This window comes from Accipiter gentilis, chromosome 34 (genome assembly GCF_929443795.1).
Source record: "Accipiter gentilis chromosome 34, bAccGen1.1, whole genome shotgun sequence".
In the NCBI taxonomy this organism is placed as follows: domain Eukaryota; kingdom Metazoa; phylum Chordata; class Aves; order Accipitriformes; family Accipitridae; genus Astur; species Astur gentilis.
The window spans coordinates 13,981,827-14,270,184 of record NC_064913.1 but is presented as its reverse complement, the minus strand read 5'-3'; the positions used below and the strand labels follow the sequence as shown (position 1 = coordinate 14,270,184).

At 38.5% G+C, this 288,358-nt stretch overlaps 2 protein-coding genes across 4 annotated transcripts; both read right to left on the bottom strand.

The window, feature by feature from the left end:
* Positions 1–117,475: 117,475 nt before the first annotated feature.
* On the bottom strand, positions 117,476–143,898 carry NEDD1 (NEDD1 gamma-tubulin ring complex targeting factor). Of its 3 annotated transcripts, none has more exons than XM_049792298.1 (15): positions 143,806–143,898; positions 142,539–142,682; positions 140,537–140,631; positions 138,988–139,104; positions 137,625–137,765; positions 130,055–130,284; positions 128,691–128,892; positions 127,580–127,766; positions 125,196–125,327; positions 124,948–124,995; positions 124,268–124,491; positions 123,363–123,519; positions 122,903–123,059; positions 120,501–120,567; positions 117,476–119,797 (listed from the first exon to the last, which is right to left on the bottom strand). In XM_049792298.1, exons 2-15 carry the CDS (start codon positions 142,672–142,674, stop codon positions 119,693–119,695), a joined length of 1,998 nt encoding a protein of 665 aa, XP_049648255.1. In that variant the 5' UTR covers positions 142,675–142,682; positions 143,806–143,898; the 3' UTR covers positions 117,476–119,692. The 3 variants fall into 3 exon arrangements, with proteins under 3 accessions (XP_049648255.1, XP_049648254.1, XP_049648253.1); XM_049792297.1 differs by having other exon boundaries at positions 143,810–143,898; XM_049792296.1 differs by lacking the exon at positions 143,806–143,898 and adding an exon at positions 143,409–143,591.
* Positions 143,899–151,534: 7,636 nt separating this feature from the next.
* Positions 151,535–264,154, bottom strand: CFAP54 (cilia and flagella associated protein 54). The gene is made up of 69 exons (XM_049792263.1): positions 263,982–264,154; positions 257,785–257,890; positions 253,755–253,898; positions 251,536–251,707; positions 249,671–249,729; positions 248,211–248,354; positions 247,671–247,784; positions 247,472–247,573; positions 244,547–244,745; positions 243,386–243,481; positions 242,150–242,262; positions 241,862–242,036; positions 241,163–241,248; positions 239,042–239,176; positions 237,970–238,120; positions 236,095–236,153; positions 234,953–235,081; positions 234,128–234,275; positions 233,235–233,312; positions 233,030–233,151; positions 229,528–229,701; positions 226,212–226,304; positions 223,631–223,816; positions 222,464–222,606; positions 218,530–218,677; positions 217,391–217,546; positions 215,620–215,742; positions 213,839–213,982; positions 212,343–212,439; positions 209,447–209,536; positions 208,185–208,311; positions 207,190–207,301; positions 206,081–206,229; positions 204,278–204,508; positions 203,718–203,854; positions 201,796–201,977; positions 200,870–201,097; positions 200,440–200,663; positions 200,207–200,342; positions 198,430–198,544; positions 197,256–197,408; positions 196,534–196,731; positions 195,544–195,631; positions 194,890–195,096; positions 193,245–193,311; positions 190,877–191,059; positions 188,629–188,715; positions 187,474–187,596; positions 184,836–184,889; positions 183,218–183,434; positions 182,708–182,802; positions 181,034–181,203; positions 176,118–176,220; positions 174,525–174,663; positions 173,412–173,569; positions 173,027–173,212; positions 172,168–172,294; positions 170,586–170,741; positions 169,353–169,461; positions 166,742–166,847; positions 165,890–165,982; positions 165,221–165,362; positions 162,909–163,109; positions 161,435–161,643; positions 158,196–158,381; positions 156,695–156,801; positions 155,700–155,889; positions 154,275–154,352; positions 151,535–151,739 (listed from the first exon to the last, which is right to left on the bottom strand). The coding sequence occupies exons 1-69, from the start codon at positions 264,152–264,154 to the stop codon at positions 151,620–151,622; spliced, it is 9,552 nt and encodes a 3,183-aa protein (XP_049648220.1). The 3' UTR covers positions 151,535–151,619.
* Positions 264,155–288,358: the final 24,204 nt, after the last annotated feature.

The following is a 288,358-nucleotide window of genomic DNA, read 5'->3' as shown; positions in this document are numbered from 1 at the left end:
CTGACACACTTCTGTCATATAATGAGTCAGTAATATGCCTATAATGCATTTTAATGTTGCATATTTGATCCACGGTGTAAACAACACTTTGTTCAAGACTGATGTCTACAAAAGGATGCTTTTCATGTTGCTTGCAAAGTAGTCTGAATCATGAGGCTTGCGTTTTAAATTGCAAGAAATTCATTTAATATCTAGACCTATATGAATAATGATATACTGTTGATGTTCACTTCTACAGAATCATAAATGTGACACTTGAACCCACTTATAATGCATAAAATGTATTATCTTTAGAAATATTTTAAACTCTTTATCACCGAATAGATTATTTCTTTTAAAATTGTCCTTTACTTACCAAATAATGATTTGCTAAAATGTACTTTTAGTTTATGATTGGAAAGTAGATGTGTCCAACGATACCTTATTCATTCTACATACAGCAGGGTTATGAATTTCATAGTTTTCCGAGTTCTTATCTTCCACGGTTCACAGATCCCATCTCTCCTTGATCATCAGGGTATCTCCCCAAATTGAACCTTTTTTTTGTTGTTTCTCCTTTCTACTCTTTCAAACTGACAAATTTTTCATTCTCTATCAGAAGATTAATGAAATAATAACTAAAGTGAGAAAAAGAACACACCACCAAAAGATACAATGATAAATTATTAAAAAAAACCAAATCTCACAAAGTAGAGAAAAAAGTAAATGGAAATGAGAAAGGGAGATAATCAAATCATGATCACGCACCATAGGAAGCATCTATGAACATCACATCCTCCCACATGTGATGGGAGAGAAAAAAAGAAGGAAAAAATAAAAAAAATAAAAAAAAAAAAGAGCTGCCCAAAATATTTTTTCAATTAAGTCATAAGGACATTCTTACAGGGATCATCCTGGATCTAGCAAGACAGTTGCCCAAGCTTTGTTTTCTCAATTTTTTTTCCTTCTTTTGAGTTCTAGTTGTAGTTTGCATTTCTTCACAACACATATGACCTTCTCTTGCAGTGGAAGGACACTAACAAAAAACAGTTAACAGTTAAAAGTTTTCAGAACCAGCAGATGACAAGCATTATTTTTATAGCCTAAAGACTGCAGTTTTATTACAGTTTACTAATAAATAATTTATACTATTATAGAGAAAGTGCATAAAGTCTCTCCTGATACTTCAAAGGCTCATATTAAACCATATTTTCAAAATCTTTATGAATTCCAACACACCTATATTGAAGAACACCTTATTATGAAAAAAGACTATCATTTTACTATATGTTAAGTGCCAACAGTACTTTCTTGGCCCTGTAATAGATGCAGGTAAGCAGACAATAAATTGCCGAAGAATACTAACTACATAAAAGACACAAAATGATGCAATAAAGGAAGAATTCACAAAGCATCTGATCCACAGTATACAGCCAGTGGGAATCTTTCCATTAACTCAAAGACTTTTAGATAGCTCCTAACAGACATAGATCAGTGACAGTTTTGGTTTAATATCATTACTTGCCCCCCACCGCCCTCCCCAGCTTCAGATGTAATGGGAGAGGCAGAGAACATACAACTTAAGAGTGTGACATATTAGAATCTCAGCAAACATAACTTTCAACAATTTCAGAAGTACCAATAATTCAAAGAATTTATTAGAATTTATAATACTCTGGGATACATCCTTTCACGTCTAGGCCCTGCCCAAAATTCAAAACTATAAAACACTTAAAAAATATATTTAAAAAAGTCATTGTGCTGTGATGCACCATTCTTCCTAGACTTTTATAGTTACCTTCATTCCTGTACTCTCATAGAAAGACATCCATCATCTTTTTTATCAAAACTATCTTCTTTTTATCATGGCTCCCTCCCACAAAAATATTTCTATTAGGTTTTTCTTTTGCTTTTATGAATGTAGGGGATTGTTAAGAATATCAAAATCTTTTCATTGGAATCTAAGTTACCTTGAGAACAGAAAAGCATTTTTTGCCAAGACATGAAACAGACATTTGTCAATTATTTCAAATTTCAGGAGTTATAAAAGATAGCTGGATACGTGCACATGCACATTTACATTACACGCATTGTATGGTAAGGATATATTCTTGTCTAGAAAGCCCATCATCAGCTTGAAAATAAAATTACTAGTGAGGTGACGCTATCATTCTCTTATGGCACAGCCAAAAAGTTCCAGATAATTATAATCATTTTACAATTTTCACTGATGGAAGTCAAGAGTTTCCATGGTGCAGAGAGAGAGATTTTCTTGTCAAATCATTTGTAAGATCTATTTGAAAGAAGCTTTACTATGTACTTTTCCAAGCATTATTTGCACTTAAGCCTGGTAGTGTAGGGAAACCAAAGACATTTAAACAGTAATACTTGAGGTAGTTTGCCTGCTTATTAGATCATGCAAGTTTAGTTAACTTAAAAAAAAAAAGTAACCACAGTGCATCTATGCAGCTCCTGGAATTAAAAGCTGTATAACAAATAAAGTTAATCAATCATTAACTTTAAAGCCTTGGTAAGCTATGTGAGCTCTAAAGCAAAAAAACAGCTTACAAGTAACACGTGGCTATACCTCAAAGCCTGCACAAAAATCGAAGGGAAGAAATGAGCACACAGGCACACAAATGACAGCCCCATCCCCTAAGCGTTCTCTTCTGCCTGCCCCATGAGGACACGTCAGACATCGGTCTCTCCTGTCAGAAGCCATACTTCTCATTTTCCACCTGCTTCTAAGCAAGGGAATGAGCCCCTACTCAGAAAATGTACCTTCTGTTTAGGGGGTGGGGAGAAAAAAAAAAAAAAAAAAAAAAAGATCTGAAGTATTTTGACAATGAGTCAACCAAAAAGTCAAAACCAAAGAGCCCCATGCTCCTCCAGCGGTGGCAGCAGCCCGGGATGGGGTGACAAGAATTTCAAGACTTCAACAGACAGTTGAAAAGCGGAATCCCTCGTTCCCCCAGTGAGCGAGTGATCGCCTCTCCTTGCTGATGACACCGTAATGGCCCTTTCACACTTTTGTGAACTTTCTTCATTAAGTGCCAGCAACCTGCTCAGCAAACGGATGATCTACTTCAGCGACCCTCAGAGCAGGGCACAGACATTTCTTTCAGCAACACCAGCTGAAGCAGCCTCATCCCCTCCACCATCCTTCTCCCCCTCCCACCCCCAAAACGCATTCCCTCTTCTGCACTGCCATCTCAGTTAAAGAAAAATGTCCTTTATTGCCATACCTCCTGTATGATGTTTCAAAAGACCAAAAGGAACTCTGAAGGATGTCTGTTTTGAATAGTTACAGATTGATTTCACAGCCGCTTCTGTTTTAATAAGCGAGCACTATGCAGTTAACACAAGACTGTAGTTCGAAACCCAGTTTAATGAACTTAAAAAACCCCCAAATAAAAGCACCCTTGGATGTACGAATGATTTTAAAACACAACATTCAGCAAGGAAGTAGTCAGGAGGCTAGGATTCTTACCTAGCCATCTACATGACTGCGAGACTGCAGCACGGAACCTCAGCCCGCGCGGATCCCGCACGGATCGCAGCCGGTATTCCTCGCGTATGCAAGGCATCACCCACCGCTTCCCAGGTTACGCACGGAGAGAAGGGAAAAGCTAACACCTCCCTTTCTCCCATATGGTGCTAGCATATGCTGAACAGACACCAGAATTGTAGAGCTGCAGACGGGGAAGTAGAAACCTCTGCTTCAATCCACAGAGTGAACAGGGTCAATTCCAGCAGTTTAATAGCAGTAGTATGTCAAAATACGGCAGACTGAGCTCCTATGGTAAAACAAGGTAAAGGTTTAAGTGATGATCATCTGGTTGACAGCCTGCAGGTCACACTGGTAGAGCAGTTACTGGTAGGATTACACAGAGCTGACAAAATAACTTGGTCTTTGGTCTCTTTATTAGAGGAGGCAAATAGAAGGAAAGCTGATGTCAGCTAAGATAAAAAGATATAAGATTCTTAAACCTAGATTATAACACTGGAGTATTAGAAAGGAAGGAAGTGCTTCTGGTCTGTATTGCTAAGAGACAAAATGACAAAGTAGACAGAGTTCTAGACTAGATCGCAGCATTGGTACACAATATTAAGAAGCAAAACACTTTCAATTTTAAATTTGGCTTAAAGCTTTCAACTGTTGGCTTCTTTTTTCCCTAGTAGGAATAAGTATTTCACTGTTCATTTAGTAAAATGGCAAATGATATTTTACTGTCATGTTACTGAACTCCAGATTTTTACCGGGGGGTGGGGGCGGGGGGAGTGGGTGTTAAAACCGTTAAAAATCTGCCTAATGCAGTTTAGACCATTGCCAGTTTTTACTGGCTACTCTCAACGAGATGGCCTGTTTGTATGCAAAGAATATATTCTCAGTATACAGACATAGCGCAGAGTTCTCAGCTCCAACCCACTGTGTGAGGAGATACTGATTTTACGTGCTCAAATCACAGCTGTACGTCTGGTTATCTCCAATCAGAGAAAATCAGGCAGGTAGTCAAGTATTGTAAGTGCTGTGCCAAACCAAAGTACCTGATAAACATAGTTAGCATCACCCCGGCCCAGCTTGACATATCAGCCATCTTAAGCATGTGCTAGGGAAGAGCAAGGTTTTACTATAACACTGATCAAACAGCTCGCAGTCACTGACAGGGGTGGTCCATCCTTCCCTGGTGCTCTTCAGCTCCCAGAAACGCAGCCGGGATCTCTCCTTGGCCCAGTCCTCTCAACCAAGCTGGTCCAGACCGTTAAATCAGGAGAAAGCAATTCACTTTTCCCCCCCTCACTTTCTTTCCATAGGTTATTTTTCTAACAGCGCAGCGAACTGAAGCGATTCATCAACGATCAGATGAGCCCCAGTGCCGGCAAGAACACAATTCCTGGTAAGGGACCCAGGATGCAGGAACGCCGCTCTGGGCAGCAGCGAGGCGTTGGTCACTCCGGTCGCTTTGTGCAATCTCAGCCTATGTCCGAAGGGTCAGCGATTACGTTGTTAGCTGTGGCCACAGAGGAGGGGAAACGGCAAGGAAGACGACTAATAGGAGCTTTTTATCCAGCCTTTCACAGCAATCAGTGAAGTATTAATTCTGCCCATCTTTTGCATAGGCAGGCACAAAAGTGCTTTTTTATAGCTACAGACTAACACTTAAATTTAAAAGCACTACAGAGACGCTTTAGCACAGAGCACTAATTTGACAACTTTAGAAGCAGCAAGTGGGTTCAGATGTGGAGAAAGATTCAAGGCTATGTTACTAACTTGGCTGGGAAGCTAAAAAAAAAAAAAAATAAAAAAATTGAAAGCAAAAGCAGTCTGCAAGATGCCACAAAAGCAATTGATTTAAGCTAAACTTGGAAGTCCGTTCTGGTTGTATAGAAAGCTAAGAACAATTTTACCCCAATCCATTGATAGCCTGCTCACCCAGAAGAAAGTAAGTTCTGAAGCCCTGAGTGACAGAAACAAGAGGTCTAAGCACCGAGCAGCTGAAAACCCAAAAGGATTAAACAAACTGGCAGTACACCTGACTTCAAAACCCACAAGCTGTATGTTCCAGGCCTCACAAATGTCACCGTCTTTACATTAGAAGCAGTGCAGCTTATAGAAATCACCAGGCTGCCTAGCTCAAAGCTTCAAGTAAAATAAATAAACAAATATCTTCGCTTTTAAAGACTAGGAGAACAATCACAATGTAAGATCTCACGGAGTTAAGAATCCTGCCACAGATCAGCTTTCGGGGCTTAAACCACAGTTTGGGGAATACACGCCACTACAGATCTCTACAGGACGTGCAACTTTCTTTGTGGTACCATGTCTTGAAGTGTACTTCCCATATGAATCCTAAAAAAATGGCAGCAAGAGTGGGTTCCTGTGTTTACTGCCTCCTAAGGACCCATCATTTCTAAATGAAAATACAGCATTTGTCAGAAACTAAGCACCAGATCTTTTAACTCATCTCAGGATCTTATGCAGAATAGCAGTTCCTTCCTTGCATCATTAATTAGCATTAGCAATAAAAGGAAACATATCTCCAAAGATGATATTCTGGCACAGCTGTCTAGTAATTTCATCATCAAACTGTATTTTCTGTTTCACTAGCACAATCAAAGAGTCTCCAAAGATTTTGCACAGGGATAACTTGCAGCTATGTATATAATGTCAATAAATTATATACCAAAACTGAACAAAATCCAACTTGCTTGCTTTCAGTTACCCCTCATGCTTCTTAGCTTTGGGCAGCCAAAGATAAGACAAACTTTGTTGTTTGTATTGGTAGGGCTTTTTTTTTTTTCTTTTTTCCTTTTCTTAATAAACTAAAGCATCCAGATACAATCATGGTTTCACAAAATGAACACATTTAATGGGGAATAAAGTACTTTGTGGGATCATGTATCAGAGTACAATTGCTTTTTAAAAATCAAAGTTATGTCATGACCATTGTCTGTAAATATATATGACTACCTAGAAGCCATGCTTCTGTTCAGCAGAAACATACAGCAACTCACTTTGCTGTACTCTGGTGGTGCTTGATAACAAAGATCAAAAAACAGGAAAAAATTGCATAAAGGGAATAGTTTGGTAGACTGGTAGAAAAGGTGGAGACAACTGATGGGGACAAGGAGAAAAGGATAATTTACTAACTTAATTTTCCCCTTTAACCCAAAATCCATAGTAGTAGTAATAAAACCAGACACAACTGAGTGTATTCAGATACCTTAAATAACAATATACTAAATAATAAAATGGTAAATCAAATTAATTTGTGATGACAATATCATAAACTGAACTGGAACTGCAATAAACTAGAACAGTGATAAATTCAGCATCAGCAGTCCACAGAAAAGGGTGTATATACACTGTGCATACACCTCTTCTTACTGTTTCCATCACTAAACAAATTCTTGCCCAGTTATATGTAGCTACTAGTCCCAGTTGCTGCTGAAAATCCACACATCATAAATCAAGCTCAACTGCTCACACAGAATGTATTATTGGAAGGTCAGTCTAATACCGGACAGCCAAGGTAATGTTGATGAGAGCAAGGTTATAAAGTAAGTTTGACATTTTTACACTAAGTCAATTCTGAGTTATGTGTGGATAAAAGAAAAAAAAAAAAGAAGAAATCCAAAACTCCTCCATTATTTTTTTTTTCCCCAAAGTGATAAACTACCACTGCTTCAATCATCGCATAAAACAGCCTGGGCAGTTATTCTCACACTTTCCACAAAGAAACTGTGTCCTCCCATAGGCTACACATAACCCATGCTGTCCAGAAAGAAACTTCCCATACCCTACAGTATGGAATAAATCAACCTCAGGTTTAAGCTGATAACTGTTCCGTAAATTAAGTACGGATCACCACAGCATTCAGTCCTTACTACCATTCCTTAGCCCCCCAAAAAAGCAGTAATACTACTACAAGAATTTTCAACTATAAAACCACTAAAACCCACATAAGAAAAGTATTAGCTTTTTACTAGACAAACTAAACAAGCTCCAAACAACAAGAAAATCTCTCCCTAGGACTATCTGAATACATACTTCACCTCAGTCTTCTCCATAGCAAACTGCTATTGCGTCAGTCCGAAGTTCTCACTTGACTTGCTATTGTGTACCATTGGTCCATACCACCTCTCATCTCAGCTGGAAGGTCCACAAACAGTTGAGAAATGATGAAGAGCAGCTTTTTGAACCATCTCCCAGCACAAATGCACTAGTATTTTTAGTCTGTTTCAGAATTTTGACAGATATCCTGACAGCCCGACTCCGGTTAGAGCTTGTTTCACCCTGCCCTGAGACAGACCACAGAATCTTCACCATCAGATGCTACATCTCAGCCGGGTTGCCAGAGCTAAGAAACAAGCATTGGACATGATGGCTACATGACACACGGTGTATGTTCAGCCATGAGATCAGGTCCCTGGCCCGTTACCTCCATCTTATTACTCTGCTCCAGAATAAGCATGTTCTGGGTGACTTCCAGGCCAATACGGGCAGGACAAGGTCCAAGATGTCCATATAGGCACAACCAAAGACTGTTCGCGTCCCTCCTTTCATATGCGCTTTACTAAATCGGTGTGTAGATGCACTAAATTAAAGAGAAGGGAAAAAAAATAGTAAGTTGAACAAACAATTATGGTTTTTTTAATACTGCATATAGAGGATTTTTCTCTGTCAAATTGCAGTCTGTCAAATGTGGTTGCAGTTATCTATTTACAATATGAAATAATCTGCCAATAAAACAGCTTAGCTAGAGGAATATCACTGAAACCTACAAATGGTCTTCTGAGAGAAAAAAATACTTTGTTTACTAAGAATATATATTGTACTGAGACTAACTAAGGCATGTCGATGTCAGCTAAAGGAAAGGAAGGACTCCAGTGATGACCCAAAAGGACTGTAACTCACAGGATGAAGAAAGTGGTTTACTCAAATATACTCTTAAAGAGCTGATCTTTACATGACATCCTCCAGGAAAGAGTGCTAAAAACAAACAAATGAAGGAACATAAACAAACAAAAAGTATGCTTAAACCAGATAGATGCCTCAAGTAAAAGAATAAAACAGGATGATCAAAACATAGAATTTCTGTTACCAGAAGACAAATATTTTGAAAAAAATATCTTTTCTAGTCAGCTGAATAGTAGAAACCTCTGATTTAAGAAAAAAATTTACTCTGACTGCCAAGACAACCATACCGCCCTAACTCCCATGAACATAACTTGTTCTCCCTGATGGGAAAGAGGAATGGCACAGAATTTCTGAAAGCCTCTTGGTAAAACTGGGATTCCCGGGGTTCGCAGGCTGCTTGCTGCACCACAGGGAGATGCAAAAGTTTCAGAAAACTGTAATGAAAACCAAGTGCTGATGACTTTCAGGCACTGAACAAAGTCAAGGAAGACCATGGTCCTTATGTAGCCCACCATACACTGCAGACATGCTCTGGCAAAAGTCTATTAAAAGGGAAACATTTGCACTTCTCTGAGCTAGCATCTTCCAATAAAAAATTATTTCCTTCAGCTTTCAGTACAATTTTCAAAGAATTACAAACAGCAGGAAAATGATAAATTCAAAGTCGCTCAAGTATTCAGTGGAAGAGCTAGGAATAAAGTCACTGCCATCTGTAGTCGTGGTCTGTTATCACAAAATCCTCCTCCTAAAATCTCCACCTGCTGCTTCATCCAGCCTCTCATAATCTCGTAACTTTCCATGAGGACACACAAGACTGGGGAGCTGGCCTTGTTGGGTGTAAGAAATAGTAAAAGATGGGGAACACTTTGTTTCATTTCACTGGGTTGTTTTTCAGCTGGATTAACTCGGTCACTGCACTGACCACATCAGCACTTCTGCCAATACAGCTGAACGGTTGACACTGGGAATGGGCATCGGGGAGCAGCAACATTAATCCCATCCTGCCAGAACATTTTACAACATCAAACCACAGCCTTTTCATTAAATTAATTAACCTTGATTTAATTAACAAGTGAATTAAATAACCCCTCTTTCAGGAATGGAAGCCCATGTTGTCAGGAGGATCCTAGACTCCTGACAAGCTCAGATCCTCACGGGCTACATCTGCTCTTGGGCAGAGGCTGCAGGAAAACGCTGGGAATAGTTAACAAGTTAACATGTCCGTGTCACGAGGGCTTAAAACCATTTTACATCTCTGCATCAGAAGCCCTCAGAATGCTGGATGTGAAGGAAAAACTGACGTGCCACATCCTCCTGCTGTAGCTACACTGCCTTTTCGGTCTGGAGCGAAGCGGTTACTGTCGGCTCAGGAGATGCGCCCGTGTTCTTTTGTGCAGGGCGAACACGCCAGTGCAGTCCCAAACAGCCTCGGATCTGCTTTCTATAATTAGCCAAGAGGTGGAAATATGTTTTTGAAATTTAAGCTAATTATTAATATAAAGCTTTTCTGAGAACAGAAGTAGTACAACTACTCAGTGTAACATGCTGTAGATTGCCTCAGGCGAGAGGAAGTATATGTTCATATATCAAGTCTGTGGATTCTCTTTAACGTCTTTTACGTTTATCTTTTACATTACGATTCCCTTTTACTTCTTAGCAATGCTTTGCTTGGGGAACATTATAATACATCATCAAGTACCTTTTACGCTTGTGCAAGTACTCATATCCTCAGTCTTAACTCTTCATTAAGACAACTGTCACCTGTTGTTTTGGGGGATGGAGTTTTTAAACGAGAAATAAAATGCATCAAAATGATCTCATGTTTTAAAACTACAACAGTGGTGTAACTAAGGTAATCGCTTCTCCAGCATTCTGCATTCAATCCTATACAAAATCAATAGTGAGAAATATCGCTAGATGAAAGAATACAATGCTGATAGATTATGTGTTGATTTACATGAACATCAACATATTGGGAAGCATTACAAACCATTTAATCTACCATCAGAGTAGAGAACATTTAGGAATGAAAAAAAGACCAATAGTGCTTCATACACAATTTGGCTTTAGGGACCAGATGTATTATAGCTTCCATATGTCTCAGCCTGCTAAATGCATTTTTAATGGAAAGTTCTTGCAGAGCAAAATCTGCACAGTAGCTTGCCATAGTCTGTTAAAAGGCAAAAATAATTTCACCCAGATTTGCCCTGAACTTTATTTTAGCGATGCTTCTGCATGTTCTGGGAGCCCCACAGGGGTCACAGAAGGGACTGAAGCATCAGCGCACTCCGTTTCCAACACAAACCATAATAAGCGGGTTTGGATATTCTACCACTGCCAGTGGCATTAAATACAGATCATTGTTCTTATGACTCAGGATCTCAGGCCATACTGACTAAGTATATCGAAACTTTCCACAGATACTGCTAGATCATTAGTACTGGAGCACCACTAGACCAATTACCCGTTTGTGTATCAGAGCAAACTGTTCAAGCAGAAGCTTAAGATAAGCAAGGCAGAGACTATTCATACCTGAAAAAGACTTTTGCCAAGAGGACTGAAGGGCTAAGCAAGTGTTACTTGGTGCGGCCCAACTTGCCATTTGGCACACGTTGGTATTAGGATCTCTCCTTTGGGTTCCCTGCCATGTATCGTTCATTAAGCCAACATAAGAAACCCCAAGTTGTGTAGGATAATTAGCATTCCTTTAACAAATATTACAACGCTTCAGCGATTTAAAGGCCAAACTTCTGTTTTTATAAAAATGATCTGGAGGCACAGGATCTCAAGTCCAGTTGAAATCTGGTAGGACTCAGTTAAGAAACGCTGCCAAGCAGGACACCTGAACGAGTTATCACCAGCCCCCTGAGCCACTCTAAGCTTCTACGTGCACTTTGCTGAGTTTCTGGTGCAAAGGCAACGCGCTCGGACAAATTACCTCAGATCTGCCGCAGACGGTGCACTCCAGTGACTTTAAGCAGCTGTAACTTGGTTGCATACTTGTTAATATTTCTACACCTCTAAAACATGGGTTCAAGATACAAGTTATTGCTAAGTTATATAAGAGCAATTTTAAGTATGGAAAAATGTTTAAGGCAGAAGTTTCAGTGAACTACTTTTGCTATCAGGAAAAAAAGATTAAATTAGGATGCATGAAGGGGTAATTCTGTTGTAACCTGTCAGAACAAACGGATCCTTGAACTCCTGCGCTTGTAGCCCCTCACATGGTTAACTGCATGCACAAGTTCCCAAACTTCCAAGGCAACCTGGAGATTCCTCAAGTGGCAGTCTGTAAAGGCGGTTTCAGGGAGGGAACAGATTTTCACCTTAACAGTCATGGCTTATCAAATAGATCAAATTCCATTGCAAGCCGAAGAAAAATTTCCCTACTTTTTGAATGCCAAAGGTGGGTTTTCCCCTATCCACCATATGCAACAAAACCCCATCTGAAGTACCTTAAAAAACATGCAGCCTCTGAATGATTATTTTCCCACTCTTAGAATCCTGTAGAGAGCTATCATTGTATTACTGTCAATGATGGTAAATTATCAAACAAATGCCCTCTTCAAAAATCCATATGCATATTTTATACTCAGAAAAAACAAGCTCCTTCAAAGTCATGAGGGAAAAAAAAAATAGTTCCAGATATGATGTTTAAATCAACTACTAGCTTTACAAGATGCTTCACACGGACTTACACTGCTAACTACAAGATTTATTGCAAGTCATTTAATGTTATCAGATGCCTCTTTATTCTGTAATTTGCTCTATGCTGGAGAAATTTCCCCCATTTTAGACCTGCAAAGTTCTGTATTCATGCAAAGATGTGCTTGCATAGATCAGACTGATTGATGGGGATGTCAGCTAGCCAACGATAAGTAAAAAAAATTAAATAAATTATACTTTAGTATAGTTGCTAGTTAGTTATCCTGAAATCAAAATTCGATATCCAATCACTCAATCCAAACAGCATAAGGGACGTGGAAAGAGAGAGCATTTTGAGGGGTTTGGTTGTTGGGGGTTTTGCTTGTTTGCTGCAACTTAGGTATGATGCTCTTTTAAATTGGCTTAAAAAAAATAAAAACTTGCTATATACATTTTATACTGGAGAAAAAGAATAGGAAAAACTCCCAGCACACCTGCTTCAGAGCTAATTGGCGAAGGCCGTTTCTAAACTGAATATTGCGAGTGGAAAATTTCACATTAAAGTCTCATTACTCTTCATTTCTCTTTACATTAACCCTGAATTTCTGTTTCCTCTGATGAGTATGTTTATTGGAAATCAGAAGAAGTAAAATTTTGATGAAAGACAGACTTTGCACCTGGCACACTCTCCTAAAGCATCACATCTGTCAGACACAGGTTACTTATTACAGTATTACATCAAACGTCTTATCCCAGTAACTAATTATTGCCTTTCTCCCCTCCTCTGTCAACTCTAGCAGATTAGTTCATTTATTATTAAAACCTTCACACACACCAGATCTTAAACATTTAAATACATCAAAGACCACTCTTCAGAATGCCTTTTGTTTCTTAAGGAAACTATAAACAGTGAAATAATTTTGCAGCAGCTTGGGCTTGCTACAAGCACTGAAACAGATCAGAGTTGCTCTAGCATAATTACAAAGCAAATACTCTGTAACAGTATCTTTACAATTGGATGCAAGAGATTATTTTCACTTAAGTAGCCTGACAGCCACAGCACCTCAGTTGATAAAGGCCAAGGCCATGTGCCAATACACGGCATACATATTACACTTAATTTTGCTGTCTCTGAAACCAAGTATAGGGGTCTGCACCATCTACAGAAAAACTCTTCATGACATGAGATATGGCTTCCAGATAAGTAATTAAAACTTGCAATCAGAAAAATTTCTTTAGAGTCATGGAGGATTTTTGCATCATCACAAAACTAACTAATTGGCTAAAACCAGCTCCCTGGAAATTCAACATTACATATTTCAACTTATATCAAATCGGCTCATCACCTTAGAACCTAATAAGACAGAAGCCAAAATACAAAAGAAAGACAATCAGAAGTTTTCTACCCTTAAGTGGGTTTACAGAACATGCTCTGCATGCAGCGTTCCACATGGCTAAAATCAGCAGTCAGTCGTTCCACGCTTCCTGACCACAGACAAGCAAGTAGAGAGGCTCATATTTGGAAAACGTTGCTTTTTCTTTAATAAGGTTTTTGCTAATTAACTGTTGTTACTATGTAAAAACAAAGAACAGGAAAACCAACTTCTGTCTCAGAGAGAGGGTTGAAATGATCGAGACACAATTAGTTATTGACAGCACACGATGCTATGACATAAGGTCAATTACAAAACCAAAGTAAATCACATCATTTAGTGTCCATCTGATGAAGTAGGAGTAATGTTTGTATCTCATCAGTGAAACTCAGTATCACTTATTAGGAAAATACACACCTCGCAGAACACACGTCCTGTTAGAGTGCCAATAGTCAAGGCATAATAGGCAGTGGGACATTGACTTTTACCTCATTTTGGTATTTCATCCAAAGTATTACCCAAGGACTTAGGGACAACCGAGGTAGATCTCCTTCATCTTAAATGAAATGTTTATAACATCACCACTACCCATTTAGGATCTGTACTAGATATCAAGAGCCCTGCTCCATCCCAAAAGGCCTAAATAAGATCCACCACCTACTCCGGGCGAAGTGTGCCTTCACTTAAAGTCACATTTGTTTTTTCTGTCTGGAACAGAGAACAGCAGAAAACACCTCAGGATTTTTTTTGTAGGTCATTGTCAAATGATGAATTTTTACACTCAACCAATCACCTGACATTTATAGTGAAAAAATAATCTTTTTTCTATATTCTGAATGAAACTATTTATGCCTATGCACATTAAAGGATTCAAACTCACTCAAACATGAAATGAGGAGTTACACATAACAGAGTTCCTTTCTTTCCCCCCTGCTGTCCTCTAGTAACAAAAGAGCACCCGAGGTAAAAACGTAAAGTTAAAGCGGATGGAAGGACAGCAAATAAGCTGACTATTTACAACAGCAGATAGAAAACTCGGCAAGTAACAACAAAGTATTAGGAATCTTCAAGTCAAGTTACATATCTATTGGAAGCAAAGCATAATACCTTTTGTAAAGAAAGATCATGTCATTCCTATCCTTCATGGTTCCCGAAAAGTTCACCAAAACACCAGAGAAAGGAGAATGGATTGATACTGATTTGAGTTTCCAAGCAGCCTTTGACAAAGTTCCCTGCAGAAGACTTAAGGAAACTAAATCATCACTATGCATAAAAATAAAGTCACATGCCATCACAGAACAGAAAATAGCCAAGGAACTGAAACCCATAAGCTGTTCATTTTCTTTTTCAATCTTTTTTCTTTTGTTTTAAACTATCATCCAAATCTACCATCTGAAATAAAACTTACAAAACAAAAATACTGACAGTGACATATGCATGAAAATTGCTTTAAAGCATTTTGCTTAAAGAGCTTTATGAAATACAGACTTCAAGACACTTTGATATTAAAAAGTGAGCAATACATTTTAGTATAAAAAGACTTTTGCCTTCAATAAGCTATGATTATCAGGCAGCAGACCAAACAAGCATATATTATAAAGTATAAATAGCAACACCACACCAGAAAGAAGACGTGTTCCTGACTGTCAAAGCCATTCACTGCAAAATGGCGGCTTTCCATGTCTGGTCAGCTCAGGGCACAATCTGTACAAGCTATTTGTTAAACTTTCAAGCAGATACCTTCACACCCTATCTAAAGAGCCAGGGGCCTGTCAGCTTTTACTTTCCCTCTCAAAATTCCCCCACGCCTGGCCCCCCGTGTTAGAACCTTGCAGCCTAATGAAAGAACCCCACATACCTGGGCGCCAACACCACAAATCCTTGCACTACAGGATCGTTCGACAATACCAGTTTGATCCAGATTAAATATCAACACATGATCTCATTTCTCCCACATTAGCAAGATTACACAATATGAAGTTTCTGCTGGCTTTCTATCAGCTCTGGTAGGAGAAATGAAACCTGATCTGGTACAAGACTTGACAGTGTAAAGGTAACCTATGAAAGCTTTTGTAAAACCATATTGGAAACAAATGGTTTCATTGCCAATGCGTACGACTCTCAGCAGTATCACTTCATTCCCTCCCTCCCTTCTCCTGCTGTACGAAATGGCTGCCTCCTGTCTTTTAACCCTTCAAGGGAAAGGTCTTTCTTTTTCTTCTGAGGCTGTAAGAGGGTACCCAAACAGAGCTGCAGTCTGAAAGTTGGGATACTTATTGTTATAGCAATAAAATAATCCCAAGACAATGCAATACATAAAAACAAAGAAAATTGTTTTCTCTTGAAAAAGAAAACCATTTTTAATTTGAAAAATATGTTGTCCTTCTTAGAGTAATACAAGGTAATCTATTAAATACTCTAATCACATTCATCGTCTTTGTACCATGTATCAGAGATCTGAAAATTCATCACCAAAACCAATCAGGAAATCATCCCATGGGCCTAAGCACACGGCCTCCAGGAAAAAAAAAAACAACTTGTTGACCCTTACTTCCTCTACAAAAGCCACGGTTCAACATCAAGATGACAATATGCTTTGCTTATTTTCCACTGCCGTAATGCACAGTAAGTTTTAACTGCAACAAAACCACTTCTGATAATCAGGCAGATGTTTTTTTTCCTCATTGCTCTTCGAAGAGTAATAGTAGTAGTCCTCTCTTCAAAAAAAGAGAGATATTTTCCTACTGAACTTAAAGTATATGGCTTTCCTTCATACTGGAGCATAAATATTTAGAGTCTGGTATACATATTTTTAGCTTTCTAAAATTACTTTGTTCCCCCCCCCAACCCCCGACACACACACACACACCCCCCCCCCCAAGATAAGGGAGAAAACTTCAAAACAAATAGGCGTAATATAGTGGCGTTTAGGGGCAAGTAGCAACCACACAGCAAAATCTCTTGATAGTTATCCATGTTAGTGAAAGTAGAAGAGGCTCTGAAAAGCTGTAGAAGACATTTAAGCAAAAAAGCTATTTTACTTGACAACAGCTGCAGACAAGAACATTTCAATCACTGCTGCATGTTGATGGGTTCTTAAATAAATTACAAAACTATTCAAGGGAAAAAAGTTAGAATTAACGAGAAATGAGCTTGACAACAATAATCAATAAAAATACTGCCCAGTTTCACTGTGATTATGAGACAGAATTAAAACTATATTTTTATGATGATATCCACACCACAGTACATCTCTTTATGGGTCCTCATTTCCACTTCTTCTGAGAAGTAAAACATAAGTGGTAGGAAATATAAGAAGTAGGAAAAGTCCAAAGAAAAGCAAACATCAATTACTCTGGCATTTGAGGACAGTTTAAAAGAATATTAAGACTTTTCAGGTTATAAATGGAAAAGCAAAATGATATGAATAAGTGAATAAAAATGAGAATATCTCTAGTGTCATTAAGCTGTACAGACCTTTACAGGCGACACAGCCCCTAGTTCATTGCAACAGAATGGAACAGAAAGATAGTACCATTGCTCACTTTTCCATTATGGAATTTTAATACCCTCCTCTGAGGGTAAACTTTAACACAGAGAATGAGGACTACTGGTCTAATCGCTTCAAGCAATTCCTGTTTCAGTTAATGTTTCACATAACTTACCAATATACACCTTAAGACATCACATAATAAGCCGCATCATCGTACAATGGCAACATGGCCAATTTAGTGTGTTGAAGAAAGAGAGAATGAAAAGACAAGTGAACTGATGACAGGGAAGAAATTGGTCACAAATTCAGTAGCCACTATATAGGTAATAGATAGTATTTGTAAGCATGCTGTGAAAAGTTAAGAAGAGATACAGATGTATCCGTAAGCCTGTCTGTATCCACAAGCCTACTAAGTATTCATAATGCAAAATTTCTTTGGTGTCAAACAAAAAGTGAAGAAAAACTAGTTCACAGAAGCTGACAAGCTCCAGTCAATTGTGGAAGAAGAATTAAAACAACTGCTCAGTAAACAGGTCAAGTTTCTAGTGATGTGCATCATCCAAACCAGAAGAGTATGTCAGGTTTTGTTCTGGGGCTGGTTCTTCCGTTTTATCAAAGAATGTGCAACAACCTCATTTAGAATAAAGACTCCTACGGGTCAGACTGGATTCAAACATGTCCTCTTAGTCAAGAGGCTCTGTGAATTTAAAAGACTGCCAGCAGTTAGTCTGAACATTTTGAAAATCTTTTATGCATTCCACTCCATCTGCCTCAATCTGGATAGGAGACACGAGACTTAGTGACACAGCTTCTCAGACCCTTCTCTGATTTAAGCTCATATGTGTGGTGTTATTTTCAAAACTCTAGATTCCTACACACTTCTCTATTAAAAAGAGATCTATTTTTTTTAAATCAAAGTGATAAGATTTGCTTGTTTATTCAGAAGGCGTGTTCCCTGTGAACAAATTACCTGGACTGGAAGAAAATTGCTTTCCTGTTGACTTGGATAGAGAACTCTTCAAAATTTTATTGAACATATCACATTTTGTATTTATATAAATACCACCATAAATTGCTTTACAATTTATTTTATAGAAAAGCTCGCACCATTTTGCTTATATAAACTACAAGTGAACTAGTCTTGCCCTCAGCGTTGACCCTTCAAACTGTTCCAGCCAATTTGAAAAGGAAACGTGGTGCGGAGAGAAGAAACGACACAAAAGAAGTCATTTCATGCGAGTACATCCTACTTTCCTCTCCCATTTAAAAATAATGTCTCTTAAGATAAGTTCTTCAAAGTACCCATGCAGAACAGGGACACTTAACAGAACTTCCCCAATAAACTGATAACGTGTCTGTTGTTAAAGCAGTCAAATGGATTTACAGAGTTTAGGAAAACACTTAAGCAAGAGGGATTAATTACTACCGAAGTGACTCCCAAGCCATTAAATTTTATCAAATGCAATTTCTTCGATCAGATAGTTCTTGACAGCTGACAAAATGTTAAGCTTTAAAAATATCACCAAGCCTAGAACTACCTCCAGAGGATTTCAATTTTCTTACTAACATCCCTGCAAGGATGGCGCTAACAGCTCCATACTGATCATTTTCTTATTTTCAACAAATTATTGGTGAATAAAGGCACAGGATATAATGCAAAAATGAAAGAAAACTTGAGCTAGAGTTTCAGAGTTAACAAAATGATCTGGCAAACATTAACATGCAATTTATCAGATTATCACAACTCTCACACAGTCCCCACAGTTTGTTCCTGCTGAGTAATGACGACTGTCTGAAAGGTAACAGGAGTACAACAGCTTGATAATATTACAGCACGATCGCTGTGACAATGCTCCTGCGATTGCATTTTGCTTAGCTATTCAGTCATTCAGGTAGGGTGCTTAAGTAGACTGCTGACATGTAAAAACACTGCTGCTTTGAACATTTTAAGTGAAGCATTCATCCTGCAAATGTCATTGTTATTTTGATCGTAGTGTTCATGAAACGGTGAAGAGCTAATGGAAGCTCCGAGTGAACACTACGCAATCCAAAAGAAACAAAAATAAAGTCTCTGAAAGATTATCAGCCTTCTGCACTATAGTACAGGGTTGCAGCACAGCACAATATCCTGTGCCTTACTCAAAGCATCGTGCTAAAATAACAAATTAGCCTTTCCTCCAGTTTTACTCAGCACACAATATACTTCTCCTAAAATACAGAACATTATCTTCTCACAGAATTTTTTAGCAAGAGTCTGTCCCCATTCGAAGAAATCAATTTTAAAGCACTTTCCTCAAGGGAGAAATTTAGGAGGAAAAACTTCTATTAAAAGCTTTACAAACTGTTACATTTAACATGTTAAAGTTTTATTCTGTGTAACACTATTTTTCATCGACGTATATACACCACCGATAAATCACACAGATCTAAAATTAATTGTCCTGATGGTACATCCTTAACTGCATTATTCATAACTGCCTTACTCATAACTTCGTCTTCTACTTCAATTTCTTGAGCGTTTACAGGCAAGTTTCTCCTAGCTTACACCCTGCCAGAGAGAGATTCATTTGTATTCCCTCACCTTTATAAAATCCCTTTGTCCCCCAAGATTCGGGACAACTAATAGCCAGATTTAATATATCAAAGACCACTCTACAACAGAGAGGGAAGCTGTCTGCGTCTCCTCTCCGGCCTCATTTCAGTGCCGCCGGCCTTCCCACACTGACCATACGTCCTGGAGCAAGCCCAAGGTCACCAACACTCACCCGGAGCTCTCGGCAGCTGGCAGCTCGGGACCCTCAAAGGCGCCGAATCAGGACGTCTGGTTTTTAACAGTCATCCCAGAACTTAGAATCCAGTAGAGCGCACTTGAAATCTGGCCAACCTTGCAGCCTCCCCAGGAAGAGGATGAAGTAATTGTATTTAAAGTGGCCAAGAGACTTCCCATTGCTTGCTGTGTCCCCCAGCCAGGAGCAGCTGACGACAAAATCTCTTCCAAGCTTCGAAAGCAAGTTTATCATCAGACTCCTGTAACGTTACCGCATACAGAGTCACTGAGGGATCGGGAACTCGACAGACCCTTGCAACAAGCGGTCGTCTGCTTCTCTTATAGCTGCGAGCTTTGGGCTGCAAGTATTTGCTGGGAGCTCGGATAACGCCTCAGTGCCGTCCACAGTGGGCGACAGGTACCCACCTGGGCGACAAACAGGGTGTGACAAAAATTCGTATTCTCTCACGCAGTAGCCCATCTAATACCAAAACTCTCATGCGCATTGGGCTGGGCAGGCAGTGAAAATGGAAGAATCCAGGGTCCTAGAGAGGCTTTTTGACAGAGACTGTATTTCTGGCAAATGAGCATCTGAAGAACAGTACAAACATTTTGATACTACCCCAAAATAGCTCAAAGTCTGTCTTCAGAAGTATCAATACCAAAGAGAAAAAGCCTCCAGAACAGAAAAGCTGCTGCCAAACCCGTCAGTGCTGTGCAGCGTCTGACAAGGAGTACAAGAGCCAACCTGGAGCTCAGGGGAAAAATCGAAATCCGAAATCCGCTACCCAACCTGCAGCCAGGCCCCCAGAGCTCCCCCTTCACCCGTAACCGAGCCTGCTCCTCATCCTCTGGCCTTGCCCATGCACGGACAGGGAAAACCAGCAGACACACTACACAGGCAAAATCGTCCTCGTCACTAGAGCCGGATAGAAAACCTTCGTAAAAGATTCGGCGTTCGCCAACGTTACTAGATGGGAAAACAAAAGCCTAGTATCCTTTAAACACAAAGCGCGTTTTCTTCTCCGATTTGAGGCCGAAAGACACGTAGAAAGGAAAACTATAGCAGAGGTAGCACACTTTGAAAACCATTCCTGGTTTGAATACATATTCATTTCAGAAACATAAAGGAAAAGTTGATTTCATCTTCATGGTCAATGAGAAAAGAGAGAACTGACTAATTGAAACCTTACTTGTATTACAACTGTTAACAAAAAATACTTCCCCCACCACCACCACCACTGTTAATAAGCAAATAGTGCCAATTCTTTCTTTGCTGGTCATTCTTTTCTTTTCTCTTTTTTAGTGGAAAAGTGGAAAGAAATTGGAGTGGAAAACAAAAATAGAAAAAAAAGAAGTGAAATACTAATTTTCTGCTATTATCATAAAATGATATTATTGAAGAAAATCTTTGTTGTTAAAGACCACTAGGCAATGAAAAATTGCAACCAACTGTATAACGATAGCAGCTAATCTCTTAAGATTCATAAATTAATTCAATACATTCATTCTCTCAGTATGAATCTATTCTGTTGCTGCTTCTTAATAACTACCATAATAAACATAATAAATTTAAGTAAATTTGAGCTACAAAGCATGCTCCACTATACCTTCATTTTACATTTTCAGGTTTCTAGAATATTTAAACTATTTCTTAACATTGCTATATAAAGCATTTATTTCCCTTAACAGTTCAGCAAAACCAGATATTTAGGGGGAAAAAACCTTTCACATTCTTCTTTCAGAAATTAAAGCGCTCTGTCATTTGCTGCTCACCCCCCTTTCTTTTTTTCTTTTCTTTTTTTTCTTTTTTTTTTTTTTTTTTTTTTCTCTTCAAGGAGGCCTACTAGAGATAAAGCTCCTATTGCTCTGTATGGAAATGGAATATATTGAAAAGCAGATTGAAAATAATTTCTGTGCTGTAGGATGTGGGTTATTTATAGATTGTAATATTTTAGCCCTAGTGTTTCATTAACATAGGTTTTTGTCTGCTTGCATTTCTGAAGTTAGGTTTTATTTTGGTTTGTCATTAAAATGAAGCACAAATCTTGCTTCTGTAGCCGAAATAACACACAGCTGAGTTACAAAATGAGCTTCTGTTTGACTTGCTAGTTGTAAGAAGCTTTGGGAATCTAACATTCACCTGTTTGGGGGAAGGAGAGAAGGGGGAATAGAAGAGGGTTGCTTTTGTTTGTCCTCATTCATATGCTAGACCTACACTCTTAAATAATTTCAATTTTGTGTATGCCTCCAATATAAATTTGCAGCGTTATAGTTTACAACTTTATTGTGCCCACTATTGTACTAAAACGCCCAAAGTAGCTGTTTCTGTATAGGAAACTAACAAAAATACAGCCTTTCTAAAAACAAACCCTTTGATTTATCGGTGTTCAGCAATGCTGAAATACAAAAGGACATGTAGACTTTACCCAAACATCAATAACGTGGACTTTATTAAAAAATAATAATAATAATCTTGAACGAGAACTAAAATTTAAGCCATGTCTCTTGCCACAGATCTGAGCAACTGAGAAGAAAGCACCACATGAAAAACTTGCCGCAAACCTTGGAACGCGTATCAACACCCCTAATTTACAGATAAGGAAATGATGCACAGATGTTATACCCAGAGAGGAACATGTACTTAACGGAGAATAAACATCCAGAATTAGCGTGCTTACCTATGAATAGATATATTGCAGAGCTGCACTCAACCCGCATCTGTGTAATTGCATCAAACAGATATCTTAGGTAACGGGGTTGTTGCTAGGATTCCTAGGGATCTCTCTCTCAATCAGCGCCTCACCAATTCAGGCCAACGATTTGACTTACAATGCTTTCAGAGAGAACTCGCTTGCCCTGTTTGAGCGGAGGTGGCTTTAGCTCACAGACACATTTAGAGTGGGCATTTTTGCCTACGTAGATTCCTTACTTCTGTTCCTTTCTGCTGGACCCATGTTATGACTCCGGTGGATAAATGCCTCCTGTTTGTGTTATTGCAGCTGCCAGAAGGATAATGATGGAGAGCAGCAGAGATGTTTTACAGCATTTAATCCAGGCAAATTATAATTCTCTGGCACTGGCAGCAGTGACATTACAAACATTGACAAGGCAAAGCAAAACACCTACTGCATGATTCAGCCACTCAAGGCTCTTGGTTTTCAAAAACTTGCAAGCCTGGTGCAAGAAGATGGCTAGTGTGCTGGAATCACATCATTGTTCAGAAACAGCAACAGCATCACGTAAAAAAGATTCCCATTCTTGGAACCATGTGAGAAATTTGCCATGACCCATGTTAGCGAAGACATACAACACACCTCCAGGGCTAGCCTGTTCGCTGTTAATAAGTAAGGAGATCTGTAGCTTATTCTACAGCTATCCCAAAGTTGTTGCTTACGTGAATGCAATTATATTGGCTGCCAGATGGCCTTCCGCACCTCTCCGAAGTCATCAAGTGCACATCAATTGCACATTGACAATGTGAATGCCTCCCGTTTGCCAAAGACAAAAAGTAGTAACACTCAAACATCACGCACGCGTTGCTGGATCACAAAGGAAGGGCTGCAAACGTCGACTTGAGCCGCACCAAGCTGGCAGTGCCAGCCTAAAGAGGAAACCTAGTGTTTACCTGCTTTGATATTTCTGTCGGATAACATGGTAGTTAGGCAGTGTGTTCGCCCAAACATTACAAGGGACCCTGCCTTGACATAAACATGTACTCCAACATTCAAGCACAATTGCCGTTTCCCTTGTCTTTTCGGTATTAACAGTACAGAATCTGCCCATACTGCACAGCGCTGGAGGTCTGTGAAAGGTATTATGCACAGTAAATCCCTGTTTATTACTCTTCCAATAATTCCGAGAGGATAAAAGAGATTTCTGTCTTTACACACCTTACTTCTTGTTGCATGTCTGTTCTTTCAGACTACAGATCATCTAACGTTTTAAGATTTAAGGAAGGATTTTCATAATCTCTACGCTCTCACCCTCCACGATATTAAACAAAATCTGCTGTCTCAGATACAATCTTCTTTCTACATTAGAAGTATCCAGAGACCTCCAGGTGCCACGTTAACAATAATTTATCATATTTCTAGCAATAGAGTTAACTTTATTATTATTTGCCAGAAGTACCCTTTCATACACACTCAGAAAACTTCTGCTTAGAAGACATACGCATGTGCAAAGCACTTAAAAGGGACGATACTCCAATTCATTATTATTTGATTACAAATTAGTCTTAAGCTTTAATCAACTTTTAGGTGGAAGATTTTAAAAAGTAGGAAACAAATTTATTAGTCTAGGTTTCCACCTTGACCTGGATTAACATGAGACTTCCCCAACTCTTCCATTTTTTCCTTTTCTTCTGTCATTTCCTTTCTATCCTACATTACTGTTCCTTCTTTTTCAGGCTGGATCTTTAGAAAATTTCTATTTTAGTATGTTTTTTTATCTGCAGTAAGTATCACTCCACCATTTCTAATCATGACTTTTCCCCTTCTGATCTCTGTGATTTCCTGACTTGCCATGCTAACAACAGCATTTCACAAATGCAAGTCTTTTTCCTCCATTAGTTAGGTACTGCTAAATTCTGTTATTATCTCCCAATGAGGTACACAATAAGTACACAACAGTTGTTTTTTCAGTTTAAAATCCAAACTCTGTCTGGAAACTACATCAAAGAGGACAGTAAGGACAATATATAATAACTTTTTCTCCTTAGCACCATATACTTTCTGCTACCTGGAAACTAAGTAGCACAACATAATCACGTATTTCCTGCCTAGTAAACACACAAGTTTCATAGGAGAAAATAATTTGTATCGTGAATCATTAGCCACTGCTTAATCATAGTTTTTATGTAGATGAAGTGCTTTAGGTTGACCTCTGATTCGCTACTCCTTGTCTGAAGCAGTAAAATCACGGAAGTTATATAAAAACTTGAGGCAATTTAAATTACTCATCTAGGTCGTTGGAAGTTTGAGGGGATTTTGTTGACATTTTTTGAAGTATAACGTTGGTAACTGATCGTTTCAAAGAATTTTTTTCTCAGGAAGACACACAGAAGAATAAAAAGCAGTTATAAAAATAAACTCATGGGTATTGTCTAGCTACTACATCTAAAATTCAATGCACAACATGAACTTAATACTTAAGCAAAAGGTGCTTTACTTCAGGCAAGTCAACACTCCTGTTTTTTCATGCCAATTTTTTGCATATGCATTTATGAAAATATTATGGTTACAAGCAACATTAATTCAGATAGGCCATGAAATACGGTATCCTGACTCCAAAACTAGTTTTTAAACAGCAGCTAATTAATTGGTTATCACTGAATGTTGAGACTCTGTGCCAAAAAGCACTGCAAAAGTTGACAACAAAGCTTACAGCAAAGTAGCTTGGGAATAAAAACCAATATTCCTCTTCACAGTTCCCTGCTAATAAAAGCATTAACTTTAGAGCACATATGAAAGGAAGTCAGGGCCTCCTGCTGCCTCTCTGATACAGTATTGGTGGCAAATGGGCAATTTCCATATATGTGGCAATTTACTAGTGTTACAACCCATACCCAAACGCCTTGAGGCACTGAAGTGCCAGTCAGGAGAGCAGGATCAGCAATAACCTATGATTATGAAAGAAACAGCAGAATGGGAAAAAAAGAAAAAAAAAAAAAAAACAACCCAAAAAACAACCCAAACACCAACTCTGAGTGAATGCTTCAGTGAAAGTTCCTTTGTAGAAGTGTTTTTAGAGGCACGATCCAAAATCTCAGGTTCTCAGAGGCACAGTGCAATTCACTCTTCTGTCAAATATTAAGCCGAGGCAGTAACCCCTCATTTCCCTACGACCACTCCTCTGAGTTCACAAAGAGCTAGATTCATCCAGAATTAAGGGAGCTGTTGCAAAAGTAAATAATCTCGTTATGAAAGGAGATGTGTGTTTTAACAGAAACCAAAAAAGTTTGCAAGACGGGGGTTGGGCTCAGTCACTACCATGTAAGAGTTCATGAATAATTCAAAAATACCCTGTTCTTGCTTTACTGAGGAAAACACCACAGGAAAGAGAGATCATTTGTCCTCTCTGTTCATTATTTATCATACTGTAATGTCTGGGAACTGTTTACCTTTCTCTTTAAAAGCACAACTCCAACTGATACTAATAAGACACCAAATGATCTATTCCACTTAAACAGACACTCTTGAATTTCAAGAAACACTGTCAAGTTCAAGATCCCTTTGTTTAGGAGGTGAGATTTTTTTATATTGCCAACTAGCAGTGTTAAAATCAGCATCTAATATTACTGTAGGTAAAAGCAGGAATACTGTTAAGACTTTTCAGATTATCATCTAGACTTTTCAGTTTGTTCACTTCATATAATTGGTAACTTGACTATAAATAAGTGGGGTTTTTTCATGAAAAACACCTAATCAAGTTCCAAAGCCGTTCCCCAACTCGGAAAGTAATTGGTAGGAAAAAACTACACAGAAAAAATGCAATAAACAATAAAAGGCACAGTAAAAACTAGATGCAGTAATAACAACTACTTTGAAGTTATTATTTTTTAAAAGTTTATAGATTTCAAGTTCATGAAATATTTCTTCTGCTCAGGAGCCAAGTAGCCAAATACTTCTCTTTTTTTTGTCCCTTAAATTACATATATTAATTTTACTCTGTGGAGAGGAAAAAAAAAAAAAGAAGAACTGGTACATAGATCCCTTTGCCTATACCTAGAGTTTTACAGTTTGCTGGTCTTTAATGATCAATTACATTCTCTTCTAAAATTGTTCAGTCTAGGCCACATACCTCTCAAACATATTTTTTCTTCATGGGACACGCGTATCTGGATTTGCGCTGTACAACTGCCCAAAACATACTCCTTGTCACTTTGTGAACAGCTAATGTGTTTTACTGGGTAACAACGGTCCATCACATTTCCCTACAACAGATACATCCACGTACCCAATGGCTGACGTACGAGTCAAAAAGTAAATGTCTTTCCTCTGCACTTTCTAAAGCAAATGTCAGGTGGCTTTCACGGCAGCATGAAGCCTACTGCTTCAGCACACAAATCCAACTTGCACATCTCTTCCACTATTCCTATTTCTTCTTAAATACTGAGCCTCCAGGATGAAGGTGTGCTAAACAGCGCTATAACAAACACGGGCAGAGGTACACGCCATTACGAACACCAGTAATAGCCACCTGTTTGCTCAAGTCTTGGTGCATTTGCAAGGGAGACATGTTTTATGTTCAACATACACACCATCTAGCTCTTGAATGTTCCCAAAAGTTCCGCATATGTTTTTCACATGCAAGAGGAGCATCTAAAATGTCTCGGCTCCCCATCACCCCCCTACTTCCTACAGTGCAATTTTTGAGGAATCAGTTCTTATCCATTAAGTATTAGGACGTAGAAAAAGCAAAAATTTGTGCTCTGAGGAATTTGGCAAATGAGCAGTAAATATTTACCAGCTGCTAAGATCAGCTGGCTGTTTTGAATTTAATCTAAGTATAATTAAACAAACAAACAAACAATCAAAATATCAGGATTGCATTTAACAGTGATAAGACCATTCAAATGTTCTTCTATCTTAAAGTTATACCAGCATTAATGACCATCAATGCAAATTCTTTCTTTCACTGCTAGACAAGTATTAGTTTTTGGTTAGCTAACAACTAACACCACAATAGCTTCATAAATCACTGCCAGATATTTGTAAGAATGCCATCTGAGAAGGATATCATTTTTAAGAAGTTCACTCTCGTAACATAAGGATGGTTTGCCAAAGCAAACTTGTGGCCAAAGAAATCATGGTTTTGTTTAAATGAATATCAATTCTTCATCTAGTAAACATTTCCTAAATGAGAACTGTAGCTTTTTTGGCTTGCTTTCTTAACTTGGACTTTGGCCCGAAGCGTTTTCTTTAGGAAAAGTCATTAAAGTTTTTCTTCTTCTTTTTTTTTTTTTTTTAAAGCATTTGAAATCTCAATGTCAAATCTCAATTTTAACTTCTTCGTGCTGCAAGTCATACATTAATGGAAGGAGCAGGTGGGTTTGAGCTTTTAACAAAGCACAATCTTTTTCAAATTCATTCAGGCGCTGGACTTGAATAAGATGCTATAAAAGCAAACTAGTATAAGGTGCCCTAATCCTTCCAACTGTCAATTTCTAGGCTTTTGGTGTATTGTCAAGTCACTATTCCCTACCTGTCTTGGGCGGGGGGATGACACAAAAGAAACCACAAAAACCAACCCCCAAAAAGCACAGCATACCTGGCTTCCTCTGCACACGAACAGCTGATAAAACAAACACAAGCAACCAATTCTCACCCACCTCAGTTCAGCTTTATAAGAGATATAATCATTATTTTTACAAAAATCTGAGTCTGTTGAAATGATAAAGATTAAAATACCTTTTCACAGCTGTGGAAGACCTGAACTGTACTAGCACATTTGTTAAGTAGAACTGGTACCTATGTTATGCCTAGGATTACAAGTGTTAAATACTACAGTACAGGCTGAGAAGCAGCACTTAAATTCCACGGCAGCTGAATTCCCAGCCCAATACCCCGTCACCTCTACAATCTCACAGCACAGAACTATCAAGGTTTCTCCTCCATAAAGTTCAGGAAAACAGCTTTTCAACATGGAAAATTCTGGACCAGCCTGATTTTCTAGCATCTACCATGCACTTTGTTTCGAGTTCGTTTCTTTAGGACTTCTTTTGATGACTTACTGCCTTCATTTATTTACAGACTTCCTGATTAAAAAATAAAAAGATAAAAAGAAAACCTAAGTATATTTAAAATCTTCCTCCCAAAAATGCATGAACATTCATTTTCTCCTTCTAATTCCTGTTATTATTAAGTCAACTAATTCCATACATAAGATTGAATGAAGGCTGGAAAGGAAGAGAACAAAGAAATATGCTCAAGTTGGTGCCTAGACCACGCTCAGCAGCTTTGTTTTGGTGTTTAATTTTCGTCACTTACTAAATATTCATTTTGCTAAGTCTTCAAGAAATAGATAATTTGATGATGGAAGTAGACAAAACATCAAGTTTGACAGTGATGTAAAGACCCGTTCTGTTAAGTTAAGAAGGTAAATCTAACACGTCTTCAACCACTCTACTCAAAGAAAGCATGTGGGTTACAAGACTGATGTGTGCAATGTAAGAGGGACAGTAAGCAGAAATAAAACTCAGCATGAAGAACAGACTGCACATGGACATAAAAAACATGATGCAGATCAAACAGGATCTGTTCTAACAGACAAGTAATCAAGTATTTCTTTTCACTTTCTAAAGAGCAAAACCGAAAACACCAGAAACATGCAGCTGAATGTGTGGTAACTATTAATAGTCTCCTAAGAATTAAGAAGCTGCTTATTCAACACACAAGGGTAGTGTCATACTGTAAAGCTGACATTTGATATTTTTCTTGATCACATGGGCTTCTAAGCTCAGCTAAGTACAAATGAGATGCACAGATAGCTCATCGTTGCACATAAAACCTCACATTAGCGGTCCCTAGCGGAGGATGGGAGATGGAAGTATCTCAGCTATTACCTGTTTGAGCCCAATGCTAAGAGAGAAAGAGGAAACTAAAAAAAAAGAATTAGGCCGAGAGAGAGAAAATACAGTGTTGTCTACGGCACATCTTGCTCAGCATCTCCAGCTGTGATTAGGGGAGGCTGGGGCTATTGGCCTATAGTGAATACAGAAAACTACACAGATGCATCTCTTACAAGCAGTCTGGTAGCTGGGAACTGGCCTAATTAGCTCTTGGGTGCCAGTGATTCAGGATCAAATTCAGCTTTAATTGCATTTTATCTGCACCCTTGGAGACACTCAAAAGACACTGGACACAGTCCTGGGCAGCCTGCTCTAGGTGGCCCTGCTTCAGCAGGGGGGTTGGACCAGATGATCTCCAGAGGTCACTTCCAACCTCAACTGTTTTGTGATCCTGTGATTCCCCACCTTTCCCTTGGGAGCCGCTTTTTGGCTGGGGCTGTACCACTGGCTCCCCTCTCTGCCACCCCGTAGCTGGGCTGTGTCTGCTCCTGCTTGCCCACCACCCTGGTTTTCACCCTGGCCCCGGACCTGCTGGCTCAGCTTCAGACATGCCCCGACTCACTGTGGACTTGCTGGGCAATCACTGACCCTGACCGCTGTCTCCAGACCTAATCCTGACCCTGACCCGCCGCTCAGCACCCTGGCGCCTCATTGGGGAGGTCACTGCTCCCCCCCTCCCTTATATTACCACGCTCGGTTCCCAGCCCACCTTCACTGGTGGAGGTGCCAGACCTCGCTGCTCCCCAACGGCCCCAGCCTAAAGACAAATCAATTTAATCAGTAGGAAAAAAATGAAGAAAATTCAGTGGTATATTGGTACTAAATGTCAGAAGGCCAGGAATCAAGAGGACAAACAAGTCAATGGTTCTATTACTTATGCTAAAACAATTTGAGATAGGTACAAGGCAACAGCCGTATCTGCAAATACAGTAGAAATTCCCAGCATATGGTAATATGTAATAAGGATAATAAAACTTCAGCTTACAATATAATAAAAATCTAACCACACAGAGGACAAAAGAATGCTAGATTTATCTGGTAATACTACAAGGAATGCAAGATAATAGTGAATGCTATATTTAAATAAAAGTTTGATTTGGAGTCTGAAGGAGTCCAAAATACTCCAAAGACGATAAACACATTACAGCAAAAGTTTAAAATGGTCATTTCTTAGCTAGGGGTATGGGTAGGTGCAGTCAGCCAATGTCACAGTCAGTAGCAGGGGAAGAGAAAAAAAATCTGGTTAAAAACATCAGGACAACCTCCTATTTTAACAAAAGGCTCACTTTGATCCTTAGTGCCCATGAACAAAAAAAGCAAGTATTTTTTTCATTAGATAAAGAAAAAGGGGAAAAACACGTTCTGAAGTTCTTCCAGGGTAAACTCCACAGTTCTAAGTGAATGTACTTCCTAGGGAAAATATATCAAGTTCACTCTGCTGGAACTGGTGGACAGAAAAGGAAAAGGAGATATTCCCACAAGCTTCAAAAAGAAAGTATTTCTTTTTACCTGCATTGTACTGAGACGTGCTCAAAACGAAGCAACCATGAGGAAAATGATGATACTACTGAGCTTCAGACCAGCCTTTTTATAATGTACTGTAAATTAAACAGAAAAGCCAATTAGCAAGAATAATGGGCTCTTGCTTTTATTAGAGATAGCTTTTGTTCCATTTTCTAAGAGCCTAGGAAATTTGATGGCTGGCAAATTTCTAAGACACATCTTTTGTGAGTTTTCTGCCCTTATAACCTGCTGCAGGCATGCACTCTTTATGTCTTCCAGAATTAACACCTAGGAAAGGATTACCATGGTCCTGTCCCAAACATCATCGCTCATGCCTTTCACATGAATTTCATTTTAAATGTCATATTTTAAAAGTAGATGTTTAAGATCAGGTACTTAAACACAGAGTTGAGCATCTGAGCAACAGAGAAGCAGTTTTCAGAGCTGCTTATCAATGCCAGTGCCCATGGAGAGCCGAGCTGGAGAGGGAAGGGTTCAAAGGCTCCGTTCAGGAGATCCGACATTTCGGTTGAGAACAAGATGACACATAAAAGGTGACTCTTTCTTGGCCCAACCCCGTAACCATGAATTTGCCCAATGACCTGGGCTCTGGTCTGACCCCGCTGCCACCCCTGGCCTGCCCGTGAGTAGCTGCCTTCAAATTCTTTTCACATCAGGAGCATATTTCATTCAGTAAAGGGGGAAACATTACTTTTTGTGGCTTTATGTGCCATTTCTGGGTTTTGGCAGAATTCCTCCGAACTTATCAAAGCTCTGAACCAGATTTCTGAGAGTCAAGAAAAATAGCGAGAGTAAGAAAAAACTGCTTCTTCCCCCCCTGCAGCTGCTCCCAGTATTTTTCAATAGACCTTTAGTAAAAGATCTCCATTACACATTTTCAGTGGTGCATCACCTCCTGACATTTGACTAGTCGCACTGTGAAATCCCTTTTCTGGTGGAGGAAGGAAGAATGCATGATGAGGAACGCAGGACAAATTAGGATGCCAAGGTACAGAAAGCAGAAGCATTTTAAAAAGACATTTAAATATCTTCAAACTTGAAAGACACCTTTGTAATTCAAACACTTTCAAAAACCTGAAATATTCTATGGTTGGTATGCAGTAGGCATATGTAATGCATATGCAATACATTCAACACCTTTATTTTTACTAAATAAACAGACTTGTTCCTCCCTTGTGGTTGAGCCTCCTTTCTAACTCAATTCAAACAAGACTGAATTGGGGAAAACACAGCAGTGCTTCTTGCAGTCCCACTCGCAAGCTAAATACAACGTGCCTTGGATGACAAAGAAAGAAGCTTCTCACAAGACTTGAGGTTCTCGTGCTTGAGCCACCGCAACTGGTATCGCCATCGAGACTCAAACCATTAAAAACCAACAAACATCATCGCTAGCGGACAGTTAAAATCCCCCAGCTCAGTCTGAATATCAGCTGGGCTTGTGCAAGAGCTAAGGAAGTCTGGAAATGGAAACTGCTGCCAGACATGCAGTTTCTCTCTCCCCATGTGCAGCCAGCCTTGAAGACCAAGAGACACCAAACACCACAGCCAGAGAGAAAATGGGATTGTAGAGATGGCCACTTCGGAGTCAAAAGAGCCCGGTTGAGTTTGGGGTTTGGGTGGAGTATGGTTTTGGTTTTTTTGGTGGTGGTGGTTTTTTGTTTTGTTTTTTAATCACTGAGCATCTAATAGAACATTGTATGTGCTGTGCAAAGCTACTGATTCAGTCTTCTTCAGGAATTAGGCAGGTTTCATTGCATTTCCCACTCATGGATCCAAATTCATAGACAATTCTGAACTACAAATATCCCAGAGACAAGGAGTCTCACTTCAAAAAAAACCAAAAAAACCCTCCCAAAAACCCCCAAAAAACCCAGGTCCGGTATAGTCTAGAACTGGCAGCATGCAACAGTGCTGCAATAAAAAAAAAAAATTGCTTCTCTCAGCTTTTCTAAACATGCATGCCCCAGCTGCCACTTGCTCTTGTGTCTTCTGATCTTCTGTGTCTGCAAAGGGTATCTTTATATCACTTGAAAATAGACTTCCATTTCCCAACTGAATGGACTTGAAGATTTTTAACATTTTGGGATAGAATAGAGGTAGTTTTTTAAAAGGCCAAACTATTTCACCTCTATGAGCCATTTCAATTTACTGTTAAAGTAACTAACACACAAGTAGGATGCCAGTGCCTCACTTGGGATAACATGGATCATCCCAACACAACACCTCTAAGCAACTCCCCCAAATTCACGACAACAGAAAACTTTTAAATGACAGGTAACCTTGCACATTCCATGTAATATACACTACATGAAATACAGTCATCTTAGGTCTGGTCCCACTGACATCAATGAAGGCTAAATAGGGCCTTTAGCTTTTAGAATAATTATGGCCAGTAACTGTATTACAGCAGAAAACTTGAGTGGGAAGGTTCTGCAAAGACACCTGCCTGAAAAAGTTACCAGAGAAGTACAGAGTAAGCATTCCTGAACAATATAAAACTTCAAATACACATAAATATTATCCTTAAACACAAATCACACATAGGGTATTAAGAATAATCCCAACAGACTGGTGAAGGTTTTATTCCAAACTGATCCTAAGTATTTTCTTCTGTTGTTTATATGTACACAGTCCTGTAATAGTTTATATCCATTAAAGAAAAGTTTAGAGAGTTTATGCCAAAAAGGGGTGTCGAGCTAGAAACCAGTTAGCACCTGGCTCAGATATGAAGGCTGAATAAGTGGCAAACCAATTGCTCCATGTACATCTATAGTATAACACATGTGGCATGCACATACGCTAATACTGCCCATACATACTCTATGGTAGTGAAAATGGGGCTATCCACCATTTTTCTCTGCCATCTGTGAATTCTAGCTTATGAAAATACGTACTGCCGTTAATTCTCTCCACCACAGTTTCTCCTCTCCATCTCACCCATGGGAAAGAAAACAAAAAAAGAGCAATGTAGCCAAGAGAAATAGGCTATTCTGGCCGAAATATTTCTACTACAAACTACTCTCTGGAGAGAGAGAGACTGAGATCACTATAAAGTGACCTCCCCAAATGTTACCTGTTCAAGAGATTTTTTAATTTTTTTTTTCCCCCTGCACCTCCCTCAGTTAGGCTCCTGAAGAAAAATGACCTCCTATAGACTTACTGTTTCCATTTACACAGTCAACTCAGATTCTACAAGGTGATGCTGCTAGATGCTGGAAAAGAAAAACTGTGCTGAATTAAATGTTCTGGCAGATGAGACTTCTCCAGCTTTTTGGCGAAACGGTACTAAAGAGTATAAAGAGTTTAATAAAAAGGAATGTCTCTTCTGAAATCTCATTAGCATCTACCTATGATTCATCAATTAGATGTAAAACACACACTGCCTCTAAATAATACTTAATAACCTCACATTTACACATTTACTGTTAAATGGTTAATGAAGAACACTAGCTTCATCTTCAGCTTAGTAATGGTATGATATTTTCCAATTGTCACATTCTAGTAGAACGCATTTATTCAGTCCTAAGCAGTGCTAATAAATAATATTTGCTGCCATTTTCTAACAAGAAGTGCTACCAGCTGCCACCTGGATAATGTAAATACCTGCATGCAACTTAGAGTTACAGGGACAGAAGAGGAAAGGAATCCAAATTTTTAAATGAAAATTGTTGGGGGTTTTTAATACTTCTTTTTAAACCAAAAAAAAAAAAAAAACAAACCCAAAACAAAACAAAAAAAACCAAAATAACTGTTCTTTACCCTTCTACTTCACATTGTTAAATATGTTCTCTGGGCTGGTCTTTAATTTTTAAACACTGTCAAAGACCTAAGAATTTTGATAAAAAATGCTCAGTTGATGAATGACTTTTCACTGCCGCTTTCTCAGCTTATAGAACTTCCTGTCTGGAACCTTTTTGCCCTCCCATAATTTTACAAAATCCACTTAATTAAAAATTCCTTTATGGGATAATTAGACTTTAAAAGCCTAAACCAAATACATCTTCTATACTTCATTACTTCACATATACACAGAGATCAGCAGTGACCTCCAGGGTTGCATGCATGAGGAATGTGCAGCCTCTAAAGTATCTTACAAAGATACTAGTACTAGTATCTCAGGCATGCGTAACACATGCATACACAGATTGCTATTAGAAGGAAAATCTACCGTTAAGATTCAGTAGAGAAAAAATTCAAAAGTCTCTTATATTGTCTGATCCTCTAGCTTACAAATTGTCAGTAGAAGAACACGTTAAAGAATGCCCATCAGATAAACACAGCAATAAACCACCAAATGCTTTTATATCAAAGCTAGTTCATTATCTTATTATCACTCAGGACTAAAAAGAAAGAAATCTTACATTATCACTCAATATTCCTACAGTTTTGTATCAGCTTTCCTGGTCTTTGATCATAATACACATACCTGCACAAGACTAAAAAATACTGTAAAAACATTTGATATCCCACAGTCTCATCCAGCGCTTAAATGGGTTTTCCTCCAGAAGTATTTCCTGCACATATTGAAGTTGCTTGCTATGAAGTATTAACTTTTCCAAAGTTTCCCTCAAATTCTGTCACCAGTTTCTTTATCTAAAGTTCCTTAGGCATGAAACAAAATTGCATATAATCTACATTTTAAAAACAGAATTTATAGAATACAAGTATCACATTTTTTCTATAATTATGTGAACAAATATTCATAATATTTTTTAGCACTTTTAATAAAACACATGTAACAACATTAAAATAAAGTGGTTAAGAACTAAACTGAATATCAACCATGCTGCTGAGGTGTGGTTTGAAAATAATTACTGGGTTTTTTTAAGAGTGTGATCTATAGCAGCATTTTAAACTCCATTTGAAAATATAAATTCATGCATGTTACTATATTAATAATGATTAGAATATAAAAATAAATAAAGATAACATACGAAAGGCCTCTTGCCTAGAGACTGACCTTTTCAAGCTTATTCCAGTACTTTACTTGCTCCTAATTATTGTTCAATATTCCTTTCCCAAGAGCACATTAATAATAATAAAAGGAGGCTAACAGCAATGACGGCTGATTTAGAGGTTCAAATTCTTTACTGTAGCAATGAGATGGTTTTTAAAAAGGCAAAATGCCAGTCATGAGATTCTACCAGATTATTGGTAAACTACTGACAGCAGCACTACAGCAAATCAATCAACAATGCAAAAAGCTGACAAAGAAAGAAGAAAATAAAGGCTTGCACAACTTTGCAGTTTACGGGCTTTTGTTGATAAATTGTGCTGCCTAACGACATTTTATCTGGTATTACAGGAGAATTCCAGATTTTGGTGCTAGGACAGGTCAACAAAATCCAAATAAACTTCAGATTCAGGAATGCATACAAAAAATAAAATATTCTCTTCAGACACACAAGAAGAAGGCATAAAGACAGCCACATTTCAAAACAGAAATAACTATTAAAAACCAAAGAACTCTGGTAATTTTTATTAATTTTTTTTTGCCATTTTTCCAGGTTGCTATTTTAACTGAATTATTTGCATTAAACTTGAAATCTAGTTGGGAGTTGGAAATCTCTCAGTTAGGGCTAATTGACTTTGCCTCACATGCATAAAAACTCACTAGATTAAATTACAAGCAATCAGTGGTATTTTTCATTTGAAACAGCCCTCAGTGAGCCTCATTTATAAACAAACAAGACACGGCATTATTAATTTATTAATGGACTCGGCGTAGGATATAATGGTATCATTAATGGCAAAGTCACTTCTGTTCATGTAACTAATCAGAGTTCTGGGAGGGGGGCAAATTAATGTGACAAACGTTTGGGAGAAAATATGGAAACAGTAAGTATGCAAAACAACTTTTTTAAAAGGCCCGTTGAGACTGGCAGCTGACAAACTTCCGAAGAGAAAAGTCTCCGTGCAGCGGCTGAAAGGGAAAGGCGGAATCAGCTTGCCCATCTGAAGGACCCGGGTACCACGCCGGCGTAAACCGTCTAAAACGCTGACAATAATGAGCTTTAGAAAACGTCGGTGCTAAGTAGTCTCGCTTCTTTTTGCCAGGACGCTGTTGAGTACCAACAGGCAGGACGCGCTGTCCCTGCCCAGGTCCCCGCCACCCTGCCCGTGGCCCAGGTCCCCATTTCAGCTCATCCCGGGGCTGTCACCTCCTTCCCCGCACCGCCACGGCCGCCCCGGTCTCCGGCCGGACCTCCTGGATGGGTCCCGGATGGGTCCTGGACCTGGGTCGTCTCTGCCCTGGCCCCAGGCTGTCGATGGAGCCTCTCGCCAGCACCCAGCTCCGGGTGCAGACCCCTTGGGACCGTGCCCCGCGGGCGAGGGTCACCCTCGGCTCCCTTAGGGACCAGCCAGCTCTCGCTGCTCCCTGCCAATTTTAACTGAAACTGAAGCAGACGAGTATACTAAAAGACAGATGGTGGTGTACTGAAACAAAGGTTTTATGCTCACACAATAAACAGAATTTCCAGTTACGTCTGCCTGTGCACACATTTAAATAGTTTAGCTTAGGATGCAGTTCTTTGAAACCATATTGCTAGATTTTGTTCCTTACTTGCAATATGATCATTTTAGAAGATTCTGCAGAAACTTCACAGGCCTTTTAAGTCCACAGTAAACACTGGCTTTAGCACCTCCATTTGAATTCATGCCTTTTCTTTTTTTTTTTTTATATCCATGCTGACTACATTAAAGACAGAATTAATTTCATTACATCTTGCCTCTTTTTTATTCTCTCTCAAACTGCATTTTTGGGGAAGGGAACATCCTCCCGTTCTGCTGTCCCCGCCAAACCTACCAAGTTCCCCGACTCTCAGCCCTCAGAGGCGGCAGGAGACACCACAGCGATGCACCTCCTGCATCTCCACGCAGCTCCTCGACAACTCTCGGAATTACTCAAATACTTCCCAGGCAACCGCCTGTTTGGGACCAGCCATCCTGCAGGAGCCTCGCTCGGCTTCTCGGGAGCCTGGCTGATGGCGATGTATGCACCCAGAAAATATGCTACGGTTTTTAACGAGCCCTGTGTAGCAAGCAGGTGGGGAGAGCAGCCTGCCCTAGACCCCTTTGATGTCCTACTTCTGATTCACCGCCGGTGTTAGCAGGGCGCTCGGCAGCCCAAGCTACGCTCTTCTTGGGCAGACATAAAACAGAAACGTGGAGTTTGGTTTAAAACCTTGCAGCCTTTTTCCGTGGCCAAAAGGAACAAGTGAAAGAAACCGAGGTGTGCAAATTAAAGCAATAATTTATAAAATAAAAACCTTGTCCACCCAACGGCTTTCCAAGTCACATCTTGTCTCCTGGCTTGACGTGGCGCAGCTGGCAGGTCTTCACAGGCACCGTGTCAGAGACAACCTGCAAAGGGACGCCGGGCGGGGAGAGAGCGGGCAATGCAGGAGTTAGAAGAGATTACAAATTAGACGGTGAGAGAAAACCTAAGAGACATGAGGAGGAGAAGCCAAGCACTGGGGGGCTAACAGCACAGGCAAACAGAAGAAGCTGTCAAGGTTGTAACAGCTTGATAAATTAGGCATTTTCAGCTGTTAAAAGTCAATTGACAGCTCAGCCACATCCTCTGTCTCTGCGAGTTTAAAAAGGTAAACACTCCCTCCCCCTCCTTCCCAGGCACGTTCCCACTTTTACAGGCAATTTCAGACTCCAGAAACTTAATTCTTCTGTTACAGAAAGCGCAGCTCCACCAGTCCCAGCGAGAGAGCTCTGCCTCCACGTCACCCTCATGCCTTGCCTTCAGCTGCCTCAACAACCCCCTTCAAAAGTCTAGGGGTATTTGCACCGTGGTCAAAGTCGAGGCAGCGAGCACACCGGTCAATTTTTACTGAAGTAGAAAGCAATTGTAAGTCTCAAGATAATGAAGTTTCTGAAAGTTCAGGTGGAGACTATGAGATACATCCCTGCTGAGAAAAGGCAATGTTACGCAATACAAAGCCTATAAAGAACAAGGCTGCATTGGTTCCGTCCCTCATAGGACTTCTAAAAAAGGCATAGACAAAATTATTTTTAGTATATTGAAACAAACATGCATTGGGACAGAGATTAAAAAAATCCAAAATCTCCAAATGCCTGCAGAATGCAGGCTTCAAGCTCTTCAAAAACAAAATCCTCATTTTTATAGCCAGTATTTCAAACTCCTGGTGATTCTATGCAAAGGTACAGATAAGGCAGAAAAAGAAGAGCAAAGATGTGCATAAAGACAGCAAATGTCTGATGTCACATTTTGGATTTTTAATTTCCCAAGAACTGTGAAGGGTACTGTGTGCATTTACCTGCATTACTGAGGGCACGCATTAGGTCTTTCCCGATAAGCACAGGTTGCTTCCCCCCATTAAACCAATTCTGCAAATTTTGTATCAACCCACAGACATGCTCAGCCATTACTGTCAGCTTTCCCAGAAAAAAAAGGAGGGGGGGGGGGGGGGGGGGAAGGGAAAAAAAAAAAACAGAATAAGGAAAATTAAACAAGACAGCTGGGAGTATTTCCACCCCCCCGAAAGGACAGTAGTGGAGGAAGGAGAAATACCACTCCAAGAGCTTTGTTTACTTTTAAAAAGTCATTCGAAATTGATTTAGCCTAGAAAGTTCAAACCTACTTTGATATGTTGGATTATAGTGAGGGCTTGTCTCTCTGATTAGCATTGGGATACTAAAAGAATTGATTAACATTTATTCCTGTATAAATTATGACAGCAATTGATTCTTCATCCCCATCTGCAATTGATCCGAAAGCACACGCAACAGCCCCCGTCCAGAGAAGCAGGACGAAGTAGTGTCCCTACCAAGAAAGGGAAGGTCTGAACTCAGCTAGAAGGTGACTATCAAGCAATCAACCAATAAGTATTTTCCGCGCATATCCATATATCCTTCTCATGTCATATTTTGGAAGAAGACGGGTAAAGACATGCCAAAAGCAAAAGCATGAGCTACACCTGATGAGCAAAAAGAAGGGCTTCCCAGAGTGAGAAAGAAGCTGAATTCAGTTCTGTGCCACTGCAAATTGAAAAGCACTTGGCACACAACATTCTATATATAATTTTTTATAGAAGTCATTCAATTTACACATTTACCTACCTATGATAAAGTCTGAAAATTCTATACATTTCATAACGGAGAAAAAAACACTGAATCACAACCAAAAATGTTTTGTTTGTTAGCTTCCATAGTGAGAACATGCAGCCCATCTGTTGCTACCACAGAAGCCACTGACAGGAAAGAGCTTGAGATGCATTCGTGATGTGGGACACGCTGTCCGGATAGGGAAATGTTTGCTGTGTAACGCCCTAAGAACCATCCCTGCTTTTGGTGGCCTAGGTGATTGATAGAATCACGGAGTAATTTAGGCTGGAAGGTAGCCTCTAGAAGCCATTTGGCCCCAAACCCTCCTTCAAACCTGTTGCTGAAAGTAACTTCAAAGTTAGATCATGTTGTTAGGGATAAGCAATATCCAGTTAAGCTTTAAGCACTTCATTGATGAATATGCCCTCTCTGGGCAGTTTTTCTAGTGCATAATCATTGTCATATGTGAAAAATTACTTTCTTCTAATATCTAATCAGATTTCTCTTGTAACTTGTGCCTGTTGCTTCTCGCTCTTTGCACAACCTAAGAGAGGTCTTCTCTGTTAGATAGCTGAAGATGGCACTAAGATCACCCCTGAACCTTCTCTTCTCCAGATTGAACAAAGCCAGATACTTTAGTCCCTCCTGATGTATCATTTCTCCAGCACTCATCTTGGTGACCCCCACACCGGACTCTCTATGGACAACATCCTTCTTATGCTGGGACCCAAAGTTGGACATGGTACTCCAGCTGCAGACTAACAAATGGCAACAGAAGATGAAAAAACAAACAAACAAACCACCACACCTACTTCCCTCAACCTGCTGTCTACATTCGTCCCACTACAACCCACCATGCAGTTGGTTTCCATGACAGACACACACTTCTGACTTGTGCCCAGCCTGCCCAACACAATGCCGAGGTCTTTCTCTGCAGAACTGTTTTCCATACTGCCCTCGCGCAGTCTGTGCTGTCGCACAGGATAACTGCCAGGAACAGTCAAACCACCACAACTCTACCAATTGCTTAACCTGTGCCAAAGCCCTGAACGAGAAGGCTGTCTACTGCAGGATAAACTGGCATATGAAGGTTAAGGGCTGTGTCACAGAAAGATGGAGAGATGCTCTGCCCCAGCAGTTAAAAGTCTTTTTTTCCACTTGTCTATCTCTGTCCCTAACGAAACAAGCTAAATCCAGACTCTAACCTGAAGTGTATCTAATCTGCTTGCTATAACGCTGCAGCAAGTCGTCCTGTTTCCAAGCAAAACTGAACTGGCAACAGAAGAGGATTTATCAGCTTTTGTCATAAGACAGTATGTAAGAGAAATGCTGAAAAGTTATTCAGCACTTCAAGTTTTAAAACTTTTTAAGGACTGAAGACAAACTTTTATCTAACATACGAAGTAAGGAAGTGTATAAGGCTGAAGCAAAATTTTTTATAATAGGTGTATGCCAGAGAGCAGGGTATCAGGATGGGACTTTGAGGATGCAAAAACCAGCCATACCACTTTCCACCTGTAAAAATGAAAAAGATGTGTTAATCGGGCTAAGGATAGGAACCTCACAGGCCTTATCCACACCTCCCTTCAAAGTGCCTCTCCCTTTTATATATGCATTGCAATAGGAATACAAACCATAAGGTATATATATTCAGTATGTATATTCAGCATACATAGTCAGCGAATTACATTTATCTCCCTCAAACATCTGATAAAACACTTGTTACTTCAGTTCAGATTCGGTGAGCTATCTTACCTAGCAAGCTATTGAAGTGTCAAAGTTCCAACTTCTTGAGCCTTCACTATGATCATAATACACTCTATTTCAGATATTTCCAGATGAAACACGCTTGCCCAGGGGAATACACCAACCCTCTACAATAGACACTAATGGATCCTACTGTTTAAGCAGCACTTTCATTTTGCACAATATTTAACATCAATTGCATCAGTTTGGTACAGCTTATTATCCTACTAATAATAATGAGCCTCTCCTTCCCCACGTGCAAAATTAGATAAACATTCAAATACCTGAGGTCCCATCCTTTTTTGATAATGGATTAAACAGTGGAGTTGCACTTTCCTTAACTATGGCTAAACTACAGACTATCTGGAAAGGAGTATAGACCCTGTCAACATGAACATATTCTTTAGCTGAGCAAATAGAACAGACTTTTTAAAATTCTTCAGCTGGCTAACAGATTGAAAACAATCCAGCAAACCCTTAAAAGAGAAAAAATATGATCTGTACAAAATATTAACATGAAAGCTTAGCCATGCTTGTAGCATAACATATAAAATGGACAGCTGAATGGTTAGTTATGACTCCCAAGCTTCCAAAAATTATAGTTAAATCCCTGGATGTATTTTGCTGCAATACTATATTTCTCAATGAATGGCAACTACTCCATATGAAAGCAGCAGTGCTAACTCCCTCAGTGGTGCAGCTTCTCAGGATGCACGGTGATTTCTGTTCAGTCTGACTGAAAAACAGTGTAGAAACATGGGAATCAGAAAGGAAATGCAGCCAACGCCATTAAAAATAAAATTAAAAAGTAGAATCACACTTGGAATAGCTGAGGTTGGAAGGGATGCCGGCAGGTCACCTAGTCCAATCCCCCTGCTCAAAGCAGGGCCAACTGCAGCAGGTTGACCATGGCCACGTCCAGCGGGGTTTTAATATCTCCAAAGATGGAGATGCCATAAGGTCTCTGGGCAGACTGGTCTAGTCTTTGACCGCTCTCACAGTTAAAAAACTTCTTACGCTTAAGTTGAATTTCCTGTATTTGACTTTATGCTCATTGTCTCTTAACGTTCTAATAACTTACGTATCTGCATTAGACATGTACAGACAACATGCATTCAAATGCCTTCCTCCACATAGTTGTGTTTAGACACCATTTCTGAATTCCCTGGAAACTACACTATATATGTATCTATAAATGCAATCTGTATTACATATGCTATAGAACACAAGCAGAAAGCGAACTCCCATGCTCCACGCCCTTTCCCCAGTTCACAAGCCATAGTAATGTAACATTCTTAGAAGACTTTTCCCAATTTAAATTCAAAAAGTAACAAGTCGTGAGGCCACCTATAGTGGCAGAGTCTGGGGCCTTCTGACACAATATTACGTATTCGATATTTATGGACATTTGGGGGCGGGGGGAGAGTAATAAAGAATTAGTATATGAGGGACAGGACTGAATATCCTGAAAGAGAGAAAAAATCAATCATTCTCAGAATAAAATGCATGCATTTTTAAAGAGCATGACCGAGAAACACTTCAAAACCCACAGACTTCATAACGGTTCTTTTCCAGTTTCATAATATATCTGAAATTTAATCTTCTGGTATAGGAGATGCACGTACATTCTGCATTCTTCCCTACTAAGGAGGAGTGGCATCGAGCTTCAATGAGTGTATAATGACTTGTGGGCTTCCTAGGTAACTCGGCTGGTTTTGGCTGGGATAGAGTTAATTTTCTTCACAGTAGCTAGTAGAGGGCTATGTTTTGGATTTGTGCTGGAAACAGTGTTGGTGATTCAGGGATGTTTTCTTTAACTGCTGAGCAGTGCTCACCCAGAGCCAAAGGATCTTCTGCTTCTCCCCCCACCCCAGCAGCGAGGTGGCACAGGCTGGGGGGGCACAAGGAGTTGGGGGGGACACAGCCGGGACAGCTGACCCCGACTGACCCGAGGGATATTCCAGACCATAGGATGTCATGCTCAGCATATAGACCGGGGGAAGGAGAAAGAATTGGGGATGATGGGAGTGATGGCATTTGTCTTCCCAAGTCACCGTTACGTGTGATGGAGCCCTGGGCGGAACACTTGCCTGCCGACGGGAAGCGGGGAATGAATTCCTTGGTTTCCTGTGCTTGCCTGCGCAGCTTTTGCTTTCCCTGTTGAACTGTCTTTATATCAACCCACGAGTTTTCTCACTTCTACTCTTCCGATTCTCTTCTCCATCCCACTGGGTTTGGGGAGTGAGCAAGCGGCTGTCTGGGGCTAAGCCACGACAGGAGGGTAAAAGGTACCATTTGTATGACAGAACTACGAAGTACTCATTTACAGAATCTCAGTCTTTTCAGTAACTAAAAAGGATGTTTCAATAATTAAAAAGATAGTTTAACTAAAACTAACTTTCATATTTTATTGAAAATCTCTTTTGATTCTAGTCTAAAAACGATGTCAGCTTCCATTTTACTCTTATTCTTTGTGTCTATCCAGTAACTTGTCATATTTACATTTTCCAGTTAAAAAAAAAAAATTCTCTTGAGCATACATACAGATTGCTGCACAACAGACACTGTTCTTCACCTATACAAATACTCCAGATATAATATTGAAATAACCTTTTTTTTTTTTTTTTTTTTTTTTTTTTTTTTTTAGTGTTTTAGATTTTAGTGAGAGGGTTTTTGTTTTGTTTTGGAGGGGGTTGTTTGCTTGGGGAAGTGAAGGAGGGGGTTGTTTTGGTTTTAAGATGGAAACCCTATTCCTAACCTAATGCTACTCCTATATCCTATCACAGGAATCCACATCAACTAAAAAAAGCTTGGCCAAAAAAAAATAATGGTCCACCACACTCTGCATTAAGGTTTGATACACTGTACACAATTTCCTGTATTTTAAAATACATTGGGATATTACAAAAAGAATATTTTTATATAAGGAAAAAGATGTTTTGGTTTTCCACAAGACAATTACTCTACACTCCTGACAGATGCATCTTTGCTTGTGCCATGACATTTGTTCATGAACCCTTAAAGACTGAGGACCCATGGAACCATCCAGGTTAACGTATAAGTCACGACTACCACCAGGTAAGAAAGAGAACTGCATCCACGAAACAAAAGTGAGAGTAGTGTGATAATTCATACTGCATTTAGAACAAAGGGAACCGTACTCCATACTCTCAAACAACACTGCATAGAAACTCAAAGTACACTGATTTCTTGAAGTTCCTGAAGTTTTGCAGGAATGTGGTTAGCAATACAGTCAGTTGGCTCTGTTTCATGAGAGGTTTCTTTCTTTCAGTTCGGCTGTTAAAAAAAATAAAATTCCTTTAATAAAATCCTCCGGAGGCCAGCTTTACTAGAAATAAAACTATCAGGCTTCCCATCCTCATTTAGTAACTGTGCACTTGATGCAACTGTAAAACATATCCATTGCTGCAAGCTGTTCTTTTCAGTGAAGTAAAAGAGAAAATTTTCCAACTATTTGCAAGCTATAGATCATTAAAAATGATCCCATATGCACAGCCACCAGTAGCATCTAGAGTTACAGTGTTTTCCTGATTCCTTTCTGCAAGCTTCAATTATCCCTTTTAACTTTAGAATACAAAGACATTCTACAGATAAATTCTAGGTTACGTTATAATGCTTTGGAAGAGCCTGCACACATTTCTTTAAAGTTCGCTGATCCTTCAAGATGACACTGACACAGTTTTAACCCCAAAAGTATCAAATATTTCTGTGTCCCTTTCCTTGTAAACTCTGACTTCACACATTACACTTTCCATAAAGTTACTGCATCTTGTATAGGCTAAAGCATTTTCTAAAAGGAATAAAAAAAAAAAAAAAGAGAAAAAAAAAAATCTGTGAGGGCCACCTGATGTTTTAAAAGATGTAGAGAATCAATAAAGAGTAACTGCCTGGCTTCAGACAGTTTTCAGATGGGAGAAAATGCGAAGCGTAAGAACCTGTACTTCATAATAAAATATAACTACAAAGCTCTAACATACAACAAAAAGTAGAAATACCCATTTCCTTTCAGACAAACCCTGTGTTCACAAACTCTGTGGGCCTCAAGTATCAGCCAGAGCCACAAGACTTCTGTAAGAGCTGAAACGGGTAAAAAAGCCTGGCTTCAAACAGGGCTACAAAATATTTTGGAGTTGAGCAATGTCATCAAATCCTAAGAGAAGAGTCACAACAAGTCAGCTGAAGTTCCAGTTGGATAAAAATCTTTCAGACAGTCTTCTTGCCAAGTCTTTCAGGAAAGAAAGGACAAACAACAAGCAGCTCAGCAGCAGTCTCTACCCACCGGCACTGCCGCTGCTGGATCTCAGCAGCAGCATCTATTTTTATAAGCAAAGAGCAAGAGACTTCCAGATCCATGTTTTTAGGAAATAGCCAAACCTCATTTATTTCAACCACGTAAAAGCCAAGAAATTGTTTTTCAGAAGTATTCTGATTTGAAGCCTGCTATCTGCCACCAGCCTTATTCCCCACGTTATGACCCGCTCCTTGTTTAAAATAAAACTAGATGGTGTCACTTGCCATGCCCAAGGATTTCTCCGCTTTCCTGTCCTCTGCAGGACACACTCTCTCTTCTACCTGAAGACCACTCAGCAACCTTCTTCCTCCCAGCCACACATACCATTGCTTTTCCCTCACCATACTGAGGAGGGTCCCAAATCCCCATTCCCCATTCCCTCCTCCATCCAGTCCGTATTATGATCACCCAGTCTTCCATCCCATCTGCCATGCCAGAAGCCTGGCCCCGCCTTTGTATCCCCTGTGAGGGCTTATGTACACCTGAATCATCTCCTCACGGTGCCAAATCATTCTTTTCTTGCAGACTGAGAAGCAAATCCATTATGTGAGTTAACGTTTTAAAAGGGATGGTGATGCTTTTAGGCTGGAAGGTAACCATTCATTCAAGGTAACCACGGACTGGTTTAGGTTCTACAGACATAAATAGACAGCAAAGCTGATGGTGCAACTATTCATCTACTCTTCCAGTCATCACCAAAATGAATAAAATTCTACCCAGAGATGCCCAAAAGAATTCCTAACATTTCAGATTGACCAGTGCTTCCACAGTTACCATACCAGGGTCTTGCACAGAAATGCCATTCAAAGCAAAACACCATTTCAATCAGCCAACAAAGGAAAAGGGAAGAAAAAAAAAAAATAAAAATCAAATGTCAAAATATTTCCAGGTTTATGTTGCTGTTAATTCAAGCCTAAATATAAAATAATGATACAATGCAAAACTTCCACTCTAACCGTCATTGTTTGATAATTCTCTGTAATTTTAAATCACAAGTTTAATAATCATACATGAGAATGGATAGTATAATACAAAAGACATCAATAAATGTGAGTTAAAATTACACAGCTGAACAATCAGTAATAATATCTTATTTAAATTTAAATAAGCAGTTCTAAAAAAAACTAGGGGAGAACAATAGCTAACAATTCAATGGGAAAATTAACTAATGAAACATACACATTTAAAGTTTCTTGCTGTCACCTTTATTGTTATTAATCTATCAGTCAAACTATGATTGCAAAATGAGATTAAAGTATGCAAAACTCTGCCCCAAAGAACAGATGACTCAAGCATTAGGGTAGCATTTGAGAAAACTAAATATTAAATACATAAATAAATAAAACCCTCAATTGCTGTCTTCCTTCCCTTCTTGCGGCAACACCATTGTGAAGCTATCCACCTATGAAATTGCTGGAAGAGGGCAGGGTAAAGAAATGGAAAGCACTCTAAGTTTGTTCTGTTAATTTTTTCCATCTAAGCATCTGCTATGGGCCTCTCCTGGAGAAGGAATACAGCATAAACCTAACAGCTTTTGTTCCGAATCCCCCATTACAAACATTCTTATGTCACATTACGGTGAAAGAACTTACTTTCTGAGAAAATTTCCATTTTGACTGAGAACAGGAAAGTAGAGAACGGTACCAGTACACCAAAAGAAAACCTTATTTGTAGCTCTTCTTCTGCGCAGCTCGCAGCCTGCACGCGGATGCCCGCAGAAGGTGGCGCCTGCGCTGCCAGGGCTGGCTTACTGTCTGCTCGCACCCCGACTTCCAGAAAAAAGGGTGGAATCTGCCCCGCGGAGCCTCGGGACCTCAGTCACACTGCTGTCCTACAGCAACTTCGGCACTGGCAACGTCCCTGAGCCTGGGCAGAGCTCCACACTGAGCCGACTATCCAAACGCAGGGGTAGGACAGCGACGGGACTCGCATCCCCGTCTGGTCCAGCTCCCTCCTTCGCCAAGACCCCAACGTTTACATTAGTAATACGCATTACCTTCACGGGAATCATGGGAGGTGCCAGAATGGATGTCGCTGAACACTTCTCCTGCTCGTAGCCTTCCCAAAACAAAGCGTGACCCGCTCTCCTGCAGATCTATACAGGGAGTTAAGTAATAATGAAAGTCATTTTTCCTAATTGCTCCTTTGATTATATGTTAACGTCACTGTGGCTTTATGGTAAAAAATGAAATATGGTAGATTTTTCAAGGATATTACTTTTAAAAAAATCCCGAGAAAGTCAGGAAAATACATGGGATTACAAATTTGTATCAGCATTTATTTGGGAGGAAAAAAATAGCAATTCTTATAACAATGCCTTACTGCTGCCTATTTAATTGATGAGGTAAATCTCTCAACGTTAAGTGATAGATAAAAATCAAGCACCGTTTCATAGAATACACCTACTTCTGTGTATTTCTATATATACATAGCACAAATCTTTCCTTTTTAAAACCTGGTAGACCGAGAGATACAAACGAGAAATCCATCATGAGCTCAGAACACAATACTATCCCAGATTTGACAACAAGTGGGAGTAACAGTGTATTCGTGTTCGTGTGGCCGTGCATGCACAACAGCACAATAAAATACACAGGCTAAGAGAAATTCATCCCTGGTTGTTAAAAGAATTATTCATATGACAGGTTAATTTTGATAGAGAAAATAAGATAATCATTTGGGCTGTTTAGAAATATGTGTCTGAAGTGTTAAAGTCCATGACAGATTAATAGGCAAAATATAGGCAGGACAGCTGAGAATTTACAGTAAATTAAGTATATAACACATCTGACATTTTTCCTATTGCATGTAACATACATATATACTCATTTACAAAGCCCTAGTGGTTGAATTAAATTAAACCATTTTCTAACTCCTAAATTGGCCAATTGTAAGAAGCTAGGCTGTCTGATCTATTTTAAAGAAAGACTCATTAAGCAGTAGCCTCCATTTCTTTCTTTGCAATACACCGTGAGATGCAGTTAATGATTTGAAAAAGAATCTGTAGGCTGCAACTAATGATCCGTTTGGGTCAAAGTTTCTATTGAACTTGTTTATTTCCATTTACAAGAGATTTCAATATCTTGTACAAAAGATGGTTACATTTCTTGGTCAATGTCCTTTCACCGATAACCCACTGGATCTGCCGAGACTCCAGATCAAATGAAACTTGTGTATCATACGAAATTTGCATATTTTGGGTTGTACTAATCAAAGGCCTACGCAGTAAAATTGTTCTAACTTGTTGATTAAGGTGTAATCTAATACTCTGCTGCTTGGAAAGTACTCATAAGGAAGAGATTTTTCTAAAGTTACTTTGTCTTCTGCATACAGCCAGGATAATTGTGGAAAGCCTGCTAGACACTTACTTGTTTTTAATATGATAACTGCTTCAAGGCAGATTTACATTAATCTGGTTACATAATAAACAATGAAGAGCATCATGATGAGGAGAAAAGGGGTGATTAAGCTGGCATAAGCAGCCCAACTGTTAAATGCATAACCACAACAGAAAGAATTCCCTACAACTCTAGGTGGAGGACAGACATTAAAGTGATCCTGAACTTGCGTGGGTGGAGAGGGGAGGGCAAGGAGAGCTCTACCAGAGCAAAGGACCAGATGAAGAGGAAGGGTTGCAACTATTTTCACTAAGTAGGATACAACAGGTCAACATTTTCCCATTCGTCTCCAAAGCCGTATGTTCATGACCACACCAGCTCTGAGGAAAGGCTTTTGTTTAAAGAAACCACTGAATTTGCCATATCTGAACACCATCACATTGTTCATTATATCTAACATCACTTTTTCACCAGACTTCTTTAACTGGGAGCCTAGCTGGCCAGTCAGCATTTAATTCTGTCCTCCTTTCCAATTTTCTCCAAAGCTACCTAATGAACAAACACCAGAATTCCTTAAAAATCAAGTTTTATTACTCCTTCATTCATTGATGTTGCCATCAGATGTCACGTATATATACACATACATACACACACACATAAGTATATATACTCACGATCTATCTCACACCGATTTTGATGCCAACATTTCAACCCAAAAGGACTTTGCTGCAACACTGCTAACCCTTTTTCCTTAATGGAAACCAAAACCAGTCAAAGCAACAATTGTAAACGCAACAGAGATGAGTCTAGAAGCCATTTCTTAAAAGCCAGAATTTGTTTTGATAGGTACGTTTCCTACCAGGTTGCGATGAAAAACTTCCTGCAAAGATTTTTTTTCAGAGGACAGAGCTCTATTATTTTCATTTGCTCTCTCTTGCCAAAATCTGTCCTTCCAAATTTTCAGAGCTTCATTCAGCTGGTAACTCCTCAACCCGAAACAGCAGCTTGTTCCACTCTAGAAAAATATATTACATGACTCTGGGAAAAGCAGTTGTTTACTGTATCAGATCAGATGCGTATGTGCATACTAAGGGATGTGTTCCAAGCAGGTGGTTTTCTTTCCTGAGGATGAAATAACTGATGCAGAAGCAGCACTGGCACTAGTGGACCCTCTTATTTACCAAGTAGACAGAGTTGAGTTAAAGGATGGCAGCTCTGTTAAACCGCAATAGGACATCCTAACTAGAAGGAAAAATAAGATGGAGGTTAAATGTTTACTTTCCATTTTTCTTCATTTTGTTACATGCCAGCTGGAAAAGAAATTCTGGCTGGAACACATTGCCTCATTACCAGTTAGAATTACTATCTTTTCTCCAACTCTTTTCTACATTATCGCCCTTTCAGTTTCTGATAACTACCAAATATACAGTTCTAGAAAACAGCCAAGTCAGACCACTCACTATCTTTCAAGAAATTGAAGGATTATGGACTGAGCTCCTGACAAAATTGTTGATGGCCCTCCTATTAAGATTCTCATCTGATATAAATGATCCTGAACTTTATATCTCAACTGTCATTGGATTTCAGCATACTTACAGGCTGCTTCCTCTTGTGGGATGCTATTAACCATCATTACAAACAACTTTTCAAAAGGAATATAACATATCCTAATACTCTGGAGCACTGTATCTGCATGTTGCAGGTACCTCTATTCTAAATTATCCTCCCACTCCACTATTACCTCACCTCCCACTCTCTGCAATAAAAACAAGATTTGCTTGATTTATAAAGGAAGTAAACATACTGTTTCAGTAGTTTATAATAGCATAAAATGGACTGAGTACAGTTCAAGGATACATCTGCACAACTGCTTGATCTATAATTTAACCACATTGTATTATTTCAGCTTTACACTTTAACTGGCTTCGGAAAAAAGCTAGAGAAACTACATTTTTTATGCAGTTTATCCAAGATGGAGTCCTGATGTTTTCCAACACATAAAATGACATCTGACATAGTGAACAAAAGTAAATCTCAGAGGACACCAAATGACTGAAGACTGCCATTATTCAGGCTCAACAGGAATCCCATTCTCTTCTTTAGATTTGTATGAATAAATAAAGATCTCCAACGCCACCATCGCCTTATATCACTTGTTTCATTACATATAGAGTAAAAAAAAAAAAAAAAAAAAATCAAAATATCACAAATTTCCCAGTCCAGTTTGTTGCCAAGACATCCACATCCTCACACATTTTTGCAGTTCAGACAAGTTCTGCCTCAGAAGTTCAAAAAAACCCACAATCCAACTAGAATTCAGCCCATTACAAATAAATTTTTCAGCTAGATCAGTCCCTTGATCTGTTCACAGTGAAGCTACACAATGGTTGGTCCATTAACCAGGTAGAGATATGGGATGTCCACAGAGAAAAGCGGAAGAAAGAAAAAGAATTTTAAAAAAGAGAAAGGGAGAGAAAAAGGAATAGCACACTACTGTGCTTTTGGTGGCAGTGCCAGCTCAGGACCACGAGGAATTCACAGAATTAGTTTCAGGTCACTGCTTATTTGCGGTCCTGCTTCTCCCAGCTGTTTAAAGCAAGTTTTGGTGAAGAATTATGCTTCCAGTTAAACTAGCCACTGGAACTGGATGTCCAGCATCTGCTAGTCCTTCCCTACCGAGACTTTGAATTACAGCGTAATTTGGGTTGGAAGGGACCTTGGGGGTCACCTTGACCAAGTTCTCACTCAAAGCCAGGCCAACTTTTATGCTGCATCAGGTCACTTAGGGCCATGTTCAGTCAAGTTTTGAGTATCTCCAAAGAAGAACCGAAGAGAGATTGAGACTGCGTTTGTAATTTAAGAGAATACCTGGTGCATGCCAACTGCAGGCTAACCATTTGCACCAATCCTCTGTTTTAATATTTTTATTTATGCTCACTTATTTAAAGAGTCAGTAGAAGCACCAGCTTCTACTTCATGTCACATTGCTGAAGAGCCAAAAATAGAGAGCAAAATGATGAAATCAACACCTCAGCTCTCAATAACATAAGGATTTGGGGTTTCAGGAGAAATAAACAAACAAACAAACAAAAAACCACCACCTTTGAAGAACTGAAACGCAATCATTTTAAGGGAAACAACTTTCTCACAGCCTTTTGCATCACTTCACCTTAGTTAAATAAACAAACAAAAAAGATAGCACATGTTCTGATCATGGAAAATGCCATAGTTTCACTGGAAAAGCAAGCTACAGGAGAAACAAATTATTATGGCTGCTAAACACCACCCACTTTTGAAGCAAGCTAGACAGATACTTGTCTGAAAAATGACTCAGCTAGTTATGCTAGATGCAGACTCCTCACACCAGTCTAAATAAATCTTAAGACAGGGAATTTGAGGAAGCTGATGGGGCAGCTCCAGTGACAGCAGAGGAAAGATGAAGAGCAGTGGAGTGAGGTTGCCTCTCTCTCATTCATTCCTATTTCCTTCCAGCTCCTGCCTACAAAGGCAAGAAAAAATGGAGCGGTAGCAACAGTGCCAGCACCGGCAGCCAGAAAGAAGAATTTGGCACCTGAGATCAGAAAAGCCTCAGGTGCCCCACTGATACTGATTACCTTTCTCCTACTGCTGCCCCTAAGAGACGCAAGAAAAGATTTGGTTTATTTATAATGCTGTGTATGTTGAAAACACCTTTGTTGACTTGAGATCAACATATTTATAGCTTATTAAGTAAACAGGATCATTCTAACAAAGAACAAGCCACTGGGACATATTCCAAGGGAGAAAAATACATAAAAACAGATGCTTACAATCAATTTAGTTTGTTTTCAGAACTATATAGTACCTGCACAGTTATGGCAACCTCCTTTTATTGATTTATTTCACCTTTAAGAAACATTTCAGGAGGACTGAAGTGTTTCACATGTAGTTAATGGGATAAACAGCCTTTTCACCTGTACTTCACGGCATCCAATCCCTAGCCTGCATTGCTAGGGACTAAAAGATATTATCATCTGACAGCTCTTCATCGACTTATATAGTAGAGTACAGCAGAGTGTCCTGAGTAAAATCATACTAAGAACTCTTCCAGATACCGCTCCATTCCAAAGGGTACATTTCATTACCACACACTGAGTCAGAAAAAAGTAGAATACACAAAACAGATTGAGAGGCTGACTTGGGAAAAAAATGGGAATAAGTGATGGAGCTTCTTTGGCTAGTCACCCATGTAAACCTGCATTACTTCCAAGATGGATACCTGCTTAAGACTATGTAATTAAGACACATTTATTAGGATTTTCATGAAGGCTCATATTACTTTGATCAAAATGTGCTCACACAATATGGCACAGCTCACACATGCAGTAAGCTTTCACATTAGCCTCCCTCCACCCCTCCCTGCTGGCACGTTTGGCAATATTACTTGACTGGCTTGGCACATAAATATGTTGAGCATGCTTGCATACTCATGACGCATGCATGCATACGTAATCTCCTCTCCACTCACCACTCTACCCATACCTTTCACTCAGGTTAAAATTCCCATTCATACAGTCATTCTACTCTACAACTACTCTGTTCCTGAAAGCGTTATGTACTGTAACCACCCCTCCTCACAACTCTTGCCTCGCCTCTGCTCATTTTATGTAAATTATACTGTAATTTGTGAAATGCTATAATAAAGCAATCTTAGGTAGAGTATTGGATACCGTGACCTTGGATTTGTTGGGATTTTCTGTTGATCATGTCCTGCACTACTACTACTTTAATGAAGGTAAATTGTTAATAAGATTATCGTGACCATAGGTTTAGCTCTCTTCTTTCCATTGGGAAAAGTCAAAACCAAAAAGGGTAGTTAAAAACTATGAAAAACCAAGAACCCAGCCTGTCACCTAACAATAGTCCTTCTAGGCTCCCTACCTCATGACAAACCACATTATTTACATAACATACGCAGTGGCAAATTTGCACTATTTCCTACTCTGGTTATTCATTTTTCAGTATTGTTTGCAAATACTTTTGACTGTGGAGTGACAAAATGGTCTCAGTGGCCTCTCTCCTTTCTCATCAGTAAACATCTTTAGACAATATAAGTGTTTGTCAGCATCTCTATTTCACTTTTCTTCCTATAACACATTATGGGAAAGTAGTTGTCCTCTTCCCTTTTACACATTTTGGAAAAGCACAGTCTCTCACAGTGCAAACAGAAGATATATCCATAACCAATTTAAACGGTACAAACAGAAGATACATCCATAACTAATTTAAAATACTTGGTAAGATTTTCTTGTACAACTTTGAACAGAGATCCTTAACTTTTACTGCAATCCCAGGAAAACACTGCTCTGCTTCTTGTCGGTTGTATTGAACCATGAAAGATTTCAAGATTCTGATGAAAGAAATTATATTTTAGAACATCACAAATATAAAAATATCTCAAGTACCTGGAGGAAAACTGCAGACTTGACCATCCCTTGTACATGGGTATCAACACAGCAAATGCCGGTCAACGCTCGGATGTTCAACAAAGGACAATGGCCTACAAAGGAGTCCAGAGATTTGTTCATTTTAATAATAAAAAACCAGTATATCAAAATGGCACATTCCTTTATGAAATAGTCTCTGCAAATACTTTTTAAAACAACTTTTTACTGAGATAAAGAAGAAAAAGCCTGCATACTAAGGCAGCTGAAATACTTGTGGAATTTATTAAGTTCAGCATAAATGCGAAGACTAAATGAGCTTCTTTAATTTCCATAATGAAATTGTTTTTGTAAAGTTAAAAATACTGTAATGAGGCCAAAACGGTGTGCTTTCAGAGACTCCCATGGTGAAACAAATGAGATTTTAGCTTCTCTAATTGGGCATACTGCAAGCTGGGCTTGATGCTGTCCTCAGCACAGGATGTTTGTTATCCCTAACAAAAAGAGGTCTACAGCTGTCAGCATAATACCATATAGCTTTTCTGAAGCCAAGCCATCAGGAGGAAGGCTGCTGCTCTCTGACTGGGACCACCCAAAGGGAGAGATCAAGTAGAGAACAGCTCTACTCTTCCCTGATTAAGAAGTTATTCGTAAGGTAATTTGTTTACAGCTATCACAGAGAAGCTTTTGAAGCAAGGACTGAGTATTCCCAGAATCCTCTAAGAGAATTTTATTTGATTAAATAATGAATATGGATATTCCCTCATTCTTTCATTCCCACCCACCCCTTTTCCCCTTGCTTATTAGATCTCATTACCTGTCAATGCAGGCCTTCGGAGCCTGCCTGCTCCAGCAGGAAAGAGAAAAACGTTAGAGGCATTGTGTTGTGTCTGTATTGCCAAAACCTGCTGGTTTGCTGCCATGTGCAACACCACAGTGCCGACCTCCAAGCCTTTAAGAACTTTAGACTCATTTCGAATAAATATGATTTTCATTTTTCCCCTCCACTTGTTTTCAGGTGTAAGCAAGAGAAAAAAATACCCAACTTAACCATTTTGCAGCAGTAAAAACCAGCCAGTTAGTTCTTTCACAACTAAACTGTGACCTCATCTTCGAAGCAAGAACAATAATTCTACAGAGGAAGACAGCTGAATGCTATTCAGGGTTGAAACAGAGGGAATGTGACCATACATACTTTAAAAAGCTAAACACAAGGCTATTTAATTCTAATTAGTTACATGAGGAAGAAAGACTTCCCTCTGAACGCGGACTGATGGAGATTATTACTCCTTTGCTCTAAACCTAAGGCATCGTTGTGAGATCAAACTGTTTAACTCATGCCAGAACACTTTACTGGACTAAAAATGTCAAGCCATAATTTTAAAGCGACTTCTTTACTTACTATTTTAATTTTACTATAATGATTCTATTCATTCTTTCACTGTCACATTCAGAACGTTTACGTATTTTTATATCTTGCCTTTCATTCCTTTCCTGGTTTTCTGCTCTGCTTTCACTCCTCAAGCATTCAATTGTCAACCTGCTACAAACAAAAATGGGGTTTCTTTTTACAGAAAGGTTTTTGGAAGCTTGATAGTTACCACGTGTTCCACAATTCACCCCTCTGCTTACTCATAAAAATATAGGGAATATAGCCTTTATAATGAGAGAGCAAAGTATTATGATGAACAATAAATATAAATTAATTAGAAGTTCAACAGAGTTTTAAAAAAGCAATAAAAAAATCGAAGGCACAGTAAAAATAATAGTATTATAGGAAAAAATGTAAACCATCAAAATCAATGAATTTTTGCAAATGGATTTCACCTTTTTGCTTAGGTTTCGGAAAGTGCAAAAGTGTGTAGCAAAGCTGCACAGAAAGAACAAGAAATAAGGTTCTCCATCAGCAGTCAGAATGTTGCCAGAATTGTATAAGGCATCCATTTTAAAATATATCTTACCAGGTAGAAGTTGAGAAACTCTTGTGAAATTATGCTCTTCAACATACTTCCAAGACCCCTGTGTACTGCATTAATATTTTGTAAGGGAACGTAGGGAAATATTAGCAGGAGATAAGTGAATCATTAAGTTTTGTCACTTTAATTCGAACTTTATTCATTAAAGCCTCCCAAACAACCTCTACAGTACATGAATCAGATTTAAATAATGAGATATTTTAATTAATTTGAACTTGGAACTTCACTTTGGATCACAGAAACCTTCTTAAAGGATGCTCAGAAGACCAGCATGGGGTAAAAGCAAACTACCACATTACTAGAAGTTCAAAGAAAACATATCTTGAGAGCCTCTTACAAAGACAAGGATGATGCCAAGGAAAAATAAAGAATGGGAAATTTATGACAAGCTTTCGTACAACTGATTTTAAGAGTATCCAAGAGTACCTATCTTTGTGTCTACTATGACACGGTAGGCTAGACAAAAATTATATGCTTACTGCATACAGTTTATTAGTATGGGTAGTGAATTATTCAAAGTAAATCCTTTTAGGATTTGAAAGAGCATAGAAAGTCTGAGCAACTCCTCCCTGTATGCCTACATAACACCGTAAAAGATGTTGTTATGCTGTGTATCTAAGCTGAAACAAGGGTCCAGATTATACAGCCTAAGGGACAAACGTAAACATTAAAAAACTAACTGCCTCCTGAAATAGGCATAAGATAGATTGTAACTGGCAACTGGCTGTCAGTTTTCAGAAACAACAATACCAAATGATGATGTATTGAAAAGAAATTAAGCAATATACAGAAATTTGCATCATCTCAGTGTTAACAATTATTCTAAAACAGTTTTTTGGTAGACCATTTAGATCTGAATTAAATTTTAAGACATAACAAATCTACTAATTTATTTCAGTTAGCCCTTAAAACAATGGGATATCTTCCAAAATCTTTCTCTTATGATTACATGATAGAAGATGAAAATGTTTAAGTGCAAAATATCTTTGCCCCACTGTTTTCCTTTTACGTATAGTTACTACGATGAACAAATTACATTGTCCCATTGACAGGCACATCTGAACAAGATCTATTTTGACACAAAGCAAATAATAAATCTCCCCCTGTAATGAGTTCTGCTTTTTAATAAATTCATCCATTATTTTAGCCTAGAAGATTAAATGTTATAAAATCTATAATAGGAAGCACACACAAAATGTACATACATATATACAAACAAACAAACTTTGGGGTTAAACCACATCTTGCTATTCGCATTATTTCACAAATAACATGTCACCTTTATTTAAGCTGATCAGACCAGCATTTCTTTTCTATCAGCTGAAGCATCTAATTTACTTTCATTGACCGTCCAGCAGTATAATGTACCACCTGCTTATTGTGATTCTCTCTGGCTAGACAGTTAAAAAAAAAAAAAAAAAAAAAAAAAAAATCCTTTTTCTCCCCCATTCTGTAATTTAACTTTGTACAAATGTAATCTTAAATTCTTCAATTCTCTGAGGCATTCTGTGAGTGGAAATGCTGGGATTTTTACAGCACCACATCTGTGCATGCACATTGTGATTAATATAAGACAAATCCTTCAGGCATATTGCAATTGATGCAGCAAAGCTGAACTTAATTGAAGCACTGCAAAATTACCTGTTTTTTCAACTGCTAATCTATTTGTTCACAGCCAGACAGGTATAGAAGATTAAGCACTTTTTTCATTGCTCTATGGAAGTAGAAGATGCACATATGGTGGTAAAAGAGCAGAAAACAGGGTTATAATAGGTTCTAATATTTTGGAAGTAATTTGCTTTCCAGCCCAGTTCAATATTTTAAACAACTTGATATCCTTTAGAAAGTCTAAGTCATAATTTGATGAGGAATCCTATCTAGTCAAGTTTTCTTTGCTATTTTTGTCCCCAGCTAAGACTATTTCTATTGATCTGTAAACATTCACAACCCCACCAAATGCTAGTTCATACTTAATGCTGAAAATCAGAAAAAGGAGCCAGAAACATGTTATGTTCAGTCTGCTACTTCATTTTGGGTTAAGAGACTACAGTTTTGACAGTAGGGCCATCTGCTGTTAACTTTCCTTCTCATCATAATACCAGTCCAGTCAAAAGCAATTAAGTGTGTTTTGCCATTATAATATGTAGATAATTATGATAAATTACAGTTTTTAAATCAGCCTCAAATTATGCATATGGTAGGTATTTTCCTTGCAGTTACTGATGTAAAAAATATTCCTGCATTTGCAAAATATTTCAGCTATTTTATTGATGATGTTAGTTCTGTAATGAGATATCTACAAGGAAATATCTTAGGCACAGAGCCTGACAGTCATTAGAAATCTATTTATATCTCAGCAAGACATTTTGCCAAGTAGATAGAGTCATAACATTCTGCTCCGCCATTATACAAAATACCGAGAAAATGGTCTATTTTATTGTGTGACAAAAATCAAAAACATACGCAAACACAAAAATCAACAGCCAGAAGAATATTTTAGGTTTTGTTACAACATGGAATTAATCAAGAGTCTAACATAGGCTAAAGCACCTGATAAAAACATCACTTTAAGAACTACACACAAACGCTGTTTTCTGTCGAGCACCCATTGACATTGCTCAAGTGAACCCCAGGATTAGCCAGGCATAAATAAGCAACAATTCCAAGTGGAGCCAATAAAAATTCTTCCTCTACTGTAACACTGGATTTATCTTGAGGGTACTTTTGGAGGGAGAGGGGAGGATACTCTCATACTGTCTCTGAAGCTTAACTGGAAAATCACCACTGTTAATACTTTAATTTTTTTTTTATAGTGTTTCCTCAGTATTTCCTTGCTAGTGAATGGACTTCTTGAGAAATAATCAGTCCCTACAATGCGACCACATGCTTTTCACGACCACACCAGCACCAAGTGATAATCCAGGACCCTTTGTACATCTAATTCTCGCCAGGAATGCGCTACCTGCTACGAAAGCTGGCTCATAAATCCTGAGCGCTAACGGCAACCGGCAGCACCTAAGTCATGGCCGGCTGCAGAGGAACAACAAGGTAGAGAGGAAGGCAAAAAAACCCATGACACGATAACGTGGGCAGCAGCAGAATCAAACCTCAGCTCTGTTAAACGCACGGAGATGGTGTCTGTCTGGCAATGGCCTTATCACCTTCTCCTCATTATGGCCATGCAGCGTTCCAATACAAGTCAGAGAGAGAAAAGTTCGCAAGAGATGACTATCAATTCAATTGACTTCAAAAACTCGTAGTCAAAGACATGAATGGTATGAATTGATATTTAAATCTGTTCCCTCAGACAATGCAGCAGAGCAGTATTTCCATGAAGCAGTGATACAGAAGGAAAACCAGTGGTCAATATATGCTCTGCTGAAATGTCAGCTAGCTTGCTCTTCAGCTGTGCTCCCAATCACCACGTAAATTCAGAAACAGGACGTATCAACAAGACAATAGCAGAATATCCCTATCTGTGTCTTCTGATTCTGAGCACTTCAAAACAGGACAGGATAAGATCTCTAACCAAAAGGAATGGAGCCTTTATATAATTCTGCTCAGAGAATAGATGTTTTCTCTCCACATCTTTCTGGTAGCTGAGTCACTGCCGTTAGCAGCTGCCAGCGCGTTACCATACTTTTTTCTCCTTGGCAGGACAGGCAAATTGCTCCCCACAGAGCAGATGCCAGTCAACATGGCAAAAGGAACTGTGCTGAGCATAATTTCTCTTCCCATAACACCAAGTTGTTTTCAAAATGTTTGGTTTCCATCAGACCACTGCTTGGGGTGAGCTGCTGCTTCTAGATTTGTTTTCTTTCGAGCATAACATTAAGTTGTACTCAATTTCCATAATCAATTAAGAAAATGCAGTGGATATTTTTATTTCAGAACCGCTACAAAATTTAACAAACCATTCAACTGAAAAAGCTCTTGTTAAAAAAGCTATTGAAAACTTAATGTTTAGCTCATTTATGTTTACAAGATTAGTTTTGCAAGGTATCACAAAACCTAAATTTTACTACTCAATATAGTTCTGTACCAAGGATTTCAGAAGAGGGTATTTGGATTGCAAGGCTTCACGTCTAACACAACAAGACATTGCAGTTTTGAGTGGGGAGAGCTGCATGTAGCCTATAAACTGCAGTATATAAATATACACACATAGAAAGTCTATCGACACCTTGGCAGCTGCTTCAAAAGAAAAATTTTTGCCCTTTGTAAAAAATTCCGTTTTCTGAATAAAAACAAGAACTGCAGTCTCTACTTGACTAATTAACTTGAATTCACGCACGAGCCAGCCCACCCTCAGTCACTAATGCAGGTGTCTGTTCAGAAGCATGCAGAATGACAAAAAAATTCACTGAAACTTTTTGGAAGCAGCAATGCTGATTTCTACCTCCTTAAAAACATATGTCAAGATCCAGAACAGCTAAACAGAAATGCAAATAAAATTCAGCAAGAAAGTCTTCCTTTTAAGCAGAGAATTGCTCGGCATACTTTTACCGCCAATCTGCTCTTAAAAAACAAATCTTACGGGAAAATATAATTAGCACCATAGCTAGAACTAATAATGAGTTAAAGGGAGATTGCCTTAAACAACACAACAAACTAAACAGACCTGGGGAGGCCATCTCAATGGGGACGTTTCGGTTTGGTTATAGTATTGTATGTGCATTTCTAGTGTTGCATGAATAGTGACTGGCATGACTGTATTCCAGCTAATTCCCCATCACAACTACAGGTGCCAGCACATACAAATCTAGGGAGGAAAAGGGAAAAAACCCACCAGACAAAATTCTTTCACTGCTGTCCTCTAAAATCCTTACATTTGAGAAGTGAGAATGTTTATTATTGAACCAGGTAAGATACAAAGGACAACACCTGCAAAACATTACCCATCATTAATGCCTAAGTGACCGGTTTGGGCAACTAAGGCAGAGTGAAGATGTGCTCCCTGGAAAGCGATGCCTTGGTGCTCTACGTCAGCAGAACGAGAGCCTGGATCTCTGTGAATGCATCAAGCTTCTAGCTGGTCTTCAGCAACCAATCTGGGAAGTGATTTTTTTTTTTATATTTTTTTTTTGTAAGATGGAAAGTAGACAGGATGTTTGAGTGAATCCCTCTGGCACTAATCTCTTCTTAAATCTAAGTAGTGAGATGCAAATACAGTCGAAAACTTGAATTCTCTGACACTAAACTTAAACGATACCAGTGTTCACCACATTCACTTACATCAACTGTATTTTCAAATTTTGTCAAAGCACCTATTAATCTCACTTCCACGGCATTTCAAACATTTTCCACAAACTCTACTGCAAGTTGTAAAGATCTACTGCAAGTTGTAGTGTTCAGTAATGACTGAAAAAACCCTGATATCTTTGATTAAAATATCAACTCCCTAATTTTATTTAACATTGAGGTCTTCTGCATCAAATAAGCTGTGGCGCAACCCTCTACAAGCACTCAGAAGGAACTATTAGCATTGAATAACCACCTTTAACGCTTTTCTGTAACTGCTCCCTCTCTTTTGGTCTGTTATCCCTCAAGAGTGGCTTCATCTGCCTGAAAGCACGCTTCTGCCATAAGCCTGGCAGCCAAAACCCTTGCAGCACTGGGAAGGAAGTACAAAGCGGGGTGGAGAAACCTCTGGCATAACCTTTCAAAAAGATATTGCATCAATCTTGCCAGGACTGTCAAAGATACCAGCTAAGGTGGGAGAGCGATGTTCAAGCACACAGAACAATGGTAGGGGGATAAAAAAAAAAATAAAATAAAATAAAAGCTAAATTCACCTGTTTGGTGTACATAAAAAGGAGATAAACTCAACATCATTTAAATGCCACTGCACTTGTATTGTTATCATCTGTCCTCACCCTCCACTGAACCAGTTATCTGCGTTCCCAGGCGGGCACAAAGCCCTTGAAGCCCTCAGTAATATTAGCGGAGCAGTAAGCACCTTGCAGGCAGCAGGCTCCCCCCTGTACAGACGGGCATCTGCAATCACTAGAGTTAAAACACACAAAGCGTGCTTACCGAGTTGCACGCTTTGGCACAAGACCTGTCGTTTTTGCCCTCGGAGCACTGTGTATGCCCGAAGTGCTTTGAGATACAGCAGGAATCGCTGCATCCCCCAGGAAAAATACTGTGACTGTGTTATTGTCCCAAATCTATCAACTAACAGGATTTACAAAAAAAAAAAATCCACCTAAAAGCACAACTTGTTCAGTATATCTTAGCATAGGCAACAGTGAAAGTAAAGTCTTTACCTTATTCTGTTTTCAAACCTGCCCAAGTAACAGATAAAGGAACAAGATAATCGCACACCAACAATTCCGAGGATTACAGAATTACTTCTTCATACTACAAATACTATGTAGAATGTAAGAGAACTAAAAGATAAGTGGCTTTCTATGCAGGTCCTCACTTGCACTGCACTGCTTACTTAACGATTGTCTTTGGACATACAGGCACACAATACAGCATCTCAAATACCTTCAAAATGCAGACTCTGCCTGAGAACACTTCTTCTAAAGCAGAACGTCTGCTGGAAGAGGGTATCGTCATTACTTTTGGATACCCATTATCCAATGTCAGAAAATCGTAAGTCTTAAAGCAATGCAGGACTGAGCAATAAATTGGCTGACAATGCTGTCCTTTAACTCAGATTCAACACTAGCCTGGGCTGGGCCCACTTGCACTACATGGTAATATGCTAGCACAAGAGAAATGGAAATCTTCTGTGTTCCTTTTACAATTTTTATAACATTGATTCAGATCCTTGGCAAACGAAGCAGAAGCAGTAAAAGTAGAAATATTCACCCAGAGTATCTGAAAAGTAAAGATAAATTTCAAAATGCCTTACTCATGCTTTAAAATAAAAAATCTGCTGACATCTGGTATGGATCAGCTGGCTGAATTGCTTTGATTACTCATCCACAGCCAAGTTCTTTTTTATTTATTCATTTACTCATTTATTTCATGGTTATAAAAATGTGTTTCATAATAAATATGGAGAGTGACAACACAATGCTGATTAACAAATATGATGTTCTCAATTTCTTTAACAGATTTCAGTTTTTAAAAGGAATTGTGTGTGTCTGCAAAAATGTCAGTCCTAAATTTTATCCATGCCTTTGCTGTCACAACTTGTTTTTGCCTTTCTTTGGATATGCTAAATTTATAGGTGTTGACAAAGTATTAAGAACTACAAGAAGAAAGTGTCTGTGTGGAGCACTTCTATAAAATTTTATCATAAAGACTCATTCTCTTCTAGCACATGACAACCCGGAGCTGCAAACCACAGAAGGCTAAGACACTGTCCTGGGGAAACACAAATACAGGCACATGTATATTCGCTCTGCCCTAAGCACCTACTTACAGGCCACCATCCCTGATCTGACCTAACCTAGTATATCTGCATGAACAAATTTCCCAAAAGAAGCAGAAAGGACCAAAAAAACCCAAACCCCAAATAACTAGTTCTTAGGTGGAGAAGCCTCAGTTGGTGAACTGAAAAGTATTAGAAACATACAATAACCTGGGTTGAAAGGGTCTTCAGGAATGCACAACTCCTCACTCCAAAAAGAGGCAACTCTGATGCTAGATTAACTTGCTGAGGATCTTACTGAGTTTTTAACGTTGCCAGAGTGGAGGTACCATAACCTACCCACCTTTTCCGATGCTGACCACCATAATTATTTTTCCCCCCTCCCCGACTGAACTTCCCTCGCTGCAGCTTTTGGTTGTTTTCTCTTCTTCTAATAAGCACCTCCAAGAAGAGTCTTGCTCCGTCCGACTTCTCTATCATCTCCCTTTAGACAACTGAAGAGAGCAACTAGAGTTGCCCCTCAGACTTCACTTTCAGTCTTCTGTTCTCTATACTGAGCCAGTCCAGCCCTCAGCTTTTTATGCTTCAGCTCCCTTTTTATCTCGATGTTCTGCAAAGCTGCTTTCTAGCCAGGCAGCTGTCAGTGTTGCATGGGGCTGGTCCATCCTAACTGCAGGAATTTGCGTTTGCCTTTGCTGAAGGCAAGGTTCCTCTGAGCCTATTTCTTCAGCCTGTTGAGAACACTCTGAATGGCAGCGCTGTGCTCCAGCAAATCAACCACTTCCCTCCAAAAGAGCGACATAGGGCAAACTTACTGAGATTGCGTGCCATAGAGTCATACAGGTTATTACGAAGATGTTAAGCAGTACCAGCTCCGGCACTGAGCCATACGAAACTACTAGGTCACCAGTAACTGGCGACCAGCTGGACTTCAGACCACTGACCCTACGCCTTTGAACCCAGCAGTCGAGCCAGTTTTCCACGTACCTTATAGTCTGCCTAATCAGTATCTCATCAGTTTAGCCACCAAGGTATTACAGAACCCTGAAGTCCAGGGTCCAAATCCTGCTGTTCACTTTCCTCACTTCCCTCATGATCCTAAACTCCATCACCTCATGGCTGTATAGCCAGGGCTACCACAGACCCTCACACTCTTCACCAGGTCCTCTTTACTCATGAGCAGCAGGTCCAGCAGACCACCTTCTTTGATTGGTGGGGCCAGCATTTGCATCAAAAAACATCCTCAGCACGTTCCAAAAATCTTCTTGATTGTTTGTGTCACACCATGTTACCCTTCCAGCAGATGTTGACAGGTTGAAGTCACTCGCAAGAAACAGTGTTTTCAATCAAGCTTCCTCCAGTTCTCTAAAGAAGGCTTCATATAATTTCTTTGCTCAATCAGGTAGTCTGCAGTAGATGCTCACTGAGACACATTCACGTTGGACTCTCCTTTGATCTTGACCGGCTTGTTACTCTTTCCAAAACAAATCCGGCTTTGCAAATTCAAGCCACTATTTGGTGTGGAGCACAAGCCTTCCATCTTACCAGCCAGTACTTCTAAAAGAGTCTGTATTCATCCACTGCAGCACGTCATTTGCTTGAGCTATCCCACACGACGCTTCTGTGACCCTAAAAAGGTCCCGTGATGGTACACAGACTTCTTATTCCTCCTTTTTGCTTCCTATGCACTGTGTGTTTCTGTACAGGTACTTGAGATGGGCCACCAGGGAAAGCGTGAACGGCTCACTTGTAATTCTGCCATTCAAGTACTTCTCTGGCCCTTATTCCTCCACTTCTCTTTGGGCTTTGGTCTCAATTCCTGGTAAACCAAGGTTAACACCTTTCTCCCTAGATTAGCACAAAGAGTTGGACATGCTGGACATCAACAACCCTACTATCTTCAAGCCAGGCTGCTCGCTTCCTCTCAGTCTGACAGTCATAAAGGGTACCTTGGGCAACATGAATCTAGACACGTTGATGCGATGCTGACCTGAATCTGCAAATGACCCGAAAGGACAGTTCTAAAAGATGCTAGCACCCATACAGCTTAATCAAAGCTTTTCAGACAGCTGTTCAAACTGAAGACCATATGCGAAGCATTCTTCCCTGAGGATGATCCTCACATTAGAAGGACATTAATTTATGTTCATATTGTTGAAGAACAGATCAACAAAAACCACAGAACTACAAGGTGTACAAGATGCATGGCTGCTCTTGTGATGAATTACTCAAATTACAGGAAGACAACAACTATACGTGGTTTGGATATGCAATGAGATAAGGATGTACATTACCCTTTCACCACATGTTCCAACAACGCTGCTTTTTCTCTTCAACTATACATGGTTTGGATATGCTATGAATAAGGATGTACATTATCCTTTCACCACATGTTCCAACAATGCTTCTTTTTGTACTTCTTCATATCTGCACAGAGCAGAATTTTCTGGAAAAGCTGTTGTTGAAAACAAGTACAGTAATGTGCTGAGTACCGAGAATGAGCTACTTTTATGTCTGGAACTTCCCACTGCTCCTAAACAGATTTGTGACTCCAAGCAGACTCATCTATCTCATTAACAAGAAGTACTACTAGGGGAAAGACAGAAAGCTTTGAATTTAATTAAAATTCAAGTACATTTTGTCTGAATGCACATTTTTATCTATGTTGTTACCTACAAAAGGAGAAGTATTATAAAGTTGTATCTATCCACTTATTTACAGAGAAAGAATAATCAGCTAATATTTTGAGAGAGTGCCATGAAAACATTCAAATAGGGGGGAAAAAAGGTATCAACTACGAAAGTTTGGCGACACCAGCTTATACCTTATCTTTGCATGCCGTGGCCTACTCCAAAAATTACCCAGTGGAAAAAGGTCCACCTTGATACCATAACTTCAAAGTGATCTTCAAATGTGTTAGGCTGGAAATTAAAAACAGTTGAGGTGCAGAGGAGCATGGAAATCCACTGATCAATCCTGACTCCTGTTTCGATTATCATTTATGACTAGGGAGGCTGCACCGATCTAAAATTCTTAATCATGCAAACATATTTTTAAGTAACCTTTTAATCTCTTAGAGGAATACTTCATAGTTGCTTTAGCTAAGTGGTGATCTTTGTAGACTGCTTGCATAATGTGAAACACAAAGCCTAGCCACTGTAGGTTTTTTAATTATGTGCTCAGTCAATATCAACAAACCTGTGATCCCATTTCAAAAGTAAAACTAACAAAAACATGTATTACCAAGAAAATAGCCAGAGGGAAAGAGGAGGCTCATGAAGGTGTTGGGGAGAGAGGAGCAGGGAAAAAGCTTAAAGAATCCTTTTGCTACAGAAGACAAGGCAGAAAATCAAATCTAGAACAAATAAGAACAGAGCATAGAGCTAAACCAAAATGTTCAATTGTTCTTTGTCTAAATTCTGAAATATTTCTACTGGCATCCCTGAAAGCACAATTACCTTATTTTTCTTCCCCACAAAGTCAGGAAGGAGAGGGATTATCTGGGGAGGTTCACTGGACTTAAGACAGTTAATGAAAAATTCTGCCCTCATGCTCGGTGTCATACATTGTGTTTTGCACAATAACTGACAAACACAACAAGAGTCAAATAAATAACCACTCAGCTATAGATTCTCTACCCCTACAAAAAACAAGCTGAAGGCCAGTAAAAAAAGCAATCAAACCAAACCCAGCAATAACAACTTCAATGTCGTAAAAGACCCCCTGCTTCAGAAGCAAAACCCATCTGAAGATGCCCATGGAGGTGGTAGGTCTCTCCTACAGCCCGAGCATTACCTACCACCTTTGAAGATGGGAGTTTTGAACCAAAGTCCTGAGGCAAAGTCCCACTGACTTCTACTGCTCCTTTGGTGAAGCACTATCAAAGGAGAGACATTTGTCTTGCTCCTGTCTGGAATTCAATTTCTTCAAATACTTTCTGTGCTACCTGATCTCCAACGTGAGAAGTTACTGAGGAGACCCTCAGGTCACTCCTGCACGCCTGGTGTGGAGCAATTGCCAACTCCAAGAAGCACAGCTACCACGTATGCCCCAAGAGAACTTCTGGAAGCACAGCTTCTGCAGCCTGAGCACAGCCGCCAATCTGCAACAAAGGCGACCTGAGGTTGGAAGAACATTTCTCCCTGACTCAGAGCTTCATTATCCTTAGCAAGTGGAGTGATAACGCTAATTTCATTTGAGCAGGTTGCTACACGGCAGAAGGGGAAAGACAGACAGAATGATATGACCAGCCCCATACTTAACGACAGTGCTGCTGGACTGAATAAAGAAGCCACATAATTGACCCAGCTGACTTATCTCTGGAAGCAGGCACTGCCCAGTTGAAAGCACTCCATCAGTTTACCTACCCAATACGTGTGAGGTGACTTCGGTGCCAACAACAAGCTCCTGGACCGCAGTCACACCGTACCTTGTAAGTAGCAATATCCTAAAGTTAGGCTGACAAGATCCCCATGGTAGTACAGGCCTGAGTGTTCCAGAGATCAATGTCCAGCTCAGAGGCCATACTCCTGGAGGCAAAGATGACGCAGGCTGGAAGCCCAGCCTCATAACAAGTTACAGACCGACCAGGAAAAGCAGCAGCAATGATGTCCCTGTGATCTTCTCAGGGTTCTACACCCTTGAGATCCAGCACTCCAGGTCAGGTCCTGGTCAAGACAGCAGACCCAGCACAGGTGATGAACCTCCCAAACATCATTCAGGCAACATTCTTTTCTGCATCAGATCAAGAGGCCATCTAAACCAGCAGAAAACAGCTCCTGCTCAGAGAAAGAATGTAAGAAATAAGGCAAGTATGGAATGGTCATTCTCAAGTCCTGCCTTCTGGCTTCCAGCAAAGACCGTTGTTTTATTTTCACTGTAGTCACTCTTCCGTTGAAATTCTACCCAGAGTGCACTGGAAACTACTAAATACCTAACCAAACCCACAATCTTCTGTCAGTTCTGCGGCTATAAACACCTCACCTTTATAGGAGTAACAACCTTCTAGTTCCTGAAATCCAATACTGAGTCTCCCTTGTGCTGGCAACACCCATTCAGTACCACACTTGCACGAGTCATTGATTTGACAACTTAGTGCATTCACATTTTAGACAGAGGCTAACATTAACCTGTGGTACCTAGTATTGCAGACAGGGCACCTTATTTCTGGAAAGTCATCAGTCTTTTTTCTAATGAAGACAATTGGCATGAAAGTTTCTCGCGTGAACAAAAGCTATATGCCAAGGAACACACTATCAATTTTCAGAAGAAGCAGGACCCTGAGAAAAAAAATCGAAACAAGAAAAAAAAAATGCACAACACCAGCATGCTGCACACACACAAAACAAGACAGCCAAAAAAACCCCAAACCCACAACAGGCTGATTGTACTGTTTAATTCACATGGGAAGCAGAGGGGAAAAAAAATCTGAAAAGGACCAAACTTCATGGAGGCTTGGTCCCTCAAGCCAGGCTCCCAGAAACTTGCTCAACTTCTGCTTGCAAACTTCAGAACTCAGAAACCTTGGAAGTTTTCCACTGCAGTGAAAGGCAGAGCTTTAAAAAACTACAAGACTTTAATTAGACATTAAGTAAGATAGCCTTTTCCCAGCTACATCCCCTAGGATATGTTCAAAGGGAGCTGCATTTCACACACTGAAAACATGAACAATTTTCAGCTCTTGTAAACAGCAGTCTGGGGAAAGAGAGTAAAAGAGCATTAACTTTCAAGATTTTGCTTCTACAACCTGACAGAATCAGGCAAGCTGGAAAACTCTACCAACATATCTCTGAAATACACCACAACATTTTAATTAAAACAGTTTTGTGCTTGTATCTTTGATCTAGGATCAAAGTGATCACGCCATATAAAGCTGAACCAAGTATTCAGGTATTTCAAATGCTGAACAACAGGCCAACTGAGGATTAAAGGTCAGGCCAATAGCCTGAAATGTTGTAAAAACAGACAATGCTAAAGAACACTTAGATCTTCACACAACACAAATAGCCTTCAGGCTTGCTATAAGTTTACTGAATGTGAGATAGCATGATCTATTCAAGTTGTGCTCCAGGCTGGATGCCTAAGGACAGGGTTGTGCTCATGACTGTGGTATCAATTTGCTACATGATCCATTCTTTTGGATTCACCTATATTTCCCTACCGACAAAGCAGATTTATTCTGCAGTTTTACATGACTACCACGGGTCCAGTTCCCTATGAGATCTGTATCATTTTACTTTGGGCTTCTTGTTATCTGTCCAAAATGCTTTTGCCTGCTAGTTTTTCACAGAGCTGGAAATGAAGCTGAGGTCTCCTCAACAGTCATGGTTCCTCAAGGACTACACATGAAATTGTTATTGCTCGCATAATAAATTCCCTGAGTATAGTTTATCGATGAAGCCAAGAATGCTCTTTCCAATGATTTATTTGGTTGTTGACTTTAAGTTTCCCTTCTATCTAAAAGCTTTGGGGTTTTTTTTAAATCTGAAGTCTCTGAAAAGTTCTTCTAGTTTAATACTGGGTTATCAGATAGTCAAAGCATTAACAGTAACTCATTAAGGACCGCTCATGGTCTTAATTACCAGGTTTTGACTGAGATTGCAACAACCACCACAGCCTTTATCACAGGTCTGTCAGAGCAACAAAACCTGAGCAGTAACTTTCCCAACATGTCCTGAATCTCTCTTCTACCAATGTTTTTTGCATTATCGCCTGCCTGCAACAAACCTCATTCAGCTACATGTGATAACAAGTATTTCTCCGTATAGTATCATAAGAAATAATTAACCGTACTTCTACTCCTTGCATTGAGCTGATACTATAGTACTACTGTACAGATACTGCACAGATACTACTTCAAAATCTGACGGTATTAACAGCAATCACAGACACACACATTAAAAAAAAATAAAGGCAGGAGTGATTTGTGTAACAATCCCATCTTGAAAAATTTAAGTTTGGGTTTTTTTAAAGGTTTGTCTGGTTTCCAGAAAGGATGGATATTCACACCACTGAAGCTTAGGTCCTTAGATAGGCAGCTAACTTCCTGCGGCTCCTCAATACTCAATAGAGAAAGAAAGGCTTATCCAGGAATAAATTCAGAGCAGAGACCCGGTATAAGCACTTTGTAGAAACAATTTCTTCTAGAAGTGATGAAAACATAAAAGGAGCACACAAGAAACTAGCTGACTGAGGCTGGGTGGTTCACACTGGAACACAGAGAAATAGAAAAAAATCTTCATTATATCAGACTATATCTTCAGGCTAGCAGAGTTCAATGAATTGGACTTTTGACATGACTAGATTACTACTCTCATATTCTTTGAGGAGTCTTGCTCTCTGCAATTCTGAATGATGGCCACAGGTAACAGATTTCATGGATATTTTGATAAGAACATAAACAGAGGTCATATTCTCCTAGCATAGAAATGATAATGTTTATCTAGTGTTTGGCTTCTGTGGCTATACAATTTAATTAACCTTATGTTAATATCAACATGATCTGCAGTAGAAAAAAAGATGAGGCTTCATTTGTCTCACTAATTTCAATTTTACTGTGAAGTTTCAAAGCAGCGACTGGGAAAGTTGAACACAAAGAGTCCTATCATATTCTATGAAATTGCTGAACAATATGAAAAATTACTATGAATTACCTTCAACATGCAAACTACTGATCAACTATATTATTTGTTATTGTGCCAGTGCAAGTGGTATGTTTCAATGTTGCCAACATATAGAGAGCTGCATTGCGAAAAGGTGATAATGTAGGTTTATGTCATCCAAGACTCAAGGATTCATGGGTGCTTATCATCTGGACAGCTAATAATCTTATTCATGGTCCTGGATTTGTTTTGAAAGCAGATATCTTTAAGATAGAGGACTTGGGTCCTTGACTTCATTTTATGTAAATCATGAGATCATAAGTATGAATTATACATTTTGCAGGAAAGATGCTTTTATGACAGTTTGCTCTATGAAGAGCAACGGTAACACAATTCACCTTGAGAACATCTGAAAGTTAATCACAGCACATGGTGAGTAATTCACAATAAGTGGTGGGCAAAATGGAGATCTTCCTGTGGAACGGAGATCAGATCTCCAATCCTGTAGATCTTCAGAGCTTTCTGAAACAAAAGATTTGATGATTTTCTGGTATTATTCAGAGGGTTCAACACTTTCTGGATGAGTTACGTTATTCAGGAATTTCTTATGGTAGTATTCTGAGATGTTAGTCTTGCTCCTTGTCTTTTATTCTTTTAAAAAAAATTAAAAAGTCAAATCTTTTAATTAGAGGGGGGGGGGGGGGAAATATGAATTTCAACATTGTTAGATTTCTTCAGTTTCAGACTAAGCTAGTTAATAAGAATTTGCTCAGTTCTTGCCCAAAACACTTCTTCACACAGCTATAAAACACACTTAAGATTCAGATGAGTTGCAGAACATGTGATAATCCATAATCTCGGCTATAGCAGATGACATCTCCATATCTGTTCCTTCATCTCATAAATGGGTAGAACCATACCAATCTTGGAGAAAGATGAGGAAACTATTATGATAAGGTTCCATTAAATCATATATGAAATAAAAAAGTTTAAACATTTCACAAACGGATGTATAAAATACCTTAGGTACTGTGCTGGTTTCAGCTGGAATAAAGTTAATTTTCTTCCTAGTATCTGGTATAGTGCTGCCTTTTGGATTTAGGATGAGAAGAATGCCAATAACACACTGACATTTTAGTTGTTGCTAAGCAGTGTTCACATGAAGTCAAGGACTTTTCAGGTTCGCATACTGCCCTGCCAGCAGAGGCTGGGGGTGTGCAAGAAGTTGGGGGGGACAGGACAGCTAACCCAAACTGGCCAAAGGGCTATTCCATACCATATGACATCATGTCCAGTATATAAACTGGGGGGAGGTGGCCAGGGGACGCTACGGCTCAGGGACTGGCTGGGCATCAGTCAGCAGGCGGTGAGCAATTGTATTGTACATCACTTGTTTTGTATATGCTATTATTACTATTTTCCTTTCCTGTTCTGTCCTATTAAACTCTATTTATCTCAACACACGTTTTACTTTTTCCCCAATCCCACTGGGTGGGGGGGAAGTGAGACAGCGGCTGTGTGGTGCTGAGTTGCTGGCCGGCGTTAAACCACAGCAGGTACTCTTTCAGGGGTGGATCACTTGTTACTAGTTTTAAAATATCTCAGCTGAAACTTAATACATAGAAAGGAAACAATGTGCAAATACGAGACATATCATATCTCAGATCTCCTCTTTCACCCAAGACCTCTTCCCTCCTCCAAGTAATTTTTGTAAGAATAGTTGTTTTCACTCAGAATATTCTTAGGAATATAAATTGCTGTAATACAAGGGTTGCTAGTCAGTGAGATCAGATATGCAATCTGCCTAATACCACGTGCCGGATATAGATAATAACCTCTTATGCCTTATTTCTAGTTTTAATTTTCTCTGTGGATTTGTAAGGCTGGACCCTTCTATGAGTGATGTGATTGAAAACATACACCTTAAAGTCTCCCTGCGCCCCCCAGGTGTTCTTCAATGCTTGTTACAGAAGAATGAGTGATTACTAACATTTCTTAAAGGAAAGGCTAGAAGAAATGGGAATGAGACCACAGAAGTGCCATAGTGGCCAGGATTAATTTCAGAAGGGAAATGGGATGCAGGGCACAAAATTTTCTCTACTGTATTATGAAAGGCTCTTCAGTACAACCAAAGCACAATCAGAAGCTCATAAACATTACCATAGCCTTTTTTGATTAATTTGCAGTCAATGTCTCGTCATCTGTGACTGAATTTCAGTCAACAGAAGTAACTATTTCAGGAACAGAAGAACAAGTAAAAGAACTTACTGTTCTTTGAGCAGCTAAACGAATTAGCCTGGTGTCTCCCGTGTCCGTCACAATCCCATTTTCCTTCATATTCCTAACATCTGCCATTGAAATAGCTCATATTCTCCCAACATCCCCAGAGCCATGCCATTATATATCCAAGTTTATTCCTAGACTCCTCAACACAGTACTGTTATCTTGTTCCCTCTTCTCCCAAACAGTGATGCTTCTAGCTCCTTCCAACAATAAATACTGACAATAAAGGTGATAAGAGCAGAACTCTTCCTTCTTCACAATGGGGGCATTAACATGGGTCTTCACTCCATGTCAACACCAATTTTCATACAACCTCTAAAACCTCAACAATTTCAGGATCTTGCTTTAAACTGGCCAAAAGATCCAAAAGCTATTAGAGCACAGATAGAGACGGAGTAACGGCATATGGCTCATTTCCTTAAGCAGGCAGGCAACAAATTAGATTAAAGGATGCATTTTACAGAAAAATGCTCATGTCACTGCTGTGTGCCATCTAATATTTTTAAATTTACAACTTTCGTCCTCTACTGCACATCCATTTGAAAAAAGCAGACAAAGGAAGAATGTCAATATAAAAATACCCAAAAAGATTTCTTAAGCATAATGATACACATCTCAAAAGTATGAAGCTAGTTAAAAAAACAAATAAAATGAGTAATATTCAGCTAGATAACAGCAATAAAGTTACCAGTGATATGCTTTGCTGCCTTGACAGTAACTCAACATAAAGGTTTTTAAAAAATATTCCCTGTCATGTAAATGAGCTAAAATGCTGCTTCCCAAATAATAAAATATTTGGACCATGCTATGCTACAGCAAGTCCCTATAAACAGAATATGCAGTTAACAATAGAGCTAATGGAAAACGGACACCTTATACACTTTGTTACTTTACACTGTTTTCTGAAAGACTAGAGTAAAATACCTATGACACACTGCAGGGAAGACCAAGAAAAGGACTCGGCAATTAAATTTCCCAAATGCATTACATTTTTTACATTTCTCTTCCCGTAAGAAAATTCATGACTTAGGGTGGGATTTTGTTCTGGTTTTCCCTAGGAAAAAACAATCAAGATAAGGATAGTAATTGGTAAACAGATGAGTAAGAAATACCAGAAGCAATCTCATATTAAAAGGCCACATCGGATATTACTGAGGAATACCACTCTAACATTTTTGGTTGACTCATAAATGTTTATTTTTCTCTTTTTTTTTTTTCTTTAAAGAAAACTTTTCAGAAAACAAGACGACACATTAAGAAGGTCTCAAAAGGTTATTTAATCCAGCCCCTGCCCCTGGTAGGCTCAATCACTTCTGCTACAGACATCCACATAACTTCTCCAACTAGGACTTCCAGCAGCAGAGAGCCCACAGCTCTCCCCAGATGTTAGATGAGGTTACTTCCCTCTTTGGGGTTTGGGTGGCGATTTTTGTTGGGGTATTTTTTTTCCCAAAGTATTTGCCAAAGATTGTGAGCTCCAGCACTTTAAGTCAGGTAAATTGTCTGCAATTCTCTGATGCTCCTCTTTCACTTTCATTCTCTTACCTTTTTCCATCTTTCTGAAAACTCACCCTCCCTCAATGTTTCCTTGAACATGAATATTTCACCCATTTCCCTAAATGCCTAAGGATGACATTCATCAGGATCAGCCAATACAACAGCAATCTTTCTCTTCCTCTTTCTACCCCTCTGTCATTTACAATAATCATGGTAGGTACAAGGGAAGATCAACATAAAATCCCTTTTTTCCCTTTTAATCATTACTCATAGACTTGCACACTCAAATTCCACTGTAGTCTGGACCTCAGAGCATGTACAACCTTGATAAACCAATGTCACTCCTATTAATAAGGCAATAAAAATATTCAAGCCTCTGAATCACTTCATCAGATTTGTTATAGCATATAACTACCTGATAAGGATTTCAGCTCTTCCTCTATTTCTTGCACATCTTGTATGGCATTTAGAAATTTAAGATGGGCAGCAGACTGCTGCTTTTTCCTCTCCTCTCCCACATGAGCCCATCCATCATGAACTAGACATGAAGATATCCTGAGGTTACCAATGATATATACTATTTTAACATCATTATGCAGTTTTTATGACATTTCATTGACTCTCATATCAAGTTTTCCAGAAGAGATAAAAGCCACCTTCCCCTCCTAACAGCCACTAACTCAAAGTAATCCATAACCAGCACCGTTCTTGCTCATCTACCAAACCAGATTTTAAGAATAGCAACCCCTGAAATCAAAAGCCCAGCTGGACAATGCAAGTGTGAATCTTGGCTATAAAAGCAGAGCCCCCCCCCCCCCCTCAGCAGGACCTGCCTCTGATAAACCAAAGGAGGTTATAAACCCCAAGAAAGGACACACACAAACCGTATCTGTAACGTTTTCACCCTGCCTCGTCTCCCCAGCATACAAGAACCCTGCTTTGCTTTTAAGGCTCCCAGGCAAACAAACTACATTTCGTGCGCTCTCTCAAACGTAAGCGGACAGAAATATTTTCTGTTGAAAGTAGGACAGACTAGCAGTAGTCATTTTGCAAAGAGTATTGAGACCTCCAAAACTGAAAATATAATTCTAAAGTAAATCTCACTCAAGAATATAATCAATTGCATTTTAAATCCTATAAAAGTATGTTGGAAAAACTGAACCATCTGTCTTCTATTCTTGCTGTTAGAAAGTGATAAAAGGAAAGAAGTAGAGCTTTGTTGGGGTTTTTTAACCTTGACACTTCCAAGGAGCCAGATTCCAAGGAACTTTGCTCAGATTACTGTAAATCTGTAAGGAAAAAAAAAGTGTCACAGCCCTGAACTTTCCTGTTACTATTGGCTTTTAGAAACACATGGAGCTTACTGTAACTGTACTTAATTATGACTTAGTGTTATTTCCCTACACTACTTCACACATTACAGTCACAGAATAAATTACAGCAAATTCCCCTAAGACCTGAAACCAATGTATAAACAGACAGTGACAAGAACCTGTAAGCAGTGAGAGACAGCAAAGAAACATTTTTCTAACAGAAGCAGCGTGTATATATTCTACAAGTATCCACAAAACCCACACTAACTAGAAAGACTGAGAGTACGTGTATGGATGTGCACACACAGATCCCCATCTCATTTTCTTATTAATGAACTAAATTGTTGGGAATTCATAGCAATAGTCATTGTTCTCACCCCTAGGCTGTTGTGTATCTTTAGCACGTGTTCAAACTCATCCTTTTGTGAACTTGTACTAGATCACTGTCCCTGTAGAAAATGTTTAAAAAAGAAAATTCCAGCTTGGAGAGTAGGAAAGAAGCCTCTGCACTGATTGCGGTCTCAAGGTATCACAAGCCCATAACTCTGCACACGGTCTAAGTTTAGCCATTCTCTTTTTCTTAATTTCCAGAGCTGCTGCGATACACAAAAACAACTGGCTTCAGTGGAATTTGGGGTGGCCAGTATAACAAGCACTGTTAAAACATGGATCTTCAGGAGCCACATTAACTGAACATCCACTACTGGCAGGGTTTAGAAGATTTGTTAGCTGATGGACACAAGAAATTCACGAGCAAACTGAATTTCTCCTTGTCTTTCCCTTCCTTCCTCTCCTCCCCCAATAGTAGATACTAAATTAAGTTTACATATGAAGATACTGATTTTAACAGTTCTTTGGGAAGGGAGGAAGGGTTCCCCGTTGTTTTCATTAAAACTATAACGTAATTTTTAAAAAAAGGCACAACAGCTTACATGATGGATGCCAAATAAGGCAATGGCTGTAACTTTCAGGACTTACTAACAGACGGATCCTTCTCCCCTGCAAGAGCAGGGCACAGGTGAATCGCTTGTTTGTTTAAAGTAGTACCATCTCAGCCATATTCTTTCTTGCAGTCGTCTCGCCCACCAAGATGTACCTGTCATCTTAAACACGAGACCAGGCGAACCGCAGCCCCAGAGATAAGCAGCAACCTGAACCGATTCATTTGTTTACCAAGAAGTGGAAGGCCATCGGATTGCCTCTAACCCACTGGACGTGGAAGCAGAGAGAAGGGAGGCACTGTGGTGGTAATTAATTATACAAACATGCCCTATATAAACCTTCCAGGAGAATTCTAACACACATGCCCCCAAAAACCATTCTTAAACGCTGTTTTATGTTAACACCCCAAAATACGCAAAATTTCCTGCGAACTTAAAATGGAAAATGCAACTGCCGGTAACCAACGTAACTTTACTTTTAATACTCTCTTTCTTTTTCTCTGAATCCCAAAGCCAGGCAAAAGATGAGCTTTTTGCAGATTTCTACCCTTTCAGCTTTTTTCTTTTTTTACTGCTTTAATATTGCCTCAACATAACTACTGTAGTTGGGATTTTGTTTGTTTGGGTTTTTTTTTATAAAAGATGTTTGGCAAAGTCCAATAACACTCCCAATACACCAAAACCATAAATATTAAAAATAAAAAAACTAAATTATATGGAATATTCTACACTATCAGCAAGCCTCTTTCTTCTTGCTATGTAGCCTTTTATTAAAATCTAATACTAACACCAGATGAATGTGACAGCCATGAGTATACAAACCAAGTTACACAGCAAATAAGCTTTTATTACTTTTCCAGAGATACAGCTAGCTTAAAAGTAACAGAGGGATGATGAAAATTGCTAAGGGGGGGGAGGTGTTTCTGGAAAAATATTCAAATTGTTAAACAGTTAATTGGATTGCTAGGCTTACAGTTAATACAGCAATCCTCCTTACACAAAGTCTTTACTTCAGCTGTGTACTTCCCCACATACAAACACAGTACAAGAGAATTTAAACAGAACTTTTCTTTAGCATTTGAAATGTTTCAGTTCTTCTGATGGAGTTATGCACTAGCACACGGTACCAATACAGACAATAAGTGGGCCCAGTAACAAGAAGTAGAACTGGATTAGTCAAATGCCAAAAATATGCATAACACACCACCCCAAAATAGGTTTTATCCTGCTGGAATTCTCCAGGAGTGTTATTACTTCAAATGCAACAGTTGCAGAGCTCCAGCTGGAAGACTCCTTCTCAAAAAGTCGTTAAGACATCAGAGAGTGAGTCATTCTTTAGTGAACATTAATGATAAAAAGTTTCAGTGCCATTAGTGAAGTCGAACGTTAAACTTCTTCTAAACCATTAAACAGATGTTCCAGCCTTTATGCTGGCATGACTTTTTTCCTAATTGCCTCAATTACATCCTACTAGAAGCCTGTTGTTTCTGCAACTCTGCACGGGACTCAAACTTCAGCCGAAACTTTTCTCACCTCCTTCCACCTCTGCAGTTCCCTTTGTCTATTCCCTCGTAGGGGGCAACAGCAGCTAACAGGCACGCTGCTAACGAAGCGGGGTCTCACAAGGACACGAGGAGACAAGGCTGCAGAAGCCATGGCAGCGGAGGAAGGAGGAACGTGTTTCGCAGGTGGGTCTGAGCACCAGGAAAGCGCAGCGGTGGGACGGGAGGAAGCGCGTAGCAGAAAGGGGCCAGACAACTCCAACGTTCCTCTTTCCATTTAGTCCCACAACAAAAATCGCCCTGGGAAGGAACTACTCATTGGTGTAGCTTAATGGCCTGTTCATCAGAGAACAGGTCTTTAGACTGAACTGTAATTAAGCCTTTTCTCTCCCCCTTGCCCTTCAAGACCATTTACTGCACATCTTTCTGCCCCTTAAGAGGCCCAGGAGGCTGGGGATGAAACCAAGAGTCCTTTCTTTTCAGACAATATGCCTGTGAATGGCTTCCAGCTGAAATGTTAGAAATCTTTCCAAGTGACTTGATATGACTCATTTGCTAATGCCATAAGCCTGTGGCACAAAACATCTTAAAAAATATAGTTTTGTCTAACTGCTTATTAAATAGAGTCAATTTTTATATTATTGTGGTTTTATTTTCCTTCTACATCTCAATCTAATTTCTCAACAATTAAGCAGGTTTTTTTAATATACTCCTGCTGATTTAAATAGGAAACAATACAAGCAACGGGGTATAATCTTTATTAGGTCAGTCATAGTTTCAGTAGGTTGCAGTAAATTAAAAATTTCATTATACACAATTAAGCAACTTCATTAATATAATTGCCATTTTTCTCACTCTTTTGGCTTAGTATATTTAGTATATGCAAATAATCACATTGAGATATACATGCATACATATACATTCCACCTACTATCCCTACATTACTTGTAGGTAGAAATCAGTAATGGGCTTCTGAAAGCCAGTTAAGAAACTACATCTGAAAACCAGCTTCCCACCAATAAAAGCTGCCCATCACGGGCTACACTGTAAGAACCACCCTCACAGCTGTGTAAGTAAAACACATGGGAGAATATAGGAGCCATACTGGCTCATTACTTATTCATTCTCTTACTAAAGCAGAGCCTCTTTGTTTTCTAGTTACAGAGCCTGGACAAGGGTCATAACCTGGACTGAAATCTGAAATGCCATGCCAAAGTACAACAACGCTCCAACAGTTGATAGAACATTCATCTGTTCTTGGAAACGTGAAGTTTTACTTTGCAAAAGAGGGAGTTATGTTATGAAACTAGTAAAAAAAAAAAAAGTCCAAAAATGTTATGATTGTCTATCTTCCAGAAGGGAAGCAATTTTCAGGCAAGTAATTGGTACATTTTCTTAGTGCATTATGTTTCTCAAAACATGTTACTGTAGGTGGAGATTAGCATCCCTTTTCTTCAAGAGGAAAATTACTTGTCTTCTATAGTGACTGGAGCTGTCATTCCAAGAGCTGACAAATGTTAACAATCTCTGGAGGTGTTCTTTACAAACATCGCAAAAATAAATAAATATATTCAAGATCAAGGATCCAATGACCAAAGAAAGGTTATAAATAGAAGGAAAATACCACAGTTTGAATATTCACATGCATCATATCCATCCATTCCAACATAAGGAAAACTATTTTAAAATAGCTTAATTATCACATTATCAACTAATACTGAACTTTGCCAGAGAAAGGACACAGAAATATTATTTATTAACAAAAAAAAAGTTTACTATACCTTCCATTTTGCAGATAACATCAAAGAAGAAATTAAGCTAGACAACAGGTCCTTTCCAGCCAGCCAATACATTAATCTGTGCAGACAGATCAGCAAAACCCTTACATCTGCATTTAGAGAACTGTAAAAATCTTTTTCCTTACATTATATTTTTGTTGTCCTCCATCACATTCTCACTGCAGTTTCTTGAAAGTGTTTCCAATGCTTGCAGCAACAAAACATAGAATCATAGAATTGTTTAGGTTGGAAAAGACCTTTGAGATCATCGAGTCCCACATGCTGCAAGCAGGTCCACAAAGTCCAAACAAACCAACTTGCTCAAATTAATGAAACCACAGTAACTGTAATTTGTTTAAACTATGTTGCCAACACCCCAAGACACTGTCCATATGAATAACACACTTCAACATCTAAAATGTCAACAATAAAACTCATCTTTGTTTAAAAAATTTATAGCAATACACTAATATATAGAACATAAAAAGACAGGCAAATCCTTTTCATGCTTCTTTGGAAGAAATTGTCAATCACAAAACAAGGCCCTTTATTGAGATTTTGACCAACAAACTGTCTTTCTCTTACCCTTTCCATAATAATTCAGAATAGCAGCTACTAAAATCAGAACCAAGTGGTAAAGCTTCTTTTCCCGAGTTGAGACTTTTGCTAGGAGCCAACTATCAACATGCCAGAAAACCTTAGCTAAAGTTACAACTATGCATGATGTAGGACCACCTTCAGAGAACTATAATCTGAACTATAATAAATATTAAAAAAAAAAAATCAGCAGTCAATACAATTCACTAATGTAAAATCCAAGAAAAGTAGGAAAGGACCAGACTGGGAGATTCTCACTATACTTTCAAATTTTTTCATTTCTCAATCTCCCAATATAAACCAAGGATATAATTTTAATACAAAATTAGTGCCCTATCAGATGAATAACAGAAATATAAATAAATTAACCTTGCAACTAGTTTAACCTAGGACTATAACTAGCTCTTTCAAATGAACCAAGAAACACACCACTGAACTCTCAATGCATTTAAAGACTCTCCTTGGATGCAATGCACCTCCTTCATCCTGCTCAAAGTTAGAATTGAGCATTACCTTTGAGCACATGATCATCACGGGGTGAGCTCTGCCCAACACACAACTCCACATAAATCCACAGACTTTAAACGATGGGATTTAGCAACAGCCGACTGAAAAATAGGCTTGTGGGAAAGAGGCGATGGAGGACTTAAGATATAATGACTTTAGCTTTACTACAAAGTTAGTATCTCAATGATAAAGAGGACAAAGTACTATGGATTGAAGGCACACAGGCAATGTTTTCTAGAGTCAGACTATACCTGCTTTGTGTACTTAAACAAGAAAATGACAGCTTCAAATCAAGAACTGCAAGACACCCCACTGGATACAAACCAGAAAATCATTTTTCCCTTCATTTTAGCCCTTCTTCACCATGCCCATTGGGAGGGCTGAACTTCCCCACCAGCTGCAGTGCCTGATTTCAGCTTTTTCTTTCAGTTACTGTGGAGACAGATCCAGATTAGATCCCCTCTTTCCACAGGTGGGACTGAAGGCAGCTCACTAGAGATGAGCTACACCTGCCCCAGCTAAGAAGCACCACTCGTGTATCCTCCCACACTTAGCCAATCATCTAAATACTGCAAAGTTTAAGAAACAGAATTATTCAGCAGGATCAGACTTCTAGCAGAAAGGTAAAGACTTCAAAATTTTCCTCTGCTGATTAGATGAAAATTGGAGAAGAATCTAGACCATTTAAGCCTCTGAAAGGCCTAAATGAAAGGCTAATTATCATTTACTTCAGTTCATTACATAAAAGTTCATAGAGTAGAGAAAGGAAGGAAGCTGTGGCACCTTATCAATCAATGAAAGGTCATTATTTTCAAAGTAAAAGTAATTCATGAAAGGATGAATATGTATTGTAGAAAATAATTACATACTATAATAATCAGTGTTACATATATAGAATACATTCTGACATTATACAGGTTAAGAGCCTGAGAAAAATACTGACTGTTTCTCCTAAAGACAGAATGTCACATCCATATGGTCAAAACTATTTGATAATTTTTACATCTTTCTTTACATAGGACTGGGATTATTCATTAGCTGAGTAAAGCCTGCACTACATCGCATGCACTGACTTGGTGCAATGCCTGTTATTTGTGACTTTTTTGATGATACAATTTCCTTGTTTGCAAATAGGAACAGCTTTTTATCATTAGCCATGGTGAGGTGCCAATTTAACTTACACTGGAACAAGGAAGATGTGGGAGTAAGCTAAAGTTAAAACTTTCTGATACTAAACAGCAGGTCGCCTGATGTCTTCACCATTAGCATTTAAGTTCACTGCAGCTCAACTCATTTTGTATCAGAGGAGATTTATATCAAGCAGTGGGAAGGCATGTCATCTTCTGGTTCTGTCTTGCAGAATTACCATCAAGAACACAGATTATAATAAGCAACAAATAAAACCATAGTTAGGGGAGTATTTCAAGTGCTATCAAAACTTGTAAAGGTTACTGTGGTGCTGGAAGTATTTTCTAAATATCTCACTCTTTGAGGTACTTTGTGAAATGAAACATTTTCTTTTCTCTTATAATTGAAGTGTATAGTGTAGTGGAATTTTATACATATGCAAGCCAGTATCAAGCTACATAATTTGCTTTGGTTTATGTCATTCTGAAGTGAAATTTACTGTTCATTTGTCCTTTTGTTCCCACCTTAGGCTGAGACCCCAAAAGATTTAAGACTGCCAACTGCAAACATTCACAAGGGTATTTTGATGACCTCCTGCTTAAGCTGAAGCTTGGTATGTACCATGTCCTCACTTACATATTGTCCTAGAATGGTTTGGGTTGGAAGGGACCTGTAAAGGTCATCTAGTCCAACCCCCTGCCATGGCAGGGACATCTTTGGAAGAAGGCACCATTTTTTCTTCACAATTCTTTACAGAAATGGATATTTATGTTTGAAAGACCAAGCTTGCTTCTTTCTTTTATAAACACCAGAAATAACTATCCTACAACAAACTTTCACCACCATTGGATCGACTTCAGTTGGATCAACAACAGTTCTGAGGATTTCCAACAGATCTCTTCCATTTCATCTTCATTCTAGGGAGGTTAGAAAGTCTGTCAAACACTAACTACAGGCAGTAAATTCAAGCTTAATTTTACAATAGGAAGTCTATGCCTTTATCCAAGGAACTTGTACCTCGTTTTAGATAACATTACATTTCTACCTCACACACAGTCCTAGAAACTACAACTGCATTCCTACCTCCTGTCAACAAATACAGCTCGGAATGAAGATGGCAGAAAACACGCTGCCATCTCCTTGATAACCACTTAAGGTATAGCTTCTTACGGGAGACAATCTGAGCACTAAGCACAGACACACAGTCTGCCATTTTAGACCAGACTTGCTTTCTCACCACACATCACAAATAAAACCGTTTTTCTAAGGTATATATAAAAAGGTTTTCAAAGATCTTAAGTATTTAAATCACAGAAGCATGACATGAAAAATGACAACAGCAAAATATATATTTTTTTAAACACAGCCAGGTTAAAAAAATGCCCATCTCATCATCATGACAGAAATAAAAACTTAATCTTTAAAAAATGGCTAAGTCTGATATGGAATATCAATTTAAATAACAGTATAACAACACTGCAGCTCTAACAGCTTACATTAATTTAGCAACTCAGAAAATAAATAGAGTTTCTTCACTCAGCCAATTAAAAACCAATGTAGGATCTAAAAGACTAGCTACTATCAGGAGAGTGAGTTTGGAACAATTTACTTCTTGCATGTAAGGCCTGCATAAACTTTCTTAAGATACTGCCATGGGTCCTAGTCTTGCTTTGCAATTTTTGCATTGGGTTATTTACATCTTTTACTTTTTTCAAAAACAATTCCTGTTATGAGCATTTTCTCATTTTGAAAATGATAGTATTAGACTATTCAAATTGAGCAAAAAGCACCTTAAGAGTGAAACCTGGATAATTTAAATCCTGAAAAAGAAAATCACATTTTCCAACTGGGAAACAACAACAAAAAACCCCAAGCAAGTAAAGATATTTTTTCTCAGAATATTGCTTGATTAATAGCAACTCTTATGAAACACTGATTCATACACAAAAGTATTTTCAATAGCATTGAAATATTTGACTATGAAATACAGAAACATAAGGGGAAAAAATCTCCGATTTTTCCCTTTGTTCAAACATACAGCAGTGAACATACTTTTTCAAACACAGCTTGATTACTTAAAAGCAAGGAAATTTCACTGTGTTAAGACAGAACTTCTTTATTGGAAAATGTTTGATATCACCAAGTCAAAAAGAGCCCACATCCAAAAAATCCCTCCCTATTGTTCTACTGCATTCCATTCCTGTTACATCAACTCAGTATTTGTGACAAATTAACTCTGCCCTGCAGGCCAGTGAATTTCTATTAACGACTTATTATGGAGGAAAGTAAAAACAGCACAGTCAAGAGCTCTACCCATCAGACAAAGCAAGCTGTCATTCTGCTTAACTTCTACGACAAATGTCCTCAGACCCACAGGAGAGAAAAGAAACACCACTTGGCATTTAAACTTGAGGTGCCAGGATGCATTAAAGCAGAAAACAAGCCTGGATTGATTACTCTGATTTTAAAAGGTCAAGAATTGCTAAGGTTTTTTTGTTTGTTTTAATGCATATTTAGTTGATTTACAAGGCAATTGTTTTAAATTGTAAATTATAACCCTGTATAATGGGTACTGCCTTAATTAAATTTTAACTATATGCTAATCTGAAAGTGGGGGCTTTTGTTTCATGCTTTCTCAAGGTCTGCTAATAAAGACTGCGTATCCCATAAAAATACTAAACCAGATCAATATAACTAACATTTATCATTGAGTATATCTGGATAACATAAAGTGCAGGGCTTCCACCAACAATGACCATTTTAAAACATTTACATTTCATCTGAAAATGCCATTTATCCTTCCCTCGTATGACCAGTGATTTACACCAACCATTTTCCAAATGGACGTGGAGAGGGGAGCAGTGCAGAGAAGAACACAACTACAGTAAAATAAGCAGACCAACTCATAAAGACTTCATCTGTGCTGTGTGGTTTCCAGATGCATCACTAAAATCAAAGTCTAGCCTGGTCTTAAAATCAAACCAAAGGTCCTCTAGAATTAGCAGTATAAAACTTATTCACTTTCAACATTTCACTGGGACTTTGCTCATAGACTCAAACCCGTAACTGCCATTTTTTCTTTTACAGATCGTACTGATCACTTCATTTTTAATCCTAACAAATTTACTACAGTGATGACCAAAGAAAAGATAGAAAGCTTATCAGTATAATCAGTGGTAAAATAGCTGCAGTGCTATTTTCACTCATGATCTCATCTTTGAAAGACAAACTTTTTCAGAAACATTTCTCCTTAAAGAAAATAAACATTCTTCAGGCAGCAATGTCAAATTTCAGTCACTGGAAATAAAGAAGGAATAAGGCCAGCACGCTTGATGCATATACACTGACAAGCCATTAGACTAGGAAACTAATAACATCCAAGCCAGCCTCACCCTTACTTGTCTGGATTTGGGGTGACAGTCCCAAACCCAGAGGATCATTCAGTCAGAAGGGAGCAGAGAACACCTGCACGGCCAACGGGACGTGTTGCTCCAGCACCCAGCCCCAGCGCAGGAATCAGCTGATGAGCCGCCACCACTGAAAAACTGCTTTAATTTGGTGGTTACCACCTATCTCTCTAATGTCTTGGTAATGGGAAGAAACATAAATGTGTGCTTAAATATGCTGCTGACACCATCCAAAAGTTAAAGGCTAATCTTGCCTCCTTCACATCAATTACTCCAATGGAAAATAGGTATGGAGGCAATGCTGTTCAGTCTGACCTTCACAGTTGCATCGTTGTCTGCAACCACTGACCAAAATTACTGCAGTAATTACCGCTCCTCCCCTTCCTATATCTCAATTTTCCATGCACAGCCATCAAATTTAATCTTTAGAATTTTGATTAATAGAAGTATTATCACATAGATTAAAATATACTTAAGGAAACTAGTTTAGACGTACTTAACTGTTTCAGGAAGGCTTTATGTTAGAGCATGATTAGCAACTTCTTTACAGGTAAAGCTGTCACTACACAGCACATACACAACATACGAAAAATTACTAGTATATCCTCATGGTTCTGAAACAACCACAGACCAAAGATCTAAAGAGAATCGAAAGCAATGCTCATACACTTGTCCCCATTATACATCACTTCAGCAGTTCTCTTCTGGACCAAAGTGCATCTGAAGTTACTTCTAGAGGTTATATGCTCAGAAGTCCAGAAATAGATCCAGCAAAATGCTCAAATAATCACAATGAGCTCTAAAATCTGAGCAAAACTGCAAGGAAATCATACTCAGCAACACAATGAGATGTAGGAATCAAATTAATCTTGATTTGCCAAAATTGCCTACCTGGAGCTGGTAGTCACTTCCACATTTACACTGGTACTTCAAAGAATACTGTAGTGAAAATACACATTCCTCTTGAAGCAGCATGCCTACCTTCCATCTTAGCACAAAATTACTTAATTTCTGTCCTAAGCAGCATTCTATACAGTATAGTTATGACTTCTCTTATGACATTGGTTTTCTTTTGTTGTTTTGGTTTTTTTGTTACAGTTTTTTTTTTAACGTGAAGGCACTTTATTCTACCCTTATACAAGCAAATTGCTCCTTTCCATAGTGCACTGTCAACGACAATCCTGCATAATAAAACAGTGCTAACACTTCACAATGAGTTTTTCTGTTGGTGCCCAGAAACACATCTGCAAGAAAGGGTTTATTCAGAACTAGGTTTGTACACTAAAATAATAATGTTCGTATCCCCTCTCGCTCACAGCTGCTGGTGATTACAGGCTCGAGATGAAGCATAGGCAGAGAGGCTAGTTCTGAAAATACAGCCCTTAAATATTGCCCTTTTATTTCACTGTTTTCCTTTTGATCTGACTCTTGACATCCACAGTTTATAACCAACAAACATTTTTAAAAGCTTTCACGTTTTAATTAAAGATACAGGCAGAAATAGTTCAGCAGAACATGGGAAAAAAAAGACCTTCAGACCCATCTTGGGGCTGGCTGGCTGCGAAAACCTGCCTGCATACTTTGCCCAGCAGATAGACAGAGTGCTGTCGGAAGGGAATTTATAACGTCCTCTGGTGATAATAACTAGAATTTCCCAAAGCCGAGGGAGCTGGACACACACCTGTGCCCAAAGTCGCCACGTGCAGCACTGCCGTGCTCCCGGCACGCCGCGGGTGGGCATGTGAAGGGATTCATTTCGGCGTGCTGGAGATTCCAATTTCCTAAGCCCTTACCTAGCAATGAAGCAAGTATACACTCAGCTTTTAGGAATGAAAGGACCTTGGAGTTTAAGCACATCATTCACATACAGGCATTTGTTTAATGTACATGCTTATCTTTAAACATAACCTTTGGATGCCGGTGTTATATTAACAGTGACCACCATCAGTTCACTAACATGAGAGAGAAACTGCTTATGCTTCAACAGGATGAAAGAGTAAACAGAACTGATACAAACAATTACCAATTTTTTTCTGACTAATGTAACAAAATCATTCATGTTGCAAAGGACCTCTGAAGGCCACCTCGTCTAAACCCCCTGCTCAAAGCAAGGTCAACTACAGCAGTTTGCTCAGGGCTGCGTCCAGTCAGGTTTTGAATATGTCCAAGGATGGAGATGCCACAAACTCTGAGGGCAGCCTCGTCCAGTGTTCAATCACCCTTAAAGAATAAATTTTTAATGCATTCAAACAGAATTTCCTGTGCTGCAGTTTGTGCCCGTTTCCTCTTGTCCTGTCGCTGGGCTCCACTGAGAAGAGCCTGGCTCCGTCTTTTTTACTTCCTCCCGTCAGGTATTTACGCACCTGGATAGGATCCCCCTGAGCTTCCCTTCTCCAGGCTGAACGCTCCCAGCTCGCTCAGCCTCTCCTCACGTGTCGGATGCTCCAAGCCCTTTCATCGTCTTCCTGGCCCTTTGCTGGACTCGCTCCAGTAAGTCCATACGCAGCACTGGACCCAGCCCTCCGGCTGTGTCTCAGCGGGGCTGAGGAGAGGGCAGCGGGATGAGTGAGGGTGTAATTTTAACTAGATTCACTGTTGCACACACCCTTCCCACATGGCCGAGATGGAATAACCAATCTAAAAGCGAGAGCACTGCCTTCTCATACTTCTCAACTACAGGGTTTGAATTTATACTTCAAAATGTTGTCATCTTATTAAGTTCACATTCCTGTGAAAGTAAATCCACTTTTATCCTGAGGTGTAAATCTGAAAGTTAACAAAATCTTTGGGCTTGATACCACATAACCCATAAAGCACAATACAATCAAAATTGTCCTTCCACTTGTCCAAGCCTATCATTCTAATGCCAAAAGCAGTATACCTGAACAAGTATATTTCTACAGTATCGGAGAATTACAAAAGGAAAGAAAATCATAATTCCTATAAAGCTATTATAACCTCCAGCCTTCAGAACTGCCAATACAATAACATTAGATTTACCCTTAGAGACTTATATTAACAGCTAGCCTTGGCCATGTGAAATCTACAGGACTCCGTTTTTATATTTGTGTATGTATATAAATTACACACATACCCACACACAGAGTCCTAAAAAAACACCCAGCTCATCTTATATCGCTGATCTTGTAAAAACTTCTGAGCAAGCATAGGAGTAAATATAGCTCAAGTTTGAAACTCTTCCTGCGATGATTCATTTGTTTTTGCCATGTGTCTTGTGCAATGGGATCTATACATTAGGGCAATGAAACTGCCTTTCCCTGCGTGGGCAGTACCTAGCGTGCTGTCAAGGCTACTGAAATGTGAACAGAAACAATAAGACTAAACCCAGCTTTTGAACACAAGATGTTTACACGTAATTTAGAAAATAAATTTCCTGCCCTTTTTTTGGAAGCTGAATTCCTCCTTACCAGATCACACAGTTCAACTCTTTGTACTAGAAATTTATGTAAGACCCTGTATTACAAAACCAACTGACGTAAAGTGCATTTTTAAAGCAGCACCGCACGGTAGTTATTAGAACGAGCCACTTGCACCTTAACATGAATACAGGTTCAGGCTGCCTTTTTAGAAAAAGCTGGTCTTCTAACTCCATGTAACTTTTCATTTCCTAATGCTTAATATTTTAGAACACAACTGAAAGAATGAACAATGGCATGAATGCATTCCATTTATGTAATACGAGGAGAAATCCTTCTAAAGTAATGTGGTCCCATGATTCAAAATCTTGCCCAGGCCTCCTGTACACCTTCAGAACTGTATGTAATACTATATGAATGGATGTCTAGAATATCCATGACTTCAGAAATACTGGACTGTCATGCATTATCATAGCCAGTAGACAATCTGTAAACTAAATAAGCATTTGGTTAACTTCAAGTACTTGTCCTTTTCAGCATTATAACTTTTTATTTGTCATCTGCGGCTATACATATGTATGTATGTACATATTTATCAGCAAAGGTTTACAACTACAGCAGTCAGTAAGTGCAAGCTCACTCTGGCCCTGCATTAGGAAGACATTTCTTAGTGGGGTACAATCAGTTTGCATGCAGCATCATACATACCACAAGCCCATAGCTTCTCTGGCTTACTTCTGGCTGCTATTGCACACCAGGTGCCTCTGTGCCAAAAGACTGTTTAGGCAGCTATTCTCACCTGTTTAGGTATTTTACTCACCTTTTTGCTTTCTTTAGATTTTTCTAGATCTAGTTATGAGATACTAGTCCGTCAAAAATCCCATTTTTCTAGCAGTTATTTGTAAGTTGGATTCAAAGAACATAAGGCCCACACAAGCCTGTATGTCTTCTTCACCACCTCCTAAAGGCCCAGTGTTAAGTTCCTGGGATTCAGCAAAAGGTTGTATTTATACCAGGAGAAATTCCATATTTCAATATGGAATACCTGCCAATGAAGTTCAGCCAAAGCAGAAGATATTTTCAGGGCTAGTCCTACCAGCATTTTATCTTTCCCCCCAGTTTCTGGTTCCCAGATCAGCACCTGTATGGAACTGACAATTTAGTTCAGTGACAAACAGGAACTGTTTTGAAAAGTGATTAATTCCTCAACATTTATTAATTAGTCCAAAACATTCACTCAACAGACTGTCACTAGCATAACGCAGTATTATTTTAGTATACACACCGCTGATATTCTTCCTTTGTGTTATAGGATCTTCAGGTACAAATTCGAATTTGACTTCTCCCTGCTTTGCAGAAAGAAGCAACGCAAATGATGTCAAATCTCTTTTTGTTCAGGTATAAAACTTGCTGCTAGAGACTAAACACTGAAGTTAGAAGGCACAGCCTTATTAAATATTAATATTCTGCTAGATTTTTATATTCCATTTCAATATATTTGTGGCCAATAACCATCCATTTTCCCTCACTTGCAGAAGCCGAGCAGGTGTGCAGGTAGCTGGTTACCAAGACAACATACTGGCAAGGGATTAGAGCAGACACTTGTATGTGTATAACTCTGAATAATGCAAACACTGTTAAGTGATACATTTTTCATTATCCGAACATCACATGATGTTTTATGCCATTTAATATTTTTTTGCCTGTTGAACATGCTCCTGTTAAGAACCCAATTCAAACCTCACAAGCAAATGTAATGATAGTTTCATTATAACGATGAACACACCACTTTACGCATTTCTTCCATGAGCTCAGTAAGTAGTTATCCAAACATCTGTTCCATTTCCTACGTCTCACATTTAGAAGAACTAAGCAGCAAGACACAGACATTTATAAAAACAAAAGCAAGGTGTGTAACTTTATCAAATATATCCGCACTTCACCAAGAAGGCTGGGTACTTTGAAGAGATACATCTCTGCAGTAATTCTCACCTCGTTTCTTTAGAGACAGATACCAGTCCTTTAGCAATGTCTTAAATTTTGTTTTGTTAAACTGTGGAAAGCACTGCAGAACATTTGACAGTGTTCTATCAATGAACTATGAATTATAATGTTAAGCCACAACCTGTTAATAAAAAAAAATCAACACAGGTCAATAGAAGCCACATATTAAAAGCTTTGCTGATCTTAGAGACAATTTGAAATGCACGTGTTCAAAACAAAACCTTTACATAGATTAGAATATATACCACCCCATCCTAATTTTAATGGTTCATTTTTTATTTTACACATACTGCCAGAGGACAGAAAACCTATGGCTTTCTCCATACTTCTCATAGTAATAGCACACTTCAGCTATACTGAAATATGTCATCTAGGAAAGCACAAAATAATGAGAAATGGCCCTTTTTTGATCCACTACAAATCAGATCAACAAACTCATACAAGATCAAACAGCTATGTTTTATAATTCAGCAAACCTCAGTCTCCACTTTACTCATTATGGTCTTCCATAATATGAGAGAGAGAAAGGCTGAAGTTTCCTTATGTGGACGGAAAATGTTAAGTGTTGCTGTCATTCTGTTCTCAGCAACATGAAGGAGAAAGCGGTACAAGTACGCAGTCCTTCAAACAAGTATTTTCTAGAATTGAAACTAAGAGCAAAAGGTTTAAGTGTCGCTATTTTAAATTCGTAGATTTCAAAATGAGGAAGATAAAACCCGATGTATTTTAATGGATACACCTACGCTTTTCAAAGGTAAAGCAGAACAGAAAAGACAAGTTCATGTGCTTTTCATCCTTCTTCTATACCCTGCTTCCTGCCACGAGCAAACCACCTTCCCTTGCCCAAAACTGAAGCAACACTCCTTCTGTCTCAACAAACATTTTCAGGGATGTTTCAAAATCCTTATCAAAGACAAATTTCCCCAAAATGCTGGAAGTTACTTGGGCTTAATCTCATTTCAAACTGAGCTCAGAAGATGTAGAGGCACCTTGTGGATATTAAAAGCATTTTTAGTAACTGAAACTATCCTCCTTTCATATAGCTGGTGGTTAGATAACTCACCTGTCCTGGTGCCTCTGAAAGTTCTGCTAGAAACACAAATACTTTTGAAAAACCTGCACATTCAGCAATAAGGGTAGAACCTCAACAGCTGAGCACTTAAAAGTGGGCTTAGGCTCCTCAAGTTTGTGGAGGTGAAGTAAGTGTCTACATTTTTCTCAGTACTTTGGCTTTAGGGCCTTCAATATCACAGAAAGTCAACAGAAATTAGACTCCCTGAGCTTGAGAAACCTTACTCTAGATCTTTACAGATGCAAACCCTGGAAACACCTCAGCACACGACTGATCACTGGAGAAATCCCATTCAGTTCAATGAAACAACTTGCATGGCCAAAATTATGCTTATAATTAACTATTTCCAGGATTAGGGTTTTAAATTTTGCTGCAGACTGCTCAGAAAAGATGAGAGACTCAACCTGTCAACTGCTTAATTAGACAGAGCTGCAATTCTCTGACTAGCTTCCTCCAAAGAAACAGCCATCTGTTTCATGTTGCGAACATCCCTAATGTCTCATCCTGCTTTATACTGAACTTAGGAGAAATACCTCCTAAAATCAAAAGTCCAAATCACGCAAACAGATACTTGTAGAGTTAATGCCATCCATAAACTCACTGAAGTCAGTGCAACTTTACAACAGAATTATTTTTTTTAAACTGCTCTAAGTCTTTCATCACAAACATCAATAAAATATCAGCCAGGCTTTGCCAGGATGCCAAAGGCACCCCCAGCCCTGACTGTCCCTGCCTGGATCCCCAGGGTTCGCCCCACCCTGCCCAGGTCCCAGGACCCCATGCCAGCCCCCTGGGACCATCAGTGCCTGCCCCAGCAATGCAGCACCAGGGCTGATCTCCAGCTCCCCACAGCCCCGACCTGCCCAGCCACGGGACTGAATTCTCAACTACCCACAGTAATGGTGAAAGACGAGAGATAATACAGATTAATCAAAATTCCAGATAAAATAAAATGTATTGAAATTAAAAGCAGTACAAGACTATTTCATACTGTTATTTTTTAGAATAAAATCTCTGCTGCTGTTGCTTTTCATAGAATAATTGTTCCTAACATGCAATGAGTGGCATAACACACTGGTAAAGTTTCTTGCCATAAGAAGGCAGACCAGTATCTCCCTCTTCCTCCAGAACTTTATGCTTGTGGTGGGCTAACCCTGGCAAACAGCTGCTTGCTCACTTCTCCTCCTCAGCGGGACAGGGGGAGAAAATAGGATGAGAAGGCTTGTGGGTGGAGATAAAGGCAAAGATATTGCTTACCAATTACCTTCACAGGCAAGACGGACCCGACATGGGGAAAATTCATTCAATTTATTGCCAAAGAAACATAGACAAACATTAAAGCAACACCCTTCCTCCTTCCCTCCCAGACTCAACTTCACTCCTCCAGACTCCTCCACCCCCCCACCCCTGAGCGGCACAGGGGGAATAGGGGGACAGGGGCATTACAGTCAGGATGCAGCGGTTCCTCTCCTCCACCATTTCCCCCTCACTCTCTTCTCCTGCTCTGGTGGGGGCTCTCCCCAAAGGCCACTGTCCTTCAGGAAGAATTTTATCTCCAGCATGGGCTCCTCCTCAGGCTGCAGTATCTGCTCAGGCACCATGAAGCATCTCCTCCTCCTCCTCCTCCTCCTCCTCCTCCTCTGACCTCTGTTTCCCTCTGCTGTTTGTCACACTCTTTCCCTCCTCCACTCTCTGTCTGGCATTTTTTGCTCCCTTTTTAAAAAGTTTTTTACAGAGGTGCAACAGCCATGGCCGATGGGCTTAGCTGTGTCCTGCAGTGGATCCTCTGGAGCTGGCCAGTCTTCTCAGAGGCCAGCACTGCAGCTGCCCACCCCCAAAACCCTCCAGGGACACCCAGTGCAATGCTGAACAGCATCCAAGTGCAACACCACAAAGTTTTAGGAAAGAAACCGAGACCGAACAGTATAGCCAGAGTCTCAAATCTCAGGCAGAAGTTAAACGTCACGGCATCACCCACGAGGAATTACAGATTAGAGCGGGGCAAGAGAGGAAAGTAACCCTTGCGACAGCAACACAGAGCTCTGGGGATGTTAAGGAGCAGCAGAACAGACTCCAATCTCTCAAAACAGGACCAGAAAGAAAACCACTTGGTTTTAGCTCGTAGGTATGAGGGGGATGGTTTACTGAACTTAAAACCTGGTCACCTTCACAATATAACCATGATTTCTCAAGCGCATTTACAGCAGTAAGGCTGCAAAAGGCTAAGCAATGCTGACCTCAGTGGCAGCACAGAACAGAGTTTGTGCTGGAGAGATCACAGGCGTCTGAATAATTATCCACCCTGCTCCACACAGCCCCTCTCCCTCCAACCACTTCAGAGCTTTTGGTTGATGAGATTTTGTGATTCTTAACCTTTATTTCATTGTGTTCATGTCGTAATCAATTATATAGATTTTAGGTTGGTCCATTTGCCTAAGAAATTGTCATTTCAGTTATCTCTGCTGTTGTCAAACTTTGGTCTCTAAGCTTTCTTCGTTAAAAAAAAATATGCTTGTATCAATATACACTACATTTGCCTACAGCATTTCCCTTGCTGAAGGGGGCTCTCTTGCATGCTTTCAAAGAGGGGCTTTCAAAGATGTAACATAAACATGCCCCTGTTCAATTTTAATTACAAGGGAAAGAGATATTCCCTGTGGTCTCTGGCAATCCAAACATTACAGAGCAGAGACTCCAACGAAGAGCTAATCGGATTTAAAAAAAATTGTTTGCAAACACAGTTTTAGTTTAAGCATCCATAAGATTCTAATACATTATAAAATATTTTATTTCCTTGAGGTTATGTTTGTTATCTATTTAAGCAAGAATCTAATTCTACATTTTTAATAATAAACCTAAAGCATTTAAACTAATAGCTTTAAGAGATTCAATATACATATACCAATAACGGGCACCCTATTAGTCATTATCACACACACATAGCTGCTTGTACAAACTGTGATGGCCTCCAGTAAACAAAACTGGAAGAGAAATGAAATTCTCACACTAACATAAATACAACTCGGCAGCTTCTCATTCATAAATGATACCATTTATATATCAAACTGATATTTTCAGACAAAGGAAATTATAATATCCTACAGTACTATCTTTCCATGTGTTTGGGGGGGTTGTTTTGTTTTTTAAATCAAAGTACTGCTGTAATTTGATCTTCTAATTTGCTACCATAGCCTGAAACTTCTGAATTACAAAGTTCTGCATCCTGCTGTTGATTTGTCTTTAATGAACAAGAACAAACATTGCTGGTCATCCTCTCCAGTCTTTTAAATACTGTTAATGTAATTAACCTCATAGTTCTATTGAATCCTGTAAACTGCAGGGTTTCTGATAAGGTTTTTTATCAAATCCAGTGCCACTCCAGACACTGAGCTTTAGTAGTCTTTACAAAACTGCTCCACCATTTCCTCCCACCAACAGAGAAAAGAAAAAAAAAAACAAACCAAACCACAAAACCCAACTATTCAGGTTACAGAATTGCAGTTGCTTGATTTCTCTCTCTTCACAGCAAGAGACAGTTACAGGCACCTGTAAAGGAAACATTTTCAGCTGAGAGCTCTTAACAGGGAGCTCTTCTTGGACATCCATTTCTGTCAGTGCATACACAGAGATCACGTGCGCTACAACCTTAGTGGCAATTTGTTATCATGCTCTCTCCTACTTGCCTGACCATCCAGAGGAACAGCTAATTGCTTTTATAGTTTTGGCTAAGCGGAGCAGCTAAAATTCAGTCCACATGAAGCTGAGGCAATACAGACAGAACAGAAGAAAGCAAATGTAAAAATTTAGCAAGGACTTCAACTCGTGCTTAAGGGGCTATGCCTCCAGTGTATATTACAGGCTGAGACTGTGTTTTGATACTCAAATAGAAAACAAGTAACTGCATTCTTTCTGCATCCACAAATCATCTATTCTTCATGCTCACATTTACCACAGATGTAAAACTTCCCAACACCCTACAACAATCTCCAGTTGTAGAGCAGAACAATGGAAGACACAAATCTGGTGTGAAACAGGGACAGTCAGAGATCAAGGGGACTGTCAATGGGCGTGGAGGACCTGCAATAGCAGGGAGCTAGTTAGATTTGCTTTCTCAGATGATCCTGAAGGTAGAAAGAGAGTTGATTGCATCTTTAGTGAAAAAAAGGAAAAATCCCGTTAAGTTCTGTTGGCTCCTCGTAAGCGAGCCACAGAAGCTTGAAGCCTACCTAGCATTTGCATAACATGGTCGTGGTACATAATACACACATAATCAAACACCTATCCTTTCCTGAATACTAAGAAAACAGACAGCTACAAACATGTATCTGAACACTCTTGCTATAGGCTCTGCGGTTTTAATTTGCTTGCAGAAGGTAACAAAGCATCCATGAATTGTCCACACAGAATTGGACTGGTGCAGTTTAGATGAATTCAGGACTCATTGTATAGCTCGGTCCTCGGCATGGAGCGATTACAGCTGGCTAAAATTTTTGAAAAAGCACGCTGCTTCTGCACCCACTCTAAGATCAGACCATCCTTTGTGTGTGAACTTTCTTCAGAAAGAAAAAGCTGACAATGAAAGTCTGCAAAGCCTCTAATTGCTAGACTTCTAAAAAAGCCCAGAAAGATAGATAATTCAAATTCTTCCACAGAAACACTTTAAAATTCTGGGTTTTATTTTGTGATCTGCTCCACTGGCAATGGAGCTGCTCTGGAGTATTTCAGAAATATTGAGCTTCTTCCACAGTAAGTCACAAAAAGCCCAATGCTAAAAGAAGTATCTAGCTCCAGATTAATGAAAAGATCTATCCTTAGTCCATCATACTTGTTACAGAGGTGCATGCACTTGCTCTCATTGTCTTTTTATTTGCAAGGCAACCCACATCATCCTTCTGCTCTCCCACAATCAATTTCTTTACTTCCACAAATACATTAAAAAAGCAGAGACCCTCCATGATGTTTGTGTAATGAAGTTGAGTTTCTTGAAGGAAGCAGTGCCAGCCGTATTAAATCAGCCTCTGCTCCCAAGGAATAAAGTCTTGTAAGAGAAGGGCCCAGCCCCAACTGGTTACTTACTGCAAGTGAAGGAGAAACAGTAAAAAGAGATCTCAAACATGGGAGAGGGTAACTGAATTCCTTGTGCTATCCTAAAACTCACAAGCACCTATGTCCTCAGAGTTCAGGAGATACAGAGGTGATGGCACTATTGCTGAAGATTAACCAGATGGACTGTAAAGAGAATATAGAGTATGAGACAGTCCTTTAGCCACATTTAATTATTTAAAAACAAACAAACAAACAAAAAACCCCCACACCCAAAAACCCCCACCACCCAGTACATTAAAGAAGCATGAAGTTAATTGGAGTAGGGTAGACTTCACATGAAATGTATGCACAGCTCCCAAAACAAATTACTATCTCCACTCATTTTCAAAAAAAACAAACTGATGCTGAATAGTGGACCAGACACATGACAGCTAATAAGAATGAGTTCTCAGAGATAGAAATTACTGAGATGGAAGCAAAATCCAAAGAGCTTATTGCTGTCAAGTCTGGGTGGCAGAACAATCTTAATCACAGAACACCAGAAGAACTGGTACATGAAATTGCCAGTCTGATAGCATGGATATTAAATAAATCCATCAAATGACGAAGTACCACATGACTGAAGAAAACCAAATATGGTGCCTATACTTGAGAGGAAAGACAGAGGGAAAAAAGTCATTTTGGTAGTACAGACAGATCAGTCATCTACAGATAGCACACAAATCTTGAGGAAAGAATGGAAAACAAAGGAAATCAAATGAATTACAGAAAACAGATAATGTCACACTAGTCCAAAATCTTTCTTTTCTATTTTATTCCCACAAAAAATGTGAATGTAATCTATCTGGATTTTAATAAGTCATTTGCAAAGTACTACGTAGGCTAAACTGGAAAAAGTGGAAAAAGTCAGCAAAAGTATAAAATGTATAAATCAGATAAACTACTTAAAGGAGAAACAAGAGTAGGTGGAAAGTACCAGGCAGAAAGCTCCTTACTAAGGAAGTTCCGTCAGACTGGTCTGCTCAGCTGGAACTGAGCATCAGAAAGGAAGAAAAGCATGACAATGAACACAAGACAAGGTTTAACAGTGCAAGATGCAGCGCCTGTAAGAATTGCTACAGTGCACGATGATTCCAAACTATCACCACGGCACCATCATGAGACCAAGAAAGTGCAGACACCAGAACAGGCAAATGCAACTGATGATGATTTCGGAACTGTTTGAGAAGGCCCCTGAGGTTGGCCAGAGCTTTGAGGTAGATCACATTACACTGAACCTTCTAAAGAAGACCACAAGTTTTCTACAGCAGACTTAGGTCTTCAAGTTCAAGAAAGCTAGGTCCTATCAGAAACAAAACTAGAATACTCAGACTGAGTAGGGAAGACAACAGAAGTAAGGAGGGACTATACCCTCGGCTCCCCTTGCCCACCAAACCCCCACAAGAGCAGTTCTCTGCTTCTTGACTTGATTACTCCGGAGCTTTCTGAACAGCAACAAACTCTTACAGTGGCCTCTTGGAGGCCACTACTCTCCATGCTCTCCACTACAGTCTCTTTCTTCTTCAGCTACAGACTCCCCTCCCTGCTCACAGAGAGGCTGCTCTGCCTGGGCATGACCACAGCTCCCCACAAAGGAGCAGCCTCCTCCTCTCTTCTGCAGGTTAGGATCTTCGTCGAGGCTTCCTAAAGCCATCTAAGAAACAATGCAAGCAGACGAACAACAAACACTGTACATCACAGGCAGCGACAGGATGCCATCGGCAACATCGTCCCGGCATGTGGAGTGCTTTAATTATGGACAGCATGAATGATTCTGGTCAGCCTGCCATGGAAAAACAAACTGGGGCAAGTGCAGAAAACCCCTAGGATACTCACACAAGCATGGGTGATATTTGGGGGGGGGGAAGCCTAAAGGAATATGGATTCTTCAGCCTCCTCAAAATCCTGGGTGCAGCTGGCAGCACAGGTAGGCCAACACAGCACATGGCACGAACAGCAAATTCCACCCAATAAACTTCCTGAGCATTAAACTGTTTACCTGGCACTGACCTTTACACCGGGGTGACTGTGCTGCCAACTGCCTGCCAACTAGTGAGCTCAAAGGTATTTCAGGTGCATCTGCGCAGGCATGCTTGCAGCAACAACTCTACTGAAAAGCATGCTCAGGAGGTAAAAGCCTTGGTTTTTAATGTAAGAAACACCGGATTTGTCTAAGCCAAGATGAGAAAGAACAGTCCTTTAAACCAGAGGACAAAGAGCAATACATGGGCATTTATTAATATGCACATGAATAAATTTAAACTCAAAATTACAGGGGTTTGACTGCTAAAGAGTTTGGTTCTAGAGCAGCTTTTCAGTAAAAGGAACCAGGGGAAATGATTTGACTGATGCTGGAATGGAGCTAAGCTGTTTCTGACAAGAAGCTTCACCTGTAGAAGAATATATGGGGTGCCTGACCCTGCTAGCAGAGACTTAGACAGGGTGGCCCTGCCCACCAACTTCAACACCAAACCAAGCCACATCTGACCATGCCATCCCGTTCTCACCTCTTCTTTTCCCTCTGCTCATGTGTGTCACTTATCTGCTGTGCCTTCCTCAATTCAGATGGCAAACCCTCCAGGACTGTGACTGTGACTTGTTAGGTATACATACAGTTCCCGACAGAAGCCCTGGCAAAGCCTCAAGGCTTTACCAAACGTACTTAGAAATGATGCGGTCGTGGATAAAGCAGTGGAGCTTAACAGGTCAGCAGGATCCACAAGCACAATCAGTGAAACTGGTGTTTAATGCAGCAGTTCAGCAGGAATTTAGACTGGCTGAGCTTTTAGATCACACCATTTGTATTTGCTGCCTCCTGTATGGAACTGGTAAAACCCACACTACAAACTCAATCACATAAAACATGAATCAAAACCCTTTGAAGGCATATAAAAAAAACCTCAAGACAATTCTTGTTTCAGATAACTTCCATCCTATTTAAACCATGTCTCAGGTGCATGTCTACTAATAGCAACATGTTTTCCCAAAACAATACAAGAACAGAGTAAAAATATATATATAGTCAGAGCTCAAATAAGGTACACATGAACGCTTTACCAGACAAAAAGTATAAACACTCTCTCCATCACAGTGCCAACAGACACTTATCTCTGCGTGAGAGAACTCAAAGTGCAAATGCAGTGGCTGCACTCGTGCTATGCAGGCAGGCAGAAATCAATGTGCAAGACCTGGTACTCAACCCCTGCTCCAAAGACAGAATTTAGGCTCTCACAGGGATCCCTTTCTCACGCTTGTGCAGCCCCTTACAGAAACCAGAGAGAGGTGAGGGTAGAGAACCTAAAAAGAGATTCAGAGACACATCTCTGAGCAGCCACAGCATCTTCTAATTGAGCTCCTCTCTTCCAAGGCAACCTACCTCCCGCTCCCACCCTGAGTCACCACGGCCCCTGCCCAAGTCCCTACCGTCTCATTCCTTCCCTCTTCCCACCTCCTGACACAGCCTGGCATGTATTTCTTCTGCATTTAGACAACCTGATGGTCACTTGGTGCTTTGGAAACAGAAGTTCCCTTTTCTGTTTCAGGATGCAATTTAATCTCAGCCTGCAGCAACAGGGAACTGCTTAGGAAAGTCTGTTTGAGCTCCCAGTAATCCTGGGATGCAACATTCTTGCTTGCTCAGCGAGGATGGGACATCCGCTGTTTAATTGCAGAGAGATGACAGGTAAGCTTTCAGCATTTTACTACTGGCACACATTTTTCAGAGACTTCTAAACTTGGCAAGAATTAAATAGAAGCAGCAAAAGAACCATTTCCCTCTAAAAATGCAAGCTTCTGCCAAACCTACCCTGCAAAGCCCATGACGCTGTGGTTGCAAGTGACAAAACAATACATTTTTTTCCCCCAGAAATTAATTCTCAAAAAGAACCCTAAACATTTTGATGAGACAACAAACAAAAAAGGCAGCTGGCATGAAAAGCTTCAATCCCAATCCTTAAGAGTTTACTACAGCTTACCAGGAGAGAGCTTGCAGGCCTGATAGAAAAGGAGTATTTCCATCTTACAGCTCAATAAGCCAAATGTTTTTGATACCTTGAGTCCCATATTAAACTCACTCCAAAAAGTAGACTACAAGTAGAGCAAAAGATGTTTACTCTAGCAGAAATATCAGAGACCATTTAGAATTAAGCAAACTTCACAGATAGAGCTTTCTTTTTAATTTTGGAAAAGACTAGATAAACTCAAGAAGGGTTATCTGGTACAGATGAAATTGGGATGAAATTTTAGGCCAGAAAAAAAACATGATCAGCACCAAGAACTACTTTCAGCTTTATGGAAACCACAAACAGGAGGCTTAGAGAACAGAAATACCAGCTCAATCAGCTCCAGTGGGAGCTGCAGTCAGCAGAAATGCTAACTCCACTGTATTGGGGGGGGGGGGGGGGGGGGGGGGGGAAGAAGAGGCACATTGACTAAGATGTAAACATAAGGCTTAACATACAATTGTGTTCAGAAAACTAACAGTATATGCCAGCCTGGTACGCAGCAGACTGGCTCTCTCTCTGCACTCCGAATCCTGGTAGCACGCTGAACACAGCACCTTAGCCCAACTGTGGCACTGCAAAGCCCATACATTTCAGAAGGAGCAATGCAAACAATTCCACCTTATACTAAAATTCCATTTATGAAGGAACAAATTTCTCCCAGTTGACCAGCGTCAGGCAGTGTACCAGTAAAAGTGATGATAACTAGGCTATGCAAGTGCTTCCATTTTTGATGGCACTAGAAGAAACAGCTTAAGAAGCCCTAACGATGATAGCAACACCTGCACCTTACAGAAGAGGGAACCCAGACAAGTCTTAATTGCCAATGATGCTTGCACAGTATGAAGTTTACTTACAACCCACAAAGTTAACCAAAACTGCCTGTCCTCCTGGACTAATGTAGGATGGCTGAAAACATACCATGCAGCCTGACAAGTTGTGCTCTTCTAGCAAATTCTGAGCCTGACACAGCACAGGGCTCAAAGCATACAAGGAGTACTGCAGTACTGCTCACTGTTTTCAGGGATGGGTGGGGAGACTGCAAGTAATGGTGGGGAACTGGAGGAAAACGAGAGGTACTGAAGTGTAAGGGCAACTGAGGAGCAGGGGCCGATGGATATCAGCTTGGGTGGGTGGCTCAAGGGAGAGCAATACTATAGGAAAGCAGACTTTGTTGACTCAGATATTCACAAATTTTTGTTTCTTTGTTTGTTGTGGTTATGTCCCATCCAATCCAAACTCACCAGAGTGAACGATACAGAAGGAGGGAAGGAATAGGTATAACACAACACTCGTTCCATATCCCATTGTGAAAGCCTGTGCTTCCAGCCCCTGCTACTCATGCATACAGCCTTTCCCACCTTCACTCCTCTCCATGATGCAGTTTTATACAGGTGTGAGAAAAACAAGGCTTCTGGAGCACACAGGTGGGACTCTCACATCTAATAACTTCTCAAACATTACTGTACATCCCTCGCCATTCTCTCCAGAGGCATCTTACTCCATTTCTTATTTCATTTCCTGTTTGTTCCATTGTATGCTCCCTTTTATTTAATTTCATGCAGCTTGGAAGAATAGCATCAAGCAATTAAAATGAGGCATATACAGCACTCACAAAAATACTGCCGAAGTCTCTAATGTTCTCTATATTGTTCAAATTAATTCACATTTCACAGATAGAGGCCTACAATGCCTCTTTCACTCTGCACTTCACTCCCATTTGCAGATATTATAGTTAAATTATATAATTGAATCAATATTCATCAGTAAAACATCTAATTACCCACTAGTTTTATACCTTCGATGTCTCTCATGTTAAGAGTTGGCCCAGAGATGACATGAGTCCGAGGCAGGAGAGTTTCAGCAGCCGGAACACAACCATCAATCTTGGCACACAACCACGCACCAGGCTTTCGTTCACTGTAGAAACTGCTGGAGAAATCGCTCCTTGAGTCTGGGACCTCACCAAAACATAACCTTTAATTTGAAAATGAAACACATTCCCCATTTTTGCAGTTGTGAAATCACTGACACGAACCAAATGAAATCCAGAGCAATATCATCTTCCTTACTCTGGAGACAGTCTGAGCAAATCTGAAAATTTAAGAACAGTTGTTCATCTAATCAAGTTGATTCAGAAATCTAAGTTTGGGGGGTGGCGGGGAGGAAGGGAGGTCTTAATCAATTTTGTGTCCCTGATGAGCTTCTCAGGAATATCCAGTTAAAATTTTCAATCTAAATTCCAAACTGCTGAAGTGCTCACTGTCCCTTTACTAAGCTGTAAAAAGTCCAAACTCTTTCCAGCTCCAAACCCCAACAATGTAGTGAAGCACTATCAATATAAAAGCATAGCATCTTGGCAACAGAACATGCAGAAAAACTATGTGAGGTGCAACTCGGTTCTTAAGTTTCAGGCATCTGTTTATATGCTATGCTCCTCTTTCTAAGCGTCCATCTTGCTTTTCAATTAGAAGTTGCTAAGTGGTTTCTAGTTTACTGCAAAATCAGACCAGAATATATATTGTACCTTCTGTCGCATCTTTGCAACCCTATCCAGTGCTCAAAAAACTTTAGCATGGGAGCCTGCAAGGAAAGCTCCGCTGCAAGTCTGACTTGCCCAGCCATCTTGTAACAGAGAACAACCTCTCTGAACTCTGTGTTTCAAAATATGATGTATTTATTCACTCAGCCCTTACAGAAGCACAGTTAAAACATGCATGAGAGGTTTAATTTCTGAAGCCACTAATAAATATGATCATCCGTAACTCCAAATCACAAGGGGGCACCAATGCACAGCACTATTTCAACGCCAATTAGCACATTGCTTGGGAATGAGCTCTCAAAACAACCAGTGCATTATATTATGGAAATAACAGTTTCCCAATTGTTCTAATGAATACAGAACAGGAAACCTGAAGAACAAATCCTCCACTGGTATAGATCCACCTACTTCAGTTGACCTCTGTTACAAATAATTTCAGCTTTATTACTTAGAAAGAATGCATGTAAAGTAACAATTCATTCAAAATTAAAATTCTCTAGTGCTATGTGTGGATCACCACATGACTATTTAGATAAAAAAATTAATCATGGGTTTTCTGTCTCAGCCTTGGTCGTTTTCAGGGCTTCCACTGTCGTAGCAGTGTGTCTATACTACTCTAAGAAAACACCGTCTAGAAGTTAAAGCGGTTTCCCGAGTATTTCCATTATAACACTCATTCCGAGACTATGAAACTCACATGTTTTGTACCAGTTGGTTATGTCTCTCCCCTAATTTCAGGATAACCTGATAACTTCCCATAATGCAGCTTTACAATCTCTGAGAGCAAAATCCTGCCATTTGTCTTCAGCCAAACAATCAAGAAATAAAATGAACATAATAATTTTCACTTTTAAAAGCTGCTGTTCCTTAAAACAGGATAATATCCTAACTTGTTTCAAATTTATTTACAAATTGTTTATCTCATGCAGCTTAAGGAAATTAGGGTTCATTATTCTGCCCTGCCTCAGCCACATTTTAGGTGCTGTATTTTCAATTATAACCACAGGTTCATCTCTGCTTGCTTTCATAATACATTTCAACCCAAATCACCATCAACCTTCACATATGGTCTCAAGCATACATTTGACTTTGTTTTTGTTTTCCGCTGCTTCAACACCTCCTCAGATTACTCAGCTTAATTCTCTCATACCAAACACCCATTAGCATTTAGTCTTGTTTTATTTACTACCTCCTCCTGGGTTTCACCCACTTAAGATCTCCTTTATGGTTCTTCAAACCCAAAACTGTATTGCTCCAAGGACACGGTGCCTGTTTTCCCTCTACTACAAATTCATGCTACAAGCATCAGTATGACTCAACTCCAAACAAGCTTTAGAATGGTACTTGCATTAATTGTTAGCTATTTCTGACAGCCCTGGAGAGTCTTCACATTAAGAAATGGTCTCTTGAAACCATTTTAAGCTCGCTCCCCCATTACATGGTAATGAAAGGTCACAGTGAAAGGAAACAAATAAGGGGGCACACACTAGAAATACACATTAAGAAAAGCTACGGGGAAGGTAAAGAAGGTGCCGCTCTACTCTGTTTTTACAGAAAATCCACACAATGAAACTACCATAAAATGGGATGATCTTGTTTTAAGGAAAAAAAAAATAAATCACTGAATTCCAAGTTAATTGTCAAAAACCACGATGTTCCTATAGACCACTGTTAAGAGTAAAAACAAGAAGTCATTTACATTGAATGTGAAACATTCCCCATTATACTGTTTTAAAGTAGAAGATAAATCTAAAAAAAAATGGAAGAAATACAAAAAGCAAATCTTTGTCCAACAGACCCAAGGAAAACCTTCCTTCTGGGCTGGTCATTCAGTAATTACTCACAACACCATGTCTCATGCCTTCCTAAGGCACTAGATTCTAGCTAACATCAGAAACAGAGTATTAATCCAGGCCACAGTGCTTAAGCCAGGACTTTACCCTAACAATTCAGGAACACAGAATAAAGCAGCAGTACCTCTTTCTCAAGCTGACAAACTTTGCTTGTATGAACATTTGTGACACTGTTCTTTATTGCATTATTTCAGCCTACTTAGTCAGAAATATACTACTTTTCTCCAAGTAAACAGAAGAGCACTCTACTAGATTTTCTAGAAAAAAAAAGCAGAAGCTCAACATCAGCAGAGTGATAGATGAAGAATAAATAAAAGCCATTGTAAAGTAGCTAGGATGAAGAAAAATGTTTTAAAAATAAATATTCACAATAACTTATAGAGAAATATGCACATACACTGCTTTAACCAACATCATTAAAATATATGAACCCTGAATCATTGCTTTTGCTTAATGTCAGATGAAATGTGGGTGTTTTCTTGTTTCTGTTTTAAATGCCATTAATAAACAAATGAAACATAAAAACGGTCCATAGACTGTAGGGAAGAATCAGAAAAACTGAGAAAAAGGTCTTCCAGTCATGTGAAAATGACTCCTTTGTGACTTCACAGGCACCTTGCTCTTTCCTTGTCCTCATTCCTTTAAGCGTACTATTAAACAGCAATGTTCAGGACAGACAACAAACCTGAGACGAGCCAGGACATGACTGCAAACGGATGAAGGGGAGGATGTGTATGTACTACCCAACTCTAAGCTCTTGAATTATCTACCTGGACTTCCAGTCATACCCCCAATGGAGAGAAACATTCTCACAGGGAATTACGCTCCCATTTGCCCCCACACAAGCAATGTCTCCTCACTGGCTGGAGAGGGGGCCCAGCAAGGCTAGCCAGTCGAGTTCAGCATCCATCCCCTTCTCCAAGTGTCAAGGACACTTTCGTAAGCCAGCCACAGTAGGAAGGTAGCCAAATAAAAGTCTCAAATGCTACATTCAGTTGTCAGTGTCCAAGGTCCCCCTCCAGCCACAGCATGTGAGAAAGCCTACATCACCACATCTCTGACCAGTGAGCCCTTCTGCACACAGATGGAGGACATACACCCACACACATTTCTCCTCGCCTCTTCCATAGCACCTAGAAACACCAAACATCAAACTTCTTCTTGCGTCACACCTATGATGCTACCATGGACACATTTCCAAACATCTTCTCCTACCCATAGTGCTGCTATAGGACAGCAACCCAAAGGCTCATCGATGAAGATCCTCTTGAACATGTTACCCAGGTATGTTGCTCTCTCCTCCACCTCTCAGCTCTTCACTCAACACAAAGCTTAGTTCAAAGTCTCTCTCTCAATAAATAAGAGAGGAACAAAGACTTTTGTAATACCTATACCACCTACTGAGATTTTTTCACCCTAGGACCACAGCTCCCATCCCAGCTGCATGCTATCAAAACTAAGAGACTACTCCAGAAGAAGCCAGTCCCCGCTATGGCATCCACAAAGCCATCCCACTCACTCCTGAGAAGGGTGTGAATGACCACAGAATCCACTGTCTTCAGAAATGAACATGAATTTCCTCTCCCTTCCTGAACTACAGCCATTTCACACATAAACACAGTCTCAAAAGAAAACTCCTGTCAAGTTGAAATGGCTACAAAACAAGAAAAAGGTGATTCAGCTCTGAGGACATGCTCTGCTGTGCTCTAATAAGCACTGAAGCCTGAAAGAGTGGAAACTAGCGAGACAGAGGCTTTAAAACCTCACTGTTGCCTTTACTTCTATTCCCTCCCCTACTGACCAGAAGCTGATAGGAAATTTTGTTATTGTTAAAAGATACAAACAAGATAGTCAAGATAGCTCAGAATCCAATCAATACCTTAAATTGTAGCCACAAATAACAACTCCGATCACAGTTTCTCACCCTGTATAATTAGCTTTAAGGTCATCTGGTGTTATTCTGGGTATCATCACCTCTGTAGATTTTTTTTTCCTATCACATCGGTAACTCCTTTAACCTATAAAGAACAGCCTGACCTGAATTTCCAACAAGCAAAAACAAGTGTCTGAATCTACATGAAAGCTCCAAGATTGTTAGGTACTTAAATGCTCCTTTAAGCATCTAAGTCCAAAAGGTAAGTGCTAAAGTTGCCACCCAGCCCCCCCTAAGCACTTGATGGACCCCCATGCTCTCCTGCAAGGTACATGAAGAACTACTAAAATCCTGACAACACTGAGCAACCTCATGCCACAGTTTCCCTCCAAGCTCTGGAAGGCACTAAATAAGACTATCCCATGATTGGGCTCATTCACAGGACCAGAACCAACATATATATATATTAATATATATATCTTTATGTCTGCCGCACAGTGGTAGCCATCGAGAGAGCATAGATTCTGTAAGCAAGACTTCTCCTTTTGGAGTTGAGAGATGCTGTCTTCAAATCCCTTCAAAACCCACGTCAAAGGGAAGGAGGTGAGACACTACATTTCCACTCCCCTCAAAGAAAGGACTGAGCCGTACAGAGCCCTAATTCCACCAGAGCAAGCAATCCCATGCATGCTGATGCAGCCCAGCCAACCCAGTCACATCTAGCACTTTCTCTTGGTTATCTCACACAGATGCGACATTAACAAGGATGGCTGTTCCCTGACAGCTGTCAAACCTCGCATTAAGCAGGGAATAGTTCTCCCATCCTGTGACTATTTCAAGACTTAAGGTAACTTTTCTGGCAAATGAGACTGAGTTCAACAATTACCAAAACCTTATGACAAAGAAGACATGTTCTTAGGGCACTTCTCAGTAATGAGGAGAATTTTATTTCTAGTCCCTGCTCTACCTGAATTGAAACAGAAATACTGACTAATCTTTCTGTTTGACCTGCTTGAGCTCCACTACATAACCATTCACTGCAGCCAAGAGTTGAAGCAGGGTACCCCACAAGGTCGAAAATCCTCCGGGGCTTTGACTATAGGGTCATGTGCTGTCTCACTCTACTATTAGAGCTGTGTAAATACAAAAATACTGGGTTAGAGAAGGTCTGGTTCTCTATCAGAGAAGTTAAGAATACTCACTAAAATAGTTTAGACTTCTTTTTCCCTTGCTCCCTTGCTCTCAGTCTTAGGAAGTTTACTATTTTCACAGTGGAAGGAAGTGATCCAAGGCAAAAGAGATCATCCGGTAGCATCCTATTTCTTCTTTCACTTCTTCCTTCCATCCCTAGAAAACAACATACATCCTGGTGAATACATCATATATCAATGACCAAGAACAATTATCAATTAAAAAAATAATAATAATCATTAAAGCTCTTTGAAACGCGTTTAACACCGCGATACCGCTTCCACCTAACACGAAACCTGATGTACTTTGCATCTCTTCAGCGTAAGCGCGGGAACGAAAACTCATTTAAGAGGCTTCCTCAGCCAGGACACAACCAGCCACACACCCCCGGCGCCGTGCCATGCCGGCTCCAGACTGAAAACCCTCCCCGCCCGGCGCCGCTCCCGCTCATCCATCACTTACCGACCGCGGCCATCACCGCTCCCCCCGCACCCAGCCCGACACCTTTACAAATCCGCTCACCCGCACTCCTCCGAGCCCGGGATTTATCCCCCCACACCCACCCCCCACCCCCCCCCCAACCCCGGCCGCGGGTGGAGCGGGGAAGGACAGGCGGGGAGCCGGGCCCACCCGCGGGGCTGAAGCCGCCGCTGAGGGAACGCGGAGGCGCGGGGCGGGCCTGCCCTCTGCGGGGGCCGGGAGGTACTGCCCGCCCGACCGACCGCCGGCCTCCCTCCTTCTTCCCTGCCTGCCTCCTTCTTCCCTGCCTCCTTCCCTCCCTGCCCGCCCGCCAAGCGGCCGGAGTCGGAGAGACGGCGGGTGGCGGGAAGGCCGGTTCCGTCATACCGAGTTTCTGTCAGCCGCCGCTCCATTACACCAGAAGCCCGGCGCTACGGACCGTTTTGCCAATAGTTACACCTGTAATCCCTCCTGAAGCCATAAAACTGACAGAAAACCCGTCTCTGGGATGCGAAACCCAGCTCCTGCCTGACAGGGGAGCGTGTCCCAGCACCCCCCACACACACACACACAGGGGCACCCCCGGCCGCCCGCCCTCATCACTTTCCCTCCCTCCATGCCGTCTCCACAGACCGCCCCGTCCCGTCCTCACCGGCGGGAGCGGCTCCCCCCCGGCAGAGAGAGGTTCTCCGGGAAGGGGAGAGGCTCCGGCCGTGGGGGTTCGGGAGCTGTGAGGCGGGAAGAGGAGGATTCGCCCGCCTCAGCGTGTGGGCTGCGGGCGCGGAATGTTCTGAAGCGAGGGCCCGGCCCCGCAGAATGGCCGCTTCGTGTCCCCTCAAGCTGAGCAGAGGTCCCGCTCTTTCACCCCACCCCGGGTACGTTCCACTCCATCCTTCCCACCACCTCTCCCACGTCCCTGTTCAACACACCACCCCATAGGAACTAACTTCTTTTATTTTTAAAAAGCCCTCAGATGAGCCCTCCGAAGTTCGGCCCCTCAAGGGATCACACCCTCAGGGACGTAAGTTTGATCCCTGATGCTGAAACAGTACTACCAGGAGTAGCCGACTCTGCTGCTTTCTCCTCTGGAGCATGCCATGGCATTATCGGGAAAACCCAACAGGCGGGTGAGGTAAGTGTATGGATAGAAAAGTTTGTTTACGCTTAGCCTTGGTGTGATGGAGTGGCTGCTCATTGAAAGAAGCGTTTCAAGGACCTGGAGGGCTCCCGTTATTGAATCCTCAGTGCTGTGACTCAGTGTGTGGCAAGGGCTGTAAATCCTCTGACAGTTGTTTTCGTTCCTAGATGCTCTTAACACACAGCAACAGTGGCAAGAAATGTCTCCATCTTTTCCTCCACAGCTGGAGCTGGGTTCTATTAGATGAGCCTTGCAGTCCCTGGGATAGGTTACTACCTAGCAATTTACTAGGAAGAGCGAAGGCCAGAAGAGCAGCTTCAGTGTAGAAAAACATGAAACAGCTGATCTGCTGTGTAAGGGAGACATTAGAGGGATTTTTTTTTTTTTTTTTTTTTTTTTTTTCAGCATCTCACTTGAGAGGAGCTGTTGTTCCGGTAGTTAGGGTTTTCTCTTCAATTGCAGATCAGCTTCAAGGTCCCCATCTTCAAAGCAGATTAGCAGGTGAACCAGGTTAATTGCTCAGTCATCATTAGGTCTGTCTCTCCTTCTCCCTCCTTCCCAAGAATGCTGGCTGTGATCAACAAGTACAGTCAGGTTTCTCCAGCCCAGTGTCAATTCCTGGGAAAGGAGGGCAAGATAGGCACAACGCAGTAATCTGAAAGGTGGATTCTCCCCTCTAGTCAAACTCTCTGTCTAGAAAGGAAGCTGCTAAACCGACTGACAGCATTGTAATCAACACCGAATCTCTCAGAAAGACAAACCTTCACGGTCCTGTTCAGTGCTCTTCCTAGTAATTCTGGTACTATGCGTGCAGAGACTGAACCGGTGGAAACAGGCAAAAGCCACAAGCAGAGCAAATAAATCATTGGTGAAATCTAAGGACTAGATGTGAAATACTTCCGTTTCTTTGCCTTGCACCGAGTGAGACCTCTTGACAAAGATGATTGTTAGGTGGTGGAGAGACTTTTGTCATTTGTGCAAGTATAAAAGCCTTGGTCATTGTTGGGATTGAAATACTGACAAGCTACCACTTCCCTCGCTCAGTAGGAGATAACTGTTCCCAGGAAGTTTGCCACACAACTGCCACTTAAATAAGGCAGAAACACAAGTCAGCTGCTTTAAACAGTGAAATAAATGCATACGCTACATGTCTTGACTTGGCATTAAACATGTCAGCATCGCTTAAGTGCTCTCAATTAACTACACGTAATTGAAGTACGTTTCAACTTTACAAAGATAAAGGTTTTTAAAAAGGTAGAGCAATGCTTATCTTGTTCAGTCCCAGTGGTACACCCATGTGGGTTTTATACAAAAATTCCTGTATTTCTAAAAAGCATGGCGTAGCTTTCAAAGCATTGGTACCACTGACATCTGTATTGCACTTACAGGCGGAGATACCGAACAGTCACACCAATGCTATTGCTCTTTGCCTAACAGCTGCTGTAGAAAGTAACCATTAAAAAACCCCATACTAAACAAAATAAATAGCAAAATCAACTACGGGATGGGCAGTTACAGAAATCATAGTATCATCATTGGAGAACACTTGTCTGTCACAGTTGGGTTTTCTGTCACTTCAGAATAGCACAGGGCAACTCGGATATGTGTCACTGAAGTGCTTTTGCCTCCCTGCATGTCTCCTGTTGTCCCTGGCTTTTTTGTCTTTTCCTTTCTGAAGCATCACAGTTACTATGGAAACAAGCAATGGCATTTATGTAGATATTCGCAAGCCACACCTGTACCCTGTACCTGCCTCCGTGAATGGTGCGACCTCCGTCTGGCGGGGAAGGAAGGAAGCCCTGCGGCAGGGTCCGGGTGCCGGCACAAGGAGACTTTGCTGTGCACCGCCCCGGAGAAGGGGTCCAGGAGCGGGGCCAAATGCCTCTATTGCTTCTGCCATTGCTGAGAGGCAAGGAGTCAGCGTCTTTCCCACAGCCAGAGGAGCTGATAAGACATCGGACTCGGGGGACAAATATTTTGGACGCAGCACAGTGACATTCCTTCCCCACAGTGTGGGGAAGAGCGGGAGTGTGAGCTCCAGCACCACATGCAATTCCTTTAAGGCCAATGTGGCATGGGAAGAATTTTGTGTACTGCGGCATGAGGCTGCAGGGTCTATTTAATTTAAATTTGCCTTAATTTTTAAGACTTGCTGACTTTTCTTGTCAAGAGGACAGACTTCAGTAATAAAATAATTATAGGACAAGTCTGCAGATGCTTCTGTAATGTTGGAAATTTAAAACTTGAGTGGATGATAGTAAGCAGCAGACAAAAGCGCTCTGACTATTAAAGCACTAGTTAGATCTTGCACCATTTTGTTTATTTGGCTAGACTTGGATAACGAATCGCATCAGCTTTTTGAGTGATAAGGAAGTTCAGTGATGAGAACTGAACAGCATAAACCCAGAACTGCTTGAGTTTAGCAGCTGTGAAATTAGGGGGACAAGTCGCATCTACTTAGCCTGAAACTTTCAAAAAAAATGATTAATTGGGTTGGTTTGCCCTAATTTTTGATTGGCCAGCCTGAGAGCTTATGAAAATATAAAGAACTCGCTATTCAGAAACACAGCTTACCCTCTGCAACTTGATAATTATAAAAAATATCTCCAGCTGGACACCTCTGGGTATTCAGCCATTCTGGTAAATAGTGCCCTAGTAATGCAACTGAGCACTAGTATTTATTTATAGCACTAATTTTTAAAAATGAATTCTGAAACACTTCTGCCCTGTATTTAGCTAATACTTGTTTTTATAACTTGTGAAGGCAAGTGTATGTAAATAACCTGTATAGGAAATTGTGTTCTTTTCTCATGTGTCCTTTTCTCTGTGTAGTTTCTTTCCTTCTCCATTACTCAGAGGACAAGTAGGAATGAAAAGAATAAATCAGAATTATCATTCTTGCAAAATAATAGGCTGAAAAAGCATTGTCTCTCAGTAATTTCCATATAGGGACAGAACTTTGTTGTGTAAGAAATTGGATGGGAACCATAATAACTTTCAATTACATGAGCCTTGGTATTTTTAGCTAGAAGGAGAGGACAAGTGATGAATTTGAGAGATGTAGAGCCCAATGCATGACTGTGCTGCAACTCGCACCTGTTAGGACTAAGGGAAAACAATATTCTACTAATAAGAAAAACAGAAGTTTCTACAGCTAGAACAGATTTCACGTGATCCTCAGAGGTATAATGACAGTTTCAAACTCCCTCCAAAGGCAGTCATGTCTACAGCTAGGCCAGTGCCTATGTGGGACAGCAGGTGATACAAAGCTGGGAAGTTGTTTCTGAGAACCGCTAGTGCTAGTACACGATGGAGAGTGGATGGCTTAGGACACTAATTAGCTGACTGTAGAGCCCCAAGCCAGACACTTAGAAAATTCTGGCATGGTGGAGCCCCAAAACACCATGGGCATTACAGTTCATGCTGCAGCAGCATTTGGAGACGAGAACTGCTTCAAGAAGGGCACAGTCCAAAAAAAAAAAAAAAAAAAAAAGCGCAGTTGTTGGTCTGCCAAACATCTCCAGTCCTGATACAGTTTGCCCAGATGAAGGAACGAAACTTACTACTTGAGTTTAGTTCTAAGTGGTTTATGTACCACTGAGGCTAAGGAATAAATATCAACAGTCTACACTTCCCTTTCCTTTAGTCACCAGTTGTCTAAAATCAAGTGAAGAGAGAGTGAAGTTTCTGCAGATTTAATGGAGCTTTCTAAACTTGCTATCAAATCTGAGGTGCCTTCTGGACCAAGCATAATTTTTCTTGTGTCATCTCCCCCCCATCTCAAAGAAACTCTTGAAAATCCACAGTTTATTATATGCACTGCCCCCAAAAAGCTGCTGTCAAGTTTATTTTGAAAACATCAGGTATGCTTTCTAACCATAGGCTAGATTTCCACAGGAAGAAATGAAAACATCTCATATGAGTCTGCAACTTCAGTAAAAGCGACTATTTAGCAGAAACTGCTATTGGCAACTAATGCAGACCTGATACTGGATATGACACATCATTGTCCACACCTGAATGATTGTTTCTCATGGCTTTTAGTCCCACAAATGTATCATATCACTGTTTGGACTGCTAAAATGAACTAAAAAGGATGTGTTTACAATTACTTTTGAAATCTTCATTGAGTATGATTCCACTGTTATGTTTCCTTGTACTATAGCTGTGCCAGAGGCAAGTATGAAAACGTGAAGTGTCGGAACACAGGTACTGTCTGTACTTCCTTGTCTACAGGGAGACATCCAGACTTACAGCTAATTTCACAGTTTATCTTGAAAACACTTCAGAATTTTTTATTCTTGTCCCTCTAGCCTCGTATCTTATCTTTGCCAGTGCCTGGCACAGGATGCTTAAGGAAGAGCATGAGATTCTTTCCATAGTTTGTTCACAGAGATTTTGTTAATCAGCATCCCCCAGATGCACTGCAAGAGGTAATGCAAGACTGGCCGTACTGAACCAGACCAGAAGGTGCAGCTCTTGCCGTGCACCAGCAATGATAACAGACACAAGTACGCTGGCTGGCAAATATATAGCATGTCACCTGTCAATCTTAAGTACTCAGCAGTATCAGATCTCTTATCTTTATATCCAAATAATCTGTGACTGTTTTTTCATCTTAAGTTTTAGTATCTAGGGCATCTGTTAGCAAGGAACTCTACGGTTTGGCAATGCAGTCCATAAAGCATATTATTCCCTTCCATACATCCTGTTCCTCATACAGAAGGGGCAAGGAGCAACTTCCAAATTCATCATTATTGGGGTGTTTATGAACAGCAGAGCATGTGGATCAGGTACTGGTGGGCTGTTGCCAGGAAGTAAGGATACGCTCACATTTTACATTTTTACAAGAATAAATCAATTAGTCAAAATCAGTTTTCAAAGCTGTTTTGGGTTTGTGTGGTGGGGGTTTGATGGCAGGGGAAGGGCTGCAGGGGTGGCTGCTGTGAGAAGCTGCCAGAAGCTTCCCCGGCTCCAAGTCAGACCTGCTGCTGGCCAAAGCCAAGCCCATCAGCGACAGTAGTAGCACCTCTGGGAGAACAGGTTTAAGAAGGGGAAAAAAAGAAAACCCACCTGCTGGAAAACCTGCAGTGGACAGAGGAGTGGGATGTGAGAGAAACCCCTGTGCAGATACCGAGATCAGTGAGGAAGGCAAGGGAGGAAGGGGATGCCCCCGCAGCCCGCAGTGAGGCAACAGGCTGTCCCCCCCAGCCCACGGAGGGGAGCAGATGCCCACCTGCAGCCCAGGGAGAGAGGAGCCCACGCCGGAGCAAAGGGATGGATGCCCCCCAAGATGGCCGCCACTCCATGGGAAAGCCTGTGCTGGAGCAGGCTGTGCCTGAAGGACTGCAGCCCGTGGAAAGGACCCACGCTGGAGCAGTTCGGGAAGGGCTGTCGCCCATGCGAGGGACCCCACGGTGGAGCAAGGGATGAGTGAGGAGTCCTCCCCCTGCGGAGGAAGGAGCAGCAGAGACAAGGTGGGATGAACTGACCCCAACCCCCATTCCCCGTCCTCCTGCGCCACTGGGGGAGGAAGGAGAGAAAATCGGGAGCAAAGTCAAGCCTGGGAAGAAGGGAGGGGTGGGTAAAGGTGTTTTGAGATTCAGTTTTACTTCCTATTATCCTTGTTTTGATTTATTGGTAGTAAATTAAATTGATTTTGTTTCTTCCCCAAGTTGAGCCTGAGTTTTGCCCGTGACCATAAGTGCCCCTGTCCTTGTCTCAACCCACAAGCTTTTTGTTATACTTTTGCCTCCCCCTCCCACCACCGGGGGAAGGAGTGAGCAACCAGCTTCATAGTGCTTTGTTGGCAGCTGGGTTAAAACCATGACAAAAGCCTACATACCTCGAAACTGCAAATAAACCTCCCATCACATAAAGTCTTATGTACATCACAGAGAAGGCAATTAAGAAAAGAAGCATCCATAAGTTAAGTATTATGAAGATGCAGGATCTCCAACTCACCAGGAGCTTTAGGTGACAAGATAATTCCCCCCACCCAAAACATCTGCTTGAACATTATTTTTAGCTATGAACATGATCCCTCTGTCATGACTGTAACAGTTTCCAAGTTGGAAGGAGGAACTGTACATCTGTTCTTTACTCCAGAAGCATGACGTAATATGAACATTTCTGTGAAAATGATTTGATGGTCGACATGAAGCCACAGAGGCAGGAGAAAAAAAAAAAAGGAAAAAAAAAAGAGATTACTGAAGAATTTTAGGTAGATCCCTAAATATTCTTTGAATCAGGCACTTGCCTGCTGAGGTAGAACAACCACAATATATATTATTCTCTTTAATAAGTAGGTCACCACAGCATTTTTTTCCTCAAAAAGGATAAAACAAGCTTTATTTTAACATACAAATCAGCTTTGTGTACAAGGCAAAAACATACCCCTGTAGTGATAGGCATATTGGGTCTCCACAGAGCATGTGTAGCCACTTGCGCTACAGTAATCCTGAGATATGGGAAAAAGCCCTAAAAACCTTTAAAAAAAGGCCAAAATACCTCATTTTAATCACTTTTGCTATAATTACCTCCATTTGGGAATTAAGAAAAACATTATACAGCTCTGAGTCAAGAAAACAAATTATCTACGAGCCAAATACCCAAGATACTTGTCTAATTCCCTGCTGTCATCTGGGTATACTAGCAAGAGCACTTGGTAACAAATCAAGAGATGCAAATATGCAAGGTTACTTCATTAACACTGCAAAGCATGTAGAAGAACGGCAAGATATTTTTGCAACCATCAACACTATTGTCTTCACGAACTGTGCGGTCAATGTGTCAAGCTTACACATCCTACGAACTTTTATAAGTTCTCTACCTTGTGTGTTAAGTTACTAAAAAAAAAAATTAACTTACTTTGCTTCCTTTCACCATGAAGTTATATGCGATATAGAAATATTTTTAAAAGCTTATAAAAGCAGCAGAACTGCAGACATTTAAAGTCCTGCCCCTAATATCAAAGACTACTTGAACACCCTCATTTTGCTACAAGATTGTATTTACCATTAACCAACATGAAAAAAAAGGAACAGTCTCTTATTAGAAAAAACAGTTAAAGATAGGGAAAAGGTATAGATAGGGTTTTTTTTAGTTTTACAACGTATAAAAATAAGTTACACTATATATTATGGCTTTCTCATTTAGGAGAAGAGTGCCATCATGGTTTTAAACACTAGATGTTGTAACTAATTAACTCACCGTGTTCTCAGACTTTCCTTGTTTGAGTTCTACGTGAAAAGAAACAACCAAATATTAGTGGGAAAATTAAGAAGCCTCCAAACAATTTAAATAGCAAGAAGCACTTGTAGAAGTCTTTCAGAGAAATTTTTAATTTAATTTAAAATTTTAATTTAATTTTTAAATTAATTTAAAATTGAAGTTTTAATTTAATTTAATCTCTTGGCACAAATAAAGGCCAAGCCAAACCTCCCATGAGCTTCAGCAGAGTCAGGACTCTAATACTGAGCTTCATTTCAAAAATGTTTACATACCAGTATCATACTGAAGCAATGATTTTTCTTTACTGTTTGCTATGTTAATCATACAACTAAGATACTAGTTAGATTTGGTATGCAGCTATCTCAGAAAGGCTACAATAACGCTAAACCAACAAGATTCAAAACCACAACACAACTGCTCAATATTAAGTGTTGTCCACTACAAATAAAAAGGAAGGGGTGGGGGGGGGGGGGTGCAAAAGATGCTTGAGTCAAAGACCGAAAGAGCGCATTTACACAATGTTATATTATTAATGGCTGAGTACACTTACATTTTGAAGACTACAGTTGCATTCAAATTGGACAAGTTATGACAATATTCAAATATGTGTAAATAAAAAGAATTCTAGTTTCATAGCTAAAGTTGTAACAAAAGTCTCATTGTGCAGTTGAAGTAGCATTTGCAACAAAGTTCACAGCAGACAAGCGCAAATTTCAGACTTACAAATATAGTAAGAAAGATCATGGCACTGAATTTTGGAATATTTTCAAGCTCTAGTTTTACTCGGGATTGAAGAGTTGCCAGTTGAACAAAGTTAACTGAATACTGTACTTTCCAGCTCCTTATAAACAAGGCTTCACGTCATGCAGAAGATGAGCTTTCTCTCCCCTTTTTCTCCAAGAAAAGTATCCAAAAGGCAAGCTACAGTGATTGTTTCTGACAGCAGTAAAATAAAGCAGCAGATAGAGAAGTAGGCATATCAAAAAATTCTTACAGAAAAAGGCATCCATCCTGGTTTGATTTTGTTTACAAAAAGGCACTTCACATATTGCTAAAACTCTGATAATGTACTTATCCTTTTAGTTTTCCTGTTAGAAGGATGTATTTCAAGGCAGTTAGCATGAGTATACAAATATTCTTTATACAGTGTTTATCTGTTACAAATTTTATAATTACATATAGTATCTTACACCATTTAGAAGAAAAGATTCATGTTCAAAATAATAGCAGGTCTTCATAAAATACTTCAGTGATGAGGGATGATCTGTCTTAAGCAACACACCACCTGTAGTGAGTTCATGCTAATAAGAATAGCAGTGTAAATCTTTCAGAAGTGAGTCCTCAGTCTTTTGTTTTCCTCTCGTAGTCTCTCAATTTCAGCTACTAAGCTTTCATTTACAGAATATCTTTCAAGTAAAGCGTGCATTTCATTCTAGAGAAAAGAAGAAAGTCCCAATCAGTAGCTATAAAGTTAATTATTCCAGTTTTATCCTATCCATTTTCATATCCCTTTTGAAAATTAAATAACCTAGATAACGCTGGTTTTAAAAACTTTTGACAAGAAAACCGAGAAATTTTTTTTATGCTGACATACAGTATTTTGATCATTAATACATTAGTGAATATTTTATCAAAGGATATTTTGCACTTCTTCAGGATAAGAATCTACTAATGCAGGTTCCATTAAGATGTTCAGTACTGAGAAAAGGTCTTTTTAATGCAGATCAAAAGAACAAAGATTCATAATCAGGTGAAGTTAAAGAACACAGAACACAGTTCAGTATGCATGCAGTACCTGTAAGTGAAGCTTTCTATTTGAATTCCACCTATCTCCTCCTTACTCCAGCTCTTGGTCCTTTCCAAAGGACAGCTGAATTTGTTTCCCTTTTGTCTTTTTATAACTCCCGAAATATGGAATTCATGATATCTACCCAATGCATATGTTCCCTTTACTTCTCAAGCATAAAACAGTTCAACAGATTCCAATTCATAGTTTCCCCCTCCTTCACATCTAATCCTCCCTTTCTTGCTCTTAATAAGCAAAATTGACTTTCGGTTTTGAGAGAAGTTGGCATGCCTTGGTATTACTAAAAATGAAAACTGAATGTATTTCCCACCATGCTCTTTGTACATACCAACTGCACATGGAACTGCTTGATCATCTCCACTTGCAAATTCACAATATCTCGATGGCATGCTTCTCTGGGGGAAGAATTGCATAAGGACAGTCCTTAGTTTTATTTAGGAAGCTGTAATTCTCTCCAATCTTCAGCACCCAGAACTTGACAATTCCTCACCTCCATGACATTGTGAAACATGAGTCTAAAAACCCTCAAGCCATGAAACATACTCCTCTACCACTTATTTTCTGGAATACTTTTGTTACGACGTTGACTTTCATAAGTACCATTTTTTTCAGTGTATAAAGAGACAGGATTTTTTCTGTTTAGAAACATAAATATCAATATAAATGGCAATATCAAGATTTTTTTTCACTTGCAAGCTGTAAACTTGTCTCATTTTTACTATTCAAAGCTGATTTTCAGTCCCTTGATCACAAGTACCACAGAAAGATATTTATCTGTAACTGAAGATGCAGCTTTTCAGTACATCACTTTCAGCACTCTTTTGTAAGAGGGCCCAAAACATCAACTGTGATAAATGACATGTTATCCTCAAGCCCACAGAATGCTCCAGGTTAATCTACATAAGATGCAGTGGCAGAGCTGTCCATGAATTGACGTGAATTTGTCAATTCACGGACAACTATTCCACACTACAAGAACCAAGCTTGGAAATGCTCTCTGAACACTACACTAATACAAAGCGTTCCAGATGCTGAGGAAGAACAAGAACAGCCCGCAGAAAAGCAGGCAAGCTCCCACGCTCTTCCTGAACAGCACATCACAGTGCAACTGTCTGAGACTGAGCACTGTGCTATGGGTACCAATGGCCTGAGAAATAAGGCCTTTCTTAAGTAGACACACACAGGTTTTATTTCATTCTCCTTTCCTAAAACATATAGCAAACCCAAAGGGAATATATTCCTCACTTTCTACTTCCACAGGTTGCTGTGCTTCAGAACTCCTATTGGATGCAAACAATCTTCAAGTATATCGAGCATAGATGCCAGCTGGCAGCTTAGAAACCCTAGATGTAGGTTATCTCCCAAAGACAGGAAGTTCAAGAAACAAGCAGCTTTTTGGAAACAAATGAGTTATATACGCCTCCTGGTCCTTTTCTCAGGTCCTCGTTTTTTCCCCATTACTTGAAGAGGAATGATTTCAGGCAAGAACGGTAAAAATCCTTTCCTCAGATTCCAGAGGATGAAAGGTATTTTTATCAATGAGAAGCTTGCAATGGCTCCCTTCCCTCTTACTGACCTCAGTACAATCCATCTTTTACATTCAGTTTGAATGTATCCACAATTTACAACTGGGAAAAGGGCCAGCAGAGCCTTCCAGCCACTCCAAGAAGTGTGGGCCAGAAGAGAAACACCATCTCTGAGGCTCCAGATCTGAGATACTAGAAGTACAAGACTGACAAGCACACCTCCCAACACTGGGATGCCTGAACTTTAAAGAAAACACATCTGCAATCCATAGAGCGCACTTTAAATCATGTGAAAGTTACGGGTTTTAATCAGATCTGCGATTATCGCCAAAAAAATCCCAGGGGAGTTTTACTATACTGTATTCTCATTTAAAGACATTTAATAACATTCAATGTCTTTTTCTGTTGGCAGATACAGAACAGCCATAGCACACAGACCTGCTAAGCTAGTTTGGCAATGGTTTTTGTCATCAAGCCAGCAACACTTTCCCTGCCCACCAATCCTTTTCCCCCTCCACCATTGCCATCAACCTACTTAATCTTAAACATGGGTTCGGAAGTGATCCCATAGATACAACTCCCTCAACTGCTCCATCCCCTTCAAACTCCACTCTAAATCCATGCTAATTTGACTTACTTCTTTCATGACAAGTGGAATGTTAGTTAGGTATCCACAAACACAAAGTATTCTGACACCAACTATCATTTATAGCACAGACATTATTTTAATGTAAAGCTTCACTAGTAGAAATACATACAGTATTTCACCTTACATATGCCAAGCTAACAACAATCAAAGCCAAAACAAGTCAACTGTCTAGATCAAACTCTCCACAATGTCAACTTTAAAAGAAATTTCTCATGCTGTGACAGGGGATGAGCGGGGAGGGAAACAATCAGCACAAGGCTTCAGGAAAGCAGTAAGGACCTCGTTATGCAGATAAATTTACCATCCGAGAAGTATTCAAACACTCATTCTGAAAACATGTTAGCAAAGCCATGCATTAACAGCCCTCAGAGACATCAGTCTAATTAGTCATTCAGAGCTATTAAGAATGAAGTTTCATACCTAGATTTCCAAGATTAGGGCTATTAATGGTGTCATTTCCTAACGCAAGTAGAAATTTGTTAAAGCAGATGCTAAAACTTCTTACTAAGAAAACATGTCATAGAAAACAAAAACGTTCTGCATGAATACCAGTACCTGAAGTCATCCATTGTTTCTTGTATCATATTCTGAATGAAGTTTATTTGGATTGATGTCAGAGGTGCACTTGGTCTGCTACTCCCAATGGTTTCTACTATTTTTTCTGACAACGAACTGGCAACTCCAGTAGTGACAGGTGATGTTACCTTTGGACCTTTACAATTAAAAATAAAATAAATAATTTTTTTTACAAAATCAGTGTACTGGAGTACAAGAGGGGTTTTTTATTTGTCTTGAGGCTTGTCAGTATTTTATCTCAAATATCATCTAGTAAAAAAAATAATTAGATTTAGAATGAATCTTTTCAGAGGCAATTAGAGATGTTTTAGGAGGGCTAACTGGATTTACAGAAGAATCAAGACTGGATGTTCTGTTTTAACGCTAAGGCCATTTTATCAGGTTTCACATCAGTTCACAACCAACCACGCCTAAAACTGAGCCAAAATCATCAACTTACTTGTTGAGGTAGTACCATTTACTGGTAGATCATATGCAGGATGAGCCTGAATATTCTTCACTAGTCTCTCATTTGTATCAAGAGCCTTTACAGCAGTGGATGGTGGTGGAGGACTTAAAGTTACAGATTCTGCACTCGATGAGCTTGATTTTGAAAGCTGACAATAAAAATAATAATTTTAAGAAAAGGAAGGTGAACTCTACTTATTACAATTATCTAATTGCACTTGAAGACTAAGTTTTCAGGAACGCACTTTCAAACACTTTTGGTTTTCGGAATCTACTCACAAACATATGCTTTTCATTTCCTAGCAAGACATCTTAAAAACTGATTGCTAAAATATTCAAAATTGCCTAAGTGTGCAGACACAGAAAGGAGTGCAAAAGGAATGGGCCTCTTAGTTTTCATATCAAACATTTTGCGGTGAAGTTACAAACATCATTCCTAGCAAAGTCAGACTTCTCAAAAGCAATACAACAGGAGATACGTTCTCAGCAGAAGCCTATCAAAGGTATCTCAAGAAGGAAGAAGAGAGAGAGAGATGAAGGATAGGGAAAGAAGAGGGTTGAATTGACCTAATAAGCAACAAACAATCATACTGGTGCAACCGACTAATTTTCATTCTTGATTTACTAGAAAAATAAAAATATTCCTCAGGCTAGCCCGGTTTTGTTCCTGTGAACTTTTGTAACCTGAGCTTACTTAAGAGAAACATAACATTTATCTTGCATTGCTGAAGGCCAATGCGCTTAAACTGAACAACATTTTACAGACTTGTGTCAATAGTGTGAACAGAGCTGCAAAATAAGATTAGCTGGGATGCTATTAAGGATTTTTCCTTCAAGTAGTAGTATTCTGTCAAGATTTTAAGACAACCACTCATAACAAGAATTAGTATAGTATACCTGCTTTAAGACTTCTTTAGATTCTTGTTTTCCAAGATTTATTTTCTTAGTGTCAGTCTCTGAATGTTCTTCCTCTTCCTTAATTGGAGATCCCACAAGTGCATGTAACGGGCTAGACCATACTGGTTGTGCGCTACTGCCCACTGGGCTTCTTTTTACTGGAAAGGCAGTGGGGAGCTGTGGGAGAAAATCCAAACCCAAAAGGTAGGGCTGAAAATCCAGACCTAAAACAAAAAGGGAAAGGTGAAACATGCAGGACAAAAAACAAGCACACACATCAGATCAAACCCATACTGAAAACACCTGTACACCCACACAAAACAAATAAACAACACAACAACAAAAAAAATCACCCAAAAATGCACCCCACAAAAACTATATCCTTAAATCCAACTTACCCTGTCACTGTCCTTAAAGTAATAAAACATAAAGCCTCTATACATCACTATAAATTGCATAAAGGAAAAACAAAATCACTTTAGGACGATACTCGTTTTCCTGTTACCATGTTGTGTCTTACCACCTCAATGTGTTAGACAATTTCCAAAAAACTTCATTTCTTTCAATGTCTGCTTTCATTGTTTATTTTCAATAGTACGACAAAATTAGCATGTAAGAACTAGCATAGGCCTCCAAAGGCCTACCACTGACGAAGAAAAGTGTACTGAAAGTATGTTTACCATCTCCTTTTCCTTGAGGATCTTCATTCACTTTACTTGCAATAATATCTACAAAATACCAGAACACAGACAAACTAAGTGTTTATTTAATGAAACCTACATCAATATTCATATCATTACATCAAGTTCATAATCAAAGACAAATTAAAGTACCAAGTAGGTACAGCGGTTGGTAACACACAAATGTCAAAATATCATGCTACATGCAGATAAATGATGCTTTACAAATTTCAGTATTGGCAACTTACCATCTCTGACTGGAGAAAACACATCTCCTAAACTACTTCGACCCAAACCATCAAAATTATTTAAATCAGCACTTTTCCCATGATCTGTTTCTTTAGATGGAATCACATCCAAGCTGCCACTATGGGGAAAGCCTTAAAAGGACAGTAACATTCAGTTAGTAATTGACATTTTCCCAAAATAACATACATTATACCTAAACAATCTCACAGCCAGTATGATGCCTGGTAAGTCCAGCAAGCACTTTAGAACCTTCTATGGATTCCAGTCAGAGGGTCAACTTCAGCTTCCTCATTGGGGCTGTCAATGCAGGTGAATATAACTAAAAGCTAAGATACTTACTAACAAAAATAAGATACACTTGGATCCCTTTCCTCTTTTTAAAAAGGAGAGTTGTCAAACTGGAGAATGCACTCATTTTCAGAAAAATCTACATAATGGATGCAGCAAATTTATGATATATCAGCTGAAATGAAAACTAGTGAATGCAACTTCTGCTAAGAAAGTATCCACATTCAGATGACGAAAATTTAAACCACTGTTCATAAAACCTGTCCCTACTTCTCTGTGTGGGATTATTTGTTCAAGTGATCCAAATGTGACTGTGTGGATGACTACAATTAATCATGTCCAAGTATTTACATAAACTGGAACTTGAGTCATGTTTAAGATTTCACTTTTAAATGTATTAATATATCACATTTTCCACACCTTCAGATACATCAGTTGTGACGTATACATAAGATGGCACTTGCTAGTTAAGTAAATACTTGGCGTACTGAGGCAAACTAAAAGTGCAGTATCAACCTGTGCCAGAATCTACAGAGGATCTACACAGAAAAAGCATAATATAAAATAGAGCAAAATGTCTTTTGTATATTTTTACCCATTCCCTATAACCTAGATGTAATAAGTACCTAAACCAGAGGATGACTGTTAAATAGAAGTTTATGGGGAGCCAGCTCAAAGTACATCCAAACTTCTCATCACACCCTGACTCCATTTATTCTTTTGTACTTTAAAATACCTGTGACAAAAAGCCCCAGACCACTTATAAGCTGTATGAACAGATTTTTTTTGTTTTAAATATGCTATCAGATCACTTTACTGAATGCCCCTTATTTCTCTGAAGTTAAACCCCATAATCACGGTCTAGAAGAGCTTCCTCAGAACAAATGTAGCTTGTGGCCTCTCATCCATTCCCATTTTTAAGTTTAAAGACCGTACCTTCTGAAGTATACAGAGGTCTTTACTTCTAAAGTGAACACTCAGTTTAATGAAAAATATTTGGTTTACTTGGTAAGCCTTTATTTTCTTAAAACATTTATTTATTATGCATGGTCCTGTTTAATAGCCGTTACCCCTTACATCTTCAAATAAAGATAATAAATCATATTTTAATTGAAATAAAATTTTCCACACCATTCAGTAATGTTGATTAGCAACACTTCTTGCATACATAGGAAGCATTCTACTTCACCTTGTACTTCACTGCATACCCAGGGGAGGTCATTAATACACATCTCTATGAACTGCAGTGGCTTATTGCCTAATTACTGTTGCTAAATGTATTTCTCTTTATTTAAAAAAGGAGGGGAAAAGTGCTCTTGCATTAAAAAGGCTTCAGGATTCTTTTTCAAGAATCAAACTAAGAGTGTTACTGATTTGACCATATTTTCAGAACCCCTGAATTAAATAAAATTTTAAAAGTACATTTCATATAGTGGCAGAATTTTAGAATAATGCTCAGAAGTCTTATAAAGAACTTGTTAATTTCAGAAGCGTAAATAGCAAGTACAGTTATACAACTAATCATACTTGCAACTATATTTAACATCTTTCCTACCATGTGATATTGGAATCATGCCTCACACAAAAATACAGTTCAGTTCTTGCTTGGGTTTTTGGACTAGGGTTTTTTTTCCTGTGTTTTGTTTGGTTGGGGGTTTTTTAGGTGAGGTCTGTTACTTCTGTTTATTAATAGAATTACAAACCATTAGCTCTGCACTCCTTACAGACATTGTGTCAGAAAATACATTATGTACATAAGGACAATCTACAGGAAGTCAGAAAGCAAGAGACAGCCCCACAATATCATCATAGAGTTTTCTCCTTTAAATACATACTTTCACTTCAAGTCCAGAGTTTTAGATTTCATGTGTCTAAAGCTTGTAGTAGGACCCAATTCACTTCTCACAGTCTCATGTCTAATGCAGTAGGGGAGGGAAAAGAAGGTGCAGATGTGCACACACAAACATGCAGTTCTTCCAAAGAAATTCCCTTCCCTCAGTGAAATTTTTATACTGTAATGGGCAAGATACAAAATATTCCTTCCATCTTTTATGTTATGCCAAATATGATTGTAAGAGGAGGAAGAAGACAATACCTGTTTTCTCCTGAAGAACATCTCCTCCCTTATTCTCATTTGGCAATGTCAGATGAGATGAAACTGTTGCTGATGCTTGAGAGGCAATGTTTTTGATACCAGGATTTTGAATTCCTCCAAGATTACTACCAGCTTTGACTTCTACTCTTTTGGAAGCAGGTTTATTTGAAGAACCCGTAAGGTTAGACTGAAGAAAAAAAAAAAAAGAACAAATTAAGTTATTATTCCTTCAGCTAAAAGTAAAAATATAAGCCGATATTATTTCTGTTTCAAAATACTAGGAAAAAAAATACAGTTCAAGTTGCAAAGGTTGCCTACGAGATATGCCTTTACAAATATTAAAAAAAGTATCGTAATGTAATTTCAAAGAACGTGGGAAACATCTGTATTATTATATGAATACTGTGTGGACCTGCAAAAGAATAGCAACAGAACTTAAGGTACCAATGGAGTGACTTGGCACAAACCAATTTTGATCCTAGGCTTAGGCATAGGAAAAAATAAAAGATTACATTATCAGGGGCTCCAAATTGTAAAGCAATAGTCAACCACTAACAGCAAGTGTGCTAGAAGAGGAGGAAAGTCCCAGAGTGGTGAAGAATCCACTTCACAGGTTCTCTCCTTCTCCACTGAATGGACACATGGGATTTCTGGATACAGTAGAGCCTAATTAAGTCTTGGAAGAACCTCTTAAGCCTTTATTATTTAATGAACTTCTCCAACATTTTTATGTGCCTGCAAAAGGCCATATATAAGACCATGCAAAACACCTCAAGACAGGCAGCTCTGTATCTTCCCCTTAAGTGGATGGGCCATTACAGACCTTTCTGCTACTGCCCACAAATGAATCTAAGGTGCCACAAACTGATCTGCAATGGCAGCATATTCACACCAGGAAACTTAAGACTGAAGTTTCACTCATTTCTATACTGAGGCTGGGCACGGGGGAATTCCACAATAAAACGCCCTAAAATGGCACTTAAGACTGAGCAGTTTACAATTTCTATGTTGGTATGAACCATTTTTGTTGGCATCTATAATTTTTTTAGAACTTAATGCTTTGCCTTCATTAATCTGCATATTGAGTAATGAAAAGGAATTATTTTTTTACCTTGGAAAAAGTGCTACTGAACTGAAGACGTATGCATTTCACACAGCCTTTGTGAGCAATAACTGTTTTCACTGGTGATGTCAGTTGTCTTAAGTCATACTGGCAGATTTTTCCCCGGGAACATCCTATAGCCAAAGTAGTACCATCAGGCATGAAGTCTACTGTTGTCAGAGGAAAGTCAGCCACTATTGTTGTCAGTAACCTTCAAACAGGAGAAAGGTGAGGATAAAGAAGCTTTTAGGGTTCAAAAGTTAGACTTTTCAAAACAGAGTTATCTAAAAAACAAATATAAAAGCTTTCATAATTCAGCTACAGGTCAGTAGTTCCACTTCTCCAGTCCAAGTAACCAGTGGATTAGGCTTATATAATCACAGAATATCTCAAGTTGGAAGGAACCCATGAGGATCATCAAGTTCAACTCCCTGCTCCTTGCAGGACTACCTAAAAACTAAACTATGTGACTGAAAGCATCACCCAGGTGCTCCTTGAAATCTGACAGGCTTGGAGCCATGACCACTTCCCTGGGGAGCCTGTTCCAGTATACTAAGTGTTTATGCTTAAAGACTGCATATGGTCAAAAAGATTTCACCAGGACAGGATCAAATTGCCTCATAACAGCAGTTCTGGCACCTAAATTATTTACTAGTATCATCATTTCCAGCAGCAATCATACTACATACATCCTGTAGTTTCCCAAGCCTATCAACTCTAACTTTCCCACAGATCTAGGAAGGACTTCAGGTCCTAGTTTGCACCCTTCTGCTCCACCCCTCCAAACTAGAGCCAGACTCCTGCTTCTACTCAGCTAAAGTGAACGCACAGCTCACATGAGAACCAAATTCCCATGAAACCACTTGCCATCCTACCCTCTTACTACACAGTCACATCACCTACACCCCATACTTTCTGCTTTTTCAGCCAATGCTCTCCCATATTTAAGGCTCACTATCTCAGCAACTCTGCACCACAGTTGTGTCTTATACCTTGAACTAGAAAAGCAGACAAGCTAAGCTCAGGTGGGTGCAGGTCCTCACAGGCTGCACTGCTCCTTACAGAAGCCAATTGCTCTGTATCAACAAGAAAAAGCCCTCACACAAGCACTTGGGAGAGGTCGCTCATACGTAGCACCTCAATTAGTTCCCACGCACCTTGGGTTTTTTTGATTGTTCATCTGGGTTGGTTTGTTTGTTAAATAAAAAAGCAAAATGGACCTTGGCACAGGTTCTCCATTAGTGATATGCCACCACTTCAACCATTCTGAATGTGGTCTGAATTAAATATTTCATGTCATAGTTAGGCATGCTTTTTCAGTTTATAAAAACCAAATAAGGATCCTATAAAATCAAAGTCTTTAAAATACTCACTTTTTACTTGAAGTGTCATAGAGAATAATTCTTTTATCCAAACCTACAGTTACAAGCAGCAGCTTATTGACTGGAGAAAAGCAGATTTCTGAAGCTGGTGCTTTATGAGTATTTTCAAAATTGTGATATGGATTCTGGCTATTTACATCCCATAGAGTTACATTTCCACTATCAGAAACACTGCCCAGCAAGGATTTCTTAAAGGTTGAATATCTCAAGTGTCGAATAGGCTGTAAAACAGACATAAAAAACTGAACTGTAGTACCACTATTAAACACCATATTAATTTATTTTATAAACACACACACCACATCAGGAATACAGATGTTACATTAAGTTAAAGTAGTTTACACAGGCTAGCCACTCTAAAAAATAAAAAGTTTAAAAAAAAAGGTCATTTCACATTACAATGCCATTTTTGCTGTCGGGGGCAGACTTTTTGTGTCTTCTAGAAAAGTTTCTTGGTTTGTCAGCAAGTATCATGCCATCATACCCACTACAAAAAAAAAAACCAAACACGCCACACCTAAAAATCAAAGGAGTGAAAGCTACATTATTTCACTCATTGGTCTCCTGCCAAGAATGTTACACTTAATTCCCCTCCACTGATTTTAAGTAGTTGGATATAAGGCAATTTGATAAGACACACAGACTCCAGAGTTACGAAAGTATGTCCGTCCTGGAGAAGAACACACTTCACCCTGAGAGTTAGGACCACAGAAGAGGGTAATATGCCTGGTTTATCACAGGCAGCCTTGCTATTGCAGAACCACGTAATACAGGAACTTAATTTGCCTTTCAGAAGCAGGTAGGTATTTTGTTTCCATCATCTTGCTTCAGAGGATGTTTCAGAACCTATCTGCTCTAATGCTAAATCACAATACTCAATTTCCAGATTAATTTTGTTGATGACCCATTTGCACTAATTCACCTCCATGACAACAACACCCTTACACTTAAAATGTTTCCTAACTCCCTAGTGCCGCTTTTACCTTTTTTAATAAACAGCCACCTCACCTTCTTTCAGGCTTATTTTGCTATAAACAATAAGCAAGACTCAGTTTCCTAAGACTGGTTTTTCAGTACCATCACAGTTTCTTTGTAACTCTCCCAGCTTGAATCTTTCCTGAATATGGACAACCAGAATCTTGTATCATCATAAAACAATTTTGCTACTGCCTTACAAAGGCAGTAACACTTCATCATCCATTTTCTACTTATCCTGACCCATCCTAGACTGCATTTTCTTTTTTGTGATCCAGCCTGTTTTGGTTGCTCATTGCCATTTTATGATCAAGAAGCCCAAGTCATTCTTTCCCTTGGGAATTTTCAAATCCTAGTCCAATACAAAAAGCCTCACTTGTGACCTAAGCCTGGTACCTTGATTTCTATACTATCATTGTTGTTCTCAGATCTATTATTTCAATGATTTTTAGATAGTCACAGTCTTCTCTTACAGGCAATACCTTCCAACTGTGTCTCATCATAGCTCTACTTCTCATATCATAAACATATATTAAACAAGATTAACTACTGATAACCCAAACAAATACTGTTCTTTCAATATTACCTACTGTCTTCTTTCCTACAGCCTATTTCTTACACATCCTCAAATCCTTTCTAAACCTCCATCTTCTCTAATATTTTCTCAGAAGGCACTGAATCAAGTGCTTTACTCAAGTCCAGACAGATGAGAGCCATCACATTTTATTTGTCTGAAAATGCTCTCAAAAAGCTATTATGTTATTCTAGTGTAATCCACAACACAATGCACTGTACTGGATTTTTATCCTATTTCTCTCTTTCACTTCATTTCAATGGAGATATTTGTTGGTTCATATGCCTCCAACGTAATTTCTAGCACTTGTATTGCATGTCTCACTGGAAGCCTAATTGCTCCACAAAGAAGCAGCACGCTCAACTGCATATTCAAACAGGACAGAAGATGACTGTTTACAATTAATATGGTCCTCTAACTGGAGACAATGGAGACATTTTTATCAGCATTTTTCAGTTTATTTACATTGAAAAAAGAAATATTGAGACAATCAGGAATAACAGCTTCAATTACATACATGAGCTACACAGGAAACATGCCTGCTCCTCACTTATCTCACTTCTTCACCTCCAGATACCATCCTTACTGCCCTGGCATCTGCTCATGGTCCCTTTTCTCCCTCCTCTGTTCTCCTGCCCACCACAATTACTCTCTCCTAGCTCTCCTCAAACATCCTTTGCTATCCTGCCAAGTCTCCCATTTTCTTTTCTCATTTTTCCTTCCAGCCTCACAGGCCCAAGGCTAGTTCTCAATTGTTTTTTCATATATATACCTTCCCCATATTACATCTGTTCCCCACTTCTCATTGAAGTCATGGTGCTTCCTCAGAGCAGCTTCACAGTTTAATTTCAGGTTGCTGATGAAGGAGGTGTGAGGTGTGGAGAAAATCCTATTCACTCCTCACTTTCACTGAATTAGGTTAGCAAGAAACTTCACTTGCAATAATGCAATTGTTAGATCAGACTCAAGGAATGGAAGCGCCTAAATCTGTGTACACTGTTATGAGACAGCCAAATGCATGATATTGGCGTCCCTGACAGTATGCTACATGTCCAAGTTTCAAATTCTTGCCCAGACAGCTGGAGGCACGAAAGAACCTCATTTCTGAAAGGCTGCTTGACAAGACAAAACCAAAACATTTCTCCTCCCAGAGTGAGTCACTTAAATTTGAAGTTTTCTACAGAAAATACTTTACCTGAGAAACATCTAGGTGAAAAAATATAGCCTTAAGCTTCGCATAGTTAGAAAGAGCAGACAACCAAGCCTCATATGGGAAAGCATCAAGGATTAAGATGCAGGTGGTCAAACTAGATCACTTGCAATAAGTCTTGGCTACATTTTCCTTGTTTCCCACCCCGTCCATAATCAAAGAGCAAATTAGAAACTGTATTTTCGAATGAGATTAGGCTTCGTCAAGTAGCATTGTCTTTATGTTTAAAATGTTGACTTAACTCTACACGAACTTTATAGCAAAACAAAAAACCAGCACACTATCCAGCATTCACTGGAGCGAAGTTAAAATACACATACGACCACTACGAAATCTGACAAGTATACACAGAAAAATATCTTTTTTGTGACCCAGTGCTGCAAGGGAATGGGACTCCCTGTACAGGAAGAGATGAACTATTACACTTTATCAGATGTTGGAGCTATTTAGTCCTACACCATATGAATGAAAGTGTTCGATACTGAAGCTCTGAAAAAGGTAAAAGGGACCCCTCCTCACCCACCACAGGAGACGGATCCAGGATAATCTAATGCTAGGAATAAGCCTCTTCCAAACAGTTACAACCAAAACTTATCCCCTTTATAATATGCCTTTTGTTGCAATTCTCAAGTTACTTTTCCAGCCTTCTCCCTCTGATTAGATTTACTGCCAAAGACAATGCTAAAAATCAAAAATCATGATCAACTGTGTGTTCAGAGAAAATTTTTTTGTTATGTTTATGTCACTGAACATTATTGTTTAACTGTGTATCCCTTTATGTTGTTATTTAAGAGGTTTTCTATTTTCTTCAGTTCCTTTCTTTTCTCTTTACCAGACTTCTTACCTACTTCTAACCCCTCTGTACCTGTCAATCCTGTAAACATTTTTGAACTGTCATGCATAATATTCTAGATCAGATTCTATAATCTATTTTTAATTTCAATACATGTTTCTTTATCTTATTTCTTATATTTTCTAATGTTTTTGTCTATCTTAGTGACAAGAAACTAACACGTAATCAGTCTTCACGAAATAGTCTTTAAAAAAAAAAAAGTCAATTTTTGCTTGGCATGATGAAGTCACACAGAACATTGGTACACTCCTAGTCAGGTTTTTCCCCTGAAGAAGCTGAACTTCATTTGTCATTTCCTGCCCCTTTTCTTAAGTTACAGTTTAGAAACAAAAGTTCTGTTACTCGGATTTTGAACACTAAGGCCTCCAACCCAGCTGAAAACAGCCCCAATACAGTTCCTTGGCCTTTGTACTGCCAGCAATAGGAATCCCAAGCCTAAAATGGGCACATAACCCACACGGTATAACTGCAAGGTTTACTAGTTACAAGAAAAAAATTAGCCAAGGATGTGGGACAAGTTAAACATTGGTAGTTTTCTGAAAAGAAGCCCGAGAATGTTTACAGATTACAATTTCATCCACAAAATCAAACGGCAAAGGTGTAGGACATGTTTCACCAGGAAAAATCTGACTAGGCAACCTTAAGTATCTTACCTGAATTGGATCTAGGGCAATATTTAAGATACTTGCTTTATTTTAAGTCAGCATAGCTGTTCACTAGGTGAAACTCAAATATGCATAAATAAATGTCTGAACAGAAGTGGGAAGGGGTCATTCGTTTTCTAATTATTTTAGTCATTAATAGGGGTCATTCGTTTTCTAATTATTTTAGTCATTAATACTAAAGTCATTTCAAGATTGTTAGGAATGATGCAATTATTTGGAAGGAGTCATGTTTTGGAACTAATCTGTCAAAATTGAACCAAAAAAAAAGAGGCAAATATTAAGATGTAGTAAAACTTGCGTCAGAACTACAACTCCTGACGATCTCTGGAAATTCTGCACACAGAGAACTACCAGAAAACACATTTAGCGCACAGTGCTGAACCCACAAAGAGAAAATTAAGTCCTCTTTGGAACACTTTACCAGTCAATGTAGCACAAAAAGCCATATACATCTTTTTGCCTTCGCAGTGATTGGAGTAGATTTTCTGCAGAAAATAAGAATACATTTTATCTTTAAGCTTCACAATAAGACAGCTGAATAAGGAACAGTGCACTTCAGAAAATGGTTGGTCTGTTGCTGAGAAGGACTAGCTACACTTAAGGCCTTTCACCAATGGAAAGCAAGAGAAAAGCCCAAAACTAAACCAAAAGTAGTCTAGCATCATTGATTACCTTATTTAAAGATAGTACAGTTTCTTAATCTCCTTTATACCTTGGTGAGCCTTATAAGTGAGAAGGCGGATGTAAACACAGTTGATAGTCTTCAGCTTTTAAAGCTATTTCACTATATGGAGTGACCAGAACTCATCACACTTCTCTACAAATTAGCCAGCTGTTCAAACAACTAAACTAAATCCTGTTGCTAGGAGAACAGCACCAGGCAGTGAAGACTTGAACAAACATTATGTTGCGAAACAAACCTTAATTCATCTTCACAACAGCAAGCAGATAAGAATCTGGTAGTCTAAATGAATACCAACAGCAAAGACAAATTATGGGATCTGCAAACAGCTCTGTGCAAGAACTCAACTCTAATAAAGCACAAAGGTGTTTCTAAAACAAAATCAATTAATAGAATATAGGCCAAAACTCATATGAAAAGAAAATTGTTTATAGTCACAGAAAACACTACAACCTTGGGCTATTCTACTACTTGTAGAGTCTATACAATATCAGAAATTAACTGGCAAGGAAACTACATTCCACCATGCTCAAACAGAGACAAGCTAAATTTTATAAGGTCAGTTTGACCTCACATTCCCCAGTTGTAAAAAAAGTTACTAGGGAGTGGTGACCCTTACTAAGCCAGACAGCCAGTGCCAGGATCAAGCAGGACAATACACTGTGTATCTATTCAAGCTTAGTCTTCAAAAACCGGGCCCCTAAACTATAAATCGAGTCAAGGCTTTTTAAATTTAAACAGAATTACACAAGTCTTCACATATTTGCTTGACTGCACAATTAATCCTGCAATTCTCTACAAGTACCAGTTAAAACTCAAAACCAAAAATAAAGCTACTTTTGCACATAAGAGCAAAGATAATTTTTAGGCTATAAGATAAGCTGATAAACTGGGACATCCAAGTAGTCATCCCAGTACACAATTACAACTCGATTCCATTTTAAATTAAGGCTGCAATCAAATAACTGCCCCCCTTTAGAAAATGTTACAGGCCCTTTAGAAAGTGAACAGTAGCTCTGTGCTTGCAATTACTTTGATTTAACACTTCAAATATCCTTATCCATCTTAAAGGTCAATCAGCTTTGCAGTAGGCCTCTTGATTTCATCTGCCAAAATAGCTATTCACTGCATCACTTATTCCTAATCACTTTTGGTGGAAAGACTTGAACATATCAAACAGGTTGATGCAAATCATCCTCATCAGAATTTTTTCATCTTCCAGTTAACTAGCAACATAGCCCCCACCCTGGATGTTCACCTCAGCTGTGTAATCCAGCCATGGATATCCCTGTACCTCCTGCCTCACATCCACATTTTTCATAAGATCATAACAATCAAATCAGAAAAATGAACCGACTATATAGATGGATTTTTAAGATCAAACCAGGTATGAAGTACAATTTTGCTTCAATATAAGTATGAGACTATGGTGATGGATCAAAGACACTGCAGCACCCAAGAGCAGAGACAGTTTGAATTTAACAGAGATTTTTCAACAGAAAGTATACCACAATTCCCGTGATGCTATAAAGTTGTAAGAGATTCTTCATCAAGTTATATTGTTCATGCTAGACAGGAGAAAAATTTAACTTGGTACTCTATCTGCAATCTAGGACTGAAAAAGCTGCTGCAGTAACAGAAAATGAGTAAGTCACAACTTCAGTATTCCCTGCAATATTAAAGGTCAGGTTTAGGACCAAAGCAATGGTTCTGCATCCCCTAGGCAGCTCTTATCACTGTAAAAATGACTCAGTAAAAAATAAAAGAAGGCCTAGAACGCAAACACTTGGCTGTGCCTAAGTCAACATTCACACTAAGAATGCACACTGGAACTTCCAATGGAACAAAACAGCTCATTTACTACTGCAGATGCCCTTATATCAAGGGAATTCCCCTAGTGATACCCACTAATTCTCCAGTATCTTTTGAGTCTACAAGAAGGAATTCCAGTGGAAAAACCCTACCAAGGCCCTTAAGTAGCACGTATGGTTTGTGTTTGTCTTTTGCGCAATTTTCCTTCAAACTAGTTATCCAAAATCTTGCCTAAACACCTAGATAGGTAATATAAAATCTCATTGCTTTTCAGTTTGAGCAGCTGTGCAATTTTTATCTCCAGATTAAATAAATTTATTATTTCCAAATGCAGGCTTATATACACCCCTACCATACAGATGGCTCTGTTCAGGTGAACATTTGATTACTTTGGGTAAGTCAGAACACAGGCTACATGGTGTTTGTTCTTTGCAAAAATGTATATTGAGTCATGCATTGAAATCCTGCTCTGGTTTGTAAAGCCAACTGGTTTTTGTTCAGTTTTAAGATGTGTAGAAGTTTGTTCTTGAGGAACCAGAGTCTACAAAGTAAAATTTGCTGTAACCTGTACATAAGTAAAGGTACTTGAGAAATTTGTATGTCAATGTTACCTATTGTTTAAGACTAGAATACACACAATGGTCTAGTTTTTTCCTTTCTGTAACTGCACTCTTAAAAATTAAAAGAAAACAGATTAACAAACTTAAAAGCTCTTGATATGCACTTTCAATTTCTAAACACTGTGAACTAAAGCTTCATACCTGAAAGGAACTTAATACAGATAGCCTACCTGACGGCTGCCATAACCAAAGGGAGTACTTGATAAATTGGTGGTAACACTGTGTAGGATAATTTCACCACTCAAAGATCCAGAAGCAAGGTAGCAGTCATTCCAATTATACGTAATACATGTGACTTCATCTTTATGATCCTGTTGGGGAAAGAGGTTAGAGGGAAAGGTTAAAGACATTCAAGATAACCATATTCCTTCCTAATCCGTGCTTTTGCAGAAAATTTCAGTTTGATGGGATTTTTTCTGACCAGCTGTAACATTTAAAAAGATTATTTAAGAGTTATTATGGAATATGCCAGAAAACAGCAGCAGAACACACTGAAGATCAGCCATTATATTTTAACCACTGTGTGATTCTTTTCAGAAGATTGTTTTAATAAATTAGTAAAGACGATGCTGTAATTACATACAATATTTTAACGAGAGAACCATAGAGGCATCTACCACAGGTGTCATTTACATTATTTTAAAAGTAAAATCTTCCAGAAACCAGTGATATTTGAATAGACTTTCTGTGAATCTGATGTACTACTGCCCTTCTGTCACTTTCAGTATTAACACCTATAATTACCAAATAGCTTTTTAGTATAGTCATTTGCAATGATGATATTGTGTTTACTGAATATACAGGGAAAGACACGCAAGTACTCCTAGCCCAAAAAAGGAGAAAAAGATATTTAAAGTATTGTATTAGCTACTTAGTAGTTTTGTTTCAAAGTGTAACTTTAAAAGTCCAAGAAAAAAAGAATAAATCAAAGCTGAAGTTTTATAGCCTCTTTAACAGTGATCCTAAATAAGGGCAAATCATCTACTGAAGGCATCGTGGAAATATACTAGACCATCCTAAGTTTTGTGCATCACAACAAGGTTTTAGAGAATTCATACTGGATCAGTTAGAAGACAACAACCATGTCTCAGTTTTGCATAACATTAGTTCTACTACAGTATTCTACAAATACAAAAGTGTCTTGTTTGACGTGTCAGAAACAGCAATTATCCGAAATGCTGCCCCTAGAAAAAATCCCCATCAGAGCGTATCAATACAAATTCACAAAATAAGAAATCTACTCTGAAAATTTAAACCTACTTTATTATAGAATTGTACTCCGTAGACATCAAGTTAAGTATGATTGTTAAATTAAATTTGCTATTTACAGCACATAAAGAACACAAACTTGAACAAGACACATATGTGTGCTAGCTCCTATCTGTGAACTTGATCCTACAGATACATGACTTAGAGAAAGTTTGTTTTGTTTGGTGGTTTGGTTTTTTTTGGGTTTTTTTGTGTTTTTTTTTTACAGTTGGCAGCAAAACCTGTAACTCATGAAAGCCACAGCTCTTCCTCAGCCAAACTTACCTTAAGGCTACGGTAAACCCTTCTGGATTTCAGATCCCAGATATTAACTGTGTTATCAAGGCCTCCACTCGCAATATATGAAGAACTAGAATTCAAGCTCACACATGTCTGTTTTGCCTGATGGAGAAGGGAAAAAAAGGTATGTTAAAGATAATGCAGGGATTTATTCAAATCTACTTAAAAGCATACTGATGTGTGTTTTCAACTTCATTAACACAAATAGTCCCAATAACCAACGGAACCATTGCTACACTACAGTCAAAAGGCATTTAAAATCCAGACTAGTTTGGACATATGTTTAATAGACTTTAAGATCTAAATACATTAATTAATAAACTCTCAAATGCTCACATTTTCCCATTCCAAATTTTTTTAGCACCTTTTCCTTCAATACGCATTTTCCCTTTAAATTATAGCTCCCTAAAGTGCAATCATAGACTTCTATTCAGGTACTGAGTTTTAAAAAGAAAATACTAAGTTTAGAAAAAAACTCCTTAAAAGAAAATCAAGAAGTTGTCTAAGTCATGTACTTCACATTCCCTAAACATTACAAAGAATATTATAGCAGCAAACCTCATAATTCGGTAAAGTGATTATTTTTAAAATAATCACCGAAGTACCAGCTTTTGAAAAAAATGTCAATCTTAATGATAGATCTACATAGAGGACAAATTATTATTCAGTTCTATCATGTTGAAAATTCACTTTTAAGTTCCTGAGATTTGAACTAAGAAAAAACAAGTCCATCTAATTATTGACATGGAAAAATTGGAAATGATTGCATTAGTTACAGATCAGATTTAGTGAAATCTCCAGGACAAGCACTTCAGCTTCGAAAGCATTTGCTTCAGCAACCTAAAAGCCAGGTTTGAACACCTTTTCTGAAAATTTCCAGTTCAAATTAGCATTACAATAGCTATCCAAGGAGAATAATTAGAATGGTTTAGAACACTAACAAATCATTCAAACAACCACGACAAGAGACTCTTCTAAAACTAAGTCCAGCTTTCTGAAGAGTTTATAGTGCCACGCTTCCACTTCACAGGAAAAAAACCCTGACCATAACAGAAGTGCTATTTCACATATTTCCAGAAGCTACTGCGTGTGCACTCCAAGAACAACCTTTTGATAGACTCTTAAGTTTTTCAATGTACAATGCACATGCATGCATAATACTGACAATTCAAGGTGGGAAACGAAGTTCAGACTTGAGCTCTGTTCCATCGCCTACACATTAGATCAAGTTCAAACCACTGCCTGCCTTGGGCTATCACACTGTGGCTCAACCAGCAAATTCCCCTAGCAGAAAGCTACCAGCATCAGAGGCTAGTACAACTGCATTTGTATTCTCTTACTGGTAGAACTATTTCAAAACCACTATTCCCCTCACTCTTTATATGTATTTATGCGCAAAAAAATGTTTTTACATACATGTCATAATTCTGACAACAGTAAAATTAAATTGACCCCAATATGCAGAACAGATGTAATACAAACAGTAAGGGGGGGGGGGGGGGTAAAAACAGGGACCAGTATTACTCATACTTACTCCTTCAGCTATTTCAAAGAGCGGAACAGGTTTGCTTTTACAGCTTGAAACAACTATTTTATCACCAGCAGCAGAAGCAGTGGCCAGGTATCTATCTTAGTCACAAGTTATGGACCATAATTGTATTATACTGGTGATTAATAAAAGCAACAGTAAGTTTCCCCTACCGAACAGAAGACAGATTGGCTAAACAGTCTAAAGTACTGTACCTTGAAGGGACCTAGAAATAGAAACATAAGGCTATTTTCCAAGCTTTCATTAAAAAGCTCTTGCATTAACTACAGCCCTTACTTCCCAATACAAGGAAAAGCAATTTCTTTCAGAGAGAAGAGAAGAAATATCTGGCAGATATTATTTAAGAGCTCTTCACCACTAAGGCAGCTTATCTGCTCTACAATTTTGTTTCCCCACCACTCCCATGTAAGAGCCCCATTTATCACTAAAGTTCAAAGTAATGTCTGTTGCTGTTAGCAGGCTATGGATTTAAAGAACCTGTTGGTGACAAATGTTAAACTATTTCACTATATAGTTTCTCAAATACAATGAATGTTTGCTAATTTGTCTCCCTCTGTACTGGGGGAAGAAAAACAAAACCCCCAAAAAGAAACTTTTATGACACCAGCTCCCTCAAAGTAGTAAGAAAAGCCTTCAATACAGAAGTACAGAGCAGGGAAACTGCCTCTGCACCCCCAACAAACGAATCAAGTAATCATTTAGATCCATGTCCTGTATATCTTCAGGACAATGCTCATTGTGATTTTATATTTGTTTATTTAGGAATACAGATTAATTGGCTGGACTTAACACTAAAGAAGTGGTAGGCAGATTAGTGCTTGCCATTTCTTTCATTATTTTAAGGCACCATTTTAGCTTATAGAATTATGCAGTACCAAACCCAATGCTCTACCCCTAACAAACATTCAAAAGCATATAGGAGTAAGATAGTTCATTGTTGCAGTTTTGGGGGATGGAGAGGAGACTAGGCAAAAGAAAGCATTACAAGACAGACTGTCTATTGCTAAAGTTTACTAAACAACACATATAAGTGTATATATGTATAAAAATACTATATCTATGCTTCAATTTCTTTGCAAGCTCCATAGCTAAAACATTCATTTGTGCTCTAATTATTTTAACTTTTCTCTCATACATCCACTTATTTGCAGACTTAGAGGACAGAGATTCAGAACTTGCAGGACCTAATTGTTAGGTGCCAGCATCTTGTCCTTCTTTTACATCAAGATCAGACATCACTGCCTGTTCCCATGACAGTCAAGGTGTTCACCTGACAGTCCATTGTCTTCATGAAATTTCTCTTATATTTACCTAACACCTGGCACGTCATATCACTAGTCTGTAATAGGCTTCCAAGACAGAGGTGAAAGGTCTAAACAGGCCAGATCCATTTTCACGCATAAATCACCACCATCCTATGGAGGATTTCCTACACATGTGCTTCCTGTGTAAATGCTACAAACAGCGTAAAGAAAACCAGGGCCTACAGAGAAAGGGGTAAGCGTACACTATCAAAGACTATCAGAATCAATGAGAAGCCAATCAAGGAAAACAAACAATCAAATCTTTCATTACAGTTTTCCGCTCTACACTATGTATAGAACTTTACTACATGAGCAATTGTTTTGTTCAACCTTGTCAGTAAATTAAGCACTGCCTTGAAAATGAATATTGTAATCAACTATCGAAGAAACAAATGAGTAAGCTTTACAGTTGGTAGGCAATTCAAGCATATCATAATCATTAAAAAAGTGTTAGCCTCCTAAAGGAAGAAAAGCTTCTTCAGAAGCTTTTACCAGCATGAGTTCATTTTGTAAATCACTTCAACACAGAGAACCACAACATTTTCTTCACAATACATACAAATCTTTTTATACAAGACTTCAAAATTGTATCAGGCCTGTGATTTACAGACACTTTAATAAAAAAAATTCACTGAAATTTTGCAGAACGCCCACAAAACTATGGCTGAAACTGTAAAGGATACTATTGCTGGCCCAACATAGCGAGCTGACTGGATGCGGGGGCGTATGTGGGTTGAACTGCTCCACCACAGTTAGAGATGAGGAATCCCATATTTTAACGTCATCTCCTGATGAAGCAAAACGTATGCTTTCTTGCATGGCTGCACCTGTTTTTGCAAAAATAAATAAAAAATGAAAATACATATAAATAAAAAGTAAAAATATACAACAAGCAACTTCACAAGTGAAAAATAATTTCCCATATACCATTTAATATTGTTTTCTTGATAACAGGGGCATTTAATTGGAGAGTTACACAATTAGTGCTGTTCAGCTAAATATACTACTGAAAGCAGCAAACACTCCGCACTTTTGTTACTTGAATTCTTGCAGGAAAGGTATGCTTTCCTTTTCACAAAGGAAAAGCCAGCCCCTCTATGGTATCAAGAGACTAAAATGATGCTTATATCTCCACAGAGTTTACAGCTGCCTAACAGGAAGCCGAGAGCATCTCAGGGACTCATTTCCCACCAGCAGATGGAGATACACAAACCAGAATCAAACCGACTGTTGGGAGGGGAAGGCTGCAAGTTTGGAGCTAAAGGACTCACTTCAGCGTTTATCTCACCGCCTTAAAGGAGTCATCCGAGAATCCGTTAAACTAAACCTTTAACGGAAGAACACGAGCGACAATGAGTCACCTTTCAACGCAACTTACACAACATTAAAAAACCAAAAAGACCACCAAAGTACTACCATTTGTTTGGACCGGCACCGTTTTAAGAGTTAACACCAGGCTAATCGATTCCAGGTGTGTAAAGTTTATTCTCAACTTTTAACTCCGGGTAACTTTAAACCAGCAACAAACAAGGACTCAGAAGGCTTTCCTTCACCTCAAAGCAGAACCACCCTTTAGCCAAAAGTTTCCGCGACGCTTCCACACAGCTTTGGGCCACGAACTCTCACTGCCGAGAACATCTGAGGGACGCACGACACTGAACAAAACTCCCCGGGACGCTCAAGTTCCACAACGGCCTCCCTCGGCCGTTACCCAAGCCATCAGCCCTCGGAGCTGCTCCCCGCTCACTTCCCCGCTCCTCCCGCCTCTCACGGGCCTTCTCTCCCCGCTCCCCCCCTTCCGCCCCGGAGGCCGCGGGACGAGCCGCTCTCCGCGCCCCACGGCACCGACAACCGCCCGGCCCCGCGCTCCCGCTCAAGGCGGGACCCCGCTGCGGCGGCCGCCCCCCGCGTTCCGGGCTCTCCCTCCACCGCCCACCGCCGTTAACCCACCTACCGGGGCGGGCACCGGGCCGGGGCCGAGCCCGAGCCCCTTCCCCTCACCGGGCCACCGGCGCCTCCTGAGGGATCGGGGCCCGTCCTCAGGCGCCGGCCACGGCGATTGGCCGAGACCTTCCTGCTCCCAGTTCTCGACGGGGTCCGCCCGCCCTTCGCCGACCAATGAGCGCCGCCCTCGCCGCGCGCCCGCCCTCGCGGGCCGCTTTGCCGCGGCCCAACTTCGCCACCCGTCCCAACAGCCCCCGCGCGCGCGCCTTCGCCTTCACGCGCACACACACACACACACACACAGCCCCCCCCCCCCCCCCCTCCCCTCCCGCGCCTACGGTGGCCCGGAAGGAAGGGGGCGGGGCGGGAGGTGCGCGCCGTTCCCGCCTTTCGGGCCGTTCTCTGCCGTCTCGCCCGGTTCTGAGGTGACGGCCCCGGGGAGCGGCGGCCGCGGGGGGGGGGTTACACACACACCCCGGCGGAGGCTTTGTCTTTGCCCGGGCGGGCCCGGCTGAGGGTCTGGACCGTGTGTGGGTGTCTGAGGGGGCCCGTAGTGCGGGAGCTGGAGGTCTGGCTGGTCAGCATGTGCCGCCCGCTCGGGGACTCTGGGGAGAGGGGGTCGTGTCGGGGGATGGTGAGGGGACACCGGCCCCACAGCACCGCCTGGAAACCGGCGGGGAGAAGCTGGCGCCAGCCACGGGTTAAGGAATCGATCGTGCTCCCCGCCATAGGTTGGTTGTGAGGGGCGCCGGGTCCGGGACCTGCCGCGTTTTAAATGGTGAGCGGGGAGGAAGGGCTGTGTTTTCAGCACCCAGCACAGCCGGGCCAGTCCTTGTTCTTTACTGGGTCATCCTGGGGACAGATCATAATAAAGAATAGCAATAAACACATGCCAGACTGAGAGCAAGCCCCTGAGCTGTAGCTGTCCTCTCAAGTCCGTTTTTAATTACAGAGTTTGTGTTAACAACATACCCATTTATAACGCACCCCGTTACACCCTTTGGGCTTACTTCCAGTAATGTCAAGTCACACAGAATTGTTGCATCCCTGTCCTGGCTTGGAATAGAGGTGTTCTTCGGGTCATGCTGAATTTCATAGAAAAAAGGGGTTTTTTAAAATTCTCATCTGGTAAAACAAAAGCTAGCACTTCCTCAAAGATAGTATGTATTTTCACCGCCTCTGCTTTCTAAACCTACGTAGAAAATTATTTAGTAAAAGATTGTCTTTAAAGGGATAGTTGATGTGAAAACTGTAGCAAAACTAAGTGTTTCAGTAGAGACCTGGTTTCAAATGAGTCTTTACCTTACGTAGCCGCAGCATCGGTAGGTCTGAAATGCCCCCTTCACTTTCCTTTGCAGATGGAGTTTGGATTCTGCAGGTTCATTTCATTTCTAGTCTGTATAAGTGACCTCGGAATCAGGAAAGAAACTCACGTCACTGTTATACAAAATGCCATTATTATTTCCTGACAGCAATGAGGATCATGTCTTTATTGCATCTATTCATCCTCATTAACCAATCATTAGTCATGTTTCATATCATTTATCACCTGTCTTCTCAGATACTGAGTCTTAAGGGATCTACAGCATTCCTACAAGTCTTCTATCCCTCACTCCACTTTATTGTCCTAAGCTGCTTTTAAATCAATCATGATGTGTCACTTCTAAGGCCAATACTCTGTTCTATCTTCAGTACATAGAATCAAAAGCTTTTTCTTTCCTGTAGCAACATCCTCTGCCTTTTTTCTTTATCTCCTCACGGTGGAGCGTAACTGTGTTTACAGACGGGAAGGCGATTACCTGCCTTCCAAGCCCTCAAGCCTTGAAGCTGAGCAATTCGAAATTTTCAGGTTTTTAAGTAAACACGACCAGCATTTTTCTGCTTCGTTCTGTGACACCCCCTCAATTAAATCAGTTTTTCCTGCTGTTAGGACCTTTATTGGTGGTTTTTTATGCCAGTGACTGTGCCGTGTTTCTTGGTATTTATAAGAAACCACTGGGACATCTTGGTTGTATCACCTTTGGGGAAAGGACTGCAGCAAGAAGCCCAATTCTTAAAGCAGTTCTTCGTCTTAGTCTTAGCCCAATTCTTAGAGCGGTGCTGCCGCTGAAAAGGAGGAAGGCCACCTGCACAAGGCAGGGCTTTCCAAGCAACTGTGCAAGGCTGTGAAAGAGACTCCCCGAGAAAGTTCCCTCACACCTGAGACAGATCTGGTTTGGAGGGAAACTGCCTTGGAGGTGGAAGGGAAATCCTCTTCAGAGAGCTTTCCAAATGAGGAGAATTGGCCCATCTCTGGGAATCTCAGCGAAATATACAGCCTGTGACTAACGATTTTGTACAGCCCTCTACCAGGTAATAACAATTTCCATCTTCCAAGTGCAGGATGCACTCCTTTCATCAAGCTTATTGCTACATGCACGTTCAGATTTTAAAACAGATTAAAAATTCCAATCAATTTCCTACCACTGAGAAGAAGAAAAAAAAAGGTGGTTGCCTCACGACTGACATAATGATGCAACGTAGAGAAATGCAGTCTGGGCAGGACAGCAGAGGTGTCAAGAAGTGGAGGCTGAGGACGCAGCAGAGGAGTACGGGCATGGGATGAGAAGGGATGGGGCACATCCCCAGCGCTGGAGACCTCACGGCTATAAATGACCCACCGGCAGTTAAAGATTCGCAGAGCTAGTGCTAGACAAAAACAGTTTTCATGGGTGACAAAGAGAAGTAAACCCAGGTACCTAACGCATGTAAAACACCATAGAAATTGGATTTAGATGTAACGTGGAACCGCAAACCCACGAAGAAAAAGCAAGATGTAAAAGCGTTGTAAATGTATTAAAATTACTCCAAATTGATCCTAGAGCGAGGGAGAAGAAAACATCATATTCTTCCTGGCCCATGAGTCCAGATGTGATGACTTGCCCTAGCAGCTCGTCACACACACACAAGCCCAAACCCACTGACCTTCAGACCCAGGGGAGCAGCAGAAGTGTGAGCATTACACAGGTGAAGAAGGGTAAAAATAGTAACAGTTTATATAATAATTTTAACTGTATTACTATTATTATAATTTAAACTTTTTCTGCATAGAAGTATTCTTTCTTTTCCCATAATAATTAGACCTGGATTAATAGTGACCCTTGGATTAGGCTAAGATTTCAATTCTACTAATAAATTTTTGGCTTTAAACTTACAGCGATTTCCTCTTTGCCCATAAAAAAGTTTTTCAGTGTAGCACCAGTGTCATGAGGTTCTGAAGGATAAGCCACAGAGTTCCTGGGAGATAAGCCCAGTCAGGATGCTGGGGAAAAAACAGCCTACATTTCTTCATGGTTATAATTGTTCTTTAAATCAGTTTTGAAATAGTTGGTATTATTCCACTTGGTAGTGGAATCGTAAGAACGTAACAGCGCTAATTAACACACTAGGTGTTGTATGATAATAAAATGTATACAGTAATTTCATAGGATAAACGGAATCTTGATGTTTACCTCTAGCTCTGCCATGTTCTAGCTATACGATGCCAGTATCCACAAAGCAAGGTGCGAAGCGTGAAGCACGGACCTCGCTGCTCCCGCGTTGCAGAGCAGCCGTGAGAGCCGTCAGGCACTTGCAGTTCTCCCAGGTGGAGAACCCACCGCAGAGGCTCCTATGCCGACCCCCCCAGGCCTCGGCGAGGAGAACACACGACTGCCAAGGATCCAAGGATCCAGGAACTTTGCCTAGGACATTGCTATTTTTTGGTGGCTGCCAAAATGTTCAGTTCTGGGTGTCTGGCCAGGAGCGAAACCAGCCCTGAAGGTGAACTGGCTCTTTACAGAGGTTCACCCTCCACAGAGCTGTCCTGAGAACAGCCCAGATAGACTATAGAGCCAGATCTGTCACCTTGTGATGATTTCTTATGTAGCGTATTCTGGTTTTCCACTGTGTGACACGGAGATTTTTTTGGTGTAATTCGCTTCAATGCGTACTTTTTTTTCTTTGCACGTTAAGTGGAATCCTAAATCATGCTGACATGGGAGATAAATGAGAATAATTCTAATTATCTCTGGGGTTTCGCAGTGGAAAATTAAATTGCAGTGGTAAATATTTGACTTCAGCACTTGCCTCTGGACCCTTTCACCCACTCTATTTTAAAGATTAACCTATGCTTCATATTTTCACTTCTCTCATTTGATGATGTACTCAGTATCTTTAACTCAAATAAAATCTTTGGCAAACATAAATGGAACTCTTTGCTGGCTTAATTAGTTCAGCATATTAGCCTGTAATTCCAACAATTAATTCTAGTTCCATCATTATTCTTTTTAAAAATCTTTCTTCGTGGATTTCACTGAAAATGGACTTGGAAACAAATGACTATCCCCTTTACATTGTGTCTCAACTGAATAATAACCTAAATTCCCTGACTCTTTCATTCAAGGATCTGAAAACGTTTTCCAAACGTTGATGCAGAAAACTTCAAATCCTTCACTGATGAGGGGGTTACTGTTATCTTCAGATAAAGAAACTGAGGCATAGTGGGGCTAATTACTAGGACTATTTTGTTAGATTGATGTCATCCCAAAACTGGATAAATACTTAGGCCAACAAAATGAGTGTGAATTGGAGCTGTAGTGGAATTTAAAAACCAATCACATACAAGTGAATAAATCTGTGTGAAATTACTAATTTCCACATCATAAAATTAATTTAACCAGAAATAATTTCAGGTTGCTATATATTTGTAGGCGTGAGACAAATCCGGTGAATGCCTTGAATATACAACTCTCTATCAAGACAGCAATATAACTTAAAACTATATTGAAACAGTATTTGAAAAATGAAGTATTCTAAAACCCATTCAGACCTGCCAACATTAAGCTCCCTGTTCAATTTCAGTTTGAGCCCTAGCACATTCTTGATGATACAAGTTATTAATTACAGGACCAGAAGCTGATTTTATTCTCAGGACACTCACTTCATTCAGTTCACAGAACAGACAATACCAAAGGAATTTAAAAAAAAAAAAAAAAAAAAAAAAAAAACCGACCCTTTTTTACTGCTCTTTAGCCCATGCAGGATCCTTCTTGTCCCTCACCCAGGGGATGCACTGAAGATAAAATGTCATTCATTTCAAAATCCTTTCAATTTGTCCTGCCAGCGCACACTCGCTCTCTTTCCTTGCCCCATCCCACAACTTATCAGATAGGGAAACACTACCCATAGCTTTCACAGATGTGGAATGGGGAAATATTTCAGCTAAAATTTGAAAAAAATTGGTAAACATGCCAGCGGTTCAAAGCTGTCGAGGCGGTAAATGTACGGGGCAGATCACAGAGCAGACTTTGACATAGCAGGAGGGCCCTCCCCTTACACTTCAGACTGTGAAATCAAAGAAAGTGCTTTTCCCCTCTTCCTTTTTTATTTTGGAGATGGTGGCACAGACAAGTATTCTATACAAATTAAATTGAGCGTGGTGCCGACACGTTTATTCTAGTCTCACGTATTGAAAGCTTTAGTCTGCATGTATTGCTAAGGAAAAACCCACCCAAACTACTACAATAGATAAAACAAGAAGCAATTTACTTTGCAATTAGCTTCATACTTTTCTGTGCAATTAGAGATGTTTAGATATGAGCTTCCTTCCTTACAAGCAGATTTTAACTTAGGAGTTTAATTATATGCTAAAAGAATAATGTTTTCTCCAATGTTTTCTTCTAAACCCTGCATTGAATACTTAATCCTGTGTTTATGAGTGTAAAATCTGCTGCTATGGATACAGTGAGGTCAACATTTCAACGTTATTATCTTACTGTGCTGTGTTAAAGGAGATAGTAGGATAATATTTTTGTTTCAACAAAAATATCTTAGAAAGTGCAACATATTTTAAATGCATATGTAAAGGATTTCATTTAATATTTCTGTTTCAAGTATAGGAATTATAACAAGGTCCAGACTGGCAGCACTGAAGAAACACCTCGTCTGTAATAGAACTTTACTTCCATTTTCACGCTATAGAGTGTTTTACAAATATTAATTAAGCTGCACAAAAGTCCTATGATAATCCTAAAGGTGACCCCAAAAAGAAAAGGGTTTATACTTTTTACAAAGCACAAGGAAAGACTGGATCGCTTTTCCAAAAAAAAGCTGCAATTTTCTACTTGTTCCTTGTAAAAGAAAAATGAGGAATGTCAATTTTTGTGTCTCCTGCTTTTTGAAGAATTGCAGAACAATAAATTCTTTTAATTGAAAGAATAATGCTAAGGAATATCTCCTCCACACTTGCTGTTAGGCCACTGAGTTAAATAACCATTCTAACTCAGTTTTAAAATTATCTTGCAAAAGTATCTTCCCTACCAATTACTCAGTTTTCACTTTCTTTTTATCATTGTATCATAATCCTTCTAATTTTCCTGCTAATCTACAGCATTCCAGAAAAGGCTACACAAAATAAAAAATAGCACAACTTTTAAAAAGCCACACAAATACATCCAGTCTTCTTTCTTTTATCGGAATAAAGAAAAACAGCAGAAAACCTCACCCTATTTCTTCCTGTTATTGATCACATTTGAGATGCTCATTATGGTGAACTTTTTACCTCCCTCTCTCCCTCCATAAAAGAAACTTCACTCAACCAGGTAACATTTCTCTGAAAAGTACAAGCCAAGGTAAAGCTGCAATTTCCAAATAGCTCAAAATATTTTATCGTTTTACTACCAGGCTACAGCACAGGGAGAGCCTGACTAGCGAAAGGGGCTGGCGTTTCACCCCAGTTGTTGATTTTTCTCAGAAACTGAACCCAAGAATGGTAACTATTAGTCCTGAATTTTCAAGGCTACACAGAAGCATAGCTAGGGAGAGGCCAGGTCTCAGAGGGCTCCCGCCCAAACGTCCTGGGTTTTTTTTTGCCGTTCGTTGCAAACAAATTACTGTGACTGGCGAGGAAGTGCCTGGCCTTGTGATGTGAGCAAACCCCAAGGGCCGCGAGCACTCTCTCGTGCGGCCTGGTGAACTCGCGCACTTTTTCGTGTCAAATTCCCCATCTCTAACACTGGACAAGCATATTGCCGCAGGTGGCTGTTGTTAGGACTCATCAGGTTTCTTCACCACTTTAATATTTACAGCACTAACAACGTAAATAGAGGTTTTGTTAGCATTTTCGAATGATGTCCAAGAATGTTCTATAAGAGAACAATTTTATTTTTTAAAATGGCTTCCCGCCACACCCCCAGAAAAATGCTTTGAAATTGTGGAGACAGCTGAATGATCGTTTTCACCCTCAACAAACCGTGATGTGTTTTTCTTTAGCAAAAGATAGAAAAGTCTGATATGCTAGTTTCCAAATAAAAGTGTAAAAGAACAAACTCAGTGATGATTTTAGGCCAAAAAAATTTCTCAACCTCACAAATAAACCCAACTTTTGATAACTGCAAAAGCAATTAATAAATTGCTGATGAGAATAAAACTTCAGGGAAAAAACAGTATCTATTAGTGGATGCTAGAAGGTTACAAGCTTATTCAGCTTTTCTAAACAATAAGAAATTATTGAAAAGCTAGAAAACCCCCAACAAGCTCACTTAATTATAGATGATTGAATAAATCAAAATTTTAATCCTCTTATTAAGAAACTACTTTTAATACATTTAATTCCTAAAAGTGTATTTTCATTTTAAAAACTATTAATTTTTTAATAATTAGAAATAAGCTAAAAATGAAAATTATAAAGCACATTAGGAGCCAAATCCTGGTGTGATTAATGAGGTTGTCCGATTAACACCAGAACTTAAGTCTAAATCTATAGCACTCAGCAACTGATTAAGTTATTGCAAAAATAGAATTTAGTGAAACAGAGAAATGATCCAATTGAAGAGACTTTCTTCAGTTATTTTACATCCATTGGCAGGATCAAACATATCTTCCAAACTTGCTATTGATTCCAAAGTAACATCAAACGGGATCTGAAAAAAAAAAAAAAAACAGGGAAAAAAAACCCAATAAATAACTTTATTAAGCTTACAGTTACCAAAAAGTACATATGTACAAATAGCTCCATATTAAAGCCAGATTTCTGACCTACAACCAATGAATAATTTAGAAATACTCATTGCTTCACTATAAATTTGTGGTTAATGACATCTTTTGCAGGAAATTAGTAAAACAGGATAAAGGGGAGGAGATTTCTGTGAACAGTCTTGCTCATAAAGTTTACCCTGATCATCTGTAGGTAAAATGAAGATATCGGAGAAGAGCAGCAGGAACGATTAGTAACTTGGAAAGCTTTTCCTAAGATGAGAAGTTGAAAGAATTGAACTAACTAAAAGGTGAAACTGAGGGCAAAGATGAACTGGTCTGTACGTCCATTAGACACGGAAAAGAACTATTCAGCTGATTTAGAGATTAAGAAAAACTAACTAAGGGAAGAGAAGCTTGGAACAGGCTATCTAGGGAGGTTAATTTTTAATGCAATTATTTTATTTATAAATTTACTTTTAACGTTTAAGATTGGAACTCCCAAAGACTATGTTTTATTATGTCCCTCAAGAACATAGCTATTCATTGAAGAGCTTTAAAAACAAGGCAGCTGATCAATTTTTATTCTTAAAACAGGAACAGTCAAATAATTTTAAATGAATAATTCAATAAAAATGCACTTTTTCCACTTAGAAATATAATTCAGTGCTGAATCAAAAGCACTGTAAGACACATGAACAGAAAAAAAAGAGAATCAAAGGAGAGAAGCTGGAAACATGATAGAAGTTAAAAGTGTGACAGCTCAGAGAATAAAAAAACAAATACCACAAATAAGAACTGACTTTGTCCAATTAATTTACAAGACGACGAGCAACAAAAAAGCGTGTGGTAGGGAAAAAATATGTAACACTACACATAAGCAATGTATCTGCTGCTTTCTCCCGCATGCTTGAAAACAAAGGGAATGTACTACCCTATGGTACACGTACTCCCACTCGGAGCTTTCCACCTCTAGACAAGGAGACTGGGTAATGCACACGTACAACTTATCTGAAAGTTTGGAAATACTACTTAGACATATGCAATACGTAATGAAGTGCTGGACACTACAAGTTCTGTTGGCTTCAGAGAAGAATGAAGATACTCAGCATCTTCAAGGATTAAGCTTCACTTGCTCAACCAAATCTGCCGTATCTAATAGGATCTTATTTTGAAGTCTCTACCTGAAACTTTGTGATGAAAAGCCCATTGTTCCACCTGTTGAAACATTTTAGCTTGTTATGGCATTTAGCCAGAACAAAAGAGAGCAGTTAACATCATATTCTTACTGGAAGGACACCCTAAATCTGCTCCCTCACTTTCATCGTAGACCCACAAAAAGAAGCAGGCAAAGTGAAGAGGAACTGACGAGAATATAAAACAGGTCCGGGAGGTCCACGTGATTCTGTGAAAGCTCGGCTGTACCTTTCCCTAGGTATCTGTCAAATCTCTCTACCATGGAAGATATTTCAGCGAGACTGTCAAAAGTAGGGATTTGCAGAATGAACGTGTATGTATTCTGACGCACTGATCAAGCCAGATTGGGCGATATGAAGGTCTGGGAGTCGTATGAGAGAGACCTTCAGGACGGATAACAAGGGGTGGCAAGAATGGTGCAAGATATGTAAAAAGGGAAGTATGTACTGCTGGGTACCAGCCTGCAGGACGCACAGGACAGCACTGCAGATAACCTCTTCTGGAACAGGCCACTAGCCAAACCGTTCCCAGATAAAACTCGGGATTCTGTTCTGGAAAAGAAGAGTACAGTGGATGCCTTATCCATTATTCCATTGTGAACAATTACAGGCAAGATATTTGAGGATTAATGGGGGGGAGTTATACGTTACGGTGGATTCCGAAATCTTCCTTGGATTTCCTTGAGCCCTGGCAGCTGTGGTCCTTTCCTGATCCCCCTAGGGTGGCAGAGAACCCTGAAGAGTACTGCTGCCTGCTATGGGCCGGTTCCCATCGACTCCTCTGGGATACTGGCTACAACTGGGTAACAAGTTGAACACAACAGCATGGACAAAAAAATGGCATGCTATCTCTCAGGACATGTCATGGCCAAGGCAGAGAAAGCTAAAGAAAATAGAAGGAAAGCCTGAATACCTGTAAAAACACAGGGATGGAAGGAAATTGCATTTGGCGATTGCACCGTGGAAATTCACCGGAGTCTGTGTAAACAACGACCAGAGAATGACAGATAACCAAGATGAACCCATTGTGAGTGAGATTCATTTTTAAAACATTTTTGTATGTATAAATAGGTGATTCTAATGAACAGTGAATATATTCACAGTTTGTAATCACGCACATTTGTGTTTTATTTGTAAAGATGAAAAAATAAAACCCAAACAGAAAACCCAACGATGTATGAGGAAAAAAATGGGAAGATACCTAGTGGTGTAATCCATGTTGCAGTTTAACTGAACAATTGTTTTCTTTTAGAAAACAGATTTTTACTATTAATGAGAACAGCATACCTCAGTTAATGGCAAGGACAGAGCTGGAACAACAGACAGCAGTGCTTTGACTTCAGATAAACACCTTTTAGCCATTTCCTAATGGTACAAAACAAGAAAAAAAACAATGCTGTACTATCAATCCCCTCTGATAAGCTAATAGGTGGCTTAGCTTTACAAAATTTTTCAGAACAATCAAGTTTGAGGTTATTCTAATTGAATTCACAGCAAAATAAACCTTAGCTGATGAATATAAATTTTCTGCAGCACAAATAGTTGTGTTTGCTGTACAAACACAAGAGCCCAAACCTTGCAGTTTCTACTGAGGCAAAATTGCCCCTGGCTCAGGTATTAAATCCAGTGAGTGAGCATACTTTTGCTACATGTTTACTGAAGACATTATGAACAAACACTCTTGACAAGATGATATTTATACATGTATAATGCATAGCACGTTAATCTTGTTAGTATTCTAAACATTGTTTTTCCAATTACTGACATATATTAATGAAAGTTTGAGCAAAACCCTCCAGGTAATCAGAACCACCCACTAAAGGACAGCTCTGTCTACCCTCCTGAAAACACTGTGATTGCCCAAAACATCATTTGTTCTCCAAGCTGGTCAAAATACAGCCTCGCAATAATGGCACAGTGCACAATTGTCACTATTTCACAGCATCCATCAGACAAAATGACAGCCTCTACATCATTAATCATTTCATATAATAGATATAAAGAGAATCCTGTCACATGATAAATGTCTCCCACTATGAAAATAAACGTCTATTTTGCCTTGGCATTTATCAAGCAGCAGTTATGCTCTGGCAACATTCTATTCCAATGACATTATCTCAAACAGACCACATGGAAAATTCTGAAATTACCTCTTTTGTGTGCGTATGTGGGGGGAGTTATTTGGTTGTGGACCATATTCAGCCTTGCTAATAGAAAGACAAGAGGAAGGTGGCGTACAGAAAATGAAAATAAATTCACCGCCAGTTTTAGTCCTCTCTCAATAACGTTATTAGTAGGTTCTTGTTTCAGAAACCATCACTGCCCATTTTGCATTGAAGATGTGTAACTGATTTTTAAAAAGCACTTTTGGGTTGATCACCATGCTAATTTAGCACTCTACCAAGCATTTTCAGATGTGGATTACTATAAATTAGGCATCAATTTTCAGATCTATGTACCTGAAGGTGTAGCCTTTATTTTTCAAGTGGAAGGCTGAAGATGCCTGATATTTTTGTGAAGCGACAAGCAATATATAAGGCAAAGAAAAAGTTAAATATTAAATGAAAAGTGAAAATATTTCAACATTTCTTGAAAGGGGTGAGGGAAGTTTAATCTTTTATGTCTGCCTTCCAAGTTACATGTCATTTATTTACCCACAACAGACATTTTAAATCATCAGACATATTTAAGAGCAGAACTGTTCTCACTTACTTCTGTTTTTTCATCAAGATGCACTTTTGCAACATTAATTTTGTTTTTTATTGAAGGAATTTTTTTCAAAGTTTCACTTTCTTCAAGAAAACTTGTCGGTTCTGAAGCTGAAGACAAGCTTTTAGAACTTTGCATCAACATTTCAACTTGCTGCTTCAGGTTAGATAATTTCTTCTGTAAAGAAATAACTCTGCAAGAAGACAAGGTTTTTTTCATTATTGCTCTTATAAAACAATAATATTTGTTGTTCCCAGGATATAATTAAACTGACCTAGCTTTTATTACATATTGATTAAGTTCTACGTTTTCTTTTTCAAGACTGATCTCAATTTTACAAAAAGATGTTTTTCATTAAAGAAAGTGAAAATATGGAATGCATTTGCTTCTAAGAAGTATTTTAAGCATGCCTCTCTAAGAAAAGATTTTCTCATCCAACCAGGACAAGGGTGGCAGGGGCTGCAACTCTTCTTGGCCCATTATTCCTTCCCCTCCACCTGCTCAGCAGTTCCAAAAATCTTGAGACTAGATGAATGACAAGGAAGAAGTGATGAAAAACACCATAGGATGTAAAATGAAGGGCTGAGTCTGGGGCTACAACTGAGAAAAATTCTTGCATGGTCAGAGTTGTAATACGGGATGGAGACAGCAGCTGATTCAGTGAGAGAATGGGAATAACTGCTGGGACTGCTTCTTCGATTTGCTAGCGTTTTCTTACATTGCTATGCCAGTGTAACATAGTCAGCGTGTGTTACTCAGTTCTTTAAGAATCAAAACTAAAATGCTAATCTACTGAAAAGGCATATGTTTGGATGGGTTTAATGCTGTGTATGACATCTTACAGTTTTTATAGTGAAAAATTTCTGAAAAGCAAAAATGAATACTTTTAAAGATTTACACTTCTTTGATACTTTGTACTTTATTTTCTCTCATCCTAAATGGTTGACTGATCTTTAATATAGCATGAAATAACAGCATAAAGTCAATGATTATTTTACCTAGCCAACGGAATCCACAAGTGGCCTGAAAACATAGACATTGAACTGAAAATCTTGATGTTGCTAATCTTGATAGGCTTTGTATTATAAGCATAAAGCAGCAAAACCTGTGAAAGAGATGGAATGGGTAAGCTATAATGCAGTACGCTATAGTAGACCTGAGCTATTTCAGGGATACTAGATTATAACGACTATCAAATACAGTGTAGTGATGAAGATTTAAATAACTGACTCTCAAAAAAGGGGGGAGTGTGGCCTCATGAATTTGTACTATACCCAGTTTTTATAGGTTTTAAAGCAATTTAATTATGGATACAATTTACACAGGTTTGAAAATTAATTATACCCTATAGAGTCACCATCAAAATCCCAGTGTTGTCCTGATCCTGGTCAATCAATCCCACTTACGCTCATGTCCAGACTACCTGAAGTTGGAACTTTGGACCTCTAGAGAGCTTTTACTGAATTTCCAAAGGCCCTATGTAATTAGTTATATTTGCTATATATAATTAGTTAAATTTGCTATAAATTTGCTAAATTGGCTGTCATCATACTAGATTTAAATGCATGAAGTGCACATAACTCACCCATCTAATAAAGCTGTATCAATGTAAGAGCACAAGAAAATGAAATAGAATATTCTCACCTTTCACTGAAATAATTTGCTATTATGATTGAAAATGTGCTTCCTAGCGGTAGCTGAATATTTTGACTACATGGAGAATGTCAAGAATATGGTGTTCACGTATTAGTTGTTTTCAAGAGCTGTCTCTGGATCTCTAATGATCTGTATAGTCATGCTAAAGTAACCTGCAAAACTATATTCAAAAGTACATTATTTGCACTAACTTCACAGGGCTTCTATCAGCTCACTAACAGAGATGAAAAGGGACTAGTGGAAATTTTGACACTGATCTGCTATGCCAAAAAGTCTGGAGATCATGGACTGCTACTGCAGTAGCAGAACTTTTACCTACAAACCTGCTGTTCCCTTGTTTAAAAATAAAACAAATCCCATGTCCTAGTCTCTTGCTTTCCTGCAACTCTCCAGTCTCTACCATCTTTCATATTTCATCTGATTTCTTAGAGAAATGAAGTTTACAAAATCCCATTTTCCCTGTATACGTGTATCTGCTTTTCCAACAGCCTCCCACCAAACAGTATCGTTTGAATGTATTGGTCAGCTCTGAGCAAACCTAACAGAGCGGAGGTCTTAAAGACATCAAGGACCTGCAACAGGCATGAATACAACATGGCCTGGAAGCTCTATATGATGAACAAAGTATTTCTTTGGCCTGCCACCAAAAAACTGTCGGGGCATTCTGCTGGTCCTGCATAGCAGGTTTGCAGCACAGTAAATATACAGCTCCCTGCTGTCCAGCTTGCCAATCAGCATATGTATAATTCAATTAAAAAGCTAATCAGTCATAGCACAAATATTCATTGGAAATAAGACCTAATTTGTTCCAATACCTAAGGAACTGCTTTGGTGTAGTTATACCTTAGTCTCTGTATCGTTTGATGGCTTTGCCAGAGAAGGAATGTACCACTGAATATTAATTTCCTTATTTGAAGCGTTTGCTGCCCTACTCTCCGTCTGACTGTTTGCTTCTGCAGTGACAGACACCGGAGAAGTTGTTCTCACATGTGACATCTTTGATGTACTTCCAGTAATTTCAAGGGACATCTGAAACACAGAAGAAAATTTTGTATTTTTTTCTAGTGTAATATGCAAAATCTGTTATAATCTAGCGCCTACTAGAATCTGTATGACTTTCACTCCTGCACAAATATATGCTTATTTAGACAAATGGGTAGTTTTAAAAGGTGTCCGTTTTACCAAGTTAAGGCTTTTCAAAGTTCACATGATGAGACATTTCTGAAGGTAACACAAAGGACCCTCTGGGCTGACTCAGAGACACTTACAGTGACAATAATTGTTACCTTTGACTTATCTTCCTTATGGCGTTACTTTTTTTCTTAAAAGATATTATTTGACTTGCTGGCCATACCAAATTTAATGCTGAAAAAGTAATTTGTCAGCTATACATATTGATAATTAGAATAGTAAACTGAATGTCAGACTAATGCTTTATTTATGTTTACCTATTTGTTTTTTCATTAGCTGTGTAACTAACAAAGGGTGATACATACTGAAAATTCAGTCACTTAATTTGTGAGGATTTGTCATATGTCATATTTACTAAAATATATATGGAACATTAGCAGGCTATTCATCAAATAGTTACTGTTTGGCTGTCATTTACCAGAGAAGTAATGGAGGAATACAGTGAAGGAACATTCATTCATGAATAAAAGCTTTTTCTAAAGTTGTAAAATATTTGATTTAAAAGCTGAACAGCATCATACCATTTCTTCTACTTTTCAAAGTGTTACGCAGATCTGCAAAGAACAGCGGGGGCCAAACAGTGACATTTGGGGGAAATGCTGAAGCTATTTTAAAAGCTTGTTAGTGTCTCCAAAATGTGGACACTGAAAACAGCTGCCTGGGGAGTTAGTCCTTTTTTCATTTTGAATGTTTGTTGCTGAAAAAAAAAAACCTGGAGAATTTTACAGCTCATGACGGATACAGGGCAAAAAATGCAGGTGAGCAGAAGATTTTTTTCACAGTGACGTAATCTTACTTGGCAAAGCCAGTTCCCATCCCGCATCAAAATATCGTAGAACTGAAGATAAAGCTGAAGTCATGCATTTCGGCATACGGGTATGCCTTCAGTATGGCGTGGGACAGTTAACTGGGGATGATCCCTGCCACCGAGGCGGTGGTAACAGGGGCAGTAACCCACGGTGCGCCGCGAGCTGCGCGTGCGTCACTCGCCTACTACGAGGATCGTTTACATTCAGGCTCTGTAGTTTGGCAATGAATCATCCGCTATCCTGCTAGTGTGGAGTGTGAACAAAATTACGAGAAAACACATATATGGAGGTGGGAACGACATAATTTATGCCATGCCCCTGAACTACAGCTCTTAAAAGTCCATTTTACGACACATATTTCTTTCTAAAACATATGGTGTGTTTTCTTTTTCACTGAACTGCCTCTTTTGTTATTTACATAATATTGAATCTTTTTGAGGAAGTATATTACAACTGCTTTTGTCAAACTGGAGGGTTGCTGAATTACATAGATAAATATTTATCTATTCAACTTTCTCCAAAGCCTGAAAATAACAAACTTAGTTAAGTGTTTCCAGTCCTACGTACTATCATGGAGTGGAGTAAAAAACAAGCATGCAAAATGTAAAAGGGCACACAGTTTTAATTATAGCCTTCTTAATGTAATTTGGATTCTTTGTTCAGCAGAGCTGAAAAAAACTTCAAGAGTCAAAAATAGAATTACAAAGACACCTGTAAGCAAAACAGCCTTGTACATAAAAATAATTCTTTCAAAAATTTTACCTATTTGTACTGTTAAAAATCCCAGTATCAAATTACAGTAACATTTTTAAAAGAACTTACACAGCCTTCTGAATAGTTAATGCTTCCAAAAATGTTGTGATAAAAATCAATGAAGCTTAGAATTAAAAAAAAGTAAGAGCTTTATGCTTGTTAGCTGTCTACAACAGTGAAGCTAACACATGATTATGCAGCTTGCACCTGTCACGAACATGACAGTAAGCTCTGAAGCTTATTATTCTAGGACAGTGTAATACTAATTATGTCAAAAAAAGAGCAGACAGAGTAAAATAATTTTTGATATACGATGGCTGTTATAAATGTCACATACCATATATTTACAATTTATTCAGTGGCACAGTCAGCTCTTTGTTGGGAAATGAGTAATGATATGCTGTCCAACACTGCAGAAAGTTCACCAACTCTAGAAAAGCTACTTTCACAAAAGTATTTTAATTCATTTTTATAAGATAACAAGTTCCCACTCCTCCAGGCTCCCCCGTCTCCATCTAATACTGAACATAATAAGTAAAAAATAAACCACAGAGAGTAACCCTGTCATTTTAATTTTTTAGTGTTAGGGTAATTATTAATGTGAGAAGTGGGATGGAGAAACCTTGAAGACCATTATTTTTACATTGAATCTTCAAAGACTTCTACCATTCAATATTCAATACATACGCCATGGTCAGCGTAGGCTCCAGAATTCCAATTCAAGATTTCTCTGAGTAATACAGTCTGAGCTGCCTACATCTGAAAGCTCAAATAGGCTGTTCACAAGCCAGAGATCTGAAAAGACTGATTTTCTAGCCAGCTGAAAATCAGTAAAAAAAATTGGCACACAAGGCCTTCAACAAATTTCGAGAAAATATTAATTATTTTTTTTTTTAAATCATGTTTTTATTATAGACCAAATCAACAATATAGAGGCTTTTACATAAAAAATTACAAAGCAAACACCAGGACATTTTTGGTATGAACATGGAGATCTACAAGATTAAAAGCCTCACTCCTACCAAATAGCACAGCCAACTTAATAATAAAATCTTCTTAAATATCATTCTGCTTAATCTTCTAGGTTTTAAGTACACTGGGCAAGGAATAGAGATAATTTTTGCAGGAGTGAATAACACAAGGATATTTGTGTTTGTTAACTGTGTCCTTCACTGCTTGCACAGAATTTTGGTTTTGCACAGATCCTCTGCATAATGAATTTCATTCTCCTATAGTGCTCTCAGAAATATCACCATTGCAACTAGCAAGAATCTGAGCGAAATGCAAGTATAATACATATTTTCGAAACATCAGAAAGAAAATAAGTACCTTTGAAGAATCAGCTGGCCTACCAAGTGGCAATTCTACATCATGTAGGTCTTCTGGGAAATTCTCAGGACAACACATTGAATATTCAAACAAATATTTTTTAAGAAAGGAATGCATTTCTGCTATGCGGAGAACAATCCCTGTGTCAAAAACAGAACTAAGGTGTCCATCTCTTGCAGAAAATGATCCAGGTCCTGAGTTAGGGGCAGCTTTGAAAAGAGAGTTTTATTACCTCATCATTTGCCATTAAAAAGTAAAGTTTCTACAGCTACTCAACATTAATAAATTTTGAAAACATAGTAAAATACGCAAATCGATTCAATATCGAATAAATGCATTTCCAACAATTATACCGATTGTCCTTAACTATTACTAGGTTATGCTATTTGTATTGCAATTTTGCACTGGAGATCTGATAATGAAACAACCTCTGTCTAGACATTATAGAGTAGCACAAAACGGAAGGTGCAGTTTTGAGGTTTAGGTACTTAAGTTTAGATACATAAGCATCAGTATGTTCACTAGATGTCTAAACAACCTCTAGAATAAATGCATATTTATTCAATACGGTCAAAAGAAGCTCTAAGAGCTGTTAAGACCCTAATTTAGACAGCTACTGGCTGATCAGCCGAGTCGCTCCCTACACTCCATCGCTGGTAATTACAGCTGAGATATACATGCACATTTTGACACCTACTTGTAGCTACCTTACCGTCCTTACAGTTCTGTGGTGAGGTAGAATAGTTCCCTTATATTTGGCGTTGCAAGCAAAAAACCCCAGCCCTCTCCGAAATTGCTATTTTCAGAGTTGCTAGGTTTCTCTCCAGGCAGCACCTCTACGTACAACCTAGTTCTGTTCTCACCTATCAGGTCGTCACTTGTATATGCAGCAGCTGGCCTTCAAATGCGTAGTACTAGGGCCCTGAAATCAATGGATTCTTGCTCTCTTTGAAAGGTGCTATCTATTACCGTCTTCTGCTTACAGTTAAATAAACCAAGTACGCACATAACATCTGGGGTTTTAGTCAAAACACATTCAATAATGCTCAGCCACTGAGCTGAGCCACCGAGTCAGGTCACACTACACTCAGTTCTCGCAAACAGGACCCCAGACTGAACAGATTTATTTCTGATGTGACTTAAGTCTGATGTACCTAGAACTAAAATAAATATAGATTATGATTTTTTTAAAAATGCTTCCGATGTAGTAATAGCAATTAAATTTTGAGGGATGCTTTTCCTGGTATCATGAAGGCTTACGAATAATTACAAAAAAGGTAATAACATCCTCACTTGCAACACTTGTAAACTGACACAAATCTTGATTTCAGTGAAGATTTTTTCACATTTATGCACTTTAAAGAAACTCAAAATGAGACTGTCTCAGACGATGACCTTTGAATCTGACACTGTTGGCCCCCAAGAACAATATCTCACCTATGGCAATTTTCTAGAAGGAAGAAGATATTCATACCAAATAGGAGGTTTGTGTTATGAAGTCTTTTTAAATGACTGTGGTAGCGAATTAAGTGAACCCATGTTATTGTCGCTTTCTTCTGGCTGGCCTCAGTGGCAAGACTTTCTGTTCTTTCACTTTGGCTCTGCTCGTCTTGTATGATTTGTTTGTTTTCAGTAGAAGATGCTTTGGGACTTTCAGAGGCAGCATTGTATCCATCTGCAAATCCAATAACAGTTCAACAACACACATTAAGTGAATGGTTGCAATTCAAAAGCTATTTCCGCATTGTGTTGGAATTGACTAATCCGTAACTAAAAAAATCTGACTTGTGAACCTGATTATGTTTTTCATAAGAGGAAAATTCTTTCTATTCTGCTTTAATATTAGTTGAACTACTAAAGAATATATTTCTCAGATCATGGCCAGGAATCTGACTGCTCCTTGCAAGAAGCTAAAAGGGGTAGAGAGCAAGGTGCTCTCGCTCGCTCTCTGAATTTAAATATAAAGCCATTATTTCTATACATTGTTCAATAGCAGATATTTACTAAGTGGAAACAATACTAGGAGTCATCAGTCATAACTACAGCTGTTGAACTTCCCAGTCATATAGACCTGAACTCAGAAGAGTTAGGTACTCTGAAATGTTTATTGTTAGCTTCCATCCAGTCCCTTTTTTAGATATTAAGCACATTATCAATTAAATGTGTTCTTGACTATGAACGAAAAACATCTTTTTTTTTTGGTGCTGCCTAAGAGTTATACTTATGCAAAAAGAGGAAAAAAAAAATCAGTAGTTATCTTTATATCACTGTTTATATTCAATTTTTTTTTCACTGTACGTGGCTCTCTCAAAAGCCCACACAATCCTTCTGCTCTGTTTCTCATTCCAAATTGAACAAACATTATGTTACAGTATTTCCTAATAGTAAACTTCCAGAAAATAATTATGTGTTCTTCTACAAAACCTGAACGTCTCCATTATTCCTGATATTTCACTGTCAATTGTAAAAAAAAGAATTTAGTTTAAATGGCCACATTGTTTATAGATGAAACTTAAACAATGTGTTTCACTAATGGTTTTACAGAAAATATTTAGCATGCCGTGCTGATCATTTCCATTTCAATTTACTTTTATATATTTTGGCCTACTATTGCTTTTCTACAATTTCTATTCTTCTTTATATTGCTTAACAGAACTATCAGGAGAAACACCTGCTGCATTTGCTAAAAGAAGAAATGATCTGTAATTATAAGCAAATGGAACTAGTACAAAACAATCAGATTGATGGAAAGTCTTAGCATACAACACTTGTTTTCATAAACCAATCAAAACACATATGTTTAAACACTGTACAGTAAGCAGACATTGCTCAGCTTTGCCAGCAACTCTCAGGCAAAGCAATTCAATCTTTGTCAGTCACTTGGGATGATTGAAATTAAGCCACTGAACTGAAATTTTGTCACTAAATTAATGGTTCCCATTCCCAGCTTAAAAATAAATATAGATCTTTTTCCTTAGTGTTCATATAACATCTGGCAACCATTATCCCAGAATTCCTAGTTTCATTGTTTGGTTGGTTTTTTTTAAATCAAAAACTTCCATTTCATCAACTCCATTAGCTGAAAAATAAACACAGAAGTTGGAAATAAACCGGGGAAAGGCAAAGTTCTATCAAGCTAGTGGAAGCATCTCTAAATGATAATCCATTGGACTGGAAAGACAATGAAAATTTTGTTATTATACTGACTTTGACTTTTAGATACAGTATCCAGGCAGATGACTGCAAGAGATTGGGTTTGTTGGTTTTGGTGTTTGATTGGGGTTTTGGGGGGGGAGCAGGGAGGCAGGGAGAGACAAGCTATTCAACACCAACATGTCTTTGCAAAATCAAAATTAAAACTGAAAATCTCCAAGGGAAAGTTAATATACCTAGGGAAAAAATCTGTTCTCAATCAGTGTTTGAAAAAAAAGCAGTGATGACTGATAGGGGGGCCAAGACTTATTCTAGCAGTCTGGGGAAGTCCTGTGACAAAGGTCCATCTGTTTTTCTAAAAGTATGGCAGTATGTGCACTCTGTCTTTCTGAGCCACAGCATGCAAACAATGCAATTTTTCTTAACCTGTTGAACACATGATATTTAAACACCCATTACTCTACTCAGTATTTTGTGCTGCTATGCAGGATGAGGATTTTGCTTTTACTTTGCAAATTTGACTTGTAATTTTTCATAAATGAAAATTAGGTATTAAATGTGTTACTAGATTACATGGCATGTATAGTTTATTAGTTATTTAATGTTCTAATATTACTAGGCATAAAGGAATACCAGATAAGAAATCTCTGTACGAAGCAAGAAGATCCATGGAAGCAAATTCTGGGATTTTCTGTTGCACTGTGTCCTTCATGCTGTGTTCTTTAACACTCTTCATTCCAATTAAGAGCTGAGAAGCAAGCACAGCTTCACTGACCTAAAAATAATATTTATTTTATTCAGAACCAGTTCACTACAATATTTACATAGATTTTAAAATCTGAGATTACCAAGATGATGACAAGAAATTAATTACTTGACATACCATATTTTTTAAAGTCAGGAAAATATTCTATTTCTCTCTGACATATGGTACATACTATACTTAAATAAATCATTACTGCTGACAGCTTAATTACTACATAGTGATTTCAAATCAGATATCCTCGCCTGGATGCCACTGATGTCTACCCACATGTCAAATACACGCGCACACGTATCAGGCAGTGTGCTGTTTTATTTGCACTGAATCAAAGTTGAGGTAAACAGAGTCAGATCTGTCCAAGAGAGATTAAATGCACTACTCAGACAGTGTAATTTTCATTTCCTCAAATGAGACGAATGCTAGAAATTTCAGGAAACCTTAATTCTTGTCTTGTTTGCATTGTCTTGTTTGCATGTGTAAGTAGCATAAGATGAAATAAAAAACCCCCGAAAATTACTTCTTCAGAATATTGCACCAACCTGCGTAGCTGCTCTTACTGCAATCCAGGACTGTACTTTGTAGCCTTCTGATTTCAGAGCCTCCTCAGAAGAAGAGACGTCTCCAGAAGAGTTCTAAAGTTATACACCAGTTCATAATTAGGATTCCAAATATATTATGGTGAAATATATTTTAAATATAGAAAAAAGTCCTCCTACTTACAGAATTATTGTTTTATTTGCAAGTTGTAAAAATCAGCATTGATTGTAAATCCGTGGATTAATTGCTAAAATTGAAAAAAATTATCCAGACCATAATAATTGGCTGCTCCTGTAAAAATTTTCTCAGATCAGCTCATACTATGGTCACTATTGTATACAGTTTTGCTATAATTGTCCATTTTCTGGAATCTTAATTACCTCCTTTCTCTTATGTTACACATTATACTTGGAATCTATGGCTTTTAGCCACTTTTTAGCCTTTTATATTTCTCATGCTGTCACTCGTATTTCTCCTGAAAAATTGAAATTTGTTAAAGTATAAATATTAGCACTTAAAAAACAGGATTGAATGTTATGTTTCCTCTGCAAGCTACAAATTAATTAGTACATAATCAGAAATGAAAACTGTTGGTTCTGTTTCTTCCTATTTTATACAGAAAAATATTTTAATTGTTATCATTCAATGCAATAAACATGAGAAATAACATCAAACAAGATATAATTCTACTGCTGTACTCTATGATTTCTTTGTGTGATTTTTCTAGTAGGATTTCCAGTATCAGTATGATTTATAAGGCACTGTAAGTAATAGTATGACAAGGTGCACAATGTTCTAACAGAAATATATTTCCTGCTTTGAAGAGGCCACTACCCAAAAGATAGAAAACATACGTTTGATTTGGAAGGCACCATCTTATCTGGCTGTGACATATCCTCTTTATTTGTGGCAAAATGCAAATATAATAGTGCTATTTCAAGGTATGATCTTCTTATTAACCTGTAAGAAACAACACACAGATCAATCAATGTTACTATCGAAGTAAGCATTACAATGATACAATCCGACTCCTGCGTTAGACCAACAGCCTCACCAAATAAATCATTCATCCGGCCCCCATCATCTACTTAAAGTGTACCTTCTTTCCAAAAGCCATGTGATCCTGTTTTAAAGTCTTACTATGTCTAAAACATCCCTATGGTATGTGTACGAAATAACACATTGATTTAAGAGTACGTCAAATACGATTTGCATTATGTTACAAATATTCCATAAATAAATTGCAAACATCTAGCAAGAAAACTGTAATTCTGTAAGGGAAGAGATCCTTCTGTACAGAACCTGTATGGGTTCCTCTTCCTTTCTCAAGTTAAGGCATTCATTGTCCTGGTTTCCCTGAAACATGGCTGGCTGAATTTGGATATGAGTCTTCAGTCAAACTCTTCCAAGAATCTGCGTAAGTACCCGCAGTGACGAAAACAGTCTCTCGTTTCTTCATTGGGCTCAGCTGAGGAACCTTCTCAGTTCTGAATTCTGTACCAGAACACTCTACATCTTCAGACAGACTATGCTCACCAGTTCCCCTTCTCCTCCTATACTTCCTTCTCCTTTCAGTTATTTTTACAGTAGAATAGTAGTAGTATAAACCAGGCAAAAATCATAGAATGGGTTGGGTTGGAAGGGACCTTTAAAGGTCACCCAGTCCAACTCCCCTGCAGTGAGCAGTGACATCTTCAACTCAATCAGGTTGCTCAGAGCCCTGTCCAGCCTGACCTTGAACGTTTCCAGGGTTAGGGCCTCTACAAATTGTAGATTTGTAGTAAAAAGATTTCTTCCTTATATCTAGTCTGAATCTACCCTCTTTTACTTTAAAACTATTACCCCTTGTCCTATCGCTACAAGCCCTATTAAAAAGTCTGTCCCCATCTTTCTTATAAGCCGCCTTTAAGTGTTGAAAGGCTTCTATAAGGTCTCCCCGGAGCCTTCTCTCGTCCAGGCTGAACAACCCCAACTCTCTCAGCCTGTCCTCACAGGAGAGGTGCTCCACCTCTCGGAATATTTTCGTGTCCCTCCTCCGGACCCGCTCCAACAGGTCCCTGTCTCTCCTGTGCTGAGGACCCCAGAGCAGAACGCAGTACTGCAGGTGGGGTCTCACCAGAGCGGAGTAGAGGGGCAGAATTACTTCCCTCAACCTGCTAAAAATCAATGTATCTGGAGAACTTCTCCAGCGTTTCTATTCCCTGTAGGTTTAGAACAGTCTTTTTATGCAGGTTCCTCCTGGCTCTGTGGAGCTCTCCAGGTCTCACCTATGAATTAGCTTTCCTAAGCATAGCAACAAACTCCTGCTCACGTAGTTACTGTTCTGGCCAGAGTCGTATTGCATGGGGTCAGCTGTTTATGTAGTACAATAAACTCCAGCTTTGGTATGATTCGTGTAAAGCAAAAAACAAAAGTCAGAGTGCTGTACAGTTCAAGATACGGCAAACTAAGTGGGAAGATGGCAAATTCTACACTTAGTTGGTGACAATTTAGTTAACTTTCTAGTCTTGCTAACAAAAAAAAGGATTTGAGACATCAAGAAACAACTTTAATTAAACAATCCCATAGATATCAGCGGGCTTATATAAAGGTGATTGGGATGTTTAGTTCTCTAAAATAAGAAAGCCAAGGTCCATCAATGTTGCTGTACGTTCTTTTAGAAAGAGAGCAGTAAATTAAATAACAGTGTAGCAAATTAGACTTGCAAAACATCACCACAGTCCATTTCTGTACTATCTTCCATCATGCTGACTGCCTGTAGAGGTTTATTACTATGCTGCTGCTTCTATGTTCAGAGTTCTGGTTCATTAACTTAAGTAACAGAATACCCAAACAAGCAAGGTAAATTGCTGCCTTTACACTGTCTGTAACCAGACGTGGCACATGATTCATTAAGACTGGTCAAGAAACTAGAAAAAAACTAAAGTCCAATGGATCAGAGCTGCTTGACAGAATTTATTGGCTGGCTTGGCTCAGCTCTTCAGGCATCTTCTATGCTGATAACTAATGCCAAAGTCACTGTCCTGATATCTTTTACAAACACATTTCCTATACTCCTTCTGCCTCTTTCTTCTGACTGTTTCTGGCTGCTAACCTTTTCAAGCTGGATTTCAATTATCTGGAAGGGGGCAGGCCACAGCTCATCTTCTGAAATATGAATAAAACCCTAGTTTAATTGATAGCTCTGTTCCTGGTGTTGACAGAGAGGGTACAAATTTGGAAATGGAAGAGAAATCTGTAACTTTGTATACTCTAAAATATGCTTTTAAATAATGTTCTCAGCAGTTGCTTTAAGTAAGGGAATAAATATACAGTAGCTCTTCTATACTGCAACAGAAGAAAACTCTCCAAAACATAAAAGATACTTCATAATAGAAGTCCCACACCAAATCTCTGAAAACTGTCAAAACACTATATTCATGTGTGATTAAAATTCTTTTGGAAGTTATATAGCTAGTTTCTTACTCAAGTTTTTGATCATGTCGCTGGCTGAGTTTTATAGCTTCCAACAAGGCTTCAACAGCTCGAGATGACCTGTTATTGCCTGCTTCAGTTATCTGGCGTTCTACCTTACCTAAGAAAGAAATATAGAAAGCAGATTTGCAAGATTTTTTTTTTTTTTTCTGTGAGACCCAACCTGTTTTTCCCTCCAGGGAAATTGAACAACATAGTGCACTACCTATTCTCTTCCCGATAAGCAAAATCTTTTCCAGTTTGCTTAAAATGTAATACACAATGCTTGTATAGCAAATCACTTCACAGAGTAGCTAAAATAATCAAACTTTGGAATCATAATGACTCCAAACATGTAGTGATCCTAACTAGAAGACCGTTGTACAGGGAGGAGTTAATGCACAGGCACAGTGCTGTGCCGTACCGCCCATACAGTATGGCTTCGGGCCTGTGTTGTGCTGCGCCCATCCTTTACCCACAGGGTCGATGTCGCCAGCCAGCTGTAAGACGAGAGCCTGCTGGCAGCATCTTCTCAGTACCAGTGATTCCACCACCTGCCCTTTCTGTAAAAGTGCAGCAAGAAGTTCGTATGCGAATATGCTTTTTGTTTGACAGTAGAAATGATGAATAGAATTGTTTTCTTTTAACAAAATCCTCTAACAGCTCAAAAGATCAAAATGAGGCAACCTTTCCACAGCCAGGATCTACGTGTTGTGCTATTCCCCTATTGGAAGCATGTTCAGTACTGCACAACTTGGAGATCTCAGCATCTGTAGGGACATAAGATTATTTACGCTCTCCTCTTTTTCTTTATAACTATCGGAGTGTTAACTCCAATAAATGGCATTTTAAGAGATACTTTACAGAGTCTTGAGTGCCTTTCTGGCTGGAATCCTAACCAACACCTCCTGGTGCAAAACATAATGCCACTAAAATCCAAATGCATACGAACAATGTGTAATTCATTAGCTTTGTTAAATCATTTAGAAATACTTTGAGCCTTTCATCTTCTTTAGTTCAGACTGATGCAAAGAAGCTGATTAGCTTTCTACAGTGTCCTTAATCTCATTGGCTACACCCTTTGATCCCTGATAACATACAGAGAGAGAGTCCTGCAGCTAGACAGGGTGAGAAATAGCCAAATCTGTTCTATATTTACAGTGAAATGTCTCCATTTTAAGAAAGGCCACATGCATAACACTGCCTAGGAAGGCAATCATGATGTACAAACTGGGTTTTATTTACCTATCTGAAAAAGAAGTTCAGCTTCCATATCTAATTTTTTTGTTGCAGATGCTCTGCAAAGCTCCAATGCTGATTCTAAATGTTTGACAGCACGTAGCCATTGCAGTGGATCTCCTCTTGCAGGTGTACAAGCTACTTTTTCAGCTAATGTGAGTCCTAAGGGGAAAAAAAACCAAACAACCATTTTAGTAAATTATATAATAGAAAACCAATTTATGCAAAAAGAAGGAACTTCCTTAGATAAATGCTATTACGTATCTACTGTTACAATCCAATTCTCAAAAATCCGAGTGATTAATGGATATAAATACAGAATTATAATGTTGTTTCATACTTTGTGATGCCATTGAGGTTTACCTAGGCCATCCAGAAGCAGCTCAGGCTACACAAATCAACACTTTCACAAACTATCTGGAAAGACTAGGAGTAAGCCATTTCATAACTTCATTTCACCTGGCAGTTGTAGGCAAAACAAACCTCTCTGTGGATTTCCAAATTCCCAAATGCCTTTTGTACTAACCAGTGCTAAAGGTTTCTTTGACCTATTGCATACCTCTTAAACTGTACTCCCCAATATTCATCTGTTTCATAGGCTCTTCCTAAAAATGTGGATTCAGAAACAGGAACTGGTCAAGTGTGGCCATTAGTACGAGTGAGTCTGGCCATGCCTGCACTGACAAGCAGTAAAAAGCACAATAAGAGTGGATCTCTAGAGCAAACCAGCTGGTGTTAAAGGCCTGACAGCGACAGCAGATGCATTTCAGAGTCTTTACTTCGGACTACCGCTATTCTAGTCCTAAGGGCTGAATATAAAGTAGTGGTTGGGATGCCCCGATGTGCTCCTGGAGCATATCTTCCTGAAAAATAATCCAGAACACTCTGAGGCTACTCCACAATGCGAACTAAAGTGCAGTAAGTGATTTCTAGATATTCTAGTCCAATATAAATATGATATACACCAAATTAAGTTTAGCAGAAGGAACATGGAGACAATATCCCTTTCCCTATATTTGCTATACAGCAACAAGTCTGACAGATCTTAAAGGTTATCTTTTGTTACTATTCAGCATATTTCCAAGTTTCTATATAAAGAAAAGTTAGCAAGAAAGGTTGTTCAATTAAAGGGTGACAATGATAACAAACACTATGTATTTTATTGGGATAGAAAACTATCACTATTATTCCATATGATTTGATACCTTAGTTAGTTCCCAAATAACTGCTTCCAGAGAGATGGAACATATACAGGAAGTTTTCACAGAATGAAGCTTTGTACAGAAGTTGGAAAAGATTGTTAACTACCACTTAAAAAAATTGAAGTTCCCATTAGTTTCATCAAGCTGTAACATTAATATTTAAGCCTTTGTTGATCATAGTTCCCATAAGAGTTGTACCTTGCTTAGACACATTGCCTGGAGCCAAACAGGCATCTACTGTTGGTTTTCCAAGTATTTTATTTGTATAATGAAAACAATTGACTTACTACATTCACTTCTGATGCATCAGTTTATCTGCTGTTGCAGGAAATATGAATGAAAATTAATGAAAAATTAAAAATAATAATGACCTGCATTTTTCTTACCAATTCTCATTTTGACTTGGGCTAGCAAGTTGATATGTGGCAAGTAGATATTTTTTGTAGGTAGGACCAGGCAAGTCAATGTACTGTCTTCTATTTGCCGTTCAATGGGTTCTCCACAAACAAAAATCTATGAAAAGAGTATGCTTTGTAAAATCAAGTTGCAGACAGCCAATTAAACAGCAGTTTGAAAAAGTAGGTTATGTATAGCGAAAGCCTGGAACTCAATTGTGTCTTGTAAAGAGCACTAGAAAAGGGCTTGATGCTCCTGAACTCCTTTACTTCAGTTTGTACTTGTCTTCTTTGCAGAGGAGTTTGGTAGCAAATGAACAATTTCAATGAACTCTTGATCAAATTTATTAATGTTAGGCTTTAGTTTCTAAAAGCAAGCTCTCTCAAATCAGTCTTTATGAAATAGATCTCCCAAGTAACCCAAGCCCTAGAAAGAAACTGTCATTTCTACAAAGAAATGTGACATCCAACAAAGGCCAGAAAAGAAAAAGAAAATAACATGTGTGGACCAGTCAAACTTTTCATTCATGGAAATAAGGCGATGGTGACATGCTGTAAAGTCAAACTACCTACTTCAGTTTTCACATATGGTTGTACATTTTGCAACTATTCAATATTTTTAAATTGTATGAAAATACCAGACTACATACATGAGCATGCATGATGAATATGCATAAACAAGTTCGGCAAGATGAATTACTCTTTACACCATGTGATCTAGGGAAAACTGAAGTGATCAGTTAATAGGAATAGCCCTTTTAAATAAATTCTTACAATAGCTTCCAGAATAGATAGTTAAGATTATTGAAAGGATTTGCAAATGCTGTGTAAAACACCAACATATACTCACTGCTTTAATGGTAAGCTCATGTGCCAAAATTAGTAAGTTTAATGGTTCCGCTGTAGAAGAGCAATGTTCTGTATCCTCTCCTGTTTGCAGTGTTAGTATGTCGGCCAGCAGAAGGATACTTTTCACAAGAGTCAAAGAAGCTGAAGGGGAAATAAATGTATCCTCTTGGAGTAAACTGATGATATTCTGTTTGGACATAGACAACATAAACCAAAGTAGTTACAACTTTTGCTGTCTATTTATGAGGACAAATCACACAAAGTGAAAAAAAAAAAATCTATTTTAGAGGCACTATGTCAAGCTTATTTAATGCTGGCATCAGCTGTTCTGACTACATGAAAAATGCATCAAAGAAAAGCGAACAGTTTCTCCTTTGTGCTCAAACCTGCAATAGAAGTTTAATGCCTGCCACGGGACGTTTTTCTTGCAGGTCAAGAATTGCAGCTTGCACCATCATTTCAGCCTGAGTCTCGCTGTCACCAAAGGCTTCTGCCTCTAGTATTACTTCTTTTATCACACTTCCGCGTTCAGCCACATCCCTTTCTAAAAGAAGGGAATACATAATAGTAAAAATACAATAGAAAAGACTTCACGGTATCTTCTACCATTCTTAAGAAGTCACTTCCACACTAAAAAGTTACAGAAAATCTGACATTATAGATTCTACATTTGCCATCTCATCGATTCTGTGCCAAATTCACTTTAAAAATAAAGAAAAACTACTTAGTTTTTAAACTGCACTTGGTTTAAGTTCATGCAAATACATTTTTATATGTAAGCCACCAGAAGAAATAATTAGATTTTGTAGATCAGATGTCATTCTCACCCATAAAACATATTCTACATATTCAAAAACCTGATCTTAGTTATCATCCCAAAATAGTAACAGCCTTCACAGGAATTATCCAGAAGACATTAAATAAGAGTTTGGCTACAGACCTAGATTGTGATTTTGATACTTAAGTGAGCGTCAGAGTTTATACCAAGTTCATAGAACTAAGGAATGAAAAACATTTTATTCACAATCAAACTGCAGTAAATGTATTTTGTAGTCTCACTTAAATTCTTTTTTAAAAAAAAGAATCTGGACCATTTTGGGGGGATATATAGGAACATTTCATTTATTGGAGATATAAAAAGTGAAAAAAACTTTTGAGACTTTTGAAACTAGAAGTATGTAGCAACCGTTTTTTCAAACAGGCATACTTAATTACATTAGAACATTTGAAACTTGTTCACACGCAAGTGGCTTATCAAAAGATATTATCATTAAAAGAAAATAATTATAATGCTTTGTGTTTACATGCTCTAGGGAGAGACCGTGCTCAGGAATGTATTTTCCTTATTGCATTGGATGAATTTAATACAAATAATTGCTCAGTGATAATACAGCCCCCCAAACTACTGTTAGTATTTTTTATTTATGAATTAGAATTGTGTCTGAATAGGCTCACTTGCCCATTATAATCCAAAAGTCTAAACCAAAAAAGGGTAATACCTTCCATATCACCAACACCATGTATCTGCGTTACTAGCGCAGTCACTAACATTGTACGACACCTTAGCCACAGATGTACATTCATGTGATCTTGCGCTGTTATACTGTGAGGCAGTCGAACATCTTCAACGTAAGCATCCTATTAATTTCCAAAAGCAAGAGAAATGTTACTTTGAGTCAACTACTTTACTATGAACAAAGCAACAGAGCAGTGTCAGTCTAAAAATAAATCAAACTAATACAAATATATTACAAATAATAACATAATTATAACCAGAAGTTTATTTGAAGGGTAGATACATATTTTTTTGATAACAGAAGGCTGATTATTATTTAACTTCTAATTTACAGAAAAAAAAGAATTGTAACAAATTATAATTAAACCAGTTTTTATGGGACAGTCCATAAATATATCCATATACTATATGCGTCATGGAGAGTAATTCTAATAGTTTGGATTTTATTCCTCAAACAGGCACATTACACAAAACTCTAATGCACATAAAAGTCTAATTGTAGAGCAGAATCAATATCAAGTTTGGGTACGTCACTAGTGATTAGAAAGAAATTTTTCATTTTTTTATTTCTAGTTTTTTAGTTTTTCTGGTGATTAGAAACAAGTATTAATGTAATATAGTACTGGAAGTGTTCGGGAGAATTCTCACCTCAACTCCCTGTGCCACCTTCATGTATTATGAACAGTCTTTCTATTACTAAAATTCTATAGTCTATATTCTAAAGATTTGTTCTAGCAAGCAATAAATGGACAGTGCACCACCTGTGTTATACTTATACAAAAAAAATCATAACGAGTGACTTGCATTGATGCAAATGAGTCAAAAAAAATAAAATAGCCATAACTCAGTTACCGGCTACAGGGCAGTCCTAAGAAAACGTAGGAGCAAGTGCAGAAAGACAGAAGACCCTGGTATACAACACAGACAGAGAATAATTACACTGCACGCAAGAAAAGTCCAGTCTCATTATGTGCGTGACAAATCTGGCCTCACTGCTCAGTTGCTCTGTCCACGTGAGTCAGTTTGACTTACTGCACGCTCCAGAGTGAGTGTGTGTGTATTACCAATAGGTTTTGCACATTGGCTTTCCAAAGCATAGGTCAGTATCCCCATGCGTTAGACAACAGAAGTCAGCTGAAATCTTGCTGAATTTGAACACAGCAATGACGTGAAGTGGTTGGTCTGGCTCTTTGAAAGAGGATACTCTGAAGTAGGTTTTCAATCAAAAAGCCTAAAATACCTTAACTGAATAATACAAGATTTTCACCTGATACCTATTTTTTCACTTCCTGTTTCTTTGGGTGTTTTTAAACAAAAGATTTTCAACGCTGCCATTTGAGAGTATAAAACAAAAACTGTAATTCCTAACCACATACAAATTAAAATTATGATTATAGACATATTGAATACACTATAGGCAAGCAGGTATCTGAAGCAGGTCATACATCACTTTCTCCCCAGGTTAATGGTAACCACATAATACAGATGACTGCTATGTTCTAGTATTCTGAAAATCACTCAGTACAAAACTTCATATACTAAGCAACAGCAGTTTAAAACAAATACCCACACATACCAAACACTCCCTTTCATCCTTTTCTTCTTGAAAATGTGTCACTTCCGTCCTAAACATTTTTGCATTTTGGAGAAGTCGAATTGCAGAGAAAGCCAAAGCAACACTGTGAGACAGAACAATGTTATTAAAAAATACTAAGGATATTTGCCATTTTATGCTTTTATTGTAATGGTTACTTCATTTCTCATTATGTCAGAGATGTCTCTCAGCAGTTATCAATTTTTGTTTCAGTAGAACAAAAAAATTGCACTTGGATTATATTCTGTAATTTGTAGGCACTCCAGGATGAAAGTGAGAAAACAGCAGTAAGAGAAAAAGTTTTGCCAGTAACAGACATACCCTGATAATAATGGATGAACCAAGATAAATCTGTTGGAGCAATCAAAACAGAACTCCCCTATAAGCTTCACTTACACGTATCTGTCTTCAGGGATGGGCTTTTAGAAATTAGAAGATGTAAACATACCGAAAATGCCAAAATAGGAGAGTTCTGTATCTCATCCACAACTGGAGAGATAAGAAAACACCTTCCTCCTTAAAGCCTTTCCAGGCTATATGTGAAGCCTTCTGTTAAATCCACATGACCAAATACTCACAGGATCTTAGTAAACTCCATCAACCAAAAACTGAGCCCCGTGCCATCCTGTCAGTGAGCAATCACATGGCACTGAGCCCACTGCCCCCCGCTCCCTCTCATAAATCCTTTTCTGGAATTCACTCCAAAGAGCATCTAGAAAGATACAGACGCTGTTAGGACTGGTGCAGCATTCAACCCCACATTTCAAAAAATTGTGAGTTGGGATCTCAAAACATTTCAGGTTTCTTAAAATATTGACTACTAGGGTTTTTTTCTTTTTATGCTGTCTTTTTAAAGCTTTCACATATCCTGCTCAATTTTCATCTATAAAAATGTATAACAGCAGTCTTTGTGAATACTATTATTTTCACGATGTGAAGACACTTGCAAAACCAACATAGTAGGATCTTTTTCACAACAGGATTTGTTGCCCAAGAACATGCTACTCAAAATATTCTGAGAACTGCCAAAACCAATGTCTCATGGTATTGGTTTCCCATCTGTAATTGTACATTTTCCCCTTCATCTGCAAATCTTTACGTTCCTACCTCTTCTCTAAAACATTTTTGGGGTTGGTTTTGTTTTGTTTGGTTGGTTTTTTTACAATTCTACTTACTCTCTACCTGCTGAAACATATTTTCCTAACGATGCAAAAGTACCTGAGGGTATCCCTAGCTCACCTCTTAAAAGATTTTTCAGCAGGTTGATTGTTAAAAATGTATAACCAAAATTCTCATCTATGCTGTCTTTTTATTACATAGAGACTGGCCGCTATGAAGAAAAAGAAAAAAAAAAAATATGAACACCGTAAGTCCTTTTCACACTGCCAGAACACTGTAAAGAGCTTTTAATGCAAGAGAGATTCAGGCTCTGTGTGCATTTACTGCTTTGGAGAAGTTCTAGACTAATCGTTGTAAAGGCAAAGTTCTTGACCACGCACAAAGGAGTCAGAACAAGAGCAGCACTACTCTGAAATTACTCACATTATTCTGCCAACATGTATCTAACCACAGGATGGGTAACCTCCAGACATAAGAGGGTAGTTAAAGCCTTCCTGTCATTTCTGATTCTATCCTGCTCGGTGGTTTTGTGAAGCAGACCTGGATGAATTACACCAATTCAGCACACACCGACCCCAAAGTAACAATGAGAACCAAAACTGTTAATATCTCGTCTTTCAGCTCCCAGAATTCAATCCTTATGAATCTCCTTCATCATCCCTTTACCTCAGTTTTATTTGACTAAATGAAACCAGAATAAATCAATGTTGAATTTGATGATAACCTTCTCTCTAACAATGGAAAAGATGAAACAGAATCTGCTTATAAATGCAACACAGACAGAAAGGATAACGCAATGAAATATCCCAACTGATTTTCTTTCTTTTTATTAAGGAGAGTTTTCCCCTGAAAGCAGGCATCAAGGTTAAAATTACAGCAAAACCTGACATTTCTCAAAACATTCTTTGAGATGCTACGGCTAACATTTCTCAAGTAAGTTGGAGAAGGTGCAGCACCCAAGAGTATATGCAGGCTTTTAAGAAATATTAACCCAACTTCCTGAGCACCACTGCCTCCGGTTTACTGCTGTTGTCAACATTTAGCAATTCTGAAAATGAGGCATTTCTACCTACATGCTTACACATCAATTTCATGAGTAAAAGGTAGACCACAAGCCCAAAGATTCTTCTAGGTATTGTTTTAAGCAGACAAGCACATATTTGGGGAATTAGAAAGCTCACATACTTAGAGGGGACACCATGTAGGTACTGTCCTTGAGATCAACGGAATTAGTCCTATACATAAACTTATTCTGAGGCATAAATTTTTTGCAAGACAGAAGCTGTAATGTAGAAGCTTCCCTTGATGAAATTTTTGTGACCCTCTTCTGCTGTCAGTAAGAGTGATGCGTCTATATATTTCCCTTGACAAAATACACATCCTTTCATCAGCTGAATCAGAAAGTGACAAGATGATCAAAATAGGGAAGTACAGCTGACTATAACAATTTCACCACTAAGTCATTTCGCCAAAGGAAAAAAATGATGAATTTCTGTAATATCATGCAAAGTTTGATTTCTAGGCTGGCAGGCAGGAAACATTCAGCTGTCTGAAGGAATGTTTCATTTGTATCTGAGGCAGATATATCAGCAGTTTCCATGGATGGCAGTGCAATAAAATTGCAAAATAGGTTAAAAACCCCCAAACCCTTGCTTTGTTTGTTGGTGGGGGTTTTTTCCTGCTATCTGCCCACTATCAATATATAAGGCCCATTAAAACACCTATGAAAAATTTGAGTCTCCCAAAAAAGGAACCATAAAATGTTTGACATCCATTGGAACCCTTGATACTCTAAAAAAAGTTTCTTCAGTCTAAGGCAAGTTATAAGCCAAAGAGAAACTACACTCAGGATATAACTGCATGTCAAAAAGAAGGGTCCTGCACCGAAAATGGCCTGCATACTGGAACCAGTTTAGCAGGGTGAGAGTGTCTGGGTCAGAACTCTACTGAAACAGGTTTTAGCAAACCTAGGATCAACCTAATCCAGGTTTATGCACAGGATATTTCATAAGGCTGGATACTGCTCCTTAGTTACTAGTAATTGTAGAAAATCCACATGGCACTCAAAAGCACGATGAGGTCACTGTCCAAGGATTTGTTGTTTTGTCTTTGACAAATTTATGGTAAGTTAATCTAATTCAAAAGGCACTGAAATAGATTGATATTTCACAATGAGAAATGTCCACAAATAGCCTACAAGTTCTTACTTCACATCTTCACTAATGACATTTCTACTAAATTATTACAGCCCTAATAGCTGAACTTTTGGGAAACTTCTATCTTTCAAAATAACATAAACAAAACCCAGGTGAAAGACCATGCTGCAGCTCTCTTACTGTCTTCAGTTCAGTACTCTATACAGCACTTTGAAGCTCCTGTCCTTGTTAATTTTATTTTTCTATTGCTCTACCACAGCAGCTAAAAAGGAATTGTGCTATATAAAGGCGCTCTCATTTGAAGGTTTGTTTATTCATCTGAGACAGCTGGAAGAACGAAGATACTTTGCTTTTATTTTTTCTTAATTGGGTAAAAAGGAAAAAAAAAAAAAATTAAGACTGATTTTTCTGTTGCCCTGCTGAATCACCTACTGCTTCATCAATAAGAGCATTACAGCAATCTTCACCAGTATTCCAACAATAAAAATACGTTAATTTTGCATTTTGCTTGGTGCTTATTATAATGTAAGATTTACTGTAATAATTTTCATGTGTTCAGTCAGATTAGACCTAACAAAAGTTACAAATACTGATTACATTCTACATAATCTCAGTACAGTCTGGAAAGTGGCAGTGCTACACCTCTATATGCTGCATCTCTAGTTAAAAATTTGTACCCTCAAAGATTTTTCAACATAATAAAAAAATTAGATAAAAAGAGCTTGACACTAATAAAAATGATGTATTGTTAAACTAGTAGCCTTCTTAGACAAATTAATCTAAAAATCACAGGTATGCTAAACAGAAGAATCCTCCTAGCTAAAAGATCAAAAACACGTTCAGAATTTAACATCTTAAAGAATATGTTTCTGTATGCCCCATATATTCAAAGAACAGCACAATTGTAATTTCATTAATTTCTCCAAACGAATTCAGAGCCTCAGAAAAAAAAAAAAGTCACAGAATTTGGAAATTATAATTTGGAGAAAATATCTGGCAGATCCTGTAAATACAACAGCATTTTACACCCTATCGCTAACAAATAACTAATGCCTGCTAAATTCTATTCTAATATGTTAAAGGTTACATCAATGCTTTTTAATCAAATTAATTTTACAAATACAATTTTAACATTTTAATCCAACACCAATAAGTACATCAAGGGGAAATGTTCTTTTAGGACAGTAATACAGGGCATTCTAGAACAAAGCAGAATTCAGGAGTTCAGAAGTAACATTAGTGCTTTGCTGTACACTTCAAAAATTATAAAAAACGCATGACCTAACATATCCAGACTTTTATGTTAACAAAAACAGTGAACATTGCAGCTTTTTCTTTGTTTTTGTATAACACTATCACAAAAACACTTCAGAGAAATCATAGGCCAATAACTGATGATCTTTGAAAAAGTAAACTAAAGCAATAATAAAAAATGAAATTCCAGTGTAACTTACATTTGTAGTTATACTACTGGGGTTGTTATGGTCGGTTACTAAGATTTAGAATATTAATGTAGATGTAAAGAATTCAAAGAAAAAATTGTTGGATTTTTTTTATTATTTTTTTTTTTAATCTTCTGCAGTCAAGGCTGTGCAACATAAGGGCGTTCATAATATTACTTACCTGAAAGCTGCTTGATGCCTTTGCTGAGAAATAGCAGCAAGCTGAAGTTTGGCCTCAATAAGAGCCTCTAAATCTTCAGCAGAACACCGAGATACCTCCCCTTCGTATTTGTCCTGTATGTTCTGCACAAGATGGCTAAGACTTTCTTCAGCTTCTGTCAATAAAATCCCCTAGAGAAGAACACAGTATTGTATGATTTCAAATAATAATGAAAGAAATAAAAATTTCTTTTAAAGTATTTTATTATCTTATAGCCTACTATCCATCGCACCCTAAACCAAATCAACTTGAATACAATATGCCTTTTCTATAAAGAGCACGGGAGGTTAATTTTGCTTTTTTCAGGTTTACAGATTCAATGTGCTGAAAGTAGCAACATCTTAACTGTACCTGTACTATTGCAATTTATGCTTAACTACATATTTTAAGGCTTAGTAATATTACTCAATACTTTTGCATTCTTATCATTATCTTACAGCTATATTTGGTAATTTTATTCTGTACTTCTTACTATGCTTAGTAATTTTACACAATAAAATACAATATTAAAATACAACATCAAACATGTTTCAAGTATTACATTCTTTACTCTACTTTGACAGATCCTTGAGTGCAGTATGTATCCTGAAAGTGCAACTGCAATTTACAGTCTTTCCAACAAAGTTGTAAGAAGCTGTAAAAAACAAATCTAAAAGAAAGTTAATTTTAAATAAAATCTCAATCACAGAGCTCTCAGCAGAATTCAAAAATAATTCAACAGTTTGTATCATCTAATGTCTTTTTTTGACCAGTTTCCTCAGTGAATTCAGAGCTCTACCCAAAAAAACCCAGAAGAATAGAATGGTTAAAGAAAAATGAGAAGGATAAAAAATATGTCTCTTAAACAAGCCCCATTCAAATTAATTCAACATTTTTATTCTAGTTATTTTCAAGATGCTGTTTTCAAGCTATACTACAACTTTCAAGTTTCTACTGTATGGCATATACCAATTACCATATGAAATCATCCTCCATTTCTCCAGATGTATTTTGTACATTACTTTGTTTGTAACAATGGCCAAAAGTAGATACGTCCAAAGTGGAAGGTGCCTTTGAAAGAAGAGTATGTCAGCCCTCAATTTTGGTCTTTTTGTGATGCAAAACTGCCAAGCATGAATTACAATTAAACAAAACAAATACTAAATGAAGAAACAAATAAAGAAACAAACCAACTCCCTTCAAACAAAGAAGCTAATAAGCTGTGGTATGTTTTCTCCAAAATAAAGTATTAGAAAGAGGAACATGAAAAATTTGTCACATTTACATATGGTAGAGAATGGTTTTCCATTTATATGTAGAGCATACTGCCCCATCAAAGGGTCTCTGACATGTTGTACAGGCGCCAGCCTCTGAAAAATGATTTTATCGTTGAAATCCCATTCAGTCTTTACCCTTGATGCTGAAACAGTCATACTGAGATCTGATCATGACAGGGAGACCGTTTGAAAAACTGCACCAAAACACTGAGACTTCATGTATGGCTAGTAAAATTACAATCAGATTAGAAAGAGAAATTTCCAGTCGTCTTGCTCACGCCAGCCTCCCGTCATAACTTCTGTTACACTGAAAGCATTAGCAATGTTTTTAGATCAATCCGCAGTTTCTTAAGCCTTTTTTCCTAAAACCCCAAATTACCTTCAGCATGGCCATATTTAATTCATCTTTACAGTCAACGAGCTGCACCATTGTGACTCTTTGTTCCTGTTGTCTTGAATTTTTATCAGTTTCAACTGTAAAATACATTTTAGATGAAATTTCAGAGGTTAACAATTGGACTTGATGATCTTAAAGGTCTTTTCCAACCTAAATGATTCTATGATTCTAGATTAATAGATTCAGACAAAGCGTTCTCAGTAATTTGATGAATAAGCCCCTTTTTCTCTATTTATAAATGGGACTTTCAATATCAAAATAAGTGAGGAAGAATGGAATACAGCTCTAATAATATTAGAGATATTAGCTTAAAAAATATTAAAAAATCTTAATGCTTATTATTATTTCAATGACGACTGATTTTCCCAGCATCTTTTAATATGAATATTCTTTATAATATGACATGTTAATGCATATGGAGTTAAAAGTGGAAAATCTATGCTTGAAACAAGTTCTAGAATAAATGCACTTTTCCACCACCCTTGTAATTACCTTTTACATGTGATGCTGTAATTCTGCTTGGCTCATTCAAGCTGTTGTTATCAACAGAATAGATGTGTTTTTCCACTTTTTCAGGTATATTATTTATTGTGGCAGAAAGGCAAATGATGAAATGCATTTTAGCTAAGGTTAATTTATTCATGATTTGTTGGTTGCACAGCGGCACCATTGTTAAAGACAGACTCCAATTAAATATGTCTTCCAGTACCTACGAAAAAGTTAACAATTGGGACTATTTGAAATTATATATTTTACATTTTTCTTGTTCAAGGCATATTCTGCTTCTATCAGTAACAATGTTTATCAACAATTAACATCAATAGTAGTACTAAGGTCTTAGTCATTATGGATGACTTACTGTTTTCCTTTCCAAACTTAAATCACCCGTTAGTAGCACTTCCTACAGCCTCAGTGATTAGTTTTCCACTAGAAGGTGGTATGAAGTTATAGCTATTACTGAGTTCTAGTTTTCTGCATAGTCCATAGCACCTTTTGAGCTAAGGTGGTCACAAAAAGACACGTAGGTAAATCTGTAGTTCAGAAATCTCAACTCAAAGGAAAGTCTGTTGCTACAATTTACCCTAACTAGAAGGATTAAGCAAGGAAAAAAATTCTTGTATCAGACCATTGTAGAGTATTTCATAGAGTCGTTTTGTTATTCATTATAGTGCCCTTGTTTTATCTTGATTTTAATATTCTCACTTTAGATTAATAAATTTAGAAGTTGAAAGTCTACAAAAAATCTTTGCAAAATCATAAGGAGACCAATAAGAGCCCCATATAGACTGTGAAGTGTTCAAATCAAAAGCTCAAGATAAAGCACAACTTCAAAATAAATCTGAAACTAGTTAGATCAAAAGCTGTCAAGATTGATATCTCATTTCTGTCTTATAATATCGACTGTTGTAGGAGACACACAAGCTTACTGTAAACAAAAGAGAGAAAAGTGGAGGAAAAAAGTGGGTTTTTTTCTACTTTATCAATTCGTTTTTATGGTACAGCTTCTTTTCCACATTCTGCTAACATTTACCCCTACTGGCTCAATGGATCTGTGACAAGGCAAATGAAAAAAAATGATTAAAACTGAAAACCAAAAAAGAAGTCATTGATGAACATGTGATTTTAATTAAAATGAGAAATGACTGTTCCTTAACTGGTTTACAGATTCACCTTCCCTCCCCCAGAAACAGATTTCAGCCCCATTCTGAATTAGGACAAATCTATGAGGACAGCTCTGATTGATAGAAATTATAAGGTTAGAATACTGATATTCGTGGTATTTTAGTAGGATAAAAACCAGACCCTACATATCATGACAAAAACTGAATAATTCTACTAGTATGCTTTGCACAGACAAGTCACAGATTTGTGCATATTTGGTCTCTCATCTGAAAAACAGAGATAATGGTACTTGCCTCTCCCTTGAAAGGTCAGCCATAAAATTTAAAATTTAGGAAATGGTAAACTGTTGAGGAGAGTATGTTTTCTATTTACTGGTTTTTACCAATAACAAGTATATTTTCTGAACGAAATAATCTCTAATTGATGCCAGAGGAATAAATATTTATGTCTAGCATAACATTTTTAGCTCTTTCAGATTTTTTTTTACCTGTAAATTTGTAACAGTCAGAAGAGATTTTGAGGAGTCAAATTTCAGTAAGGCCTGTAAAATGGACAAAACCAAAAATAAGTAATGAGTGTAATACCATGTGAGTATAAAATAAGTGCATTAGCAGAGCAGTGGACAAGTGTAGTGCATTTCCAACTATACTTTGAAGGCTCTGAAAATACCAACTACTTGGCTTCTACAGGCTCTACGTTTCTGAACCATAGCCCAAGACCCAAAACTATCCCTATACCTATGCCATTCACCAGGACTATTCAACTTGAAACAGGGGAAGAAAAAGGCATAAACCAACAAAAATCCTTTTCCAAATTCTAGGAGCTCTATAGACACCAACCATCAATTGTCTTCTTGTTCTTTACATTTCTGAATCCCAAACTTAACTCCGGATTTAGCACAAGCCTCCTCTGCTATTGACAGATCTGTGAATGGAATGAAAACAAGAGCTACAAGCCAAGATCAACTGGAGACCTCAGACTCCTTGAAGGCTCTTAAAACAACTATTTCTTCATTTATATATGCTTCAATTTTCTGAACCCTAATCCTAATTCTAGTCCTTGCTCAAAAACCCTTTTCATCAGGAGACAAATCAGTCTACTGAGGGGAAGGAAAAGGCAGAGGTAATGATCATTTCCAGCCTTTGTCATAACTGAGAGCAACCGTCACTTGGATTCTATGGGGGGGTTTAGTGACTCTTTTATTAAATCGGTACTCCAGACGTAGCCCTCTATCATCTCCCTCATTCCCTGGAACATGGGTCCTTTTATTTTGCGAGCTGTTCAGAAGACCAGCAAGTACTTAGCTTCTAAACGTGTCACACTTTAGCCAGACACCTAATGCTGAACCTCCTCTGCTGTTCACCCAAACGCTCACGTGTGAATCCAGTTAGAAGACGACAAGTGACAAATCAACCAGACCTCAGCCTAACTCTGTGAGCTCCTCAGACAATATACAGACTAAGGAAAGGACTTAAAGATGCATTTTAACCTGACTAGCAGCAGTAAGGAGTAAATGCATTCTACTGTAGCCATGAACAGGAAAGCTTCGCAGAAGCAGCTCCAGTGAGGATGCTGATAACCCTTAATGGCTCAACCTAGCGAGAATGTAATGTAGCTTGTGCTCTAAGGAAAAACACTAGATTTCAGTTTCTTATCTTCCCATGCAGTTAGTATGAAAGTGTCATTGGCAAATTAAAAAGGTCATCTTTCTTGATAAATATTTTCATTTTACTTTTATTAAATTCCTGTTTAATTTAAAACCTAGCACCACTGCAGGTTGTTCCGGAAGGAGTGCTTGTCCATATTTCTGTTTTTATAAATGCAAACATTTGACATACTATCATAAATGTAATTACTCCCTTATTAATTAGCTTATTCATAGATTTGTTGGCTATTGCCAAAAAAGATACTGCTGCTCTGTGCTGGTTATAGCCATTGTAAGGCTGCAATGTAAGGAAAGTCAGGCCACGGGTTGGCTGGAAACTCCCTCTCAGGGTTTGCCGAGGTGGAAGGGGAGAGAGTTCCCTTCAATTTAGCTCATTAAACTCTATTTGCTCTGCAGTGCCAGCTTCACTGTCTACAACACAGGGTAAGGGAACCAAATGTGAAGTCATGGAGGTGGGTTAAGAATTCCCCTTTCAGCACCAGCCTGTAATTATCAACCAGATTATAAATATCATCCTATTGCATGTATAGAATGTGCTGGACAATCAAGTTAAACCCACGCTGCTATCAAAAGGGGTGTCCCTACCTGTCCCACTAGTCTTCTATCACACGTTCAGTCCAGCTCCCTAGTGCTGGCGCACATACTTTGTCATGGGGTGACACCTTCCCAAAAGCACCACCCAGGTAAGGGAGACCTTGATTACATCTGTCTAGTAATAACTCATTAGATTATTTTGGTATGGACTTGGAAAACAAGGAAAGGCTACCTAATTGTTATGGGGGAGGCTTGCCTGATTGCTCTGGACTGTATCTGCCTGCACAGGTTTGCTCACAGGTAAGACAAAGCAGCCCAGGTCAATCGTTAACAGCTTCATAACCTTGTAGCACATTAGTGATCAAGGTAAGATCACCATTTGGCTTCAGACATGGAGAAAATCAGAGAGGTTGACCTGCTGCGATGTCAGTATTAAGGCTCTGAGGGCACCAATAGCTCTTACTGCCCAGCATCTCCTGGGGCTCTCCGCAGGCTGCCCAGGTCCCAGGACCCCACGTCAGCCCCCCGGGACCGTCAGTCCCTGCCCCAGTGATGCCACAGCAGGGTTGGTCTCCAGCTCCCCCTCAGCTACCCTGCTCCTGGGCGCTTTTTTTTGCCATTAATGGGGCAAGAACTCTATCTATATTTTTTATGTCTACATATGAAATCACTCATTATTTTTCCAGCAGTATATTTGCATCACTTACTGTATAAAACAGACAGCATGCAGGTTTCAAAGTTTATTTTTGTTCCTGCTGTTCAGTGAGAGAAATTAATGTCATTCAATGCCTACTATTTGACCTGCCTATTGAAAGAAATTTGGAATTTTTTAGGAATATGTAATAACCTGCAGATGTGGAGTATGTGCGGCTTCATAAAGAGAACTGAGTGTTACATTTTGATGTTATACTTTAATGCTGTTTACCTTCATTTGTTCAATTTTTCTGTATCCTGCAGGTATTTTCCATGGAATTCTCTCTCCACAGTTAAGCAAAGCCAGTTCATGAAAGGCCTCCGTAAAAAATCCTATATCTGTAAGTACTTTAACCTGTGAAAAAAATAACAGCCTTTGATGTAAATAATTTTCAGTTATTCTTTCTGCTCAAAATAAAATGTATTCAAAGGTAGTTTTCAAGTGGATTTGGCTACTGAGTAGTAGTACATTGATGGAGAATGTTCTTCAATGGAAAGAAATCTTTGACGTTGTATAGTAAATAAGTGAAATCTCAAAGATGGGTCTTTCACTTTGAGAAACAAAAGTGAAAAAAAAAAAAAAAACAAAAAGGTATTCTTCAAAAACTTGCTCCTGACAAAGGAAAAGAACTTAATTCATCTGGCTAGAGCTTTGAGCGTCAGTACAAGATCAGCCTCTTATCAAAATCTGTTTCATAGATTTTATTCATCTTAGTCTTGCAGTAGTCAGCTACTCTCCCTAACCCATACCAGCGTTTCCTGAAAATACCTAAAATCAATAATACTTTGACTCTTACTTCAAGTTAGATTCCTTTTAAAAAAAGGGATTAAAACAACCAAAACAAAATCAACAAGCAAACATGAGTGAAATGACAAAAGTCTGTTCCCAGAAGTCTGACAGCCTAGTTCCACCATGATATTGATAAATCCAGAAGTGAACATTGTAGACAAAAAGTCATTTATGTTTTGCACTTAAGAAAACATTTAAAAGAACGGTGGAACAAGATAAAAAAATACCAAGTAAAAAGTTTGGATCTGAGAGGAAAAATCTTATGATGGTATCGTTAAGGAGGATGGTCATTAAATGGAGAATAGGAACTAAGGATGAAAGTACTTAACAGTCTCCGTAGGACATGAACCGTAAAACTGTATAACTAACTCTACATCCTACTAAAATTGAGAACATAAATAAAAATTGCATTTAGAAAGTAGTCCTATTCTACAGTCTATTGTGCTAAGAAACACTAAGCAACAGCTGGACTTTAAAGCATTACTTTTCATAGTAGTCATATATGAGGAAATATTAAATTTACTACATTAAACAAAGAAATGAAATGCTTATTTGAAATACAATGTGCTATCATAAAAAGAAAGTTTGTTTGATTACCTTGAAGATTCTTCCTTCAATACACTTAGCTGGGTCCTTACAAATCTCAGAAACAATGTATTGGTATAATGTGAACAATGGTAAAATCTGTAGGAAAATATAAGGTCATCTAGTTATAAAAGTCATAAAGGGTACAATTATAGAAATGTACACTGCAATTATGTATCACAAATATATAGATAATATAGGAGTACTGCTTTCACTGCCGCATACCACCACTACTTCTCTTACGCTCTATGAAGGACAAATGTGTTGAAAAGTTCTTCAGCTAGCTAAAGCTAGCCCCTTATACTATCTTGTATGTGATTCACAATGCAGAAACTGAAGTTTCCCCAGATTATTCCCTGTTTTCAAGATGGGGTTTTCTACTATACTATTAGTGAGTAAACCTACTGGAAATATATGCATATAAGGACTTTCTAAAACTGTCTGCATTTTGATGCTATAATTTTTTTCAGTATAAGTAACAGAATAATAGAATTCTGTAAGCTTTATAACATAAACACAATGAAATCCTGCAACTAAGTGAACCAGTTGTAAAATAAACTGGATGGTGATGAGGCTTATGGACAAATTTATTTGCATTCATTTCAAATTGAAAGTTTTTGTAGGGGCAACTAACAAAAAACATTTTAAAACTGAGTTCTAGTAAAGTATACAAACACTGTATTTATTATTACATAATATTTCAGAAAAAGCAGATTCTTTCATAACAGATGTATTTGTTTATTGAAAATAAAAGAACTTCCAAAATTTAATTACTGCTCAGCTTTTACGTTTTTCTTCACTTTAAAATGTCCCCGAGCTTGGAAAACGTTAACAGCATTGTTACTTTTTTGTCAAAAGCACTTTTAGTTTTCATAAAGTAGCTTAATATTTCTGAATTTGGATTAAAAATGCTCAAGGCAAATGTTTTGATTGTACCCATACACTTTCCAGCTGATATTTGAGGTAGTTCAACAGAATTAGTCTTTGAAGTTTTATTCTGAATAAAACTTGATTCTTGATGTGTTTTGATTTAAGTGTCAAATCAACTTAGTGCCCACCATCCAAAACATTCCCACACATTAAGCATTCAGTGGAAATGAAGCTCTCATCCTGCTGAAACTGCAATTGCTTTGACCGTGATCTATGACCTGGATCTATATTCTGCTAGTACAAGTGTAGAAAGAATCAAAAACGTGCACGGCCATGTGAAGCAAGCAGTAAAATTAAGTGTCCCTGCCTCCAGGAAACTGCTCCTTGATCTCACTTGATCTCCCATAGCGAGGGCAGTCAGACAAAGCTCAACAACAAAGTGAACTCCAGTAACGCAGGATGGTGGGAAGAAGCAACAACAGGCGCTAAGACAGACACTTAGCCTGAAGGTCCAGAAGAAATCAATGCAACGAATGGCTCGCTGAAAAAAAAAAAGGGTGTAATCCTCCTCTCTAACTCCTCTTCCATCTCTACCCCGACCTTTTCTCACTCCCCTGCCGCCAGCCACATGGATCTTTTCCCCTCCCTTGCACTGGCTCTGCCACTCGCAGGACTTTTCAGTAAGTTGATTCAACTCATTAAAGCAAGAGAAAACAATCTACTTTTTCTGCTAGGGAGTTTTCTGTCATGCTGAGAGTTGATTTATAGAGGTATACGATAATTGCCTGACATGTAAATCTGTTAGAGCATACAGGCCCAAACAGGAACAGAGGTAGAATTGCACCTTTTTCAGTACTAGTAAGCAATTCAATCTATTTATTCTAATGTACAGCACTGCACCTTTGAAAGAAGTTCTGTTAAAGTGGAAGTGGTCAGTCATTAAATGGAGGAAATAAGCACATCATCAACATAAGAGGGAAGCTCTAAAAACACTCCATACAGAAGAATAAGAGAGTGTGAGAAGGAGAAGGGCAGAAGGGACTTTTATTTACTGAATGTGGAAGTAAAATTATTGAAAGCATTCTGGACATACCGCATTTAAAGTAATTCTCAGTACAGTATATTTCAAACTCTATATAACAAGAAATTTCCTCTAAAATGCCTAAGCTAAGTGGACCGTGTATTGTCGTCATCCTGAATAAACAAGTATCCTCTATATTCTAAAAACTGTAGGCAGCAAATTAGACCTTGCCTCTATCGCAGTGCCACAGAACCTAACCATACAGGTATTTTGCTAGAGCTTCTGAGGTATCTCCTAAGTACAGTCACACACGCAAAAAAGGACTCAATGTCTTAAAATTAATTTCCAGAGTACAAAAATAATACTTACTATTAAATTTTGTTTTGCACAATGTAGTTCAAACATAAGAAAATTCAGACTTGCAACTACAGTAGAGATATCAGCTCTGTAGCGATCAGAGAACAAGTCAATACCAGGAATAAGCATATTTGTTTCATATTGTGCAAAGTCACAGTCAGATGTCGGATGTGGAAGAGAAACTCTAAACAGGGTCTGAAAGTAAAAATAATGAACTACTTGTGAAAAGAAGTATAGGCATTAGTGAAACACTATAATAAACTTCAACCCTTGAGACTCAAATGACTTCATAAATGAAAATGTCTTAAGTATCCATTTTTTTCCAGATAAACCCATGAAAAATCTGTTTTAGAAAAAATGCTTCAGGTGTGAACTTGAAGGAGGAAAAAAGAACAGGCTGTAAATAGTCAAAGGACAGTATTTCATAGAACAAGAAAGAGAAAAACTAATCTAGGTATAGAAAAATAATCATGAAAGATTCCTCAGCAAATACTCCCCAGATAATGAAAAATCTTCCTAAAGAGCAAATAGCGTTTCTCTCAGATTCCAAGTCAAAGCATCCCAAAGAAATCTCCGGAAGCACTGGGAAAAAACCTAATAAATCACTAGGGGTTCTCACAAAGATTTCTTGGATAATTCTTAGGATAAGCCTCTGATCAGCAGACAGAAAGAACTTGATAATTTATTCAAACATTTCCATAGTCAAGGAAAATGCATAGGAAAGATTTGAGATGATTCTGGGGGTGTGTTCAAACATTTCTTTACCAGTCTGAAGATGTTTCATGGAAAATGCCTTCCATAAGAAGAAAAATCTTTTTATTTTCCCCACAAGCTACGAAAGCTACTTTGATTTTACTTAGCAAGTCCTTGCCCCATCATCACCTCAGCCATTGTTTCTGGGAGAATTGCTGACTTTAAGGCCAGTTAAAAACCAGTTTCACCCTAGTTACACCTTTAACTAGGTCAGCTAGTGCAGGTTAAATCATATAACTTAAAACTGATGTGAACTTTAAGGAAGTAACTTAAATGTTCCTCCTTTGAAAAGGGAGGAGTGCTAACATGGTCTCTGATGTTGGATATTCCTTCCCAATTGTGTTTATCTTGCTGTAATTAGCAATGATATGCTAGAGAAATATGCATTTACATACTCAGATCTGAGATATTAACAAGCCTACAGCCTATACCAGAGGTGGAATTTAAATAAGGTTAGAAAAGCTTTCCAAATCAAGGAAAAAATTATGGGCTTGAACTTCGCAAGATACAGTGACAGTAATTGATTATATTTTTCAAGACACTCACCCTGCAAGCTGCTCCTATCCCAATTAATATCAGACCCACTTCAGCCCAGTCACAATTATTTCTACCATTATACAACTGGAGCAAATGCTTACTACTATTTCTGTCAAAAGGAGAAATCAAAATTGTTCAGCTTTGTACCACCAGCAATTACAGTGCTAGAAGCTAGTGAAAATTCTCCTTTACCTTTAATTCTTCAACTTGTTCTCCCTTTGCTGAACTTAACGAGGGTTTAAACGTAGCCTAGCACAGGTCACACAGTCACAACCATGGCTGGCACAAGATGTCAGAAAGTGGCATTGGTTTGTTTTGGAAGAAGCCAGCTAACTTCCTGACTCTGCGCTTGGATTAGCAAGCGTTGACCCCAGTGGAGTAGGACTGCCAGAACACTTGCAGTTCTTTTTCCTGTATCACTTTTGTTACTGGTATCTTAAAACTTCCTTTTAAAAGAAGTAAACTTAAACCCTTTTTTCCTCTATAGCTGGTTTCTGAAAGTTTGCAAACTTAATTTTAATGATCTTATTTTCTTTGTAAATGAAACTGAATCATTTTGACTATCCTCTATTTTTAGAGCAAACTTCCTACAGAGCTGAGATTTTTAGAATTACAAACCAGTATCTTTCAATGCTAAAAAAGATTAAAAAAACTTCTTTTTCTGAAGAGTCTGTTCTCCTGGTTGAAAATTTATGACAATCTGTGAAGACTCTGTACAGATCTGAGCGGGAGCACTCTGCTATTGTTGATGCCATCCAGCTCTTCCTAAGCAGAACACTTCAAGAGAAGAAAAATGTATTTGACTGCCAAATATTTTAGCCATCTTCACTTTTCAGTATTTCATTATTTCTCTGCGACACTAGCCTCTTATTGAAGTGATAATTTTTAGGCTATAACACAGGAATAATGTTAAAAAACAGAGAATAAAAACATCTAATCTCATGTGCATAAATTGTCAATTACCTCTGATCTCCAGTTTTCCTTTAGAATCAAAATGAAAAGAGAAATATTTTAATAGAGGGTTATTGAGATTTAAGTTTTAGAAGCAATTTGTCAACTTCACAAATTCTAACTGAATTTGTATTCTTACCTTAAAAAGTATAGCAGAAAAATAGCAGTATTTAGTTCTTAATCTCATCTTTGATGTTGTTATATACCTAAAGTACAACAAATAATAAGAAATAGGAATGTGCCCATCAATACAAATTATTCAAACTCTTTTTTTTTATTTAGTATAATAATGATACTAACATAATCTAGATGTTTTCCATATTGGAAAACAGCTGCCTGTTCTGTAGATAGGTGCTCAGCCATGCCATGCAAAGAAAGAAGCATTTGACCAAAGACAGACCTAGACAAAGGGAGTTGTCTACATTGTCTTTAAAGTAAAGGGAGAGAAACAGGCAATCGAAATGCAAAACTCATCTCAGAACAAACTAGAAAGATAAAGCAGGTCAAGCAACTCACACCTTAAAATTGGATTTCCTTCCATAAAGGAAGCCTAAGATAACTACACCTGTGGACTTTCACATGGTAGGTGTCTAGATTGATTAAATGAATCCCACATAGTACTTCATCAGAGCTTTAAACCATCCGGGTAAGCAGGGTACTCATCTGATCTACAACATTAGAAATCTTTAATACAATATTAGAATCCTAATCTGCATTTTACAGCCTGAGACTAAATTGCTCTAGAAAGAGCAACTCAAAGGAAAGATGTTTAAGAGCCCAAGTCAGGTCTGACTAGAAAAAGATCTGCCTGAGGGAGAAGCCAAGAGGAGAGCTCCCTCCAGCTCCCTGTCAGGATTTGGAATGGACATATTAACAGTAAAGAAACAGTACACAGTGCAGCAAATATGTGCCATAAGCCCCTGTAAAAGCAGCTACGGGTTGGGTCTTGCCTAATGGGACCCAAGACTGCACCACAGCTCAGAATTGGAAGAGCTGTGGTTTAGCATCGACTTAAACTCAACTCCTTTTCCTCTTGGGTGCTCATTCTGAATGTGGCAATGCCATTTCATCCTGAAATACCCATGCTAATACTTTCAAAGCTACCCTGGTTTACAGATATTTTACAGTGCTATTAATACGACCTGCTTCTCAGGTAAGACACGTTACTCAGATGAAGCTCTGCCCTTTCATGGGTATAATGCTTCTAAGGTCATTTAGAGCTGGTTTAGATATTTCTAAATTTCATATTTTGTACATTTTTATATTGTACAATACATTGAGAAACAGCTCAGAATTACATCCATAGTGTTTTACCAGCAGTCAAGGAGTACTGGACAGAAATATTTATTGATGCTAGACTTTAATACAGTAATTCAAATTTCATTTAGTTGTAATTCACCAGAAAATGAGTACTTTAGGCAGTAAATCTGCCCTCAAGATACATTAATATTTAATATGTGCAATGACTTGGGAGATGTGATATTTCAATTGAAAATCAATATGACCATAAAATCCTTGCGCTTATGACTTTTTATCATTTTATTTCAATGATCTCTCCATATAATATACAGCTGCAATTATGATCAAAGATGAGCACTCAAGAAAAGGGAACAAACAATATTCTCCAAAAGACCAACTTTCTTCCTGAAAGAAAAAACTCCTCTGATGAGGCTTTTTTATAGCAACTCCTTAGTGGTTTTACTTTAGTTTCAAGTTGCTTACTGTCCTGGATGAGCAATTTGTTTAAAATATGAAAGAAGAACATATATAGATAAAATACTTACTGAGCTATCTTAGCCACTAAGACAGCTGCATGTAAACATCCCCAAACTCCAACCTGGGAAAGAAATTTCTGACTAATATCAGTTGATCTTCCAACTGCAAAACAGTCTGTAGCATTTTTTAGAAAACCTAACTCTTGCCAGTTGTTAAGAGCATCAGCAATGTTGAGTGTTTCATCAAGGGCTTGACACCAATATTTAAAAGCAGCTCTGTAACACATAAAAAACGTTCTCATCATATTGCTGACATTTTCCAAAGTGGAAGACTCACTTCCTTTTACCTTTATTGCATGAGATATAAGAAATTCTGATTAGGTCAAAAACTGAATTACAGTTTCTACAATACAAAAAGATACCATTCCTGGTCAACAGACTTACTGGGACTTACACTAAAATTCAATTGTCAAGCAATAGATATTACTTTTTAAAAACACATAGAGATGCTTAATTAATTTGCTTAATTGCAATTAGCTAGCTAAGAAAAATAAACAATTTCCAGAACAAAAGCCTCTGAAAATATAGCTAATAGTGAGTTAGATGAAAGAAGTTACACGGACTTGAGGAAAGCACAAGAACTTACAAGACAGGTGAAGGGTTTATGAATGCCAATTAAAAAATAATGTAACAATGCTCTTTTTTAATCTAGTAACTATATACCTTTTGTTTCCAGTGTAAAAGTGAAGATTTCCAAGTTCATGTAGAGCCTGAACTTTGAGGTCTCTCTGGTTGTTTATTTCAAGGATTCCTGTTATTTATTTTTTAATCAATTAGAAAAAAATATAGTCACATCATTAAATCAGTCACTGAATCGTGAACAAATTTTGTGTGAGAAGTAGACATGCATTCACATGTAATTCAATGCATGAATATTTTTGAAAGATTTATTAGGCTTGTATATTTTACCTTCAAATATAAAATTTCTTATTTCTACTAACTTTAAAAACTAGAGTAAGATGTATTTATGGACCTGTTTACCTAAACTTCTGTATTTTTGTTTTTTTCAGACCTGTCAAATTTCTTCCTCTTCAAGAGATAAACTGGGAAGCATGCCACTGGCCCTGCTAAACAACACTGCCTGCATACAGCACAGCAGCCCTATCCCTGGCTCATTTCTGGATCCCTTCTAATAAAACCACTTAAGGCATCTGTTGACCTGCTACACTTCACCTATTTTGTCATACGGCAAAACCAGGTAGTAGCGCTGAGCTCTAACTGTATGAGTAAAGCCCTACTAGAATGTAAGATGTAAGCCAAGCAACCAGGTCTCATATTCAAATACACAGAATCCAAATGGTCTGTTTGGCAGGAAAAAAAAAAAAAACAAAAAACACACTATCATGGAATTAAAATTAATCCGCTAAACATTACACTGCAGATTTTTAATTTGGGATTCATCAGTATAACACCACTGAAGTAATGCTTTTTCATAAGATGACATAACTGTAGAGGTTATGAACCAACTAGTGGCTTTTTTTAGGATTTTCTGAATCAATAGAAAAAAGGTTATGTATTTCTGGAAACCAGTTTTCAAACAGTTACTGCTGTCTGACAGAGGAAAATAACACTGGAATAAACAAATATGAACACAGATAGGTAGAATGATATTACATCTTAGCTATAAATGGAAATTTATGGAAAAAAAATTACCAATTGTTTGTTCATAGGAAGAGATAATTACTGAAAGCTGTGACTGTGGTATGGGTTTACTCTCAACCATACAGGAGAAATTAAATCTTTCTTGAGAAAGGTCACGCGGTGTTGGTAGAAATATCAGTTCATCTCCCACATTAAATTCCAGCCTTCTATTTGAAGAGATATGACTGCTGATTGCTCTTCCAGCATTTTCTAGACCAGAAAAGTGATTTATAGGATCAGTTTGGAAAAGTATTACACTATTTCCAGCACCACAAATATTTCCACACCACATTACTCGAACAAATAATACAACTCCTGTGTACTCTATTTTTATCTGGTTTCCTATGCTAAGATTGTCTGGGTGTCTCCGAATTAAACTCATTGGACATAACTCATTGGTCAGTGCAACCAAATGAAAATATGTGCTCTGTTAGAGGAAATGAACTTGGGAAGATCTGCCAGTCAGTCCTCTGACAGAGGTTTGGCTGCAGAGAGACAAGTGACACAGCTGCATGACAAAAAAATTTACCATCCAACTGTGAGACACAAATCATAGAAAATCAGGCTTAGAGCTTGTGCTTACAGAACGTCATATGTAACTTTATATTCTATGGTTTTTCTAATTGTCAATAACAACTAAAACTTGAATTAAAAAAATCTATTCTTTTCACTCTTTACTATTTTAACTGCATATGCACTTTATTAAGTGAGAAACACTACAATAAATAACTCACCTTGCGTGTGTGCAAGAAATAATGAAAGCAGTTTTCTGCTGTGTCTCAGTGCTCTGCTGTGATATTTAGATTTTTGTAGAGTTTCTCTAAAACATTTCAGTGTATCATTCACATCAAGAGGTACATGAACTAGGGCTTTTGCTTGACCGTGATCTAAAAGAAATTAATAATTATGGAAACAATTTTGCATTACATAAATACATATTTTTAGTAAATCACCCTGCAAAACATATATTTAAACAGTTCCACAACTTCAAAACTAAAATATATTAACATAATTGTCACTTTTGTTTCCTGTTGGATTATGAATTAGAGCAAATTAACCACCAGGAACACTTCTGAGCATTTACATCTTTTTCAGTGTTACCTTTTAGTTGTCATGTGACATCTGTCTTCCCTGAATTCCATCTGCCCTGGGCATGCCTCAGCTCAGCTCTCTGCTCTGAATTCTGGTGTCTGAAGTCTGGAAACAGATCTTTTACTACAACTGCCGATCCTATTTACTACAATTACCATAGTTTCTGCGGACTAAACCTCTGAGTTGGCATGCTCTCTCCACTGAATGCATAATATTACCTGCTCTCCTTACATACAGCATTATTTATTGTTTAATGACTTTCTTCAGCCGAATTCAACACAAAGCCTTGTGTGCAATGCATTGACATATCTGTGATAGGAGGAGCTATGCTTTACAAACTTCCATTAATGACTATAACATTTTAATCCTGACTGAAAAGAACAACTGGGGGTAAAAGAGGTGTTTTGTCATCTTATAGCTCACTTCAGTTTTTCTATTGATTCTATGGTTAACAGTGCATGCTCACATTAACTTCTGGGTATATTGCTGAATATCCAGCAATACTGATGGAAAACTGGGCCAAGACCACCAAGCTCATTCAACATACTGTAGGTCATCTGGCATCTGGATGACAACTGCTTTTCTCTGCTTTTAGATACAGTCTGAATATATTTGGAAAGGTCTTGACAACGTTACTACCCATCCAAAATATCAAGAATAATAATCTGAAGACAAAATTGAGTTTATATTAGAAGAAACAGATTGTAGGAGCAGTGGAAGACCTACAATAAGGAGGAAAAAAGAAATATCCCAGTATGAAAAAAAGGAAAGGGTTTGGGAGAAAAGAGAACTCATGAAATTGAACTGTGCTCTGACCTGTGTAATCATTTTTCATCTCGGGATGGAAAAAGCATCCAGGAAAAATCCGTTCACTAGCAGAACGGGCAACAGGCAGCTGTAATTTCTGCCCTACGTAGTTTCTGCAACTCATCTAAAAAGCAAGTTTTGTTTCATAATAATTGAATAATATTCAGAAAAATCAATGTTTGGTGCTTAAAGTTAAGTGTATCTAAATATGCAGTCATATGACAAAATAAAAGAGGACTAATTTACAAAGACACCAATGACCCATAACTAGGTACCCTTGTCAGTAAGAGGTGAAACATTCACAACAGCTAAATATTGGATATAAGTGTTCAGATGTTAATGAAGTAAACTTGTATCTTATTTGGTGTTTGCCATAATCACGAGCAACTCTATGTTCAGCAAATATTTCACATTTTTTTTGCGTGGAGAAATGCATACTTGCAAAGAACCTGTCAGTATAAGTATGCCTGAAGAGCACACTGCCTGTAAAGCACAATGTAATGCTGCATAGGGATATACAAAACAGCTCTATGCAGATAACGGCAGCAGTCTAACCCTGTCAGAGAAGCAAACTTCCAGACTTCTATAAAGGGCTAATCCAGCACAGACATTTTATTTTGCTAGTGTAGCTACATCACTTCAGAAGCAAAAGAACCGATTCAGAGCTAGTTCTACACTCTGAATGGCACTGCATTGTGAAATGCAGCCATACCCTCCAAATTTCTAACTTGACTATGTCTTTTTTGAACGATCCTTATTACTACTGACTAACATTAGTCTTTATATGCCGCAAGTTGTCCTTCAAAACTATGATTAATTGTCCACATTGCTCAGATTACAGCAGTATGCGATGGTTTGCCTCACTGCCCTTTTTTTAGACGAAGGACTCTGTTCTCGAGGGCAGAGCCCGAAAGAAGTCAGCAGGGAACAGCCTTACAGGGAGACCAGACGGAGCGCCTCAGCCGCCCTTCGGAAGCCAGGGGTGCCTTCCGAGTCCCTGCCAGCCCTGGGCAGCAGTGTGCTGTCTCCAGGCCAGGCAGTGGCTCCCACATTTGTGTTCAGAACAAACTTGTCTGGAATTCCAAATCCCAATTTCCCCCCTGCTCCTTCAAGTCCTGTGTTTATACTAGTAATAGAAACATATTAAGAATATCAACCATGCGATTGACTTTAGCAAAACTCCTCAGAAATAAACCTTAGGTTAAAAAAAAGGAGAATCCTAATTTTTAATAGCTAATTCCATGAAAAATTTCCAAGTGGCAATGTCAGTTTACTAAATACATAGAGCCATGGCTTTTAACGAGGAACTTTTTTTTTGGTGGTGATCAAGTTTTTCAAGTTTTTTATTGGTATTGTCACTGCTCAGGTTAACTCAGTTTGATTAATTTTGGTCATTAGAAGCAGCGTTCCAATGCAGAAACAAAGCAATCTCTTTGTATTTAACTTTAATTAATCACAAAGACTGCACAATATCCAAATAAATGTTTTCAGGTTAAAAGAGCGGCATGAAGAACTAACATGAAATTAGATTTAGGCTCATAATATGGAATGGGTACATTATGCATGGAAGAAATGTTCTCTGGGTCATCGAGTCCAGATCTCTGCTGCTGCTGGAATCACGTCATATAAGCCTTTTCATGCAATTCAATCAATTATGTCCATTAATTTATTATAATTTACTATTTGTGAACATTATGAAAAAAATATTAATCTAATCAGTGAAAGTACTTCTCCGTATTTAGTTCACATTAAGAGTCAGTGCCCAAAATAGAAATCTGTGGTTCACCTTATGTGCATTATCAGACAGATATTTTATGAAATGAGATTCATGGCTGGCTGGGCCACTGAATTGCTGTATCCTTTCCAGCAGCTGCCTCTGAGCATACACCAGCAGCGGACTCACTTGTTCTGTGTATCTCTCACTGAAAAAAAGCAAAGTATAGTAATTAAGCAAAATAACAGTATATTTAACTACATAGTGTCGCTTTTTATTTTTTTATTAGAGCTGGTGTAACTTACTGTGTAAATATGTTAAATTGTACAGCTATGTGTACCAGTGCTTCCCACTTCTTCATTTGATATAACAATTCTATTGTTTTAAGAATCAGATTACATATCCATTTCAAGTCAACCACGTTCACGTCATCCAGGGGAGACTGCGGATGGAGACTAGAACCACCATTCTCATCCATAATACCTCCTAAACAACTGGGAATGCAGAAGTCTCCTTCAGGATCCACAATCTACAGTGAAGAAACATTATTCTACCTGTTATTTTCAAACTTTTTTTAGGACAAATCAAATTATAAAGATTAGAAAATACTGTAATCCTCTAAAAACTTGTTAGAGACAATAACTTGGAGGTAACAGAATATAATGCAGGAGAAAGAAAACTCTACTGAAGATGTGATAATAAAGAGTATACTGTCTTAATAAAAATAATTTTTACCTTAAGAGACCCGCTTGCTTGTAGTTCAGTTATCATATCAATGATCATGTCTGATGCCAAATAAAAAGGCAACCAGATGGTGTTCCTAAGAAAATCCCTGGTAATGGGAAGTGCATCCTTATGGAAATGTGAATGGTTAGCAATCAACTGTAATTCTTGAGTATAGTTCCAAAGTTCTCGACAAGCATTTTGAAGCAACGTCCAGTGGCCACCACGGTGAGCAAGAACCTATTCATATCATTCAAAATATAATTACACTTTGGAAATAAAGAAATTAAAAGCTTCCTTCTTTTATTGCAAAGCTTGGGTATAAGTAATCTTTCAAAATTGAAGTCTATGGATCATCCTTAATACCAAATCATTCAATATTTCAATTTATATAAAGTATTATAGAACCTTAATGTGGAAATTTTCATAGAAGCACTAATTTATAATTGAATTTAATTGTTGCTTTTGGTGTGAGAATAAGAAATAAAAATTAATTCACACCACCTATACATGTGTTTTTACTTGGTTTTAGAAGGGTTTATGGGAGGAGTAGTCAGTCTGCATTTCCATTCAATCACTGGTCCTTCTGTTTACACTACTGAGCCATTCACTAAGACCTGTAAAGGGAAAGGTAAGTCTGCAAGTATTTTCAGAAAGATTTAACAAACATGAGAAGGAAAGTTACAAAGACTAAATGAAAAATAAAAAATTTATAAAAATTATTATGTTTGATAGAAAGATGCATTATGATAGGTGATATGTCTGACATTTCATACACTGCACTTGGATATTTCGCGGAAGATGGGAAATCATTGCTTTCTCCCCACTGAAATTTTTATGAAGTTTCTGAAGTGTGGGTCTTTTAAATGTAGAAAGTAGTAAGTATTGTAATGCAATGCTTAGTAATAAATAAAATGTTTAATAAGAAAGTATCTTACCACCGCTCTTCTTAAATGCAAAAAGATTTTTGTAAAATGCTGCAATAAAATGGTGTTTGGCAGAAACTGGTTGTATTCTTTGGGGGAATAAGAGACTGATATTTCTGTATCATTTGTCATTTGAGTTTGAGGAGTATCTGTTCCACCGAGTTTAATGCTCTGCTCAGAAGATTTCTCTGTGCCTGAAGACAAGAAGTTCATTGGTTATAAATGAGTTAAAGTTCTCAAAAAAAAAAAAATAATAATAAAAAAATATTATCAGCCAGCTAGGATTTTCCTGTGGCAGCTAAACACTTAAATGTTAGGAAATGCCAATGCGAAGGTTATCATATTTATAAGGTTATGATATTTAAAATATAAGATGCTTTTACTTTAGCACCGGGAGAAGCAAGGATAAAAAAAGTTTGAGCAAAATAATAATGTGTACCAAACAGTTTTCAGCCTCAAAGCCAAAACACAACCCTCATAGATGTTAAGTTTTAGGGAGAAATCACTGTGTGGCAAGCTCCTAAGAACCTTTCTGAAACTGAGGCCTCTTAAAAGGAGAAGTTAGGAAGAAGGGAAGATTTCTGATAAATTCTGTGCTATGTGTAGAATTGCTGCATTATTTTATTCAATATCAAATATCCTCCAAGGCGAAACACAAAGGTTCATGGTAGTGGGATACAGTAATATCTAAGCTATAGGTTTCAGGCAGAAACTAATTTCAAGCTAAACAGTATCTGAACTCTATGGCAAGCTGCACACTTCATGAAATTCTTTCATTCAGAATTGCTGCAAAGGCTAGGAGGTAGTAAACAGGATTTTCATTAGTTTTCAGCAACTTTCAGTGACTCAGTTCTCAGTGACTTGTAAGTATCAAGACAAATGAGTATAACTAAAAGTAGGCTGTTGCAAAGAGAACCAGTGAATTCAACTGCTTGTTTTTGTCACACCTCCCTGGAAAAGGCAAAAAGAATGGTTAATTCCTACCTAAGGAAGTCCTACACAGAATGATAGGAGAATTTCGCTCTCTACAGCTGTGGCAAGAATGTGTTCCCTCAAGCGCTACTTGAAAGGCCAGGCTTGTGATTTCTTCTTGAACTTATGGTGGCTAGGAGGACTGCTTTCCATTGGCTTGTATGTTATCACCAACATCTGAGGTAATCAAAGTCCTATATTTCACAGTTACCTACAGAGAAGAGTCTTTTGGCTCCTGTTGAAACCTCCAAGGATGTTAATGAAAATAGCTGGGATGATAGAACTGTCAAATGTGGAAGACAGAATTGAAGTAAAAGTGGTAGAAGATAAAAAGTTGACCCTGAGGTAGCCTCTGCTACAGGAAAACACTGGGGAGCAAGCAGTAGAGAAGGAAACCTAAATTATTCAACTTAAAATCTGAAAGATAATTAAAAAAATCAGTCTAATATTTTAAGAAAGACTTACAGAATTACCCAGGAAATTATTGACCTGTTAGGAAATCAAAAGGAAACTACGGACCAATTAACAACCACAGAAACTGATCACAACTATCATTGCATTTAGAATAATCTGGAATATTATCAATTTAATAGGTCTAGGCAGTGTGGCTTCTGCAAAACAAAAGCTAGTATCACTGATTTATTAAAATTTATAAGCTTGTTACTAAAGATAAAGAATAACCACATAATAAAAAGTAACATATTTATCCATACAATAAGCAATGCTCAGAGTTACTATAAATGCCCCATTATTGACTATTACTTCTTTTAGACTAGGTATGCCAAAAAGAGAAAATACGGAGGACACTTTCGAAATCCAGAAACACCTTCTCTTTGAATAGGCTTGAGTGTTTTTCCAAAGGTGATGTGGAGGACTAATGATGGAGGTCAAGGCAGAAATTAAGAGAAAGAAAAAGTTAAGTTGAAACCGATTGTAGCTGTTCACCCCTTAGAAGTTCTTACGAGTTTGTTCTTCAGTCATTCCTGACTTTTTAAGGAGAGGAGGAATTGGTGTTCTCATGTTACTCTCTACAGCTTCTCTCACCACTACAGTGCCAGAATTACTTAATGAGAATAATTCAGGATCCAAAATACTGTAACTGCAGAAAGGGAGAAAAAGAAGAAAGCACAAAAAAAACCCAGCTATAACATTAAAAAGGATTTTGATATACACAAACAAAATTCAGTTTCTCAAAAGTGAGTTTTGATTATTTTCCAGCAGCTTTAGGAATCAGATATAACAAATGATAGCCAAAAGTTATAAGGAATCAAAAAATAGCACAGTATAGTATATTTGAAAATTTTAATCTCACCAGCCAAGCAAGCAACCAAAAACGTGCACATCACCAGCCTATATATGATGTAAAGCAAAACTTGTTACATATTAAATCAATCTGCATTTGGAAGCTGAACTGTTCATATGACAAACTGACTGACGATATTGTAATTCAGATGTTTGCATTAATGGCAATAACATAATAATCTATATTAATAGCAGTCACTAATAACAAAGTAAGGTATACCTGTCCAGATGCTGTGAACCACAAATTCCAACGTTATATTGCTCTTCCAGTTTCTTTTTAAATAAGTTGTAGTGTGCAACTGCCAGACAGATATTCATCTGAGACCTCCAGGGCATCTCTTCAAGACATATTTGATGAAACTTCTTTCGCTTTAAGTAATTACTCACAATTGGATTCAGCAGTACCACTAAGGTGCGATGAGCTACTTTTTGCAACTCTTTCTTGCATTTCCTAAACCAAAATACATGAAGTAGCAAAACATGAAACTGTGTATTCTTTAAGCTCTAGAAAAGAAAATCATGGTAATGACACAAAGAAGTATCCCATTCCATATCCACAGACTTGTATTAACTCAGAAGCATGTGACATATTTCTAGCAAAAGGATTTTTGCTGCCATCAAGAAAAGCAATTGTGTTTTCCCTCTTTCAGTGCACTTCACACACACTAAATCCTAGCTTATATTTTAACAACTTCCATAAGATATTTGTCTTAGTACTTACAAAGAGTTTAGCTCTGTGTTTGAAGTTTTTTGTACCTGAATCATCCAAACAGATTATTATAGCAAATACAATGTGTTTCACACGGTCTGTTCAGGAGTTGGAGGGTCTACTATTATACTATAAATTTGGATCATTCTTTTTATTGCTGTGTTTTGGTAGCTAATCATTCTCAGTGTGAAGAAAACATTTTAGTTCAAAATTGGAGGCCTGGCTTTAATTTCCAGCCATAGATTTTTTGTTTGTTTGTTTCCCTGCCAGATCAAACAATTCTGTATTACCTGGCACACAGAGTGCTGTAGTCAAATCAAATCTCATTTTTTCTTTTTTTAGAAACTGTAAACTGATCCCTTTATCAATCTAAATTATTTTTCTGCCTGTTTTCCACCTTCAAAACGTGGGCAAAACAGTATACCATATACAATGATGAATGTATTATACAGAAATGTTATTATGTAAGATACGAAAGAGTAGCTGAAAAACCAAAAAGCCCAGGATAAGCCAAACATCCTCTCTCCCACTGAAAGCCACGAAAAACACGTTAAGCGAGGCAGGTGTTTTCTGTCGAGGAGGAAAAATGGACGGTTTAGGTAAACATTTAAAAGATAGTGTATGGAAGACTTTTCTGAGGTTCTTTTATTTAAAAGACTTCCCAAATCAGCTATGTCATTGCTTATATTTGGCTATTTCTAGTTTTCTAAGTGACCAAAGCACCAGGTAATCAATAATACAAATTCTTCTAGATCAGAAGGTACCGTTACTAGTGAGTTAACCAAATATATACAATTACCTGCCAAAAGAAGAGATGAATGAATTTTCATTTGTTTCTCTCAGGAAACAGTTTTCCAAAAGCTACAGAACACATAATCCAAAAAGACTAGCAAAACAAAAACCACTCTGAAACTACCTGAACATCAGGAACAAATAAACATCCTTTATTAGATTTCTAACAGGTAAGCTCCCCAACAGAGTTTGAAAAGCATTATAGTATGCAGATTAACATAGCTTTTCCACCATGACGAATCAACATGCTCAGGCTAACACAACTGAAATACAGTCTTTGATTATTAATACAAAGACCTCAAAACCTTCAACAGTTATTCTCTGAAATAGAAATGAGACAGATGTTGTTCTCTTGAGTGGAAGCCAATTTTATACCAAACTAAAACAGAAGAGTAAGTGGACTGTGAACAAATTCGTCCTTTTGATAGAAAAAAGTTTTAAAATATACACTTAATTGTAAACTGAATTTCAGACAAAATATTTTTGTTCTGTATATGAACCTGACTACTTGTGTTCATTTACCTTTGTGCTTCTGGAGATTCCATTATGTTGGGATGTTTCATGAAATACTGTCTAAGAGTCTGTCTTTTTCGAATTGGACTCAAGGCTTCTTTTCTCGGTTTCTTCAAAGTTGATGCCTCTGGTTTCTTTAAAGGTGAGGTCTCCATACCCTTTAAAAAAAATCTTCCATGAAAATCTTAAATATATTTCAAATACTTATTTATACCTACATTATCAATTACTTGAGGTGTACGGCAGTTTGGTTTATGCAGGAACAGATCAGAAAATAAATTCTGGAGCTATTTGTCAAAATAAGACAGCAAAAGAAATATTTAATATTCCAGAAAGCTTTACAATTTTTCTAGAAGGTATATGTCAAATGCCTGACACGAAGAAGCAAGCCGGGCCCCCAAATATTTTCTTTCATATACCAGTGTTGTTCATCTCAAAAATAACAATAGTTCTTTTCCTATTACTATAAATAGTAAAACTTTGCAATGCAAAAACTGAGACAAAAAAACCTTTTCCTAATCTATCTCAGATGCTAGCAGTGTTACAGCATTACTAGAGGGTTATGAGGAAGAAAACTCTTCCTCCAAAACAATACAAAGCCATTAAGATTATTCTCACCTTCCAATGAAAGCAAAAATTTATTTTAAAAGAATTCTGTACAAAAAGCCTTTATTGTGCAATTAGAATATCTGCACAAGGAGTTATTCATGAACAACTACTCATGAAAAAAATGCAAGTACAATGTATTGTACCAGAAGGCCTAAACTGATCTCCTTTTCTTAATGTGATGGTACCCAAGGCATTTTCTATTAACATATTGGGGTTTTTTAAAGGGATCTGACGAAAGGCAAGTTTTCATTGATTTTGGAATGCATTACTGTGACTAATCTCAAATTACTCACAATTGTTGGTCTTTCAGATAAATCCCATGCCAACATTTCTTCCTGGTTTTAGGCGTGCTGCGGTGAGCTGAGGACTAAAGTTTGTATCCCAAATTTTAGAAATTATGCATGTCTCTAGCTGAGGTTTTTATGAGACAGCTTTTAAAAATTTATTTTTGTGCTTATGGTATTGCTGCCCAGTGAAAACATACATGAGTCCTGAAAAATAAAACTCACTTTCTGAAACTCCACAACTCCTGTAGTATTTCTATCCGTGCCTTCTGGCAGAGTGGGAGAAAGTGTTTCTTGTGTTGCAATTCCATTGATACCGAGAAGGTGGTTGTTCCTCCTGACAAACAAAAACGTTAAAATCATCAGCATCATCATCATGTTAAACTCTTTTCATAGTTAAAGGGTTATCTTTGGGAACTGGTAGAGCAGAGCACATGCAACTCCTATTTCATTGGGAGTTTTAAATTCAGCAGGTTTTCTTTCCTTCTTCTTCTTCAGAAAATAGGAGGTGCTCACTTTGGAGGTTTAATATAGAAATCTGAATTTATAGGTAATAACTACCTCAACCTTCCTAACTCCTAGTAAAACAAAACAGTTTGCTTCATTACCCACATTCTACTACAGGATTCTGCAAAGAACTTCATGTCCAAATTTTTTGGTCTTTTGTAACAGCAGTTCCTGTTCCCTATAATGTATCTCCTTTTCATTGATTATTTGCCTTTCAAGTTTTAGAAATACTGGTGTGTGTTTTTAAATTTCTTTGGGATCCTTTTAAGTAAGTGTCTACAATTTGGTTCTGCTTATCTTTTCAGTATAGAACTTTTTTTTTTTTTTAGACACTACAGTAGGCCCTGATCAGTTTGCTTTTGATTTAACCCAACGTACTTCTCTAAGTTATCCCACTGCCTCATAGCAATATGGCAAATGGCCATATTACCAAGTGGTGTCTGTGAAAAGGAAAATCCTAGAAACTGCTGATGGTAGACAGAACTTTTGAACACATACAGCCAAGGGAGAAGTCTCCATGTATAAAGAGGTCACAATACAGTATTTTCTGTAGCTATATAATCCTCTGTGTTCATGAAACTTCTGTAGACTAGGAGCCATAGAAACGGCTCCAGATGGGTCTTCTACCAGGTACAATTTACAGTTTATGCTGTAACTGTGACATTGGTGAACCTAAGTAGTATTTTTTCACCACTACTATAACAGAGATCTACCTCTTCAAGTAAACTTGCACATTGCCTGCCCATTCCAGAACACATTGAAATTTCTCTTCGTTCAGGATTTTGTGCAAAACTTGAACAAAGAACTCAAGAAAACGTGATTTCTTCCTGAATTTCATCACTGCAATAAAGTAACAAATAATTAACACAGTTTTTGTATTTATGCTGTAACAGGTTTCTGAATTCAGCTATAATTACAGCTATGTATGTCTCAAAGCACATATTTATCTCATGTTGCATGCTGATGAAGAAAAGGCATACTGATACTAAAATCAGATAGGTCATGATACGCAACAGCAGTCGCTAAATACTTCTTGTTGTGACCAGGTATCCAGAATTACAAGTTCACTATTTACAATCCTAGAATGACAAACATTCTAGGGACTGAGAAAACAGGCAGGCTTGAAACTATTTTTGTATCATGCAGTACATAATGCAAAAATATTTTATAACAATATTCAACATGCCTAATTGTACACATACCTGAAAACCCTGAAAAAATAATAAACACAGTAACTGCATCCTATTCACTTAGGCTGCTCTTCTCAGTGACAGTCACATTAGTGTACAAGCATCACACAGTTCTCACTGCAGCAGCGGAGCTGCGTTGCCTAGATTTTAGGCAGCTTTTTAATTGTTTGCAAACTGCTTTTACTGTTTGGCTGTCTTCATAATTTTTTACCATCAAGAAATAAATATGTATTTATCCTATCTGAAAGCTATACTAATTTTACAGGCTAGGCTCCATTGATGTTTTGAACATCAGTACAAAAAAATAAGGCAGTGGCAAAGGCTACATACCAGAATCTTAAATCCTCTTTCAAAAATGCAAGTGTACTCAGACTTTTGTGAATTCCTCCTTCAGTAACGTAATTTAATGTGGAAAGGGGGTATCTCAATTTAAAAAGAACATGCCACACAAACAGAATCTTTGAAAATCTGACACAACTTTAAAAAAAATGAGCTCGTTTTTAAGGTTATTAGAAAATAAACATTATTCAAATTATTTAAAATATTAATATTTCATATACTTAACATCAACATCTAAAATAATTTGTTGCAAGTATTTCATACACTTCTAACTGTGACTATAGTAAGAAATTCTTTTAAGCTGTTTTACTTGATTATGTATATTTGAGAACAAAATTAAGAGAAAGTTTCTGAGAGCTTACTCCAAGCAAGAAGTAAATAGCTTTACTGGCAACCTTCTGAAGTAAAGCAGCCTTTACAATTAAAACAAACACCAATTATCCTACCTTCTCGATAAGCATTGCTTGATGTCCAACACGAAATTACAGGGTAGAGGAACAAAGGATCTTCCTGTCCTGTAAGCTCTGATCCACGAACTACATCAATAAGCAAATCAAATCCATTATGATAAGCAGTGATAGTGTACAACAGAAACTCTATCTGGAATCATAATTGAAGACTAGAAAAATCCTTCTTTAGCACAGAGTTTGCTTTTAAATCTCTCACTGTCATCCAGAGAGAAATTCAAAAGCTTGCTCTTTTCTTCTAACGTAAGTAGCTGTGCGACTTAAATAATGAAGAGCTTATGGATGTGACTGATGAACTTCCAGCTACTAGACTAATGAGTAGGATGTCTGGAGTTCATCAGGGGTCTAACAAAGGTCCACACAAATCATCTACGGAGGAGAATGTGCAGTAAGGACATGTACAAAAATGTATTTAAAGCTATATAGCATGAACTGTACTCATGATGCTACTAGTGACTAATGCTTACATACATGCTTGGCATACGGATAGCATAAGTAGGTAAAGGAATTTTTTTTCTTCACCTAAGTATTTATATTTCTATTCTATAAATAATTTATTAAATATAGGTGTAAATAATATATACAATATATAGATATAAATAGTATATCTAACATATAGGAGAACAATAACTTGCATTCAAGCTTCTGAGAGTTAAACACAATTGCATTACCAGCTGATGAGCACCAGAACAATGTTACATTTGCTAGTTGCTATTTTGCCTTAGTAAAGAAACCTGAGCTACAAGTTTTCTGCTGGGCAAGTTCTGTGGTTGAAAAAGATCAATGCAGCTAGTCCCTGAAAAAAACAAGGTTAAAAATGCACTCTGGAACAACGAGTTGTGATAGTGGATCGATAGCTACACCCTCCAGTGGTAGCAGTTAGTTGAAGTCTGTTGAATGCAAATCAGGACCAATTAAATAGGACAGCCAGCAGGACAAGCAGATTATTTTATTTTATTTTTGGGACAAATCACACCCTTTAATAGTACTCTCTCCTATTTGACAGGTTCAAAAATATATTGCTTCAAACGAGCATTTTCACAAAGAAAAACACCTCCCAAAAAGTTTTAAATGGGAAAACATTTGAAATTTCCAAATTTAAATCATACTGTGTATGAAATACTTTGTTTTTCTCATTTTCTTATGAAAGAGGCAGATTCAGCTCTTTTTCATTTTTCTAATAGACCATCATCAATGGATTGCTACGTGTCTATCGACTTTTAAGAATTGCCCATGACAAGATTTTTTTTACAAAATATTTTTAATAGCATGCCCTACGAGTGTGCACATTGTCCTAAACCACTTACACATATTTGTAAGGATAGCTGTAAGCTTTGTTATTTGTTTTGCATGGCCGCAGCAAAAGAATCCTCTTGAATTTGTATCCTGAAACTTATTGATGAATACGCTATTTCAGCAACAGAGCAGACTTCAGCCGTCAAGTATTTGCCAATTACTGAAAATGTGTTCTCTAACTGATCAACCCATTAATTTAACTTCCTATTAAGAATGAAACATCATTTTATTAAGCAATCAATGTAATTTTCAATTAACTTACAGAATTCATTCTGTATCTTATTCTGCAGGAATGCAGGCATCAATGTCAGCAGCAAAAAATGAAGGATCAGTGCACAGATGAATGGAATTTTTGCATCACTCTTTTTATACTATTTATTACAGAAATGCTTTCTCTTCTAAGACAAATGCATATACAGAGATGATGGGCGATAACTGGAACATGAGTCAGCAAAGACCAGTTGCTTACTGGGCTGTATTAGAAACAGCATAGCCAGCAGGTCAAGGGAAGTGACTGTTCCCCACTGCTCAGCACTTGTGAGACCCCATCTAGATAATTGTGTCTGGTTTTGGTCACTGTAGTACCAGACACTGACATACTCGAGTTAATTCCAGTGAAGGGCCACCAAAATGATAAGGAGCTAGAGCGCATGGCAAAGCAAGAAGAGGCTGTGAGAACTGGGTTTATTCAGTCTTAAGAAGAGAAGGCTGAGAGGAGTCTACACGTACCTAACAGGAGGAATACAAAATGTGGAGACAGACTGTCCTCGCTGATAGGACAAGAGGCAATAGATATAAGCTGGAAATCATAAAATTCCAAATAGATACTAAGAAAATCTTTTCAACCATAAGGGTGGGTCAACTATTGGAACAGGTTGCCCATCAAGGTGCTCCAAGGAGTACAAGATGCCATGTGGATATAATGGGAAAAAAATCAATAGTGGCTTTAAGTTCTAATCAAATTTCCTTTATAAGTCCTACTTATTTATTCATCTAAGTTCGGCAGAACTATTAGCCTGAAAATTCTTGTGCTTAATCCAGACTCTAAAATACAAGATATATATAAGTTGATATGTTCATTCCTGAGTTACAAGGTAATTAAATGTTAGCATACATCCAATTCCTTCACAAAAAGGATAATTTCTGTTAGTTTTCTTCAGGAAGCCTTTTCTCCACTAAAATTTCCTGCAGTGGTCATTACTACTAGCACTGGAAGGATAGTAAGGCATGCTGTAAAAGGACAGTGGTCTTTGCCACTGCATTTTCTGATTTAGGAAGATAAAGCAAGCCCAAATAACATGGAACCCAATTTACACAGATTGGGAGAACATATATATTTGCAGAATAGAACAAAAAATACCATTCCTTTCTAAGAAGGAATGTATGTTTTGGTGGAAATTATGAAAAAGATGAATAAATGTCATCATACACATCACTACCAGGTATAAATAAGACCACCGAAATTATGATTTCGGTTGATTTATCATGGAAGATACATGAAATATAAGTACTACTTAGGTAAATAAACCATAGAAAGTTCCATAGAAAAAGGTAAGAAGTGTTTTAATAGTACACCCACCTGGTTTTGTCAGTCTGAGGAGATTTGATTCAAGAGCACTTAGATTTTCTGTTGCTTTTTCCATTGCAGCTAAATGGGATGTCTTTGCAGAAGGGGTCTGAAATATCCAATACGTAGTTATGAAAACTTAGCTTTTACCTAACTAAAACCAGCAGATCAATAGAGGAGTGAGTTCAGGTTAGATCCCAAGTCTTCTAATTCCGTATCTGATAATTTCATCAGTATCGTCTTATTTTTCTATTCAAGTGAAATGAAATTGATGTTCATAAATTTTTTAGTATGGCTTCAAAAACCTGGCCATGATTCATTCTTGAAAGATCTGCAAGGGAGTGAGTGGAGTTGCTCTGCCACCAAATAAATTTTTAGGGAAGTCCCACATGCTACTACTAACAACAACATATTTGAACAGATTGTTCGACAAAATATGTTGTTTTCCAGAAAAAAGAAATCTTTCGTAGATTATTTACTGCCTACTGAAATAAAAATCTTTCTCTGGAAATAAAGTTCTTTTTTTTTTTTTTTTTTTCACTTCAGTGAAAGTGTAATTTTCAGTTAGCCCTACTCAGCTCAAGATATTATATTGTTCCTATGATCTTAGATTCCTTTCTCTTTTTTGGTATGAACCTGGGAGCAGCTAACACAAACTCAGCAATAAACAACAGAGAAAATTTTGTCCTGGATCCTATTACTGTCCTATAAATTTTCTTACAGAAATCCTTCCCTGTAAGCTGACTGACTTTTTGACCCTCTCTTTAATATATCTCTGTTCCATGCTCACATTGCTTCCTTTCTTCCTCTCTCATTATTCCTACTTTCTTTCCTCTTTTTCAAATCTCCTCTCCAGTAAAATCTCTTCTAAAATGATTTAAAGACAAAACAGACAGAAAAGTACGGAAAATCAACACTTTACTCCAATTCTGAATTGCAAGAAATCTTCACAACCTGCTACATCTCTTTGTAATTTAAGTATTAAGGTCTTTGTGGCTGAAAGTTCTTCCTCTGTCGAGAAATATTTTTCAGTCTAGACAATTCCTAAGTTACTCTCTTATTATGACTCTGTTTCAAGCAGCTGCAACATGAAAGGAGAGGCTAAAAGTCTACATAGTATAGGATATTTTTTGCTCCTCTTTACTCATACAATTCTTTAATTATTTTTTCCGTCCAATAAAGCATTCCTGGAAACTGTATGTGAAGAGCAGTTAGTGATGCTTGTATAAATATCTGCAGGATCCTCATGGCTCTGAACTGTAGTATTACTAACCCCTCTCCAGTTCAACAAGATGAGACCCTGTACCCACTGCAATCTGCAACTGGTCTTAACTAAGATGGCTACAATTAAACAGAAGCCTCTCAGCTGTACTTTGGGGACTCTTATTCTACAAGGAAACTGTTATTCCATAGAATCACTTCTAAAACATGAAGTTTATAAATGTAGTCTTCAAAATAATAGAATACAGTATTTAGAGAAAAGAAAAAGTAAAAATCAGAGCAATTACTTTAACGTCTTTGTTAGTGTCTGTTTCTTCAGTTTCTAGAGCTCCTGACAGGCAGGGTGAGGTTGTTGGTGAGGAATCCAACAATTTTTTCCCGTAGTTAACAATAATTACTGCTAGTTCATATTCTTTCCAGGAACGTAGTACCTATTAGAGAATCACCTGTTATATAGTTTTGGTTTGCATAACACATAATGTTTCATTATATTCTACTTATAATTGTCAAAATGCATTAATATTAGAAATGGAAATTAATTAGCCAATACTTATGTTTCCTTTTATATAAAAAACAAGACTATAGACCTGTAAAATAATTGGAATTGCAGATATGTTATCTATGTGTTCTACTTCTGCTTAACCTATCCCTCAGAGAATAGAAAGATTTAACCAGAAGCATCTATCGCTGTGATTGACATTCTCCCTGTTCTCAGGCAGTACTGCTATCAAAGAATATAAAGGGTAACTATAAATGATCCTCACTTACCTCTCTGGTATCAAGTGCACATTTGAAAATCCCAACTGTATTAGTGAAAGGACTGGTGAAATTTATTTTTTAAATTATGGAATTTATAAATGAACAGTGTAGGGAATGTTTTTAGATGGCTTTATCTTCTCTAGACAGAGCTCTAAAGGCCAAAGTGCTTCTGCTATATGCAAGGTAACTTCACGTTAGGATGTTTGTCTTTGGGATACAACATAAGTGTATAGATCACTTTAGGATAAATGCAGTACATGGCCTGACTAACTCAGCAGAAAACCATATACCATGGATTAATCAGAAGCACTTGCATTTCACTCATTCTGTTTGATATTCCGTATGCTATTCTATTGAAATGCTAGCTCTAAGGGAAAAATAAAAAAAAATTTAGAAAAACCTGAGCAGTAAGAGCAGTCATTTAGCTGGGGAATCCAACAACAAACACGCACTATGTCAAGGTTTCGAGGTTCCTAATAGGCTTTATTGGCCTTGATAGCCTCCACCTTGGCCCTCCCGCCATGGGCCCAGGAGCCCCCCCTCAGCTCACCGTCCCCGCCAGCTCCTACGTGGGGGGAACGCCGGTCTCCCAGCATGCTCCAAGCCGTCCCTGGGCCAACACACGGTGTCAGCCACAGCTCAGCCTTAGCCGAGGTGCACCCGAAGCCAGAGGAAAGCTGACTTTTTTCAGCACCATACATTTCTCGTGGCAGGTATTTTAACTTTCTATACTTGAGGAAAAAAAATCCTACTGGTACCACTTGTCTCCTTATCTCACTAAATAGATTGAGTTTCTGAATCATAAATGTGATCTACAGATTGTGTTATGGTTAAAAGTCAAGGTGTCTGTATCCTGCCAGCATGTGGCACTAAATGGTATAAAGTCACTTGTATCTACTTGGGAAATAGGCCAGATAGGCTAATCTGATTAAAACTACAAGTATGGCCTAATTGCAGTAATTAAACTTTTAAATTTATATATTACATATAGGCCTTACTGAAAATAGTACTACCTTAAATGTAAAAATACACACAAAGATATAAAATACAGATTTCATGTCATAGACTAATAGTTACAGTCTATTTTCTGAACAAACGAAAATTCTCAATTACAAAGTCAAAATGTCATTATTATATAAAATGCACTGGTACAAAGACACTAATAAATATTTCTATACCTTTACTATTTAAGAGTGCCAGTTCTCTAAGATACTACTCTGACAGCCAGCTTACTAAACCTTTTTTTTTTCTCCAAATGGCAAGAGCTGTATCTTAAACTAAGCTGTAAACACAATAATACACACCATACCTTTGCTGTATAAAATGAAGCACAAGCTATCATATGCTGAATACTCTCATAACATCCTGCCTGCCTCCTCTGCAAAGCAGCACTTGGAATTTCTTGAAGAACAGCCAAGCACTTAATGAGGATCTGTAAATACAAGGGTTAAACCAAAGTCTGGAGTCCGCAACACACTTACAAGCTTGTACCTCTGCACAGCCTATTGTATCTGATGGCGAACTTTAAAAATACTTTGAAATCTAATGAATAAGAGGAAATGCGAGCTCTACAAAAGCCAATAATAAAATTTCCACTTAATTTAATGGTGTCAAGATTTAAACCACAGCCTTTTGGAATAAATGACATGTTCGCACAAAATCACAGATATTAAATTACAGATACATGATGGATATTTTTGCTGATTTAATTAACATGAAATCAAAGAATGCTTAATTCAGTGAGATGACATACTCCTAGTAGAGGACTGGTAAAAAAATATATTGAGCTGGTCAGAGTTTTAAATGAAAGAAAAATGTTTCCAGTATGCTCTAAAAATAAAAAGACTTCTTTCCCCCATTTTTGTCTATCCGATATGAAAAGAACGTGCAACTAAATTATTTTCCCCTTTAATTAGGAAATCTGAAACAGGAGCTGTTTCCAGTGGCTAGCTGTGCCATGCCCTTAGTAGGTCATCACAGCCAATGACTTCTTAAGCAAGATGCTATCCCTGTATGTAAATAGATTTATTTTTTTTTTCCTAAACACTCCTAAAAACTTTTCTCAGAGCCCTGAGCACCCCGATAGTCATTCCCTGAGCAGCCTCACTTGGGGCCTTCTTTCACATCTTCTGCCCAGGGGCCCAGCAGTCCCAATTAAGCTCAGACACAAGCCTTCAGTCTCTGCTTGAGCTCTGGTATTGGTGTGCTGGTCTTCAGTTGTCTCCTGGATGAACCTTGCACTTGTGTTGGAGCCTTGTCTCCAGTCTCTGGCTCCAACTCCTGCAGCTCCTGACTTTTCTCCTGCGTGGACTCTGGGCCAGCCCAATAACTTCACCTTCTCTGGACTCTCGGTGGATCCTCTTACCAACACCCCGCTCTGTCTGCCACGCTCAGATGCTGCTAGTCTGTTCCTTGCCTGCACTGCAGTCACCTCATCCTTCCCCACAGAGCAAACATGCTCATACTGCTGCTCCCTGACAAAAATACCCAATTATGGGAAAAAAGTCGCATGTTCCCACTGTATCCTTGCTGAATCAAAAAAAACACATCTGCTGCCTCAGAAATGGCAGGAAAGGATTCAGGTACTCTGTTCTCAAAGAGAAGGTGCTTGCTTCTGGAAAGGAGCACATGCCTGGAAACTAAAGACTGCATTATCAAAACACTGAATAGCCTTCTTTTTTTAGGAAGACAAAAACCCTGTATATTAAGAAAACATTCCAAAAAAAGCCATAGGCAAATACTGTTTTTCTTTCCTCAAAATTGCCATCTGCAAATAGCATTCAAGTAGAAGTTACATCATAGATTCTCCTATAGTTTAAAAATACCAACAAATCATCCTGAAGAAACAATCAATATTCTGCAGTTACTTTAGCATATCTGAGAGTAGAATCTGTGCAGTTTACACTGAACATATACACATTAGGAACACACAAAACCGTAAAAGGCTTTTCTTTCAGCAGCTACTAAGAACTTAAAACCTAGATATTTAGCTCTCCCACTGTACACTCCACTAAGTTTAATTTGAATCACTACAACTGCAGGACTTGGATGTCAGCTGCTTTGTCTTAAAATGCTCTCACCTGAACTACTGGCACTGAAGAAATCTTGTGATAAATAATTGGGGCAAGGAGACCATAACATTGTACAACAGACTGCAGGGTGTAACTTGAATCATTCAACCAGTTGCTAAGTTCAATTGCCACAGTCATTCTTTCGCATTCTGCTAATCTAGCAACCTGTAAAAGAAAACCACATTTTGATTCAAATACGAATTCTGTTGTTTTAAATCATTTGAGAGTGAAAGAAGGCAGATGTTATGGCAGTTTAAAAAGCAGTATAAGCAGCAAGTAAGATAAAAGCCCAAAAATTAATTTACATTGACACCTGTTAGAAGTATATAAACAAATACAACATCATTTATTATTCTAAAGGAAATGATTGTTCTTGACCTAATTGTGCCCTCTGAATTTACCCATATGATTTACAAAGCCTGGTTAACAACCTCAACCTGTGGGGAATGGAAATTTCACATGCTGACCTCTCAGAGTAGGTAAGGGGAGGATAACAATTCCTTCCTTTCCCTTCCAGTTATCTGCTGCAGTCCTTGCATGTGTGAGCAGATCCAGTAAAGTCAGAGTAATCGACTGCTCACATTTTTATGAGACAACTACTTCAGCAAAGAAAGACTAGAATAGGAATGTAATAATACAAGAGGCAAAGCTTGACTTTCCAAATAAAAGAGAAAGTTTTTTGTGTCATTAACATGCCCTTATACTATAAGAAAGTCTGAAATAAAAGAAACTTAGTATATTAAAACCATGAAACCCCATTAGAAGTTCAGTATTAATGGAAATACATGTATTAAATATCAGAAATGTTTAGAATTAAAACTCCAAGATGCATCTTAGTAGGACAAAAATAACAATGATTATACTTCTTTCTTAAATTTTAGTCTACCACCACTAAAGTCAAAGAAAATCCTTCCTCAGCTGGAATTACTGGGCTTTGGATTAGGCAATAATTGACTCAGAAACCATCTTTCTACAGGATACAAAATAACCAATAGCTACTAAAATACTTCAGAAAGAGAGACCAGATAACTCACAGAAAATGAAGTATTCTGTAAATAGGATTAGTACATTGCAACATCTATCTTGCAATGCTGAAATAAAGCTGATCAAAAAGTAAAGTCAAATCCAGTATATTAAGCCACACATACTTGTTCCTTATAAAGTATCTCATTGGAACAGATGGAATCACAGAAGAGTGCTCCTTCCATGACATTAATGTCACAGACAGCAAATATATTCCTCAGAAAAAGGTGCAAGGTAATAGGAGAAGCCTGAGATACAGCTTCAAAATGTAACCTACAAAATAAAAAAGCAAAAGAACAGTAAAAGCATGTTAACGATGAATCAGATATTGCATGCCTGAAACTGCGTTATATTAAAGTGCAGTCTTTAATTTTAAAATTATGGACAAAAAGGATTACTGTAGCTACTTCTGGAAATAAGATTTATACATAAAACTGAAAAAATTGCTTAAAATTCCTAACATAAAAAAATACATAAAAGGGATAAGACTCCTTTTTCAAATTGTTGGCCACCTTCTACTACCCTAAGACAGCTTTTCCTTAGTTGTTTCATCTAATCCAGTGAAACTTACTTTGAAAACTTGAGATGCTACAACTTATTTATTAACTGTCTCCTTTTACACATTATTTTACTGTATTCTGACAATGATGCATGCAGTTGTGAAGTCCATTACCAAGTATTGGTAACAGACTCCTTTTCATCTCTGATGTCTTGTATTACAAGCCTCAAAAGAATCTCTTTTCTTCTGCCTGCCTTTTTGTTGTTCGTTTTTTCTCTTCCCTGGGGGTAGAGGGGCATTTTGTCCTTGTTTTTTTGTTGTTTGGGGGTTTTTTTATGTTTTTGTTACAGGAAAAAACCTATGACGTTGAAGTATAAGAAATAAATTCCTCCTTCTCCTCCATTGTATTTCTTAAAAGAGATTGAAACTCAAGAAGGAAGATCAAATAGACACATTCACATACTTGACATTACCAAGGTATCAACAGGGCTTCCGTCTGGAAACAAAAGGTTTCCTTTCCTTCCAGCTCCCTCTACTGTCTCTAAGTCCTATGTCCTTTCAGGCTAGTCCATCTAATTTCTTAGCTACCAATTGGTAGAATTGGAACTGCCTTATTTCAGCTCTGATACTGCAGCTTTGAGAATCTTCCATATTAATTGTAAAAAAAAAAAAAAAAAAAAATTAGGCTTGGACATAGCTGTTAGAAAAGCAAAATCCCTGAAACTGCTTTGCACAGCTACTTAAAATTTTCTGTCTTCATTTGATTTATCTGCAAGTGGCTTCATTCAAATGTTATCTCTGGAGCTGTGTGTGTTTAAAAAGAAAAAAAAAAAGAACCGATTAGGAAAAAAGATTAATGAAAAACAAGTGCAAAAATAAAAGCACAATGACCAGACTTGCATTCCTGCTTTGTTGCCTAGGCCAGGGACGGATTTAAAACATCCACATAGTCATGAAATAGGATGTGTAGTTGATTATCTGCCTGCATCGATGCAGTCCGCAGGCTGCCGGTAAATCCCAAATGCTCTTATGGCGTGTAACATCCAAGACCCTCGGTCAATCTCGATGCCTAGTATCAGACACGGGGTGGCACTTGAAGGACAGACAGGATACACACCAGTGGTCTGGCTGAGCCCCCAATAACAAGAAGTACGTTTAGACACGTTACTTTCTCCTGTAACAGGATTCAAAGCACGCACAAGCCTATACTACCTGCTTGCATCCAAACAGCATTACCATGAGAAAACCCTGGGCTCCGATGCAAGTATATTAAAAAAATGTAGAGAACACACTAGCTACATTACATGTCTCAGGATAGCTGATTACTGGTTATTCTGTCTGTAAAGAGGAAATGGAAGTATTCCAACAAAACTTTTACGAATTCCCCCTGTATCTACTTCTTGAAACAAAGATCTTCATTTCTTTATTTCTTCTTTAATTCTTGACACATTCAAGAACTATTAACGCACATGCAATAAGGTTGCTTCTTGTCATTATGGTTTCAAAACTAAGCCAGTCTGTCAAATTGAAATGGAGATGCTGCAAAATTTTTTTATACCTCTTCCACAAGTTTGCCAGAACTTTCCTAATGAAGAATTAGTCTAAAAAGAGTTCCACACAAGTGAAGATGTTGATTTGTGTTCAGTTATACTGGATGATAATTCATTATCAAATTATAAGCAGTTGACTAACATTTAAAGCTATTTTTTTTAATTATAGTATTTCATGTCTGTTATTTCATACAGGTCTCTTTCTTTTAACTGGGAATTAAGTTTTGATTTATTTTTGCATTTGGATCTACTGAATGTCAGTGAATGTAATCGCAAAATTTCTAGCTGGGCTTTGTCATCATGAAAAACCCATACTATTATGGTTGAACATTTGAAATCTTTTTATAAATTAATTAATTTTAAAAATATATCTTCTAAAGCACTTTAGTATACACAAAGATTATTGGCAGATTTATATAGCCATCCCAAAACAAAATTAGCAAGCTGTATTGGTTTTGTCTGGCAAGGTTTTGGGGGGGGGGGGGGACGGGACGGGACACACAGTTACAGGGGTGGCTTCTGTAAGAAGCTGCTGGAAGCTTCCCCTGTGTTCGAGAGAGAGCGAGCCCATACCAGCCGGCTCGGAGACGGACCCACCACCGGCCAAGGCCGAGCCCATCAGCGATAGTGGTAGCGCCTCTGTGATAACATTTTTAAGAAGGAAAAAAAAAAGTTGGGACTGGGAGAAACAGCCGCCGGGGAGAGGAGTGAGAACATGTAAGAGAAACAAGTTTGCGGACACCAAGGTCAGTGAAGAAGGACGGGGAGGAGATGCTCCAGGCGCCGGAGCAGAGATTCCCCTGCAGCCCATGGGGAAGACCCTGGTGAGGCAGGCTGTCCCCCTGCAGTCCAGGGAGGTCCACGGGGGAGCAGATCTCCACCTGCAGCCCGTGAAGGACCCCACGTCGGAGCAGGTGGGTTCCCGCAGGAGGTTGTGACCCCGTAGGAAGCCTGCGCTGGAGCAGGTTCCTAGCAGGACCTGCAGATCTGTGGAGAGAGGAGCCCACGGAGCAGGTTTTCTGGCAGGACTTGTGACCCCGTGGGGGACCCACGCTGGAGCAGTGTGCCCCTGAAGGACTGCACACCGTGGAACGGACCCATGCTGGAGCAGTTTGTAAAGAACTGCAGCTCGTGGGAACGGCCCACGTTGGAGGAGTTCGTGGAGGACTGTCTTCCATGGGTGGGACCCCACGCTGGAGCAGGGGAAGAGTGTGATGAGCCCTCGCCCTGAGGAGGTGAAGTGGCAGAAAATAACATGTGATGACCATAAACCCCATCCCTGTCCCCCTGTGCCGCTGGGGGGGCTTGGTGGTGAAATCCAGGAGTGAAGTTGTGCCCGGGAAGGAGGGAGGGGTGGTGGGAAGGTGTTCTGAGATTTTGTTTTATTTCTCATTACCTTGCTCTGGTTGATTTGTAATAAATTGAGTTAATTTTCCCAAATTGAGTCTGTTTTGCCCGTGACGGTAATTAGTGAATGATCTCTCCTGTCCTTATCTCGACCCGCAAGCTTTTTGTTATATTTTTCTCTCCCCTGTCCAGCTGAGGATGGGGGAGTGATAGAATGGTTTTGGTGGGCACCTGGTGTTCAGCCAGGGTCAACCCATCACACAAGCATTTACCCATTTTGGGTGGTGTTCTTGACAAAAGTTTCACAATTTCTGAACTCTACTGCTATCTTAATTGGAAAGTCAAGAATCCAGGGCATATTACTTATTTTGCAAATGAAAATGCATCACACAATTAATAGCCACTTTATAAATGTTTCCCAATTATCTGAAGAAAACAATCATAAAGAATTAGGTGTGTAAATGCTAGCAGTGCCGTAAATTAAGAAAAAAATTCCTCTGCTAATTATAAACAACTATATTTTTATAACATATTTCACACCTTTTTTTTCCAGAATGTTTTTCATATCACAAGTCTGAATAAAATTTCACAATCTGGTACTCTTTAAAATAAAATGTGCACATCTATAATTAACTAGTATTTTAATTTTGTTTTACCAGTTACCTGTTTTCAGATATAGTCAAATTACTACTTGCAGAAATAACAGCTGCATTGGCAGGCAGTGGAGAAGAATTTGAAACAAAATAATCCCACAGTGGTGAAAATGCTTCTCTGGCTAATGTATAGTTGCCAGTCTGATAGGCTACCTACAAAAAAAAAAAAAAAAAAAAAAAAAAAAAAAAAACAAAAGCAAAAGAAAAAAATTTAGCAAGTCTCCATGTTCAAATAACCAAGCCAAATATGATTATAGTATAAAGAAAGGTTTTAAACCTCTCCACAACATGTAAATTTACAATTTCTGTAAGTATATTCTCACATATTGAATAAAACACCTGTAGTAGCAATCTGATCCTACTAATATTAGTTTGCCTTCAGAATTAGTGCCAGAGAAGGCACAGGAGTTTTTGACTGTTAACCAAGGGTCTAACAACCCTCTGTGGAATGCTTTACAGGTATTGTGCTGCAGTTTTTGAAGGCATATTATTTCATCTATGTTTATTTTCCTTTTGTTAATACTGCAGAATGCCCTGCTGCTCTGGATAATGGGATGTAAACGGAGCCGCACAAGTAGGCATAAATTCATGTGGATACCTCTTACTCTGGAAGTTTTTAGGAACTCTTCTAACTGTTCCCCATGACCTGATCTACAGGGCTAGACAATTCACTACCTGCCACAATCTGCTTTAAATTTTCTTTATTAAGAATACAGAAAATTATGATAAAGGTCTGACAGAGCCTCTGTGGTCTTCCACAAGCCACTAGAAAAATAATTTCAATATGAAAATGGTTGGATCTGATACCTGGTAAGTTCAATCACATTTTTCATCCCATACTATAATGACTAAGAAGATGATTTCTAACACTTGGTGTCAACCACAAAAATGAAAAAAAAAATTATAAAAAAGAAGTTAAATGCAGAGTGAAAAACAGGAGCAGGAATAAGAAAACTAGCTGATAGACATCTTTCCCCTTAAACTGGAATTTCCAATAATTTTGAATTAAAAATTGAGTTACTCAAATATACCTTTTGTTATGTTAAAATTGTGATTTGTGCTTATCAAGCTTTTGACAAGAAATTCCTGAATTTTTACCAGATGCTTTAGAGCTACCAGTGAAAACAAGTAATTACAACCAAACTAAAGTATGTATGTGTTTATTATCAAACCCTACCTGAGTTAGATAGGCTCGAACAGTAGTAGCAGAAAGAGGTAGATAAGCAAGGATTGGCTTAGTCGTTTCCCCAATGCCATCACCAATAAGTTTTCCATCAGATGAATATGCTGCGACTGCAAATATGTATTTCTCATTGGGATCTAAGCCTTGTATTTCCAAGAGGCTTTTCCCATCAGCTGGTATCTATCAATAAAAATACTTACTAGTTACACCCACTGTACATACCAAAAGCAAATCTCAAATTCTAAAACCTTATTGGTAAATAAATTATTTAATGGTCTTGGATACAATCAAAGTACAACCTAGATTAACAGACATGTCACGTTTCCAGTAATATTAGGTTCTTGAAGACAATGAGAAAACAATGAAATGACAGGGGAAAAAAGTGTCAGTTTTCTCTGAAATGCAGTTGAGTATACAGAGCACACAACCAAAGAGAACAGCCAAGTACCAGGACCTGGAGTTTCTTTAAGACGTTTTTGTCCATTTGCACATTCACACCATGAGTGGGCATGCTTGCAGTCATTGAGCTGGAAACATTCTAGCCCTGAGCTGTGCTTCCAGAGAAAGAGCACACAGCCCTTCTCTGTGGATATGGGCAGAGGATGCCTCAGGTCCTCTCAGCACCATTAACAGGACTTTGGAGTTTGTGAAACAAACAAGATTTTCAAGATCTTCTCTTCGCTTTTCCTTCAAGTAATTGCCCACCTGCACTTTAACGTCACAGCTCACTCCTAACAGGCTTTTTTCCACCTTCCCCTCCATAACCAGGACAACTTACACAAAGGGAAGTTTTAGGGTCTTAAACAAGCGACACAGTGACTGAGGCACAACATGTGAAATGAGATCATCATAATGTAGCATCACTGCAGTGCTCTTATTCAAATACTGTCTGGCCTTCATAAGGAGACCTCTGAAGAACAGAAGTCCCTTCAAATGCTGGGTCTGCATCCTGAAGCAGCAGACCAGAAATTACTGCAAGACAGTCTGTAGTATCCCTTTAGAGCAAGCTTTTCTCATGCTGGTAAGTTGATAGATCATTCCACCGCCAAGAATTCCCAACCTTTTCCATGGAGCAGGCAGATAGCGACTTTGCCTGCAGATCAGCATTTTGCAAAAGCATATCCTAAAGCAACCAGAAGTTCCATTGCTGAGGCATATGGTTAACTGCAGGTCTGCGCATCTCCAGTGCCTGCCAGAGCTAAGACAGTCAGTGGCTTGGATGGATTGCAGCAAGTCCACAGAAAGAACATCTAGCAGTGGGGTGAAAGTCTCCAATGAAACACCTAATTGGCCTGGAGCAGGATAGTATATTGAAACCAGCTCTCTGGACATCACAGGAAGCTTGATTCTCTGGATTTGATAATATGAATATTAAGAATATCATCAAAGCCTTTCCTGCCAGTAGCTACACACACCTGATCTTTGTATACACCTTCCTTTTTGGGAAGGAGATAGGGGAACAGGCGCAAAAGGAAAGATTTCCTTTCTATCACCAAAGACAAGACTATCGGTGTTAGTATAGAGCTTGCTCACAAAACCAGGAAAGCTTGAAACACTGGGGTAAAGAGGTTGAGATCATTCTCCTGTCACAATGCAAAACAGAGACCTGCCCTGCAGAGAGCAGAACTCTTCATGAAGATTTCCAGATATAAAAATGATCACTCAGGTCTGAGACTACAGTAACATTTGCTGAAAAGGATGTGCTGAAGCTTTTTTGCCCCTTTCTTTAAACCCCAAAATGCAGAGTATTTCGATGGATCACAGTCATCCTTCAGATGGACAATGCAATAGCATGCATAAGTAAGTGAAAAACAGAACTCACTCAGTCTGTGCAGGACCATCAGAGTGTAATCCAAAGGGAAAAAAAACTGCACTAACACAAAACCAAAAACACCCAAACAAATTCAGAAAATAAAACGTCAAATTGTAATGAAGAACTAATGTAAAAGAGTACCAACACAGCCACATGATCAGTCATAAGTAGTCAAAGATGTGTGGGATGATTTGTCATGCCACATGTTCACAGCATGAAAGGGAATGAGTGTGAACCTAGAAGTCAGTCGTGCCTGAACATGAAGGTTATTGAAGGAGTTATATTATCATGTTGCCAGAATTAAGTAAGGTAAGGTCTTGTTAAGAAGAAATAGATGATAGAAGTTACACAATTAAGAAAAATATTAAATTTTATATCTTTTTAGAATTTCTTTTTTTTTAATCCCTGGAAGGAGTAGTGACTGGGGCATACTATAAATACATCATATACTTTCTTTTCCTTTTGTATTTCTTAGATATCGCTCAAAAAACAGAGTTATAGCAGAAGGGACAGAAATTAGTCTAACATGAAGCTTTTGAGTCATTTAATTCATTATTCAAAAAAGGTTCCTAGAATGTTTTTTGGGTTTTGGTATGCCTTCAGCCTAGCAAAATTTCAATTCCTTAAAATAAAGATCAAAAAGGTTGTCAAAGGCTTGGCCAGTTACCTGGTCAAAAAAAGACATCCGATGTATACATTTAGAAAGTTGGGGTTTTTTGAAGGAAGAGAAAATGACCTAAAGGAGTTCTACTTCTGTCTTACCTCTTCTCCTGCATTTGGAAGTTTATTGTTATTTAACCTTACTTTCATATTACTTCCTCCTGCTACAGAGCCCAAAATACTGTACCACGAAACCTTTGAAGAAAACAAGAACAAAATTAATTGATAATAATAGCATTTCCAACTTTTGCCTAATGTAGAATGTACTAATTTTGTGAAAACAGTCTCTGAAAAAAAAACAAACCCCTAGTTATAAAAACGTATAGTCTACCTGCACTAGAAACATTAATTGATTTAGCTGGAGACCTTGGTATACTGCAGTGGCAATAAAAGCAGATGACTCTCCATGATCCTATCTCCTACCTTGAGCTACCCTATACCTCAAACCTATCCCAAAGCATAAACTCCTCTATATGTCATCCTGTAGATTTACAGTCATCTAGATCCATTATTTGATCCTTGCAATGGCATTCTTCTGAACTTGACATCAGGTTGTGATTCAGCAAACTACTTGAGGACAGATCCTTAAAAGCAGGCAACAGAAATGCAGATATGAAGCAATGCAGTAATATTTCCTAAACAAGCCATGTTCTTAGTTCCTGTTGAAATTAATGGGTGTTTAATGCCATCAAACTGCTGATAATCTCATTGGGCATATCGTCTAGAGTTTCCAGTATCTTTAACCAAGGAAGAATGTGAGCATGCATTCCTGGATCACTGCTCAGTCGTGTCCAGTGAGATCTAACATGGAAACTAATTTTGATTTCATCTCTGCAGAACCGGGCAGACGGATTTCAGCAAGTTATGCATCTGATGAAGTTCTCTTGCATTAAACTTTCTACAAAAAAACTGTACTAAGTCTATTTACCTTCAGTAGACATTTAAACAGACCTGAGGTTTGACAGATGAGGTCATTTTTCAATATAAAAAATTCCGTACAGCTAAAACATTCATTTTTCTTGTAATACAGGTGATTTATCTTGCAATGAATCCCGGCTTTTTCAGAAGGAGATATTTAAATAGAGGAGATTGTTTTCAGCAAATGAGCAACTTTAAGATCAGGAAATTTCAGAGATACTTTGATTTCTAGTACAAGAACTATATATGTCTAATTAAATCCTAAGTATCCATTTCCAGTTAAAAAGTTCTTCATAAAACAATACCTTTCACATCCGCTCAACAGCTATGTGTGCCTTTAGAAAAAAATTCTTCTAGACTAGCTGTGCTCAAACTGTAAGACTAATAATCACGCTGTGCCATCTAGTGGCCCAACATGTTATAGTCATTCTCCTGTATCGACCAAAATGAAGTATTAACACGCCCCAAAACAGGTAACTATCAGACTTTAAAGAATTATTTTTTTTTAATTTTATGTTTATTAGGGATAAAAAGGAAGAACTTTTCCCCAATTAATTACTTTGAAATTCACCAATCAAACTGCAATAGAACTGCATGTTATAAAATAACCGTTCACAGAAATATTCTTATCACTATTAATAAGATTTGAGTTTCTACTGGTTTTATACACATTGTTATTTTGAAAAAGCTTGCAAAATCACCATGAAAGTTTCTTTCAAGAAAACTGCAGCTAGTGAATTTTTCATACTTCAGCTTGTTTGAACCCTTTCTCAACATATGAAGGACAATAAGGTGATTTGTAACAGTCAGCATGGATTTACCAAGGGCAAATCATCGCTGACCACCATGATTAGCCTCTATGACAAAATTACTTGATTTGCAGAGGGGAGAGGAGTAGATGCCATTTACCTTGACCTTAGCAAGGCACTTTTTTCAACACTCCCTCCCAGTATTCTTATAGGCAAGTTAGGATGATACAGTATGGGGGGGTGAACAGATAAATGGGTAAAACAACGTTGGGAAGGTCAGACTCAGAGAGTAGTTGTTAATGGTTCGTACTCTACCTGGAGGGTAGTAACAAGCAGAGCACTGCAGGGCACTATCCTGGGACCTATCCTGTTTAATATCTTTAGCAATGACCTGAGGAAAAAAGTGAGCACACACTCACCAAGTTTGCAGATAATGCCAAATTGAGGGAAAACAGTTAATATCATTGAAGGCAGGATTGCTATTCAGAGGGACTTGGAGAGCCCAGAGGAATGGGCCCACAGGAACCTCATGAAATTTAACAAGGACAAATGCAAAGTCTTGCACCTGGGAAGGAAGAATCCCTTGCAAGGATATAGGCTGGGGACTGATGGGCCAGAGATCAGCACTAAAAGGATCTGGGGGTCATGTTAGACAGCAAGCTGAACATGAGCCAGCAGTGTGCCATGGCAGCAAAGCAGCCTAAAAGCATCTTGAACTGTATTAACAGAGGTACAGTTAGGAGACTGAGAAATGTGATTATCCCCCTCTGCTCAGCACTCATTAGACTACATACCACAGCCAGTTTCCCTCCTGCCCCCCATCATGCTAACAAGAAATGCTGAACAACTAGAGTGATTACAGCAGAGGACCACCAAGGTGGTCAGGAGCTGCAGCACTAGCCCTGCAAGAAGAGGCTGAGAGAGCTGGGCTTATTCTTCCTGGAGAAGAGGTAGCTCCAGGGGACCTACCAGGAGCCCTTGAGTGCTTGCAAGCAAGTGATGAAGACGACGTAACCAGGCTTTTCACAGTAGTGCATGGTAGGAGGATGAAAAACAACAGACCTAAACTGAAGCAAGAGAGATTCCAACTGTACGTAAGGAAAAAAGTGTTCTCCATGAACAAGTTGCTCTGTTGGAACAGGTTGCCCAGAGAAGCTGTTCAGTCTCCATCCTTGGAGGTTTTCAGAACTGACTGGACAAAGCCCTGAGCAACCTTGTCTCTAAGCTCACAGCCAACCCTGCTTTGAACAGAAGGTTGGACTAGAGACCTCTCCTAAAATCTCTTATGATCCGAGTAGTTCTGTGATTCTACGTGTTCAATAGAAGGTCGATTTTTCCACGTGAACTATGGCACTTCAGCACTTCATTAACAGACACTTGTGTGTGATACTTTCTTGCATCACATGATGCAACAGCCTTGCATCTTTTCAGGGGGTAACGAGGAGTATGTCAGCCCCTAAGCAAGAGAATGAGCTTTTCACAAGAAGAATAAATAAGTGTTATACAACAGAAGCACCAAGGAACATGATGCATGAAATGAAGAAAGTTTCATGTAAAAGTGAAGATCAAAACAGTGAGTCACAATTGACTTGCATAGGAAAAAAAAAAAGCATACTTAATTAGGTCAGAATAACATAATATTCCCAAGAACAACAGAGAAAACTGTGATGGTATAAGCACTGTTGAAACAACTTTTGCTCTCTTGTGTATAGTTTAGTTATTTCTTACACAGTCATCATGAAAAACATTACCTGAATATCTGAAGAGAATGGGGCTGGTTTAAATGTCATGGAGCAATGTGATCTAGAAAGTAATAGAGGAGGAGGAGGAGTCCTGCTTTTTTTCTTGCTGCTCAAAGCTGCTTTGATACTGTGATACAATGCACTTTGTTCAGCTTCAACTTGCTCAATTAAAGTTAGTGCTTCCTATGAATTAAATTAAAACAAAAGGGAAAAACTATTAAGATATAACAATCGGACAGATTTAACACTTATAAATGGTTTTCAAAATGATCTTACAAAAATTCACTGCTGTGTAGAAAATTTTTATCGATTTTAATATCATCTTACATCCTAAATGAGGATGAATGGTACTTTGTGTACGCCTTACATACGCAGATTAATTTCATAATATACAATAAACAGAATGCAGAGCTGCATATGAAAGAGGCAGGGCTGAGGCGTATCCAATTTTGGAAGGACCTATAGGAAAAGAGAGTGATCACAAATAACATTGATCAGCAATTAGTGTCAACCAGTGATTAGCTCCAACAAGAAACAAAAAAGATAAACTCTTATTTAGGAGAGAGCTGGACACCTAACCTGTGGAATTTCTGAAGGAGCTGTGGAAGTGGTTAGACCAATTTTCTGTACACCAGAAACAGAGGAAAGAAATAAAGTCCAGAAATAAAGAAAAGGGAGGAGAACGCAGGTCCAGAAAAAGTAGGGCTAAGCCACTTCCCTTGGTTAGCTGGAGAGAGCCAAGAGCTGACTGACAGTCCATTAGTGTCTTCCAAAAACGTGGGGGCCTCCTCCACATAGTGATTATGTGGCCATTTGGTTGGAGATCAGGGTACATTTTTTCTTACTGGACTGAATGGCAAATGGGTAGGTTTCTTCACTTTGTTTGTGTTGTCAGGGTAAGAGAAACTTAACCTGGAAATTTAACATTAAGAACTTAGTACTTTTGTATCTTTACTTGTGGCAGCTGTCCAGTGCAAAACAAAGCCAAAAAGGCCAGCTCCCAGAGATGAAGAGATTGAGGACGCCTTGGACAAATTACATGCTTCTGGGAGAAGAGAGATGACATATTCCTACAACTAGGGTTTTTATTTGAAGTCTTTTAGTACAGTGGACCAAGGATTTAGGCCAAACTGAGTCTGACAGATAAACTGGAAAGAAAATGCCAAGTTAGTGGTTATTCAGTGACAGTCCTATAATCTTGCACCTTAAGAGTTCCTTGGTTTTGTCCTTATACGTTTATAAGGCTGTAAGAACAACCATACTGGGTCAGATCACAGATTAAATAAGCCTTGTATCTCACATTCAAAAATGACCAAAAACTAGCCATAGATTTGCAGTGAGATGGGGAGCTGAGATTTAATAGAGCTTTAATCACATCACATAGCGAATCATCTGCACAGCCCCTCACTTTACCCCACTCCCTCCCCCTTTAGATTAGGGTTGCATCCACCCTAGTGAGAAATGTTTAAGGAAGGATATAAGATAAATAGATATGGAATGACTCTTTCCCTCACACAACCATTCAACTTTTGCAATCAGTAATTAGAAACTTCATTGCTTCCTTAAAAATTGTACTTCTTTATGGTAAGCTGTACTATGATACAATTCTTAATTAAAAGAATTACGGACTCCTTCTCTGAGGACATATTTCTTATTAGTGCAAGGATGGAACCCAGTTTGGATAAAGGTAGTGTTGTGACTGAGAGTGGTACTGCATGACCTGTACTTCATTAATTGCAGAACTTGGGAGATTATATATGTGGCAGTGTTGCAAGAGAAGAATCATCTTATGGCTGAGGAAGCCAAACGTCACTATAAAAACCCCACATTTTATCCCTGCCTCTGCCACAGACTTGCCCAGTGGAATTAGCTTAATCACATTAATTCAATTTTACAGCTGGCCAACAAGGACTACCAGTGTACCCAATTCTGTAAAGACCTGGATGTCCAACTAGACATATAGGACAGGAAGGAAGAATGAAACTGTGAGAGAAATAAAAATAAATAAATAAAGGGGACAAAGTAGCTCAAGTAGTTAAGTAGTGTGATATAAATGAGTATACACATATGACTCAGAAGCTTCCATACCTGCCTGGTGGTTTACTGCATGAGAAAAGGTTATTTTTATGTTTCCTAAAAAAAACCCCAAACCCCCTATTTCCTATTTTGTGGCATAATAAGAACAGACTTATATCATATTGTGCTGAGTACAATGGAAAAGACCAGAAGATACAAGTAATTCTGTATAGACTTCTTGGATGTTCTACAATAAAAAAGGCAAAATCCCCTATACAGAAGCATGAAAACAAAGGTATGGATTCCCTGTTCATGAAGTGAGCACCATCCACCTCAAGGATGAAAATTAATTGAGCATGTAATTAAATATTTCATCATAGTACAAATATCAAAGATCATGCTAAGTTTGTCCAGGCAAAGTTCGTTCTGACATTTTCTGGCAACTGGCTGCAAATATATTACGTTATTTTACCTACATCTTTCTCTGTGAAAAGTGCACAGAATTAAAATATAATGAAGGTCAGTATAAGGCCTCTGCAAATGTTTGTTTGGGATAACCACACATTTCTTGGGAATTGCTTGTAAGTCTTCACTCCAGTTCCAACTTTCATACCATATCACTACATCTTATATTCATAAATACCACATATTTTACAAATATATGAGATTTTTAGTGGTTTACAAATATGTGAGATTTTTAGTATGTCTTTTCTGACCCAGTTTTTGCATTCTTCTGACATAAAAGATACATGTGTTAATTATCATGCTTCCAAATTTGTAGCACTTAAAAACAATGTCTAGTAACTTCTTGTTTAAAATACTTTTTCATATATTACATAGTGACAATTGCAGATTCTGTTATCTGTTGTACAGACCATAAAGAAATTTTATGCCCCGCTGATAAGAAGGCAATTCGCATGGAAGATGCTGGTACAAAGCTCAATGGAAAGACTCCCATTGATTTCAAAAGACTTCAAAATGAGCCTGTGAAGAATTTACTTTTAGCCTCAATAAATTCCAAAATCTCCAACTTCTAAACTGTTTATCTAGTAAGAATAAAATGAAGCCCATGTCATCATCACCAGCCAAAGTAATCTAAGACTCTTACAGGTCTCAGAAAACAAAGGATGTTGAAGGTTGAAATGGAGAGAAGGAAATCTGCATTACATTTTGGCAAGGCATAGGTTCATAACTGCAAATTCTAGCTAATTAAGCATAAAAAGAAAGATCATATCTACTTTCAGGTTTCCTACAATCTGCATGTATACACAAAATTTGGGGCTATACTCTTTCCTTGTTTTAAGTTACTTCAGTCTTTCTTCATAATGAAAATTCTCAGGGAAAATTTGACAACAGAAGTTACAAACACCCAATGTCCCTCAAGTTCCTTCCATTTTTACTTCTTTTTATAAGGAGTAATCCAAGTTTTAATTCTACAGAATATGTAAAACTATGATAATAAGAAAGAATTTCTACCATAAGTTTTTTTTATTACCTCCAGTAGCTGCCTTTGGGAAGAAGTGGTTAACTCGTCAGGGAACTTCTGTGCAGCCTTTTGCATCAAAAAGATTGCTCTGGATAGCTTATTCTTTTTTATTTTTCTCATTATAAGTGCCTCTGTAAAATAGATATTTTAAGACATTTATAAAACAGCAGCAACAATTTATTATACTTCTAAAATCTTAATTAATAAGCCTTACCTGTTAAATAATGGAAATTTTTACTATTCTTCACATGAGACTTGCCAGACTTAAGATTTCCGTCATCCTTTTGAGCACCTATGCGTGAAGGAAATCCTGAGTTATTCATTCTGATAGTGCTATTGAGAAAATTTCAGTGAGAGGAGTTAACATGTAGTTTTGTAGTAAAGCTCTGCTCCATCCCATGTTCTTTGCTTTGGTTTAAGGAGAAACTCTTGGACTGATCATGCCACTAAAAATATTCCACCTTCATGCTCCAACATCTTTAGCAGTTACACTAACATCACAGGAAAAGAGGGATCTTGTTTGATCATAGGGAGCAGCGCACAGGGGAGCTCCACAGTGTCAAACTAATACTAGCTTTTAATTTGAAAAAACCTAAACACTAGGAATGGGAGACCAACTAGAGTTTCTTCAGAAGGCGTTTGGCAAGAGTAGAATATCTGCAGACTGGGAAGAGCTAAGGACAACTTCACAGGAGTAGAAATTCAGATTACGAAGAGCATTGAATAAATTATTCAAGTCATTCTCCAGAGAGAAAACCAGAATTACAGAAAAAAAAATTTGCAGAGCATCCCCCAATTCTCCCTCACTGGCACTGTAACAGTTAATATTATAACTGAAATACCACAACAAACTGTCTAAGAATCAAATTCAATAGTTGTTAGCAAAGCTTAACTCTCATTAGTTGAGAGAGGTTAGTACCATGTGGTAAATCTAAATTCTGCAAATTCAGTACATTATTTTTGTCTGTACGTGACATAGAAACTGCTCAACATCAGCTCCTCCTCAGAAAGTAGATACTCTTTTTTTTTTTTTCTTAGCATTACAAAATATATTAACAGAAGACTCTAATCAGGCTATGAAGACCATTTAGTTTTACCGAAACCTACCTTGCATCATTTTAAGAAGTTTCACAGCTACTCGATGTTGGGCCTGAATGAGCTCCAAGTGTAAATCCATTAAAAAACCATTACCTGTTCCTGTCTCATCATTAGCACAACCCAAAACAGAATTCAAATTCTGATCATTTGAGTCCACCTAATAAATAGGAAGTGGCAATTAAGCAAACACAAACTTTTATTACTTAGCTTACTGCATTTGTCTGGACACTGATATTATTATTTCAGTAAATTAAACACTGACATTTGTCATATCTGTAATATGCAGTCATTCAAAAAAGCATGGAAGGAAGGAGAATGACTAGACAGAGAAAGCATGGATAATGGACAAAGAAAACTAGACAAAACCTGAGAATCAATAGGAAAATGGATTAATAATAAATATAAAACTGCAGAAAAATCTTTTATTATGTTACCAGTCCACAAAACAAAGATCATATTGGTGTAGAATGATAATATTTAGAAATTCTGAACTCCCCTCAACAACAAATTAATTTTAATAATAAACAGTTGCAAGCAATAAATATGAAAAGGACTTCTGCTTTTATTTTGTTGGAGAAAGATACAAATTATAATTCTTTCCAAAAGGAAATGGCAAAGAAAACCTAAAGGAGTTCATAGTTTAACACTGAAAGAGAAAAATGCTATTTCTGCTACACAGATTTTTTTTCTATTCTCTTCTTTCATGGGGCAGGAAGATGAGGTACATTTGATAATGCTAAGATTTCTAAGTATGAAGAAAATATGAGTCGTATCATCAAAATCCAATATATTATTTATCGATTTTGTTGCAGCCTAGCCTTTTGTAGACCTTACCTTTGTACAGCAGTTGTCAAATATTGACTTTCCATCTGGTAGAAGGGTCATTGAGCGAGATGTGTTCATTCCATTAATTGCATTTTCAAGACTTTCATAAGCAACTTGTAATTGTTCTGTAGGACTTTTCTGACATGAAAATACACAGAAACATGTTTTATTAGATAACAGCATTAAAAGCTATAATACGGACTAAAAAAAATAAAGTGCTATTATTTTTAACTGTTGCAGTTTAAACACTGTCAAATAATCTTTACACAGGCACTGTTCCCTGTGCTTTCATGTACTAATATCACTGTTTTAAATTTCAAGTTGTTTTTTATTAATTTAGGACCGATTTTCCTTCAGCTCTCAAAAAACAATTTACTAACTCAAAGAGTTAGCTTACAGCAGAATGAAACTGAACTTAGAGAATTAAGTTGACAAACACAGTATTTTTCACAAGCAGTTTTTCAGTGTTCCATTAGATGCTGTTAAGAAAACATTGATTTTTCAGAAAACACCACCTTTAAGTAGACTGTCACTGAATTAAAGCTCCTCCATGTGTGCAAGCATTAAGACATATATCATTGACAAAATTCCTGACTCCTCAGGCTAATGTATGTCTTTTCTTCTTAATGTGTTTTAGTAAGTAATTTTGAACTATTTGATTGGACTTTTCTGAAAAGTCAGTGAACACACTGAACAAAGCAAGGACACTCAGGATGTTCCATCTATTCCACATCACCCTTGCAAAACCAAAAAAACAAAAGCACAAGCCAAAATATTTTCCTAAATGAAGAAGGGACTAAAGTTTGTACAATCTTTAAAAAAATGTGCTATTAAACCATGTAAAGCTGGTACTACACACTGGCATAAAAACGAGTGTACAGTGGAAATCAGTATGACTGCACCATAAAAAATGTTTCGAATAAAACTTCTTTTTTTAGTAGTCTGTGATATGGAAGACTACAGGAAAATTCTCAGACTTTATTTCATTTGAAAAAATATCTTTGTTTTTTTCCTCTGCACTAGCATGATTGTGTGAAACATTTCAGCTTTATAAAGCTAAATGCAAAATTGTATGAAAAGCTTCAGGCAGAAATAAATGTTCTTATGCTATTCAAAAACCACTGTATTAATGAAAACAAATTACACATTACCATCAGTATTTCAGGCACATCACAGGTTTCATCTTGCAAGACTAAGGCACTTCTTTTTCCTTTTTTATAGGAAGAAAATCAGAAAGTGAAAATGAAATGTACTCACAAAATTTTGTACTGTTTGATTAGCTCTACTACTAACTTAAGAGTCTGGCAATAATTCAGTTCTGCAGTACTTGACTATGAGAAGTAATGATATTGTTCCTTGCAAAGCTTTTCAGGGTTTAAACACAATAGCTACATATGTACAATTATACTAATTCAGTATATAGTTATCCAATAACATAATATTTTTAAATGTACCCTATATTTCACAGCAATATTATATCCAAGCCAATGAAACTTGGTCTCATTTTGTAGTTCCTCACATTGTTGTAGCATTCATATCAGTTTTCCATTTTTAAATCAATTCAAATCTACTGTTGTCTAATTCGCAGTGGGTTTAATGCTAATTTAACTTACAGAAGAATTTTTAAATATGTGAGGTTATATTTTTGTGATATATACTTTCTCAATTTAATACTCCTTGAAGGGGTATTCTCACCCTTTTAACATTCGTTTGGATTGTTTAAATTATTTTCATTTACAAAAAATGCATCCAGAACCATCCTTCCTTTCCAAAACAAGAGGAAGCAGTTTCTTTGTTCTTTGTTACAGCACTCTAGCCCATCAACATTTTATTTTTTCACCAAAATAAATTCATTTTTTGCCCTTTGAGAGGGACATCCTTCTAGTCACTCCTGTACTCCTTGTACCACTTTTGTCTGTTTATTTCTGCTTGTTCACTGTCTCTTTCTCATAAATAAGAAAATGTGTACAGTATTCATTCAGTAAGCAGACTCTTCTCAGCATAAACATGTGCTTGACTGGCTCTTTATCAGCCTGTTTTGACCAATGGCTCCTACCTATTCAGCTTTTTTCCTCCAAGACGACATATTTAAAATGAATGAAAAAGAATAGCAGTGATGTTACGAGGTTTCATCCAATCTCCGTCAGAACAATATGATTTTCATAACATCACAGAAAACAATACCTGCTCTACCTTTATAATGAACAGCAGCATTCCAAGATTTTCTTACTTTCAAAAGAGCAAAAGGTATTGTCATTTTCTTCTGTTCCTAGATATGCTCTAAAAAGGTCCTTAAAATCTACTCTCTGGTTACTGTAAAACATTTATGAGAACTATGATTCATATTTCAAGATGCTACATCCACAACAACAGAGAACTTTTAAAAGTATGTCTAAATATTAATATTTTACAGCATTAGACAGGTTTTGGAAGGAAATTTGTTTAATATGATTGTAATTGCATTATATCTCAAGAATGTCAGCCAACTTAAGTTCAAATACAAAGACAATTGAATTCTTATACAAAAATCAAAACTTGTGTAGACAAGACATCCAAAGTAATAACCCAATAAAAGCAAAAGCTTCAGTATGACCTCACTATTTCCCTCTTCTGTTTGGCCTGCCACTAGTCAACCACCACTTGAATGCTCTAAATGAGCTGCAGCTCATACTGCCCTCTGCCTAGCCAATATTCAGAGAATACACGAGTGATCTGAAGCTAGTCTGAAGGGGCTAAAAGACATGTAGAAGACCTCTGAGGAGGGAGAGTCATAAAAGATGCGATTCAAAATAGGGTTAATTCAGTAGAACTGGAAACATACGGAAATAAGGCATAAATCCTTTGAAAACCAGGTTTCATTAGCTCTGATTGTGGATGAAATTGTGTGCGCAAAAGAAATCCATTTTACTTTCAATCTCTTTACAATAATTTTTGAATATGTTTATCGGTCAAAGTTTTCAACTTGGAAAAGTTCTAATCTTGAAAGTCATTCTTGAAAGAAAACTAAATTTTGTTGAAAGGTTTACCTGCTTTTTTCTGAGATTTACTTGTAGAATCAGCTATGTTTTCCAATATTGCAGCTAGATGTAAGGTTATCTCTGCCAGCATTACAACATTAGTGTCTGCTATACTGCTCTTCTGAATTACTTCATTTATTATCCAGAGTACATGAATCCACTAAAAATGGGGGGAGGGGAAAGAAAGAATCAAGACAAATTTTTGGAAGATATTTATGTATTACAGAGGTAGATAGGGTTTTGCACTCAAAATTGTTTAAAAAGATTGGTAAACATGGACGCAAACCCTTTCTTGGATTTGCCTTCTTTTTCTGAGTGCCACCAGACTAAGATGCAGAGTGACACTTGTCATAGTGTGGTAAGCCTTCCAGCAGATTTGATCATTTGCCTCTCATTTATTCCCATATCTTCCCACTTAAACACTATAAAAAAAGAATGCTCCTGTGCCACACACAGAGGAAAGTAACCATACACTATGTTCTGGGGAATCTCTGAACAATTTTACTATTGGGATCAGGGCCACAAAATTAACTCCTCCAGCAACTGTTTGGTTAGCATCAAGTGGCAGCCCAGAGAAACTAGTGTAAATTATCCTTCAGAAGACTGCATTGCACCAAGAGCCTCTACAGTCTCAGAAAAAGCTCAAGGTAAGGCTGGGGCTCTATCCAGTGGGCCAAATACCATTGACCCCCAGCCCCCTTCTCTTAAGCTGTGAGATTTTTGCCACTTCCTTCAACTGACCTAGGAAACTTTCTTGAAATATATTAATATTTTCCACCACAACACACCAAATGCTTCTTCTTAGTTCATGCCTGAATGCTTTCACTATTTTAGCTTCTTTCCACCATGGCCCAGTGGAAGAGAACAGATTACTTTACTGGGAAAAGGCTCAGAGATATTTTGATACTGGCATATGGGAGCACAGTGTGTTCAAAGTGTATATACAATTCTCATTTTCAGTGAAGATTTATCTGCATTTTACCATAAGAAAATGTACTTAGACTGGATACCAATATTTTATCTTGGCTTTACTAGAACAGACTGCATTCATATTGAGAGATACATTAAAATAAAGGAGTACTTGGTAAGCTTTGTATTTGTGGATGTATTTTAAGTAGTCACTTCCACTCATTTGGATTCGCTTAAGTCCTGTTTTACACCTCTGCCACAAAAACATTAGTACATCAACAAGTATTTCTTTGTCAGGTTGGATATTCTGGAAAGAAAAAAACAATGTATTTGTAGAAACAGGTATGTATATAAACACTCCATATATAAACAGTCTCAAAATTTTCCGAAGTAAATAAACCCTTTTCATGTTTAACTTCCTTATGAGGGATGACAATATTTTGAAAGCTTAAGAAATTTTTTTTTTTTTTTTTTTAAGTAATTTCTGGCAGATCACCTAAGCTTTTCTTCTCCCAACAATACAAGTGGGTTTAGTGGTGGATTGGTTTTTTTCTTTTTTTTTTTTATTGTCAAGCTCTTTAAAGTAACACATACAAGGAGAGCAGTGAGATGAAAATTACATGGGAGAGACAAGCAAATTAACTAGCTTTGAAATGCTAGAATAATCTATACATCCTGGGGAGACTAAGTAATGCAATTTAACAGATTGGGGGTTTTTTATTAATTTTTTTTTATTGCAGTATTTAAATATTTGCAGAAGATGATCTAAATTACTAGGTTTCATTTTGCATTGACAGAGTACTTCCATGGGTTGTTGGTGCATCTCAGGTGAGGGAACAGTGAACAGCTTTAACAAGTGGAAAAAAGGTTGGAGTGGAGTATCTAACAACTGAAAGAAAACTTAAAACATATCTGCATCTTGTGAAAAGAATAATTATCAAATTCAAAACTCTGTTCAGTTAACCTCCTAATTAATACATTTTAAAAGGCAATAGAGTCTGTCTACACTGTGTTAAACACATTCTGAAGAGTGATTAAGGATCAGTACACATCTTTATCCCCATTTATACCAGAGTTGGACCAGTATCTCAGGTGCAATGAAACTCAAGCCTGCTATATCCACACTATCTGTATACTCGTATGCATATAAGATTTCAGAGATATTGAGAAGTGGGGGGAGAAAGACAGAAAAAAGAAGTAAATCAAGATGACTTCTGCCACTTATTTTGTGGCAGCAAGCTGTTAGATTGGCTCAGCTATATCATGTAACTTCACCATCAGTGAATTCTCTGTTAATCAGGGGAGAATTCATCCTTCTTCCCGGGACAGATTAGGTACCGAGGAGATTTGTGGGAAAGCATAGAAGAACCAGAAGAGTTTAAATCCAAGTAACCTGTCTCCATGATACAGCGGTCACGTCAAAAAGCTGACAAATCATGCTATCTAAAGGTATAACTCCTCACAGGCAAGATATTTTGACTGAAAATATTACACTAAAGCTAAAAATGTGTGTGCCCCAGCTACACAAACTGGGGCAATATTCAAGTTATATCTAAAATAAATTTTGCAGTTAAAATGTATGCCATGTTAGGAGAACAGGGGTTTTTTTTACTAAGGAAAATTTTTCATTAGCCTTTTGGATCACAAACTATTTTAACGTAAATGCTAGTGGAGACATTGCACTGTAATTTTTTTCCCCTCACAGTAGCACATTAAGAGAAATCTCAGTTTGAGCAAGTAAGCTAAAAGTGGTTACTCTGGGAATAAGCCATCAGATATATAATGGGATTATTCTGTATTAGAGACTTCAGCACCAAAAGTCCCACTCTCTATGGTTTTGTTGTTGCTGCTGCTTGTTTGCAGTGAGAATTTACCTTAAATTGCAGGCATACTGCTGCTATTATCATTCCTTAGGGTAACTGCTCCCATTTCTACAAATATTGCAAAAGTGTTTTCCAAAGCTGAGTGTATTTGCCCACCTAAAAGTAATATACTTAAAGAAATTCAATCTCTGCTTGATTAACTGAAATGTGCAATTAGCCCTATGGTCTTCCAAATAGATTTAGTATCAATTAAACATTTTTAAAGTAGCCTGATTACATAGCACCAACAAAAAAAAAAAGAAACAAATATTTTAAAAAACCAACAGAAATTGATCACATTTCATAAGTACATTTTTTTATATTCTTGAAGTTTATTAATCATGCAACTGATTCCTTTGGTCTTCACTTATATGCATTCATTACAGATTAAGCAAGTCATTGAGAAGAAATGTCTCTAATTCTGGTATTACCTGCTTAGATGTGGAGACATAGGAAAACACTGTTGCTGCCAAAGTAATAAGATCATGAGAAGGTTCTCCATGCTTTAGGGAATTGTCTGCATTCATTGTTTATAGAAAAGAAAGAAAAGGCAAGGCAAGACATTATTTCTAGTTACAAACCTATGTTTGATAACATCTGAGTGAACTGACTTACCAATTTATGCCAACAGATAATATGGTCTAATAAACAGTAAATACAAAGGGGACAGATATTCCCAAATTTATTCACTTCTGTGAAAAGTGAGCATTTCTATTTTTGGAAACAAAGTTTTCAAGATATTTGCAGTTTTTTGGAATGTCATAGAATTAAATTACAGTTGCTTTAACAAGTTTTTTTTGCTTCGCTATCAAGAAATTTTACATAAGTCAAACATGTCTGTTTCACTTGTTTCCTGAAAACCTGTCTGAAAACATCCGTTCATTTTACTTCTGTGCATATAACTTGATGTATGTTTAACATACATCAGGCATTTTCATACTTGAGGGAAATGGTATGAAGTTATGTTTTAGCAAATGAAAACTGGACAAAATTCAATAGGTGTCAGTTTCTCAGTTGCTAGTTTTTGTCATAGAATACTGCATGCACCATATTACATAGTTTTTAAATAATAAACAAAATTTCTTGCTGAAAAAATATTTGAAATGCAAACAAAGCTATAACTGAACAACACCCACTTCTAAATGTTTGCTTCTTTTCAGAATCATGAGGCATCCTAGCTTCTTTGGTATTATTTTCACTAGTAGAAAAACCACGTTTAAATTTCCTTGGAAATAGTAAAGGTTGCATCAGTGTAAGAAGTTTGACTTCCATTTCAGCTTTCTTCCATGTTGGGTCATCTTGAGCCTAATTGAGAGAAAAAAACAACAGAAATTTGTCTTAAAAATATGTACTTTGACTCTTCCTTACGCTCATAGGAAAAGACTACACAAAGAATGTCTAAATAGCATCCGGATTACCTGAAGAAAATTAACAACAAATTCAACAGCAGAATCAAACACGTCCCACTCTTCATAGCTGAAAGCCAATTTTATGAATTTCACAGCAGCATCTCCAGACACCCTCTTTTCTCCTGCAGTGATGACAAAAATATTTTATCTGTTTTTATATATATATATATATGTATATTCAGAATTTTAATTTAAGTTTAATTTAATTTAATAATTTGGGTACTGATAAATACAAAGATAAAACTCCACACGTTTTTGAACAGTAAGCATAATCTTGAAGGATGTTTTAATAGTTCTACATGACACAATAGCTTTATTATTTTGCTGTAATGTTTATGCTTACATACTACTTTAATGATGCATCGGTAATGTCCTGTTACATTCCAAAGAGGCTGTACTATTATTGATATTAATGTAGCTGTGTAAAGGATATCCAGGATCTAGTCCTTCCTGTTGCAGAAAGATCTTAAATCTGGATATCACCCCATAATGCCCTTCTTACCAGAAATTGGGATTTTAAAAAAGCATAAAAACATGAACTTTTTTTGCAAGTTACATGAGCATTTCTCATTACTTTATCAGAAAATGTGCATGTACATATAGGGAGTCTATTTTCTCACTCTTCAAGTTTATCCAAACCACAGTAAGACAGAAAAGGGATTTCCTGGTCCTTGGAACTTTAAGCAAGTGACTTCGCTAATATAGTCAGCAGTGTTCTGCAGTCCTAAGAATATGCCATAATCATTGCCATATCACTTGGCCACATGGTCACTCAATTAGCAATATTAACTTAGTAATAGACAGCTGTTATTTTCCAAAGCAGCACAATGATTGGTCCGAGGATCTCAACAAGCGTATGATAGTCCTTCTGTTACTGCATCCCACTTCTCCTCCATAAGAATGTACCAGGACATTATTGCAGAATTTGGCCTTTAAATGATTGTTTAGGTGCATTAACACATCTAGATGAACTGCTATGCTGAACATTATGTGATTACAATATCCATATATTACTATATGCTATTTAAATAATACTTGTGTTAAGAAAATCGTAACGATATCTGTACATAGCCCCTTTTGAATGCCTTAATATTATATGTATAAACAAGCATTTCTCACGCAGTCAGGACAGCATTTTATAGTCCCTTTATACACAGAACTGCTACTAACGTGAAAATGAATTCTCCTCACCAAGCATTTGCACCACCAGGCACAGAATCCTTTGAAAATTCAAAGCTAGTTTACCTGTTAGTATCAACTGCAGAAGGGTTGATGATGCATTAATTATACCAAAATTATCAGTGCAATCACTTCCTTGAATACCAGTACTGCTTACTCCACCTTCAATAAAGACAATTCGTTAAATCAGTTTATATTGTATTTGACTTGTCACATTCCAATTAGCCAGTAATCATATCAAGGAAATATGATTCTTAAGTGTATTTAGTCTCTATGTATTCTTTTATTAACAAAATATCTGTATACCTATAGCTATATTCAGTCCAGAGCCCAGCAAAAAAGGTTTGGAAGGAACCAAGTCCAATGTTTTTCTCAAGTTTTGAAATCTAACTTTGAGTGATTTTTTTGAAAAAATACATGAAACACCATGGTATGTTGACCTTGCCCAGCTTCCAGACCCGCACCCAGCTACTCTCTCACTCCCCCTCCTCAACAGGGCAGAGGGAGAAAATAAGGTAGAAAAGCTCTTAGGTTGCAATAAAGGCAGTTTAACAAAAAAAAGCAAAAGCTGTGTGTGCAAGCAAAGCAAAAAAGGAATTAATTCACTGTTTCCCATAGGCAGGCAGATATCCTGCCACTTCCTGAAAAGCAGGGCCTTGGAACATGCAGCGGTTGCTTGGGAAGACAAATGCCATAACCAGTAAAGTCCCCCATCCTCTCCCTTAGCCCCAGGTTTTATTGCTGAGCACGACATCATATGGCACGGAAGAGCCGTTCGATGAGTTCGGGTCAGCTGTCCCAGCTATGTCCTCTCCCAACCTCCTACTGGCCTTGGCAGGGAGGAGGGTTGGAGAGACAGCCTTGATGCTCTGCAAGCACTGCTCAGCAATAGCCAGAACACTGGTATTTATCAACACTGTTTTAGCCACAAATCCAACGCACAGCACCCTATGGGCTGCTATGAAGGAATTGAACTCCACCGTATTCAGAAAAGACATGTGTAAGTTACTGTAGATTTTTTCTGATATAATAGACCACAGAGATCAACCCAGATTTTTATCTTAAATTTTATGAAGATAAGAAAGATTGCCTGCTTTTACAGGTGCTATTGTTAGAAATGAAACATATGCCTTTAGGCAAGTTCTCTCTTCTATAGCAAAGAAAAAAATAATAAAATGGAGGTCTGGTCTCCTCACCAACACTCTTTTTGCTTCTTTATGCTGTTACCTGAGAGGATTTCCAGGCCTGCAAAAAAAAGCTCCGAAATGACGTCACGAATTTCAATTTCATCAGGAACAGGTGGAGCAGGGTGCAACACACGCCTGCTACTATCAGACAAAGCTTCCAAGATGGCAAGGAACTGAGCTGCAACACCATCAAACATGTCTGTCAGCAGCTGTTCAGTAGCAGTGCGAGGCCATGGCAACTGAGTAAGAAAAAGTAATGTAAGCCTTGTAATATCTAAACCGAGTCAGAGTAAAGCAAGATGTCTTTCAAAACAGTTGTCCATTAGAAAGTAAGTACCCATTTAAAACAGAAAATAATATACTGTAAAATATATTGTTGTTATAAATTTCATGCTTCAAAGGCATAGCAAGGCCTCATGCTAAGTGAGCACGGTACTTAAGAAGTGCCATAATTTCATAGCAACCAGATGCACTGCTGCATGGTATTTCACTTAGAAAACAATACAATAGAAATTATGACTGAGTACTAAGCCATTTAGTTTAAAGCCACCCAGATTTCTCCTTATAATGATACAGACTTGACCATAAGGAGCCAAGTTCTACACGCTTTGCAGAAAATCAGAAAAAGATCAGGATGCTCAGCACTACAGTGAAAGTAGAACAGTTATATTCCCCCACTTGCACATTTCAAACAGCATAACATAAAAGTACAAGACAGAACACACAAAAATATATTTGCACTATTGACAGCTAAGAAATCAGAAATCTATATAAGAAAATATTTTAAAATTTTATTTCAATGTTCTGTTTACGTGGTTACCAAACCACTACCAAAGTAAATCAGAGATACAGTACTTTAAAGCGTTGCTCATAATCCATCAACATTTCAGTTCTATTTATTCAGCACTTTCCCAAATAAAACCCCTTTAGACAGGTTTCTAGGCACATTTAACTAGGCAAAAATTTGGGAATTTCCTTCTTGCTTTGCTGGATCCTCATCCTTTATTTTAGCTTCCAAAGTAATACTTACAGACAAGCTCAGATATGTACCTGATGAAAAAAAAAGACTGATCTGTACAATATCTGACAGCATTTAGAGTAATAAAGCTAAAGGGTTATTTTTGTTTTCAAAAAACTTACATAATGAGTGAGCCTCATCAATACGATAGCTATCTGTCTTTTCCAAAGAAAGAGGAACTGTTTCTGCTGGGACTATAGTAAAAGTAAACACAAAATATATTTCATTTTGGATCCTGACGGAGCAGCTAATCCTGGAAACCATTTTGAGGCACACGAAGGAAAACAAAACCATCAGAAGTAGTCAGCATGGATTCACAAAGGGAAATCATGCTTCACCAACTTCATATGCTTCTATGTCAAAATCACTTGCATGGTCGATTAGGGGAGAACAGTGGATGTTGTCTACCTATACTTCAGTAAGGCCTTTGGCACTGCCTCCCATAGCCCCCAGCAAGTTTGCAGATGACACAAAACTGGGAGGAGCAGCTGATACACCAGAGGGTCACGCTGCCATCCAGAGGGACCTCGACAGGTTGATAGGAACCTCATGACATTCAACAAGGAGAAGTGCAAAGACCTGCACTTGGGAAGAAACAAACCTATACACCAGCACATGCTGGGGGGCCACCCAGCTGGAAAGCAGCTTGGCAGAAAAGGACTCGGGGGTCCTGGTGGACAGCAAGTTGAACATGAGCCAGCAGCGTGTCCTTGCAGCAAAAAAGGCTCACAGTACCCTGGACTGCATTAGACAAAGTACAGCCAGCAGGTCAAGGGAGGGGATCCTTCCCCTCTACCAGTGAGGCCACACCTGGCATACTGGGTCCGGTTCTGGGCTCCCCAGTGAGAGACACAGTTATACTGGAGAGAGTCCAACAAAGGGCCTCCAAGATGTTTAAGGAACTGGAGCATCTCTCCTATGAGGAGAGGCTGAGAGAGATGGGACTATTCAGCCTGGAGAAGAGAAAGCTCAGGTGGATCCATCAACGTATGTAAATACCCGGAAGGAGGGTACACAGAGGTCAGATCCAGGCTCTTCTCAGTGGTGCCCAGTGACAGGACCAGAGGCAAGGGGCACAAACTGTAACATTTGAGGTTCCCTCTAAATATCAGAAAACACTTTTTCACTGGGAAGGTGACCAAGCACTGGCAGAGTGCAGTCCTGCACCTAGGAAAGGTGTTGAATTCAAAAGACCTACTGACCTATGACCAAAAATGGATGATACAATCCAAGTAAGATGCATAACCGTTACAAACCCACAGAGTAGCATAATGGCATAAAGATAAACTTAACTACTGAAGTTTGAAATATTAAAGTCTCCATGCTGACCAAAAAAGGGACAATGCACTCACACAAAAGAAGCATTTTCTTTGATTATTTATAATAAAATGGATCGCTCCTTTTTGATACTGGCTGTAAAGAACACAGGGAAACAGAAATTTTAAGGAAGTAAGGAATTTCCTCAAAGTCTACTATGTATCCTGGATGCCTTTCTCTAATTCACAGTACCTTGCAGAAAAAGTAAGTGGCCTTCAAAAACAGTCTCTCAAGACCTAAGAGAGTTCTCCAATTCAAGTACAAAAACATTTAAAAACACAGTAACTTTTTTCCACAGTACGCCTTTATCTTCACAGTAACTTAACACAGCAGGGCAAACTCAGGACTCTGATATACTTAGTATGAATTTGAACAAGATTTCTCTTTTTTTTTATAGCTAAAGGAAAAAAAGCACTAGCAAAATCAGTATTTTCTAAAGTAATAATTACAACACCTTCTCTCCTTTCAAGTTTGTCCTGACTTTTAATAAAGTTATGTTACCTATGAAACTGAAAAAGTAAAACTTTCTTCTTGTGAATAGCACCATGTGTATTACGCAGAATTATATCACATATTCATCACATGCAAATCATAAACAAAGAGAAGGACTACACAAAATATTAGACTTACATTTTGTGCTTCTTTCAGGCTAACTCTTAACTTAGGTCGAAAGAAGCTTTTTGGTTTTCTTCTGGATTCATATACTGCTCTCTTGAAAATCATTACTGACATCTGAGACAAAGAAAAAAGAAAGTAAATAACTGTGTTGTGTTCTTTTCATAGAGATTGTAACTACTCTACCCACTTATAATGAATTACAGAATGATACCTTTAGAGTGGCCTCTCTAAAAACCCGTTTTGTCTCTGAATTTTCCAAAGAAGAACTGGTATTTTCCAATTGCTTCAGTTCATCAATTTTAATCAGACCACGGCGAGCAAATATCTGTCCAAAGTATTGAAAAAAATATTATACTCATTTCATACTCTGTATGTTGGTATTTAATTTTAGAATCACATCATTCTTAAATTCAGACAACTGCAAAGAGCTACAATGAAAGCCAGGTCATAAACAACAATTGAAAAGGAAAAGAAAACCTTAGCAAAATACTTTTCGTATATATGCATGGGGGCTAGCCACTACTTAATGCTAAAAGTCTATGACTATGATTATATTAAAAGTACTATTGTATTTAACTTTGAATTGATTACTCATTTACATGTTGAAACACACCTCCACTTTGCAGTTAAATTTTGGAATATGCGCAGAACTCTAAACACATATGATCTGATAATAAGCAGGAATCTTTAAACAAATATTTATTTCCCACTTGATTGCATCTGAAATACTATATATGATAAATCAGGATACCTCTCCATGAATGCTGGCTTGACAATCAAAATAACACTGAGAAACTGCAGTATACAGGGTGGCTCTCCACGTCAAGTAATGTACAGATAAGAGTGGAATGGATGATTCCATACATATACTGGCCCACAGTAAGTATTCCAGCACCTGTATTAAAGAAATCCAGTTTCAAACTGAATGCATTTTAAGCTATATAAATATACTTCCTATTACTAAAGGACACATACAAAGACTTATCCTCACCTGGTAGGACAAATTAAAAAGGAGGGGGGAAATCACAGAAATTGTATTAATTTTTAACATGTTTTATTGACTACAATGCATTCCTCCTGAATATTATTGGGTTTTTCCTATCTGAAACTGTGGTCAAGCATTATATTTTAGGCTCCAAACTACCTTAACCACTCCAGTTCACTACAGCCTTGCCACCAGACAGAGGTCCAACCCTTCTCTCATCTGCTCTTGAGAGTTATCCCTCTCCTTTGTATCAGCTCTGGTGACCATTTTTTTCTAAGTTAGTTTTCAACTAGATCAGCAAGCTTATTTGGGATGCAATGGAGTCTGCCTTCTTTGGTGACAGCCTGCGCTTAGAATAATTTACAACTATGGAACTATACTATCAGCTCTTAACTTCAGGGCCAACATAGTCAGCAGTTTAATTTTAAGAATTAGTCCTACTAAATTGATTGAACAGTATCTTCCCCTTGTATTTTCTTCAGGTCAGCTTTTCTCCGAGGTACACAAAATATGCACAACCTTAGTCCTAAATTAAGTCAATATACAAGTTTTCTTTTTGTCTGAATTTAAAGAATCTGAAATACCTATGATCAACTCCTCTGTTAAAGGAGGTGCTAAATCACCTCTGATTTCAATAAAAGATGTTCAAAGAAAAAATATCTTTCCTGCTCCATGAAAGATTAATATAACCAACAGATAAGAAAATATACCGGATTAAGGCTGAGTCAGACTATGTACAAGTTCTAGGAGAAAAAAGTAAAGCCAAGACAAACAAAAATTACATTCATAGTTAAAAAGAAAAGGGCAGGGGGAGAAGGCCAGATCATTTTTATCAAGTATTTACAACTAAAAACCTAGCCACCAGGTGTCAGTACATTTCCACATTTTAAGAAACAAAAGGCCAATTCTTGGGGCTTGCTACAGTTGTCCAAAACCAAGCATCTAGAATCCTCTGAAACAGTCTAACATACCCCATCCATCTCTAAGACCAGCGAGACATTATGCTGGGGTCTATCCCACAGCTGAGGAAGGAGCAGAGTGACAAAGGCAGGAGGGCTTAGAAATCGGCCATTTTGCAACCTAGACATTTTATTCCCTTATGACAAAGTGCTACTATTGGCAATGACATTGAAATAGAAAAGTCAGGGTACAGTGTTATGCAAAATACAGGTGCATTTTCCAATCTTCTGTAAATTTTTCAAATGTTTCTATTTATTTTGCCATACCTTAGCTGACTGACCTATCATCATCAAATGTCTGCATATGGTGTAAATATGAATAGTACCTGCAAAAATAAATTAAAATAAATGAAAAACAGGCAAGTTCCATAATCCTACATTAAATCTGTTAAGCTAACCAACTGAAAGTTTTTCTTAATATCTGGGTTATTTCCAGAGGCTGAAAAATAAACTAATGATTTTTCTGTAACTACTTTTAAATTAGAGAAGATAAAGCTCTTAAATTCTTGGGTCATACTGGCTTCAAAAATACCTATGCAATGAAGTAGTATAACAAAAGAATGAAATCTTTTAGAAATGTACTATAACAAATTAAGTAACTGATAGAGAAAAAAGAAATCTTATTTTTATCCGCTTTAAAGAAAATATTAGCTCTCCTCACAGACCTTACCTTACATGAATCTTTTAGTCTGTCATGGCACTGTCCTCGCAGACAACACCATTATGTGATATTAAGTATGATAAGTGAAACAAAGAAAATTGATTGTGACTAGAGCTTTCAAGAGCATCAAAGTGACTTACAAATAAAGTCCTGTCAAAATTTTACTTAATATAGGCTATGTCACAAAATTGCTTTTCAAAAATCAGCCCTGGAAGTATAAAAGATAGTGCAGTTTGGCGGGGGGGGGGGGGGGGGGGAGTCTATTCTTCTGTCTGTATAAATGTTCAGAAAAGGACACCTGTGGCAGCAGGAGACATCACAATGTCAACTGTCTTACCTAGAAGGGTGTTATTATGCCAATAAGCAAGAATGAAGCAAGCATTAGGAAGATTTCTTTTTATCAGTCAAATGTGTAATGAGGCACAAAATCTACTCCAGAAATTACAGAAAAATGCTCAGTAACTGGGGAAAAATCTGAGTTCTTGCCTACTTCTAATCAGATGAGTCTATTGGCTAAGTTTTGTACAAAGACCTGTCTCGCACACAGGTAGTGGGACTTGAGAATGGCAGGTGAGTATATCAGTATTAATTCTTCTCCCATAGAAACAGACAAACAAAAACGACACCTCAAAAGTAGGGACTGAGGGCAATAGCAGTCCCAGTAAGAATTTTGACCAGTCATACCTTGGAGAAAGTAAATTTTCCAAAATTAAATTAAAAACATATCTCCTTAATTTATATTGCAACCATTGACCACAGTAGAACAAATTAATAATAGTCTTTTGACTTTTGACTAAATAACATTGCCTTTTAAAGCAAAAATATACTGTTGTTGCTCTTGAAATAAAAATTTTGATACACAATTCTCTGTATCTAGTTCACAGAAGTTCCATTTTTTCCTCAATTTTTTTGCTAATTCAAGCATTTATAAGTAGCACACTAAAATCAGAGATTCAAATTCTTAAATGTCATATAGCATTTTTTTAGAATAGTTCTACTATTAACTCTAGCCTTAAAGTTAATTTAAAAAATACAAAGATATAAGTAGAAAAAGACTGACATTACATCTGCAATGCCCTTTTTGAAAAACCAAAAAAACCCAAAAAACCCAAACCAAACTCTAACACAAACATTTTATTGACCAAAAAATCTTGAAGTTTTTTTTAATTAGAGTGCACTGAAATGTCCTTATTATGCTGTTAGATTTCATTTTATTAGTACACTGATCAGTTATGATGAAAAAACTATTACTTTTACAACAGTCCACTTGAAAAAGGCATACTATGTAGAAGCTTCAATGTAAAAATCCCTTATTTTAGAAAAAAACCAAAAAATTACAAAAAACCTGCTGTGATTGAAGACTCTCTAGAGATTTATTCATGACCCTTAGGTTGACCTTAAAGAATACGTATAAAGTTTCCCTCTTCAGGTTTGCTTAGCAAAAGAAATGTAAATGGAAAGTCTGAGGTACCATTGTAGATAAGCCAACAGAAATTCTCCTGAGGTAGAGCCACTTGCATAGTGAGTCGTAATGAGGACAAGACATTGAAACAAGTCTGCAGGGACTCTGGATTCTGAAGATTTCTGTCACTGCTGCAAATCATCTGATAAATGCAAATATTTCTCTCTTGCAAAGCATGGAACTAAAATACATGGAAACATACATTAAATTAATGTATACAGTTAAAATAGATGCATATGTCAGTTTCACATCAAAGTAGAACAAAATGGTGACTATGTAAAGATCAAGCATACCAGAAAAAAAAAAATCAGCGTGACACTGAAAGGAGCATTAGAATATGGAAAGAGTGCTAAAGCTTTAAGGCTGCTGTACAATTAGCCTGGGTCCATTTCCACTGTGTCACAGGACAAAAATGCAGCTAGTACACTAGAGCTGCTGAAAGGGGCGTAGGGAGAAAGGATGAATGAGGCATTAAACTGATATTCAAAGAATCTGGATTTAATTCTTGGCTTCTCTGTAGAAGTCCTCTCTAAATTAAGGCAAGTCTTAACTTTCCTGCACTTCTCCATCTGTATCACAGATATCTTATTTCTCACTTGTAACTTTTCTACAGATGCTTTGTTCCTTCTCTTCCTTGTAATACCTCACATAATGTGATCTCAGGCTCATCTAGAGCACAGTATCACCTGAAGAAACCAACACGTGAGAAAACAAGCTAAGTGGGACACAGCCAGTCAGTACCTATCAACCTCTCAGAAGCCTACTAACCTGGTAATATTTGAAATTATTTTTTTTTTTTTGCATTTAACTCACTGAAACTGGAAGTTTAAAGCCCTGGAACTCCATTTCTATTATCTCCTTAGTGTCACATTAAAAAACAAAAGCTAGCTACAGAAACCTGGCAAAAAAAATTTACATATAAAGCCTTTAGATGTAATCATTTGACACATTATCATTATCCATTTCCAATTGTAAAGATCATTGTCAGGCTAGATTCCATACCTGATAATTTAGGGATATCTCAGTGTCTAAATGCCAAGTTACAAAACAGGCATTTTAGTATAGACTCATGATAACATCTGGCACTATGATTGGTTCAAGGTCTAGGCAGACATATAGAAAACAGGAGAAACCATCTCTGGAACTTCAAATTTATTTACAAGGCATTTTTTTAAAAACCAAATAAAATGGATTAACATAGTCTTTGATCATATTCTCTCTAGGAAGCTGAACTATGTTTGAAAAAGATATATATATAAACAGAGTATCTTTTCTATCATGACATCTGCTTCTAGCTTTTAAGTGAACTGTGCTTTTTTCTCCCCACTAAACACCTATTTACAATCTAACTCTGACTAGAAGAATATGAATTTGATTAGCTCAATACACAGGAGATGCCTGCAGTTTCCTTTTCTGTTCTTGATCACAGAATAACTTGCATTAGTTTGTTTTAAAAAATCCACCATGTGCTGAAAACAGAGCTTCTCAGCGAAGAACTGCTTAAGGTAACATCTAACATGTTTTTAGCATTCCCCTTATACCTACTCAAACACTCTCTTTCATGGATAAGAAATTATAAATTGCAAGCCCCTACCTTGATAAGCAATTAACACAAAAAGATGGCAACATACTCTTGAGGTCACTCAGCTTCCCAGAGCTTAGAGCACTTATAAAACTATTCAGCATGCTGCCTCTTTTGTTCATAGTGAGCAAATAAGCTATTGATAGTAATACAATGCTGCTTTTTTTACATTTAGTATTTTTGCACGTTTATAGTACAAACTACAGTACCATGTTTTAATTCTCCTGTGCTCTGCCCAGTTCTTAGATCACACCACACAAATTTCTACAATTGCAGGACAGTTATCAAATTTTGCCCACATCCTGATTCTGACAGCAGTTAATAGCAACTGTTTCAGAGCAAAAACTGCTGTAGACAGTTACAGAATAACCTGTTCAGAGAAAATTGCCTTTTTAACGTTAAGTCGATAGTAGTTGGCTTATGCCACAACAGCATAAGCACTTATATCCTCAAAAATGTACATCAACTCTGGATGTTCACACCATACATATGACTGTTAAATCTCAACACAATCTACATTGACAAACTACTAAAGATTAGTTAATGTTAACATTTAATTAATAAGAAGTACATTTGTGGAGAATAAAATAGGCTACTTATTTTGAATCTGTGAATGTCTTTGACAAAAAAATAAAAAATTACCTACCGTAAATGCTGCATTTTTGTCTCTGAAACCATTTGGAAAAAAGGTGGATTTAAATTGATGCGCATCATTTATATCATCAAGGTTTATAGAAATGAACTGCTGAAGGTATCTTCCATAGCACTGCCGAAGTGCCAACTTATATTCCTGAAGAAAGAATAATATGTTCTTTTTATAGTTTGTATATTACACTTTGGTTTCTATAAAACATATTTTTATTATCTTTATGTAAAAAAATTTATCAATGTGAAAGAGCAGCTGGAGGTAAAACACTAAAGTTTTGTACAAACATTTAGCAATGTAATTTCTCATGTGAACACTCACTATATGAGAGGTTGATGTACTTAAAAGAGCTTGTGGTTTGGGATTTTCTGTTTATTTTAATCATAAATATGACATATCAAAGAACAATTGTAAAGTATGATCCTGGGTTAATGTAATAAACTCAAAGGGTTCCTGGAATGTCCTGCAGCTTTGCAAAATAATGATAATGATACTACACTTCTGAGAAGAGTACTTCATAATGTAGAACTTCACAAACAATATACAGACATCATCGCTTCTCTCTCCCATTTCCCTGATGTCCACCCCCTTTTTTTAATAGAAGCAGAGATGAAGAGAAGAGGAAGAATAAGACACACTAAAAAAAATTAAACAAGCGACAACCGGAATTTACATGTGGCCAAGAAGTCAGCATTAATAGACCAGAAATTGCCACTGGGTCTTTAAGAACTGTTAAGAAACAGGATGTTGAGCTTTATGTCCCATTCAAAACAGAGCTCCCCAACAGCATGTTGAGCCACTCTAACATCATGCTGAGTCTATGGTTCAGCTCTGACTCAGATGAAGAAGTGCCATTTACTGAATCACCTCCACCACTTCCTGCAGCAAAGATTATTTAGAGGTTTCTCTACCAGCTTCGCTAATTCTACACACACACCCCCAATCATGATAAATTCTGCGGGAAAAAGTAACTAATTTGTATTCGTAAAAATGATCCTTTAGTGTTTAGTCACAGAAATTCAGAAGTATTTCCTCGCACTCACTTTTTTAAATATAAATTTCTACCACCACACTAACACTTACCTTGAATTTTTAATCATCTGAGGAGTCTAACTCACATGGCCCTATTGTCCTCTTTGCTGTGTGAAAGCAGCAGCCATGCACCGAAACTTTTACTTTCCACAGACGGCTATGGGCAGACAGTCATTTGTATCATCAAATAGCTAGATTCAGGCTGTGATAACTCTTTAAATCCAAAGTCATGCATCAGAATACTATTAACCTAGTTACTGATATAGAACAAAAAGGTAATTTCTCTCCCAAACAGTTTAAAATATATGTATATGACCAGGCAGATACAGGCAGAGGGGGAGGGGGGAAAAAAATGAGTCAGTACTGATGAGTATGATGACTAATGCGCTAACTACTTTCCAGATATATGACATAATGAATTTAGGTGTGTCCTAAAAGATACATAGCAGATGTATAATAGGAAGGAATCTAAAGTGAGAAGGCATTAAAAAAAATAGCAGGACAGAAAGTTAAGTTGCTGCTTACCCATTGACTACTCATATTCAGTAAGTCATTTTTAAAGACTACACACCATTAAGTATTATATAACATAAAGGCGGCTTAAAATTTGAAATAATCACCAGTAGTTTTCAACTAGGAGTCAAGAGGGATACTTACGGAATAGGCTTTAGCCTGCTTAACTTGGTGTTACACCACATTCATCTTTCCAGTAATGCATTAAAATCTATAAATAACATCCATCTCATGGTTTTAGTTCCTTTTTTTCTCCAGGGAAAAAATTTCATAGAATGAAAACTAAGTTTGTAAAGTCAAAGAAATGCACATAGAAATGTGAGTTCCAAAGACAGCTCATTTCAAAGTTTTAGGCTGGCCAGCAAAACAACTTTTTCAACAACGCTGATAACTTCATCTTTACTGCAGAAAACCACATTACACTAGAGGATTGAAGTCACAAGCAGAAGTCTTTACTCAGAATTCTAGACTACTTTTACGCAATCTAGGGCCAGGTCATTAAGCACCTTGAACATAAGGACCAAATTACTACATTTGAGTTGTGCTATGGGAAGCCAGTGTAAAATACAGAGAGAAGGGTTTGATGCATTTGAAATAACCTTACTGAGTATGCTGTGAGAGCAGCAGTTCCCAAGCACTAAAAGCTTCATGCAATATTCTAAGCAATTCCTAGGGCCCAGAAGTTATGAAAACTTGAGGAAAACATGAACATGAAGAAAACATGAATGGAATTGCCTAGTCAATAAAGAGGGTATTAACAAATACAGTTATTGAAGGTTAAGAATTTCTATGAGTATTCCCAAACCTACACCATGACCCTATACCTCCAATTATAATGGATCCACAGTTATTGACTCTTCTATATGCCTTCTTCAACCTACCAATAAGCGTTGAGGGCTGCTGAAGTTTAGCTCCAGCTTGCTGTTCTTTATTCAGAAGGCAGGCCACTTTTGTGGAATTCTTTAGGGCAGATGCAGTGAAAGATATGCAAGACTTTGTAACATCTGCATAATACTCATACCTTTGCCGTGGTCTGTGGAAAAGCTCACCTAGTAGCCACATATATACACTTTCCATAAATAGCATAAAATAGCATTTATCCTTGCTGGATTCCATAAGCAAAGGACATAATAGTGGAAGAACAATTTCACTGGATGTGTTCCTCCAAAAGATGGCCCCTCAAGCCATCTTGATACATTTCCAATTATGCCCTCTTCTTTTCTAGGGTAAATATACTTGACTGCCTCGTAACCCAGACAGACTAAATAGCCAGAGTTTTAAGCTAGGAAAGTATTATTGACCAAATAAATATCTTCTCATGTTTGTGCCAGAAAGTAGAAAAATCCACTGATGGATCATTACAAACACAAAATCACACTAAGCAGATAACATCTATTCAGCAGCTGTCCCTTACTCCAAGTTATGCTAATTCTCTACAAACTTTAAGTGTGTTCTCTCAAGCAAGTTTTCAAGTATTGAACCTTTATAATAAATTAACCTATTATTCTGTAATCCTTCAGTATTTCTGGTTCATAACTGTATCACTCAGGACCACACATCCTTCTTCAATTCTAAAAGCAATGACTTGCAACTAGCTTTCAACTGTACATCTATAAGCTGCTTCTGAGTGTTGTTTAGTAATTACCCTTGAAAGCCCCAGATTTTACGACATGATCTTCTGACACAAATATCATTGAGGTAATAAGTAGCACACCTTTGAGGACTTTTTTTCCCCAGCAGACACAACAGACAACTATTATTTAAGAATATAACACAATAACAGCCTTATTGAGTTAGACCAATAGTTACTAGCCCAGTATCCCATCTCCAACAGTAGCCAATAACAGCTGTCTAGGTAAGAGTATAAAAATAGAGTTATCGTGTAGTGAAACATCCCCCCAAATACTCTCAAAGTCTTCAACAAACTAGCTCCCGCATCTTTTTTAGTTGCAATTTACTTTTTTGGAGGAGACCAGAAGTGCACACAGAATTCAAGATGCAGGAGCATCGTTGATACATACAGTTGTATGATGTGTAAATGCACTCTGGTATTTGTTCTCTGTTCCTCTCCTGACCATTCTTTACGTTCACATTTGGTTAACTGAGCACTGAGTTGACATTTCAGTGGAACAAACCACCACTGCTCTCATTATCAATTTGTACTTAAGCAGCACCTATAGGCACAGTCAGATATTGTACTCTACCACGCTGAAACATCAAACAAATATTAAAGAAAGATTTTGGGGTGTTTAAAAAGGCAATGGGTGCATAGAAAATACAGATATAGAAAATATATCAAAAAACAGAGCAATTTTACAATAATAAGAAAGAGATACAAACCACCAGCTCTCACTGGAATTATTCTGTAAAAGTTCTTGTTACTTTCTAAATAGCTTCCAGTAAAAATGATTAAAAATTAAAGTGGCATAGAAACATAATGAAACAAAGACTGTGACTGAGCCTTTTCTGTTTTCATATGACTTACTTTGATCTGAGCAAGGGAATCACCAACTTTCAGAAGTTTTTCAGTGTAATACCACTCTGGCAGTCGAGGCTTATATTTGATCCAAATATTAAACAAAGTATTTGCTCTAAAAAAGATAGAGGAGATAAGGTTTCAGATTAAACTGTAAACAAGATATAACAAGTAAACAAATCAGGAAAACTTCAAATTGTGAAAACGCCTTTCTTCCAAATCTATTTGAACCTCTACATACTTCAAAACAAGTGATCATTAAAACTGGATTTAACAGGCAGCCAAGGACATTTCTGGGTTTCATTTCTGTCATGAGTTTTTATCACATGTTTAAAATAGGATGAATTTTCTCCTGTGTAAATTCTTATTAAAATGTCTTAGTATTAATCCCCTTGCATTGTTCAAACATGGTCACAAGTGGAAAATCTGCCGCACCTTTCAGCTAGTATTTGAAAAATTCTGTTTGAAGAAGCAATTTGATATTTTAAAGAAACTCAGTGAATTACAGCTCACAGCAATTATTGGACTGGAAATTACAAATGCTAAGAGAAGGAAAAAAGATCCCAAAATAACAATGCATGCCAGGTAGCAGCAAAGTTGGGAACTGGTAGCCATGGAATAAACCATAGAGCTATAAAGTATATAGAGCTATGGTATACAGAGCTATACCATGAATCACAAAAGAAGAAAGTCAGTAAAAAGCCTCTAGCGTGAACTGCATTTGGCATGAAATGTTCAGGAATTTTAAATCATAAAGGGTAGGATTCAGAGAGAAGCAAATGACACATTTGTTAAAACAGAAAGGATTTCATGGCAATAGCTGCAATACTCTTCTGTTGCCTCTGCCTGTTATTCTAGCCACAGTTGTCATCAAGGATGACTTCGTGTAACAAATTACTTGGCAGAACCAGCAAGCCTCCCATAAAAGGTAACTGGCTTTAAGCAGTTTGCCTCCTCTACAGAGGAACTGACTACATCACACCAGTATTACGGCACCTTCTGACTGCTCTTTGATGGGCTAGTGCCCTCATGTACAAGTTGCCCACCCTAGACTTCAAGAAAGCTATATTCAAAGTGGAAAACAATAATTGATCAGACAGACTGATAATAAGCACAGGGATTTTTCAGAAAAAAATCCTGTTACCAAATTATTAATAGTATTGACAGTGTGGACAGTTCCAGGCCTCTCTTACATTTATTCTCTTAACAAATCACTTGTACAGAAACCTCAGTAAAGAGTGCCTTGTGAAACCACAAAAGCTAAATTATTCACAGGTAGCAATTTATAGGGAAGGAAAACAACTGAAGAGAGCGGAATTAATGTTTGAAAATCACCTTCTAGCTGAATTCTCATATGTAAACCTTATCCTTACTGGTGTGAGGTAGCGGAACTTTTCAATCTCTCAAAACAGTGATGGTAGACTAGAATGCAAGACACTTTCTTAAACAGTTTTCTGACATTCAGGAACTTGGAATCCATTCTCACAGTCTCCCAGACAACTCTTCATTTCAGCTTATAAGACAGCTCCCAGTAAAAAAAAAAAAGCACAATAAGTACCATCATTTTTTCCACACAGAAGGCTGTAAGCCACCTTCACATTTCAAGGTGAAACAGATGGCTGTATGAGAAACCAGTCAAAATTATCTTTGCACCAAAGAATTACAGCAGTCATAATCCTTTTTTTTTCCTAAAAGTACCATCTCGGCACAATTCTTAGTTCTTGAAAGTAGTGAAGAAATAAGTAGGACATTCTAGAGGTGTATCCTAAATGAAAAATGCAGTAACAGCACAAACTAGGCCAAAAGCAACAATCTGGGTAAAATGTTCTAAGGCATTATGTTTTTAAAGGAAACCATAGCCCAGTTTAATGAAGAGCACCTTCCAAATGGGGAATGAGTCCCTCCTGGTCCATCCATAAGCAATTAACAGCCTGGGTGGCTGCTGACTTATACTGAGAGAAGTACCCCACTCCAGTTAGTAAGCATAAATCTGCAAAGAGGCTATGTCGTGGTTTAAGCCCAGCCGGTAACAAAGCACCACAAAGCCACTCACTCTCTCGCTCCCACCTCTGGCCCCAGTGAGATGAGGAGGAAATATAAAGAAACACTCACTTGTGGGTCAAAACAAGGACAGGGAGGGATCACTCACCACTTATGGTCACAGGCAAAACTCAGGCTCAACTTGAGGAAAAAACAAAATCAATTTAATTTACTACCAATCAAATCAAAACAAGGATAATAGGAAGTAAAAGCGAATCTCAAAACACCTTTACCCACCCCTCCCTTCTTCCTGGGCTTAATTTCATTCCTGAATTCTCCACCTCCTTCCCTTGGCAGCGCAGGGGGACGGGGAATGGGGGCTGGGGTCAGTTCCTCACACCTTGTCTCTGCCGCTCCTTCCTCCTCAGGGGGAGGACTCCTCCCTCATCCCCTGCTCCAGCATGGGGTCCCTCCCACAGGAGACAGTCCTCCACAAATTCTCCAACATGGGTCCTTCCCTCAGGCTGCAGTTCTTCCCAGACTGCTCCAGCATGGGTCCCTTCCACAGGCTGCAGTCCTTCAGGCACAGCCTGCTCCAGCGTGGGCTTTCCCATGGAGCGGCAGCCATCTTGGGGGGCATCCATCCCCCTGCTCCAGCGTGGGCTCCTCTCTCCCCGGGGCTGCAGGTGGGCATCCCCTCCTCCGGCAACCCTCCTGCCCTCCTTCATTGACCTGGTATCTGTACAGGGGCTTCACATTCCAATCCCCCACTCACTGCAGGTTTCCCCTCTTAAATCTGCTCTCCCACAGGTGTTTCCACTGTCACTGATGGGCTCGGCCCTGGGCCAGAGCTGGGTCCAGCTTGGAGCCAGGGAAGCTTCTAGAAGCTTCTCACAGGACCCAGCCCTGCAGCCCCTCCCCTGCCATCAAAACCCCACCACACAAACCCAAAACAGGCTGCAGAGTGTAGGAATCTTACGCATCTGAGCAGAGTTCCCTTGGACCATCAAAGGAAGAAGGTTAGGAAAAGACTTACAGAGTCCAAAAGTTTTGATGGATACTCTGGGGTGGAGGGAGAAAGAAGTTAAAAAAAAAAAGGTAATTATCGGGTTGTAGGACTGTAAAGTTACTGATAGTAAGAATGACTGTGGATAAAGCTCTGGAAGGTGAGACTAATAAATTTCTTTAAGACTGATCAGCTGGAAAGTCCCCAGTAATGGTCATCTTGATTTTTTGTTTTAAATGTTCATATTAACATGAGATTCTTCGATGTGATAAGCAAGTAACAAATCTGTAATAAATTACTAAAGTAGTGACAAATCTGACTAGACTTTCAGCTTCAATGGGAACATTAAGGTAAACCTTATCTGCTACAATGCCATGACTAACTACAAGTTGAGTTCATGACACAGGAATGTTTCTTTGACACAGACAAAGGAGGAGAGTGAGACACTTCCCAAACAGCTCATCAGCCTTTCCTTTAAACAGGCTGTAGGACACCAGAATAACAAGTTAAGCAAGTGATTTCTTAAAAAAAATACTGGGCTGTGGGAGCTCAGAGGTGAAGTTTCCAACCACTCTATGAATAATAAAAAAAATTTCCCTAAGGTCAACCTGTAATAGTGTGCACAGGGTAAGGCCCACATGGCTATACTTCTGGGCCAAAAGTCTTTACTACAGGCAGTAAAGAATTCTCTGATACTGATCAAAAGATATCATTAAATAAGGGTGGCTAAGCCACACAACATGAGAGAAAATCAATAGTTCAAGGTAATCTTTTGATGGCCCCGTTGCCCAGAGGAATGGGGTAAAACAACTCCTTGTTTAGTTGAGGGAAAAATACTTTTGATTGCTACTTCTTCTGATTGAAAAGATTCGTGATTCCAGTACAGGGCAGGTCCTCAGTAATTTTTGTTTTTTACATTAGAACATTGTAAGTACCTAAATTACAGCCTTACTGTTGCCTTATCAACACCAAAGGCTGACAGCATTGGAGGAAGGAAGCTGACAATATTATTTTTCTAAACTGAACATACTTGCCCTGTGGAAGCTGGTTTTCTTGCTCCTCAAATAACAAGAACACTTTGATGTCAACCCATGCCAGGAAAAGTAGCTTGACAAATGACACAGCAAGCAGTCTTTAGAGCATTTAGGAAAGCATCTGTAATAGCCATTACCTTCAGAAATTGTTAGGAGCAACTAGACTAAGGCTGGTTCTACAAGCAGCACACACTCCATTTTTGAGTTATCAAACAATAAGGCAAGGGAGAAACAACCCTGAAATTTCACAGTCACAAAAAAATACTCATGACTTTGCTAGCTGCCTGAACATAACGCTAATAATCAGATTTTCAGTCTTCTACCTCTGTACTGACCCTATACAAATGAAGAACATGGGAGGATGCAGAGCTACTGGGAGCTTCGTGTTACATGATGTTCTCAATGCTCTGGAATTTTGGTATGGATCATCACTACCAGTGACTTCTGTGATCAAGACCGAGGTAGCGTTAGTTCTCAGCTCCATGATGAACGCTGCAGAATTCTTCGGATGAGAAAATGCTCTCATGCCAACCAAGTTATGTGTGGACATGGGTCACATCTACAGAGTACCAGTTTGAATAAGGCAGAGCCTACTCAGGTCAAAATATTCCAGAGGGCAAAGTAAAGAAAGGCTTGAAGACACTGTTCACAAAAACTGGTAACTTGGCATGACATTGCAAACAGATCAGATTCAGGGTGCCCAACTCCCAACCGGAAGATACGATGAATGTGTAGAAGATACAATAAATGTGTTCATTATCAGCGATTTTGGTGGTGTCTGAAGCAGCTGAGTGGCATTCCTTCTTCTAAGGGGCCTAGAGGGGATAACTTTCAAAGTAAAGAGTACAGAGCAGCTAAAGCAAAAAAAAAAGTCTAAAGCTACAGAAAGGCTTAAAAATAGCAAAGGACTGAAATCAGCTGCTGAAGCAATATGAAAAGGCAACATACTGAGATTCAAAACACTAGAGGAAAAAGCCTGGGGACTGATACCTGTATGATAGATCTAGACCTAGACCTGAGGATGAACATGCCACATAAATAAATTAGAAATCCAGATAGCTTAGAAAAGGAGAGATCTTCAGTGCAGACAAATGCCAGGCTGCAGAATCTGAGCACCTCCTGAAAATGTACACAGCTTCTTTGGGGAAGGGTCATTTGTGGACTACATCTAGGAAAGTACTGAGTGAAATACATAAGGGTAGAAGCTGCACCTAAGAGATAAACTAACCACCCTGTAACCTAACTCCTGTGCTGGTTTTGAATTAAATTTTGGTAACCTGGGAAACTTTTGGGGTTTATGTTGTAAATTTAGAATAGGACGCTGCTCAGATAATAACGATAGAAAACCAACCATTTACCTTAGAAGAAGCAGTTGAACTCTTACCTCATAATGTGCCTAAATGCAATAGGGAGAGCTACATGAGAAATGCACAGTCTGTACAAGACATATGCACGCACTATGAATCATACACCCATTCCAGTTGCTCTATCTTAACTGCATTACAAAATCTAGATTTATGCATACCCACAGATATGCATGTATGCGAGCAAACAAATATGCGCAATTATACTTGCCATATGCTCTGCCTGCATCTATGTGTATAAAAATACACCAACGTAGACACAGACATATGCACGGAAAGAGCTGTGTGGCGTTATCCTCACGTAGCCCTACTGCGAACGCATCTTTTAAAGGCACGTACGTGCCCACAAGTATTCACCCTCGCATGCAGTACCACATGCTGGTGGGCTGCCAGTTGCTCCAGCACTGGGAAGGGATTTTCCTACCAGAAAGCTCAGGCAGCTCTGATACAGCCAACAGCGGTGCTGCCAACTTCCACACCACCTCGTGCTTTTCCCATGAAGCCTTCACTTCTAGGAAGTGCTGAAAAAAGGGGGGTGTTCAGGTTTTGGAAGGGGGATAATTATTAAAAAAAAAGGGGGGGGGGAAGGCGGGTTGCGGGCGTTTTGGCACAGGTGAACAACAGGGAGGGAAGGGGCTGCCTGGCCTGTGGGACGCGGGTGAGGGAAGGGGAGACCGAGGGGAAGGGGCTGGAGGCGGAGAGCGAAGGAAGAAAGAGGGGAGCCGTGAGGGAAGGGGAAGTTTTGAGGCAAGGGCAGGCGGGAACGGCGAGCGGTTCCCAGAGCGGTTGGCGACGCGGAGACGATGAGGAGACAGCCCCTACCCGCGGCGGTGCAGGTCGTGCTGCTGCGGTTCGGCCTCCCCCTCGCCTCTCAGCCGTCGCAGGGAGCTCAGGACGTCTCGCAGCTCGGCTTCCAAGCTGTCTACCACCGGGTTACCCGGCGCTACGGCCCCGAAGAAAACGGCCGGCGGGGGCGGCCCGGCGGGTTCCGCCATGCTGCGGGCCCGGCCGCGGCGGGAAAGCGGCGGCGTCGCCAGGCAACGGCCGCGGGCAACGGCGGCGGGCAACGGCCGCGGGCAACGGCCGCGGGCAACGGCCGCGGGCAACGGCCGCGGGCAACGGCCGCGGGCAACGGCCGCGGGCAACGGCCGCGGGCAACGGCCGCGGGCAACGGCCGCGGGCAACGGCCCGGCGGAGGCCTGTGGGGCCGGGTTGCGGCGCTGACAGCTCCCCGCTGAACCCCCCACCCGCTTCAGGGATGAAATCTGCCCTCGACCCCGGGGAAGGGGACGTCGGGGCAGGGGTCGGGTTGCAGCCCCCCCCCCCCCCCCCGGGCTCGAGTCCCGTGTTCAGTTTTGGGCCCCTCGCTGCAGGAAAGACATGGAGGGGCTGGAGCGTGTCCAGAGAAGGGCAACCGAGCTGGTGAGGGACCTGGAGCACAAGTCTGATGAGGAGCGGCTGAGGGAACTGGGGTTGTTTAGTCTGGAGAAAAGGAGGCCGAGGGGAGACCTTATTGCTCTCTACAACTGCCTGAAAGGAGGGTGTAGTGAGGTGGGTGCTGGTCTCTTCTATCAAGTAACTAGTGATAGGACGAGAGGAGATATCCTCAAGTTCCACCAGGGGAGGTTTAGATTGGATATTAGGAAAAAAATTTTTACTAGGAGGGTTGTCAGACATTGGAATAGGCTGCCCCAGAGTCACCATCCCTGGACGTATTCAAAAAGCAAGTAGACGGGGTACTTCAGGACATGGTTTAGTGGCCATGGTTGATGGTTGGACTCGATGATCTTGAAGGTCTTTTCCAACCTAAATGATTCTATGATTCTCTCTCTGAGGCTGCAAAGTGCCAAGAGGCAGTCAAAGAAGCGTCACGGCAGCAGCTAAGGGCTGTTGCTGGCAAAAGGCGTTGCAGTACGGAGGTGGTTTGCCACGCGACGGCTGCTGGAGGCAGCTTGGATGAGGCCAGGACATAGCTTATGGGATGGTTTCACAATAACGTATTTCACCAGGGATGTTGTTTTGAACTTCCTGATTGCATCTCTAAGTCAAGCCTACTGCAGGACTACAGATAAAAGAAGAAAGTGTGCTAACCTGGTAAATGGTTTTATCTGTCTATTAAAAACAATAAGGTGGCAAACTGGGAAACGACCAGGCTGTCTTCATCAATGTTATAGGAGGCAGTCATAGCAGCCTATGTGTTTTCAAGTTCCTTATAGGCATTATGGTAAAGGGGTTTGGGAGGGATGTGAAGGAAACTGGCTATGTTGCCGTGTTCATCGTAATGATGAGCATAGGGGACAGCTAAAGTGAAAACATGAAAGTGAAAGCTTAGAAATATGGTGAGTGGGCAACGAATCCCAGCAGCCAGGGCCAGTTGGAGGCAGTTTCTTGACATTGAATGGAAAAGGATCAATAGGGAGGGGTAAAGCAAAAAAGTACCCGAAAAGTGCATGCAGGTAATTCATAGATGATAGTAAAGGAACTATCCTTTGAATGATGGGAGAGATACAGCATTGGTATGCTGAATGATGGGAACCAGAAAATACTGCATTAGCCAGGCCAGAGAAATGATGTGGGAATCACTTAGATACTATGGGGAATATGCAAAAATTTTAATTCATTTATGACTAACGCGTCTGACTCATGTTACACACTGATTTGGTATTGTTACCTGCTGGGAGTTGTGTGGATCCATTGCCCTACAGGTATGGTGTGACTATGGGAAGGTGTTGGCAGGAATCATTACAGGCGATTCATATGCATGGAGTTAATTCCAGCGACAGTGGCTGTGCATTTAGATGGGAGCAAATGGCTGACTGCAAGAGGGAGCCGGTCCCTCAGATTTCTGTGGAGGCAGTAGAAAACCCTGCAATGAAAACACATGGCACAAAGGTGCTGATGCTGGGATTTAGAAATCACTGGGTACAGAGGCAAATTTTACAAGACAACTGAAATACGAGAACTTGGCTTGGGGAGCAATTACTGCTACATTTAAAGATTTTGCCTGTGCTTTGCCACGCTAACCAAAGAGCTTCCTGTGATGGATTCCAGATGACTAATAAACACTGGCCTCTTGTGGAAGGCGGCTTGTGCCACTGTGAGTGCTGCTGGTGGCATCCCTTTCAAGTCCCTATGGAGCTCTGAGCTAGTTTGCTTCACTAGATGGTGCTGTATCCCAAAGGGCTGATTTTCACATTCAGGGGGAGGAAGAAACGTGCCCTTAACAAAGCAGCAGTGCCTAGAAGGTTCAAGGGGAACTTGAGAGACTGGAAAGGAGACTGCTGAGTAAAACTTTGCATATCTCTAATATTTGGCTAGCAGATGGTGTACTGAATGTAACATCAGCAGTTTGAGTTAGTGTTTCAGCCACAGAAACAAACTGAGTCAAAGAGAATGATAAGAGAAAGGGAGTATAGCCATTTCCCAAAGGGGGAGATTACAGAACTATGTAAAGATAAAGCTTTAACCACTGGGAGCCTTAACCAGGGCATAGCTGATCAGCCAGCTCATGAAGAGTGTTCAGTCTAAAATTCCTGGGCCAGAGCTTGACAGGGTACAAGTACGCACTCCCTGCCACGTGGAGGTTTAGTGTAAAAGGAGGGCAGTTCTGACCCTCGCAGCACCCAGCGTGGAAAGCCGTGGAGAACCATAGCAAGGAACTACACCGCAGCAAGCATGATGGCGTGTATGTTATTTCAATTTTGGATGCTTACTACATACTGATTCCTGTTTTACTGTTCTGCAGAAGACTCTAATTTACACTTCAGATAGTCTCCATCTAACATTTAATGGGTCAAACATTTAATGGGTCCAAAAGTCAGACAGGCTTATAGTTAAATGAATAGAACTTTTTAACTTCCAAAAGATTGTAGATTCTTCAGAAGCCTACAGTGTGCATAATCTGATGTTTACAGAGGAAAGCTTGATGTATACAAAACAGTAAGAGAGTGATGTTGCAACCACAGTAGGAGAATTTCCTCAAAATTGGAGTATACATACCAGTACCTGTAGGACTCGGAAAGTTTATAGCGATTCTTTGAATTACATATGTCCCTACACCCTAAAAAAATGTGATTTTTTTGATTGGAAGGCTAATGATTGGTAGGCGAACATTTAGATAGTAATCTGAATTATGGTAAAATTAGGGAGAAAGTAGGTGAGCTTATGAAGGGTTGGCACAGACAGGATCCCAAGAAATGAATTTAGGTAAATCCATTGACCCAAGCAGAGAAGTCATAGCAACCTGTGATTTAATATGACCAGGTCAGATAGGAGGAAGCTGCCTCAGAAGCAGAAGGACCCACAAAGAGTTAACTTAGTAAAAACCCATATAGGAAGTGTCTGCTCTCATAGCTGTAGGGCTAAGAGTATGCTTGAGTCGGAAAGGGGAAAAACTTTGCTGCTAACTCATCAAGCTGCCTGCTTACTTCTGGTGTGTCAGTTCCACTTGTGTGAACAGCAGTGGTTACTAAGAGCAAACAAAGGGGGGAAACGCTGTACGACCACAGCAGAGCTGGGCAGGAAGAGTGTCCAGCGGTAACAGGGTACAGGGGCTGAGGTAATGTCTGCCAAGTCCTATTTAGTACATCAAAGTTTTTTTCCTATGAGTAATTGAGATGCATGTTCAGATCCCTTGGATCTTGTAGCACATGTACACCTGAATTATGGTGCCTATAGATTTTGCTGTTTGATATTCACAGACAGAGGCAGTCGCGGAAGCTGTATTACCAGGCTTCTGCAAGGTAACTTGACAGTTCCCAGAGATGAAAGAGCTAAATTTATGTCATCTCTTCCTTGACACTTTTAGAAAAAAAAAGTCTGAGTTGAGGTGATTCTGAGCCATCACTTTGTGTCTTCAGGCTGATAGGCCAATGAAGACATGGGACTTTAAAATAATGTTTAACATATTTATGGACTAGCATATTCATAACTGGGATCTACATTTACTCTACTTATGGTATGCCTGCCTGGTTTTAAGTGCCAGTGAGAATCCACAGTTCTCCCCCTTTGAGTGGGAGGGCATTGTTGCATTTAAAAAAGAGAAGTAACTAGATAAAAAACCTGTGGCAGGTATGTTATGATTCTTATGGAGAAATTCAGTTTGTGAGTTAGGCAAGGACAACAAGGTCAAGGAAGCAAAATGTCTTATATGACAGTACAGCATTTGCTATTCACATGGTATAGGGCAATCAGATGAGATACAGAAGAATAGCTCTAAGTTGCCTGATAAAGGTCCTTAAAAAGCCATCAGATAGCTGGAAGAGGTGAACTAAGTTGCTGAATGCCAGGAGCACACCTTCTAAATGTGATGAAGTTGTCCAATGGGAGGAGAAAAAGGAAGAACTTGTACTAAGCTTACAAGAGGCAAACTGCTTGCTGGAATCAATGTACCTTTGAAATAACTAACTGTACGGGAAGCAGAGAGGAGAAGCAGATGTGCAAGTTTATTGCTATTGCAATCTGTGGCACTTGCCTATACCTACAACTGATGAGACAGATGTAGGAATACAGGGCTTTTATGGGTAGCTATTAGGGATTATACTGTCATAATTTCCTTCCCATCCTTCTGCCCTTTGTGTTTTAGCGCTGTTTGGTAGAGCTGCTTGTGGCTTACTGACAGTGAGTGTCTTTAGACTCAGATGCCTTTACTTTCAAACAGAATTCGTGGATTCCTTACCTTCACTAAGGGCTACCTCCTGCCTTTCAATGGAAAAGTTAGTAAGGAGGTGAGATACACACTGTCATGTTTTGACAGCATTTGTATTTTTTCCTGTACCATGAAGAAACATGTCATGAATTAGGAAGGTACATGCTTGACTAGAAAGGTAGGGAAATGTGAAAAGATGGTGGAAATGGCTTATTTAGGACACAACACAGATAGCTTTTCAAACAAAGCAGCAGATTGAGTCCTTTGCTGAGATGGTGACACAGTTTGTACACTATTCCAGCCCTGTTCCTGTCACTGAGCGGTATACAAAATTTGGCAAACAATGGAATGGCCTCTGAATTCTGGAACATACATTAATAAAGTAGCTGAAGCTTGTGAATCTTTTGACAAGCAACTGATGGTCCTTTAAGATACACCGAAAGCAGATCTGCGAGAGTTTTAATGCAAATGAATGCTAAGAGAAGGAAAATGCTAAGTTTTTACTCAAAAACGGTTCTTGGCTTCCTTTCTGATCTAGTGCATCAGTGTAGTAAGAGGAAGGGAAAAGAGTGATCAACACAAGAAAGAACTGCCATGACTGAGAACTATGCAACTGCCAGGTTCTTACAGAGCTGTGTTCGCGTTTGGGGTGACAGTTGTCACTGTGTTTTGGTTCTATCATATGAAAGGTTTCAGTGCCAAATTCTAGAGATGAAGTGTAAGCTTTCAAGGTTATAATATAGAAGTAATTTTATTTTTTTTTAATGTGAGTGTGAATGCTCACAGAAAGGTTTTCTCAGTTTCTTTTTATCATTAGGGAAATATTCTTAGGTGTATAGATGAATTTCAGTTGATTTGCAGAAAATATGTTATCTGGGAGAAGTGATCTTGTTGAGTTGATTTTTTTTTCCCCCCTCCAAAGTAAGTGTAGGAATGTGTAATATTTGTGTGAACAATCTGTGAGATTTGAGTCACCCACTCAGGCTGTATTGTTATGCATTGAGTGGGTTAACCAGTCTTTGGGAAGGGAGATGCAGCAGTTTGTAAGAGGTTTAAGTTGAAACGCAACAGATTCTGAGATCTGCTTTATGGACTTAAGTACCTAAGGTAACAGCTGGACACATTCAAGTCCATTAGTGACTTTTCAAAAGACGGAACTATTGCTTCAATGACATAGTTTGCCTAAAATTTCTGTTATTTTCTTTATTTGATTAATATATGCTTTATTCCAGTTTACAAGTACATTCTACTCAGGTAGACATTAATTGATATAGCTTATTTTGGAAAGACTTCCAGGGACCTCCAAATATTTCTCCTGAGGATATACTAATTTTGGTTCACTAGACAGACCATGGAGGTAAACTTTCTTGTCTCACTCAAAGATCTCGTCTCAAACCTCAGGAAGCTGTAGGTGTTCTTCTAATGAAGAAGCTATGCCTAAGGCTAGTTTAGAGCAATAGTAAAGAAGTCTTCCGCAAAAGCCCTGTAAATCCTTTCCACTCATTAAAAGGTGAAAGTCTGAACAAGATTTTTAGTGACAGGCGTGAAAGCTGCATCTTGGAAACACACTAAAAATGTAGAACACTTAGCTGTATATATAAAAACCTAGAGAGAGGCCTGAGCTAAAGACAACATCCAATCTATTGAGCGGAGAGACAGGCAAGACGGCTTTATTTTCTATGGAATGTGAGAAAAGAAGCAGCAGAGAGGGAGCACAGAAATGAATTCTGGTTTAGCTGATTGCTAGGCATCTAGTAGTTAAGATTTGATTTTGGAAAAAAAGTAGTGACATGTTTTGTTTAAAACCATCATCCATTTTCTTCGTGTCATGAAGATTCTCAAGACAAACTTCAAATGCGAGGAAGCATAGCCTATTCCAAGAAATAAATTAGTTCTGAAGACCTCCCCAAATCTCTCTTTAAGCCAAATATTAAAGTGTATTTTTATTCATGCTCTCCTGCTGCACATTTGCTGTTATAATTCTGAGCTGCTACAAATGCTGTAGATAGACAGAAATAATCTTGGGGAAAGAACACTATTGTTTGTGTATATAATTCCTGAGTAGCCAAATGCATCCTTATCATAACACTTTCTCTGTTGTGCATTTGGTCTGGGAGTACTCACAGGATCAAAATAGACTCTTCTAGGAATTAACCATTGGCAACAAACAAAGGGAGACCTAAAATAACCTGGTGATGACCTCCAATATTTTTAGATAAATGCATTTCTGTTCAGGCCATTTCTTATTGCATTACAGTATGAAACTTTTTGGCATCATTGCTTCCATTTTCCATTCTTATTAGTTTCTCATTCACTTGCCAGAATATTTCACTCCAAGGTCAAAGTATCTGCTGATTGAGGTTTGTTCAAGCAGCTGACAGAAATTGTTTCGGGCAGTAGCCTGACCTTGGACTAGGAGATTTAGCAGCTTAAAAGTCAGCAGTAGAAAATTACTCAATGTGGAAGAGTAGTTATTTGTTGGTTATTAAGCCTTGCTTATTCAAGGAAGTAGAAAAAAATATCTTTGTCTTCACATAGTTATTTGGATATTTCATATTTTTCAACAATACTTTTTTTTATTATTCTATATAACTATATTTTCTAGGTTATTCTTTCTAGTAATATACACCATTCTGAGCTTTTGGTAGATATTATTATATTACCTTGGCATATATTATTTCTCACAATATTATTTCTAATAATGATATATGTAATTATGTCATTGTGGGCTTTTATCTCAGTACTTTAGAATTTTAGAAAATTAATGTTTGAGAACAAGTAATTGTTTTGCATTCTACATACATGTGGGAAGGTTATTTGTCTAGTTTCTGGAAGAGTGGAACATGGGCATGTTGGCTTTATTTCAGTTTAAGTAAAAATTAGAATAATTTCTTTTTAGAGCAATTGGTGCTGTTGCCTGATTATGTTTAATGAAATAAAAACTGTCCAGAAACAGGATTATATGTTTATCAGTATATTTATAGAAATGCAGATACTGGATCATTAATCCCTAGTAGGGCTGTAGGAAAAGCTACAATATCAAAAAGTATAATGACACTAAAGAAGAGTAAATAGTTGCTAGAAGGAAGATTAAAATCCCAGACTTGCAACCAGCTGCTGACAAGAATGGGTGGAAGTGCAGGTGTTTCCTGCAGGGATTCTGACTTCTTTTGGTGGTAAACCACTGATTGTCACTGATATGTAAGCCTGCAGAAATTAAGCTGGAGAGCAGAAGTATATTTGTTAGAGCTAATATGGTTGAAGTAAGCCTTCCTTTAGCCCTTTTTTCCTTAACACTTCAAAGTGCAGACCATTATTTTCAGTATTAGTTTCAAAAGGAATAATAGTATGCAAATGCTCAATGGGAGTGGAGTGCCTTTATTAAATAAAAAAAAATAAAAATTACTCTTCCTGGTGTTTGGTCCTGCATCTCATAATCAGTGTGGCAAGTGATTTCTAGTTTTGACTGCAATAGGTTTGAAACAGCTAATACTTTTATATCTCTTTCTTCTTTTTCTGAGCCACCCTTGTTTGCTATCTGTTTTTATTATTATTTCTATCTAATGCCTAGGATTTTTTTCTGTTTTGATTTTATTCAGATTGTCTTTTTACTAGAAGTTTTGGCTAGGGCTTATATTTAACAACATTTAGTCTACTTTAAAAATACTTCAGAATTTTATAAAACTTTATTAAAATGATATTAAGTGTCAATAGAGTAACTTGGAAACACTGTTTTATCAATCAGATTGAGATAATTTAATCCTTTTCCTCAGACTGAAAGACCCTCCACAAAATTTTAAACATACCTCTCTTAATAGGCAGAGTAAGTGAAGTTTAATAGCCGTACATTTGAACTTCTCTCTGATGCAGAGAGAAGTCAGATGGAGTAGTATTCCAGGACTGAGCAGGACTCATGTGAAACTTTAGGCTGAGAGCTCTCTCTTTTGAGATGAACAAAAAGGAATGCAGAGAAAGGGAAGCAGTAAAAGATACATACCTATATGAAATACCAAAACAATAATGGAATAAAGGTCTTGGTTATTTGTAATTCAGTAAAGTTTAGCTTATGAGCCTTAACATACACTTTGATGCTACATAACAAAGAAAAAAATGAATAAAACAGTATCGGCAACTAATCTGGAATATATAAGGTCTGTTGGGAATCCCTATTTAACAGTGATGTGATTTTTGGAAAGTTATGTGAAGGATGAAGAATCCTTCAATCATCTTATTAATTTGAAATCTTATACATGACATTTTTGAGGTCTGTTTTCAATATCCCTATTATAGGTTTTTAGAGAAAAAAGGCAATAGGTCCTAATTCTTGCAGTTTTTTCATTCTGTTGAAGTCAAGACTTCAACCGCCAAGTCTGACAACCCTTACAGTATCCATTTTCTAATGAACAATAGACTTTGACTTCCCATTCTCCAAAGATTACTCTGAACCCATCTATTAGCTGCTTACAAATATACTAATAGTACCATCCATTCCTTTAACACAGCAATTTGTATTGCCATTTTATAAAACACAAAAGACAATTATATACATTATAGATACAACTACATGCATTTCTGGTCAGTATACTATGAGTCTGTTCTTTACATTTTTTATTTTCATCCAAGAGATACTCTAAATAAAATTGTAATCTTTACCCTTTTCTACCTCAGAATTCCAAATTAGAAAGATCAAACTATTGCCTTTTCTCCATATGATGGCACTTTAGGAAAACCAGAAATTGCTATCAGCACTTTACCATGTTTAATTGACGCAGTAGTAAAAGGCGTGTAGACCTTAGCCACACAAATGTAGATGAAATTTTGGTAGCAAGTTTTGCTTGCTACCAAATTTTGCTAAAATGCTTTCATGTGAACATATGGCGTTTCATCTATTAGATATGGATATATTAAAATGGCTATTTTTTACTCAGTGGATCTACTTTATATACTCTGGCATATCTATTACATTTAGAGACAAAGGCATGGTATTTACCTTTGTAGAATCAAAGTAAGTGAGCTAGACTTTATTCCTTCTTCTGTATTGTTAGCAATAGAGTTGCTTAATAAATTATCCTTAAAGGAGCAAATTTTTTTATGTTGTACCTGTATAATTCCATTACAAGACTGACAGAGTGATTCCTTAGAGAAGGTAGATGCAACTTCACTGAACTAAAGCATTATACATCCATCTGAGTTAGCACAAAGGTAACTTAAATATAATTTAGTTATCAGAAACATAATCACCAGGTATCAAACATGAATTAAAAAATCCCAAGCTAATTTGTAGATTTGAGATTATGGGTGCATCTACATTAGCAATTTGGTTGTGATCAAGAGTGCACTTTTGAAGCATCCCCAGCTCCTGCACTTGTTTCATCTTACGGAGTGATCTTGAGTGCATGGGCTGAACTCCCTCTGAATGGAACTCAGCTGAAATGTGCGCTCCACGAGCACACCTGACATCCTCCAACTGGTACTGGAGATTCAGTTTCTAGGAACAGACTAGAACAAGTTCAAAGTAAAACCCCCAAAATGTGCATTATGTGAACATTTGGTCCCTGGGACAGTACAGATCTGCTCCAATTGCACTGCTTTCCTTGTTAATATAGCCATAGCCTACTTTGCTAATTAGGAAGCAAAATTTTTTGAAGCGATATGAAAAAGAACTATGCCATTTCTGGAGAGCTGCTTTTAAAAATATCTATACTTGAAAAAGCCTTCAAAGACACCACTGCTACCTCCACTTTTCTTTGCAGAGAGAGGAGAGAGGAATTGCTTACAAACTTTATGCCACAAATTAAACATTTCTTACTTGTCACAGAACTACATCTTCTGTCTGTCTCAAAGAGCTAAAGAGAAGATTTTCAGTGTCTCCTCAGTGCCGTTAACATAGATGACAAAAACTGCAGGGATTACAAATACCTAACAAAACATACCAGTGCGTTGCATATGGTGTCGTATCTGTTTCAAGGTTAAAGTTTATGAATAGGGCCTATGCCCCTTGTTTGTGGTTTGTCTCATGATTTAGTGAAGAAAAAAGGACCACATCATGAAGCTCTGCTACAAAAAGTGTTCTTCAGCTCTGGAATTACAGTGTCCTTTTCTTTAGTTCTTTCATTTATTTTCTTAAAATAACAAACTTAATGCATCAGGTCTTTTCCTAGGAGCCTCCATTTATTCCAGGCTACTCTCCATAGACCATCTACATGTAAATGCTGACCCTAGCCCAGAGAGCACTTGTCTGGGCAGCTCGGTTGGTAGGCAGCAGATCAGTCACAGACGGGAAGATGCAGTGTGACGTCTCTGTTCACACTGTTTTCCTACAATCATTCGCAGGGACTGAGAGAATAGAGAGCCTGCCCTTATCTGTGCTGCAGATGTGCAAGGTTGCTCCAGAGAACCCATAATAATTTCTTAAAATATATATTGAAGAATGTCTGAGAATAATGTCTATCCTACTGTAATACTGCTCCTGCTGTTCTTTCAGATATCCCAGCAATACCCACCTACCCGCCACTCAGCAACTTGCATGCTCCAAAGAATGTGCTTCTCCTCTCTGGCTTTTCAGCACCTATATGATCTATAGTTCACAAGAGCCTGATAGTTCAGGGAGAGTGCAAATTGGTGTGTTTTCAGGGAAGTGTAAAAAGAAAAGGAAATGAGTTGACCAGTGCTATAAAGCCTAATCCCAATTTCAGTGAGAGGTCAGATGACTCTGTTGCCTGATCTGACATCAGATGCAGCATCTGAGCCAGCTCTAAACAGGCTTAGCCACTTGGCATAGCGCTGTGCTGTGTGGAAATACGAAAACAATGTAATTACAGCAGAAGGACGTACCAGAACAGTCTGTCTCTGAAGTCAGTGTATCTGGGATCATGTTGTGTATTTCTGATAAGGTACTACTTTGCATAGTGTGGGTGCACATTTAATGGCCAGTATTCATAGTCCCACAGGTGCACAAAGTAAAGGATCTGGGAACATAAAAATACGAAGATGACAAGATGGGAGAGACTGTTGCTAGTGGGATGCAGTAAGAGACTGCGATTCGCCTTGGAAAGCTCAAGGGCTGTAAGATGCGGCATCTGGCATACAGGGAGAAGGAACTGTAGTAGCTGATAGTACAACTTCTGTTGTAGTTGTACTGGGTGGAAAAAAGCATGCAAGTGGTATTCTTTTTTGGGGGGGAGAAGAGGAGGGAGCCCAGAGAGAATATAGGAATCCACAGAAAGCACTGGGCAAGGAGGCAAAGACAGAACAAAGGGGTGAAGGGGAGAAGTCACAAGGAACATCAGAGGAAAAGAAAGGAAAGTGGGCTGCAGCACCTTCAGTGCCTGTGATGTTTTAAGAGTAGGGTCTCAGGAGGGGGGTCTTCCCTTAAGAGAAAAGAAATCACGCCTTGAACACTGATGGGAGTGGGTCTCTCACGTACAGCCCCAGAGGCTGCTCAGGAGAACTGTGAGAGACAGTCTGGACAGAAGAGGCAAATACATGTAAAAGAAATAATAATACCTTGTTTAGAATTCTTCCTAAAAGAGATACTTTCACTTTCATATGCGTGCTTGTTGCGGTTTGGGTTTTGGGGCAAGCAACAAAATTAAGTTAGCTGTGGCAGACCCTAGGCCTGTTTCTCAGATCTAAAACTGGGCAAACTTTCCTTTGATAACAGCAACCCTGATGAGCATCTAGCACCAGCTCCCTGTGTGATGGTGATGCTGGCTGCCTTTACACATTAGAAGGCAGGTTCCAGGCTCGTTTTCTAGGGAAAAGGGTCTTTATTTATTATCGCAAAGAATATGGTATCGGTAGCATCCTGAAATGTTTCTTTTTTGTCTTTGGAAAAGCTTTTGCACCATTTAAAAATAAAAATGAAGATTTTCAGCAGAGGCAGAGGTGGGGGCTAATGTTACTGCTCCTACAATTTCCATTGTTTAAGATGTTTTTTGGAGAAGCAGTTGGAATAGAAGACAGAGAGTGGGAGTGCTGAATGGGAAGGTGAGGGGGTCGGCAGATCTCCACAGAGCCGGTGGATCTCCCTCAAGCCTCTGACTTACTTTTTCTGAGTCAGAGAATTCAGGGTTGACAGTGGCAATTATGTATGCCGGGTACAGCAGAGATCTGAGATAATGAGATAATGGTCTTCCTTAGAAGAAGCGAAAAGCAGTAGCTGAGAGCAATAGAAGAGGAAAGTAAGAAGAAAGGAAAAAGATGAAGTGGGAGTCGGTCAAGGCATATGTTTTAGCAATGGTGCTGGAATTTCAGGTCTTTAAACCTCTTCAACAGGTGATACTTCCTCTCTGGGGCTCTGTAGCAGCTATTAATATGGAAAAGAGACATTAAAATGTAGAGACACAGTCTGGCGCTTAGTCCCTGAGAAGTTTGCAGACAGGGACCTGTGGGAAACTTCCTCAAGGAAAGTGTTTTGCCCTGAGGGTATAAATGGCGGAGCATTTCTTCAGCGTTGTTCCTAAGCAAAGGGAGCTAGGGAGGTTCAGGCCAAGATCATCTTCTCTTCATTAATGAGCTGTAAGAGGTTCCAGTGTGTTTTGGAAGGCTTGAACAGATCGCTGTTCGTAAGTGTCATAGGATGACTTTTCAGGTTCACCCTGTTGTGGCCTGAATGATTTGATAATGCCTTGCCTACGCTACACTTCCCTTACAGTCTAGGGATGTCTCTGTAATTTATTAATTGTCTTGGTAATACATTTCTTACCCAGCTTTGATCTAGTGACTTCATTTTGTCTCCTTTTTTATTTAATTTAATTTTATTTTACTTTTTTCATTTTGCCACTTAGTGTAAGGTGATTACTGCATTTTAATAACTGAAGTTACTGCAGCATTTTGGAACTAAACAGTTGATCACTATTTAGGCTGAATCCAGTTCCCTTTAAAAGGCTGGTTACCCAATGACAGGTCATATGTGGGGTTAAAGAATATCAACGGTACTCTGAAACTATCCTACTCTGGACTGTTCAATGAGTAGATAAATTTGTTAGCTTTCAATACTAATAGTTGCTCGGGCATCATTATTATATATGAATTTATTCATCTTGTTTCTGTTCTATGCACTTCTGTAGCACCTCTGTTATTCTCACAATTTAGTACATCTCTATAATTTCCTTTGACTATTATTTTCAATAGAGAATACCTAAAAAGTGGACACAATTAGGTTACTGAATAATGCAAACCACAAGAGAGATTTAAAGAGAGGAAAAAGAAAATACAAGCTAATGGCTAGTTCAACCCTCATTAAATACAAAATGTAACATTTATGGTAAGGTTTCCGAATTCCTTAAGCATCCTGTATAGCCTATGGCCTTTGTTTCAACCCTACAGCTGTGCAACCCCTTAATTTAAAGTGCACAATAACTGTTCAGAGGAAGGGAGGGTTTTGCAGATGCAGATGCAGATGCATATGCATTCAGTAAAATAGTTTCCAGCAATTGCTGAGTAAAATTCCAGTTCTACAGATCATTTCTACCTCAGTGGGACCTGCAGAGCTTAGAAACAGTCTGATTTCTGAATCCCCTTCTAAAACTCCCTGTGATGTCAGAGACATTTTTCTTTATCTCAACCCTGTGTACCCTGGTCAGCACCTCAGCCATCTTCTCCTTACTAGTTATTTGACATCCATCATTAGCGTACACTACCAGGATGTTCTAGTACAAAGCACTAAAAGTCATCATGGTGAATGCTTGTATCACTCCAGAACACATTATGATTTTAAAGACTGGACCTACTACAAAATAAGAATGCTGCTTCACTGTATGCAGAAAGAGAGTTATATTAGTATGTGGAGAATCAAGCTCTGCAATCAAGCTATTTCCTGATACGCATCTCTTCATAGCTCATGTCACTTGAGTATGTTTTAACAGGATAAATTGAAGCAAAACAAGTATCTTAATTTTCCTTCTCTGGGTTTTGAGAGAAACAGGAAATACAAAAGAAAATTAATACATCCAGCACTCTTGGGTAATAATTATCATAGGAGCTTGAAAAACAGTCACACAGAGAAGAATGTATGCAGAGTCAGAGACCACAGTGACCTCCCACACTGTGAAGTTCTTTAGAATTACTGAAATTATACACAAAGTAAAAGCTCTTCTTTCCCAAACAGCCGCCTCGATGTCACTTGTTTCCACATTCTGGCTTCTGTCGCTGCATCCCACACTCTCTCTGTTGCTAAGTGCTTTAGGCTTCTGCAATATGTTCCAGCAGCTCCCTGTTTCTCTCAGATCTCCAAACATGCTATCATCTGAGAGCAGAATGTCTAGGTTTATCTGACATGGTAAGAAAAAAAGATTAAACTGTACAAATCACAGCTTCCTAAAGAACACGAGAATTTTCCATACCAAAAAATGTCTTTGTAATCTTGCATGCTCTTTCATAACATTTTGTTAGAACATGTTTTCAATTCACAGTAGGGTATGTGAGGGATGGGGGGCACATTATGGCTCCTAGGAGTAGCTACAACTAAACCTTGACTGTGACAGTAGCAGCACAGAGCACACAGTACTTGCAGGAGCTTAGATCAGTGTTGTCACTGAGCTATGCAAATAAGGAAGCTCATAAATAAATGGAAATCATAGGAAAAGTGAAAAAAGAAGACAATACAACAGTTAAGAATTTATATCATTTTGTAATTATATTAGTAAGTATTGACTGCTACATCTATTCATCATTCTGGCTTAAACATTGTTTGGTTTCTTCTACTCTTGTAGCAGGCATGTAGTAGCTTCCATTTAGGAGACAATTATATTGTCACAGTTATTTACGCAGCAATGCCTGTCTTTTTTTTTTTTTTTTTTCTTGGCGGATAGGCATCTTACTAAATGCAGCTTTCAGTCCATGTGCCTTTACCCATCTTGGGGTACAATTCCACAGCTCTCCCTGTATGCTCGGCTACGGTACCAGCATGCCTACTACTGTGATTGCTGGCAGATTTTCCTATATCTCTTCCATTCAATTTATGATGAGCAACATTAATAGTGATGAAAGCACTTTCTTAAAAGCTAACATATATAATGAAACTTGGTGCACATCCCCCCTACCAGATACAAGAAACATTCTAGGTACATGTTTATGTTAGATTTCCTATATCCCAAAGCCAGCTCAAGGTACAGGCAAAATAGGCAGTATTTTCGTGAGAAAGTAATTCAGCACATTAGGAGTGGATCAGTAGAATGAAACAGTTGATACCGAGGCACCTCATTTTTCCATGATATGTGTTTTGGGGGCTTATTCTGGATTATATTTAGGCTGGTCCCTGGAGCCAAACACCTCCGCTACACATGTGTTTCAAAGCTTTCGGAGGAGAAGAAGTGTTAGGCATGTGCTGGAGGACCTTGTGACTGTGCAGCTCACACACTATTTTGGAACCTACTGTTCCCATTAGCACTAGGGTGCATGTGGAGCAGATTTGAAGCAGAGCTTCTGTTTTAATTTCCTCCTTAAGGAGTTTAGTTTGTATGCACCAAAACCACTCTGAGAACTGACACACCACCTGGTAAATGGGGACAATGACAGGATTTTCCTCCAAACTGCACTATTGCTTTGAGACAAATCGCTAATGTAGACACAGCCTTTGACAGCTGCTGAGGGCAGCAATCTGCCAATTCCGCTAAGGGCCTAGGAGAGGAGACCAGCTGTTTTAGGCTGAATCTCTTCCCTCCATATAGACCACCTTTCAATATCGCTGCGGGCCTTCCTGCTCTCCTGTCAGTGCTCTGTCTTCTTCACTTTCCCACATCCATGCTCACCACCAGGAAAAGATCCCTTGTCTGCCCCATTACCATCCGTGTGGAAGGTAAAGGAAGCAAACTGTGGCTGCTGAAAGATGATGCAGGCTATAGAGCGAGGACTGACAACTGCAGAAGACCTGGGCATGCAGATGCCATAGCCAAAGAGAACTGAGGGAAGAGCATCTCTAGGCTGGGGTGGGCAAACATAGGTTGTGAGAGAAGGGTGTAAAAGCTCCCATGGCTTCTAAAACTCTTCTGCTTTCTTTTCACACCTCAGCCTCCTAAAACATCAGCGGCGGTTCATAGTACCCTAACATCCCCCTGTTACAAAAAAAAAGACCCCTCCCAGTGTCCCCATTTCTTATTCTGAAATAGCTCGCCTGCCAGTGCTGCAAATTTTGATTAACTACACAAATACAGAATTTTTAAAACCATGCTTCAGCAGATGCTTCCTCTCTGCCTCATTCTCCCCACAGAGAGGGAAAGAGAGTTTCTTTTTAAATCGGTCTGGTTTCTCCTGGTTCCTAGGCCTCTTCTTTGCCTCCAGACACGTTCTTTTAATAACTGCATGCTGAGACAAGAGATATCTTGACTCTGTCTTCATTCCCTCAGTTAGTCTGGGCCTGAAACCAAAACTGATAACTACTCTTTCCCTTAATCAAAACCTGAGGTAGGATATTCTGTTGCTTGACATCTTAAAAGCCTCTGTGGAGGGCCGTGATTAGGACACCCTCTCCTCTACAGTAGTGTTAAATGGCCTGGGTTATACTGAATCAGAGAAGAATACCAGCCAAGGCAGACATTACTCTCGGCTGGGATGCAGCAATTAATAAACTAAAAAGCGGTCTAAGAATCAGCTGAAAAACATGTCTTGTCCCTTTCTAACTGGACGAAATAATAGCAGGGCTCCCACCCGATCTGGGGCTAAGGCCCAGGTCAAACACATAAGGTACACATAGCCCCTGCACCATTCTTTGCTTCTTGCATTCTCTTCATTGCACCTGCTTCTTTTCCCCTGACGCACCGGTTAAACTAAGTAGGTTTTACAGTGTAGTCATATGCTTAACTTGCTAATAATCAGCTCAGTGTAAATATCGACGCGGTGCTGCAGAGAAGCTCAAATGTCATTGTAATCGTTGCCCTGGATCAGTTCAGAGAGCACGCTGCGCGGGGAAGGAACAGAGAGAACAAAGTTAGGTGCCAGACGACAAACAGGGGCCCTACAGCAACCATGGGAGAGCAAAAAGGAGAGAGGCAAAACAGTAAGAGAGCTGGTAAAGCGAGGGTCATCTGGAGTCGTCCAGCTGGACTCTGACAGGGTGGAAAAGTAGTGCCCAACAGAGCAACTACAGATCTGCACGGGGTGACACCAGTGATAAGATTTTCAAGATTTTTCTATGTAGAAAGACTAGGAAAAAAATCAGGCAGCAGCCAAAACAGTTTTGAATTCAGCTGACAATGGCCAAAAGCAAAGAGTGTCTGTGTAGTTCATTCGCTAGTATCTGATTAAAACAAAACCAAAAAATAAAACCTTAGCTGTAACGGACAGCAGTTTGACATCTTTGCTGATATGCTCCCACAAAGGCCAAGGAATAACACAGCTAGAAGTGACCTGTATCTCACCAGTAAGGAGATCAATCTAGGAAGCACCGAGACATGTTGCGTTGCAGCGCTGTGCCCACTACAATTGCGGAAAGACAACCTTCCCTTTTAACTTTCCCTTTATTCCCTTTAACAACTACAAATGTCTCTTTAAGGGTAGTATACACAGATGCAGTGTATTCCCTGAACTCTATTCTTGGTATGTTACTAAGATACGACTGTTTCTATGGAGAGCTTATTGGTGGGCAAAATAAACTGTTTTGATGAATTATAAAAAAGGTAAATTAATTTTTAAAACAAAATATTGCATGACAATGCTAATGACACGAAGTCACGCTAATATTGAATTTCAATTACATACTTCCCTCCTCTTTTTTATTATTTTTCTTTTTAATTTCTAGTAGACATTTATCCTAAATTCTGTATGGTCTACAAACTGCTGGAAATTAATATCTGTCCTGCAAAATACTTCACGAACCGTAACAGCCATCTATGTAGTGGCTACAAAAGCTCCAGCTGAACATTTGCTTGTTTTTAAAAGCTAAGTATAACTGTACAGCATTTTATTGTAGATTATAAGTATCTACATGACCATGAATATGCCATGTTGTGAAGTGAACAAAAGAGCTTTGAAACAAGAATGGTAAAGGCAAAGAAGGAGAGAACAAATAAGTATGTTAAATAAAGCTCAGCATTTAATTTTAACATGCTTCTGTGGTAACAGCTAGACTCTACAGATGACAAGTAATAGATATGTGGGGGTTTGTGGCATTCCTGCTTCTTTCTTGTTTATAGCTCTAATTATTTTATACTGTGCTGAAACAGACCTTAAAAAATGCTGTGCTTGACTTAGAGAACAGTTTAGTTGATCAATCAACGATTTGGCAAAGTAAGTAACAAGAAGCTACACAAAAAGAAATCAGTGAGGAATTCCATGATTAAACCAATTGGAATTTATGAGTGGCCTCTTTTTTTTTTAATCTTTACATCTGTCAAAATTATTCATCTCATTTGATGGTGCACTTTGATCTTCTTGGTGTCAGAAATATTCCGTATGTTACATACTAGTTTAATCAATTGTCTCTTTTTTTTTGGTTCTCCATAAGAAAGCCAGCCCAGGATCAAAATTCAACCTTAAATGCACATGCGGAAATGTAAAGTTTCTCACTGGCACCTAAGAGAAAGCTTTTCTTTCCATGAGCAGGCAGAAGCTGCCACCTATACCCTTCCATTTCTATGCCACCCTTTTTTCTCTCTCACTTGGTTGCAGCCTTCCAAATCTAGCACCAACATAAGAATATACACACGGCTGCCTTAAAGCAGGACAATTCATAGGACAGTAAAAATTAGTGAAGAGAAGCCTGACTGATCTGGCTGTGCTGATTTAAAAAAAATTACAGACTACACCGTGTTGTCCCTCCCATGTGCCAGAGGGTACCGTCCTTGTAGGAGGTGTGGCAGAAGAAACTATAGGCATCTGACTCACCTGCCTCACTGCCCTCACTAGTGGTTAAAGCTAATTGCCATGCTATAGAGGGAAACAGGTATGGTTCCCATCTCCTCTCCCTCAGGGTGTAACAACTTCCAGCAGAAGGGAAGGGCAACTAGCTGGGGCAGTAATGCATTAAAAAGTAACGTCTCAATTCTAACTATCTACCCTGCATAGTTAGCGTTGCTAAGATTATAAGAGAGTAAAAGCCTTTGGCCTAGACTGCCAGATAAAGCCCTACATCTACTTACCTCCTAATTTCCTGCATTCTTTTTCTGTATCTTTTCTCTTGCATTCTCTTTCATCCATCCTGCCCCCCTTCTCTTACCTTAGTGCTTGTTTTGCATAGACAATCTGCCACTGACATCTCAAAAGCTGCCATTATAAACTTGAAAGCAGTCCTGACAGCCAGCTGCCAGCGCACAAAAACCTCCAAAAAATAGTTGCTGTGAGCATGCACAGGGATCTCTAGATTATATAAGGAATTCTCCGCACATCAACAACACAACTGTCGTGTAGCCTTGACTTGCGGTGCACAGAAGAATGTGCGCAGTACTCGCTCCTCCCTACAGAAGCCTATGTTTCCCTCAACCCACTTCACTCTCTCCCCAGATTTCCTGTACTTAATTTTATCTCCAACATCCACTATGTATACTGGTTCTATTTTCGTGTGCCTTTTCTCATACTCTTCATATTCTCTACATCACATTTTTGTTCCAGTCCCACTTCTTTTATTCCCATGTCTCTCCACACCCTCCTGTCCAGGCTTAAAAACATAAATTTGAGAATGATCTGGTTTCATCTTCACTGGAATAGATACCATCTTTGCTAGAACAAACTTCATTTTTATGTAACAGGATTATAGGAAAGTAACCAGGTGTCATGACTGAAAGCAATTTCACTTAAGTCCTAAAACTCTCTGGAGAGAGCAACCATTACAATAAGGAAAAAATCAGAACTTTGACACCTATAATCTTGTAGCTGCAGGAGTCTCTGTGTATTTTGTGCTTTATTTTCAAAGCCACTAAGTACTTTGAATTGGCAACAGTACAAATGTTCTGAGACACACTGATGGCATTTCTAATCAATTCAGTGAGTAATGACTGCAAATTTCTATGAAGCAATTTACTTGCAATGAAGAAGAGATGCTTGCTATTCTGTCCAAGACACTGAACTTGCATGAAAGAAACAGAGGAGAAGAATAGAAGGCTCTTCCCCTGCCATTTCAGATTTCTGTCTCATAAAGGGAGAAGTTAATCCCTGAATGGTACTTGAAAAGGAGCAGCAGCAGAGGTGTGCATACACAAGTGACCAGCTTTCATTACCTGCAGATCTTCATTGTTTTGCTGAAATTCTTTTCACTGGTTTTAGTCTCCATCACAAAGTATAAATGAAATATAAAAAAAAAAAAATCTTTCTTTCACGAGGCTAGTGTTTCACAGTGACCTATGTTTTACTGCAGAAACCTCATTTTTAGACAATCTACAGAAAAAACCTCACCATTTCCTATCTGAGTATGATAATTGTACTGGGTTGGGGTAGGCCTAATACCTTTGGTTTTGAAAAGCAGGATGTCCTGCCTTTCAGAGCAGCAGCAGAGAAATAAAGGAGTGTCTAGCCATTTGTTTGCAAACCTGGGCAGAAATATACAGAGTCTCTCTCCCTGCTATTAACTTCCTTCTAAAAGGATTAACCTGACTCTTGCTGAAGTCAGTGGAAAGACTTCATTTATACTAGTTGGAGCAATCTCCAACTACGGAAAAACAAATCAAGAAAAATCAAGCAATGAAACTAGATTTTCTACTAAAGCAATGCCCCATATTCCAAAAATATGCACAACCGGTAGATACTTTATAAGTCCAAGTCCCAGAAATGCCAGATATAAATAAAAGCATCAACTCAGATATTGTAAAGGCATAAATCATTATCTATATGAATGATAAATAATCTTCAAATTTAGTGATATGATGTGTAAGGAAATGAGAAATAGTATTTAAGTAGCATTTTGATAGGATGTGAAGTTACATATGGGAACTGAAAGGTTAAGCAACATAAAGGAATAGGAAGAAAAGATTGACAATAGTATGTCATATCTATATGTCATGTCATATGTAATAAGTATTTATAGGCTATAAAATGACAAAATAAAGAGGTAAGGGACAAGCACAGGGTGACACAGACCTTCCAGTAATGGTAATTTCTCCAGCAGTTGGTCAGTCTCCAAAGACCAGCATAGCTACACAAATGCAAATCTCAAGTGTAGATGCTGAACACCCCATTATTTGCACGTTGGGAATTCTTTCCTGCTTGCCCAACAAGCAAGGTTTACAAGAACAAATAGTGGCTTTCCTTGTTTCTGTCTGAAATGTACAGTGCAACTAAGTCAATGACCAGTTATCAGTTACTCAAATCATGGCAGAAATGGCTACAGTTCTTGTTAGCAGAAGTAGCATATCGCTTTTTGTTTCTTGCAAGGGTGACCACCTTCTTGTTGCTTCTTCCTGCTTCCATTCATTCAAAGAGGAAGGGGTTTGGTCTTTCAGTGACGTTACAGAATTGTGAGGATTTTTTAGCCTAGAGGCCTGCAAGTATTACTTCGTACTAAATCCAAGTAACCTGGACGATGCTTTATATGAATACCAGCTTGGTATAAGAAAACAAGAAATGATCTTCATTTGATTATTTTAAATGGATTGGAGATTTGCTTAGGTGGAAGACGATCATTACAGAAAGGAGTGCAACACAGACTAATATATAAATAGCTCATGCTGTGAGCAGAACAATAGCTCTGTTTCTTCCCTCAGAGCACAGATACAATTAGTTAGAGGATATTGCTTTCTTCAGAAATTTTTGGCATCCAATAGACAAAAACAATTGCATTTCAAAACAAAATATTGTATTTGAAAATCATTTCCCCTTTTAATTACCTGCCAAGACTTTCAGTCTTTCCCCTGCAAATGAACACATCCCTTGTAGTTGAGCACAATGCTTTCCCACACTGCTGTCTGGTTGTGAGGTTGCTGACTCCTGCTGCTGCGACACCAAATCCTGAACTTTGCTCTTGGCAGGAAGGTAACGGCTTTCCACATACGTTGTGTTAAAAATACATATGCTGCTGTAAGTTTTCCATCTACCATTATGTGAACTTCACCGATTTATCTCCTGTACTTTTACTGTCACAAAATAACTACGGCCTTCTGTTCAATAAATGCAGAGGCAAAGCCAGTGTATTCATATTCAAAGCAGGAAATCTTGGTCCCCTGACAGCACTGTATTCCTACTGCTGGATTTATATTCTTATGGCTGATGTAGATTTCATCAGATTGTCCAGTGGCAATAATTCATTCCATGTAACCTGGGCATACTCTGTTCTTGCTGGCTTAGAGAGCAGACCCATTGCACTCATCAGCCAATCCATCTTAAAACTAGTTTAAAATATTAATAATCATGGTTAGCTAGATGGAAATATGATTGATTGCTACATATTCCACTAAATAATAAAACAAATCAATAGCTATAGTTATAAAACCAGACTCAAGGGATAAATTAATCAAAATCAGTGCCTACGTTTCAAACGTACGTCTGTCACTCAGTCTTCCTTCTGTACTGTCTTTTGCCCAGATGTGAAAATCTTTCTCTGAGGGTACCGAGTAGTGGTAGATACAAAGGCCAAATGGATATCAAGTGTTACACTGTTACAGACTCTTCCCTCTTAACAACTCATTATTCTCTTCATTACAAGTGGAAAACCTTAAAATACTCTCATTGCACTGCAATCAGTGTTGACCCCTTATTTCTTGGGTGACTCATCCTAACTGCTCATTTTTTAGTTTCTTCTTTTGTTTGTCATAAAATTGTTTTTCCTGTCATAACAGAAGTATCAATGGCAGACATGGATATGTATAAAGTAAAGCAAGCATATTTTACTGATATTTTTAATACCTGAAAACAAAACCATGCCTTCATAAACTTCCAACCCACCTTCTCCCCGTACTGCGTTTGTGGAACATAATTTACTTGGATGTGCTGCAATAAATGCACTCACTGCTGCGCTGTCTCAAGAACCTGTTTTACACATCACGTATATAATAACAAACTTGCACACAATCATTTACAATGATATTACTTACCCCAAATAGCCTTCAAATTGAATAAGATAAAACACACATCATCTTGTTAGCATTCAAAGATCAGTAGAACTGGCAGGTCTAGCAAGAACTGGTAGGTACTGAGCTTTAAAGGAGATCCATAAGGGCTATCTTTGCATTACCAGGAAGTTCAAAGCTTGAATGTCTGCTTTCTCTGTGTTATTAACAATCCCACAAGGTTTGCAAAGGGAAGGTAGCTATCCAACGCCTTGAAAACATTAAAAAAGACCTCAGTAATTATGTTTTGTCTCTATAAACATCAAGTTTGTTTCTGAGTCATATTTACTTCTTTTTATCCTAAACTGATTTCACCAAAAGTCTACATCAGCATGAGCAACGTGAATTTCTGTGCATGTAAGAAGTCATTTCCTACTTGCACTCCTTTTTTAGGCAAGAGCAAGTGACTTCTGTTTACTGGGAAACATACTTGTCTGCGTTCTGGTTTGCTTGTGCTGCTGGAAGAGTGCAACGGAGCTGGAAGCAGGGGAATTTTCAGCTGGCACTGCTCCTGCGAAGACAGCTCCCACTTGGCCTTACTGTGGAGAAGGACTGGCTAGAATGAGCTGCACGTGGAGATC

What these genes read in the sequence shown, in the direction of transcription:
- NEDD1 (XM_049792298.1), bottom strand. Translation starts at nt 142,674, where the DNA reads ATGCAAGAAAGCATACGTTTTGCTTCATCAGGAGATGACGTTAAAATA. An exon ending in TCTTTGAAATAGCTGAAGGA is followed by an intron (nt 139,105 to 140,536) that starts GTAAGTATGAGT and finishes CTTCTCCATCAG; the next exon opens with GCAAAACAGACATGTGTGAG. An exon ending in TCAGTAGCACTTTTTCCAAG is followed by an intron (nt 127,767 to 128,690) that starts GTAAAAAAATAA and finishes TTTTTTCTTCAG; the next exon opens with TCTAACCTTACGGGTTCTTC.
- CFAP54 (XM_049792263.1), bottom strand. Translation starts at nt 264,154, where the DNA reads ATGGCGGAACCCGCCGGGCCGCCCCCGCCGGCCGTTTTCTTCGGGGCC. An exon ending in TTGACAACTGCTGTACAAAG is followed by an intron (nt 234,276 to 234,952) that starts GTAAGGTCTACA and finishes CCTATTTATTAG; the next exon opens with GTGGACTCAAATGATCAGAA. An exon ending in TGTCTGATAATGCACATAAG is followed by an intron (nt 198,545 to 200,206) that starts GTGAACCACAGA and finishes CTTGCTTTTTAG; the next exon opens with ATGAGTTGCAGAAACTACGT.